At 36.7% G+C, this 288,358-nt stretch overlaps 1 non-coding gene across 1 annotated transcript; it reads right to left on the bottom strand.

Annotated features, from left to right (window-relative positions):
- Positions 1-136,302: 136,302 nt before the first annotated feature.
- On the bottom strand, positions 136,303-136,375 carry TRNAV-CAC (transfer RNA valine (anticodon CAC)). The gene has a single exon. It is a non-coding gene; the product is annotated as a tRNA-Val (tRNA).
- Positions 136,376-288,358: the final 151,983 nt, after the last annotated feature.

The following is a 288,358-nucleotide window of genomic DNA, read 5'->3' as shown; positions in this document are numbered from 1 at the left end:
ACATAAGGAGACTGAATCCCAAAGGTATTAAGCAACATACCCAGGGTTACAAAGCTGGGCATTTGAACTCCAGTCTGGCTCCTAAACTATGCATTAAACTGAGTAAGATTAGTTTAAATGTGAATTGCTTTTGCTCAATTTAGAACTTCTTTCCAATGATTAGCTATTCAGATGACTCTGTTTGCTAAATTGTTATTTGCTATTAGAATGATTGAAATATGAATGTGAAATCTATGTGTAAGGAAGGCATTGCTGTTGCTTTGATATGTCACAAGAGGCAGTTCTTTTACTGCCATGGTACTGATGAGGGATTAATTTTAATATTTGAACAATATGATTAATTACAAGTATTAACTACATGGCTGCTTTGGAAGATCCATGAAGCAACATATGTTAAATGTCTTGACCTCAGAATAAAACTGCTATATAAATTATTTGTATTTCGTTTGATTTTATCATTCTCACTTTGAAAATAAAACATGTATATACCTAAAGAGATAAATCCTTGAATTCATGCAGGAGTCGGAAATTATGATACTTGATCATCCTGTCTACAGACCATATGGGAAGAGACTCAGTACCCAACTACTTCCTCTCCTTCCATCCTATGGCTTTAGTTGTGTCTTTCAGGATCAGAATCATATGTAAAAATCTTGTGGTCTAATTGGATTACTTTCCTACAGGACAGTTGTAGAGCAGAAAATGTGGTTGGGGAATTTAAACAGGGTTGAAAGGGAAGATAATTAAAGAACACAGTCTAATATTTCAATGAAAAAAATGAAGGTACAATTCACAACATGTATTAAACATAAAACACTTCATACAATAGGGCTTTTGAGGGGAGCTTAATGAGACCCTGATATCTGATAATAAATGATGCTATGTAATTAAGCCTTGGATTGAGAGTTTGGAGACTGTGCAGCTACATTTGCATTTAATATAGCAAGTTGCTTTGTGATACTTGTTAAGATATGTAAAATGTTGGGCTTTAGACTCCTTCTTTGTAACAGTGGTGTGGACTCCACCATCTCTCCATTTTTTTGTTTTGTTATGTTTCATTTTTAATGCTCTAAAATACTGCGACTCAGAGACAGTTGGAACTTCAAATATTTAGCTAATAACTCTTTTTAAGTAAATAGTGTATTCATAAATTATACATAAAAGAAAGTAGAAAATAATTGTGAAAAATTAAACAATTGAAAATATTTCAAATGTTTATCCCAAAGGTAATTTTCAAGAATATCATGGCACAGTTGCACAGACTGGAAGAACTGTAATTGGTACTTTAAACTTCAGGAAAACTTTCAATACAACTGACAGGTTTTCAAAAGGAAGAAAGTCTAACATATCAAGAAACCACTGGCCTTTTCAAGTAATCATTTCCATGGTAGCATTAACAAAAGAAACTTATTTCAAATGAGGTTATCTCATCCTGTAGTTTTTAGAGCAGTGTTGCCTTACTAAGTAACTGATAATGAAAAGTAAAAAGTCAAAATGCTTTTAACTTGATGTTGAAAATGTATTTGTTGTTCATTCACTAAGTCTTATCCAACTCTTTGCAACCCCATGGACTACAGCATGCCAGGCTTCCCTGTCTCCCAGAGTTTGCTCAAATTCAAGTCCGTTGAGTTGGTGATGCCAGCCAACAACCTCATCCTCTGCCACCCCTTTCTCCTTTTGCCTTCAGTCTTTCCCAAGATCAAGGTCTTTTCCAATGAGTCAACTCTTCACATCAGGTGGCCAAAGTATTGGACCTTCAGCGTCAGCATCAATCCTTCCAATTAATATTCAGAGTTGATTTCCTTTAGGATTGACTGGTTTGATCTCCTTGCAGTCCAAAGGATTCTCCAAAATCTTCTTCAGCATCACAGTTTGAAAGCATCCATTCTTTAGTGCTCAGCTTTCTTTATGGTCCAGTTTTCACATCTGTACATGAGTACTGGAACCATAGCTTTGAATATACAGACCTTTGCTGGCAAAGTTATGTCTCTGTTTCTGAACACGCTATCTAGGTTTGCCATAGCTTTCCTTCCAGGGAGCAAGTGTCTTTTAATTTCATGGCTGCAATCACCATCTGCAATCACCAAAATCACCGTAATTTTGGAGCCCAAGAAAATAAAATTGGTCACTGCTTCCACTTTTTGTCCCTTCTGTTTACCATGAAGTGATGGGATTGGATGCCATGATCTTAATATTTAATGTCGAGTTTTGAGCCAGCTTTTTCACTCGGCTTCTTCACCCTCATTAAGAGGTGCTTTAGTTCCTCTTCACTTTCTGCCATTAGAGGGGTATCATCTGCATTTGTGAGATTACTGATATTTCTCCCAGCAATCTTGATCCCAGTTTGTGATTCATTTAGCCTGGCTTTTCACATGATGTACTCTGCATATAAGTTAAATAAGCAGGGTGACAATATACAACCTCGTCTACTCCTTTCCCAATTTTGAAACAGTCCATTGTCCCATATCCGGTTCTGACTGTTGCCTCTTGACCCACATACAGGTTTCTGAGGTAAGGTGGAGACAGGTAAGGTGGTCTGGTAAACCCATTTCTTTAAGAATTTTCCAGTTTGTTGTGATCCACACAGTCAAAGGCTTTCGTGAAAGTCAATGAAGCAAAGTAGATGGTTTTCTGAATTGCCTTGCTTTCTGTATGATCCAACAAATTCTGGCAATTTGATCTCTGGTTCCTCTGCCTTTTCTAAACCCATCTTGTATGTCTGGAAGTTCTTGGTTCATGTATTGCTCAAGCCTAGCTTGGAGAATTTTGAGCATAACCTTTGTAGCATGTAAAATGAGTTTAGTTGTAAAGTAGTTGAAACATTCTTTGGCACTGGGCTTCTTTGCAATTGAAATAGAAACTGACCTTTCCCAGATCTGTGCCCCCTGCTGAGTTCTTCAAATTTGCTGACATACTGAGTGCAGCACTTTAACAGCATCATGTTTTAAGATTTGAAATAGCTCAGCTGGAATTCCATCACCTCCACTACCTTTGTTCATAATAGTGCTTCCTAAGGTTTACTTTGCCAACAAAGTTCCGTCTAGTCAAGGCTATGGTTTTTCCAGTGGTCATGTATGGATGTGAGAGTCGGACCGTGAAGAAAGCTGAGCACCAAAGAATTGATGCTTTTGAACTGTGGTGTTGGAGAAGACTCTTGAGAGTCCCTTGGACTGCAAGGAGATCCAACCAGTCCATTCTAAAGGAGATTAGCCCTGGGTGTTCTTTGCAAGGAATGATGCTAAAGCTGAAACTCCAGTAATTTGGCCACCTCATGCGAAGAGTGGACTCATTGGAAAAGACTCTGATGCTGGGAGGGATTGGGGGCAGGAGGAAAAGGGGACGACAGAGGCTGAGATGGCTGGATGGCATCACCGACTCGATGGACGTGAGTTTGAGTGAACTCCGAGAGTTGGTGATGGGCAGGGAGGCCTGGCATGCTGCGATTCATGAGGTCGCAAAGAGTTGGACACGACTGAGCGACTGAACTGAACTGAACTGAACTGAAGGTTTACTTGACTTCACACTCTAGGATGTCTGGCTCTTAGGTGAGTGACCATACCATTGTGGTTATCTTGAGTCATTAAGAACTTTTTTATATAGTTCTTCTGTATATTCTTGCCACTGCTTCTTAATCTCATCTGCTTCTGTTAGGTCCGTTACCTTTTCTGTCCTTTATCATGCTCATCCTTATGTGAAGTGTTCCCTTGACATCTCAAAATTTTTGAAGCGATCTCTAGTCTTTCCCATTCTATTGTTTTCCTGTTTTTTTTTTTTTTTGCAGTGTTCATTTAAGAAGGCCTTCTCATCTCTCCTTGCTATTCTCTGGACCTCTATATCTTTCCCTTTCTTCCTTGTCTTTTTTTTTTTTTTTCTGAATGTTGAGTTTGTTTGTTTTTTTTTTAAATTTTATTTTATTTTAAACTTTACATAATTGTATTAGTTTTGCCAAATATCAAAATGAATCCACCACAGGTATACATGTGTTCCCCATCCTGAACCCTCCTCCCTCCTCCCTCCCCATACCATCCCTCTGGGTCATCCCAGTGCACTAGCCCCAAGCATCCAGTATTGTGCATTGAACCTGGACTGGCAACTCGTTTCTTACATGATATTTTACATGTTTCAATGTCATTCTCCCAGATCTTCCCACCCTCTCCCTCTCCCACAGAGTCCATAAGACTGTTCTATACATCAGTGTCTCTTTTGCTGTCTCGTACACCGGGTTATTGTTACCATCTTTCTAAATTCCATATATATGCGTTAGTATATTATATTTATGTTTTTCCTTCTGGCTTACTTCACTCTGTATAATAGGCTCCAGTTTCATCCACCTCATTAGAACTGATTCAAATGTATTCTTTTTAATGGCTGAGTAATACTCCATTGTGTATATGTACCACCGCTTTCTTATCCATTCATCTGCTGATGGACATCTATGTTGCTTCCATGTCCTGGCTATTATAAACTGCCTTATGATCCAGCAATCCCACTGCTGGGCATACACACTGAGGAAACCAGAAGGGAAAGAGACACATGTACCCCAATGTTCATCTTCCTTGTCTTTTGCTTCTCTTCTTTCCTCAGCTATTTCTAAGCCTCCTCAGACAATTATTTTGCCTTTTTGCATTTCTTTTTCTTTGGGATGGTTTTGGTCACTGCCTTCTGTACAGTGTTAAAAACCTCCATCTGTAGTTTTTCAGGCACTTTGTCTACCAGATCTAATCCTTTGAGTCTATTTGTCACTTCCACTGTATAATCATAAAGAATTTGATTTAGGTCTTACCTTAATGGCCTGGTGGTTTTCCCTACTTTCTTCAATTTAAGCCTGAATTTTGCTATAATGAGTGATCAGAGCCACAGTCAGCTCCATGTCTTGTTTTTGCTGTCTGTACAGAGCTTTATCTTCAGCTGCAAAGAATATAATCAATCAGATTTCAGTATTGACCATTTGATGATGTCCATGTGTAGAGTTGTCTCTTATGTTGTTGGACAAGGGTGTTTGCTATGACCAGTATATTCTCTTGACGAAATTCTCTTAGATTTTGGCCTGCTTCATTTTGTACTCCAAGGCCAAACTTGCTTGTTATCCTGGTATCGCTTGACTTTCTACTTTTGCTTTCCAGTCCTCTCTGATGAAAAGAACATTTTTTTGTGTGTGTGTGTGTGTTGGTTCTAGAAGTTCTTGTATATCTTCATAGACATTTCGGCTTCAGCTTCTTTGGCATTAGTGGTTTTGACATAGACTTGGATTGCTATGATGTTGAATGGTTTGCTGTGGAAACAACTGAGATCATTCTATCATTTTTGAGATTGCACCCAAGTACTGCATTTTGGACTCCTGTTGACTATGAGAGCTACTCCATTTCCTCTATGGGATTCTTGTCCATAGTAGTAGATACAATGGTCATCTGAATTAAATTCTCCCGTTCACTGATTCCTAAAATGTTGATGTTCATTCTTGCCATCTCCTGCTTGAACATGTCCAATTTACCTTGATTTATGGATATGATATTCTAGGTTCCTATGCAGTATTTTTCTTTGTATATTGGACTTTACTTTCACCACCAGACATATCCACAACTGAGTGTTGTTTCTGTTCTGGCCCATCCTCTTCATTCTTTCTGGAGCTATTAGTAATTGCCCTCTGGTCTTCCCCAGTAGCATATTGGACACCTCCTGACCTGGGAGCTTATCTTCTGGTGTCATATCTTTTTGCCTTTTCATACTGTCCATGGAGTTCTCACAGCAAGAATACTGGAGTGGCTTTCTATTCCCACCTTCAGTGGACCACGTTTTGTCAGAACTCTGAAGTAATGATCTAGCACCTGTAACTAATAGAATTTTGATAGAGAAATGAATGAAATCCTGAAAGAGTTGACGTGTGACTTTTTGTATAGCCAAAAGATGATCATGAAAAGCCCAAATTCCACAGTGAACACTTTCCATGTGTTTGAACCTGTAAAGTACCATACTGTTTTTATAGTGGCCACACAATTTTACGTTATCACCAGCAATGCGCAAGAGTTTCAGTTCTTCTACATCCTTGCCCACATTTGTTGTTTTCTGTCAGTTTGATAATATCAGTAGACATGAATTTGAGCAAACTCCAGGAGACAGTGGGGGACAGAGGAGCCTGGCATGCTATAGTCCATGGGGTCGCAGAGTCAGACACAACTTGGCTACTGATCAACAACAACATCATAGTATATGTGAATTGTCAAGTGTTTTAAATCATGCACCAGGTTTACAAATGTGTCATATGATTTTGGGGATCAAGTACCCAACTCTGAACCAGGACTGATAATACAAGTAGAAGACGCCCTTTCATAAAATAATTTTCTCGTCTCCAGATATTTTTGAAACATTATCTTTAAGGCATTGTGCTAGCTTCTGTGTATACGTCGGTTAGCAAAACAGACATATCTTGTCAAGTCCAATTGGAAAGATGGACATTCATAGATAAGTACATAAATATTTAGTATAGCAGATGCTCTTGGTGCCCATTCACTTACTCTTAGCACTTTGTGAAGGAAATACTTCAGTAAGAATGCCTGTATATCTCTGTCTGAGGATTTTTTTTTTCCTAGAAATGAGCATAGTTGGCCTGTGTACAGTGGAAGCCCTAAGTGCCGAGGCATTCCTACTACTGGGAGCAGCCCTCAGGCAATGGTGGATGGTGATGGTGGATAAATACCCCAGCTATCTTATCCTCATTTGGAATAGTCTTGAGACGTACTCTTTTTCACTCAGACCTTGCCCGAGGGATTTGGCTCTAGCTGCCCATGGTGGTAACTGATTTGATAGGATGGACTTTCCTTCCCTGACTCATTTGCCATCCCGAACAGTGTATCCTGGGACCACATCCCAGATGAACAACTTGCACTCAGATTGTCTCAGTGTGCATCCTAGAGAAACTCAAACTAAGAGACATTTTGATAAATTTTATGGAGGAAAAAGTAAAGATTGCTGTAAAAATTTGTGACAGGATGGCTACTGAGGACGTGTCACTTCAAAGTTTTGTAGGAGTATATTAAGGGAAGGCATATAAGGCTGAAGGAAATAGCAGGGTAAAGACCCTGTGGGTGTGATAGAGCATGGCATTTCTAAAAAAGGAGGTGCCACTAAAGGGAGTAAGAAAAATAATGGTGACAAATGAAGCTATATGTAAAGGCAGGGTCCAGTTCATACACAGACTTTTAGATCATGTCAGAAACTTGAGTCTTTATCCAAAAAGCAATGGCCAACCAAAAAGACTTTTAAGCAAAGGAGGAACATGGTTAGATTTACCTTTTAAAAGATCACTCAGGGCAAGTGAGAGTGGGACAGAACAGATTGGAGTGGGACAAGGAGGGCAACCTGCGAGTCATCAATTGCAGCAGCGTGAGCTAGAGACCATGGTAGTTTGGACTGGTGAAGGATTTCTCAGCCTTGGCACTATTGACGTATTAGGCCAGATCATTCTTTTTGTGTGGGGTTATCCTTTGCATTGTAGTCTCTATACCCTAGATGCTGGTAACATTGCTTCATCCAGTTGTGACCACCTTAAATGTCACCAGGCATTGCTAAATGTCCCTTTGGGATACAAAATTGCCTCAGGACAGGAGGAAAGAAGAAATGGGCATTTATCAGTACAAAATATATCCTTAGTTGCAAATAGATTGAAAAAATGGAGCATCCTCTTACAGTTGGGTATGTTTCACAACAAACCTTTCTGATCCTCCAAAGTACCTCCCAACCCCATTCCTACCTCTTCCTTATCTGGGTCAACTGGGCAATCAATTTTCTATGTAGCCACTTCTGAAATCTTGACCATTTACATATCCCATCAAAAATCAAATGCCACCTACCCTGTCTTTTCTGTAGACCCACTGCTTCTACCTGGTTGTGGCCTTTGTCTTATTAATTCCTCCCCTCTGCCCCACCAATCCTCAAAGTCTAGAAAAATGAACTTTTCCTTCTTTTCTCATGCTTTGTCCAAAGAACTTAGTTCAGTCAGACTCTTCTTCCTCTGGGCTCTCACAGCATGTGTTGCTATTTTGATTTCTTCAGCACTTAATTAATTGAGATGGTTTTCTATAGGATTCTCTTTTCTAACGTGTATCCTTTCTTCCCACTTCAGTTACAAGCAACAGGACTTCAAGGCCTGCATGATGCTTTTGTGTGTCTCAGATAGTACCTTTGCAAATAGAGCATGATATATAGTTTGCTTAATAAGCCTCCATGTCCCCCATGATTGCTAGAGAAGTTAATACTCCAGAAACATCTTTACCGTATTAAAGGGAGCTCTTCACATTTATATAGGGTTGCTCAGAGTGTATAGAAGAGATCATGCCACTGACTAGTCTTTTTTCAACTGTTATAATTTTAGAGGGCAAGCACCTGAAAATCTACTTTGGTGGCAGTGCTGCCAAGGAGAGGTGGTGACATTACTGTGAGTGAGCTCAACCCAAATGATGTTAACTACACTGTATTGCTTCACATTCAGTCCAAAGTCACAGAGAAGGCTTTTTATAAAACTTCTAATCAGAGCTGATGCGTAAAAGAGAAATGTTTAAAGGTCTCTCCCCCTCTCCACTGACTCAGCATAAATTGGAATGACAGGCACATAGTGAGGGGAGAACATGGTACCGTGAATAGAGATTTTTGTAGCACATTTCTCATTGACTTTAATGAGGTGTGTGTGGCTGAATGAGTTAGTGCAGTTGTCAGAATGGCTTTTTTCAAAGCATCAAGATTTAGCCCAAAGTCTCAGTGAATATTTGAAATGGAGCTGGAATTTTAAAAAGTAGTTTTGTTCAGAAAGCCCGTTGACCCAGGAAACACACAGGGTCCCTACCAGTTGCAGTAAGAGTGGGATCATCCTGAACAGTGAGGAACTAGGCAAGGTGCTGTGGAGTGTGGGCATGGACACACAATTGCAAGGCTAATTACGGTGCAAAGAACATGGGACAGGTGTCCCAGCAATGAAGCACTTTTGATTCTGTTGCTTTTCTGCTGTGTAAAAACCTCAGAATCCCCATTTAGGAAAAAGCCTTGCTGATTATTCAGGGATTTGATCATGTAGAAAAAGACATCAGTTTTTCCCACCTAAAAATGTCCATAAGGCAGTTTCCTTAATATGTCCTTATGGCCAGACTCAAAAATGAAGATAGTGTAAATCAGTTGATCAACAGATAGGCATTAATTGCCTCCTCTGTACAATGAACAGTGTTAAGTGTTGTCAGGCATTTAATTATAAGGCATAATCCCTTTCCTTGAGGAATTTACAAATATCTGAGCTCTTTAAAAAAATCTGTGAGTGAAATTGATAATGTGTCAAGTGTGTCGTAATAAAAATGAGGGTGTTTAGGATGCACATACAGAAAATAGACAAACCCAAATGCTTCATGTGTGGTAATTCAGTTAATAATGATTTCAAATTCAGCAGAAAGTACTGTTGATTGCTATTTTTAATGAGGAAAATGGGGCATAGAGGAATTACCAAGTACAAGGTCACTGTGTTTCACCATAGAGTGGGAATTTGAACCCAGGTAATCTGACTCGAGTCTGTGTGCCAAAAATAGTAATGTGTATTGATGAAGAAGAGAATTACTATTTTTCTAGAACAGGAAGGAATTTTCCCAACCTTGAATGAAGGATGTGATATATTAATAGATGAATGAAAAGGGAACAAGGTGGGGTCTTGGGAATGTGTGGATCTGGAGGTGGGTTTGTGGGGAGGTGGTGAAAAGTGATCATGCTTCAAGCAGCAGCTTGAAGGTGGAAATTAAAATGGCATATTAGGTGTCTGTGGGTGGAAGAATGAGTAGCTATTCTAATTTAAGTGATTTTGAGTGGAAGATTAGTCGATGGTATGTAGGAACATGGATTGGTACAGGTTTCTAGGCAAGCAATTTTACAGCACCTTACAATTTAAAATATATGTGGCTTTTGACCCAGCCTTGGGCTTCCCTGGTGGCTCAGATGGTAAAGAATCTGCCTGCAGTGTGCGAGACTTGAGTTCGATCCCTGGGTCGGGAAGATCCCCTGGGAAAGGGAATGGCAATCCACTCCAGTATTCTTGCCTCGAGAAGTCCATAGACAGAGGAGCCTGGTGGGCTACAGTCCATGGGGTCACAAAGAGTGGGACACAACTGAGCAACTAACACTTTCACTTTTCACTTTGTTCATATAGAAGGCAGAATTATTTACACTGTATTGCTTGTAAAAGTGAATAAATGACATTCAAAGAGAATTGTTAAATTGCTACACTGTGGGGTATTGTAAAGGACTAGGGCTCATCTATTTTTATTGACACTGAGAGATGGTTGTGATTTATTGTGCATTGAAAACAGTTATTTGGTGAATTATGTGTGTGTGTTATATATATATATATATATATATATATATATATGATTTTATTTAAAAATTAGGTTTAATCAAGTCCAGAAACACTTATGGAACCATAACTTTAGGCTGGGCACTGATCTAGGTACATGGAATACAGAAGTGAACCAAATAAAGATCCCTGCCCTCCTGAAGCTTATATTTTGGATTGAGACAGACAATACAAAATAAACATCATAAATAAGTAAATACTATGTTAGGTGGTAAGCTCAAGGGAAAAAAAAGGAAAATAAGAACTGATACATGAAATGGGATGTGCAAATTGGGGAGGTAGAGACAGTCTTAAGTGGGATAGTCAGGGTAAGACTCATCCTGAAGGTGAAAAACTGAAAATGACAAAAGGAAAATGGTCTCTGGGTAGACGGTACACAGTCACTGGAACACAGACCTTAAGGCAGGAACATGCTTGGTGTTCAAAAATATATACAGAGCAGGACTTGTCCAAAACAAAGTGCAAATCACATATGTAACTGTAAAATTTCAGTAGCCACTTTGAAAAAAAAATAAACAGAAAAAGAAATGTGAAATTAATATTAATAGTATATTTTATTTAAGGTAATAAATCCAGAATAGTATTGTTTTAACATGTAACTGATATAAAAATATTAGTGGGATATTTTCAAATTCATCTACTAAGACTCTGCAATATGATGCATATTTCACCCCTGCAGCACATCTTAATTTGGACTAGCAACATTTTACATCTTAATTGCCGCAGGTGGATGGTGGCCACCCTGTTGGATAGCAAGCACAGAGATAGGTCCTTGCAAGTCACAATTAGGATTTGGCTTATGCACGGAATGAAATAGTCATTGCAGAAGTTTGAGCAGAAGAGTAACTTCAAGTATCTTATATTTTAAATGGATCAGTCTGATTGGTGTTTTGAGAAACACCCAAGTTGGGGAAGGAGTCGAGAGACCTTTTAAGATGCTGTTGTATCAAACCAGGCAAAAGATGATGGTAATTCAGACTTGTATGTTAGCAGTGGAAATAAGTGGCCAGATTCTAGAAGTGTTTTGGAAGTGGAGCCAGCAGGATTCTCTGACAGATGAATGGTAGTGTGTAAAGGAAAGGGAAGTATCAAGGCATTTTGCCTCAGTAACTGGAAGATGGAATTTTGTGTCAAATGGTCATTCTGTAAGTGGGGAAGGTTTATACCAGTTCAGTTCAGTCTCTTAGTGGTGTCCACCTCTTTGCAACCCAACCCCATGGACCATAGCACACCAAGCCTCCCTGTCCATCACCAACTCCCAGAGCCTACTCAAACTCATGTCCATTGAGTTGGTGATGCCATCCAACCATCTCATCCTCTGTCGTCCCCTTCCCCTCCTGCCTTCAATCTTTCCCAGCATCAGGGTCTTTTCAAATAAATCACTTCTTCGCATTAGGTAGCCAAAGTATTAGAGTTTCAGCTTCAGCATCAGTCCCTCCAACAAATATTCAGGATTGATTTCCTTTAGGATGGACTGGTTGGATCTCCTTGCTGTCCAAGGGACTCTCAAGAGTCTTCTCCAACACCACAGTTCAAAAGCATCAATTCTTCGGCACTCAGCATTCTTTATAGTCCAACTCTCACATCCATGCATCACTGAGTCTGAATTTGGGAGTGAAATCTAGACTGAAGATATAAATTTGAGAGCTGTTAGCATAAATAAAATCCCCTAGATGAGGGCATGACAACCCACTCCAGTATTCTTGCCTGGAGAATCCCCATGGACCAAGGAGCCTGGCAGACTACGGTCCATGGGGTCACAAAGGGTCGTACACCTCTGACTAAGCACAGCACAGCATAAATAAAAATATTTAAAACTGTGGGACTAGGTAAAGGTCATTAGTGAATGAAAGGGTAAATTGAGAAGAGATGAGGTCTGAACACAGCCTGAAATCTCCGATGGTACACAGTCCAAGGCCTGTCTGGATGGAGTTACATTGTATTGATAATCATCTTTATCCATTGGTGAGGAGACTTCAAAGGTCTGGCAGAGAAAGTGGACTTTCAGTATCTAACTATTGTTTTGATAATAGATGTATAATAGTTTTGTGATTTATACATAAACCAGCAGTACAAGAGGACTTCTGGTTTCAGCATGGAAATATTAAGAAGCTGAGGAGCCACCAGTCCTGTCCTTAAAACAAGAGAAAGCTTGACAAACTGACTCCTCAGTGACTTTCTTGAGCCCATCAAAGAACTGAATTCTCAAGGCAACCTTCTATCCCAAAACCTGGAGAGGCAGGTGTCTGCAGGGAAGCACAGACTGAGTCATTTGTTTACCTGGAGCAGATGCCTCCAGAGACCATATGCCTGTAAGGAGCATTAAATGAGAAATTCTGATGAATTGCTGGAGGCTGAGTGTGGGCTAGGATAAGTGAGCACTGCTCTTTGGGGCCTAGGTCATGCTTTGGGGGAGCCTCACATGTTTCCACGGAGAAGGCAATGGCAACCCACTCCAGTACTCTTGCCTGGAAAATCCCATGGGCGGAGGAGCCTTGTAGGCTGCAGTCCATGGGGTCGTGAAGAGTCGGACATGACTGAGCGACTTCCTTTCACTTTTCACTTTCATGCACTGGAGAAGGAAATGGCAACCCACTCCAGTGTTCTTGCCTGGAGAATCCCAGGGATGGGGGAGCCTGGTGGGCTGCCATCTGTGGGGTCGCACAGAGTCAGACACGACTGAAGTGACTTAGCAGCAGCAGCAGCAGCACATGTTTCCAGGCCTTTACTCCAGGAACCTTTACTCCAGGAATCACTGGGCTCTCACTGGGAAGATAGATAATTTGGAGAAAGCTACCCACCCCATTTCTCTCTGCCCTGGTGATTGATTGTAGAAGTCAAGAAAGGATAGTTTCTCTGTATATGGCATTATGGATTGGCTTTTTTTTTCCCTTTCATTTCACTGGAGTCCCTGAGTGATTATGAAGAGCTGAGCACCATGCCAACTAGTGATGGACATGCCGTGTAAGCCAGAAATAAACTTTGTTTTTTATTTGCAAAAACAAATAGAAAGTTAACAGTGCAATCATGGAGATACTTGAAAGTCAGCATAGTAAAATTTGGTATTTTATGTTACATAGAGGTTGGGAATTGTTGGATGTGTTTGAGAAGAGGAGGAGTAATTTGATTTACCCAGTAAAACCATGCTCCTTGTCTGTTACTTGAAGAGCAGTGTGCAGCAAACATTCTCTGCTCCCTGAACTAATTCTCACCCTTGGCTCCAATAAGTGTCTAAAGTTACTTAATAGAAATAATAATAAGAACCCAAACTGAATGATAATTACAAGAATCCTGTTTATAGTATTATAATAAAATTTGCAGTGTGTATTGAGGCTATTTTTTTAAAAAGCATATTTGTAAGTTTTTTGATAGTATTTTAAAGCTTTATATAAATTCTAACAAAAAACATATGAAAACTCATATTGAGTAATTCTATCCATTTTTATAATTGCATGCCTATCATTAAAAAGAATATTTATCTGAGAGTGGAGTTCCTATTATTGGCTTATCCAAGGAGATTAAAAATTGCTGATTCTATAATGCATTTAAAATAGTTTTCTATTGAATATGCATCTAGTTACTTGCCTTTTAATTAAATAAGGATCTAGAGATTTTACCTTATAAAGTAAGGACCTCAGCTTGAGAAATAATTTTGATGCATGCTCCATATGTATTTGAAAAGGCAGTTTAATGTTGTGTCTAATATTTTTTTTCTGTGAGAGAAAAAGAATCTAAAACCCTAAATGTAATATATGTTGGGTTGTAAATCATGGCAACCTAGAGCAAGAAAAGATTGGACCTAGAATTTCCTTATCTTGCCTCAGATTTTTCATTTTTACCAAATGTTCTTTTTCATGAGCTATGACTGAGGATAGTTATGAGTCAAAGGCTTTCTGTTCCCAAATTCATACATAATATTTTGGTTAAGAAACATATCAGAGTCAGAGGACAATCCATACAGAGCAGTAGAAGGAAGGCAACCATTTGCGTCAGATACTAGAGTATAAATTGCCCCCCGCTGCCCCAAAGCAAACCCCATGATGTCTATGAGACTTTCAAGTTCTGACTGATGCCTAGAAATTTCTACTGATTTGAAGATGAACCTTGATTGAGATGTAAAGTTTCAGTTTCCAAGAAGCTGAGTAACATACACAGCAGGAAATGCCAATATCATTTTAATAGACATATCTTGTAAAGGTGAATTTCAATGAGCTTTCACAGCTTTCTGAACAGTGTTATCACACATTTTAAGTAAGTAGGTCAATGTTATCATTTATACATAATTTTATTTCTTTAGTGTTATATTTTTATGATTATCTTACAAATGCTTCACTAAAGATATACTGAATCTCCCAGTGATTTTATATCCTTTCTTATTCTTTTGCTTGAGAAGTCTTAACTTTCTGTCCCTGCTTACTACTTTGAAACCTGTCTCTTTTTTTCCAGCGTACACTCTGACTGAATCATTATGTCCTTTTCTTTAGAGTCCAGGTGCTTCCTGGGCCATTTGATTCTTCCAACATGTTAGTGTTGGTTCCTTTTATCTTTCTTCCATATTTGATTATTTTATTGTGAAACTCACGAACAGAATTACTCTCATCTATCTTTGTTGGACTGCAAGGAGATCCAACCAGTCCATCCTAAAGGAAATCAGTTCTGAATATTCATTGGAAGGACTAATGCTGAAGCTGAAACTCCAATACTTTGACCACCTGATGTGAAGAAACGACTCATTTGAAAAGACCCTGATGCTGGGAAAGTTTGAAGGTGGGGAGAGAAGGGTCGACAGAGGATGAGATGGTTGGATGGCATCACCGACGCAATGGACATGAGTTTGAGTAGGCTCCAGGAGTTGGTGATGGACAGGGAAGCCTGGCGTGCTGCAGTCCATGGGGTCACAAAGAGTCAGACACGACTGAGGAATTGAACTGAATTGAACTGATCTTCATATCCCTAGCTCATGCAGATGCAGAGTATGTTGTTGAGTTGCTAAGTCATGTCTGACTCTCTGACCCCATGCTTCAGAGTATAGATTGCTAAAATTTGTAAGAGAGAAGGAAAGAAAGAAAGAAAATTAGGCCTCTCAATCTGAATGAAACTTCCATGCCTGTTTATAATTATATATAATAATTTCCTTTAAAAAATCGTATTCTCAGACCAGGCACACTCTAAATCGTGCAAACATCTATATAATGACTTTGGGTGGGAGTTTTTGTTCACTCAGAGAAGTAACCTTACAAAAGAAAGACCTCCTCACATCCCACGAGCAGTTTTGCAAGTAGAATAATTAGAATTAATATATTGTCAAACCTACTAGAAATCGGCAGTAGTTTTTGCACAGTGATGCAAAGTTTTGAGAAATGTAAGTTTTGAGAAATGATTAGTGGTATGAATGCCTGAGATTTTTCATATTTTCAGGAAAGAGTGGAATATTTTGCAAATATGCCTTATATTATTCACAGTCCTGCCTGTGAATATTCCCATATACCTGCCAGCTGCAAGCTGCGAAGAAGCATTCCATCTTACTAAAACCATTCATGCATCTTTATAAAGTCTTAGTACCCGAGAGCCTCAGGTTTGAGAATGGAAGGAGGGGTGTGGTGAGTGGAGGGCCTTTTTGCAGAGTTGGCAAAGAAGCAGCTGGAACTGTATGTATTTCCTGCCTCCCCCTCTTTGGAGCTATTTGGGGACTCAGTGATCTTCAAAATACTTTCTCTCAAGAATTTTCAGGTTGTGTTTCATTATGTCTAGAGAAAAAATAATCTAATGCAGCATTTTCCAAAATGAACTCCCTGAAATGCTGGTGTTCACTGACAGTGTTAATTAACTCATAGGATAAATCAAAGTTAAGGACATTATTTCTTTCAAAATATATTAAAAAACTGTAAGAAAATCTCTAAGTAAATTTAAATAGTCCTTACTATTATGCAATACTCTTTGTTTAGAAATAGAATGCCAAATCAAGAGTGCCAGGGAGGAGAAAAAGAAATCATTCATTGCTTTCGTTTGTTCAAGAAATACTTTTTATTTATTATACTGTTGTTGATACTTAAGATATCTCAGTGAAAAGTGTCAAAGCATGCCTTTAAATCTACAGCAATTATAAATGACCTTCTATTTGATGGTTGCTAGTTTCTGTTATATCTTGTAATGTTTTATGTATTCATTTTTCATAAAAAATGATAGATAAAGTAGTTAAGTATGTCTAATTCACTCTAGTATAAATCTAAAAATAAATTAGGTCTCGATCATTTCTTATAGAACTTATTTAATTGCCTTTTAAAAATTATTTTGCTGTGAAATATGAGTGGATTTATGTGAACATTGGAGATTTTTCAGTGCATTTGAGTTAGAAAAGTATCACAAAGAGGAGATGGCTGATCCACACATAAAATTTCTTCGTAGACAAAAGCTTTTTCATATAATTCTTTGGGAAAACCTCTTGCCATGGCAAGTTACAGCAAGTTCTGAAATAAATTCAAGAGACAACATTTTCCTGCAACTTAGGCAAATTGTATGTTAGAAAATCATGGTTTATTGGAATTTTATAAGTATTATGAACGTAATCTCTCCCATTTTATCAGGCTAAACATGAAATAGAATCTCGTCTGGCTGGTTGGTTATCTTGGAGCAGTTTGTGGTTTAAAGGAAAGAAAACGCAGCTCTTTGCAAACAAAGAGAAAAAGTATATACACATATAGATAAAGATACATAAAATTACCTTATCTGAGTCTTACTTGGTCCAGCCAGTTTGGCTTTTAGAGATGTTTTAGGTGCTAAATTTCAGGAATATTCTTGGACCAAGGATAAGAATCCTTTCCCACTATTGTTTGGAAAAAACAAGACGGTCTTCACGTAGCTGTGTGCATTTCATAAAAATCAACCAAAACTTCCTTTGTTTAAAAAAATTATTTTTTCATGTGGAGGGGAGATCAGACACAATTTCACATATTTTTTTTCACCCCAAGGACTTATATGCTCATAGGAATTCAGGAAATGTTGATATGATAGCTTTGAACAGAGACGCTGAATCAGATTTATCAAAGGTACATCCACTTAGCTTGGACCCTCAGTCCTGATTATTCTCTTTGGCTCAGTTTTCTCATCTGTCACATAAAAATACTAATATTTAATATGCAGCATTCTTAGAAATTAATAAGCTAATGAAAATGGAAAGAGCTCAGCACTGGACCTGCCTCAAGGAAAAGCTTCAGTGGAAAATAATCATTTATATGATCATCATTATGATTAGGTATCTACTCTGTAAAACTTGCAAATAAGATGCAGAATATTAGATTGGGTTTGGTTTCAAATAAATTCTCTAGTTGGGGATCTAAGAGCTATACACTTGAAGTTATAGCTGAAAATAAAATTAGTGGTATGGATAAAATAGATTTAAAAAAATAGATTTTTAATTTAATATAAACTTTAGATTTTTCTTTTATATAAATATTATAAATGGTCCCTCAGTTTGAAGTTTCTTCATAAATACTGCCCAGTTATATTGTTCATTAAGTAGAAACAGACTCACTGATCATCTTCAGTAAAGTTTGTATTGATTATTAGCTTCTTGAGGGGACAGAAAAACAAGAGGCAATTCAGTTTTGCCAGCTTATTTCTCTTTGAGCAGTAGAAAGGTGTTACATTTTGTTGCTGCCAAGTGGAGCAGATTAAAGGTCAGGACAGCTTGTGATATCTGCTCCCCTGATAGGAACATTCCAGCAGACATGTGAGAGGGAGGGAGTAATTTTTAGTCTACTTTGTTCATGAAAATCAAGAGAATGTAACATCAGAAGTAATTTTTTTTGTTTCAATTTTGTTATGTGATTTTGATGATGGGATTTTTTTTTCTTGTTGAGGAAACACATACTATTTGAAAATATGGTGAAAAAGAAATTCTGGAAGAAAAATGTAAATAATAACTCCCAAATAATTTCCAAGGAATTTGTGATTTTCTTTGCCCCTAAACTCTTTAAGTATATTCATTTGTAATTACTGATAAGTATGATCCCGTTGCCATTTACTTTATTGTTTTGAGTTCGAATTTATACACCGTTTTTGTGTTTCCTGTCTAGAGAATATCCTTTAGTATTTGTTGGAGAGCTGGTTTGGTGGTGCAGAATTCTCTCAGCTTTTGCTTGTCTGAAAAGCTTTTGATTTCTCCTTCATACTTGAATGAGATCCTTGCTGGGTACAATAATCTGGGCTGTAGGTTATTTTCTTTCATCATTTTAAGTATGTCTTGCCATTCCCTCCTGGCTTGAAGAGTTTCTATTGAAAGATCAGCTGTTATCCTTATGGGAATTCCCTTGTGTGTTATCTGTTGTTTTTCCCTTGCTGCCTTTAATATTTGTTCTTTGTGTTTGATCTTTGTTAATTTGATTAATAGGTGTCTTGGGGTGTTTTGCCTTGGGTTTATCCTGTTTGGGACTCTCTGGGTTTCTTGGACTTGGGTGATTATTTCCTTCCCCATTTTAGGGAAGTTTTCAACTATTATCTCCTCAAGTATTTTCTCATGGTCTTTCTTTTTGTCTTCTTCTTCTGGAACCCCTATGATTCGAATGTTGTAGCATTTAATATTGTCCTGGAGGTGTCTGAGATTGTCCTCATTTCTTTTAATTCATTTTTCTTTTATCCTCTCTGATTCATTTATTTCTACCATTCTATCTTCTAATTCACTAATCCTATCTTCTGCCTCTGTTATTCTACTATTTGTTGCCTCTAGAGTGTTTTTAATTTCATTTATTGCATTATTCATTATATATTGAAATCAGAGAGAATATAAAATAGAATTGATGTACAAAGTCCTGTATAACTTTTGTCCTGGCAATGCCTCTGTTCAGAGGGAGGGAGGAAAGTTTATTCTTTGCAGATACCCATCGTCCACCAACTCACAACTCATCATGTCATCCAGAGATGTAGGCTGTTCATCTAGGGAATTCAGACTGCGTTTACAATGAAGGCATCTCTAAAATAATTTGTTTATTCAGAAGAAAGATCATTCCACACTTCACAAAAGGGAAATAGTATGACTTTGTTTTATTCTAAGAAATTAAGAAGGAGCCTCAAACCTCAAAGCACATGGGATAGCCTTAGCAAGTAGTATTCTATAATATTTGCAGAAATACTTTATTTCCATATAAACATTTTCCAAGAATATTGCTATAGTATATATTTATTGGAACCTTCCTATATTGTGCTTCCTTATTTTAAAACCCTTTTTAATTCATATGATGAATAAACCCATTTTATGGATGAATAAACTAGATACTCAGATATTTGGATATTTGTTGCTCTAAAAATCTTTGAGTAGGCATTGAAGAAGCTTTCATGCTGTCTTCTTTGTAATATTTTGAATTTTTTAAAGCTTAGCACTTTATAGCCCAATCTAGTCACCTTATTAGATATTCTAATTTGCTCATCTCAGATGTTTTGCATGCTACTATAATGACTATAATTATATCATTTCTGAACTTTAATTTGTGCAAATATAAAGTAACTGACTTTCATTTTGTAGTTAGCAAATAATTTCTCAGATTCACCAAAATGCTTTGGGGAGGTGTATTTATTAAATACAAAATATATTATTTTTGTAAATTTAGATTATATATAAATATATATGTGTATAAATTCACACACACACACACACACACACACACACACACATATATATATATGCACATACATATAAAATTCCCAGTGGGAAACGTTTGGTTCCATTATGATTATATAATAGCCAAGGTAATAGCCAAGGGAGTGCCAACTGAGTACAAAGTTAATAACTTTTTAAGGTAGGATTCCAGAATTAGTGCATGAAGGGAACAGAATAGATCTGTTTGAAGAGTTCATTAAATTAGGTTATATATGCTCTTATGAAATATAGAGGAGCATAAAAGCACCCAGAGGAAAACATAGAAACAACACAAATTTTTTAAGAACCAATGGAATTGATTTATGATGAATTATTGAAGATAAAGGGATCTTAATAATAATAAAGACTATATAAGCAAGGAATATGTCTAATGCCAATATGCTGAGGAAATGGCTAAGTTCAAAAAAACTTTACCCAGTGATTAATGAGAGTTGGAAACACTTTCATATTCATGATACAGTTGCCCAATTAAAGATGTTAGAGAAAACTCCCTGAAAATGGGAAGCTAGCTAAGCTCGTCTGATGTTTTGAAAATAACTTATTTTTTAGTTTAAAATGCAGGGATGAAAATAATCCATGCAAAGAGAGAGTAAGTCCTTGAAATATTTACTAACAGTGAAATGCTCATGACATTTGGTCAAACATTCTTAAAATAATAGATACAATGAATATGGTAGGTTTTGTGGTTTATTTTTTTACTTTGCTTAAATATGATATGATGTTTCCACCCTTAGTGGGGGTAACATATCACCAGAGATGAATTATAGACAGAATATCTACCAGGTGGTATGGCTTCAGGTCAAAGTAAGCAACTAGATGGCATACCAAATGACTAGATAGACCAGAGCAATGAGGGACTCGCTTTCTCTCTGCATGTGAAGGTCTTGAATTCTTGACTCAGAGGGGATACTGTTGTTAACACTGATGTCTATTTTAATTAGTTGGTGCTCACTTAATAGCAGTTGGAACAATTTGAAATTTTGCCTCTGAAGAATCATTAACTTGGGTCTTTTTGAAGATAAAAAATGACTTTATGAATAATAGAACCCATACTCTGTGATCAGAAATTTATATGTATTTATTTATATAAAGGATATGTGATGTAGGTTGTATTCCCCAGAGGGCAGACTTTAAAGGAGCAGTTTACTGTGCAGGATATTGATTAAAAAGTATCTTTGGGATCAAAACTGGGTGGGAAGGTGGGGGATGAAGCAACAGTAGTGCAAAGGAGAAAGTGAAGTGAAGTGAAGTGAAGTGAAAGTTGCTCAGTTGTGTCTGACTCTTTGCAACCCCATGGACTATACAGTCCATGGAATTCTCCAGGCCAGAATACTGGAGTGGGTAGCTTTTCCCTTCTCCAGGGGATCTTCCCAACCCAGAGATCGAACCCAGGTCTCCCACATTGGTAAAGAAACCCAGGCAGATTTTTTACCAGCTGAGCCACAAGTCTTTGGGCTAAAAGGCCTGAAGACTCCCTTAGTCAGCCCCACAGGATGCGCTAGAGCTGGGTTGACCCTTCAGGGTTGTCGCGGATAGCGCCAAGATGAATAGACTTTTGTACTGTGGGTTAATCACTTATTGGACATGGACTGCCCTGCAGAGGCGGCTGTCCAGAGCTGAGGTAAACCCTGAAGGGTCTGATGGCTGATGCCAGTGCTGCTACCACTCCAGCTGCTGGGACACCAAGTCGTTCAGAGAAGGGGTATCTGGGCTGCTCACCATTGTGTCTACCAGAGAATATGATAACTTCTTTGTCTAAATCTTCTTCGGTTATGGAAATGTGATAAACCTTAATCAGCCCTCACTTATCTGACACTTTCATATCCACAGCTTTGTTTAGAATCACATATTTTGGTCAATTTATGTCTTACTTGGGTGGTGTATTGGGAGGGGATTGTAGCCTGGACAGAAGAATTAAACGTTCTTTGGTATGTGAATCCTTTAAAAAAATCTCTTGGGAAAGAATTGAGGTTTTTGGAAGATACCTTAACTCCATTTTGTGAATTTTATTTTGCTTGTTTGTCACTTCCCTTTCCAAGAGTTGAATTGTTTTAAACTGTATGTTTACTTGTGCATCCTGCAACTATTTATTGAGAACTGATAATGTGATGCTCAATGTGGCATGCAGATGTGAATCAAGTATACAAATCTTCCTCAACTTATGATGGAGTTATATCCCAATAAACCCATTGTATGTTGAAAGTATCATGTTGAAAATGCCTCTAGTTGGGCAAAATCATCTAACACAGTCTATGTCATAGTAAGGTCTTAAATATCTCATGTAATTTTTTTGAATGCTATACTGGGTAAGTGGGGCTTCTTGCATGAAATGTTCCCTTGGTATCCCTAATTTTCTTGAAGAGATCTCTAGTCTTTCCCATTCTATTGTTTTCCTCTATTTCTTTGCACTGATCACCGAGGAAGGTTTTCTTATCTCTCCTTGCTATTCTTTGGAACTCTGCATTCAAATGGACATATTTCTCTATGGTGGGAGAATTCTGAAAGAGATGGGAATACCAGACCACCTGACCTGCCTCTTGAGAAATCTGTATGCAGGTCAGGAAGCAACAGTTAGAACTGGACATGGAACAACAAACTGGTTCCAAATAGGAAAAGGAGTACATCAAGGCTATATATTTTCACCCTGCTTATTTAACTTATATGCAGAGTACATCATAAGAAACGCTGGACTGGATGAAGCACAAACGGATCAAGATTGCTGGGAGAAATATCAATAACCTCAGATGTGCAGATGACATCACCCTTACAACAGAAAGTGAAGAACTAAAGAGCCTCTTGATGAAAGTGAAAGAGGAGAGTGAAAAAGCTGGCTTAAAGCTCAACATTCAGAAAACTAAGATCATGGCATCCGGTCCCATCACTTCATGGGAAATAGATGGGGAAACAGTGGAAACAATGAGAGACTTTATTTTTGGGGGCTCCAAAATCACTGCAGATGGTGACTGCAATCATGAAATTAAAAGACACTTACTCCTTGGCAGGAAAGTTATGACCAGCCTAGACAGCATATTAAAAAGCAGAGACATTACTTTGCCAACAAAGGCCCATCTAGTCAAGGCTATAGTTTTTCAGTAGTCATGTATGGATGTGAGAGTTGGACTCTAAAGAAAGCTGAGCACTGAAGAATTGATGCTTTTGAACTGTGGTGTTGGAGAAGACTCTTGAGAGTCCCTTGGACAGCAAAGAGATCCAACCAGTCCATCCTAAAGGAAATCAGTAGTCCTGGGTATTCATTGGAAGGACTGATGCTGAAGCTGAAACTCCAATCCTTTGGCCACCTGATGTGAAGAACTGATTCATTTGAAAAGACCCTGATGTTTGGAAAGATTGAAGGTGGGAGGAGAAGGGTAGACAGAGGATGAGATGGCTGGATGGCATCACCAACTCAATGGATATGAGTTTGAGTAAACTCCGGGAGTTGGTGGTGGACAGGGAGGCCTGGCGTGCTGCAGTCCATGAGGTTGCAAAGAGTCGGACATGACTGAGCAACTGTACTGAAGTGGGGCTTGGCTTACAAGCCATGGTTTGAAATATTTATTCTTTAGCTGATGTATGGAGGTCTGAATTTGGCACATGAATGGATATTTTAGGTTGAGAGGATGTGTTAAGATAATGGGTTGCATGAAAGTTGAATGTATGAAAGTCACAAACTGACTGGAGTAGTAGTTCATGTTAGGACTTTATATTTCCAATGATTGGCTTGAGTAAATTTAGTCTAAAAGTTTATGGAATATTATTTTTTAAAGTTAGATTCTGAAAAGAAAGGGAAAAGTTGTATTTAAAATAAGGGCCTGTATCTTTGTGAGACTAAAATCTTAGTAATTTTAAAATAGATTAATTTTAAAAATTCGTGAAATACTGTTCTATTTTAATACAAGTAGAATCCTATGACAAGCTTTTATGCTTATCATTCTATTTTAGTTAATATTTCTCTTAAAAGCTACACTACCATGGCTTGAAATTATTTTATGATAGTTTCCTATACGGGATTTTCCTTATTTGTTTCAATTATGATTTTTTTAAAAATTCATTTTATATTTATTGTGGCATTTGTTAAGGTAGTAAAACACAATTACTTTGGAAAGCTCATTGGTTTGCTGAGATTCCTGTTGCTGTCTCAGCTATTCCTTTGAGAACTCTAAATTGTAGCATAATAATGAAAACTTTTATCATTGGAAATTCCCCTTTTAACTTAATCAGCATATACTGGCCTCAGTAATTTGAATGGCCAGAGGTATCAGTTCTTAAACCTAGGTGTCTCTTACACATACAGCATTGTGAGTAGTGAGAAAGTGCTATGAATCTTTTTTTTTTTTTTTTTTTCATTTTTACATTATGGTTTCTTTCTCTTTTTATTACTGGATATGTAACTGTTATATGTTCAGAGGAGAAGAGTTCAGAGCAATGTCTATTTAAATAGAATGTGGGGCTGTATTTTCTGTGGTATTATCTGACATAGATTAAATATACTTATTCAAAACTGTCTTTTTGACAAAACTACTGAGTAAGAAAATTGTTACCAGATTAAGTCCTATGCACCCTGCTGGGGCTCTAACCCAGCCGAGGCAAGGCTCTCTGCCATGGTAGGGAAGGGTTCCTCTTCTGTTTGGGTTGGAACAGCCAAATAACAGAAGCTGAGATCACAGGCTCACCACTACGTGGGTCTGAGCTTGAGCGTGGTGAGAGGGATTTCATTTTAAAAAATAAAGACAAAGGGAGGAGGAATGAGGCTAATGAAGGGGAGGCATATGCATTAGTCTATGGGAGAAGGGGTAGGACTTTTCAAGGGTGTGGGGTGCCACTCTCTTTTGTGATCCTTAATGTTGGATCTTGGCCACTGGTGGATGTGTGTCATTTGATATGCTAAAGTGGTTTCAGCAAATAAAGAGACTCAGGATCTCTTGGAGGTCAGACTTGTTGCCGTTTTGGTCCCAGCTTGTTCCACCTGTTTTTGTTGTTGTTGTTGTTGATGTTATTTGTCTCTCCTTATAGGTTCCTTTATTAATACTGGACCCTGTAACTTAAAGATCCATGTTAAACTCCTGCTAAAGTTGGGGTTTGGAAGGTCTTGAGCAAGGACCTGGTGCAGCTCTGGCAACAAAATGAACAGAGAAAAAACTAATGACATTTTCCAGTTTCTTGAATAGTGAATTAAATGTGTTGAACTGTGTGGTGTGTTTCTTATGTCAAGCAAATGTTAAGTTATGTCATATCTTTTACACCCATGCAATAACCTGAGTAATATCCTAAGGTTTATTTCTAGGTGTCAGTTAAGAAAGATTTCCTTCTTGTGAAGTCCCAGGGCTGAGGTTTTAATGAATACATAGATTTTCAAACTATATTCGTTTACTTCCTATGACCGATGGCTTTAATGAACGCCCAACAACTTACTTAAACCAAACAAATAATTAGTCTCAATTACAGAAGTGTAAATTTGACTCTAATTAATGAACGTGCCAGGCTTTACACATTGGTTTAAGTGTAATTGATCTTAGGGCCACAGAGATCAATTTAAAGTTTGGCGAAATGACAGCAAGGAGGAAGTGACTCAGTTGTAAGAATGCTCAGCACTAGAAAGATTAATTAGTGTATTAGTGATAAACTAGTAGGTGGCTGATGTAATAATGATATCCCCATATTAAGAGGTCTCAAAATAGGATCACCCACCTCAAAGCTTTTAATTGTATACAATTACTATGTCACACATACTCTTTTAAAAGAATATTTGTCACATTCCTTTGTTCTCCCTTTAATTTTAGGTTTTTTTTTTTCTTTTTCATAATTAAAAGAAACATCCTAGAGGATGCATACAACTATTTTACATTCTGCTTCGAAGTATTCTTCCTTTACTGTGTCAGTAGGTCTGGGTGTGGAAAATCCAGTTGACTGCATTTAAAAGATAATGACTGATGGCCCTGCTAGTGTTCTTCCATGTCCTTTGCTGTTAGGGAAGTCTGCTTTTGTGGTTATGTTAACTTCTTCCCACTTGGATGGGAAAATGTGGAGGGAAAAAAAAGGAGCAAGGCAGTTCTATTATGCCATTACATTTCCTCTCCTTTGAAGAGCTTCTGATCCTCTCGATGATGTGATGAAGCCGAATGGTGAGGAAAGCCACACGGATGGCACCTTCAGTTCATGTCCGTGTGTGAAGGGTCACCGGCTGAGAGAGAGGCAGGCCAAGTCCTAGATCAAGAGAGAGAGGTGGCTGCTAAGTGAGGAGTTGCGGACATGAGACTACTACGGAGTCTTTGTCCTTTGTGCAAATGTTCTGTGCCTGTGTTCTTTTCTTCCTTCCTCCCCCCTGCCTCCTAACCCCAGACAACTCTCCTAATAAAAGGATTTTGCAAGAAAGATGTCAAAGAAAATAGAACTTTTCAATAAGGATGTCAAAAGAAATGGTTGAATGAGGCCGAGGGGCAGCTTGAGAGTAGAGTGGAGGAAGGTGAGAAAGGCGCTATTTAGAAGTTAAACCTGGAAAACTGGGGCAAGAATCAAAGCAACGCTATGGGCACGGTTGAGGTAACCAGGGCCCTGAAGATAATCATAAGGAGCCAGAGTCTGAGGCAGGAAAAACGGCAAGGCCAGTTAAGAGGTTTAAGGCAGAGGATGGCCTACTTAGAAAAAGATCTTTTCAATAGCCAGACTTGGGACAGGAAGGCAAGTAGCTCAGGAGGCTCCAGAGTAGGTTACATTTGAGTGGAAGTAGTTCTGAGTAAACACAAAATTGTGATTATACTGAATTCTGAAGAGAGCATTAAATTACGTAGTCACAGGCAGGAACATTTCCTCTTTAAATTTTTCTTATAAAAGTTTTCAGGATAGTTCTTCATGTATCAAATTTTAATTTGCATTGTGTTGTGAGTACAACCTCATTTAGACTGCCTTATTGGAAGAACATTCTAAATCCACGAACATTCTGAAAGAGGCAGAATTTTGCTTCTTATAAATATATAAAGAGGCTCAGGTTAACCTTTTATACTGTGTGAACTCCTTTGCAGTATTTCTTAGAGGACTTTTTAAATAGATAATGTATCAAAGGAGTTTTATAAACACTTGTTTTATTAAATCAGGCAATTAGAGTAATTTAGTATCCTAAGTCAGAGAAAGCAATGGCACCCCACTCCAGTACTCTTGCCTGGAAAATCCCATGGACAGAGGAGCCTGGTGGGCTGCAGTCCACGGGGTTGCGAAGAGTCGGACACGACTGAGTGACTTCACTTTCACTTTTCACTTTCATGCATTGGAGAAGGAAATGGCAACACACTCCAGTGTTCTTGCCTGGAGAATCCCAGGGATGGGGGAGCCTGGTGGGCTGCCGTCTATGGGGTCGCACAGAGTTGGACACGATTGAAGCGACTTAGCAGCAGTAACAGCAGCAGCAGTATCCTAAGTAGTTTAAGTACCTTTTTTGATACCTCATTTGTATTAATTATTTGGGGGGAGTATATTTTTAAACACACAAATTCTGAAGCCAAATTAGTTGGATTGAATCCTGACTCTACCTGTGTGAGGACACTGGGCCTCTGCATGTCTGTCTCACTTCCCTCACCTGTAAAATGGGCTAATAGTAGTGCTTATCTTAGAGTGGTTGTAACAATTTATTATACACACACATACACACATATATATATACATACACAATATACATATGCATATATATGCTTAGTACAATAACAGAAACTGCTTATTAAATATTTACTATTATTAGCATTCCAACAGTATTTTATATACGAACAATCCCCTTAATAATAGCAATAATAATATTATAACTCAATTCTAATCTTAATAATAATCTCAATTTTTCTGCATGCCATCCCTCAGCTCTTCCTGCTGTTTCTATTCTTTCCTTTCAAGTGAAACAGGAGTTGCCTAATATTTGCTCTCCTCCCAGTTCTGGTAGATCCTACCAATCTGGTTTGTGAAACTACCGCTTCAACTAAACTGGTCTTGCCAAGGATTCCAGTGACCTGCACATGGCTGAATCCAGTCCAGTCCTGAGTCTGTATTTTACTTTGACCTTCCTGCAACAGAGGATCGTCTTCCCTCGTCTGCCAGGAACCACCATCTCCTGGTTTCCTTCCAGATTCATTGGTTGCTCCTTTTCAGTTACCTTTGTTGATTTTGTCTCTTCATGTAGAAGTCTTAATGATGGGGGATGCCAAACTTATTCCTTGGTCATTTCATGCAGTGCTATGATTATAAATATTATATTGACAAGGATCTACTTTACAGCCCAGGGAACTCTGCTCAATGTTATGTGGCAGGCTTAATGGGAGGGGATTTGGGGGAAAATGGATACATGTATATGTATGGCTGAGTCCCTTTGCTGTTTACCTGGAACTATGATGACATTGTTTGTTAACTGGCTATATCTTAATACAAAACACAAAGTTTTAAACAATAAATAAATAAGTTATATATGATGATGGAAGGTACACTAAACTCTAAATCAGAGCAGGGGAAATGAGATACACCAGAAGTGGGAGTGCAGTGTTGGAAGACTGTAATTTAAAACTAGGGGGTAAGACACATGAAGATGATATCTGGGCAGAGACCTGAAGGAGGTAAAGGGATTATAGGATTATACATGGGAAAATTGTTTTTAGCAGAGAGAACAGTAAGTGTGAAGCCTTAAGGTGGGAGTGTGTCTAGCATGTTTTAGGGACAGTGAGGAGGCATTGCGTGTAGAACAGCATGAATGATGGGACAGTGGTAGGAGATGACATCAGAAAAACAATGGGGGCCAGTTCATATTATGCCATGTAAGCCATTATAAAGACCTTGGCTTTTACTCAGTGGTCTGGGGATTCACTGCAGGATTTCAAGGAGAGGACTGATTATTTTATTGACATCTGGGTTCTGTGTTGAGAATAGACCAGAAGAGGGGAAGAAGCAGACAAAGTAGACCAAGTATCACTATAGCAATCCAGCAGGGAAATTATAATGATTTAGACTGGTGTGGTACCAGTGGAGGTAGAAAGAAGTGGTCACCATTTGGATCTGTTGTAAAGGTCAAGCCAACAGAATGTGAGAACCGTTTTATGTGGAGCAATGCAGAATGAGAAATGAAGAAAGACTGAAGTTCTTTTCTGAATAACTGGAAGGGTGTGAGCAGAACCAGCTTTGAGGAGAATATCAGGTGTATAGTTTATGGGTATTTTAAATTTCAAGTGTCTATTAGTCCTCTAAGTGAGAATATTAAGTAAGGAATTAGATAAACAAGTCTGGAATTTGGAGGGGAAATTGGGAAAAGAAATACCGATTAGCCAGTTTCAGCTATACAAAACTTTGTATTTTGTATTAAATACAAAACTTTGTATTTTGTATTAAGATATAGCCAGTTAACAAACAATGTCTTGATAGTTCCAGGCAAAGAGCAAAGGGACTCAGCCATACATATACATGTATCCATTTTCCCCCAAACCCCCTCCCATTCAGGCTGCCACATAACATTGAGCAGAGTTATCTGGGCTGTAAAGTAGATCCTTGTTGGTTATCCATTTCAAAAAGAGCAATTTTATTTATTTATTATGTTTCTTACCTTTTATATCTTCTCCCACTAGAAGGTAAGCTCCAGTAGGGAATGGAACATTTGTCACTTACTGATAGATCAGTATCTGTCATGTAGTAGTTGTTGTTCAGTCGCTCAGTCGCGTCCAGCCCTTTGACCCTACAGACTGCAGCACGCCAGGCTTCCTTGTCCTTCACCACCTCTTGGAGTTTGCTCAAACTTATGTCTATTGAGTCAGTGATGCCATCCAACCATCTTGTCCTCTGTCGTACCCCTCTCCTTTTGCCTTCAAATATTTCCCAGCATCAAGGTCTTTTACAATGAGTTGGCTCTTCGCATCAGGTGGCCAAAGGATTGGGGCTTCAGCTTCAGCATCTGGTCCTTCCAATGAATATTCAGGGTTGATTTTCTTTAGGATTTACTGGTTTGATATTCTTGTAGTCCAAGGGACTCTCAGGAGTCTTGTCCAACACCACAGTTCAAAAGCATCAGTTTTTCAGCGCTCAGCCTTCTCTATGGTCCAACTATGACGTCTGTATATGACTATTGGAAAAACCATAGCTTTGACTAGATGGGCCTTTGTCTGCAAAGTAATGTCTCTGCTTTTGAATATGCTGTCTACATTTGTCATAACTTTTCTTCCAAGGAGCAAATGTTTTTTAATTTCATGGCTGCAGTCACCATCCACAGTGAATTTGGAGCCCAAGAAAATAAAGTCTGTCACTGTTTCCCCATCTATTTGCCATGAAGTGATAGGACCAGATGCCATGATCTTCATTTTTTGAATGTTGACTTTTAAGCCAGCCTTTTCACTCTCCTCTCACACTTTCATCAAGAGGCTCTTTAGTTCTTCTTCACTTTCTACCGTAAGGGTGGTGTCATCTGCATATCTGAGGCTATTGATATTACTCCTGGCAATCTTGATTGCAGCTTGAGCCTCATCCAGCCTGGCATTTCACATGATGTACTCTGTATAAAAGTTAAATAAGCGGGGTGATGATATACAGCCTTGACATACTCCTTTTCCAATTTGGAACCAGTCCCTTGTTCCACGCCTGGTTCTAACTGTTGCTTCTTGACCAGCATACAGGTTTCTCAGGAGGCAGATAAGGTGGTCTGTTATTCCCATCTCTTTAAGAATTCTCCATATTATATTGTGATCCACACAGTCAGAAACTTCAGTGTAGTCAGTGAAGCAGAAGTAGATGTTTTTCTGGAATTCTCTTGCTTTTTTTGATGATCCAACGGATGTTGGCAATTTGGTCCCTGGTTCCTCTGCCTTTTCTAAACCCACATTGTACATCTATTTGGAAGTTCTTAGTTCATGTACTGTTGAAGCGTAGCTTGAAGGATTTTGAGCATTCCCTTACTAGCGTGTGAAATGAGTGCAATTGTATGGTAGTTTGAACATTCTTTGGCATTGCCCTTCTTTGGGACTAAAATGAAAACTACCACTTCCAGTCCTGTGGCTAATGCTGATTTTTCCAAATTTGCTGGCATATGGAGTGCAGCACTTTGACAGCATCATCTTCTAGGATTTGAAATATCTCAGATGTAATTCCATCACCTCCACTAGCTTTGTTCGTAGTGATGTAGTTCATAGTGATGTAGTCATGTAGTTGGCACACAATAAATACACATTGGATGGATGAGTGAATGAAAGAATATTCTGTTGGGTTTTCTTCTCCTATACAGATATTATGTTGAAGAGGGTTTTTGATTAATGTAGATATTATATAAGATACATATGTGCCATAGACAAGGAGCATCATTGTTACTTTTGTTTGATAAATAGGCATAGCCAACATGAACATTACTGCCCATAGCATCTAGTGTTGCTCTCATCTGCCCTGTCTTCTCTTAATCTTGTTAAACATTGCTTCACCATCAAGCTCTGCATTACCTGTGAACTTTTCCTTCTCAAACATTGTTGCTCACAGTGATTTCCAGTTCCTCAGAGTTGATGTAACCCTTGTTTTTTTCTACTATACAATTTAGCCATCACTTTTTATATGTTATGTTGTCTCATTATTTCATATGAATAATTTCCATCTCCTGAACTAGCTTGCTAAGTCTTGAAGGACAGAAGTCATATTTCATGTCTTCTGGCAATGTGATGTGTAAGTGTTCGTGTTCCAATCTATTTGTTAGAGTACTTTTGTTTATACATAATTTTTTCAGGAATATTCCTCAAAACCTTTGGGAGGAAATTGCTTTAAGAGACAAAACAAACTGAGCTAAACTAAACTAAACTAAATAAGAAACTATTTCAAAAAGAAATGAATGAATTAAAGGATCTTCTCTTTCATATATTCTTCCTTATGGGTAAGCTCTTTTATTGAATAAATATTAGTTTTTGGTTATTCATCAAACAATATGCCCTTTTATGCTTTTTAAAAATATTAGTAAAAATTTTATTATATGAGAGAAAACATTCATGTATTTGTTGAATGAAATGATCAAACTAGGAAGACGTGATGGCCAATTAGAATGTGTATGAACCTTGTTCATTAAAATCCTGGGTTATGTACAGTGAAGATTCATGGAAAGGTTTACTTGCCTTCTAATACTCTTCTTCCTGTCTGTTAATTTACACAATCCATTTCCCACAACTGCATAGAACAAATACACAGCAAATATTAAAATGGCTTAGTTTATGCCCCAAACTTAAAAGGTCAAAAAAGTCTTTACTAATGGTGGACCTTTAACTTTCTCCATTGTGCTTAATGACCATTAGTATTAAGCCAGCCTATGTAATTACTGAGTATCCTAGGAGCACAAGTCACCCTCTGGAGAAGAAATAGGCAAAATGAGCTTGACGTATTAGCATTGGCTGAGATCAGGTTATGTTTTGTTACATAAATTACAGAGAAAAATTTAAAAAATTCCAATATTTTATTCTTTGATAGTGAGCTTTATGTGGGTACTACTTTGTGATATATGTTCACCAGGGGTTTTCTTAATTCTTCACTTATGGAATATCATGAGTTCATCCATCTCATTCATTTCTTTGAATAGTGTTAAAAATGAGTTATGAAACACATAACAAAAGAGTTCTCGGTGTTTAGAGAATCTGAGAAGATATGGAAGAGTTGCTTGGGCCCTCAATATTACTGATGACATTTAATTTCTGTAAATATTAAGAGAGGAAAAAAAAGACCAAATAATGCACAAATTCAATTGCTTATATACAGGAGGGGTTATCCCAGTGTTTTTCAAAAATAATTTTATTTATTTATTAAGTGACCTTTGGCCGTACTCAGGCTTTTTCTAGTTTCTGGAAGCAACTAGGTTTACCAGTTTACTCTAGGGTTGCTAGGGTTTACTCTCTAGTACATGGTGTGTGGGCTTTTCATTGTGGTGGTTTCTCTAGTTGTGGCTTGTAGTGGAAAAAACAAGGGCTCTGAGGAACTAGAAATCACGGTGGGCAGGAATGATTGAAGAGGGAAAATTGAATTGCTTATATACAGGAAGAGTTATTCCAGCATTTTTTAACTTCAGCATTCTATTTTAGTATAGAGATTCTCAGATAAAATATGTTATTTCTTTTTTAGTGTTTCTTTTTTCATTCTTAGAAAAACAACATGAATGCACTGTTGAAACTTGGATATACAATTCCTTCGTTATAACACCTGAAACTAACACAGCATTATAAATCAACTATACTTTAGTAAAAGAAAAATCTTCAACCCAGTTCCTTCATTATAAAAAATTAATTAAAAATGTACCAAATGCCTCTTGTGTGTCAGTTATGCTGCTAATCACTGGTATTGCAAACTGAATGATATAGACTGTGTCCCAGTCTTCATATAGTTCACATTCAAGTGGGAATGTAATACAGTGAGGGGAAAAAAAAAAGCCCAAATAGGAAAGAAGGAAGCAGAGAAAGAGAAGGAAAGAAGGGAAAAGAAAAAATAAAGCTATTCAGATAGTTGCGAACAGAAGCAAAGTGCTGTGAACAGCATTTACAGGCAGAAAATTATTTTTTTTACATTATTTGTTTTTAAATATGTTTCAGTATCCAGACTTTTTACAAAATTTTAAAACAACATCAAAAACTAGTTTATTGGATCCAGAATATCCAAAACATTAAAATTTGGCCCAAAAGACTCAGTTTTAGAAATCTAGTTCATGTTAACATTATTTTGTTTATTTGACAAAAATTTTTATTAAATACCTATTATGGTCCAGGCAGTCTTTAGGGGGATATAGCAGAGAACAAAAAATTCCCTGACCTCATGGATCTTACCTGAATAAGCAGTAATGGATTAATTGGTTATAAGTGATTGGCCAGAAAAATAAAATCGACTCATAAGGAATATCTGGGTAAGACTGTTGAAGTTTTCTGGAGTGGCTAAAAAAGATCTCTTGGAAGGAGTCATATTCTGTGGCTTCAAGTAATTATGTAAACACGCTTCACAAACCTTTTATTTTAGATGAGTAAACAGACTCTGGGCTTCCCTGATGGCTCAGTGGGTAAAGAAACAGCCTGCAGTGCAGGAGACACAGGATACGAAGGTTCAGTCTCTTGGTCAGGAAGCTCTCCTGGAGGAGGGTGTGTCAACCCATTCCAGTATTCTTGCATGGAGAATCCCCATGGACAGGGGAGCCTGGTGGACCACAGTCCAAAGGGTTTCAAAGAGTCACACACAACTCTGTAACTAAGCCCTAAATGGGCTCTAGTCAAACCATTTGCCAAGAGATTCCTTATCTCATTTTGTTGAATATCAGAAAGTAAAATGAAGATGTGTAATTTGAGATATAAAACAGAACACAGTCAGATCCAGTCTTTTTTTTTTACATTTTTTAAAAATTTTATTTAATTTTTAAACTTTACATAATTGTATTAGTTTTGCCAAATATCAAAATGAATCTGCCACAGGTATACATGTCTTAATTGATGATCTTTGCCTCAGCTTAGTCAGCAAATGGGTTCTTTCTTTTTTTTGCCTTGTATTATAAGTGTTCTGAATCCTTTAACTTTCTTATCAGCACAAAGAAAGAAATTTTGCAACATGGTTCTAGAATAATCAAAGAATTTTGATGCAGGTGGCTGTTTCATATATATGTATTTTTTAGTTAAAACTGATTCTGTTCTTCATGAGATACTTTTTGAATTTGTAGTTTTTCCTTCTTAAATACGGGGTTTGTATTCTTTGTTTCCAAAATGGAAGTATTCTTGATTCTGATCAGAATACTAAGACTGAAATTATATTGGTATATGTGAACAACTATGCTAGATAGTGGGAATGGAAAATTTCAGCTGTCTACCCAGAGACTTGTGGGACATCTTACTGGGACATGATCTGAAAGTAAGATTTTGTAAAATGGAAAACTATGCTTATGAAAAGAAGATAGCCAACAGCTAGCTGAAGATGGATAAATTAATATTTATTGCAACAAACAAAATACTGATAAAGGGCACTGGGATCCATAATTGAGTTTTCAAAGCTAATCCTGGACAAGATGGCAGCCAAAGACGGGCCCAAGAATAATGATGCTTATTGCAAGCTCTGGGCACATAGGGCTTCTCTTGTGGCTCAGCTGGTAAAGAATCCGCCTGCAATGTGGGAGACCTGGGTTCGATCCCTGGGTTGGGAAATCCCCTGGAGAAGGGAAAGGCTACCCACTCCAGTATTCTGGCCTGGAGAATTCCATGGACTGTATAGTCTATGGGGTCGCAAAGAGTTGGACACGACTGAGCGACTTCACTCACTGGGCACATAAGGTGACAGTATATCCCTAGTTCAGCAAATTCAGTGGATTTTAAGGACTTACGTTGGCACTGCATTTGATACAAGGAATGGAAAAATAAAAATATATTTTCCTAATTTAATTTTCTATAGTCTTCATTGGGAGACATTTGATTTCCATTCTCAAATTTTATTTTGAAGAGGTCCAGTCAGATGGACTCCATTATGTCCTGGAAAACACAATAGATGTTCTAGGTTTAATTGGTAGAGTCAGTCTGAGTCTTCTTTAGACAAGAAGAGTAAGACAAATATTGTAATTCTTTGCCAAGAAATGTAGAGTGCATATTACAAATAACTGTTACCACAAGGAGGAGTAGGTTAATAAGTGTTCAACAGACACTTTAAGGAGATTGGATGTGTCTGGATAAATTCACTTTTCCAGATGTTAAGTCATTGGATTCTATAACACCACAAGGTAAGCAGCAGCACAATTTGTTAAGTAGTAGAGGCAACTTGACCTGAAGCAGGGCATGGCAACCCACTCCAGTATTCCTGCCTGGAGAATCCCTGTGGATGGAGGAGCCTGGTGGGCTACAGTCCACAGGGTCGCAAGGAGTCGGACACGACTGAGATGCTAAGCACACACAGCACAGAGGCAACCTCAAAAGTGGGAAGACCATACTTGTGTCAGGAAACTTGGATTCTGTTATGTCTTCGGTCATTACTTAATCTTTAGAAACCTCTATTTATTTTCCTATAAAATGGATAGAGTAATACCTTTACCTTAGGGTTTTGGTATCAATCAAATGCAATGATATACATTATAAGTAAGTAAGTAAGGTTGCTCAATCGTGCCCAACTCGTTGCGACCCCATGGACTGTAGCCCACCAGGCTCCTCTGTCCATGGGATTCTCTAGGCAAGAATACTGGAGTGGGTTGCCATTTCTTTCTCCAGGGGAACTTCTCGACCCAGGGATTGAACCCAGGTCTCCCGCATTGCAGGCAGACGCTTTAACCTCTGAGCCACCAGGGAAGACCCAATATACATTATAGAACATTATAGAACATGGTAATATACCTTATAGAACATGGTAATCTGTGAAGTACTCTTCCTGAGAAGAAATTTATTAATGGAGAATTGTAACTGTTTATGTGTGGTTTCTTCCCTATCAGTGATGGACTTTTGAAAATATTGCTGAATATGTTCTTCCCTTTTCAGCCTAAAAAAATCAAACCATTATTTGCAAATAAACCCTAAAGGCCATCTAGTCTCACAACTAGCATTTATGATTCTGTACGTCCCATTTAGTTCTCTTCCCACTATATACTGTGGTACCCATCAATATTACTCTAGTTTAGGCACTTACCACTTCATACTTTAAAATCTTAAAATGTTATCTTCATCCCCTCCATTTCTGTTGGTTCTCCCTTTTCAAATTACTCAGCTCATAGTCTTTAAAATAATTTTTAAAAGTACTATTTTGCAATATTGTAGAAAACATTTGTGTGTGATGTGCAGACAGACACCCGCATAAAGCTAAACCTTATTTCTTAAGACCTAGAACAAATGGTTTAGTTATTTGAGCTTTTTTTTATTTATCTGTGCATAATGGAATCTGTCTCATAGGATTGAGGTGAGAACAACAAGACTATAATTTGCTCAGTGCCTAGATTAAAGAAATGTTCCAGTTGTACATCTACCACCTACTCCTGCCTTATTTTACAATTTTCAATGACACATCGTTAATGGGATAATATACAAACTCCTTTGTGATTCCACTGCCACCAAAATTTTTAAAGTCTTTTCTATCACCAATTTTTTTCATGCTAAGATATTTTATTTCATCTTATTTACTTCTCTGAAATTTCTATACCTGTTGACTCACTCTTATGGTCTCCCAGAATATTTTGCTCTATAATGATTTAGTTTAGTTAATTGTGTCCGTCTCTTGTGACCCCATTGACTGTAGCCTGCCAGGCTCCTCTGTCCATGGAATTTCCCAGGCAAGAATACTGGAGTGGGTTGCCATTTTCTTCTCTAGGGGATCTTTCTGGCCCAGAGATTGAGCCTGTGTTTCCTGTGTCTCCTACATTGCAAGGGGATTCTTTACCCTTGAGCTACCAGGGAGGCCCCTATAATGATATGAATCCTATAAATTCTTCCAGTCCTTACATTTCCTGATACTTTTAATAAAATTTACTACTTTCAACGAAACTACTTTTAAGTATCAACCATTTATTATATCCTTATCATTTTCCTTCCTTCTCTCTTTTTTCAACCTTTCTTCTCTTCCAAATTGCAAATCTTACCTCTATATCTTTACTGTAAATTTCTGAAGGATGTAATGCATTTATATCTTCCCATACAACTATGACAAACAGAAGTAAATCAATAGTAGTTAATTTTCTCTGTGCTGTTGGTTTTTTTTTTTTTTAAGATAACATATGTTCAACATTTCAGACCCCAATTAAGAATTTTATTTATATGAACTCTTTTAATCTGCATGATAATACTGTAAGATGTATACCCAGGCTCAGAGACATTGGGTAACTTACCCAAAGTCACACAGGTAATAAATTGTGTAAGTTGGATATGAACCCAAGGACGTTCAGATCATATTACATGCTTTTAACCTCTAAGCTACCCTGATTCCCATGCAGCTTGGGAAAAGAATCCTTATGATACTTGGTACTGTTTTTAAAAGATGATTCCATATGTTTCTGTGCTCTAAGTGGTGATAATTATTAGTATAAATTCACTTAACAAGGATTCATAGGCACTGTTCTAGACACTGGGGAAGAAATGATGAACACAACAGAAAAGAGTATTAATTTTGTGGAACTAGTTGGGGAGAGACAGACAATGAACAAATAAATGAGTAAATAGGAGGCATTGTTAAATTCTACAAATAAAAAAAATCATGGTACTGAATTGGATTGACTTGAGTTTATACTTTGTTTTGAGTGGTCAGGAAAGGCCTCTTTGGGTAAGTGACTGCTCAGCTGAGCTGAGGCCATTGATTAGTTGATTTAAGCAAAAAGAGATTAAGTCAGTTAGTTGGCTTACAACTTTGCAAGGAGTGCCAGAAAATTAAGCCTGGGGGCTTCATGGTAAGGATCAGAGCTCCATGAACCACATTCCCAGGAAAAAACACCAACCACATCAAGAAATCACTGAGTGCTGATGCTTGAGGTTCCTAGTTAGCCTCAGCTTTCTGAGATACTCAAACTGCAGGCATTAATACAATGGTTACAATGAAGAGTGGGGGAAAGGGATTAAGTTCAGGTTGTGTTTTGTATGTCAGGTCTAAAACAGAGTTTCTCAGCTGATGGCAGCAAACAGGTTAATGGAGCACCATGATACTGATCATCTCAGTCTTAAGGGTGGCTGGGGATCGTGGGGCAGCCCGAACTCCCAGGCTGGTTACCTCCAGCCTTGAGCAGCCTCCTCAGTTTCCTTCAGTGTGTCATGGCATGATAAAGGTTGGGAACCACTGATCTATAGCATTGCCTGAAATATATAGGGTACAGAAGAACTGAGGAGTCCTAGGTTTTTAGCTTGAGTTAATTGTTGGCTCATGGTGCTACTTACTAATGTGAAAAGAGGAAGGCGGAGAGCAAATTGCAGAGGAGGAAAATACAAGATTTTTTTAAGACATGAAATTAAAAAATTTGCTAGTCTCTCTCTCTCTCTTTTTTTTTTTTAATAAAATAATGCTTCTTTTCTTGAATGTTTTCTCTCAAATTGAAGTTTAGTCTCTCTCTCTCTCCTTCTTGTTTGGCCATGCTGCATAGCTTGTGGGATCTCAGTTCTCTGACCAAGAATTGAACCAAGGCCATGGCTTTGAAAGCTCAAAATCCTAACCATTAGGCCACCAGGGGACTCTCTGTAGTTTCTTACATACTAATGTGGATACTAATAATGTTGTTGGCTATATGAGATTGGCATTCAGGAGGGCTGTTTATTTTGGAATGTAAATTTGGTAGTCATCAGCATAAAGATGCTGTTTAGAGCCTTGGGACTAATTAAATTATTCTGGGAGAAAAAGCAGCCAACAAAGATTTTAAGCATGAGCCTCTAGACACTCAAACATTTTGAAATAGAGCAAACTAATAATGTGACTATCTGAGCAATAAACCAGAAAACATACTGCTTCCACAAAACCAGCATATCTCTGCAGTTCAGTTCAGTCGCTCAGTTGTGTCCGACTCTTTGTCACCCTATGAATTGCAGCACGCCAGGCCTCCCTGTCCACCACCAACTCCCGCAGTCCACCCAAACCCACGTCCATCGAGTTGGTGATGCCATCCAACCATTTCATCCTCTGTCGTCCCCTTCTCCTCCTGCCCTCAGTCTTTCCCAGCATCAGGGTCTTTTCAAATGAGTCAGCTCTTCGCATCAGGTGGCCAAACTATTGGAGTTTCAGCTTCAACATCAGTCCCTCCAATGAATACCCAGGACTGATCTCCTTTAGGATGGACTGGTTGGATCTCCTTGTGGTCCAAGGGACTCTCAAGAGTCTTCTCCAACACCACAGTTCAAAAGCATCAGTTCTTCTGTGCTCAGCTTTCTTTATAGTCCAACTCTCACATCCATACATGACCACTGGAAAAACCATAGCCTTGACTAGACAGACCTTTGTTTGCAAAATAATGTCTCTGCCCTTTAATATACTGTCTAGGTTGGTCATAACTTTCCTTCCAAGGAGTAAGCGTCTTTTAATTTCATGGCTGCAATCACCATCTGCAGTGATTTTGGAGCTCAGAAAAATAAAGTCAGTCCCTATTTCCACTGTTTCCCCATCTATTTGCCATGAAGTGATGGGACCATATGCCATGATCTTAGTTTTCTGAATATTGAGCTTTAAGCCAACCTTTTCACTGTCCTCTTTCACTTTCATCAAGAGGCCAGAGTTATTATATTTGAAATTTGTTTGGTTCACATGTCTGTCTAATTTTGTTATTCTAATTTCCCCTAATTACTGATGATTTTTTTTCACGTGGCTGTTTATTTTATTTATAATGCCATTCTTTCCCCCTAATGCCTTCTTCTGCATTTAGAGTTGTGTTTTCTTTATTCTGTTTCTTATGTCTTTCCTTGCTGGATAGTTATATGTTCATTTTATAAATGAAGTCTTTTCCTTACATTTTTATCTTCATAATTAATGAATTCATTATTATCTTCTAAACAGTACAAGAACACTAGATTGTTTAAATTATGGTTTCCCTTCTCCTGGATTCCATATTATTGTTGCCTGATGTTTTGATCCTACACACTGTTACTACTCCCATTAGTCATCATTACTTTTTTATAGTAATAAAATATTTATTTTGCCATTTTCTTCTTACTGTTTCTAATCCTTCCTTTTGGATCAAATTTCCTTCTTTTTGAAGCACATGTTAAAAATTACCTTTGTAATTTGTCTATTTCATTCTTATTCTTGAATAACAGTTTAGTTGGGCATTATATTCTGTGTATAGTGTTCTTTATACAATTGTCTTTTGCAGATAATCCATCTTTTCTTATTCCTCCTCTTAAAATTTTTTGCTTTATTTTCTGTATTTCCCTAAGTATGTGGTCTGAGTATTTAAATACTAGAGTTTGGTGTGAAACTGCAACTCAGTGGTCCTGTCTTTCTACAACTCTGAAACATTGTCTACCATTATTATTTAAATATGCTTCTCTCTAGTCTCTCCTTCTATAACTCCATTGTATGTATGTTGGATATCCTCTTTTTACATCATGTCTTTTAACTTGTGTTTATATCTTGCTGCTGCTGCTGCTGCTGCTGCTAAGTCGCTTCAGTCGTGTCCGACTCTGTGCGACCCCATAGATGGCAGCCCACCAGGCTCCGCCGCCCCTGGGATTCCAGGCAAGAACACTGGAGTGGGTTGCCATTTCCTCCTCCAATGCATGAAAGTGAAAAGTGAAAGTGAAGTCGCTCAGTCGTGTCCGACTCTTAGTGACCCCATGGACTGCAGCCTACCAGGCTCTTCCATCCATGGGATTTTCCAGGCAAGAGTACTGGAGTGGGGTGCCATTGCCTTCTCCGGTTTATATCTTACTTCTTGTTAATTTTCTTTGCAAATTTCTGAATAATTTCCTTATTAATATCTTATAATTAATTCTTTTCAGATTTATGTAGTCTATGATTTATCACATTTTTGAAGACTTTAAAGTTATTTTTAATTATTTATAGAATTTTTCTTTGGTTCTTTTCAAACCTGTGTGATTTTATATTTTCCAATTTCTGTTTTTTGTTTACTTCATTGGACATCTTAATCATATACATATTATTAGTAATGTAAAAAACATATTGTGTTATTAGTTCTCCTTCTATTTACGTATCCATAAAGTTAACGTATGATTAAAAGACATATGATATTCATTAAGACGGAAGGAAGCATAAGAAAGAATAAAACAAAAAAAAATAGAATAAGTGTACGAGACAGCAAAAGAGACACTGATGTATAGAACAGTCTTATGGACTCTATGGAAGAGGGAGAGGGTGGGAAGATTTGGGAGAATGGCATTGAAACATATAAAATATCATGTAAGAAATGAGTTGCCAGTCCAGGTTCGATGCACCATACTGGATGCTTGGGGCTAGTGCACTGGGACGACCCAGAGGGAGGGTATGGGGAGGGAGGAGGGAGGAGGGTTCAGGATGGGGAACACATGTATACCTGTGGCGGATTCATTTTGATATTTGGCAAAACTAATACAATTATGTAAAGTTTAAAAATAAAATAAAATTAAAAAAAAATAGAATAAGTGAATGGATTTGAAATAATACCTTGGTATTTTCCTTTCTTGCTTTTGAGTTTGCTCATTTAAAATGCAATCCCAACACATCATTGTAAAGTAACTATATTTCAGTTAAAAATATATATAATCCCCACCTGTGTTTCCAAATTTATTGAGAAATGATTGACAATTAAAATGTATATATTCAAGTTGTTTAAGAAGATTTTTATTTTTTAAAGGTGTACGGTTTGATGATTTAATATATGTATGTATTTTGCAGTGATTACCATAATCAAGTTAACACACCTATCACGTCACATAGTTACTTATTTTGGGGATGAGAAAGCTTAAGGCCTACTCCCTTAACAGATTTTGAGTATATAATGCATTGTTACAAGTGTAGTCACAGTGCTCTGCAGCAGTACCTGAGACGTTATTCGTCTTACAAGTGAAAGTTTGTGTCCTTTGACTGACATCTCCCATCTCCCCCATGCCTCTCTTGTTGGCAACCACCATTTTACTCTCTGATTTTATGAGTTCAACATTGTGTTTGGAAATTGTGTGGATATGGCAGAGAAGTCCTTCTGAGATTGTTCAGGACTCTATATTTAGCAAAATATGTTTATAAATTAGATGGAACAGACGTTTCCACAGAAGATAATTATATAAATATAAAATGACTAACCTATGAATTGCCAAGAAAAATATTTACTTATGAAGTAAACCTTCAAATGTGATTTTAAAAGTGATTTAATTCTCAGTATAGTTCTAATTCAAAAAGAAAAATACACTTTACCATTTTAAAGGATTTTTTTTTAATTGCTTCTATTGAGATACAGTTGACATAGAATGTTGTGTAAGCTTAAGATGTACAGTATGCTGTTGAAGGGTTTCTTTGAATGCAGTCTATTCTATTGATATGTTTTCAGCTAAAGTAATGATGGGTAGATTTTTATCAAAAGTGCTAAGATTATTACCTAATTTGATATCTAGTCAGTTGAACAAACAGCTGAAACTGTTTAAATATATTCAGAAAGGTTTTTTTTTTTTTTTTCAGAATAAAGCAAACATTTAGTTATTTTGGAATGGAAATTGTTTTTTAGTTTATTTTTAAATTTAGCTGTATTAATAGGTTATTGCTCTAAAGTTTTAAAGTGAAATTATTTATGTCACATTTAAACCATATATAACCACACATTTTTAAAAATAAACTTATTTATTTTAATTGGAGGCTAATTACTTTACGATATTGTAGTGGTTTTGCATTTTATCTTACAGTTCAGTTCAGTCGCTCAGTCATGTCCGACTCATTGTGACCCCATGGCCTGCAGGACATTAGGCCTTTATCTTACAGATACATATATATATATATATATATATATATACACCTATACATATATATAGATATAGATATATTCTTTCTAAAATCTGGATTTTGCCTCAGCATAGCTGGAGAAAGATGAAATCATCTCATTAACTTGAAGTTAAAGACTTTGTTGATGAATAGATTATATTGTCTTATATGGGAAAAGCCTATGTAGTTTGATCCTGCATGTATGATTCTTGCCTGGAGAATACCATGGACAAAGGAGCCTGATGGGCTACACTCCCTGGGATTGCAAAGAGTCAGACATGACTGAAGTGATTTAGCATGCATGTATGATAAATAAGAGTTCATTTCACTATGATTTGTACATAGTAATTGCTTAATACAAGTTCGAGTAAATGAATGTCTAACCTCTGGAAACTAATCACTTTCTAAATTGTATCTTAATGATGCTAGTATAATTATTTTTTTAAATTTAGAATTTTTAGAGATTTCAGGTATCATACAGTGACCTCACTTATGGAAAAATCAAGATACAAAGATTTCGTGCCTTGCCAAGGGCCCACAATTTATACATTGCAGAGCTAGTACTAAAACAAAAATTGCTTAGTTCAGCAACAAAAAATTAGATGCGTAGAACTATTTCTAAAAAGCTTCTGCTATCAGAAGTGACAATTAGCAAGATTGAAAAGTCAATCTGTGAAATGGGAGAAAATATTTGTAAACCATGTACTTAATAAGGAATTAAAATTCATACAAGGAACTCTTCTCACTCATTATCAAAAAAAGCACATAGTCCAATTAATAAATGAACAGAGGACTTGAATAAATGTTTTTCTAAAGAAGACATGGAAATGGCCAACATGTATTTGAAAAAATACTCAACATCACTAATCCTCAAGGTCATATAAATCAAAGTCACAGTGAGGAGTTACCTCACACCTGTGAGGTGGTTGTGTGTGTGTATGCTAAGTCTCTGCAGTTGTGTCCGACCCTTTGAGACCCTGTGGACTGTAGCCCGCCAGACTCCTCTGTCCATGGGATTTTCCAGGCAAGAATACTGGAGTGGGTAGTAATGCTCTCCTCCAGGGAATAGTCCCAACCCAGGAATCGAATCCATGGTTTTCATGTCTCCCGCATTGGCAGATGGGTTCTTTACCACAAGTGCCACCTGGGAAGCCCATGAGGTAGCTGTTATTACAAAAAAAAAAAAAAAAAAAGAGAGAGATATTAAGCTTTGGTGAGGATATGGAGAAATTGAAACCCTGTACTCTGTTGGTTGGAATGTAAAGTGGTGTAGCTGCTAGGGAAAACAGTATAAGGGTTCTTCAAAAAATTAAAAGTAGTGCTACAATATGATCCAGCAATCTCCCTTCTGGATATTTATCTAAAAGTATTGAAATCAAGATATTGGAATGAGAAGTGCACCCCCATATTCACTGAAGCATTATTCATAATAGTTGAGCTATGAAGACAACCTGAATGTCTGTTGACACAGAAATGGATAAGAAAAATGTCATACACACACACACACACACACAGACACACACACACAATGGAATATTATTCAGCCATAGAAAAGAAGGCAATTCTTCTTTATGTGACAACATCAGTGAATCTGGATGATGTTAGACTAAGTGGAATAAGCCTGTCACAGGACAAATGCTGCATGATTCCACTTAAATGAGGTGTTTAGAATAGTCAGATTTGTAGCAAGAGCAAGTAAAGTAGTGGTTGCCAGGGGCTGTTGGGAAGGGTAAGTGGGGAGTTGCTCTTTAAGAGGTGTAGAGTTTCACTTATGCAGGATGAAGAAGTTGTGTAGATCTGCTGTGTGCACCATTGTAGTTAACAGTATTGCACACTGAAAACATTTTTTTAGAGGGTAGATCTCATGTCAAGTGTTCTTACCATAATAATAGTTTTTTAAAAAAGCACACACAGACACGCAGGCCTAGGTAACTCTCCAGACCTCTTTCCCCAAGACTTTTCTAGGCACAAAGTAGTAGAACAAGAAATGCAATAGAAACACAAATACACCTTGAGATATAGCAGCTTGTGAAAACTTCAAGATTAACCATGAAGGAAAGTATCATCTACCAGTTGATTTTTCTTCCTAACATTCAAATTCTTAAAGCACAGAAATAATAATAAACACATTCTTGAAGTTAAAACAAATAAAAAAGCTTTATTTAAAATTAGAAATAATGCCTTAAATCTTCACTCCCTGTCTTTTTTCCGTTTATCTTTCAAAGTATGTATTGCTTTTCCATTTACAGTACATAATAGCTCAGCTGTATTATTAAATATGAGAAGACTTTTATACAACTCTTTATACAGAATATTAATTTTAATAGATATCCTATATTAATTCAAATTTATATCACATCTGGAGTGTTAACTTTCATCATGGTCCTTGATGGTACTCAAACGTTTTCCTCTGGATGAGGGAATGAATCATTTCTACACACTAACTGTTATCCTTTTAGTAGATAAAAACAGACTTTTTTTTTTAAAGAACTGAATTGTGTCTTATAAAGATAAAACCAAGTATATTCTCTTTAGTTCAAATAGCTAAATGGCAAATAACTAAATGTAAACTAAACTTTGCATCATGATATGTATATTTATATATTTAAGTATATTGACTTAGTACAACTAAGTTTAGAAGTACCTATGATATACGAAGGAGAATACTTACCTGAAAATCAGTCAAAAAAAGTTTAGCGACAGTACTTTTAAAATATTGAGATGATATTTTTTGCTTTGCCAGTCTGCAAGTCAGAGGATGGCTTCTTAAACACTGGGGATGATTTAGAGATGAGATAACTCTGCCTCTAGATATACTAGGGGATTTCTCAACTCTGGCTGTAGACTTCAATTCAATTGTGATTCTGTGTTACATTATATAGTAAGACACTATTTCCACAGGCCTATCAATTTCTTATAAATTTGACATCTTCAATATTTCATTGTTTTCCTTTTACCTGCTTCACTTAATCTTTTCTGTAGTGTGCTTTATTTTCCCAGAGGTCCTTTTGATCCTTAAATATTTATAGACTTTCTCTACTACCTTGGAATGTCATTACCAATCAGATACCTGTTACTTCCTCCTATTTTTCTTTGTACCTTCTTTTTAATAAGCCTCTGTAAATGTTTTCTTTCCAAGTATGTTAGTCTGTTAATTAGTTTGTAGAATCTCCTATTTAAATTTCTGCTCATTTCCTGCCCCAAATCATATGGTAATTATAACCAGCAGCTCGTTAGTAGAAGGACTTTTGCCTACCATCAGTTTCCTGAGTTTTCAAATATTATGGGTTTGGTTCATATGTTTATAAGTTTATGCCTTATGATTCAGTGTTTTCTTTAAAGTTTCTATGTAAAAGAGTTTTTTATCTTTCCTTCTTTGGCTCCTGATATTCAGTTTCCACTCTCCTATAAATTATGCATGTATTTATTTCTTTGTGCATTTATTTTCACATCAAGAGATACTCCATTATCATCAGTGTTGCTGCAGCCATAGATAGAAAGAATATAAGTTCCATAAGGGAAAGCATTTGGTCAGCCTTATTTACCTGGTACAAAATCAGTTTTAATAACTATATTTTATAAATAAATGAATGAAAGAATAAGTTTAATTCCAAAATACATATCTTCAAAATAATATTTAACTAATTTCTTATGTGGTCTTTAGGCCTAACTCTGTTTGAGTCCAGCTTCAAAAGTACAAGTGGATTTTTGGGCATGAGCAGAAAGGATTCTAGCTGTGGGCCAGTGAGTTCTTACTTCAAATCTTGACCTTGCATTGAATAGCTGTGAAGCTCTAATACTTTGGCCACCTGATGTGAATAGCCAATTCACTGGAAAAGACCCTGATGCTGGCAAGGATTGAGGGCAGGAGGAAAAGGGGGCAATGGAGGATAGGATGGTTGAATTAGCATCACCGACTCAATGGACGTGAGTTTGAGCAAACTCTGGGAGATAGTGAAGGACAGGGAAGCCTGGCGTGCTGCAGTTCATGGGCTTGCAGACAGTTGGACATGACTTGGCAACTGAACAACAACTGCCTTAGGCAAATCTTTTAACTTCCCTGAGCCAAAGTTTAATAGGGAAGAAGAGGATAACTATAACTTCCCTTCAGGATGGTTTTAACAGATGTGAAAAAAGTTGTAGTGCCCAGAAAAGATGCAAAATGTGTAATATTAGCTTTTATGTTTTACACTGTGAAATAATGTGATCCATGTAAATCAGCACACAGATTTGAAGAATAACTAATTGTGAAAATATTGGCTTCAGAAATTGTTCACTATTGCTTAATATTCTAATGATGTATTTTCTATGTTTTGTCTACATTTTCTTTCCTTTCTTCCCTTTTTATTTCTGTATCTCACTTCATTTGCACAAATTTCATCACCTCTGAAACTTAAGAAAATGTTCTTCCTTAGCTCATCCTCTTATTTCTTCAGTTCTGTAATAATACTGGTATTAGTCAGGCATTGGTTGCAAAATGATGTGTTGCTCTAAAGTATTCAGTGAAGGGATTTGATACAAAGATTAAGTGCTTTACTGAACCACTCTGTGAGGCTGAGGTAGTGAAATTCAGGGGAAGAGGCCACTAGCGCTTTGATTAACTACAATCTTTTAGAGAGTCATAAAATTGCATAGGCCATAGGAAACCACCAATAATTTTCAGTACTGTTTGTATCCTCAAAGGTGATGATTTGTAGGGAAATGCCCAGTAGCTGCTGTAAAAAACCCATGTCTGCAGAAGCCCACTCCTCTGTCCAGCACCACTAGGGAAGCCATAATAAATTTTCAGCCTTTCCTTGGCTCACTCATCTGATATAAGACTCTGAAAAATGTGATCGATACCCAGTCTTTTGGCCCCTGTGATACAGTGAGGGAGCATGGCAGGAGGAATGGAATTGAGTTGCTAACAGACAAACCAGCACAATTTCCCTGTATATGATTGTTCATTCTTATTCTGATTTCTCAGGCATGCTCTTTCTAGTTTGAATTCTGATCTCCAGTTCTTCCCGTTATTGCAGTAATGATGTCTGATGTTTCGATAAAGAGGTTTATTCATGTTTAGCATGCATGCTGCTATCTCTGTGAATCTTTCTATCTCATTCCTCTCAAAAACTTACCCTTTTGAAAAATGTCTGTTGACCAGAGGTAGGCAAACTAGGGCACACAGACCAAGCCTGCTGGTTGTTTTGAAAAAAAAAAAAATATATTGCCAGTCACACCCATTAGTTTCCCTGTTGTCAGTGGGTGCTCTCACACCCCAGTGTTAAATATTTGCAACAGAGGCTAGGAAGCCAAAACTATCTAGCCCTTTATTGAAAAAAAGATATGAGAAGAAAGGGACCACCCTGTGTGGCTTTTCTCCTTTATTTGCCGATTGAATTTCTTTCATAATCAGTTCAGTGAGTAAAGACTTTCTGACCTCATGGTTATACAATGTCATCAAACTGCAGGTACTGGTGTGGAACTCTGTCCACATTCTTAAAAATAAAAATGTCATGTATCCAACACAAAAGAGTTCATTGAATCAAAACTGATGCATTAGTTCCAAATCTTCCTCTTATGCCAGGGATTGTTACTTTAGTTACATTCTCCAAGTATCTGTTTTCTAATAGTGCATGATGCCAACTTGAGTCTCTTTTTCATATTCTTACAGGTTATTGCAAGATATTGAATATAGTCCCCTGTGCTATACAATAGGTCCTTGTAATCTGTTTTATATATAGTGGTGTGTATATGTTAATCACAGTCTCCTAATGTATTCCCCTTCCCCTTTCCCCTTTAGTAACCATCGTGGTACATTTTTAAATCTATAATATGTTTGTAAGTCTATTTTTCTGCGAGCAGTTAGGCCTCAAATCTTACTAGCAACTTGATCACGCTGGTGACTTTTGGGCCATGAAGACGTGTAATAGCAAAGCCTTTTCATTCTTTGCTGCCTGAGGATTCACCCACATCTTTCCTCCTGTGTCTTCTGTATCTTTTTCTGCCTTTGAAGTCATTGTTTAAATAAAAGAGAATTGAGGAGAAGAGAGGGAGAGAGCAAGCCCTAAAGACTTTTTTTTATCAGCTATTATCAATTGCTGTTTCTTATCAGCTATTATCAGCTATTTCTCATTCATCATCTTCAGTTGTCTTTTTAATCTTATAAAACAGAATGCTTTCTTCTGGAGCATTGTAAGTTGTCTCTGGGTAGTGCTTTATTCTTGTATGACCTCTTCCTTTGCTCATCACCTTCGCTCTTATTCTACATACTTTGCTCACTTGATCTTTGATTTCTACTATTTTTGCTCCAATTCTTATAATTTCTTAACCTCTATTTTTAAAACTCTTCTCTCCTCATCATTAAATGATTCTGTGGATAGAAGTATTCATTTTGTTATGGTGTTTCAATATTCTTCATCCCTGGAGTATATTTCTTAGACCATTTTAACTTGCTTCTTCACAATCTGGAATCTTTAAAGGGATATAATAGTTCATTCTACCTCTTGAATATGCATGTATATATATTAAATTATCTCCTTGCCCAATAGTAATTTATTCCCCATCCACAGTTTTGACAAATGTATGAATTTTTGAGAAATTAATTTAACCATTACTAAGACATAGACTTATACTTTGCATTCTAGTATGTCTACTTTTACCTACACATTTCTGCAAGTATCCTGAAGACATCCCCATCTATATCTGTTTTGTCATAAATCTGATAGCAAATATCTCCATATAACATTTCAAATCCTATATTCTTATGAAGTGATTCTAAGTATATTTTGTTGGATAACTTCCCATTATTTCCAGCCTTATCTTTTTGTGGGACAACATTGGAAGCCCTTTTGAAGACATAGTCTCAGTGAATCACAGATATTAAATGCTTCCTTCTTTTATATTTCTTTAGATGTAGGACAGCTGCATGTATAAATGTGACATTCCCTAATCCCTAATTCATTTTCATGATTATATATCTTTCATTGAAGATCTTGAATTATTAACTATCTTCACCGATGAAAGTCCATGGTAGCATTGTTCATGTCTCTTTAACCCCTATGAAATTAGCTTTTATTTACATTCTCAAATGTGGTAGCTACTAGCCGCCTGTGACCATTTAAGTTTAATGAAAATTCAGTAAAATTAAAAATTTGGTTTTTTAGTTGAACCAATCACATTTAAAGTGCTCAATATCTACTTGTGGTTAGCAGCTACCACATTGGACAGTGTAGATACAGAATATTTCCAGTATCATGGAAAGTTCTATTGGATACTTTAAATAGTTGAGAATTTAATTGCTTCATTTGCTGTATGTTGTTCCCAATTATGTTAAGCCCTTCCTTTTTGTACTAAGATTGTATAAATTTGGCTCCTCTTTTTATCAGTATCCATGGACTGTAACTTTAGTGGTCATTTGCTCTTTGTATTACGTACTCTTATTTCTGCCCCTCTCCACCCAGTGTTTGTCATTTAATTCAGTAAAATTCCCTTTTCTTGCTTTCACCTTTCTGTCTGTTCCTTTGACCAGTAATGTGCATCAAAATCACTTGGAGGGTTTGTTAGAACACAGATTGAAATCTCCCACCCTGCCTCCAAATTTCTGATTCAGTAAATCTGGGATGGGGCCCGAGAACTCGGATTTCTGTGAAGTTTCCAGGTGCTGTTAATGCTACTAGGCTGGAGGCCATCTCCTTGACAACTCCTGCCTAAGGAAGGCTTCTCCTTCCCTCCGCCTGCTTTCTTGTGCACAGAGCCGTTCTTCATACACTCCTGACACTTCGGTATTTTTTCTATGTTGTTTATTCATAACTTCTTCTGTGTTTTTTTTTAAATCACCCTGTATTTACCCCATAACTTGAAATCTGTCTTCCTTAACTTACCTAAGTCTCCCGGCCTTGTCCCCTGCCCCCGTGTTCTTGCTTTTCTCTTCTCCAGGAGACTTTCAACATTGTATGTGTACAAATGTTTCCAACTTTTACTAAATGAACTCATACTTAGTCACCTTTTAAAAACAATGTCACTGTATCTAAATTTTGTTCCTGTGTTTGACCCTTTTCCACACTAGTTTCTAGAAGAGTTTTTGTTTTCATGCTGTATTGGAACTGACATCAAGCTTTTTATTTTCTAGCATTTGAATGATTACATATGTGTACCCTGGATTCATTCCAGTTGAATTAATAAGCAGATCTCAGTTTTATTTCTTGCCAGACTGTAATGCTCATTCCCTGTGAAGCAACTCTTTAGGATTCAGCCTAGTATTATTAAAGAGGAACCTCTAGAGTTAGAAAATCTCTTTCATATTCTGCCTTTGCTTCTCATTTTTTTCATCTGCATAATAGGCTGATATTAGCATCTGTCTTATAATATCATTGAGAACAGCAAATGAAGGAAGGTACTTACCATGATGCCTGGTTCATGGTAAATATTAAATCTTGGTTATTACTAATGTTGTTAGACAATCATACCTTCCTGTGAGAAAAATTATTTCTTTCCCTTTCCTTTCTTTATCTTACAGAAGATGCAACAGACGTATTAGCAGATAAACTTGCAAGAAAGATTTTCCTAATCTTTATTTGACTTTTCCGTTATTTTTTTTTATCTTTTCTTTATTTGTCTCAGTTTTTCTAGCCTTTACCTTTTTTTTTAAACTCACAATCAGTTTACCACTGACACAAAACAACAATAAAATAAAAATACAAACATACAATGGAATTCCTAATTCCCATAGTTCCAAATGATCTTAAAGCTTTACTTTCTATCACAGCTTGCTTGCTTTCAAGTCTGCACTCCACAGTGGTACAGATCATTGACTACCGTTATATTTGTAATTAACCAAGTGAAGCAGATAGAGCCAGAATTAGTATGCTTTTTTTTTTTCCGATCAGGAAATTGAGGCCCAAATGACAGACATGACTTCTCAGTGATAGCATAGTTTTGGAATGTAAAAAAGGCTAATATTCATGGCTATGCAGGTGGTGCACTTCAACTTGAAGTAGCGCCTCAACGTTGGAGGCACCACTGATTTTTGATATATTAAGATGGTTTCTGGTAGTGTCTAGAGGAAAGTCTATTTGCAGTTTGTCCAAAGGTGCCATAGAGACTCTCACTGGTCCTGAAAACTCAACACACACAGGCAGCTTGCAGTTTAGTCTTTAATCACTGTTTCACACAATGTAGATTCATATTTTCCCTTTTCTAATTTATTGTATCTTCTTATCTTTTATCAATCTCTTTCTCATTCAGCAATGCATTTTTTGGTCATATAGAAAAATCTTCACTTTACAGTTCAGTTAGGAAGGCAAAATGAAAACATATAAAGCTTTGAAAAGCCAGGCAACTATTATTGCACGTGATACATTCTAGACTAAGTGGGATAACTGATATAAATGTGGGGTATGATTAGGGAGCTCATTTGTTCACGTGAGATAGCTAGAGCAAAGATGAAAGTGACTCGGTATATTGCAGATGTCACTGCAGGAGACCATGAGAACCTGGATTGGTGTTCCACAAGTTAATAACGTGGATGAATGGGTTTGTATAAGGGGTTCATGGCAAGAGTTAATTGTAAAAGTTTGTATCTGGTTAACTAAGAGAACAAGAGGAGAAAAAGATGACACTGTTTTTGCATCTACATAACTGGTATGGTGATGGTACCATCAGGAGAAATAGAAAGATAATAGAATAGATTTCAGAAGAAAATATTTGAGTGAGTTGGGCATTTAGTAGAAATTTCATCTAGGTGATAGAAAGATGTGACAGGAAATTGGAAGTCAAGTTAGAGATGGAACAAAATAATACAGGTAATTCAATAGAAATGTGCTTTTGAAAAATATCAGAGGGGTACAGTTGTTAAAGAACAAAAGAGAAAGGCTAGTACTGTGAAAGTACCACAGATAGGGGAACTCCTGCAGGTAAGTAGGAACTTGATTATGATCAAGCAAATGATTTGAGACTGGGATTTTCAAGTAAAAAAGAATGCTCAGGATTGCTGACTATTCCTCATAAATTAAAATAAGGACTGTTGCAGTATTTCCTGATATTCCCCCTGGTGATTGTCATAACTTATTTTTTATTATAGCTTGCTATTTACTGTCAATTAAAACCCTCACGAGAGCTTGTCATTTTAAGAGATTTCACCAAAACTTTCTTTTTTATATCTCTCCTTCAGTCTTAGATTCTTAAATGCTCTCCTTTTCTAACCCAAATTTCTTTCTATGAAATAAAGGTTTAATTTAAAAGTAATGCCTTTCACTCTACATAAAAATATACTTTCTCCTTATCCAGGAAGGCAGATATTTTTGTTTGTTTTTTTTAAGAATCACGAGGTTTCATCAGCCCCTCATTATCTCATGCAGGAAGGAGCTCTGAATGCAGTGCTCTGTGTCTTCAGTTAAAAATGAAGGCAGAGCATAAATTGAGACAATTTGATCACCAGTAAGAGTAACAACTACAGTGAACTGGGACACATCAAGTGTTTTAAAACTCATGAGTTCATAAACGTACTTAAAAAAAAGATACCTCATTAGTCATCATTAGAGGTTTCTAGGACCTCAACTCATTTGAAAAGAGAATAAGAGAAAGAAACACACATTTGACCTGCCTTTTCTGTACCAACTGTATTTCAGATGACCAGTTGGAAATAACAAAAATATTTTTTAAGAATAGTTTCAGCCAGTAAATGCAGAGAATATCATCATTTTTCCGCCCATAATGAAATGATCAACTTGCCGCTAGGAAGTATTTTTACCTACTTTTTGAAGTATTGCTGTCCTCTAGATCTTTTATGCCTAGCTTCATTAGCTACCTTACCCTAATTTTTCATGAGGTATTAAAAATCATTTTTTATGATTTTAGGACTCTAACTGATTAAAAATTTAATAATTTTTGAAGATAAAATTTAAATATTTTAATCTTCACTCCCTTTATGGGCTTGCAGAATGGGAAATATGAAGTCATAATGAAGAAAAGAAAAGTCAGTATCACATGACTTTATGATAGTATGATCTTCATTATTATTTAGTGAAAAACTACAAATGCTGTGTTCATATATTACATATTACTATAACCAAATACAAATCAGAAATGTTAATAATTGGAAACTAAGAGAATAACTAGTGTGTAAAGTCCTAGATCTAGTATCTAACTCCACTGACCTTGGTTTTTACTGTATCATACAACAAACCTTAAATAACCACAGAAAAATGAATAAGAAAGGATTGTTGAAAGTAGGCAGATCATACAACAAAAAGAGTCAGCTATAGAACATTATATGATCCAATAAAGAACAAACTTCATATTAGGTTGGTGACTGTCAAAGTGCCTGCACTTTCTTCAGACCTAGGTGAACCATCTCTTTTTCCAGGTCAGATGGTTGGGTCTTAAAAGCAATAATAAAAAGTTTAAGTTTTAGCTCTGTAAGACTAATTCTCATAAATAAAATACTATAAAATGTATGAAAGTAAAAATTCTCTCTTTTGTTCACATATACTTTAATATATTAAGAAAACTATAGATCCAAATTCTTAATTTAAAATAGTATTTTTGTGAAATGAAAAAGGACATACTCAGGTTATAGCCTCGATAGTGTAGTTGTAGGAATCAGTAATACCTGAGTTTGAATCATGGCTCTGCCATGTAGTAACAAGTTCCCTTACATTTCTAAACCTGTTTCCTCATCCTTAAAATGAGTCTAAAGATGGTAGCAACTCTTAAGTAAATGTCAAAATAAATAAAAAATATACATAAGTTTCGTAGCATAGTGCCTAAATTTGTAACACTTAAAACATGAATATTATGTTTAACATCTATGATCATGATTAATTAAAATTTTTAATGTGAAGAAGTATAACAAAATTCAGTAGAAAATAACATGGTTATCAGTTGCTGATCTATGAATGGAAGAGTATAATTAAAAGATATAAAAGAGAAAAAGATATAAAATATGAAATTATAAAATCTGGGAAGAAGGAAGAAAAGCATAGTTTTTAGAATGTGTTCAAACTTGTTCAAATGTTAAGTTGATACCAACTTAAAGTAGACTGATACAGGCCATTGTATGTGAACCTAATGGAAAGCACAAAGCAGAAACCTAGACGAGAGAATACAAAAAATAATAAGGAATCTAAATATAATACTAAAGAAAATCATTAAATCACAGGGGAAGAGAGCAAGAGATGAAGGAGGAAAAAGAGAGGAACAACAAAAACAACCAGAAAATACTTAGCAAATGGCAATAAGTATTGACACACGCCTGCTAAGTTGCTTCAGTCGAGTCTTTTTGCGACCCTGTGGACTGTAACCCGCCAGGCTCCTCTGTCCATGGGATTCTCCAGGCAAGAATACTGGAGTAGGTTACCATGCCCTTCTCCAGAGAATCTTTCCGACCCAGGGATTGAACCTGCGTCTCTTTTGTCTCCTGCATTGGCAGGCAGGTTCTTAACCACTATCACCACCTAGGAAGTATTGATATATTTGTTGTTCAGTCGCTGAGTCATGTCCAGCTCTTTGCAACCCCATGGACTGTAACACACCAGGCTGCCTGTCCTTCACCATCTCCCGGAGCTTGCTGAAACTCATGTCCATGGAGTCGGTGATGCCATCCAACCATCTTGTCCTCTGTTGTCCCCTTCTCCTCCTACCATCAATCTTTCCCAGAATCAGGGTCTTTTCCAGTGAGTTGGCTCTTCACATCAGGTGGCCAAAGTACTGGAGCTTCAGCTTTAACATCAGTCCTTCCAATGAATGTGCAGGGTTGATTTCCTGTAAGACTGACTAATTTGATCTTGCAGTCCAAGGGACTCTCAAGAGTCTTCTCCAACACCAGAGTTTGAAAGCATCACTTCTTCCGTGCTCAACCTTCTTTATGGTCCAACTTTCACATCCGTACATGATTACTGGAAAAACCATAGCTTTGAGTATATGGACCTTTGTTGGGCATAGTAATCTCTCTGCTTTTTTTTTTTTAATTTTATTTTATTTTTAAACTTTACATAATTGTATTAGTTTTGCCAAATATCAAAATGAATCCGCCACAGGTATATATGTGTTCCCCATCCTGAACCCTCCTCCCTCCTCCCTCCCCATACCATCCCTCTGGGTCGTCCCAGTACACTAGCCCCAAGCATCCAGTATTGTGCATCGAACCTGGACTGGCAACTCGTTTCTTACATGATATTTTACATGTTTCAATGTCATTCTCCCAAATCTTCCCATCCTCTCCCTCTCTGCTTTTTAATATGCTATCTACATTTGTCATAGCCTTTCCTCCAAGGAGTAAGTATCTTTTAATTTCATGGCTGCAGTCACACCTGCAGTGATTTTGGAGCCCAAGAAAATGAAGTCTGTCACTGTTTCCATTGTTTCCCCATCTATTTGTCATGAAGTGATGGGATCAGTAATTACTTTAAAGATAAATATGTTAAATTCTCCAATCATTGGTGATTGGATTAAAAAACAAGTCTCATGTTACCAGCAAGAGACCCACTTCAGATATAAGGACACAAAAGAACTGAAAGTGAAATGATGGAAAAAATATAGTATGCAAAGGAAAACTAAAAGAAATCTGGTAGACCAGAAAAAAATAGACTTTAAAGCAAAGATGGTAGTAAAAGACAAAGAAGGTCTTTATATAATGATAAAGGTATAACTCCAATTAGATAATATTTATAAATATTTATGCACCCAACATAGGAACATCAAAGTATATAAAGCAATTATTAAAAGACCTAAACACCAATACAGTAGTACTGCTGCTGCTGCTGCTAAGTTGCTTCAGTCGTGTCCGACTCTGTGCGACCCCGTAGACGGCAGCCCACCAGGCTCCCCCGTCCCTGGGATTCTCCAGGCAAGAACACTGGAGTGGGTTGCCATTTCCTTCTAGGGAACTTTAATATCCCACTTAGATCATCCACACAGAAAATCAGTAAAGAAGCATGGGCCTTAAATGACATATTGGATTAGACGGATTTTATAATACAACACACACATATATATATAACATTCCATCCAAGAGCAGCAGAATACACTTTGGTCTCAATGTGGAGATTAAACAACATGCTACTGAACAACCAATGGGTCAATGAAGACAGGGTAAATTTAAAAATACCTTGAGACAAACGAAAATGAAAATGCAACATTACAAAACCTGTGAGATGCAGTGAAAGCAGTTTTGAGATATTCAGAATGATACATGCTTACTTCAAGTAAGAGGAAAAATCTCATATAAATCATCTAACTTTAAACCTAAAAGAACTAGAAAAAGAAAATGAAGCCCAGAGCTAGTAGAAGGAAGGAAATAAAGATCAGAGGGGAAATAAATGAAACAGAAAAAGAAAAGTGAAAGGAAGAGCTAGTTCTTTGAAATGATACAAAATTGTCAAGCCTTTAACTAGACTCAACAGCAACAACAAAAGAGGGCTCAACATAAAAGGAAGAAAATATAATGCAGCAGGGATTTCCCTAGCAGCCCAGTGGTTAAAACTCTGCACTTCCTGTGCAGGGGACTCAAGTTTGATACCTGGTTGGGGAACTAAGATCCCACATGCCACACTGTGCAGTACAGACAAAAAAAAAAAAAAAGACAGCATACTTCTTGGCAGAAATAATGTAAATCAGAAAATTATAGACCAGCATCTTTAAAGTGCAAGGGAGAATGACTATTTTGAATTTTGTAACCAAGAAAAATATTTTTCTCAGTTGAAGGTGAAATATAGTCTTTGCAGAAACAGAAAACCTAAAAGAATTTATTACTGGTAGACCTGTCCTACAAGAAATGTTAAAGGAAATCCCTCAGATAGGAATTGCTACCAGATGAAATCTTGCAACTACTAGGAATAAAGAACATCAGGAAAGGTGGTTACATAGATAAATGTATGAGTATTTTTCTTATTATTTAGATAATCTAAAATTATAATTGGGAGTTTAAAGTCAAGATATATAAAAAAAAATATTTGTGGCTTTTTATCCTAAACAAGGAGTGTGCTTAGTCACTCTGTTGTGTTTGACTCTTTGCGACCCCATGGACTATAGCCTGCCAGGCTCCTCTGTCCATGGGGATTCTCCAGGCAAGAATACTGGAGTGGGTTGCCATACCCTCCTCCAGGGGATCTTCCCAACCCAGGGATCGAACTCAGGTCTCCTGCATTGCAGGCAGTTTTTTTACAATCTGAACCACAAGGGAATCCCCAATAAAATGAGAGGTATTGAATAAAATCAGAATTGAAAGATACAACTAATACCACAGAAATACAGATTATAAGAGACTGCTATGAACCATTATATGCCAATAAGTTGGACAATCTGGAAAAAAAGTGTAAATTCCTAGAAACATACACTCTCCCAAGATTGAATCATTAAGAAATAAATCTGAATAGACTAATTACTAGTAAGGAGATTGAGTCAGTACAGGCATCTCTCTCTTTTTTTGTTTGTGCGTTTGCTTCACTTTAATGTGCTTCACAGATGCAGCATTATTTTACAGATTTAAGGTTTGTAGCAGTCCTGCATTGAGCAAGTATATTAGATCCATTTTTCAAACACTGTTTACTCATATATCTTTGTCATGTTTTGGTGGCTTCCCCAGTGGCCCAGGCCCAGTTGTAAAGAACCTACCTGCAATGCAGGAGACACAGGAGATTCTTGAGTCGCTCCCTGGGTTGGGAAGATGCCCTAGAGGTGGGCATGGCAACCCACTCCAGTATTCTTGCCTGCAGAATCCCATGGACTGAAGAGCCTGGTGGGCTACAGTCCATAGAGTCTCAAAGAGTCAGATATGACTAAAGGAACTGAACACAAATGTATGCACACATTTCACATTTTGGTAGTTCTTGAAAACTTTTTCATTTCATACTCTTTCATTTTATATTCATTATGATGATCTTTGATGTTACTATTGCAGAAAGATTTTGACTTGATGAAGGCTCAGATGATAGCTAGCATTTCTTGGCAATAATGTATTTTTACTTAGGTATGAATATTATTTTTCAGACATCATGCTTTTGCATCCTTAATAGACTACAGTATGGTGTAAACATTACTTTTATATGCACTGGGAAACTTAAACATTGGTGTCTCTTTGTTTCAATGTTTGCTTTATTGTGGTGGTCTGGAACTGGACCTGTAGATATGCTTATAATTAAAAATACCTCCCATCAAACAAAAGCCCAGTCTTCACTGGTGAATCGTACAGAATATTCAAAGAAGATTTTATACTTATTCTCATACTTTTCCAAAATATCAAAGAGGAAGGAATGCTTGTAAACTTATTCTGCGAAGCCAGTATTACCTTGAAACCAAAACCAGACAGTGATACTACCAAAAAAGAGAAAATTACAGGCCATTATCCCTGATGAGCATAGACACCAAAATCGTCAAGAAAATAATAACAAACTAAATTCAGCATTACTTTAAAAGAATCACATATCATGATCAAATAGGCTCTGTTTCAGGGGTGTAACAATGGTTCAACATCCACAAATCAATCAATGTGGTATACCACATTAATAAAATGAAGGATAAAAATCATAAAGTCATCTCAATAGATGCAGAAAAAGCATTTGACAAAAATCAATATCCATCTGTGATTGAAAAAAAAACCTCTCAACAGCTTGATTCATGTAACCAAACAGAAGAAAGACACTATGAAAGAGGCCTTATGTATTACAAAAATGAGGGACTTCAACAAAATCAATAGTCACTCTTCATGTCACTTTTGAATTCTTAGTCAAGTTTTCCCTGTTTTATCAGGGAACATGAACATGAGTAACTCCATTCTAGAATCCTCATGTCTTCCTCTTCAGAGAAGAAAAGACTTTCCCTTCTAAATCTAATTAGCAGAATTCCAGAGAAGAGCTCTGTTGGACATTTGAGTCATTTGCTTATTCCTGGACCAGAATGTAGTCAGGGCTATAAGTAGCCCAGATTGCATCAGTCCAGGGATGAACCATGAGAGTCTGTTATAAGAAGAAGTGAGTGAAAAAGTATTGGCCAGAGAAAAGCAATGATTGTCATGCTACAAATAATCCCACAAGGCATTTAGCCTTTTCTACATTGATGAATATTTAAAGATTTTCTAATATTTGATCTTACACTTAGTACTCTGAAGATGGTCCTTGTGCATGAAGCTTTGTTGAAATTTTTATTGGTTTAATGTTTCAGGACATTTTAGAATTGAAGTTATTTTGTGCGATCATATGTCCATCTTTAAGGCTTTTAATACATAGATTGGAACCATAGCTTTCATGCCCTCAACATATACTGATTCAGCTATGTCTCATCAGAAATCATCAGAGACAAGAGAGATCAAGAAAGCAATAGTGGAGAAAGAGTTAGCAAGAGATAAAAAGAGTGAGAAAAGTAAAGTCTAGTTCAGTAGGTGGACTGCACTTCCCTCTAAGTCAGTGACCTTAGTCTTGGCAGGGAACAGCATGAGTGAGGATTTTCTAATCCTGTGTCATCTCAGTTCTCCTTGTTGGCATGCCCCCTCTTAGTGCAAGATTATGCTTAGCTGAGTTTCATTCTACTGATTAAAGTTAGATTTTCTTTTTCTGTGCAACATGGATCCTAAACACATGCCAACCACTTTATCTAGTACTCCACCAAAAGAAACAGCAATCTGTTCAACACTAGAGGAAAACCTGGCTGATTTCTACTTATCAAGTCTGCATACTCTATTTTTAAAACTAATTGAAATGGTTTCTCAAGGATAGTTTTGAGCAGTTCTGATTTTCACCATCCACACCAACTTTGAAGCCTAACCCCCAAGTAAGATGCAGCTCTGCTATATTGCTAAATTATTGTTATCAGATAATTTATACCAATTTGTATTCTCACTAGAGGGTATGCAAAAGCACATTCCACCCCCTTCTTTCCTATTCTTGGTAAGAGTGCCCTACAGTTAGTTTGAAAAAGGTCTAATTAATAGAAAAAGTACAAGTTAATATAATTAAAATAAAGAGTTGCCCATCCCGTTTTGTTTTTATGAAACACTGCAGTGAGACTGCCGCTAAATCACAACTTCTCTAAATCGATGTAAAATAAAATTGTTGATCTCTTTTCACCTGGTATAGGCTAGAACCAAGATGCCAGTAAGACTGATTTATTTTTTATTGGGGTCAGATCATCAGACATACTCAAGCATCTTATTGTATTATGCTAAAATTATTTTAGAAAGTCTGGGAAAGATGTATTCTTTAATATGTTGCATTAATGTACCTAAAGTTACCTCATGTCCATCAGGCTACTTTTAATGTGCTGAAAATGTCAGCATAATATAATCTCCAAAGTCAAATTTAATTCTAGTTTTTTCCCTAAAAATTTAATAGACTTCAGAAAGAAACTTGACAGTGCAAACCACTGATGCTTCAGTCATATATTAATTATATTATGAAAATCCTTGTATAAATTGGTCCACTCTAAGGTAGCATTTGATAGCTTCTCTCTCTAGTTGGTAAGGTTAGTTTGCCCTTCTGTAAAATTCTCTGCTCTTACGAGGATCTTACCATTTAGAGCAGAATACTGGGGTATCCTTTTCATTTGTGAAAGTGAAAGTGAAGCCGCTCAGTCGTGTCCGACTCTTTGCGACCCCATGGACTGCAGCGTACCAGGCTCCTCCCTCCATGGGATTCTCCAGGCAAGAGTACTAGAGTGGGTTGCCATTTCCTTCTCCAGGGGATCTTCCTGACCCAGGGATCGAACCCGTGTCTCCCGCATTCCCGGCAGATGCTTTAACCTCTGAGCCACCAGGGGTTTCATTTGTAGGTGACTCTAAAAGGGTAATTATTTTTGAAGATAAGGTGGGTTTGCTTCAGTAGAATATTTATTGAACTAAATAAACTAAAGTAACATAATGAATAATTCATTTTATGATACTTTAAATACTAAAGTGGTAAAGGCAAGGAATGGTTTACTTTTAAAGTAAGGCATACTAATTTTCAGTTATTCTTTACCTATCAGAAGTTTTAACATAGCACATACTGTCATACCTCAGAGATGCTGTGCATTCGGTTGCAGACCACTGCAGTGAAGCAAGTAGTGCAGTAGAGAGAGTCACTCAAGTTTCTCATTGCATGCAACAGTTATGTTTATAGGCTTCCCAGGTGGTGCTAGTGGTAAAGAACCCGCCTGCCAATGAAGGAGATGTAAGAGACACAGGTTCGATCCCTTGGTCGGGAAGATCGCCTGGAGTAGGAAATGGCATCCCATTCCAGTACTCTTGCCTGCAGAATCCCATGGACAGAGGAGCCAGACGGGCTATGGTCCATAGGGTTGCAAAGCGTCGGACATGACAGAAGAGACTTAGCACACACATAATGTATTAGGTGTTCAACTTGGGCAGCGAGGAGATCAAACCAGTCAATCCTAAAGGAAATCAACCCTAAATATTCATTGGAAGGACTGATACTGAAGCTGAAGTTCCAATACTTTGGCTACCTGATGCGAAGAGCTGAGTTATTGGAAAAGACCCTGATGCTGGGAAGGATTGAAGGCAAGAGGAGAACTGGGCAACAGAGGATGAGATGGTTAGATAGCATCCCCAACTCAATGGACATGAGTTTGAGCAGACTCTGGGAGATGGTGAAGGACAGGGAAGCCTGGCATGCTTCAGTCCATGGGATCTCAGTGTTGGACTTGACTTAGTGACTGAACAACAACAGCAAACATTATATCTAAGTAATGGATGTACCTTAATTTAAAAATACTTCATTGTTATAAATGCTGTTATCTGAACCTTCAGCAAGTTATATTTTTTTAGTGGAGAGCTTTAAAAACCACGAGAGTTACCAGAATGTGACACACAGTTATGAAGCAAGCAGATGCTTCTGGAAAATGGGATGGGTGGTAGACTTGTTCCACACAAGGTTGCCACGAAGCTTCAATTTGTAAGAAACACAATATTTGTGAAGCACATTAGAATGATGTATGCCTGTAGTTCAATAAAGCTGAAATAAATAAAAGGACATAGATGACAAAGTTTTCTTTTAGAAGAGACAAAGAAAACATTTCCTCCTTACCCTAGTCCACCTCATCTCCCATCTTGAGCTCCAAATATACCTACTGTCTCTACCGTCATCTGAAGTATGTTTTCTCTTTGTGGTAAGGAAAGTATCATATTGGGTTCAGTTCCATTCAGTCACTCAGTCGTGTCCGACTCTTTGTGACCCCATGAATCGCAGCACGCCAGGCCTCCCTGTCCATCACCAACTCCCGGAGTTTACTCAAACTCATGTCAATAGAGTCGGTGATGCCATCCAACCATCTCATCCTCTGTCATCCCCATCTCCTCCTACCTTCAATCTTTGCCAGCATCAGAGTCTTTTCAAATGAATCAGCTCTTCACATCAGGTGGCCAAAGTATTGGAGTTTCAGCTTCACCGTCAGTCCTTCCAATGAATACTCAGGACTGGTTTCCTTTAGGAAGGACTGGTTGGATCTCTTTGCAGTCCAGGGGACTCTCAAGAGTCTTCTCCAACACCACAGTTCAAAAGCATCACTTCTTTGGTGCTCAGCTTTCTTTATAGTCCAACTCTCACATCCATACATGACTAAGATGGTATGGGGAGGGGAGAGGGAGGAGGGTTCAGAAATTAATAATTTAAAAAAAATAAATTAAAAAAAAAAAAAAAACCATAGCTTGGACTAGACAGAATTATGTTGGCAAAGTAATGTCTCTGCTTTTTAATATGCTGTCTAGGCTGGTCATAGCTTTCCTTCCAAGGAACAAGCGTTTTTTAATTTCATGGCTACAGTCACCATCTGCAGTGATTTTGTAGATCCCCAAAATAAAGTCTGCCACTGTTTCCCCATCTATTTGCCATGAAGAGATGGAATTGGATGCATGATCTTCGTTTTCTGAATGTTGAGTTTTAAGCCAGCTTTTTCACTCTCCTATTTCACTTTCATCAAGAGGCTTTTTAGTTCTTCACTTTCTGCCATAAGGGTGGTGTCATCTGCATATCTGAGCTTATTGATATTTCTCCCAGCTCTCTTGATTCCAGCTTGTGCTTCTTCCAGCCCAGCGTTTCTCAGGATGTAGTCTGCATGTAAGTTAAATAAGCAGGGTGACAGTATACAGCCTTGACATACTCCTTTTCCTGTTTGGAACCAGTCTGTTGTTCCATGTCTTGTTCTAACTGTTGCTTCCTGACCTGCATACAGATTTCTCAAGAGGCTTCATCGACTGAAGCAGATTATACCAATTGCTGGTGGATTCAAATCCAGATAGGCTTAACCCATAGTTCAGTAACCATTGGTCACTATATTACCTCAAGAATGAAAAAGCCAACTACTGTGTTAGAATTTGAACTTTTGCTTTGATGATTAAGAAAGGGGCAAGTTTCTATGACAAAGCTATATGTTTTTTCAGAGCTGGAGAGACTGTTGTTGAAATCTGAGGGAAATAAAATATCTCACTGTGGGGGAAAGGGGAGTACAGGGTAAGGGCCAAGAAAGTGGTTTTGTGTTGTTTTGATCTGCTACTATGTCCTCTGAGCTCTTCTATAGATTGAAGATTGTGTTGTAATCGATAACAATTTTGTTTTCTGAGTTGCAGCTTGACATTCATAAAGAAATGTATTTTGTGAAGATCTAACCTCTTGAGGCACAAAACTGTGCACTTCTCAATTATATTAATAGTATCTATTCAAAAATGAGTTTTCAGTACTCACAAGTAATTTTATGAGAAGTCAAACTGAAAAATCAGACATTTTACCTTCTTACTCCTTAAATTACTATCATAGAGGCAGGTGAGTTAAAAAAGAATTCATGTGTTAGCTCTTAAGATGGCCACATGCTTTTCAGTTGTCAAATACAGCCACTTCAGGAGCACCTAAATATGATCGGTAATTTACTTACTTAATACTGTATAAATAAAGATTTTTCCTTAAATATTTGCCATTTCTAAAAGTCACTTATACATTCAGATATCTGAACATGTGGGGAAAATCCCCCTCACTGTTCGTCTTGGTCATGTAGCTGCTGAACATGCTATTTTCATGATTTGCATTTTCTCTGAAAATTGTTCATCTAAAATAGAAATACAGTGTCAAAGGACTAAACTTGTTTTAATTCATAAATAGTGATCCTTAGCATGGCTGTGTTGCAGTACAACTTTATTTATGGACACTGAAATTTGAATTTCATACAATTTCCACTTGTCACAAAATATTCTTCCTTTTCCCCCAAATATTTAAAAAAGTGAAATCCATTTTTAGCTTGTGGGCCTTACAAAAAAGGCAGTGGGCCAGATTTGGCATGTGGGCTGTCATAGCTTTCCAATGTTTTTTTTTTTTTTTTTTAACAGTTGTAAATATATAGATTATGTAAGATTGATCAAATAGGATTTTGTGATCTTAATGAAGACAATTTAACTTGTTCCAATAATTCAAGTTATATAAGTGAAAAAAGAAAATGGAAAAAACAGCTAATGGTTATAGTACTTAATTCATACCACTTTCTGGTATTTTTCTTTGTTCTTTGGAGAATACGTATATTCAAAAAATTAAGATGAGAATGGAATTTGAATGTTTGAAAATTAACATTCTTTGACTTAAAATGGTAAAGTATTGGTAACATCACATAAGCCCTGTCTTCATATTGAAAAATACTATGGAAGAATAGCTAAGAGTATTTTTGAGATTCAGGATTCCATACAATATAATTGAAAAACATAAGGGTAAGTTCATTAATTTCTCTTTTTTCCAATCTTCCTCCTTGGCCTGCTTGAGGAAAATTGAAATGTGTTTAAAACAGTTAAGAAAAATCACAAGTTGGTATGTAGGTAAAACTCCCACTTGAGAAGGTTTCTGTGGAAGGAAAGCTATCACCATCAAAAGGTACTGTGTTTGTAGCCAGTAGAAAAATACGTGTCTGGAGATCCATCTTCTTAATGAGAAATCTTAATGATCTATTACTCTTTGTGATTCTTTCCCAAACTCATCCTATGATGGGGCAGGGGAAAAATGCATTCTAGTTTTTCACAAATAGAAGCTCCAGAAAGCTACAGTTTCTAAAGAAACTCAATCCTTCGAACAAAAACTTAGAAAAGCTGTTTGGAGAGAGACCAAGTCTAAGAATCTGGACCTGCATGGCTATGCAACCCAAATACTGGTGATTTCTAGAAAACTAAAAGTTGAATCAATTAAAAATTAATTTTACAATCACTGAAACTTCCTTTCTAATCAGTTTATCGCAGGGTAAATAGGTTAAATGGTTCATTCTTGACTTAAGTATGGAATGTCATTGACATTGGCTGTCTGATCAGTGGCAGGGCCTTTTTCTACCATTATAATCTGCCATCATCCATGGTCTAACTTGACACTGTTTTGAAGTGACATCTGAGTTGGCTGATAGGAAATATTACATGAATAATTGAATAATTGTGTGAACTTTTCAGTGTCTTCTCAATTAAATTACCTGAGGAGAAGGTATAATGAAAGCACTCAGAGCCTTGATGTGTGTGTGTGTGTGTGTGTATGTATATATATGTTTATATGTATTTATATATATATATATAAATAAATTTATGTTTATTTGGATTTTGCCCAAGTATGTGGTCTGTGTATGAGTGCATACACATATTCAGGAGCTAAACATGGATTTTATGCAGTGACCTATGAAATTCTTTTCAACTCAGAAGTTATCTAAAATAGAATGCCAAAATATTAAAAAAAATCATGAATAATAGGCAGACTCTTGCTCTTCTGGAAGTCTGAAGATTTAGATTCCATATAACTAACCTTGAGTTAACTGAAGATAATTGCTCAGTTGTTATTATTATGCAAATATACTTACCTTGGATATACATACCTTGGATATATCTATTACATAGAGGATCAAATGTTATTGAATAAATCTCTTGCTGCACTTTTATTTTTTGTATTTTAAAAGATGTAGCAGGCTCTAATTTCTCAATGTCCTAAGTAGTTTATGAATATTAAAGATGTGGTTTTTGATTATCATCTCTGATTTTATGTTCATGAAAATATGACTCAGTTTAGTTGGAGTTCTAACTATAGGTCTAGTTCTATAAAATTCTAATTTCCATCATCTTGACTACATTGATTTTGTGCACTTTGATCTTTATTTTGTGTTACACAAAAGTCAATATGTTGATCTACAAACACATCTGCTACTTGGATAGTAGCTATTGTAGAACTGGCTCTCTTTTCAAGCACAGTTATGACACTAAGAATTGGTACTATGTGCTGCTGTTGGCACTTACCAGTCGTAAAACCTGTGAAAAATTCCAAGAGCTATGTGAAGGAAGCTTTCTTTGTTCTAATTTAACATTAGTGCATAGAGTAAAATTGTGTTTGTTAGAAATTGTATGAAAAACCTGTGGTCTTTGGTTTGTTTATTTCCTTGACTCTGGAGTTTTAATATCATTGTTTTTTAGTCATGATTAGGGGCTTCCCAGGTGGTAGTAATGGTAAAGAGCCCACCTGCCAGTGAAGGAGACCTAAGAGATGTGGGTTTGATCCCTGAGTTGGGAAGATCCTCTGGAGGAAGGCATGGAAACCCACCAGTTTTCTTTCCTGGGATATCCCACGGACAGAGGAGCCTGGTGGGCTACAGTCCATAGGGTCGCAAAGAGTCAGACACGACTGAAGCGACTTAGTACTCATGCATGCAGGCATAGCATGACTATAGCTATATGTCAAATTATTAGTTCATTGAAATTCCCAATCAGTATAACACTGCTTGTAAGATAAAATTTTTTGTAACCTATTGAATTAGTTCTCTGTTTTATACGGCAATCTAACTATAATAGCTATTTCTTTGAGCACAGAGGTTACTTATTCATTTGTTGATTGCATACCTGAAACTGAGAGGCTAGCCCTAAGAAATATTAAAAAACTAAGAAATTAAGAATCAAAAAAGTGCCATGCTGCTGCTGCTAAGTCGTTTCAGTTGTGTCCAACTCTGTGCGACCCCATAGACGGCAGCCCACTAGGCTCCCCGTCCCTGGGATTCTTCAGGCAAGAACCCTGGAGTGGGTTGCCATTTCCTTCTCCAATGCATGAAAGTGAAAAGTGAAAGTGAAGTCGCTCAGTCAAGTCCGACTCTTAGCGACCCCATGGGCTGCAGCCTACCAGGCTCTTCCGTCCATGGGATTTTCCAGGCAAGAGTACTGGAGTGGGGAAAGAGTGCCATAGCCAGTACAAAAAAAAAAAAAAAAAAAAAAAGCTGCAATGTTAAATGAGATCACTGAGTGTGAAGTGAAATACCACAGAGACCCATTCCTTTATACCTGATTTGAAAACACATGATGGTTTAAGCATCTAAGTTGATTACTACCTGTGTTTATATTATATAGGTAGCTTTAGAAAAAAGAGGTTTAGTTTAGTATAAAAAATATTCTAGTTATTTAATGCTGCATTAAATGGAACATAGAATGTCATTTCTGATATATTCTGCTTATTGTTTGAGCCCAAAAGGCAGCCCAGATTTGAGAGGAGTGGACATATAGACTCCAACTCTCAGTGGAGGAAATGACATGTACATGTAGAAGGGTTGAAATGGATGAGCCATATTAGAAATAGCTATGCAAGAAGTAAGTATTATTTAATGATACTTGGATATATTGAATATCACTATAATGTGAACAAATAAGGAAACATTGACAGTGATTTTCAAGTGAAATTTTCTTCTCTAGCCCCATACTTAAAATAGTACATCTAGATTGTGTTTGACCATTTGATGAAGCATAGTCTTCTTGTGTTTTAAGTTGATGAAGCAAGCTGACCAAAGTTGTCACTCTAGGGGACACTTCTCAGTGTCCTGAGTACGGGTAAACCTTTGGAAAAGCGAGTGTGCTATTGCTATTGCATCTGTTTGTGGCAATGTGAGATGGAGTCTAAAATGATATGACTTTGAAGAATATTGCTAGAATGTATAATTTTAAATTTTCCAAGAAAAAATTGTAGTGTTGATCTCATCTAAATCTTTTTATCACAAAGGTAAGAATACTAAAGCCTAGAGGGGTTGAGTGACTTTGCAAAGCTCTTAATGTTAGCAGGTGGAATGGCGCACTGTGGACTTGAATCTAGGTCTCCTAACTGCCACGTTACTGCTCTTCCTATTATTCCATACGTCATTACTTTCTAAAAGTTGGTGCTGTAAATTTCCATCTGGTAATCCATGTAGAAGTACTGTCTTCACCAAATGGTGAATAAGAGCTTGTCATTTCATTTTTATTTTCAATGTCTTGGGGTCTTTAGAGAAGTGAAATGTTTAGTCAACTTGACAAGAAACATAATAGTGAGTAGTTTAAGTATGTATGGTGAATCGGGGAGAGTCTAGTTTTGATGGGCTCTGAAATTTATACAAATTTGGCCCCAGTCTATAAGAAGAAATGATGCAAAATTACAACTGCAGAATTAAGTACAGGGTTTGAAAAGAGGCCTGTGTAATTTAAAGGATCCTGAAGCTCAACCTTCATCAACCTCTGGTGGTGAATCAATTAGTTTAATTGAAATAATAGAGTTTTGATTAGACTTTTGGAAGAACATGTTGTTTCTTCAGACAAAGCATTGTTACTGAGCACAAATGAAGGTTGATCTTTTCCTTTCAGCATTTACAGTGGGTTTTAAATGCACTCTTGCTTATACGTATGAATATACACAAGGAAATTCAGGCAGTGCTTTCTAGCTCTAAGAAATATGATGCTTCCTTGAATAGTGATGTAGACATGCAGCCTTACTTTTTAAAAATCTCCAACTGCCAATGTTTATGTAGGAAGCAGTGCTATTGATCTTTGAAGGCTAAAGACTTCTGAATGATGCATTAAATTGGTCTGTTAAAGCAGTCCTATGTATCTGCTTGTTTTTGGAAATCATCTATTTATAAATTATTTGACCTCATCAAGGAGGAGGATAAATGGAGATACCAACTCATGTCTGAGTTGATTTAAGTGAAACCAATTGCAGTATTCAGATAAATGCTGCTTATACAAAGTATTTTTAGTCCATTTCCAGTGTTAGTATGCTACGCATGGAATGCATGACAGAGACAGAAGAAGTAAGGGTAATATTTTACCTTACTGAGTGTTTTGAGACACGCAAGGTTGTTATTATGTTTCCTATTCTTATAAAAAAAAATCAGCTGTAGGATATGAACTAATTTTCCCTGAAGTAACATAGCTGGGATTCAAGCCCAGGATTAGGACACAAAGGGCAACAGGCTTTTCATTATGTCACTCTGTCTCTTCTTAGAGTCCGGTGGAAGTTTATACCATCCCCACTGTCCTTCCCCACCAGGAAACAATTCCATTCCCAAGGCCTTGTAATTTAGCTTTTTGTTATGACTGCTTTTCTCTGAGTTATTTAATTAGAATCTGCAGTTTTTGGCAGGAAAATAGTCAACCCAGCATATTTCTAACAAGCAATGTCTTTAGGGGAGAAAGTCGAAGTGAGCAAATAGAAGAGAAGGAATACATGATAGTAGCTGCTAGAATATATTAGTTGCAGACAAATTTCAGTGGGAGTGTCAGTCACCATGCATTAAATTTTAGTGAAGTGGCCTGAAAAACAAGAATGGAATGTAACAAAGCATGTATATCATAGTACAGAAGGTTTGGAATTCTCCCAAACCTGTCATCTTTTAATGGAGAAACTTTTAGGAGCAGAGGCAGGGCCTATGTTGATAGAATGATCTTGGGAAATGCCTTCCAAAGGCACCTTCAAACATTCCTTTTCAGACTTGATGTTTTTAAAGGCTTTTCTATTAGATAAATAAAATTTAAAAAGCAATAGCTATGTATATATATAGTTCAAAATAATCAAATTAATGTAGCTCAATAGATAATATCATTAAGCATCCTAAAGGTTGAATATTGCTAATGAAACATACTTGAGCTTTTAAGTAGAACTGTTAGACAAGATAAATGATGAATACTAGGTGAAAAAACAGTGGTTTTAGTGGCACTGACAAATATGGATTAAGAGGGCTTTCTACCCCTCTGGCTCAAAGCATTTCATTACTGGTAGATGGAAAATGGATGGTGTAGTCTATTGAGAAATTCCCTCAATAGGGAAGGTGTGATCTTGCTATTTGGGATGATAATGTCACTGTGGTTTTTCATCATGTTGCCCCATACAACATTTTATGTACTTTTTTTGATCTAGTAAATAATTGATGACATGAGTCTCTGCATGCTGTTGAGGAGAAACTATTTTTTTCATCTATTTTCCTTGAAGCCCATAGGTTTCTCAAAATTAGGTTTTCTGGTGGCATGATTGTAATAATATCTACTGGAGTTGAAAATTGTGTCTGTTTTTTCCAAGAACAAGTTGTAAATCCTGTTAAATTGCAAAGTCAAGTCCATAGTTTGCATCAAAGGTAACAGTGAGAGAAGAGTGGACTAGCTTCCAGGCAGGCAGTGTGAGAGTATTTAGACTCCATCATGCCTGAAAGCATTTTTCTTAAGTGCAAACATTGGATATATTACCCAGGGACTTAAAACAGAGTCAGCTAAAGGGAACTGGATCTTTTCAGTCTGTCAAATTATGTGTGTCTGCTTCTTAATCATTATCATGAAACAGTTCTATGGGACTACTTGAACCAAGTTAGCTTTCAATTAGCATGACATTATGTTGGCAAGTCAAAAGTATTAGAAAAAATATGGTCCTGGCATGGACATCTTATATATGAACAAGTTATTGGTGCATTTGCATGCTCCAACAGTATTACACTCTGTTAAGCTCTTAAAACTCTTGCCTCTGAATTTTTTCTATTAAACTTACTTGAAAACATTTCCAAACCCAGTGAAATCCAACTATCGACCTGCTTCCATTAAGATCATGGCACCCGGTCCCATCACTTCATGGCAAATAGATGGGGAAACAGTGGAAACAGTGGCTGACTCTATTTTTGGGGGGCTCCAAAATCACTGTAGATGGTGATTGCAGCCATGAAATTAAAAGACACTTACTCCTTGGAAGGAAAGTTATGACCAACCTAGACATCATATTAAAAAGCAGAGACATTACTTTGTCAACAAAGGTCCATCTAGTCAAGGCTATGGTTTTTACAGTGGTCATGTATGGATGTGAGAGTTGTACTACAAAGAAAGCTGAGCACTGAAGAATTGATGCTTTCGAACTGTGGTGTTGAGAAGACTCTTGAGAGGCCTTGGACTGCAAGGAGATCCAACCAGTCCATCCTAAGGGAAATCGAAGGACTGATGTTAAAGCTGAAACTCCAGGATTTTGGCCACCTGATGCAAAGAGCTGACTCATTTGAAAAGACCCTGATGTTGGGAAAGATTGAAGGCAGGAGAAGGGGACAACAGAGGATGAGATGGTTGGACGGCATTACCGACTCAATGGACATGAGTATGGGTAAACCCCGGGAGTTGGTGATGGACAGGGAGGCCTGGTGTGCTGCGGTTCATGGGGTCGCAAAGAATTGGACATGACTGAGTGACTGAACTGAACTGAACCTGCTTCCTGACTTTACCCACATTGTTGAGCATTCTCGAAGTAAGCATACTGCTTTACTAACTGGCTTTTCCCAATTTTCCTCCTACCTCATTAATTCCTGTTTTGCTTTGCTGATTCCTGTTTTTGTGTTTGGCCTCACTAAGTTGTAGTTCACGGCCTCAATCATGAGTCTTCTTCCCTATCTTTCTTGCGCAACTGACCATAAAAGTGACAAGTGTTAGACACTCAGTCGTGTCCGACTCTTTGCCACCCTATGGACTGTAGCCCACCAGGCTCCTCCGCCCATGGGATTCTCCAGCCAAGAATACTAGAGTGGGTTGCCATTTCCTCCTCCAGGGTATCTTCCCGATCCAAGGACTGAACCCAGGTCTCCCACATTGCAGGCCGATTCTATACCGTCTGAGCAACCAGGGAAGCCCATAACTGACCATATCTAGTTTTTTAAAATAAAATCCATATATTGATGAGTCCTGAATCTATGTCTGCAGGTCAGATTTCTTCCATGTTCTTCCCATCTGCATTATTATCTATTACTACATATAAATTTACCAGAAACTTAGTGTCTTAAAACAAAACACAGTCTCATGGATTCTGTGGGTTAGGAATCTGGGTGTGGCTTAGCTGGGTCTTAAGGCTCAGGGTCTCTCACTAGGCTGCAGTCAAGATGTTGGCGAGGTTTGATTGGTGCATGATTTTTTTTTCCAAGTTCACTCCGTGGTTTTTGGCAGGATTCAGTTCCTTAAAAGTTGTTGGACCCAGCTTTTCTCTGGTTGTTGGGCAGAGGCCACACTCACTTTCTTGCCACATGGGCTTGTCTATGGGGCAGCTCATAGTATGGCAGTTGGCTTTATATAACTGAGTAGTAAGAGAGTGCCAGCAAGATGGAAGTCAGGCTTTTATCCCCTGATCTCAGAAGTGACATCCTATCATGTTGGCCTTATTAGCAGGTCACTAGGTTCATCCCATAGTCAAAGGGACATGATTATACAAAGTCATGAATAATAAAAGTCAGGGATTGTTATAGGCCTACCATGCTAATATATCAAATTAAGTTGGATGTTTTATAAGCATCTCAAACTTAAAGTATCCAAAAAGGATCACATCTTCCTAACCACTTCCCAAAGTTTCTATTCCCCTAGCCTTCCTCATCTCAATGGTAGCACAGTACACCTCTGACTAAACCTGGGAGTGATCTTTGATTCCATTTTCAGTCACTGACCACACCTAATACTTTTGTAACTCCAGTTCTATTATCTTCAAATTTTACCCTGTCTGAAGATTTTCTCTCTTTTTAAAATTAAAGAATAGTTGATGTATAGTGTTGTGTTAGTTTCATGTGTATAACGTCACAATTTACCTTTCTCTCTCTCTATATATTTTTTTTTCAAATTCTGTCCCGTTATAGTTTATCATAAGATATCAAGTGTAGTTCTCCATGATATATGTTAGGTCCTTGCTATTTATCTGTTTTATATATAGTTGTATGTATCTGTTAATTCCAAATTCCTAGTTTGTCCTTTTTTTCTTTGGTAGCCATCGGTTTGTCTGTGGGTCTGTTTCTGTTTTGTGTATGTATGTGTGTGTATATATATAGTTCATTTGTATCGTTTTAAAATACTCCATGTATAAGTGATATCACATGATATTTGTCTTTCTCTGGCATACTTCACTTAGTATGATAATGTCTAGGTCCATCCATGTTGCTGCAAACGTTATTGTTTCATTCTTTTTTATGGCTCAGTAATATTCCACTGTATATGTTATGTGTGTGTGTGTGTGTATAAAACATCTTCTTTATCCATTCAACTGTTGAGGGACACTTGGGTTGTTTCTACGTCTTGGCTGTTGTAAATAATGGTGCTATAAACACTGGGGTGCATGTATCTTTTCAAATTACAGTTTTTGTCTTTTTTTAAAAAATATAAATTTATTTATTTTAATTGGAGGCTAATTACTTTACAATATTGTATTGGTTTTGCCATACATCAACATGAATCCACCACGGGTGTACATGTGCTCCCCATCCTGAACCCCCCTCCCACCTCCCTCCCTGTACCATCCCTCTGGGTCATCCCAGTGCACCAGCCCCAAGCATCCTGTATCATGCATCAAACCTGGACTGGCAATTCATTTCTTATATGATATTATACATGTTTCAATGCCATTCTCCCAAATCGTCCCACCCTTCCCCTCTCCCACAGAGTCCAAAAGACTGTTCTATCATCAGTGTCTCTTTTGCTGTCTTGTATACAGGGTTATTGTTACCATCTTTCTCAATTCTATATATATGCATTAGTATACTGTATTGGTGTTTTTCTTTCTGGCTTACTTCACTCTGTATAATAGGCTCCAGTTTCATCCACCTCATTAGAACTGATTCAAATGTATTCTTTTTAATGGCTGAGTAATACTCCATTGTGTATATGTACCACAACTTTCTTACGCATTCGTCTGCTGATGGACATCTAGGTTGCTTCCATGTCCTGGCTATTATAAACAGTGCTGCCATGAACATTGGGGTACGTGTGTCTCTTTCAATTCTGGTTTCCTCCATGTGTATGCCCAGCAGTGGGATTGCTGGATCATATGGTAGTTCTGTTTTTCATCTTTTAAGGAATCTCCATACTGTTTTCATAGTGACTGTACCAATTTACATTCCCACAATAATGTAGGGAGGTTCCCTTTTCTCCACACCCTCTCCAGCAGTTATTATTTGTTGTCTGATTATTTCTATCATTACCTTTGTTAAAACTATAATCCAGTATCATTTCTTGTATGAACCATTTCATTAGCCTCCAGCCTAATTATTATCTTTTGCCCCTATTCTTGGTCCACTATAGTCCTTTCCTTACATGATCTCAAGGCAAGCTTTTAAGTAATTCATATTCTCTTACTAGTACCTGTATTAGTTCCCTAGTGCTGCAGCAACAACTTTCCACAGACCAGGTGGCTTAAAACAATAAAAATTTGTTTTCTCACAGTTCTGGAGGCTAGAGGTTCAAAACCAAGGTGTTGGCAGGGCTATGCTCTCTCTGAAGTCTCTAACAGATGATCCTTCCTTGCCTCTTCTTTGCTTCTTGGCCGTTTTGGCGAGTCCCTGGCTTTTCTTGGCCTAGAGATACATCACTCCAATCTCTGCCTCTATTGTCACATGGTTTCCTTCCTGTGAGTGTGTGTCCATCCTTTAAGGGTTTAGGGTCTACCATAATCCAGTATGGCCTCATCTTCACTTGGTTACATCTGCAAAGAACCAATTCCCAAATAAGGTCTCATATGCAGGTATCTAGGTTTAGTACTTCGGAGAAGGCAATGGCACCCCACTCCTGTACTCTTGCCTGGAAAATCCCGTGGATGGAGGAGCCTGGTGGGCTACATCCATGGGGTCACGAAGAGTCGGACACAACTGAGTGACTTCACTTTCACTTTTCACTTTCATGCACTGGAGAAGGAAATGGCAACCCACTCCCGTGTTCTTGCCTGGAGAATCCCAGGGATGGGGGAGCCTGGTGGGCTGCCATCTATGGGGTCGCACAGAGTCGGACACGACTGAAGCAACTTAGCAGCAGCAGCAGCAGGTTTAGTACTTAATCATCTTTTGGGATGACCCACAACAGTCCCCTCATTTAAACTCCGAATTATTGTTTTTTACTACAAATAAAATACAAGTCCTGACATGAACTGGTCCCAGCCTATTCTTCATGATCTACCTAGTCCCATTCTCCCCTTTGTCCAGTCTCTTCTAGCCATATTGACCTTCTTTCTTTTGTAAAGTTATGCTGAGCTTGTTCCCGTCTCATGTCCGTGCATATGCTCTTCCTCTTCCTGTGATGTTTTCCCTGCATATTCTGCCTCCTTCTCACAATTTAAGTTCCAAATTATAGGCAAGACCTTGGAGAAATTAAAAAGGAAATGTCTATACCACATCACTCTTTTTCCTGTACTACTATTTTATTTTCCTCACAAAATTTATCATTAAAGAAAGTGTGCTACTTACTTGTCTGCTTGTGTTTTGCCTGATGAGAATGAAGGGTCTTGAACTATCTTGTTTCCTGTTATGTCTCCAATACGCCTACATGTAGGATAGTGCATGGCATATGTGGGTCAAGGAGTTGATAGACCCATTACAATACTGGAGAGCAAGATGTCATGTGAAACTGCTAAGCAGGTTCTGGAAAGTAGTAGATACCAAATGCTGGTTTATCTCTGATCCTCCAAACTTGTGGAGGTGATAAGAATTTGTGTGTTAAGTTTCTATATGTGGTTGGAAGGAGAGCAGTCAGTCTTAGAATTCAGTTATTAGGAGAACCCTAAACAAGGAAACGGAGAAGGCACTGGTGACCCACTCCAGTACTCTTGCCTGGAAACTCCCATGGATGGAGGAGCCTGGTGGGCTGCAGTCCATGGGGTTGTGAAGAGTTGGACGCGACTGAGCGACTTCACTTTCACTTTTCACTTTCATGCATTGGAGAAGGAAATGGCAACCCACTCCAGTGTTCTTGCCTGGAGAATCCCAGGGACGGGGGAGCCTGGTGGGTTGCTGTCTATGGCATCGCACAGAGTCGGACACGACTGACGTGACTTAGCAGCAGCAAGCAAGGAAACTCCCGGAGTTGGTGATGGACAGGGAGGCCTGGCGTGCTGCAATTCATGGGGTCACAAAGAGTCAGACACAACTGAGCAAATGAACTGAACTGAACTGAACTGAAGCAAGGAAAACTATATGCTAAGTTCAGGGACATTAAGAAGCCACCATATTAGATGGGCATAACACAATTTTTATTCTCTTTGAGGAGACAGTGCATCTTCTGCTGTAAAGGAACAGAACTCTCAGATAGTGAAAACTTTTGAGTTAAGCGACTGTAGCAAATACCTCATGGAAAACCACAGAAAAAGCACATGGAAAATATCTCAGTCTATGCATGGCCTCTGTGAACACTGGCCACAAAAATGGTAGCACTGCCTGCAGGTACATTATTGGATATGGATCGAATGTGTTTTTGTTTGTGGATATATTTGTATCAGAGGTCTCAGAACTTTGTTGACTATTTAAAGTATCGTCAGTGGAAGACTTGTAAACATTGTGTAGCTGTCTGACCTTGTGAAAGGTAACCTATAGACCACAGTAGCATCTACCTAAGTGAAAATTTGTAAGGATTAACAAAATGATTTATGTGAAATACCTAGATACGTGCCTGGCATTAAGTGTTTAAAAAAAGGAAGTTGCTACTAATAAATACTAAAAACAGAATATGAAAGATCAGATATAATATATAAATAATTATCACAAATATCTGCCAAGTACTGGTGATAAACTAGAATATTTCTTTTAAGTTTCTGGCTTTTTTAAAAAAAGTTTCTGGCTTTTTCATTGTACTTGCTTCCTGTTGCTGCTATAGCAATGTCTCGTAAACTTTGTTGCTCAAAACATCACAAATTTGTTCTCTTTCAGTTCTGAAGGTTAGGAGCTTGAAATGAGTTTTATGGGGCTGCAATCAGAGTGTAAGCAGGGCTGGTTTTTGGGGATTCTGGGGTAGAATCCGTTCCCTTCATCTTCCAGCTCCTGGTTCTTGCTGATATAACTTGGCTCATGGTCTCATCACTCCAGTGTCTGCTTCCATTATCATGTGACCTTCTCCCTACCTTTAATTCTCCTGTCACTCTCTTACAAGAGCATTTGTGGTGACAAAGGGCCAACCTTGGAATCCAGGATAATCTCCCCGTGACCTTAGATCTGTAGGTGAATCACATCTGTAAAGTCCCTTTTCCCATGAAAGGTGATACATTCAACCATTGCAGGAATCAATCCGTGGACATCTTTCAGGGCCGTCAATTATTTGGTCTTACACAAATGAATTCATTGTCTTTTAATTTTAACAGTTACTTGAAAATAAGTATAGAGCTTTATCATTGTGTTGTGTTTCCTTTATAAAAAGATTATATTGACCTACTGATATATAGGACAAATTTCTTTTCCTGGCAGATTTGGTGGTCAAGTTCTTACTGAGTCCCCAGGGATGACTACTAACTACCTTTGTAAAAGATAACCAGTTTTACTGTGTTCTGTGGTCTCAGGACTGATTTTTTTTTTTCTGCCTGATAGATCTTATTATTCTGACTAGTGAGTAAACTTATGATATGACGAGCCATACCACAGATCATTTGGCAATGTCTAGAGACATTTTTTCTTCCAACAACTTGGGGAAGGTATCCTGGCATCTAGTGAATAGAAGCCATGGATGTCACAAAACATCTTATAGTGAACAGGACAGCCTCCCCCTGACACAAAGAAGAACTATCTGGCCCAAGATATTAATAGCAGTGGGGTTGAGAAAGCCTGCATAGGGAACTCTAAAAAATACTATTGCTTAGACCTTTGCTTTTCAGAGTGCGGATCATGGGCCAGTGGTTTTGACAATACTCTTCTGGTCATTTGTCTCTTTGAAAGTTCCCGAAGTCTTGTCTCTTTGAAAGATCACAAAATATAGCTAAGGTTGAGAAGCGCTGCCTTCCTTAGCATTTTCCCCACTATCCTACTCTCTTCACAAGTAATGGCTGTGGCTATATTGAGTTTCACTGGAAAAAGAAAGCTTTAATTTTTTTTTTTTTTTTGCCACATATAACAAACATCAAATACTGCAGTTCTAATGAACATACAGCTACTTTTTCTTGAGAGTTACAGTAAGTTTCTTCAACATGTTGAATTTTAAACATAGATAAATGTGATAAGTGTCAAGTTTACCCAAGTATCCATTTACTGTATTGGCAGGAGGAGCTCACAGAGGAGAACAAATCCACTCACCTGGGATCATATTTGCAGCCCAGAAGAGTGATGATGGAATTTATTTGCTTTTTCTCTCTGGCTTTGTCACTTGCCTCATCCAATCTGCTAACTTTGGAACCCCTCAAATTTCTTCAGTATGAGCTTTTGCAGCTGAATTACAGTGGAGGGCATGGTGAATAGGAAAGGTGGAAGAAAGGTGAATTAGAAAAGTGGCAGATGGAAACTGTGTAGTGTTTTTATTGATGCTCTCTATTCCTGTGCACAATGCACTTTCCATTTTAGCTAGTCAGGTTCATCCATTTACTGGATTTTCTCCTGTCACCGAGTAAATATGAATTGTATTGGATTTTACAGAATTTTCTGGCAGTGTATGGAATATTTCCATTTCTTCAATAGTTCCCAAAATAGTTCAGTTTGGACTTATTACTTATAGGTAATTCAGTTAAGATTGTAGTCATCAGCACAGCCCTGTAAATGTTCAGTGGCTCATAACAATAAAGGGTAATATACACCTAATGAAGCACTAGTGTTTACTGTTAATCATATATTAGCATTATTGATTTTCCTCTGATGTGGAGACTATTCCCTTGCCCACTTGACAAATGAGAGGATAGAGGCATAGAGATATTAGATATTATTAATTCATCCAACTCCACCCAGCTGGTAAGAAATTGGGTTGAGCTTGAAACACAGGCAGCTTTACTCCTGAGTGTATGCACTTGGCCTTCTTCATTGTATATTTCTTTGGGTTTCTCTTTACAGACAAGCATCATGAGTGCCAGGGATTTTCTAAGCTATAGCTGGTTATACTAAGAAACTCTAGACTTTCCAAGGGTTGATTGCATAAATTTTCCAGTGACCTTGATATTGAGGCCTTTTTCTAGGAAGCTTGCATCCTCGCCACGTTTGCTTTAACATGGGCAGTTCCCCTGCCTGTCCAAAGCTGAGAGAAAGGCCTGATATCTCAAAGTACATTTATTTCTTGTTGATGGTAATGTTATTGAAGTAGACTTTTTCCATGCATTTTTATAATTCTACTGATCTCTTATTTAACTATCTTGAAGGTGTCTTTATATTGTTGTTCATGTGGTTTCTGATTAAAACACCATGATATTAAGCACTGACTGGAATACAAAATCTTAACTGACAGTAGCTTATTGTAATTTTTTCTTGAAACTTGAAAAATTAATTTTCTTATCTCAAAGCATTCATTTATTATAGTAAATGAATGTAGTTATAGAGCATACTTTTCAGAAATCATGACTCATAAAACTATAAAATGAATACATGTCAAAGATTTATTTTACTAATTAATGAAAGAAGTGGAAGAGATGTTATAAATGATTCAGAGGTGGTGTCAAAGAACCATACATTTATATGCAATAAAGGAATTTTGGAGTGGGTTTACCACAACTGGTCTATACATAGGACAGTAATCAGCTGCATCCCACTAGACATAGTTCAATTCAGTTCAGTTTAGTCACTCAGTTGTGTCCGAGTCTTTGCAACCCCATGGACTGCAGCATGCCAGGCTTCCCTATTCATCACCAACTCCTGGAGCTTGCTCAAACTCATGTCCATCGAGTCGGTGATGCCATCCAACCATCTCCTCCTCTGTCGTCACCTTCTCCTCCTGCCTTCAGTCTTTCCCAGCATCAAAGTAAGTAAGCCAGAAAGAAAAACACCAATACAGTATACTAACGCATATATATGGAATTTAGAAAGATGGTAACAATAACCCTGTGTACGAGACAGCAAAAGAGACACTGATGTATAGAACAGTCTTATGGACTCTGTGGGAGAGGGAGAGGGTGGGAAGATTTGGGAGAATGGCATTGAAACATGTATAATATCATGTGTGAAACGAGTCACCAGTCCAGGTTCGATGCAGGATACTGGATGCTTGGGGCTGGTGCACTGGGACGACCCAGAGGGATGGTATGGGGAGGGAGGAGGGAGGAGGGAGGAGGGTTCAGGATGGGGAACACATGTATACTTGTGGCGGATTCATTTTGATATTTGGCAAAACTAATACAATATTTTAAAGTTTTAAAAAAAAAAAGTTTTTTCCAGTGAGTCAGTTCTGTGCATCAGTGGCCAAAGATATGATGCTAGACACAAATGAGTTCTATTTCTAGGGACAAGAATGACTTGCATTGCTGTTAGCTTTCTAGAAGTTTACTTTATCTTTATAGAGTTAGTTATAAAATAGCATATTCAAACACAAAGGTGCACATATAGGATCAGATAATCCCCAGAGGCTCAACTTCCTATTAGAAGGATATCCAATTATCTCTGCTGCTCATTCCGGAGTTTAAAATCTTTCCTTAAAGTACTACCTTGTGGATGCTTCTATGGGAATCACTTGTCTCTAGTATACATTTCATTCTTTGAGTTATCCAGTCAACACTTAGTACCTGTCATCTGCCCTGAGAAATTTAATGGGTGTTAGAAACAGACCAGGAAATCTGTGTGTATTGGGGGGGGGTGTGTGTGTCCAGAATCTGTTTTAATTAGACTGTGATTGCTACCCTACTGTTTTTATTAGTAACTCATTCAAGTTGACCTTATGACTGATAATACTGGAAATTGTTGTAGTGGCACAATATTTAGCACAATGGGATTTATCTCAATGGCTCTTGGATTGAGAAATGTTATGTTTCTGATTTGTAGAATTATCATGGTAGTAAATCATCCAGATTTTTGTAAAATGAGCTAATTTGATTCTGTGTAAACTTTTCTTCTTTAAAATTATTTTTCCTGCTTAATTGAGGTATAATTGACAAGCAAAACTTGTATATATTTAAGGTGTACAACTTGAGGTTTTGATAGATGTATATATTGTGAAGTGATTACCACATTTTAGCTAATTAACATATGTATCACTTCATATAGCTATCCTTATTTTTTGTGTGGTCAGAATATTAAGGATTTACTCTCAGAGACTTTGAAGTATACAATACAATATTGTTAACTGTAGTCACCAGATTGTACATTAAATCTCCAGAACTTATTCATACTATGTAAGTGAAACTTTATACCCATGTGACTTTATCTACCCATCCCTGCTCCCAGCCTCTAGAAACTACAATTCTCCTCTCTGCTTCTGTGACTGTGACCTTTTCAGATTCCAAATATACATGAGATCAGATCATATTTGTCTTTCTGTGCCTGGCCTCTCTCCCTTAGCATAATGCCCTCAAAAGTTCATTCATGTTGTAAAAAACTAAAAGATTTCCTTCTTTTTAAAGGCTGAATAATATTCTCTCTATATGAATGTGTGTATCTCACATTTTCTTTATCCATTTATTGATGTACACTTAAAACCTTAATGCTTTTTCTAAGAAAGTTTTAAAATGATACAAGCATGTATTTTTATGAAAAGCAGTACATGTTTATATATTTAAAAAAAAACTGGGCAAACATTTAGCAATATGGAGGAAAGCCAAAAGTAGTATAACTACTTATGTAGTTAAGTACTGATACAATCAGTACTGTATGCTGTTATGTAGTTTTTTCCAGTCATCTTTCTTTTATCCATATTCATATTACTCATAAGAATCATGCTATCTATGCAACATTGTGTTCTTTTTCCTCTCAACATTTTATTGTGACTGTTTTTCCAAGTGATTCACTTCAAGAATTATTTGTGAAAGCTGCATATTTCATCTTATAGGTACTCCCTACAATTTATTTTACTAGTTCTTATTAGTAATCAGAAACATAATACTTTATTAAGTTTTTCTTTATATAAATCTCTATCTGGATTTATGACTAAGTTGATGTGTTAGTTACCTGTTATACCATAACAGATTACCACAAATATAGCAGTTTAAAACAACACAAGTGTATTATCACATAACTTCTGTGTGTCAAAAGTCTAGGCACAGAATAGCTGGGTTCTCTGCTGAGGGTCTCATATGACTGAAATCAAGGTATCAGCTGGGTTGAATGCATCTGAAATTTGAAGTCCTCTTCCAAGTTCATGTGGCTGTTGGTGGAGTTCAGCTCTTTGTGGTTGTAGGACTGAGGGTCTCAGCTCCTAGAGGCTGTAGCCTCTATATACATATGGTTCTCTCGACTGCATGGCAGTTTCTTCTTCACGACCAGTAAGAAAACATCTCTGGTGCTTCATATTTCTAACATATTTCATCTGTGACCTCTAGACTCTTTTTAAAAGAGTCAGCTGATTGGGGCAGGCCCAGCAAAGGCAATCTCCCTTTGATTAACTTAAAATTGATTATTTTTTTACAATTGCAAAATATTTTCACTTTTGCTGTATAACATAGCCTAATTATGAGTGTTATTCCATCACTTTTATAGGCCTTTCCTCAAAGCGGGGGGTTTCTACAGGGTATGAACAACAGGAGGTAGGAATCTTGGAGGGCCCTCACAGAATTTTTACTACTGCAGACAGATTTCATTTCTCTATTCAATGATATATGCTTTCTTTATCATGATTTGTTCCTATGTATTCTGATATCTGGTGTAGTGTTGTACATATTTTTCATTGGTAAGTTTTATCAATCTTTGTGGCTATACTGTCTGATTCAACTAGTCTAGAATTAAAATGCCTTTTGGTATCTTGCAAGGCAAGGTCTACTTAATTCATCTTATTTTTTCTAAATTTCTCTCTTGTTTACTCTTCCATTCAAATTGTAGACTTAATTTTTGAAAAAGCAAAATAAAAACTCCATGTGGAAAACTTTGACTTTTTTGGTCAATATTGATAAACTGGTCAATATTTTCATCTTGCAGGACATTAGTTTTCTCCATTTATAGTGGAAGCCTTTTTAAAATGTTTTTATAATCATAAGCTATAAATATGAAAATTCTGCATTTCTCTTTTTCTAACATTTATAGCTATTGTTCTTACTTTCTGCTTCATTTCACTACCTCAGACTTGGAGAGAAAAGCTAAGTGGTAACATTGACTACCCTTGCCAGTGCTATTCTAGTCGTATAAAGTTGGTTAAATTTCTTATATTCTAGTATTTTATTTTGTCAAATATGTAAGCTTTTCTATATTTTTACAACCATAATCATGATCTTTTGTTACTTGTAATACTGTGTTCCTTGAAAGTTTAAAAATACTCATCTGTGTTATTTTCTGTAGACAGAAAGTTTGGGAGTTTATACTTTAATGGTATCTAGAATTTTAAATGATTTTTGTTTGATTCATATTTTTCTTTTGTTTAGTAAATTATGGAAATTTACATTCCCAGAAAGCCACCTGATCTGTAATATTTTCAAATTTACTAAAATTCAAGGTTTTCTAAATGTCAGTGTATATTTTATACTCTCTTTTTCACTATTATTGAACCTATTTTCTTAGTAGATTATGTAGTTTACTCAACTCTTTATAATGCAAATCTGCTAATGACCCTTAGTTCCCTAAGCACCATTGGCTTCCCACCCTTTGGAGGAGATGGTCTAGACGTTGTGAGAATTGAAAAAGCCCTTTCCTTACAAGATTCTTCTATTAAGTTTTCAGCCAAGTGGAGCCACCCAGTTGGTGTGCCAGTTAGTTCACAGTAACTGCAGCCACTACTCCAGGCTGTTAGTTTGCAGGATGTTCCATAGTGTTTAAGCTGAGTTACTTTATGGCAACATACGCTGGTGTGGAATTCTCAGGATAATTTTTAAATAAGGAACACATGCGTTTTGGACAGTTATTTGACAACTGACCATTCTTTATGATTTGCAGGAGAATCTGTCAAGTATTATATGACTGAAGACCTTATTCTCACCTTGGCCTCTTAGATTATGAGTTAATTTTTGATGATCAGTATTGAAGAATGGTTGGAGAAGGAAATGGCAACCCACACCAGTACTCTTGTCTGGAGAATTCCAAGGACAGAGGAACCTGGTGGGCTACAGTCCGTGGGATCACAAAGAGTTGGACACGACTGTGTGACAAAGTTACACTTTCACTTTCATTCTGTTTAAGAGACCCGGGTTAGCTTTCTGGGTTGGGAAGATCCCCTGGAGAAGAAAATGACAACCCACTCCGGTATTCTGGCCTGGAGAATCCCATGGACAGAGCAGCCTGGTGGGCTACAGTCCATGGGGTCGCAAGAGTTGGACATGACTTAGCAATTAAACCACCACCACCACCACCACCACGATTGAAGAATGGTTATAAGATCTGGAACCTTAATATTCCCTTGTTAGCCAGACTCTATAGGAATGAATGATCTTCTGCTTAGGATTGTTTTAAACAGACAACAGCAGCAACAACAACAGCAAAACCCCAGAAATGTATCTGGGCCAATTTGTAAAAAAATTCGAGTTACTTAAAACATATTTTTGATTATCTGAACATGTACCCCTCTCCACTCCCCAACCTGTATTGAGTAGATTGTCAAATATATAGTTTAGTTTTTGCCAGTGGAAATTTGAAAAATGCATCATGTATTCTTTTGTTCTCCTGTCCCTGTAATCTACTGCCCATTACTTTTAAAGCCTTTCCACCCTGGCCCCAAGTCAGCCCAAATGTGAACATCATCTGAGAATATTTTCATTGACTTCTTCAGGCAACTCTGAGCACTTTCCATAGACTTGAGAATTCTTCTCTTAAAATGCTTATTCCTTTGCTATAATTGTTGATTTTCATATTTTTCTTATATGCGATCCTTGGCCACAGTGACCATTTCCTAATGATTTTTTATCCCTACTACTTAAAACAGCATTTGAAACACAGTTTAGTTTAGTCGCTCAGTCATTGCAACTCTTTGTGACCCCATGAACTGCAGCACGCCAAGCTTCCCTGTCCATCACCAACTCTTAGAGCTTGCTCAAACTCATGTCCATTGAGTCGATGATGCCATCCAACCGTCTCATCCTCTGTTGTTGCCTTCTCCTCCTGCCTTCAATCTTTCCCAGAATCAGAGTCTTTTCCAGTGAGTCAGTGCTTCGCATCAGGTGGCTGAAGTATTGGAGTTTCAGCTTCAGCATCAGTCTTTCCAATGAATATTCAAGACTGATTTCCTTTAGGATTGACTGGTTTGATCTTCTTGCAGTCCAAGGGACTCTGAAGAGTCTTATCCAACACCACAATTCAAAAGCATCAATTCTTTGGCGCTCAGCTTTTTTTATAGTCCAACTCTACATCCATACATGACCACTGGAAAAACCATAGTTTTGACTAGACAGACCTTTGTCAGCAAAGTAATGTCTCTGCTGTTTAGAATGCTGTCTAGGTTGGTCTTAACTTTTCTTCCAGGGAGCAAGCTTCTTTTAATTTCATGGCTGCAGTCACCATCTGCAGTGATTTTGGAGCACAAGAAAATAAAGTCTCTCATTGTTTCCATTATTTCCCCATCTATTTGCCACGTAGCGATTGGAACAGATGCCATGATCTTCATTTTTTGGATGTTGAGTTTTAAGACAGATTTTTCAGTCTCCTCTTTCACTTTCATCAGGAGGCTCTTTAGTTCTTCTTCACTTTCTGCCATAAGGGTGGTGTCATCTGCATATCTGAGGTTATTGATATATCTCCTGGCAGTCTTGATTCTAGCTTGTGCTTCATCCAACCCAACATTTCGCATCATGTACACTGCATGTAAGTTAAATAAGCAGGGTGACAATATACAGCCTTGATGTACTCCTTTCCCAGTTTGGAACCTGTCTGTTGTTCCATGTCTAGTTCGAATTGTTGCTTCTTGACCTAAATACAGATTTCTCAGGAGGCAGGTCAGGTGGTCTGGTATTTCCATCTCTTTAAGTATTTTCCACAGTTTGTTGTGATCTACACAGTCAAAAGGATTGGTGTAATTAGTAAAGCAGAAGTAGATGTTTTTATCAAATTTTCTTGCCATTTCTATGATCCAACAGATGTTGGGAATTTGATCTCTGGTTCATCTGCATTTTCTAAATCCAGCTTGAACATCTGGAAGTTCATGGTTCACATATTGTTGAAGCCTGGCTTGGAGGATTTTGAGCATTATTTTGCGAGTGTGTGAGATGAGTGAAATTGTGCAGTAGTTTGAACATTTTTTGGCATTGCCTTTCTTTGGGATTGGAATGAAAACTGACCTTTTCCAGTCCTGTGGCCACTGCTGAGTTTTCCAAATTTGCTGGCATATTGAGTGCAGCACTTTCACAGCATCATGTTTTAGGATTTGAAATAACTCAACTGGAATTCTATCACCTCCACTAGCTTTGTTCATAGTGATGCTTCCTAAGGCCCACTTGACTTCACATTGCAGGATGTCTTGCTCTAGGTGAGTAATCATACCATTGTGGTTATCTGCGTCATGAAGATCTTTTCTGTACAGTTCTTTTGTGTATTCTTGCCACCTCTTCTTAATATCGTCTGCTTCTGTTAGGTCCATACCATTTCTGTCCTTTATTGTGCCCATCTTTGCATGAAATGTTCCCTTGGTATCTCTAATTTTCTTAAAGATCTCTAGTCTTTCCCATTCTCTTGTTTTCCTCTATTTCTTTGCATTGATCACTGAGGAAGGCTTTCTTATCTCTCCTTGCTATTCTTTGGAACTCTGCATTCAGATGGGTATATCTTTCCTTTTCTCCTTTGCCTTTCACTTCTCTTCTTTTCTCAGCTATTATTAAGGCCTCCTCAGACAACTATTTTGCCTTTTTGCGTTTCATTTTCTTGAGGATGGTTTTGATCACTGCCTCCTGTACAGTGTCCTGAACCTCTGTCCATAGTTCTTCAGGCACTCTATCAGATCTAATTCTTGGAATCTATTTGTCACTTTCACTGTATAATCATTAGGGATTTGATTTAGGTCATACCTGAATGTTCTAGTGGTTTTCCGTACTTTCTTCAATTTAAGCCTGAATTTGGCAATAAGGAGTTCATGATCTGAGCCACAGTCAGCTCCTGGTCTCATTTTTGCTGACTATATAGAGCTTCTAACTTTTATAACTAGAACTAACTTTTAGTTAGACTATAAGAGTGTCTGTTGATCCTCTCCACAGGGACTCTTTCCAGAATTTTAAAATCTATTCCTTTATTTAAATAGTACATTTGGTAGAATACTTTATCTGTGCCATGCAGATATAGATACTTAAATTTTGACTTGAGTGGGGAAAAAAGGTATAATCTTGAGTTTACTAAGACAAGACCTTCACAAACTAAGTAAAATATAATGGATCATCTTTGGAATGTAAATAATTATTATATAGCAGCCAGTAATGGAGAGAAAAGAGAGAAAAAGTGCTAGTTTTTAAAATTTTCTACAATTAAATGTCAATGTTAAATACCATAAAAACAATTGTTTTATTTACAGGTTGTGAAACTTTGAAGAAAGGTATACTACCTCAGTATGTTGGGGGAGAAATAGGTCTAACATGAAATAAAATGAAAGGAAATAGATATGACCCATATTTATGTGTATGCTTTTGAGATGAGAAAAAGGACACTTGTAGAGTACAAGTAACTTGCCTAACCCAACACAGTAAAACTCTTAATCCAGTTCATCCCCATACCAACTCATTTGCTTTATAATGTCTTGAGTAAGACAAGTGAGTACAACTTCCCTCTCTTGCTCTTCTAAACTTACTTTTGTATTCCAATGTATTTTATTTCTCTTCTGCCTATAAGAGTTGTCCCAGCTTCTCCAGACTAACGTATCCTCCCTTCTAGATTTACTTCTTCCTCTGGCTCTGCTTCTCTTTGCTTTGGTTTACATATAGGTCCTAGTCTTCCCTATTCTCAACTATAGTTATTCTTCAATGTATTTACTCTCAAGTAGGGATGAATTCCACATCCTACCATTAAGAAACAAGCAAATGAAGCTGATTTTGCTCCTTAAATTTTTGTTTTTTTCTCCTTTAATTTTCTGATTATACCCCTATTTGTCTAATTACGAGACTGGCTAATATCACCAGCAGTATCTTAATTTTCAAACACTTGCCTGTTTTTGATCCTTACAATACATAAGCTCTGCTGATTGTGTCCTTAAATGCTCTTCTTTGCTTCATTGACCTGTAGACTTCTGATTCACATCCCTTTTCTCACTTCTTTTTGCTTTTGATTTCCTATGCCTGTATCATCAATATTTGTAGTTTCACTGTTGAAAGTAGAAGCTTTCTTTGTCATCTGTATTTGGTCGATATTTTCTTCCTATTTATCCTAATCCTTGTCTTTAACATCAGCTATAGTTGCAACATTGTTACCTTTCATCACTCTACTGGGCTTCTGGCTAATATATTTAATTGAATACAAGACATTTCTAATAGGAGATTCCACAGGGAATTTGAAATCTACATGCCCCAAATATAATTTCGTGTATTTCTTCAGCCTGATTGCCCAAAATATCTTCACTGTTTCTTTATATTGGTAAATCGTATCATAATAGACCTTGTTCCTCAAACTGTACTGCCTCAGGTCCACTTTTGAAGCTTCTTTTTTAACATCACTTCCTTTAATAATCACTAAGCCATGAAATTAAAAGACACTTACTTCTTGGAGGGAAAGTTATGACCAACCTAGATAGCATATTGAAAAGCAGAGACATCACTTTGCCAACAAAGGTCCGTCTAGTCAAGGCTATGGTTTTTCCAGTGGTCATGTATGGATGTGAGAGTTGGACTCTGAAGAAAGCTGAGTGCCGAAGAATTGATGCTTTTGAACTGTGGTGTTGGAGAAGACTCGTGAGAGTCCCTTGACTGCAAGGAGATCCAACCAGTCCATTCTAAAGGAGATAAGTCCTGGGTGTTCATTGGAAGGACTGATGCTAAAGCTGAAACTCCAATACTTTGGCCACCTGATGCGAAGAGTTGACTCATTGGAAAAGACTCTGATGCTGGGAGGGATTGGGGGCAGGAGAAGAAGGGGACGACGGAGGATGAGATGGCCGGATGGCATGACTGACTCGATGGACATGAGTTTGAATAAGCTCCAGGAGTTGGTGATGGACAGGGAGGCCTGGCGTGCTGTGATTCATGGGGTCGCAAAGAGTCGGACACAACTGAGTGACTGAACTGAACTGAATTGAAGCTCTATTTATTCTCAAATCTATTCTTTTCTCCCACTATTCACCCCTACTGCATTAATATTAACCTTATTTATCTTTCTGAAACACTGCCTGTTTAACAGTTTCCTCTGCCTTCACTTTATGGTTTCTAAAACCGTTCAGATTATTTACCTATAAGCGTCCAATGACTCTTCATTGTATATACTGCAAAGAATGTTTTTTTGTTTAGTTGCTAAGTCATATCCTACTCTTTTGCAACCCATGAACTATAGCCTACCAGGCTCCTCTGTTCATGAGATTCTCCAGCCAAGAATACTGGAAAATTCCATTTCTCCAGTATTGGTTGCCATTTCCTTCTCCAGGGGATCTTCCTGAGCCAGAGATCAAACCTGCAACTCTTGGTCTTTGACATTGGCATGCGGGTTCTTTACCACTGAGCCACTGGGGAAGCCCCGCAAAGAATCTTAGGACTGTGTGAAAGGAGGCAGGTCAGAATATTGGGTGCATCATCTTGTATATTCTGAGGTATGTGTGTATATATGACCCATATTTATGAGTATGATTTTGAGATGAGAAAAAGATTTGTTTTCATGATTTGTTATATATTGTTTTCATGATTTAAAAAAAGATAAAGTAAAGCTGCATGAAATGTTACTGGATGATGAGGTTAGAATATGAGTGGAAAACACTGTAGGGGACGTGGTGGAAAAGTCCCAAGTTTTTATCTAGCATAGTTTGCTATTAAGAACCCTACATTAACATTTTTAACCTCTCCCTTATAGCCCTCAGCTTGTAGTCTGTTTACACTTTATTCCTAAAACTTGCCATCTCACATCCTCACTTGTAATAGTTTCCTACTTGCTGGTGTAACCAGTTACTACATAATTAGCAACTTTAAACAACCCCAGATTTTAATGTTGCAGTTCTGGTGGTCAGAGTCCAAAATGCATTGGACCCACTTGACTAAAATCAAGGTGATGGCATGCCTGAATATCTCTTGGAGGATCCAGGAGAGAATCTGTTTCCTGACCTTTTCTACCTTCTAGAGGCCACAAAAATTCCTGGGTACATGTGCTGTTCCTCCATCTTCAAAGTGCATCACTCCAGTCTCTGACCTTTGCTTTCATCCTCATGTTTCCTCTCTCTGAATCTAATTCTTCTACTGCCCTTTTATAAAGATGCTGTGATTACATTGGGCTTACCCAGATGATAGTCTTCCATCTCAAAATCTTTCAGTTAATCATAGCTGCAGTGTCTGTGCACTGTGCCAAGTAACATGTTGACAGTATCCAGGAATTCAGATGTGAGCATATTTGTGTGTGTGCATGCTTAGTCGCTCAGTTGTGTCCTGCTCTTTGCAACCCTGTGGACTGTAGCCCTCCAGGCTCCTCTGTCCATGGAATTCTCCAGGCAAGAATACTGGAAGAGGTTGCCATTTCTTTCTCCAGGGGATCTTTCCTACCCAGCGATTGAACCCCGGTCTCCTGCATTGCAGGCCGATTCTTTACTGTCTGAGCCATCAGGGAAGCCTGTGAGCATGTTTACGGATAGGCTCTTCTGCCTGCCAGACTGACAATTGCACTCATCCTTTGTCCTAGACCCAGAATTCCCTTTCCCTTAGAAAATCTCTCCTTTATGACCTAGCTTGGCTTTTCCCTATGACTTCACCACGTCCAACCTGGAGCAGAATTAATAGATTTCCTCCCTCTACTCCCTTAGCACATTATATTCAACATATGGCGGTAGGGCCAGTCTAATTAAGTAGGTAAGTATTTGTCTCCTTTATTGGCCTGTGAGCTTTCACTAGAGTGCGTTGCATTGTCTTTGTGTTCCCACTGCACCATTGCATAGAATCTTGGAACTAGTATATGTTTAATAAGTGTTTATGAAGTGATGAGTTTGAATGCTGAAATTCAATTGCATATAATAGCAACCACATTCAGTCTTTCTGATTTATTCATTTTATTTTAGTTAACATTTATTTATCATTGGATTAAAAAGATGAATAAAACATAGTCTCACCCTGGAGGCACTTTGGTAGAATAAAAGACATATAGTTAAAGATATAAGCTAATAGTGTGGGGTAGCATGTAAAGAAAGCTGATAAATGTAGATAGTTTCACAGGTGAGAAGGATGTGAGTTAAGTCTGCAATAGTGGTAATAATATAATAGTAATGATAATAATCGTGACAACAGTTAGCTGCAATAAAAACAGTAACAAGAATAGCTTTCATTTATTCAGATTATTCTATATGCCAGTGCTGTTCCAGGTACTATGTTATCTGTACTATAATAATCCTGTTTTGTAAATGAAAAAACTATTTGAAGAAGTTCAGTTCAGTTCAGTTGCTCAGTCATGTCCAACTCTTTGTGACCCCGTGGACCGCAGCACGCCAGGCCTCCCTGTCTATTACCAACTCCCGGAGTTTACTCAAACTCATGTCCATTGAGTCAGTGCTACCATCCAATCATCTTATCCTCTGTCGTCCCCTTCTCCTCCCACCTTCAATCTTTCCCATTATCAGGGTCTTTTCAAATGAGTCAGTTCTTTGCATCAGGTGGCCAAAGTATTGGAGCTTCAGCTTCAGCATCCGTCCTTCCAATGAATATTCAGGACTTATTTCCTTTAGGATGGACTGGTTGGATCTCCTCGCTGTCCAAGGGACACTTAAGAGTCTTCTCCAACACCACAGTTGAAAATCATCAATTCTTCAGTGCTCAGCTTTCTTTATAGTCCAACTCTCACATTCATACATGACTACTGGAACAACCATAGCTTTAGCTAGATGGACCTTTCTTGAAGAAGTTATTTGCCCCAAATTACAAAACTGATAGGTAGCAAAACTGGGTTAAGAACCCAGACAGACTGATGGATTATAATCACTGTGATATGCTCATTTTGCATAAGATTTAGTAGTGATTTATGAGTAGCCCAGTAGTGAACGGTATTCTTTTTGTTTTGTTTTCAGAATAAGTTTTATTATGATAAAATTCACATAGCATAAGCTTCAGCATTTTAAAGTGTATAATCAGTAGTTTTTAGAAAATATTCATCCCAGTGTATAACCATCACCAGTGTCTATTTCAGAACATTTTCATCATCTCTCCTAAAGAACCCCCATACCCATTAGCAGACCTTTCCAAAATTTCCCCTTTTAAACCCAGCCTCTAGCAACCACTGTCCTGCCTTCTGTGTCTACAGTTTTGCCTAGTTGAATGGTAGTCTTAACAGGAAAACAGGCAAACAATCTCAGGTCTGTTCATCTAGAAACTGAAGCTTCTTGAAATTAGGTCACTGATAGTATGAGCTACTATGTGACAATAAGAAAATACATGAGAACCTCAGTGAATGTTTATATATAATTTACATTGGGATTTCTGGGTTGAAATTTTAATTCTGCAATGAGTACAGCAAAGCTTTAATGTCTATGACTAGACACATTTAATCTGTCTTTCAATAGAAATACAAGAAATTGCCTTAAAGAAGTTTGTAATGATGATTGTAGATTGACCAAGATGTTGAATGTGTGAAATGCTCCATAATTCTTTTTTGTTTTCCCTAATTCACAACTGTTTTGAAAGATTCAATTAAGGATCTTGATGTTACCAAATTGACGCTTTCCAAACCAATTTAAGAAATAGAATCATAAACTAGCCAGTTTGCCTTTTAGAAATGAAATGAGTGAAGAAATAGTATTTTGAACAAGAGTGAAGGAATAATGTAGTTAAGGTAGAAGGTCTTATGGTGTCTATTTGGCTCCTGGAGTTTCTTGGGCAGTGCTGATTAAACTCACACTGAGAGAGGAACTGATTCTCACTGCTAACCTGAAGGCTGAAGATATCAACTTGAAGATTTCCTGCTGCTCCTGTTAGTGCAGTGGCTAGGAAATGGGATTCTGATTTTAGGAATGCATGCCTGAGTCAGGTTTGGACTTTAATGTGGCAGTTCCTCAGATGTGTCTTATGATTTGGCTTTTTGGACTACGTTTCATTTATGTCTTTATATGAATTCCAGGTCCTTGGTTAGAAAACTGAAATGGGCTATCATCATTTATAGGAGCTGGAGTTAAAACAGCTTATTCTCAGTGCTTATTTGAAAAATTCCCTGACTTTCTGCCTAAAATGATAATGGTGACATTTTATGGCAAGTGAATGGGTTTTGATTTTGTTTTGTGAATTAAAGTGTATCTTAACAGAATTTTATTAATGTGAATGAATTAATCATTTAAAAATGCTCAGAGGTTTCTGAGGTTTTAGGAGAGCAAAAAAAAAAAAAAAAAAGAAAAGTGACTGTCAAATCACCATTTCAGCTTTCTCAACTTAATAAAGTCACAGTGATTGAAAGCTGATGATCAGTTCGCAACTGTCTTGCAAAGAAACTTAGGCTGTCATGGATTGACAATGTATTTGAACTGTGTTCTAACTTGCTCCTTTTTGAAATTCAGTCTTGCAGCTCTACTATCTCAGTCTCATACAAAAATAAAAGGGAGATGATTTTCTGAAGAAGACAATGTTCATTTCAGTTAATTTCACATGAAGTATTCCCCCCTCTTGAAATTCCCCAACACTAAGCTAGTGTTCCTTCTGGTATCCCTCTGAGAGCCTTGTGATAGGAAGAAATGATGTATTTTCTGGTAGTTTTCATATACAGTATACTTTTTTTGAATAGAGATGAAGTCTTAGAGTTCTCTTGAAGTATCTTATGAAGTTTTTTTTTAAGAGAATTGTAAAATTATAATGAAATCTTTAGAGGCATAGAATTTTTGATTTCTTCTCAAATGGAAAGAATGATACTGAATAAAACCATGTTCTATTGCAGCATGAAACATTTAAAATGTCAATGTTTGGTAATTTATTTGAAAATAAATTGTTAATGAAATAGTATTTTCGAAGGGATTGTTTCCACTTATTTAAATACAATTGAATTCTCTAAATATAGAGAAATTCTAAACCTTAGTTGAGTTTAAGATTTTAAAATATTGTAATGGGCCTATGGAAACATAATTTTGGTATTACTGGTTTTGATTTAACTTAGGAACCCCACAACATACAGGAAAATAGAATACATATCCTGCTCACATTCTTTCCATTTGTGAAATTCGTTACTCTGATTGTGCATGATTAAAGCCTAACACAAATCATATAATATTGCTATATATTTTTAAAATGTGTGTTTTTCTTCTTTATCTTTGCTTTAGAGAACAGCCTTTAAGAGCTGGAAGATGAAAGCTCCGATTCCTCACTTGATTCTCTTATATGCTACTTTTACTCAGAGTTTGAAGGTAGTGACCAAAAGAGGTTCTGGTATGTAGTGTTCCTTCCTTTTCTTTCATTATGGCTTAAAGTGATGGTGCTACATTTATACATGTACCATTTGTGAAGAGGTTGAAAATTATCCAGGATCCATATTGTGGAAACACTGTAGATTTATCTTTAAATGAGTAGAGCATAACTTACAGGGAATTAGAAAAGTGGGAGTAGGTTGAAAAAGACATGGTTTATTTTGGTAACTACTATGAATTGAAATGAATTGAGTTTGTGGTTGATTTCATTTTATAGTATGGTTTTCAATTTTCTTTGTAAAGAGTGTCATTTAGATTTTTGCATGGAATCATTGTGAATTTTTTTCATGTTAACTTTTGCTGTCACCATTTCGATGTCAGCTATGGTTAGGGCAGATTCTTTGATTTATTTTGCAGTTTTTCTTTTTTTAAAAAACCCAAAGTTATTAAAGAAAATGTCATGGGGAAGCATCCTAACATGTAAGTAGGAAATAAAGAGATAAAGTAGAATGGTAATATGAAAGCTGCTGCTAAATAGAAAAATCTTGAGACTTAAGGAAAACTTTGATGTTAACATACATCTTGGTTTTCAGTTGACTGTAATTCTTGGAGTTAGAAAAATGTATGAGACAATTGAATAATAGCTATTACCTGTGTGAAGTTATATTACATCACTGATGATAATCTTGCCACACTCACGTTTTACATGGGGCAACAGAATTTTTGAAGCTCTAACTTTTCGGTACAATGAAGGATGGAATGTATTGTATTTAGTTGCTAGCACTAGAATGTGTTATCTGTTAGTTCTAGAGAGACAGTGGGAAAAAGAAGAGAGAGTGTGTAAGAGGCTACAGTGTTGTGATATCAAGGACTGTACAAACAAGCGTATCTTTGGAATTCAGAAAGGAGAAGGAATGAAAGGAATGAGATGGCAACCATTCTCGGTACCTTAGGTTAAGAGGCTTCAAACTCACATTTGATTCGACAGTGAAAAGGGCCACATCCCAGGGAAGTAGGAAGCAGTCTGCTATTATGAGCCCTACCTTGGGAGGAAGTCTGGGGAGTACCTCCTGCATGTGCAGGCAGATGACACCACAGGCTTGAGAGTTAAAGGAATTTGGCTGAGCCCATTAGCTCTAGAAATTTTGCTTGTTGTATAGCTGTTGTGCTGATGCTGCTGCTAAGTCGCTTCAGTCATGTCCGACTCTGTGCGACCCGTAGACGACAGCCCACCAGGCTTCCCGTCCCTAGCTGTTGTAGGCCATATAAAAAAAATAGTGTTTCTTTGTTTACACATTATTTTGTCTGTTCCTCTTGGTGGATATTTTTGAATGAGAGAAAGCCCTAGGGCAGGATTATGATACAGTAGCTTTTGAAATTTGAATGGATTACTGGCAAATAGCAGATATGTTGATTTCTTTGTCTGCCAAGTGCAAGGAAGGTTGAGCGTACCCGTGGAAGTTAGAGTTGGTAGAAGGGGGTAGTAAACTGTGATGAAAGCTGAAAATTTCTATAACAGTGGTATTTTGTAGAATAGCAATTTATATTAAAAACACTTAACACGGATCTTTGAGGTATTGGCCACTAGAAAAACACTCATCTGTGTAAGTACTGTAACAAAACAAAACTCTCTAAAATGGAAATAGTGTTTGAGTCTTAAAAACTTCATTTTTCTGGTTATCATATTTTATTATATAAAATGTTTTGTGTATGTCATATCTCTGTTTTCTTTGTCAAAATGCAAGTGTGGCTTTTTTTTCCCCATCATCAAATAGTGGTGACAGGTCCATTCTATATTCTAATTTTGGGAAAAGTTTTATTAAATTGGAGCTTAACTGTGTATGTTTGAGAAACAAGGGAGCAGAGCTAGAAATGTGGGGCAGTTGGAAAATTCATATCTCTTGCTGCTCCAGAGACCTGAGAAAATTCAGTGACCTGTCTTAAGTTCAATTTTTATGTTAATGATCTAATTACTTTAAGAGGGTGATAATAAAATGCTGTCCTAAGTCTGGCAAACGTTCTCAGACTTTGTTCTCTTCTGTTTACAAATATCATTATCACATAGCCTTTTAATACCTCTGAAACTGCATGTGTTTTCTGTATAATAATGTGAAAATGACAGGACAGGTACTGAGATTTAGTGGCATGTTTGATTTCTTTACTTTTCTGTATAATATGAATGAAGATGGCTCCCCCAGTATCTGTGTTAAGAGCTCACTGTTTGGAAGTTTGTTTGATTTTTGTATATTAAGTATAATTTAGATAATATTGCTTTACCCATAGACTTTCATAGCTTGCACACATTTCAACTGATGCCTGTTTCCATGGCACCTTTATTGAAGGAAGCAGATATGTAGCTTACTGATCTCCATAGATCAAGTAGAAGAGGAGTGCACTTGGCATCTTCTCCTTCAAAGATGAATGGCTCTATCTTTATACCCAGCCCAACCTGTAAAGCCAGAAGTACCAAGGCCAGGAAATAAAAATCAGTTTTTGATGTTTGATCTCACATATTAGCCAACCAAGAAAGGCTCCTTATCCTTGTTCTTTTTTCTTATCATTTAATTCTCTTTTCTATTTTCAGTTTTGTAAACCTTTGAAAGTTCCATAATCATGACTCCAAAGCCAGTGCTTTTCATGTGTCTTTTGCTAGAATATTATTTTTAGTTCATTGTGACCATTAGAAAAGCAAAACTAGATATTTTAATAACCAAGAATATATTAAGTATGATTATGATACCCACAATGATGTTGAGTTTTTATGGGATGTTAATTGTGTATGGTGTTTACTTTAGGTAAACACATATAGTCATTCCATAAAAATTTAGAAGTATGTATTTGCTTCTCATTAACAGAACTAATTTGAAAGCAATAGGAGCTCTTCATACCCAAGCTGGAAATGTATTATTTTTATCACATTTGCTTACACCCCCATTGCTAATAATTTAAGGAACAAATTAAATATAAAAAGGCAGTTATATTATCCTAACATTCTTGATTGAAACACTAAAATTTTTACTTTGTAATGTTTTGTTTTGTTTTAAATATCGCTTCATGTACATGTATGATACAGTCAAGGTTTGGGTCTGGTCACTCAGATAATGTTCTAAAGTTTTGCATATATTTAGAATCAAGGCCTTTGACATCTATGAAAGCAAATAGCCTTTTTTACACATTAGATTTTTCTCTTGGAACACTTTTTTGCCTTGTGTTTAGTTTTTATAAGCAGCACTTGAAGAAAGAGGCAAAAACTATCAGTATTACCCAATCTTTTCAAGTGTGTGAAGCGTTGTTAGCAATTCAGTAAGTAAACATTTGAGTAGCTGTCATTTGTGGAATTGTGTACAGAAACCACATGGGAATCAGATGCTTGCTTGGAGGGTCTTTGTATTTGAACCAGTTTAGAAAGGTTAACTTAATATTCTCATTGGTTTATTTGTTTCTCTCTCTCCTCTCTCCTTCCTCCCTCCATTTTCTTTATTAGTGTATTTGCAAATCTATTTTGAATGTTTCATTGTGTCTTGGTAGAACTTCTTTTTAACTATAAAAATATTACTATTTTGCTTGAGAGGTCGATGTCTGTGAAATTCTTTGTCTTTATAAGGTCATTCCAAGAAGATAGTATGGCCTCTGTTAATAATGGCTGTTCTTAAATATTTATTTTTATTTTGTGTAACTAAGAGTTTGGAATACAATTAAGGGGCAGAGAAATAATGTATGCATACAAAGTATTAGTATATCAAGTTTGGGGAACTAAAGTGTGAATTGTGATTTGGCCTGAGTTGGGACACTGGAGAGAAATGAAGCTAGAGGAACCTTGATGTAGAGCTTAGAAAAGAGAAAGAGGTCTAGACTTTTTGTCTGTTTCTCCCTGCTCTCGTATCTATCCCTAGATTATAAGCTGACAAGTTGCAAGAACCATGATTTACATATGCTTATAACTTCTACAGTGCCAAATATGATGAATGTTTCAGAGTCAAGGTTCTAGGAAATGTCTTAATGAAGTAATGATTATATGAATGAATGAATGAGTGGCTTTAATTTTGAGGCTAGGTTATATCAGTATTAGACAAATAAAGGTAAAATAAAGACATTTAATTAAAAAAATGTTCCTTTTTAAATAGAAAGTAGTACAATGTATAACATGAGACCACCGAAGCAAAAAGATAAAACTCAGAATAAGCAATATCTAAGATAGAGGGTTTATATGAAACAATAAACCTTTGCAAATCATGAGTCTTTTCATGATTGATATGTAGTTCAAAATCTGTTAGAAGGACAGGAAACTGATTCTTTAAATATTATCATACTGAAATTTTACTATACTTACTGCTGCTTTAAAAAATATTGCCATCATGCAGATGTTTTGATTTTAATAGTATTTTTCAATATAGACCACCATGAAAAAGGATGTAGTTCATGATTACTGATTAATAAAATATAAGCCAGTGACTTTAGTACACAAAAAAAAGGTATTCACAATTATTAGAGCAGATGGAGAAATGGAAGTGACTATAATATATAAACCAATGATTACATCTTATTCTAGAATATATTTAAGATACGTTAAAGCTACCTAAAGCTGCCAGCTATTATCACAGGGGGTTGATCTCTTCATTCTAGAAATTGACAGTGGACACTTGTTTATGTAAAATGATTTAGATTCAGTTCTTTCTGGCAGCAAGAGGAAAACAAATCTCTTGAGCATTTCTGAGACTCGTAACTCAAATCCCAAATAGTTTATAAAAGATAAGGGTAGTTAAATAACCAGTGACACAGTTTAGGTTCTAACCTTTGTGTTTGTTATTTTTGGATCATCATTTCTTCAGGTTAAAGAAATTATGCTACTGTGTAAAGAAAGTGAGATTTAACTGAGGAAGAGTGAGAAAGTCTAGTGGGGTGTTTCCATCTCATACCAATGTGATTTATGTGCATCAGCTCTCTTGGGCATTCCTGGATGTCAGTGAGCTTAATTTCACATGATTAAGAGACAACCTAGCCCCCCAGCATCTGCCTTTTATTATGTTACCAAGTGTTTATTCCCAGTTTGCCAAACATGTCAAAAAGGATGAAATATTTCTCATTTTTCCTTTGGTATACTTTGTAAAACCAAACTTCTGAGGCTTTGTTTCTTGCCTTTTTGAGTGGAAAAAAAGTGCACTTTACTTTTTAATGGGAAAAAATCCTGCTCTTCTATTTATCTTGTTTTTAAAAATAAAATTTGAAGTTAGATCTAGAATAATTTTGATATGCATTTGAAATGTCTTTAATTGGAATAAATCTAACAGACAAATGGACCCTACACATGCCACATAAATAAAATGTATCCAGTGTCTGTATTTAATAATCATGTGATATACCTAAGAATTTCACCATAAACTTATTTGTTCAGTTTTAATTATCAATACAGTTTCACATAGTGTTGGGGTAGATTAATGTTAATTGTGGAGACTTATGCCTGGTTTGTGGTGAATTTACATGGGGAAGAAACAAGTCATTCATCCCTATTCATTCATAGGGATGAATCTTGCAAGTTGAGTAGGATTTCAGTTGGGAGGGGAACATTGCAAGTTAATAAATATAGCAGTAATGACAGTGTATCATGGGGATAATAAAAGGTATATTCTTCTATTTAGGGAGCAACAGTAAGGAGTCTGTCAATGCTAGGCATTTTAAATTATGTTATGAAACTGATTTTAATTCTAGAGACAGCACAGGGGTAACTACTGCTGGACCAGAGGATCAACCCCTGATCAAGTCTACTGTAGGCTTGAGGGTGATCCCAAGAGGTGACCTGGAAATTAGGGACACTGTTGTGTTAGTATCCAGTTGCTGCTTTAACAAAATACTAAAAATTTAGTGGCTTATGGCCACACAAGTCTATCATCTTACAGTTCTGGAGATCAGATGTCTGAAATAGATTGGTAAGGCTGAGTTCTTTGTGCAGATTCTAGGGGAAAATCTGTTTCAGTGTTGTTTCCAGCTTCTAATGACTTCTTGCATTTCTTGGCTTGTGGTCCCCTATCACTACAACCTCTACTTCAGTCATGACATCTCCTTCTCTGACTCTGACTCTCTTGCCTCCTTCTTTCCCTTAGAAGGGCCCTTGTGATTACATTGGACTGGCCTAGATAAACTCTTCATCTCAAGATGCTTAGTTTAATCAAATCTGCAAAGCCCCATTTACCATATGATATAACATAGTTACATGTTCCAGGGATTAGGATATGGACATCTTTGGGAAGGTGAGTGCATTATTCTCTCTACCACAATTGATAATTCTCTGAGTCAATCAAACACATTTATTGGACTTGGACTGGAGATTAGAGAGAGAATCGTCTTTTAGGATTTAGATGGGATTAGGGGAGATAAAAAAAAAAGAAGTTGAAACTTTTTGCTGAAGGGACAATGTGATCTGTGGTCTGTGATTAAGAGGAGTTGGGGAAAAAGGGAGGAAAAGGAAAAAGAAAACAGGAGAAAGAAAGAGAAAGGAAGGCTGGGAAGGAGAAAGAAGAAACAGACTCTAGTGAAGCTTTGGATCTTGATAACTTAAGATTCACATGCATCCCACAAATACACTTTCAGAAATAACCCCTTTTCCTTGAGGAATCCTAAAAGTCTGCTTTCTTTTTGACCAAAAATGTTTGGCACAAAAATGCTTTTCTGAGTCAACATAACTGCAGGGAGAACAGGGAAGACAGAAGAGAAAGTAACATTAAAGTTAGAACCCATTGAGCTTGATGACTAGATGTGGAACATTTGAAAAAAGAGGTGGAGAAAATAATTCTACAATAGGAGGATTTCAGGGCCATCAATCATATTAAAGGTTTCTAAAGAACAGAAACTTGAAAGGACCACTTAAGTAAAGGGAACTCTTGATAGGTCCTTGTGACAAAGATGAAGCCCAGAAAGTAGATGGGGCATAGCGTGTGAAGTGTTTCATGTGTTCTGTAAGGGATTTTGGATTTATTGTCTAGAAAGAAAAAGTTTTGGCTGAGCTATTTAATTACTTTGCAGATCCCTTTAGTAGAAAATCTGATATTTGAGGTTGGGTCTCTGATTTGCTGATCCTACTTATTGTGGTGTCTTCTATACATCACAAAGATGAAACTCCTTGATGTACATGTAATAGTGCTATACAGTCCATCAGTAAAGCTGCTGTTAGAGTGGAGGAAACACAGAGAATCAAGCTATAAAGAGCCACACATGAGAGTGACATGGTCAGATCTGTTTGGGGACAGACAATAGTCCCTGTAGGAAAGGCTGTAGTGGGACTCCAGAGTGAACAGTTAGGGCCTTAATAAAAACGATATTCCACTATACTGAGGGCCTGCGAAACAGTCATAGGAACTGAAAACATGTTTCTGAAGAAGAATAAATAGGATCAAGTTAGTGTTTGAGTTGAATTGTGAAATCACTTGAGGAGAGGTTATGTTGACGGTGTCATTAATTACAGAGCGAGGGGCAAGGACTGTTTTTTCAGGGATAGGAGATGAAGTGAGTTCACTCTGGAGCATATGAGCTGTGACAGTCACTGGAACCAATAAGCTGATGGGTTGATTGATCTGGAGTTGTGTTAGTTTCCCATAGCAGCTGTAACAAATTACCATAAACTGGGGGACTTAAAACAACAGAAATCTATTTTCCCAGCTCTGGAAGCCAGAAGTCCAAAATCAAGGTCTTAACAAATCCTTCCATGCCTCTTCCACCTTCTGGTGGCTCCTCCTTTTTAATCTGCTTCATTCCAGTCTCTGCCTCCATTTTACATGGCTGCCTCTCCTATGTCTCTAGTCTCCTTCTGTCTTTCTTTTGTAAGGAAACTTGTTATTAGATTTAAGTTCTTTTTTGGATAATGCAGGATGATCTTGTGATCTGAAAGGTGTCAGATTAAAAAAATATGTGAATATTATACAAAATAGTATAAGGGCTGTTTATTTTTAAGTTTGTTTAACCCTTAGAAATCATTACTCTTATTATTTTTTTTATTTAGGTATAACAAGTATAAAGCTCTTGGTCATGATAATAAGACCAAGATCTTTATGATAATAAGAATTATTGTACTATAGGAAGGATCAAATTTTCTCCAATCAAAAAGATTTTGACCTAGATATCAAATATGTTTGCATAGACTAATTTCCTGAATGCAGGGTAATACTGCTTCAATTTTCTTTCCCTTATTTCATACAGACAGGTGGGAAAATAGCTTACAAGTGTATTAAAATTTTCCATGGTTAATCCTCATGTTGACTATTATAGAACATTTCTACAGACAACTAATCTTGACATTCCAGCTTTGTCTACAGCAGTGATCACTAAGAAAACACATACTTTGAGTTATTTCTATAGAAGTGGTTTAGGTTGGTCTGGTAAATATTATGAAGCCTATAGAGCTGCAACTTAAACTTGGATTTCAATCCAATTGCTAGTTAGCCTTGATTGACGGAGGACAAGTCCTTGAACCTTTCAGGACCTCAGTTTCCTTTTTCATGAAGTAAAAGTTCTGAACTGCAACATCATCAGTGGAAATAGAAGTTTGTTTTTTTTTGTTCCTTTCACAAGCACTTATTGAACAGCTTGAAGGAATACTCAGTACATAAAATGGTACCTTTTTTTCTGTAACATATTTTACATTTTTGCACATTGATCAGACAAATGTAGATGGGCAGAGTTTGTAATCAGTGTTTGAGGCCCATGGGAGGAGGCTACAATTTAACTTGATCCTACACAGTTTCCCTAAGGCCGCAGAGCAGAGGGTATTATCAGTTTAAAACAGACATTCAGTTAGGGAAAAATTATGATTTTTGTTTATCTTATTAAAAAGCACATTCTGTATAGTTAGAAAGCTCAAGTAAAAAATAAGGTACTTTTCCTTGCAGGTGGTGATGTGTCTAAGTGAAATTAGGTTTGGCAGTTCAAAATACTAAGCTATGTTTTAGCTTATTTTTGCTTATTTACAGCAAATTTCCTTTTGTAGAGTTGTAGTCTCTTAAGACATCTAGAGTGCTGCCTTGCATGGAAAATGTTGCCTTAGGCAATGATAGTGAATAACTTTGGTAAGACTTAAAATCTCTGAGGGTTGTGTGTAAAGATTTCTTTAAAAAGTATGTGTAGGCTCTTGCAGGTATCCTAAACACTATTCAGTAATCAGTTATATTTTACTAACTGTCCTTAAAACATTTTCCAATTTGTGTTGCTACCTTGATTTCAGTTAAGTTCTATCATTGGCATTTTACTTTTATTTCTAAAAGCATGTTCCAGTTACTTTGTATACCGGATATGAGAAAAATATGTTGTAAACGTTAAAACTTTATCAGTGATAAGAAAAGGTTTAATATTCTAATAAATTAATATGTTTTTCCTCAATATATTTTTATATTAGGAAAAAAAAGGACAACTTCAGCTTGAAGATTCTTCCCAGTTTTTCCTATAAAGGTGTCCTATAAAGTAATTGGACTCTCCAATGCCATCTGGTGGCTTTTCAGAGTTGGTGAAAATTCAGTAATAAATCACAGGAAAAAAAAAGAAAATAAACATGGGAAGAAAACTTCTAATGAATTATTGTTCAGAAATTATTTTACTTGACCATAATATTTTCCAAACATTTATTGTCTCCAATTTATTGCCTTACATTCTAAAATATGTATAGATTTCTTTTCTTTTGGGGAGATTTTTTACATAGAAATTTTCACTGAGATTTTTTAAGGAGACCAAAAATTTTATCTTTAATGATGCAATCATCATGTCAGTTTGTAGCTGTGCATTAGCACTGTTCAAATTATGTAGACAAATACATTCATATTATAAAGTATTTTTTAAATTATTAAGAAAATATGTTGCTGTCTTAAAGTTTTGTTGTTATAATGATTCAAGTATCAAAAAGAAGAAAAGTCAGTAAAGATTTTTTTCATGTATTCCCTAAATAATAGCTGCTGGTAGAAGTATGAAAGTGAAGAAGATGGAAGGATGAATGTACAATAAGCCACTTAGATTTTCCTGCTGGTCTAGGGGACTGGACCTGGAATAGGAGGTAGAGGGTCCAAGAATGATCAAGCTAAACTAAAGCACTAGTCATGGGGCAAAGTTAACGTGAAAAAGCAATGGCTCTTACATGCATATCCCAGAAGAATGGGGTTCATTTTGCAAGGACTTTCTTGGTTGGCAATGTTTTGTATTTTTAAAAATTTCCAAAGAACTTTGGCTTTTATAAATCTATTTCCAAACACATACACAAGTACTAACATACTAAAACTTTGAAGAGAATCTGTTTTCAGTTAAGAGTATTTATATATAATGTGCACAGCTATGTTTGCTTATTAGTTTCTTTTGGGGTTTTATGCATTTCTGACTTAATGCTGAAGCGCCTTCATCTTCCCAAAGGACAGAGAAATAGGTTCTTCATACAGTTGTTAACAAACGTTTATTGAGTTCCTACTGTGTGCTAAATAACATGGAGTAACATCAGGTGTGCCTGGCTATGAAAGAGGTTAAAAATTTTAGATAACTGTAGAATTTGATTTTTGGATTCCTTATTTAAAAAACAAAATTATAGGAAGTTATAGTAAAAGAATGTGAAATGTTTTGTTTTTGCTAGGCTTGGTCACTTTGTTTTCCACATTCATGAATTGTATTCTGAAAATTGTTGATACAGTTTCCCCATAACTTTGATGATTATGGTTTTGGAAGTATATGGAGTGCTTATTTTCGTAGCTGCGTGCTTTTTCACATTATAAAATCCATGTATCATAACTTTGGTAGTGCTATAGGCATTGTCCTTCCATATTCACTATTCAGTTATAGTTACTCTTTTATACTTAGCAAAAAGCTTTCAAACAAAACATACTATAAACAAGCAATTTGAATTCTTCAGGGGATTAAAAAACATGAACAGTTTACCATCTCTGTTGTTACAGATCTTGTAAAAAATAAGTGATATGAGACATATAAGTATAGTGTATTAGTTCCTTTTGTTGTAAAAATTACCATAAACTTAGTGGCTTGAAACAAAACAAATCTATTATCTTACAGTCCTGGAGGGCAGAAATCCTAAAATCAATCAGGGTGATCAGCAAGTCTGCATTCCTGCTGGAAGCTCCAGGGTACATGCTCTTTCCTTGCCTTCACAAGCTTCTGGGTGCTATCAGCATTCCCTGACTTGTGGGTCCTTCTGGATCTCAAGTCCCATGACATAGTATCTTCCAAGCTCTCTCTCTGACCTCTACTTCTGTTGTCACATCTCCTCTGGCTCTGACTCTCTGCTTTGTCTCTTATAAGTATTTTTGTGATTACATTTAGGGTCTGTATGGTTAGTAAAAAAAAAAATTATTCATATCAAGTTCCTTAATCACATCTGCAAAGTCCCTTTTGCCATATAAGCTAACACATTCACAGGTTCCAAGAATTAGGACGCGGCAACCTTTGGGGACCATTGTTTTGTCTGTCACAGAAGTACGCTAGAGTAGTTTTTACATGAAAGAGTTTAATATGGTTGGAATACATGTACATTTGAGCACAGTATGGGTGAAGGAAGGAGGGAGTATGTCAGGAGAGGTGGAGAAAGAGAAAGCCATATCAGAAAGGACTTGGAATGACATGACAAGAAATGTGAATATTATCTTATAGGAAATTGGGAACTACCGAAGAAATTTAAGTAGGTGTGTAACAGGATTAGCCTGACCAGAAAGAGCTCTGAGACCAGAAAGTGGGAAAATGGGGCCAATAATTCAGGTGAGAAAGTCCTGAATTGAGATGATAACAGTAGGAATAGGAAGGGAAAGATGGATTTGATTGCTGATACAGAATTAATAAAAACCAGTGGCTGATTATACAGTGGAGAGAAGGAGAGGTGGAAGGTGATTCCAGTTGTTTTTAAGTTTAAAATTCTGTTGAGAATGAATAGCTTATTTTGTATTTCTAATCTGTATTCTTACTGGGCAAATACACAAGTTTTCAATAAGGATGTACCTTTTGTGTTTGGGGTTCAGACTGGCTCACTCCACATTTGACACAAAAACCCCATTTTGGAGCTAAACCCCTCTCTTGTAGTAGATCTCTATTCCCTCTATAGTTCTTTCAACTTTATTCTATCATGTGTGTTTCAAGAGGAGAATTGTATCAGTGAGTCTTCTTTTGCCCATTTCATTGAAATACCTCAAATGAACACAAAGGATGGGCATTTTTAAAGGTGTCAGGCTTCTTTTAAAATACAGTATAACATATGACATAGGCATACTTACATGCATATACACATACACTGACATACACACATGTATATGTGCAGATATACACACAGTTAGCTATTCATTCACAAAACACATAATTTATCAAAGAACCGCTATGTGCCAGGTGCTAAGGATTCAAAAATGATTAGGATATGTGATTGCCATGCTTTTTAACATCTGTGTTTTATTTACCCAACTAAATAGTATAAGCTCATTGAGTGCAAAAATATCTTATACATGTTTATGTATATGTCTTTTAGAATCACTGTGCTTAAAGAGTCATTGCATAATTAGTGCTCAATACATATTTGTATCTGATTGCTGGATTTAAGCACATAGATGGAATCTCATCACAGCAGTCTATTTTCCCATGCCAGTGTATGTGTATGCTGTAACTTTTCTCCAATATGGGAAGTTCCTTGAAGAATGATATCGGTATCATTCAACTTCATAACCTTTACAAGCACTTACCCAGGGCCTTGCTCATAGCATTCTGTGACCAGTTGTTACATGAGCATATGAATGAATTTAACTGACATGAAATCAATAGTTTTATCAGAGTTCACACTTCTCCAGAAAGGAAGAATTATATTTTTTTCTTTCGCTGTTAGGATGACCTGGCTATTCATGGTTATCGCATATGCTTCCCTCCTGGAATTGTAATAGCTGAAGCCAGAAGCACTGAGGCTACCTGGGGAAGTAGATCTCGAGGTGGTATTTCTTTTGCTTGAAAGAGCAGCTTTTCAGTTACTTCCTTGTAATGAAAAGCGTGCAGCTTTTTCCTCCTCCTTATCCTCAGAGTTTTGGCCACATGTGTGGATATGTAGGTCATTCCGTCAAGTAGGACTAGATGCAAGAAAGGAATCCTGTGTGGAAAGGTGCCTGCCAGGAGCAGAGCGTGGGCCAAAGCAGCTGTTCGATGCCTTCCTGTGTCCCACGACAGATCAAAGCGAACCCTAGAACTGCTGGGCCACAGAAGTGGCCTACGACATTGAGGGTGTTTCATTTTAATTCAAAACATGAATTAGTTCAATTTGGCAACTTGCACATTCATTCTGCGACTCTGTAACTGACATGCTGCTCTGCAATGAACAGTGGTGACTTACTGTTTGTTTCAAAGGCATGTTTTTGCTTCTTTGGGAGACGTGCTTGGTTTGTTTTGTTCAATTTTTAATGATACATGATTTTATTTTAAATTTCTTTGCAAAGTGCTTTGTATCCTAGGGTTTCCAGCTTTCTCTGAATTGAGAGGAGGTTATTACCTTCTAAGTTTTCAATTAGGAAAACAAAACAAGTTTGGAAGCTCCATTGGGATCTTGTAAACCCTCTCAAAGCATGTTCTGAATGAGACAATTTTTGTGCAACTAGCTCTAATTGTCTGAGATGAGACAGTCTCCAGAAGCTAACTGAAGAGGGTCTCATTCTATAGCATGCATGGGGTAGATACAACAATCATTTTGCTTCTTTGGCTTTTTTGTTTGCTTGTTTTTTTAATTTTTTGAGAGTTGGTTGTTTGTGTAGTCCATCGTTTCTTTCAGTATTTAGTATTTGTAAGGGGAACTTTTTCAAGTTTAACTTACCTATTCTTTAGTGGTAAGGTTCAGGCTTTGGGTTCATATATAAACTCTTCTCAAATTCTGCAGATTGTTCCTAAATCTACATCCATTCTGTTGATTTAATATGGGATTAGTAAACTATTAATGACCTTGTAGCTCCTTGTGCTTTACCTGAGTGTGATACTGCATTCTGTTTCAGTTTAATGTTTGTGTTCTAAATTAGAGCTGGCAGGTACAGAATAGTACTTATCACATTTTCTTTCCTATGATCACCACCTGAGTGATTACCTTGTTGACATATTCTGAATTAGACAAGAACATATGTTTGGCTGAATTGATGCCTCACGTAGAAACTTGCATATAATGAATTTTATCTGTGTAGTTATTTTAATTTTTGATTACATTATTGGTTTTAGTTTTATGTTGTTTCAGTTCAGTTCAGTCGCTCAGTCGTGTCCGACTCTTTGCGACCCCATGAATCGCAGCACGCCAGGCTTCCCTGTCCATCACCAACTCCCGGAGTTCACCCAGACTCACGTCCATCGAGTCAGTGATGCCATCCAGCCATCTCATCCTCCATCATCCCCTTCTCCTGCTGCCCCCAATCCCTCCCAGCATCAGAGTCTTTTCCATTTATGTTGTTTATGCATCTCCAAATCTGTTCCTTCATGATTTAAAAATAGTGTTCTCTGAAACTGGGAAAATTATGCAGACGTCATAACATCCTAACTGGAAGAAGTCAGGCTTTGTATAATTGAGGAAGAATACTTAAACTTTATAGATGCATGCCATTCATTCTCTTATCATTGTGAATTTGATTTATGGTTTATAATACTGAGTTTAATAAATGATAAAAAATAGAATCATATCGATACTTCCTTAGGCGTAATTGAAAGGTTTTCCAGAAAGTACCCTCAGATTGTCTCTTCTACAAATCTAGTGATGCTTGCCAATTCCAGAGGAAAACTCACCATTAGCTGAAGGGGAGGAGAGCAGTCCCAAGAAAGAGGCAGCTCAGAGAACAGGGTAGAGAAAGTTTCTGGGGCAGAGTATAGAGTAACTGATGGTGATAGAGTAGACTCATGTCTTCCAACCACTCCTTTTTCTTGTGCCTAGTACTAGACTTTCCATTATACAATTTGATCATAAAATCAAATCATTTTTTCTCACAGTAGAATGAGGTAGGGATCATGAATAAGAGGATGGAAAATGTTAGTGGATAACATGGCTTAAACATGTTTCTGTTGTGAAGAAATCTTGAGACAAAGTTCAAGTCTAGGAAGAATGGTGTTACAACCAGTTGTTCTGATTTAAGGAAAATATCTACATGCTATTTGAGATTATTTAAAAAAGAGAATGTTTAGTTCATGTTGCCACATGATGATGCCATACCATCTCTAAATTACTGTTCAATGACAAATTATTAAAACATATTCAAATTCATGATTGTATTTAATTTAGATGCCTGTATCTCTGGGAATTGCAAACATAAAAAACAAAAGTGAGCTTGCATTAATATATATAGTGTTAACAAGAATCTGTTTTCCTCTGTATATGAATATAAATGCATGTTCTATTATTTCATAAAGAGAATTTAAATATTATTTATGTGATTATATAGTTACACATTTATATAATATACTGAAATTGGAATGGATATTAAGTAAGCTATGCACTTTTATTAAGAAAAAGTAAAACAGTTTCTCAAAAAGTTTGATATTCATTGGAAGCATATAAATATGAAGTGTTTTAAATGTCTGTCCCACTTTGTAACCAAAAGAGGTTTATTAATAGTGAAAGTGAAGTGAAAGTGTTAGTTGTTCAATCATGTCCAACTCTTTGCAGCCCCATGGACTATAGCCCTCCAGGCTCTTCTGTCCATGGGGTTCTCCAGGCAAGAATACTGGAGTGGGTAGCTATTCCGTTTGCCGTGAGATTTTCCCGACCCAGGGACTGAACCCAGATCTCTTGCATTGGAGGCAGATTGTTTAACCATCTGAGCCACCAAGGAAGCCCTCTTATGCAATGACTGTTTGTGGATGGAGAAGGATGTTTATTTCTTCATTATTGTTGCTTTTTCTCAGCATTAAGGAATCAATGGGTAGAATGATTTTACTTGGTAGTGTTTTGCTCTTGAAAAGCCTGCCATGTCATCATAGAGGTAACAATTCTAAAGAAGTATTTTTTTTGAGGAAAATATTTTGAGGCATGCAAATGAAAAGAGTCAATATATTTTCTATCAGGTTGTACAAACTTTTCTTAAGAAAAGTCCTCTAGTTATTTGCTTTTATAGTGATTGTTTGGGTTGTGTGTCTTACAGAACATGCCAGAGGTTATTGAAATATATGACAAAGTTGTTTTTCTTTAAAAAGTAGAATATCTGGTAATTTTTTTCATCTCATACCAAATTAACATATAATGTTTGAGTTGTCTGGTATGTGTTGGCTACTGTACTGTTGTAGGCACTGGGGGTAAAATGTTAGTTGCTTTTCTTATGGAGAGTCCAATTTAGTGGGCTTAAATAAATAAGGTTTTTATAATACTTCATGCTGTGAATAAAATAAAGGTGGTAGTGTAATAGTGGTTGACAAAACTAGCTACTTCAGATAGAGTAGTCAGAAGAGGTCTCTTTGAGGAGATATCATTTGAGTTGAGACTTAATAACAAATAAAGAGCCTGTTACATAAGAATCTTGGACAAGCTTATTCCAGGCAGAAGGAACAGTGAATACCAGAGACATGCAGCAGGAGTGAACAGGACATGTATATAAGAAATAGACAAAGGTCATTGTGGCTGACAGGTGATAACCAAGGTTCATACAATGAGTCAAACAGTTTTCAAAGGCTACAGAGCAAAAATTAGGGGGTGAAGTGAAAGGAAATGTTGGAGAATTAGCATAGGTCATGATTTGGAATTTGCATTTTATTTTCAGTGTGATGTGAAGCCACTGAAGTCTAGTAAATGGGAGAATGATAAGATCTGATTCATATTTTTTAAAGAATACTTTGGCCATGGCATAAGAGGTTATTGAAGTCTTTCTAGCAAGAGAGGACAGTTGCTAGGTCTAGATTGGTAAATGGAAGAGAGTTAAATTGGTTTGGGTGATAGTTTGGAAATTAAATCAAACAGGACTTGATGATGGACTGGATGTGGGACATGAGGAATGTATAAGGTGTGTATATATAAATACACACACACACACACACACACAATTTCATCCTCTGCTGCCAAAGGAGGAGATGGTTAGATAGCCATCACCAACTTGATAGACATGAATTTGAGCAAACTTTGGGAGATAGTAAAGGACAGGGGAACTCGGCATACTACAGTCCATGGGGTTGCAAAGAGTCAGACACGACTTAGTGATTAAACAACAGCATACCTTGGATACCTTCTAAATTTGGGGGACAACTGGGTTCATTGTGAGGCTTTACAGAAATGGGGCCAATTAGGGGATAGAGAGATTACAGTTTTAGACATGGTAAATTTAAGATGCTCATTTAAAATTCAGATGGATTTTTTCAAGGAGTCTTCTGGCTGATCAGTGGATAGGTCAAGTGGAAGGAGTCACTGGCATGTGAATGGTATTTAAAATCGTTTGCCTAGATGAGATCACTCAAGCTGAGTATAAGTAGATACAAAAAATAGAGGTCATAAAAATAGAGGTCTTGGGATGGGGACCTGGGGTGTTTCAACATTTTAGGAGCTGGCAAAGGGACTGAGATGCAAAAAAGTTAGGGGACAAGTTGAGCGATTGCATGGAAGCCTAGAGTGGTTAACGAAGAAGAAGTCAAATGTATTTAGTAGAGCTGAGATGTGAAGTAGGTTGACGGTAGAGATGAATTGATGACCATTTGATTGGGACATATTTACAACTGTTATCAATAGTAATGAAAGCAATGAATGAACGTGAGAGAAAAGTAGAGAATGGTGACAAGGCAGAGGCTGGGGGAACCAGCCTCGAGGTCTTATTTGCAGTATTGATGCTACATTGCAACAAACTTCAAGTCCTCTACTCTATGTAACACGCCTGTGGAGGCCAATATGCACTATTAGATATCTCAAGGTGAGTATGTAGGCCAAAAGGAAAAACAGAAGCATAGAGCTCAAACTATTTTAGGAAAAAGAAACTAGTTAACATCAGGCTGATTGAAATTTATTTCACAAACCCATATTCCTCATGCCCACTGTCCTGTTAGATCTATTATGTAATGAAGAGCTGTGTTAATTATTTCTGCCACCTGCATCTAATGAAATTAGATATGAAATTTCTGATAGGTACAGATGGCCATTTGGAAAAAAAAAAAGACTACCCTTTTTTCTATCAGTTGGTTAAATCTCATAAGTTGGAAATGTTCAGACTATGAAATTAATCACCAGCCTTCTTCATAAGTATAGATAATAAAGCACAAATGACAATTTCCTCAAGCCCAGATAAACTTATTTTATTTGGATTTGGAGTTTAAATAATAGCCAACCATGTGTTCCACACTGACACATTGTAATTTTAAACTATAGTAGAGGTTTAACCTGGTTGAATTATTTCAACTTAAAAGGCTGATAACCCTCTCTAAATTTAATTCAATAAGTCTTATGCAAATACATTTTAATCTCAAGGTGCATATAAAATAAGACCAGAATATGGAATGTACTGATGAATAATAAAGCTGGCAATATTATAATGGAACTCATAGAAAAGTTGTGGCCTATTATAATTAATAATATGCACCTTTGACAAGTTGTAAAGCATTAATTACCCTGGGAAGGAAATACAAAGTATGTGATAATGATGGTCAAAATCCTGTTCATTTTGTGCAGATTGCTGCCAATCTTCTCAATCTAATGATTGTTAAAATCGGGAGGTAAGGGGCTTTGGGAAGATGCAGGCTAGAAATTAGGAGTCCAGATAGACCTATGTGGTCATATAAAGGGTGCATGGCGGACTAGAGAAGCAAATACAAGGCGTGGTTCCTTGAGGAGGTGAATGAAAAAATAAGTTGAGCTGGATTCAATAATTAGAAACAAGTAGATTAAGCTTGAGATGAATACACTGATTAAGAATATATTCAGACCCAGCTGCGAATCAAATGCAGTGGATATCAGACATCTCACTGTGAAAGCAGGGTGGGAGATACCCAAGGTTTAAGATGACCACAGCTGAAAGAGGATCAGAAACATACTAAGTATTCTCTAAATAACAGTGTTGAACTAAATAACTTTGAATCCCAGAATGTCAGAGGTCATCTGCTATAACTCCCTCATGTGAGGCGAAATAATTTACTTAAAGTTGTTCAGCTGATTGTGTGACCTGCTAGGTTTGGCCATCAGAGAGAGTGTGGTTCTCTGTACAGGAACCATTTAGGAGAATTCTGTGTGGTATAAAGAGAAGTGACAACCCTGGGTTACAGAACAGTCTTTGTGCATTATTCCTTCTATAGGATGCCTGGGAAAACAGTAATTGTTGTCTAAGTGGCATATTTGAATTACAGAGTTCAGCAATGACATAGCTTTTGTAGAAAAATTCATAAATAAAATCCTTGTATGCCCAGCTATTTAGTTTTTACTAGTTTTGTCCACATGAAATGAAACATCCTGTGATGTGCAGATTGTTTAAACAAGCACCCAATTGAATTTCAGAAACCATAAAACACCCAGATTAACCTTGCTTTTTAATTGTTATGTTTATTTGCCATGGCATCATTCTCTGATAAATAATTTTGATGTGTCAAACCTCTGGGTTTTGCAAAAGATGTAGTTTGGGGAAAACTTAACCACATATTTTTGGATCCTTACCATTTCGTTCTCTTGAATAGAAAAGATCTGCAATATGTCTTGACTGTTTAATGTTCATTGTAATAAAAATGTCAATTTTCAAATTGTTAAAATATAACTCTCTGATACTAATATTTTCTCTTTTTTGTAGAGCTCTTATCCACTCTTTAATTGCATACATATCTTGATTTGCTTAGACAATTACAGAACTGCTTGCTTTTAGAATTTGCCTATAATCAAATATAGTTAAATATATATAAACCTCAATGAGTATAATATATATATATATATATATATATATATATATATATATATATATATTCATAACATGGAATGTGAAAAAAGTGAAAGACAACATATTCCCAAAGGTTGAAAAACAACTCGGCATTTTAAAAGAAAAGCTTAAGGCTAATACTATATATATATAGAGAGAGAGTGTTATAACACTGTCATGGAAGTCTCTGTTGAATGTCATATCCTCAGATACAGTTATCGCAGTCACACAGCGAAGTGTTTGCTTTCCCCCCATCATTTGTCACATAACCCCCTGTTAGGTTTTCTTCACATTACTCTGAATGTGTTTTCTTTACTTATGTACTTGTTTAGCTTTCCACTGTCCCCATTAGAATGTCAGCTAGATTATAGTAGGGGTTTTCCATTCTTGTTCATTCCTTATATCCACAGCACCTGGCATATGAAAGATGTTGGATAAATATCAATGAACTTAACAATGACATTTTTCTTCATTGTAAATTTCATTTAAAAAGCACATGTATACCTGTGGTGGATTCATTTTGATATTTGGCAAAACTAATACAATTATGTAAAGTTTAAAAATAAAATAAAATTAGAAAAAAAAATAAATAAAAAGCCATGTCCATTTTAACTGATTTTAGATCTTGATTTTCATGCATCTCAATGATCTTAATTGCTTTCTAAGCACTGCTTTCATTGCATCATCCCACAAATTTTGAAGTTTTAATTTCATTTTCATTTAGTTCAAAATATCGAAGAATTTTTCTTTAAACTTTTTCTTTGATCATGGGTTATTTATAAGTGTGGTATCTAATTTCAAACTATTTGGAGGTGTTTTCCAGCTTCTTTCTGTTGTTGAATTCTAGTTTGATTCCATTATGGCCTGAGATAATACATTGCATGTTTCTATTTTAAAATTGTTAGGGTGTGTTTTGTTACTCAGAATGTGGTCTACCTTGGTAATATCCCATGTGAGCTTGAGACAAATGTGTATTCTGCTGTTTGTGGATAGAGCATTCTGTAATGTTAGTGAGACCAAATGATTGTGTGATTCAAGTCATATATATATATCTTTATTGGTTTTTTGCTTCCTTGGTCTAGTAATTACTGACATAAGAGGCATGCTGCTGCTGCTAAGTCGCTTTAGTCGTGTCCAACTCTGTGCGACCCCATAGAAGGCAGACCACCAGGCTCCACTGTCCCTGGGATTCTCCAGGCAAGAACACTGGAGTGGGTTGCCATTTCCTTCTCCAGTGCATGAAAGTGAAAAGTGAAAGTGAAGTCGCTTAGTCGTTTCCGACTCCCAGTGACCCCATGGACTGCAGCCTACCAGGCTCCTCCGTCCATGGGATTCTCCAGGCAAGAGTACTGGAGTGGGTTGCCATTGCCCTCTCCGTTATTTATTTTAATTGGAGGCTAATTACTTTACAATATTGTGGCAGTTTTTGCCATATATTGACATGAATCAGCCACAGGTGTACATGTGTCCCTCCATCCTAAACACCCCTCCTTGTCAGTTTTTCACTTATGTATTTTGATGCTTCGTTATTAAGGTGCAGATGTGTTTGGGATTGTAATGACCCCTTTATCATTAAACAGTGTAACTGTATACTACTCATATTTTTCTACATTTCGAAGTCTGTATTACCTGAAATTAATACAATAAAATTTTACAAAATAAAGTAAATCCAACTTTCTTTCCAAGTGCAGGGCAAAGAAGTAATTTCTGATCCTCTTGTTTTGTCTCTCCCAGTGTGGGGAATGAGCTGGGGCAAGTCTGATCAGGACAGCAGTATTCTTTATGTCTTGCACTTGGCATAGAACTTTTGTCCAGCAAGGGGAGGCAGATGAGTGAAGGAAGGTTTCCCGTAACTTCTCAGTTGCACTAACAAGCAGTTTGAACTCTTCATCTTGGAAGGAATGAGAAATGGTGTCAGCTAACAAAGGTGACTTGTGGGAAGGAAGGAGTAGGTCATGGTTCAAATGCCATTTACTCTGGTTGTTTTTACTGAGTCATAGTGTATTTTTGTGAATAATGTTTTTTTGTTTTCTGTATATAAATATGTATATTTACATATATGTATATAAAAATGTATATATGTATATAAGTATACATACATGTATCGGAGAAGGCGATGGCTCCCCAGTCCAGTACTCTTGTCTGGAAAATCCCACGGATGCAAGAGCTTGGTAGGCTGCAGTTCATGGGGTCGCTAAGAGTCGGACACAACTGAGCGACTTCACTTTCACTTTTCACTTTCGTGCATTGGAGAAGGAAATGGCAACCCACTCCAGTGGTCTTGCCTGGAGAATCCCAGGGATGGGGGAGCCTGGTGGGCTGCTGTCTATGGGGTCGCAGAGTCAGACACGACTGAAGCGACTTAGCAGCAGCAGCAGCATACATATATGTATATAAATATGTATATATGTGCATAAATATGTATATATGTATAAAATACATATATGTACATATATAATATATGCATATATATACATTAAATAAAATACCTAAATAATAAAATAAATAAAATAATAAAATACATATAAAATACATATAAAATACATATATATTTATATGCATATATGTATATATACATATTTGTATACATATATGTTCCTTATATATATATATATTCCTTAGGACTGTTTCCAGATACTTTAAATACTTTTTTAAAAACATTTTTTTTTAACAAATTTTGCTTCTATCACTAGAGAATATTCTACAGAGCTTCTCACACTGTCATCACAAAAGTGGAACTTTCTTTCTTTTGATTAGTGTCAGTATGGTATAGAGCTTCCCAGGTGGCATAGTGATAAAGAATCTACCTGCCAATGCAGGAGACACAGGATCAAACCCAGGGTTTGATTCCTGGGTCGGGAAGATCCCCTGGAGAAGGAGATGACAACCCACTCCAGTATTCTTGCCTGTGAAATTCCATGGTCAGAGAAGCTTGTCAGGCTACACAGCTTATGGGGTCATTAGAGTTGGATACGCCTGAGTGACTGAGCATGCATGATGCAGCATGGTATATCTTTCTTTATACCTGTCCTTGTAACCTATATAAGTCCTTATGTTTAAGTTGGGTTGTTTGTAGACAACATATATAAAATTTGTCTTTTTTTAAAAAATCCACTTTAACAATTTCTACTTTTAATTGTTATATCTGGGCTATTCACATTTAATGTGATTATTGAAATAATTTGGATTAATATCCACATCTTTGCAACTGGTTTCTATTTGTTACATTTGTTCTTTTCTTTTCTCATCTTTTTCTGCTTTTTTGGTTTTAATTGAACATTTATATAGTGATTTTATTTCCTCAGCATATCAATTCATACTTCTTTTAAAAAGATTGTTGCCCTAGATTTTGAAATATGTATTTTTATCTAACTTAAGTCTGCCATCAAATAACACTAATACTACTTTGCATATAATAGTATTGGTGCTTTACAACTTTCATTTCTCCCCTTCTATCCCTCTTAACACTGATGTCATTCATTTCACTTATCTTCATGTTACAAACACTCTGTACATTGTTACCATTATTAATTTAAACAACTGACAGTTTAGATCAAATTGTAATAAAAAATGCAACATTTTACCTTCATATAGTCCTCTTCCTCTTCCTTTCTTCATGTAGAACCAAGTTTCTGACCTTCATGACTTATTTCTGCTTGAAATACTGCTTTTATTATTTCTTACAAGGAACTTCTGTTGCAGGTTTTTTTTTTTTGTCAGAGAAATACTTTATTTCTCATTCCATTTTGAATTATAATTTCTCCAGATATGAATTCTAGAATGCTGTTTTTTTTTCCCCTTTCATCCCCTTGAATATTTTACTACACTCTGTTGTCTGTGTGGCTTTAGATGAGAAGTCTCCTGTAATTCTTATCCTTTTTCTTATAAGGAATCCCCCACCTCTCCCCACTGTGACTTCTTTTGAGCTTTCTCTTCGGTTTTCTGCAGTTTGAATGTGATATACCTAGTTGTAGCTTTATATATATATATATATATATATATATATATATATATATATATATGTATATGTATATGTATATATATATATTGGTGTTTACTGACCTTCCTGGACCTATGTTTTGGTGTTTTTCATTAAGTTAGGAGAATTCTTGGCCATTACTACCTCAGATATTTATTTTGCTTCATCTTCTCTTTTCCTTCAGTTAATTTGGTTATATGTTACCCATGTTGAAATTGTCCTGTGTTTCTTGAATGTTAAGTTTGTTTCATATTTTTTCTCTTTGCATTTTAGGTTTGGAAGTTTCAACGGGCCTATCTTCAAGTTTAATGATTCTTTTTGACTATGTCAAGACTACTGTTGAGCTTGTTAAAGACACTTTTCATTTCTGTTACAGACTTTTTCATTTCTATATAGTACTTCCATTTGATTATCTCCATCTCAACACTTATTTACAGTATTCATTACTCCTATGTTTGCCTTTGTCTACTCTTTTATTTAGAGACCATAATGTATTAGTCATAGTTATTTTAATTTTCCCTCTGATAATTCCAACCTATGTGTCATATCTGAATCCCATACTGATCTTTGCTTTGTGTCTTCAATCTGTGTTTCTTTCTTGCCTCTTGGACGCCTTGTAAATTTTTGATGAAAGCTAGAGTCGGACTTAGCAGCAGCAGCAGACATGCTGTATCAGGTACTAGGAACTAAGATAAATGGGTCTTTTAGTATGACGATTGCTGCAGTCCATGGGATCACTAAGAGTCGGACATGACTGAGCAACTTCACTTTCACTTTTCACTTTCATGCATTGGAGAAGGAAATGGCAACCCACTCCAGTGTTCTTGCCTGGAGAATCCCAGGGACGGGGGAGCCTGGTGGTCTGCCGTCTATGGGGTCGCACAGAGTCAGACATGACTGAAGTGACTTAGCAGCAGCAGTATGATGATTTATATTAATCTGGGTAGTAGCTGCTGATATTAGCTGTAGCTATAGATGCCAATGGCTCCAAATTCATCTAGTGTCTTTCCCCCCCCCCCCCCCGTCTCTTGCTGTTAGTTTGCCCTAAGTATTACTCCTCAGAAAGAGTCTATGTCTTGAAACTCTTTCATTTGTTATCTATTGTTAGAGTCAACTCTGATGACTTGCTGGAGTGGAATGAGAGGGAGAACATTGTATAAACTCATCCTGTCTGACTCTCTGTATAATCTTATCATGTCTGACTCAGTTGTGTCCAACTCTTTGCCACCCCATGGACTGTAGCAAGCCAGGCTGTTCTTTCCATGGAATTCTCCAGGCAAGAATACTGGAGTGGTAGCCATTCCCTTCTCCAGGGGATATTCTTGACCCAGGGATTGAACCTGGGTCTCCTTGCATTGCAGGCAGATTCTTTACCATCTGAGCCACCAGGGAAGCTCTGTATAATATTATCATTAAATCTTATTCTTTAAGTAGGCCTGTTCAGGACATGATTTTTACAATTGTTTCTCTAGTGTCCTAACTTCCCACCACAGCCCCAACTCCCACCCTTGACTGTGGTGTTTCCAATCTATTTGAAACCTTGTCTCCTGTTTACTGTGTTTTATTTTTCCCCTTAGTTGAGATATTTCATTGCACAGCTTAGGTACTGGTTGTCAGCTGAAATAGCTAGTTACTACAGATGCCTATATCTTTTGTGGGGATGGGTAAGTGAAAGTGAAAGTCGCTCAGTCATGTCCAACACTTTGTGACCCCATAGACTATACAGTCCATGGAATTCTCCAGGCCAGAATACTGGAGTGGGTAGCTTTTCCCTTCTCCAGGGGATCTTCCCAACCCAGGGATGGAACTCAGGTCTCCCACATTGCAGGCAGGTTCTTTACCAGCTGAGCCACAGGGGAAGTGGGGATGGGTAAAACTGTCAACAAATGCTGTTTCACTCAGATCACAAAAGTGACCCAAAGCCAATAAAAGAAGTTATACAATCCCATCCTTGAAATGATAGATATCCGGCACCAGGCAATGGTTATTGAAACCAGCTACTTCTCAGATTTGTGGGCTCCGTTGCCAGACCCTAGTCTAGAACTGCTTCATTTCTATTGTCTTATTTGTGTGCTGTATCATTTATCTCCGCAGCAGACTTTTGCATATGTCCTGCTGTCTACCCTTCAGTCCTCTGAAAGTTGATTCATGCACCATTATCTTTATCCATGATTCTGTGTCCTCTTGGACAACATCAGTGACTGAATGCATCTCTCAGCCCGTGCAGTAGTCTGCATCTCAGCAAATAGCCCATATCTGAAAGTTTGGTCTAACCTCCAGCATCCTTTGGCAGGATTTTCTCTTAGGACTTCACTTCCATTCTTTTATCTATAAACCATAGATGTGCTTGCCAGCCACCACCCTCCCCTGCCCAATCTCATGTCTTTTAAGGTCAAGCTTTAACTAAGTGCCTGAAATTAGCAGAATAATATTTTTCCAACTAACATCCAAAGGTATCATCTCGGTGAGTTCAAGTTTCATTCTGTGGAGTTAATTTCCAATGAAGTAGATGGAAATCCAAGGTCAGACAGCTATAGTTTCCTCTCCTTGGATGCCCATCTTTTGCTATCTCCTCTATTGTTTTCCTGATACTGGAAATGACTTTCTCAAGAACTTTGTCAAATAATTAGTATTGTGGTACATGACATTAGGTTTGGCTTCTGTTCAAGTCACGAGATACTTGATATTATCTGATGAACTCCAGGAAAGTCTTTCTCACCTTTAAGCATTAACAATGACTGGAGTTCTAATATTACATCTTTACTCTTCAGGCCAAACAGTTACCCACACCTCCACCTCTAACATGCAGATACTTGTTGGAAGAGTGATGTTTTCTGTTTGAAGAACTTTTGATAGGAAGGAAAGGAGAGAATGTGAGTGCTGAATGGAGAAAAATTATTATGCAAGTAGAGAGATTGAGAGTTGGGCTGGAGGATGATGAAAAACAAGAAAAAACTAGTGAGTTAAGGACAAATGTCATCTTTTCTAAAATTAGCCTAGCATAAATTCAAAAGGAAACCTAAATTTGAAGCTCTACTCCTCTAGTAGTTGTGAGGCTTTGGAAAAATTATTTAGAGACTCTAGAGTTCATAGTTCTGTTATATGTCAAGTAGTTCAGTTCAGTCACTCAGTCATGTCTGACTCTTTGCGACCCCATGGACTGCAGCACACCAGGCCTCCCTGTCTATCACCAACTCCCGGAGTTTACTCAAACTCATGTCAATTGAGTTGGTGATGCCATCCAACCATCTCATCCTCTGTCATCCCCCTCTCCTCCCGCCTTTAATCTTTCCCAGTATCAGGGCCTTTTCCAAGGATTCAGTTCTTCACATCAGGTGGCCAAAGTATTGGAGTTTCAGCTTCAGCATCAGTCCTTCCAGTCAAGTAAGAACAATAATAAATACATCTCTCATAGTTTTGCTGATAATACTAGTAAAGTGTTTAGCACAGTGTCTGATGCATACCCAGTGCTCAGTAAATCTCAGTCATTGTATTATTAACAATAACACTAATTATAAAGCCAAATGTAAAGTATTAATTATCTAAACCTAAGATAATGCATATAATAAATTGTAATTTATTCAATTACACATATATGGAATTTGATCAGATAGCTCATGAAGCTTAAAAACTCTTATCATTTAAAATGGATAACCAGCAAGGACATACTGTATAGCACAGGGAATTCTGCTCAGTGTTAGATAGCAGCCTGGAGGGGAGGGGAGTTTGGGGAAGAATATACACATGTATATGTATGTCTGAGTCCCTTCGCTGTTCACCTGAAAACCACAACATTGTTCATCAGCTATATCTCAGTAGAAAGTAAAATGTTAAGAAAAACTCTTAGCTGGAATTATGATGATAAAGAAATCACCATTCTTTTTATATACTCAGTGATATTTCTATAACTGTATTATAAATAACAATTATGTAAGAAAGAAAAAAATTGAGTTTTTCTTATGACCTTATATTCTCCCAGTCTGTCACTTCCAAGACCTTAGATACTGGATTTCATACACTGTAACCTATGAGTCAGTAGCCATGAACTCCCAATATCAGTTTATTTGCTGTGGGTTACCCATATATCAGGCAGACCTTTCAAAATGATGGATAGGAGGAGAGTGTTTAGAAGTCACCAAGCTAGGAGAACAACTTGTTGTCATAATCTCCTAGAACAACACAAATAGGAGACTATTAGCGGAATCCACAGATGTAATGTGCTTAGAGACCTCTCTAAACCAATTGTACCAGTCACACCAAGCACAGGATAAAGATATGTAAACATTTAGTTTACTGTGAAACAGGAGATACATGGTATTAAACCAGAACACACAAAATGGAAACAGTTTGGGGTCCATTTTTGGTGCTGTTTTAAGTATCCTTGTCACTGTTGTGACTTTTTTCCCAAGTGCACATTACTAGTCACTTTATCTTAGGATTTAGGCAGGTAGCTAAATAATTAATCTTCACCAGAGAGGTTTCTGCTAAGCCTCCTCTAGAAGATGACCTTTTTGTAATGTTGAACTGACATATAAGTGAATGATGGACATGTCATTTACTGGCAAGCAATTTTCTCTTTCAGTGGGGAGAGTTTTAAAATCATTGGACTTGTAAATGGTGACAGGATTGTTGGTCTAGATATGATTGAGCAGTTTAGTAATGTACATAATTATCATGACTGCCTGAAAGCTCTAGGCACCTTTTCACTTTTGATCATGATTTCAACTGCTGACGCCTAAATTACAAATCAAATGGTAGGAAGATAAATCATGATGCCAGAGGCATAGCTTAGTCATGCCAGCAAGCTTAAAATCAGGTTTTGTGAGGGGAGGTTGACTTATCAAAAATGGGAAAGGTTTGTGAATGAAAAGTTTCTACCTATTTTGAAGGCATGCTGCTGAGTCACTTCAGTCGTGTCCAACTCTGCGACCCTGTAGACAGCAGCCCACCAGGCTCCCCCGTCCCTGGGATTCTCCAGGCAAGAACACTGGAGTGGGTTGCCATTTCCTTCTCCAATGCATGAAAGTGAAAAGTGAAAGTGAAGTTGCTCAGTCGTGTCCGACCCTCAGCGACTCCATGGACTGCAGCCCACCAGGCTCCTCCGTCCATGGGATTTTCCAGGCAAGAGTACTGGAGTGGGGTGCCATTGCCTTCTCCGTTTGAAGGCATAATTTAGGGTTTATACAACTTTCAGGACAAGGGGGATTGCTATTTTCAGAAGACTTGTTTTTGGACAGGAACCTTAAAAATCTCCATTTTAAAGAAGTTTGATTAATATTATTTGGGCAAATATAGGTTACAAAGTTGAAGGGGTGTTAAGTTTGTAATTTGTAGCATAACCAACTTATAGGCATAAAAAGACATTGGCTAATGATAAATAAGTTTTCCATGTCATAAAACTAGCATTAAGATTTGGCGTATTTCTCTAAATTAATTTAACCAAATTAGTAGTCAAGAACATCATCATTTCACCAATGAGTAGTTAAGAACAAGAATTTTATTACGGCAGTTGTATTTTCTATGAGAATGTATGGTCACAGATACATCAAATGCACTTTCATCTTGGACTCTGAAATGTGGTTAAGGCCTGAGACTTTTTGAGCCCGAGTTGAGGTTCACTGTCATATGATGTAGGGGTAATAATTTATAACTTGATTCTTACAAATTTTGCATGTCAAATAAGTTAACTTTCAAAAGTCTCATGGAATTTTTAAGTAATTACAAGATTTACATTTAAGTTCCTGAGCAAAATAAGATGAAATTTCTTCTGACTTACCGTTTGACTGATGCCGTGAGCATAACCTCTAGCTTCTAAGCACTTGTGGTTGTATTCACCTGGCTCCAAGATATTTACCCCAAAGCTCCAGGAGCTCTGCAAAAGCCATGAAATCAAGCTGCACACCGTTCCTGTGCCTGTCTGTGAGCTGTATGTCAGTGCTCCAAAGGAAATAGATTTGGATGTATTCATCTTAAAACTGCTCTGATATACTATAAAAATAATAAATTATTCCTTTAAAGAAATACAGATCTGGCTGAGAAAGCAAACATGTGCATCTTAGGATACTTTAATCCAAAAATCTTTGGGAGAAGAGAATCTTGATATATCAAGTAATTAAAAATGTTTCCTGTGTGTGTTTGTGTGTTACACATAACATATGATTTTGAGAAAATGAATTTATTTCTTCTTGCTGATTAATATTTTCTTCCTTTACTGAAAAAAATTTTCATAAGTATTTATGACAACTAAAAATATCCTATAGAATATGCTGTACACTTATCAAAATTTTCCTAAGACTGTGTAAGCAAACTGGTTAAAACAAATACAACAATTTTAGGATAATACGTATGTACGTGCATGCTCAGCCATGTCTGACTCTGCAACCCCATGGAATTCTCCAGGCAAGAATACTGGAGTGGGTGGCCACTTCCTTCTCCAGGGGACCTTCCCAACCCAGGGACTGAACCCGTATCTCCTGTGTCTCCTGCATTGCAGGTAGATTCTTTATACCACTTGAGCCATCGGGGAAGCCCCAATCTGAGGATAAACTGAAGTAAAATTCAAGCCAGGTACATATTGTTATGAAGTCCAGATACAGTCAGCCCTCTGAATCCTCGGGTTTGGCATCCGTGGTTTCAGCCGGCTGTTTGTGGATTGTCATCCATGGGATACCAAACCAATGAATACAGGGGGCCTGCTGTATTTGAACTTCAGATCCTCCTTAAAATAATCCATGCCCGCCCCTTCTCTACAATTGAGGAAACTAGTACCTGTGGTCCTGAAGTGATGTCCCTAATGGTATGTCGCTAATTGGTTGCAGAGCCCAGATTAAAATTGACTGCTGCTTTCTCTGATTTCCCCTTACCTAAGTATTAATGCAGTGCTGGGTTACACCACTCACTGCTTGATCCAGCTACTTTGTTATTCAAATAGCAATGAAACATGATCTCACAGGGTTAACAGAAGCAGTAAATGTGTGTATTAGTCAGGGTTTCATCAGGAAAGCAGGAACCACTCCAGGTTTTGCAGGTTGGAAGAGATTCAAGTCAGGGAATTAGAGGATTGTACAACCATAGGAAGGATTGAAGACAGAGAGGTCAGGAAAACTACTATTGAAGTTCATGAAATCAGAACGTTGGATGGGAGGGAAGTCATCGCTGATTATCTGTGAACCTAAGCAGGTGATTCACAGGGTGAATTCACTCAGGACCACTGCAGCTGCATACCTGCCATGTGATTTTGCGGCAACTGCTGTGGAGACTAATGGTCTGTCGCTCTCTTCAGCCCCCAAATCAAGTGGAAGTGCCTCTAATTGGCTGAAACAACTCTGAGGCATAGAGGGAAACGGGTTCTAGAAAATTTGCCTATAGGTTTCCCCTTATCAAACAGTGGAGACTACAAAGGCGCCATGATGATGCCGAGCTGAGGATAGGCAACATATAATCCAGCACAAACGATGACACTTAAAGCTGTCAAGCACAGAAAATTGTTTAGTGAAGGATTAAAAAAGAAATATGGCTAAGGCTCCTGTCTACTTTTAATTGTAAAAACCAACTTGGGACTAACCAGAGATATTTTAACCCAATTAAAAGCTATCTACGTTACAAAGGTTAGCTATACTGTAACTTAGATGATGCATATGTATGTATACTTATGAGTGGTAGAGAAATTCTATTGTATTTCATGTTGTTTGTGGATTTTTTTCCCCTAACATTTTGGATTTTTTAAAAACAGAATAGCAATTCATTGTAACATTCATAGGTTCTGGGAATTAGGATGTGGACACGTTTGAAGGGCCATTATTCAGCTACTGCTTAACTTGTATCCAATACCATTCTCTAAAATTGCAAAGATTTTTAGGTTTCTCAAAGACAGAAATTTCTCAGAGGACTAATATCTTCTAAACAGAATTATCAATGTACACAGAAATCCAGACATGTGTGATAAAGCAGTATATTGTAATACGGATCTTTTTAGACTGCAGACATTTTGCCTAGGCAAAAAGAAACTTTTTTCCCCTTTGCAAGCAGTATTGCCAAGATATTCCCCAGCCCTGCTTTATCTCTAAGCCTCACCATACCCCTGGCTTTCTGGGGCCTCAGGATAAGGTAACTGATGGGTTATACATCTGAAGATGACATGTGCCCCGGGGTAGGGGGCAGAAATTGGGTGAGGTTTAGTGATGCAAGGAGGCATCTCTTTCAGATTGTATCACTTAACATGCTTTTGATCAAAAGAAACAGAAAATCCAAATCAAACTGGCTTAAATTATGACAGAAACGAATAGGCTTATTATTTAACCAATAGGCACAGGGTAAGCTTGAAGCACGGTTCATATTTTGAGCCAGAGGTTTTGATAGCATTAGGTCTCCAGCTTTATTCTTCTGTGATTGCATTGGCCCTTTCCCCTGTTTTCCCCTTCTTTCCTTGCATGTGATTCACTTTGGGATCATACTGGATTCACTTGGAAGATACCAAAATGTGCACCAGAAGAATTCCTTTCAACAGCTCCCCATCATTCCCACCAAAGCACTCCCCAAGAAAGATTCATCTGCAGTGTCACAGGATCACGTCTATATTTTCCTTAACTGCCTTTATTTTGTGTTCATTCTCTGTGTACACATTGATAATGACCTCTTAGACCAGGGGCTAGCAAACTGTAGCCTGTGGGCCACATAGCCTGTTTTTGTGAAGCCCATGGACTGAGAATGCTTTTTACATTTTCTAAAGGGTTGTAGAAAAAAAGAAAAGAATATGCGACCCAGACTTTATGTAGCCCACAAATCTTAAAATATTTGCTGTCAGGCACTTCATAGCAAAAAGTTGCCAACCACTATCTTATACCATTATGTGATGCTAAAAAAAAAAAAAAACCCAAAAAACCGACCCAACCCTCTTTGTTCCTAACACATTCCTGTTGTAGCTAATGCAATTCCTTTCATATAGCATTCTCATCTCTAAATATTTCTTCCCACCTCCCCTCTTACGTCAAGTTTTCCTCTTTTATTAGAAGAGAAGGCATTGCCAGGGAAATTTTTATTAACTTAGGAAGGGGAAGGCCTGCAGGGGATGGTCAGGGGGAAGAGACAGGATGAAACTTCTCACTAATGTTAAAGGAAGTGAGCACTGAAAGGACTTTTGAGAATGTCTTGTTCAGTTACATCTTGTTATAGGAGGGGAAATACCGCCAGGGGATGGAAGGGTTTTGACCAAAGTCATAGTCAGCTGGTAAGAAAAATAATCAGGGCCCAGCATTGTGATCTAGTATCACTTCCACCAACTCCCGCTACTTTTTTTTGACTCTGCATCTTTGACTTACAGCCAATTTAGGCATACACTCAGCTGTCCCAAACTGCCCCTTTAACTTGGGAGTTTCCGAGCAGTTCATAGCTCGTGCAGGAAAGAGTGATCCAGAACTTGCTTAAAGAGATTCTCTCTTTTACTGTGCTTTATTTTCTTCAGTTCACCTCATAAAACCTCTTGAAATTTGCCCTATCTTCCAATACTGTGTCCCTGTTCTTCCCCAGTAGTTATATTTCAGGAGCCCTAGATTCATTTGGACATCAGTGGCTGCTTTCTAGGATGACTCCATGATATTCTCTCATTTATTTAATTTATTAAGAAGTAGTGACAAAAATTTACCAGATGATGAATGTACCTTCTTTAATTGTTTGCTCAAAGATTACCAGTGACCTGTTAAAGTCCTTGGATTTATCAGTTTCCTCAGATTTCATTCTCCTTGATCCCGCTCTCATTCCAACTTAACCAGCTTCCCAGTTGTGATACCTACTATGATACCTTCACCTCTACTTTGCCTTCTGATTTTTTAGATAGATTCTTTTTTTCTAGCTACAGCTCTAATTCCTCCTTCCACCCTCTAAGTATGGGTCTTAATATAGTATTTCCCCATTGGTGATGTAACAAATTATCACGAACTTTGTGGCTTCAAAAACCACAAATCTAGTATCTTTTTTCTTTGGAGGTTAGAAGTCTAACTTAGATCTTATAGGAAATCAAGGTGTAAATAGAGCTGTGTCCATTCTGGAAGCTTTAAATGAAGAATCTATTTCCTTGCATTCTCCAGCATGTAAGACTTCCTGTGTACCTTCCCTTGTGGAGCCTTCCTCCATCTTCAAACTGCATCATTCCAACCTTTGCTCCTGTCATCACATCTCCTTTTTCTGATTTTGACCCTCATGGTTCCTTCTTATAAAGGCCCTTATGACCACACGGAACCCACCAGAATAATTGAAACTAACCTTGCTATTTCAAGATCCTTAACCACACATGCAAAGCCCTTTTTGCCATAGAAGGTAAATTTTCACAGATTCCTAGAATTAGGATATAGGCAACTCTAGGAGCCATCATTCTGACTCTACCATTGAGGTTTCTACAGTGGGTTCTCAGCTGTATTTGATTTTTCAATGTTAGGGGCACCCTTTGCCTCTTTTTTTTTTTCTTTAATGTACATTGTCCTCCAGAAGCATGCCTGAATTCATAAAGGTTATTCTCTTGCATTTCAAACTCATTATCTGCAAAACTATTCAAATCTATGCTTCATTTCACTTGCACCTCAATTTAAGTTCATATTGCTTCTTAAATAAATTCCATTAAAAATATCCTGTGACCCTCGGTTTCATCATCTGGACTATCAGCATGCTGTGAAAGTAGTCTAAATTACCTTCCGCCGCTTCATGTTTTATACTTGTGTAAGACTCTTGAGAGTCCCTTGGACTGCGAGGAGATCCAACCAGTCCATTCTGAAGGAGATCAGCCCTGGGATTTCTTTGGAAGGAATGATGCTAAAGCTCAAACTCCAGTACTTTGGCCACCTCATGCGAAGAGTTGACTCATTGGAAGAGACTCTGATGCTGGGAGGGACTGGGGGCAGGAGGAGAAGGGGACGACAGAGGATGAGATGGCTGGATGGCATCACTGACTCGATGGACGTGAGTCTGAGTGAACTCCGGTAGTTGGTGATGGACAGGGAGGCTTGGCGTGCTGCGATTCATGGGGTCGCAAAGAGTCGGACACGACTGAGCGACTGAACTGAACTGAGTATCCTATCCTCTCTAGGGGACAGAAAACACATCATGCCCAAATTTATATCTAAGTCCCACCTCTTTGTTTTATGCAAAGAAAATACTCAGTAATAGCATTACCATGATCTTTTTTAAAAGTTACAGAGTCCAGGGCTGCACTGATTTAGAACATGTGGTGAAGGATTTAGTTGCCAGAAAATTGTGCCTAAATGAATGACTCCTGAATTTTTTACTGGAAGACTTTTTTTCTGGTCTTAGCAAACATCTTCTGACACAGACTCTGAATTATTTTTGAAATACTAAGCAATACTTCTTTGTGTATTCATTAATCACACTCAAATTGACTAAGAAGCACTCTGCCAAATATTAGGAAGGGTATGAAGATGTCTATGCTTCTCTAAGAAGTGAGTAGCTTCTATAAACTTCTTCTGAAAGTAACATTAGAATGTGACTTTTCCAACTACCCAACTGTGGAACTCTAGTCTTTAACAGGCTTGTGAAACTCTTTTTTAAATTTTTATTTTATTTATTTTTTAAAATATAAATTTATTTATTTTAATTGGAGGCTAATTACTTTACAATATTGTATTGGTTTTGCCATACATCAACATAAATCCACCACGGGTGTACATGTGCTCCCCATCCTGCACCCCACTTCCACCTCCCTCGCCATCCCATCCCTCTGGGTCATCCCAGTGCACCAGCCCTGAGTATCCTGTCTCATGCATCAAACCTGGACTGGTGACTCGTTTCATATATGATATTATACATGTTTCAATGCCATTCTCCCAAATCATCCCACCCTCTCTCTGTCCCACAGAGTCCAAAAGACTGTTCTATACATCTGTGTCTCTTTTGCTGTCTCGCATACAGGGTTATCGTTACCATCTTTCTAAATTCCATATATATGCATTAGTATACTGTATTGGTGTTTTTCTTTCTGGCTTACTTCACTGTATAATAGGCTCCAGTTTCATCCACCTCATTAGAACTGATTCAAATGTATTCTTTTTAACGGCTGAGTAATACTCCATTGTGTATATGTACCACAGCTTTCTTATCCATTCATCTGCTGATAGACATCTAGGTTGCTTCCATGTCCTGGCTATTATAAACAGTGCTGCGATGAACATTGGGGTACACGTGTCTCTTTCAATTCTGGTTTCCTCGGTGTGTATGCCTCTTGAAAGCAAATAACATAGTATCTGCCTGAACCCAGCTCCTTAATAGTTCTAAAAATGCTTTTGTGGGGCCAATGGGAATTTGACATTTGTCAGGATAGTTCTTTTAAAATGCTTTTTGTATTTGCTTATTAGAAATGAAGTTGCCGTCAGGCAGTATGAGTGTTTCTATGCTGCTGGAGAAGGAGTAGGCTACCCATATTCTTGGGCTTCCCTTGTGGCTCAGCTGGTAAAGAATCCACTTGAAGTGCAGAAGACCTGGGTTTGATCCCTGGGTTGGGAAGATCCCCTGGAGAAGGGAAAGACTAACCACTCCAGTATTCTGGCCTGGAGAATTCCATGGACTGTATAGTCCATGGGGTTGCAAAGAGTCAGACATGACTGAGCAACTTTCACTTTCAGTTTCATGCTGCTGGAAGCTGGGCATGATCATTAGGCGTTGCCTTTTATGAAGAATGGCACAAGAGCGTGGGAGCTGGCAGAGTTCTCTCTGAAGATCTTTGACACAGTGTTATCATCATGATGCTTGCAGTATTAATAGAAAGTTGAGAAAATTAACTGCCCCTTACACTTGAATATCTCTTTAAATTTCCGAATATGCTATATTTCTTGGTGATGATGACAGGTATGTTTCCCCAAAGTTCAAAATTACCTATGTCAGTTGCTTTTCCTTTACTGTTGAAGAGCAACATTTTATTTGTTACATTCAAGAGGCTAGGTTGTTATTGTGGTGCCATTTCATTTGAAAGCATATACCAGCATATTCTTGCTTGGAGAATCCCATGGACAGAGGGGCCTGGGTTGCAAAGAGTCAGACACCAGCATAGGTAAGAATTTTTAATATTTGAATATATGATGTGTATTGAAATAAATAAGACCTCAGATATTGAAATTGTACTTTTGAATAGCTATATTGGCTTTCTGATATAAGCAGTGAATAATAACTGATTGTATTAGTATCTTGAATACACTAGCAAACTATGGGATGTTAAAGAATTTCTTATTTTCAAATAATTTGAATTTGTAAGACTCTGAATTGAGTGGCATATATTAATATCGAATGACATTTGAATTTCAACTTCCCTGAGTAGTGATACTATGTTTCATCATGGAAATATAAAAGTAGAGAAGTGCTGAGGGAGAAAGAATTTGCTTATTTATAGGCACAAATCACCAATATTAAGCTATCATGAAAATCACCACTTAAATTTATTGGTTTAAAAGTTCTCCATATGCTTAAGAATTTACAGTGTTCATAAAGCAGAATCTTATTTGATTTGCCAGATGCAAGAAAATACATTAGTTGTGTCCATTCCATTATTAAAGAAAATTAATATCGTTTTGTCTGTCTCGGTAGGGTGGATATATTTCACTTGAAAATTTCAGGCTAGTGAACTTAGAGGAAACTCTAAGACTAGTCATTGGTAGACTACGATGTGAACTTTTATCTCTATTTTCTCATGTAGTTTAAAGGAATTTAATTTGTGAAAGATTTATTTATTGAACTGGTGTTACAGACCAATGTCTCCAGTATTAATGGGGCAGAAATATCCATGTGTATAATAGCAACCCATTTTCTTAAATTCCTAAACATGTTATCTAGAACCTGAAAGCATCACAGTTGTACGTATTAATATATGGGAAAATGTGTTGGCTTGTTATCCAGAAGTAGTCTAATCAAGACTAGATTAGACTAAGTTGAGTGTTCACTCATTATGAAATATCACAGATGGGATCAAAAATAGAATGTTTCCAAATAGCACATTTAATATGAAGTTAGGAAGAGATTTTGATATAGGCTCCAGAATAGGTTTTCTTCTGACTTGATTAGCTTATTTTCTCATGCATACAAAAACCCCCAAGTGTCTTGATCTTTTTTCCTGAAATTTGAACAATTAAATTTTACCTTCACCTACAATAGCTTTGAAGAAGATTTTTATTATGTGGTAGCTATTTGTACATTTAATTAATTTTTCCTGTCATCAGTATTGAAAGTGTTTATTCATTTATTAGCACTTGCAGCAAAGATGAAGTTAAAGAAGTAATTAAGATGTGGGTTGTTTTGCTCTCCTACAAATATTGAATGTCATTAACATTTTAGTATCTTTTCTGTTAGCTTAATTAAGAGTTGAATTATATTAAGCAACACTTGTATATTTTTCAAATTCTAAAAGTTTAATCTACCTGTAAAATACATTTTTATTTTCCTGCACTGTCTCACATTGTTTTCTGCAATAACACCTTTGTTTGTAGCTTCTATTTGACACTAAAATTGGCAAAGGGCTCAAACGTTTCCAATGTTTATATATCTCATCAGTTCACTCTTCTGTTTTGGCTTGTGACAGGATCTTAAGATTGGCCTGTACATTTACTGATACTAATCATTTTGCCACTTTTAATTGCATCCTGGGCTTCCCTGGTGACTCAGCAGTAAAGAATCCATCTGCCAAGCAGGAGACACAGGTTTGATCCCTGGGTCGGGAGGATCCCCTGGAGGAGGAAATGGCAACCCACTCCAGTATTCCTGCCTGGGAAATTCCATGGACAGAAGAGCTTGAGGGGCTATAGTCCATGGGGTTGCAAAAGAGTTGCACACGGCTTAGTGACTCAAAAACAACAACAAATTGCATCCTGGTTTCACTTTTCTAAATTGAGAGGTAGACTGAATTAGTCCCTGCAGACCACCAGCCAAAGAGTTTACACAAAAAGGAGACCAAAGTTAGTGTTTAATGTAAGGAAATTAAAATGTGAGCTAAAACCTTTAAATAAGATACTAGTAAATGAACATCTGTCCTTATAAACATGAATTCCCATCACAGTGAAATATCTATCAAAATATTGCTGTTAATGGGTGTTCTTTTAGCTTTTTAATATAACCCTTTTTCAGCATAATAAAATGATTTAGCATATGAAAAGCCTATTTCCATGTGCTTATTTATCATTTGTGTATCTTCTTTCTGAAAAAAATGTCTTTTAGAATTCTTTGCCCATTTTTTATTTGGGTTGGCTGGAAAGAATTGTTACAATACATTCTGATTAGAAGTCCCTTACTAGAAATCTGTTTTGCAAATATTTTCTCTCAATCTTTGTGAGAATTTTGCTTTGTAATGGTGTTCATTGAAAAATACAAGGTTTTATTTTTGATGATACCCAGTTTATTTTTTTCTTTTGTTGTTCATGCTTTTTGTGTCATATGTAAGAAACCACTTTCTTGTCAAATATATTGATGATTTGCATCTGTACTTTCTAATTTTCTATAAATTTTGTAGTTTCAGCTTTTACATTTACATTTGTTTCTGGGTATCCATGGGAAATCAGTCATAGGGGATCCACCCCCCTGTGGCAGATATCAAAATCCTCTGATACTATAGTCCCTTATATAAAATGGCATGGTGTTTGCATATAACTGGCATACCTCCCTTATACTTTGTCATTTCTAGATTAGTCAAAATACCTAATACAATGTTAAGTGCTATGTGAATAGCTGTAAATACAAGGTAAACACTATGTGAATAGTTGCCAGTGTGTGGCAATTTTAAGCCTTGCCTTTTTTAACTTTTTGTAATTTTTTTGGAAATATTTTTGATCTTCAGTTGGTTTAATCCATGGATGCAGAAACTGCAGATACAGACAGTATGTCTCTGATACATTTACAGTTAACTTTGGTATGTGATATGAAGTAGGGATGCAGCTTCATTCTTTTGGTATAAATATTTAGTTGTCCTTGTGTCATTTGTTGAAAAGACTATTTTTTCCCCTCAATAAATTGTCTCTGTACCCTTGTAAAAAATTGTACATCTGGGGATCTGTGTTAGGACTCTCCGTTTCATCCCATTTACCTAAATGTTCTTATGCTAGCACCACACTCTCTTTCATTTTGTAGCTTTTCAGTAAGTTTTGAAATTGCAAAATATGAGTGCTCCAACTTTGTTCTTCCCAGGATTATTTTCACTGTTTTTGCCTTGCATTTTCACATCAGTTTTAGGCACAACTTGTTAATTTCTGTCAAGTGGAAACCTAAGATTTTAATAGGGATGACTTTGAATCTGTAGAATAAATCACAAAGCATTGTCATCTTGACAGTGTTAAGTCTTTTGATCCATTAACATGGGATATTTTTGCATTTATTTAGGTCTTTTAAAATTTTTTTCAACAAATATTTTGTAGTTTTCATTATGCAAGTCTTATACTTTCTTTGTGAAGTTTATTCCTAAGTATTCTACTGTTATGATGCTAATGTAAATGGGATTGCTTTTTAAAATTTCATTTTCAGATTGCTCATTGCAAGTATATAGAATCAAATTGGTTGTTGTATATTGATCTTGAATCCTGTACCCTTGCTGAACTTGTTTAATATTTCCAAATAGTTTTTTTTTTTTCTGTGTGTGAGGATATCTTAGGATTTTCTTTATATAGAAATCATGTCATCTACAAATGGTAGTACTTTAAAAAAAAATTAATTAATTTTTTGACCATGCAGCTTGTGGGATCTTAGTTCCCCAACCAGGAATTGAACCCAGGCCCTCAACACTGTGAGTGTGGAGTCCTAACCACTGGACCACCAGAGAATTTCCAAATAGTGATAATTTTACTTACTCCTTTCAATTTTGGATGCTTTTATTTCATTATCTTGCCTAATTTTATTGACTAGAATCATTATTACAGTGTTGAGTAGAAACAGCGAGAGTGGAAATTCTTGTCCTATTTCTGATGAAAGGGCAAGTTTCTATTTCTAGTTTTACTGTTTGCTGTGTTAACTCTGGGTTTCTTATAGATGTCCTTTATTCGGTTGAACTGGGTCCTTCTATTCCTTAATTGTCGAATGTTTTTTTATCATGAAGAGTATTGGAGTTTTTTGAAAATGTTTTTTCTTTATCAATTAAGATGGTCATGTGATTTTGGTCCTTAATGTATTAACATGTCTTATTACAGTGATTAATTTTTGGATGTGAAGCTAGTCTTAATTTCCAGGGAAATATCCCACTTGGTAGTAGTGTATAATTTTTTATATGCTGCTGGATTTTATTTCCTGTTATTTTCTTGAGGGTGTTTACATCTATATTTGTAAAGCGAGACTAACCAGTAAGGCCTTCCCTGGTAGCTCAGTGGTAAAGAATCTGCCTGCAATGCAGGAGACCCAAGTTCAATCCCTAGGTTGGGAAGATCCCCTGGAGAAGGGCATGGCAACCCACTCACATATTCTTGCCTGGAGAATCCCATGGATAGAGGATCCTTGAGGACTGTAGTCCACAGGGTTACACAGAGTTGTACATGACTGAAGTGACTAAGCAGCAGCAGCAGCAGCAGCATTAAACATTAAATTATGTTTACTGGGATTTCTTTGCCTGGTTTTGGTATTAGGGTAATCAAGTATCATAATGAGATGGGAATTATCATACTCTTTTTTGGACTATTCCATTTTTTGGAATAGTCTTTGAAGTATTAGTGTTAGTTGTTCATTAAATATATGGTAGAACTTACTGTAAAAGCAGGTGAGCCTGAGATTTTCTTTACCGAAAGCTTTTAATTACTAATGTAATGTTTTTTAATAGGTCATTAAGATATTCAATTTCTTCTTGAGTCTGTTGCAATAAATTTTGTCATACTGGAAATTTGAGCATTTCAGTTATTTTCCATTATTTTGATGTATCTTTTGTTGTTGTTTTTCAGTCACTGAGTCATGTCTGACTCTTTGCGACTCCATCGACTATAGCACGCCACGCTCCTCTGTCTTCCAGTATCTCCAGGAGTTTGCTCAAACTCATGTCCTTTGAGTCAGTGATTCTAACCATCTCATCTGCTACCCCCTTCTTTTGCCTTCAATCTTTCCCAGCATCAGGGTCTTTTCCAATTAGTCAGTTCTTCCCATTAGGTGGCCAAAGTACTGGAGTTTCAGCTTCAGCAGTAGGCCTTCCAATGATTATTCAGGATTGATTTCCTTTAAGATTGACTGGGTTCGATCTCCTTGCTGTCCAAGGGACTCTCAAGAGTCTTCTCCAATACAACAATTCAAAAGCATCAATTCTCAGCACTCAGCCTTCTTTATAGTCGAACTCTCACATCTGAGACTACTGCAAAAACCATAGCTTTGACTATTCTGACCTTTGTCAGTAGTGTGATGTATTTGCTTTTTAATACACTGTCTAGGTTTGTCATAGCTTTTCTTCCCAGGAGCAAGCATCTTTTTTAATTTCATGGCTGCAGCCCTCATCCGTCTGCAGTGATTTTGGAGCCTAAGAAAATAGTCTGTCACTGCTTCCACTTTTTCCCCTTCTATTTGCCATGAGGTGATGGGACAGGATGCCATGAACTTAGTTTTTTAATGTTGGGTGTTAAGCTAGCTTTTTCACTCTCCTCTTTCACCCTCATCAAGAGGCTCTTTAATTGTTCTTCACATTCTGCCATTAGATTGATATCATTTGCATATCTGAGGTTGTTTATATTTCTCCCAGCAATCTTGATTCCAGCTTGTGATTCTTCCACTCTCTCATGATGTACCCTGCATAGAACTTAAATAAGCAAGGTGACAGTATATAGCCTTGATGTACTCCTTTCCCAATTTTGAACCAATCCATTGTTTCATGTAAGGTTCTAACTATTATTTCTTGACTTTCATACAGGTTTCTCAAGAGGCAGGTTAGGTGGCCTTGTTTTCCCATCTCTTTAAGAATTTTCCACAGTTTGTTGTGATCCACACAGTCAAAAGTTTTTGTGTAGTCAATGAAGCAGAAGTAGATATTTTTCTGAAATTCCCTTGGTTTCTCTATGATCCAACAGATGTTGGCAATCTGTCTCTGATTCCTCTGCCTTTTCTAAACAACTTGTACATCTGGTAGTTCTCAGTTCACATACTACAGAAGCCTAGCTTGGAGGATTTTGAGGAGTATCTTCATCATAGTTGCTATTAGCATTGAAATTAGTATATTAAAACAATCTATCTTGGATTAATCTTAATTTTACTGTATATAGAACTGCTTTGATACAGCTGCTTTCTTCGCCACTCTTTGTGCTATATATATATATATATATATATATATATATATATATATATATAAATTAGTTGCTCAGTTGTGTCCAACTCTTTGCAACCCCATGGACTGTAGCCTGCCAGCCTACTCAGTCCATGGGATTCTCCAGATAAGAATGCTGGAGTGGGTTGCCATTCCCTTTTACAAGGATCTTCCCAACCCAGGGATTGAACCCAGGTCTCCTGCACTATAGGCAGACTCTTTACCATCTGAGCCATCAGATATTTACCTCTTTTATACCATATGAGCCCATCAAGTAGGTTTTATAATTACTACTTTATGTAGTTTTCTTTTAAATGAGATGGGAGAAGAAAGTATTCCAAGCAAAACAGATTTAAACTATTCATTATATTTTCTTGTGTAGTTAATTGTAACGGGACTCTAATTCTTCCTGTTCATTTGAGTGATTGTATGGTCCTTTTATTTTAGCTGAAAAGATTTATTTTAGTATTTCTTCTTGGGCAGGCCTGCTCTTTACAATTTCTTTCAGTTTTTGTTCATCTGTGACTATCTTAATATTTCTTTTATTTTTGAAGCAGTGTTTTGCTGGATATAGAAATCTTGATTGGTCTCTCTTTACTTTTAGTACCTTAATATTTTATCTTACCACCTTCTGGCCTCTGATTTCTAATGAATAGTCAGCTGTTAATCTTGTTGAAACTCCTTTGTGTTTTTCACTTGCTGTTTTCAAAATCCTCTCATTGTCCTTGAATTTTGGCAGTTTTACTGATGTGTCTAGGCATGATTATCTTTGACCTTATTATCCTTGGAATTTGTTGAAAATAATGGATATATAGATTAATGGTTTTCATCTACTTTGGAAGTTTTCAGCCATTATTTCTTCAAATATTCTACTGAGGTCTGTGCTTGGTCAGCTTATTTGCTATCTAGTGATCAGAAAGACTAAAATAATTGCCTTGAACCAGTAAGCTTCCCAACGTTTTCCTAGAAGTTCTGTGTGTATATTGAAGTATACCTTAACACTTTGGCATTTGACATCTTTGCATGGGCCTTTACTCCTGGCTTGTGCAGAAACTTAAGGTCAGTCAGAGATGAGAGGTTTTGGTTCTTCTGAGTCTCTTCTGGATGTGCACATAGTCCTGTACATACCTATGGCTCCAGAAATAGCTTTTCAAAGCTGCTGATGGTCATCTTATTCACTCCATTTTCCTTTTTGATGTTTTGGCTATATTCCTGTTTGTCCCATCTGGTTTTACCACCTCAGGAAGATGAAATATGAAACACTTGCTGGTGATTAATTTTGCAAAAAGGTAAAACATTGTGAAGATAACACTTTCCTCACTGAGCAAGTTCTAAGTCAGGTCAAATAAAGAGAAGTCCTTGAATGGGGCTTTTTATTTATTTATTTTTTTTAAATTTTATTTTATTTTTAAACTTTACATAATTGTATTAGTTTTGCCAAATATCAAAATGAATCCATCACAGGTATACATGTGCTCCCCATCCTGAACCCTCCTCCCTCCTCCCTCCCCATAGGGGCAGCAAGACAGATCAAAAGTAATTGTCCTCTTGAGATGGAGTTTTGTGAAGTGTTCGCAATCCAGCCTTCCGCCTTCATAGGCTGTGAGGCTATTGGCTTGTTTCTTCAGGGTAACACAGAACTGTGAAGAGGGGGTAGTAGTAGAGAGTTAAAATGCTACAACGCCCACTGTTCTTACTAAGACTCAGTCTTCAGATTGTTGCCGGGTTTTGGTTAATTTCCAGAGGTCTGAAAAACTTGATTTTGACAATTTTCTCCAGTTTTTGTGACAGTTTAGCTGTCACAAAGAAGTAGATTTTCAGTGGTCAGTATTGCACCATTCTGCAGATGCTTCTCGTTTGAGCATCTCTATTTTATGATTCAGTGTTTTGAAAATTTTTTCATCACTTTAGACTTAATTTAAAAAAATATCAAATTAATTAGTGCTTTCAGTTAAAAATAAAATTAGTACATTAGGATGTATTTGACATACTGTTAAAAGTCTAGGATTTAATTATTTGAAGTATTATACTTCCTGATTATTTCCTTTACTTAGTACATTTTAACATAAAGATTTAACAATTTGTCTAAATGTTCTTTTCAAAATCCTGTTCAGATAGTTGGCCATGAAAACTATTTCTAAAATTAAACATCTGTTGTCATTCAGTAAGAATGAACTAGAAATAGGAGTTCTGAAAAAAATTATTTAGTTTCTTCTGAACTTCAGAAGGGCCTAGTATAGGTCAGAAATATTTTGAAAAACAGTTTTATGACAATAAACTGTAGTGAGTTACATTTACTTAGAAGTGAAATAACCTAATTTATTTTTCTTATACTCTATTTTAGGGAACTAAAATCATTTTAAAGCCTTATAATTTTATTTTTAAATTCACAATAGCTTGCAGAATATGCCTTTAGGTCAATACTAATTCAGTGTAATTTCAAACACTTATATTCACTGTATATAAAGATGTATTTAAGTTCCTCACAATATTCATAATAGTTTCAAAATTTTAAAGATTTACCTGCATTCTGTAGAGTTCATCTAATACATTTAACTTAATAAGTGATAACAGATTGACATAAAAAGTCATTGGTATTGTCCCCTGATTCTTCTAGTACACAATCAATGAAGGAAGCACGCCCTGTTAAAAATCTCTTCATGTTGATATATGGCAAAACCAATACAATATTGTAAATTTAAAAAAGAAAAGAAAAAAAATCTCTTGATGACATTTATATAATAAAAATGGGATTAAGAAAATTTTTGTATTTGTGGGTTCAAATATTATTTTATAACTTAAAAATACATTTCTGTTACTATTAAGTTGATGTCTTCAGGAAAGTGCTGCAACTGTTTAATGTATCACTTTTTAAATTCTTGTATTGAGATGAAATTTTCTTCTTATGAATTGTGTGTCTTTAAGTATCAGTAAGTGATTTTTTTTAGTTTTACTGTGTAACTCATACCTTAATCAATAATTACATTTCTATCAGTCCATATCTTTCCCTCATGCCCCTTACAGCCAATTCCTACATATCAAATGTAACCTGTTTCTGATTTCTGTTACTATCAATTAATTTTGACTGTTATTGAGCTTCATATACGTACAGTCATTCAGTAGATAATCTCTTGTGTCTGGCTCCTTTTGGTCAATATAATGTTTTTGAAATTGATCCTTGCTGTTGTGTATGTCAGTATGCATGTATATGTATGTATGTATGTATTTATGTATGACATTTTCCTACATAAATACATAGCTATTTTGTATTCATTCTCTTGGAAGGGAAGATTTGGATTTGTTTCATGTTTCAGAGTATTATAAAGAAAGTCCTGGCTATGATTTCTCAAAAAGGTCATGAAATAGCAATAGAAAGCATACTTATAATTATGTAAAAATTTGTTAAATCTGTGTTTATATAATAAAACATACATATTTGCTATACTTCTAAAAGAATAACACTAATAATGGCAGTTAACACTTGAGTGTTAACTTGTGCTAGGTCCTTTCCTAATTATTGCACACATTGTATGTCATTTACTTCAGTGCTACAAAGTAGACAGATTATGATTATTTTCACTGCAGATTTTATAGTATAAGTAAAATACTAAGATCACACACTTTGTGAGTGGCCAAGTAGGGATTTTATTTCTACTTCTTGCATTGTCAAGCATTACCTATGCCTGCTGCTTCCTTGTAGCTAATATTTTTGAATTCTGTTATGTACAAAACACCAGTGGGATGTATTCACACACACCCCCGAACCACAGTGTGGACAGAGTCTATATACGATTAGCTGAATACACTGTGTAGAGGTCACTTCCTCCTCAGGATTATTTGAGGCAGAAGCCACAATCTGTTGAGAGGCACAAGCTAGTCAACAGATGTGAACAGTTTGACTTCAAAAGTGTTTAAAATTTATATTTGTTGCCAACATTTAAAAATCAGAATATCACTCATTAAATTCTTGATTTCTGAAATATTTCAGGATATTACGATATCTGAAAACTTTGCCCACTACCGAGGTCTGGCGCTGACCCTCAGCTACCTCTCATAGGCCAAATAGCAGGCCCAATAGCTTATTGATGGTTCCTGTAGAGAGTCATGTGAGTTTTTGAATCTTGACATAGCTTTTTGAGGAAATGGCTTTAAACTTTCCTTTGAAGGATTCCACCAACAGGCCATACCAGGCTGAGTGAAGAAATAGCACAACTCAAGGGGAAAAAAAAAGAAAAACACTTGCTAGGTGAGCTAATGGAATGGGAATGAGGTAAGAATAATATGGATTGGGCAAAGACCAAGATGGAGAGAAGGACTATGCTAGACTATGAGGTCTGGCCTCAGTATCTTGGGAAATAGAATGTTTTGATTGTTTTTTGGAAGAATGACAGCATCAGAACTTTAATTTTCTAACAGGCAGAATATAGCCTAAATTGCTACTTACAGAGAATGCCATTTAATGATGACTATTTAAGCTGAACGTATGTCTAAAATGCATCAAATTGCTATTTGTTGGTCAAAAGGAACAAAACATCAACAAGCATATGTAGTTTGACCTTAAAAGTAATCCTCATAGCACTTTACTTTAGATGAATCACTTATTTAATATATCATTTATTTCTTAAAGTTCATTTATATTTTCCGAACCAGGACAAGGAGACCAGCACAAATACATACTATAATAATTCCTCAGTGGTTTTCTTTAAGATTTATTTAAACCTTTAAAACATGTTATTTTTTGAAATGCAGATTCCCATAATACCTATTAGGATATTCATTAAATATATTGAGATGATATTTTAGTATATTAGGGTGAAACCATTTGAGTTATATAAACAAATAATATAGTTAAGTAAAAATAGCACATCTTCTTTGAATTGTTGATGCTTAAAAGACAAAATTATGTGGATGAACATACGTAAGCTTCACAGAGCTTTTCTTGTACTAGGCATTTAGCTGTCTTGCAACTGTTAATCAGCACAGGCTTTAAAACAGCTGCTATCAGATTAATTAGAGGGAATCCAGGAAATAATTCAACTGAATGTAGCATTCATGTAAGTGTGTTGAAGGCAATTAAGAGTAACTATAGTCATTACTGAGACTTCCAGGAAGTATGCCAAAGGGCTCAAAAGTCATAAAATGCCTTCCCAGTTTATATATATATATGTGTGTGTGTGTGTGTGTGTGTGTGTGTGTGTATTTGTGTGTGAGTGTATCTCACATATATTAAAAACACACTAACACACTAATACAAATTAAAAATAAATAAAATTGAAAGGATTTGCTTGAATTGTGAGATACTAACTTATATCTTTCTGTGAAGTAGCTAAGAGGAAAATAGGCCATTGGAACTGGTTTAGGAAGAAGAGGCTTTGATGATGCTGTACAGAATATTAGGATATGGTAAATTAACTATGTTTCATTTTTATATTTCTAATTTTCATAGTTGATGCAAGTCTTCAAATAAAGGAAGTTTATGTTTCCTCAATGGCACATATCTCTGACAAGGAAACTCAAGATTTTCTAATGAGAGATGTTAATACTTAAGAAATTTTACCCTTACCTTACAGCATGCCTTCAATACTTGGTTGTTATCATCACCACCACCACCATCATATTTAGCTGTTATTGTTATCATGACCCAAAGGCTGCTTGTCTGACGTCCTATCTGTTTTCACTTTGCTTATGTCTGTTGACTGATTTTCTCGTTGACAGTAGTTAACCCATGTATTAGCAATGGAAAGATAAAATAGTTTTGCCTGTGGTTTTCCTTGGAAAAAAAAAAAAAAAAGGAGACCAAGGTATAAGGAAATAGAGATGAGGGTGGGAAATGTTTTAAAGAATAGTTAATGATTCCTTCTTATTTAATAAGATGGAAGGTGAACTCAGAGAGGTTAATTTATTATGAGAATAGAAATTTGGTGTGCAATTTCATCTTACTGTGTAATCCAGTGTTTTAGGCCTGCCTTCATGTCCTCTTAAGCATAAGCTGGAAGGAGAGGATAGGTGACACTCTCCATTTTCAAAGTCCCAGCCATGTTTTCTTTAAAAGTGTCATGAAGTGGAAACAAAGGCCTACTTATAATTCTGTAAATAATTTTTTAATGTTTTTCTGAAACACTTGTCTCTGTGTTTTAAAGAAAGGAAATTTTCGTTTGAGGACAGCTGAAATGATTGACTAGAGTTCTGGGTGGCGCACAGACAGATGAGAAATATTCTTATGTCTTTATGCCCTCCCACTCATAGGTAACAAGGTTGTATGCTAAGTCACTCCAGTTGTGTCTAACTCTTTGCCACCCCTTGGGCTGTAGCCCGCCAGGCTCCCCTGTCCATGGGATTCTCCAGGCACAGATATTGGAGTTGGTTGCCATGCCCTCTTCCAGGGGATCTTTCTGACCCAGGGTTCGAACTCTTGTCTCTTGCATCTCCTGCGTTGGCAGGTGGATTCTTTTCCACTAGTTCCCTGGGGAGTCAGGGTATGCCTATTGCATCATGAGGCAGTGTTCTCTCACAGAGTGCTACTGTAGCAAAGGTAATACTCATCCCACTTTTTGAGACTCATTTTGATTACTAGTCCTTTGGTTTACCAAGCATCAGTTTCACCACAGTTTGATTCTTTTTTCCTACATCTCCAACATCCCTGCCTGCCACCCCTCTCTGCCCTCTGACATGCTGATAGCACACTCCATCTCCTTTTCTGAGGTCCCATCTCTTGCTGCTTGCAAACTCCGCTGTGCTTTTTCATTCATTTTGAATCTCCTCTTGTAAGTGAAGCATCTTAGGTGTTATTGTCTCTGTCAGAGAACCAACTGCAGATTATGTATCCTCAATATTCACGGATTCCTAGTGTTAATTCTACTTATCACCAGAAACCCAAATTCCATGAAATTATTTAGGAAGAATTAGATTTTCATTTCTACACAATGAGTTGCTGTGTGGACCTAGAGGAAAAAATATCTTAAGGATAGATACCGTATCATAGAACTGTAGTTTTCAAAACACTGGAAGAGGTCTTAGGATCCATCTAGTGTAAACCCTCAGTTCTAGACATTGAGGCCCAGAGAGCTGGCACATCTGGTAAACAATGGAGTGTATTTTTTGACCATAGGTACCAGAAATGAGGCCTTATCATTCACTATTCAGTGTATTCTCCACAGCATTACGCAGAATCTAATTCTTGGGTTATATAGTATTCGAACAACTTGAACAAGGATGAGAGATCAGATTTTGACAGCTGGAAATAATGAGAGGTGAAAAGGATGAGTATTCCCCAAAGAAGAAACAGAAAAAGCAAAGGTGCAGAGAAGAAATATGAGTGTGATCCTTTTAGGAAAGAGTATACTGTTCAGTATACAGTAGAGTTCCAATCTGGGTGAAGGACCTCAGTAAAGGAAATGAAAGGGGCCACTTTTCTGGAAAAGAATAGAAAACAATAATACCACGACCTGACAGTTCCAAACAATGCTAGTGATAAACTACTCCATGAAAAATATTTTTGTTTTGAACTCTAAATAATTGCTGTATTTGTGATCGATGTTCAATAATATACGTAAGCTTCGAATGAACACATATGTATTATTTATATGCTCAAATAAACATTGAATTCTACTCAGAGGTTTATTAGGAGAACTCCCAGTTAGACAGGTAGCACACTCAGCTATACCTGTTCATTTTGACAGTCAATTTATAGAGGTTTCGAATCATTAGCACTTGTTTCAGATGGAATGCATACTTCCAATTCCTGCATCTAAATAGTAGATTTGAAATAAACAAAATTAGCCCATTGGTTACAAATGTTAAGAAAAATGGGGGGAAGGCGCCAAGATGGCGGAGGAGTAGGATGGGGAAAACACTTTCTCCCCCACAAATTAATCAAAAGAGCATTTAAACGTCGAGTAAATTCCACAAAACAACTTCCGAATGCCGGCAGAGGACATCAGGCACCCAGAAAAGCAACCCAACTCCTCGAAAGGAGGTAGGAAAAAATATTAAAGACAATAAAAGAGACAAAAGAGGGAGGGACGGAGTTCCGTCCCGCGAAGGGAGTCTTAAAAAGAGAGAAGTTTCCAAACACCAGGAAACCTTCTCACTGCCGAATCCGTGCCGAGCTTTGGAAGCACAGAGGACAACATAACAGGGAGAAAAAAATAAACAAACCATTAAAACTCGCAGATTGCGAGCCCTACGGTAACTCCTCCAGCGGAGAAGCAGCGCAGACGCCTGCATCCGCCATTAGCAAGCGGGGGCTGGGCAGGGAGGCGCGGCGCGGGCTGCATCGCTGAGAGTAAGAATCTGGCCTGAATACCCTGAGCACTATCTGAGCGAAATAATTTGGGCTAGCAAACCAGACTGTGGGATATCTACCATGCGAAAAGCCAGCCCTAACCTAAGACACCGCCAGCCCGCGCATGGAACAAAGGACTAAACAGAGGTAGCCGGCTGCAAACCTTCCCCCTCCGGTGACAGGCAGCCAGAGCCGGAAGGGGGCAATCGCAGCCCCAGAGAGACATTATCTATAAAACTGGCTTCTTTGCTAACTAAAACTTATTGGGGGTCTGGACGGTCAACATCTGCCTGAGAAGGTGCGCCGGTTTTACACCCAGATAACCAAGTGGCGGGGAGACGATAAGTCGCAGCATTGGCGCTCGCCAAACACCTCATCACCTGAGCTGCTCGGACCTGGGAAGAGCACAAAATGCAGCCCCAACTGAGTCTGCGCCTCTGAGGACTACCTGAGTGCCTGAACCTGAGCGGCTTGGACCTGGGAGGTGCATGCAACCCAGGGCCAGCCTCGGATTGTTCCCAGCGGAACAACCTAGAGCCTGAGCAGTGTGGGCAGGGAGGCTACACGCGCCGTGAGCGGGGGCAGACCCAGTATGGCTGAGGCATTGCGAGCGCACGCCAGTGTCATTTGTTTGCAGCATCCCTCCCTCCCTCCCCACAGCGCGACTGAACAAAGAGAAGAAATACAGCTCCACCCACCAGAACACCGACACAAGCTTCCCTAACCAGGAAACCTTGACAAGCCACCTCTACATACCCACACACAGCGAGGAAACGCCACAATAAAGAGAACTCCACAAACTGCCAGAATACAGAAAGGACTCCCAAACTCAGCAATTTAAGCAAGATGAAGAGACAGAGGAATAGCCAGCAGATAAAGGAACAGGATAAATGCCCACCAAACCAAACAAAAGAGGAAGAGATAGGGAATCTACCTGATAAAGAATTCCAAATAATGATAGTGAAATTGATCCAAAATCTTGAAATTAAAATGGAATCACAGATAAATAGCCTGGAGACAAGGATTGAAAAGATGCAAGAAAGGTTTAACAAGGACCTAGAAGAAATAAAAAAGAGTCAATATATAATGAATAATGCAATAAATGAAATTAAAAACACTCTGGAGCCAACAAATAGTAGAATAACAGAGGCAGAAGATAGGATTAGTGAATTAGAAGATAGAATGGTAGAAATAAATGAATCAGAGAGGATAAAAGAAAAACGAATTAAAAGAAATGAGGACAATCTCAGAGACCTCCAGGACAATATTAAACGCTACAACATTCGAGTCATAGGGGTTCCAGAAGAAGAAGACAAAAAGAAAGACCATGAGAAAATACTTGAGGAGATAATAGTTGAAAACTTCCCTAAAATGGGGAAGGAAATAATCACCCAAGTCCAAGAAACCCAGAGAGTCCCAAACAGGATAAACCCAAGGAGAAACACCCCAAGACACATATTAATCAAATTAACAAAGATCAAACACAAAGAACAAATATTAAAAGCAGCAAGGGAAAAACAACAAATAACACACAAGGGAATTCCCATAAGGATAACAGCTGATCTTTCAATAGAAACTCTTCAAGCCAGGAGGGAATGGCAAGACATACTTAAAATGATGAAAGAAAATAACCTACAGCCCAGATTATTGTACCCAGCAAGGATCTCATTCAAGTATGAAGGAGAAATCAAAAGCTTTTCAGACAAGCAAAAGCTGAGAGAATTCTGCACCACCAAACCAGCTCTCCAACAAATACTAAAGGATATTCTCTAGACAGGAAACACAAAAATGGTGTATATACTCGAACCCAAAACAATAAAGTAAATGGCAACGGGATCATACTTATTAGTAATTACCTTAAACGTAAATGGGTTGAATGCCCCAACCAAAAGACAAAGACTGGCTGAATGGATACAAAAACAAGACCCCTACATATGTTGTCTACAAGAGACCCACCTCAAAACAGGGGACACATACAGACTGAAAGTGAAGGGCTGGAAAAAGATTTTCCATGCAAATAGGGACCAAAAGAAAGCAGGAGTCACAATACTCGTATCAGATAAATTAGACTTTAAAACAAAGGCTGTGAAAAGAGACAAAGAAGGTCACTACATAATGATCAAAGGATCAATCCAAGAAGAAGATATAACAATTATAAATATATATCCACCCAACATGGGAGCACCGCAGTATGTAAGACAAATCCTAACAAGTATGAAAGGAGAAATTAACAATAACACAATAATAGTGGGAGACTTTAATACCCCACTCACACTTATGGATAGATCAACTAAACAGAAAATTAACAAGGAAAAAAAAAAAAAACATGTATCTATAAAGCTCACTAAAGCAAAGCACAGTAAAATGAGGTATGGCAATAAAAGGCGTTAAATTTATCAAATTAAAAAAAAAAATAAAGTGCTGAAAAATTAAAAAAAAGAAAAATGAATGAGGGTTACTTCTTTCTTACTGTATTTTATGTGACTACTTGTAGTTTTTATATTTACTTAAAGTTTAAAAGGTCTTCCCTGTATCTCAAATGGTAAAGAATCTGCCTGCAAAGCAGGAGACCCAGGTTCGATCCCTGGGTCTGGAAGGTACTCTGGAGAAAGGAATGGCAATCCACTCCAGTATTCTTGCCTGGAGAATCCCATGGACACAGGAGCCTGGGGGGCTACAGTCTGTGGGATCGCAAAGAGTCGGACACGACTGAGTGACTAACACTACTACTAAAGTTTTAAACAGCAAAAGAGATTACAAACTAAGTATCAGTTCAGTTCAGTTCAGTTGCTCAGTCGTGTCCGACTCTTTGTGACCCCATGAATTGCAGCACACTAGGCCTCCCTGTCCATCACCAACTCCCGGAGTTCACTCAAACGCACGTCCATCGAGTCGGTGATGCCATCCAGCCATCTCATCCTCTGTCGTCCCCTTCTCCTCCTGCCCCCAGTCCCTCCCAGCATCAGAGTCTTTTCCAGTGAGTCAACTCTTCACGTGAGGTGGCCAAAGTACTGGGGTTTCAGCTTTAGCATCACTCCTTCCAAAGAACACTCAGGACTGATCTCCTTTAGAATGGACTGGTTGGATACAAACTAAGTATACATTTTGGTAAATGCACATTTTAGGTCATGAATGAAATATTTTATTGACTTTCAATAGTATTTCTAAAATTTAATCTTCTTATATGTTAACACAAATGCTAGACAGCACTAGGCAGAATCTAAGTGAAAAATGCTAAGTAAAATAAATATACCCATATATTTTATCTTTAGAGTATTATATACTATCTTAATTTAAAAATTAATGACATGCATTTTATTTGTATTAAGATGGACTTAAAATATTACTATGAAGTGTTATCCAAGATAGTGAAGCAAATTGTAAATTATCAGGCACAATAATGAAATAATATTCTAGGACAATAGCTGTTTTTAATTATAGATAATTCCAAATTCTGTATAAACTTTTTTAATGAACAGCTAGTGTTTAAGATACTGAGCAAGTCCATGTTGACAGTGAGAGCTCAAGCCACATTTAAATGTCAAGTTGAGACGGGACTGCTATGTAATGATGATGACAAATAGCTGGCAAATATTGTGTTAGTATATATTTATTTATAATTACTCTATGGGAAATATTTTATTTTTATGTTGCATACTTCAGTGACTTGTCTACAGAAGGAAATTCATGTTGAAGATGTTTCCCTTGGAGACAGCTTGAGGAAATTAACTTTTTGGGAAAATATGAAGAAGAAATTATGACATCGTTTACACTTTCATTGAGTAAATATGTGAAAAGACCCACCAAGTAAAAGGGCATTTTAGAAAATATAGTAGAGTTTAAAATTGAAATATGTGCTCAATGAAGTTGCTTTGAGAGAAGAGAAAAAAATAGCACAAATTAAAAAGTGTTACATCCTTTATACCAAAATGGTATTGGGTATTGAAGCTCTGATTATGTATTACCTGAAAATGACTTATGGTTATAGAATTCTAAACTAATAGAAAATCTGAAAGTAACCTTATAGAGTAGTAAATTTCACAAAGCAAATTTTTAAACTTATTATATTGAAATAATGCTGTAACTACACAAGTTGCCAAAAATACTGTGATTTCCCCCATGTACTTTACTTACTTACCTCTGATGATAACGTTTTACATAATTGTCATATGTTGTCAAGCCCAGGAAATTGACATTGAAACAATACATTAATTTGATATAGGCCATATTCATATTTTACCAGTAAATACGTTTTTTTTCAACACTAAAACTTTTAAAGGATTAAAAAATATATCCCGTTTAGAGATTTTATTTTTATGTGTGGGGAAACACACTTACAATGAATTTAATCTGCTTTATTATAAAGAAATGCTTGTTTATTAATTCTCTAAATATTAGATGCTATATTATTGGACTTTATCTCTTTTTTCCATTTTGTAGCATACAGTTGTTTTAGTCCCAGTGGTGACTCCATTGGGAAGCTAGAATGAGACAGATACAGTAGTAACAGGAGCTGTTGAGAAACCTTAGGTTATGTGACCCAAATCAGCTTCTTAATGGCAACAGGCAGAGAATCAAATTTGCAGTGGAGGTGTGTTTTATATGTATTCTTGTGCAGTAGTTCTGTTTATGAACAAATTTCCTCCAGTATATAGTATTACATATATTGACTATTAAATCTTGAATGTGAGAAGATGATTTCAGAGGAAAATAATTTTCAATATAATATGAAAAAAATATTGTAAATGTTTGTCAAAATGTGATGTTTGCATATTCTAATACCTAAGCTTGAAGAGAAGCTATAAATCTTTTGAAAATGTCTTTTCCAATTTTTATTGTAGCAAAGTATGCAATACTTAATATTCCAATAGTCTACCGGTAGATACATTTATACTTATTATGTTCACTACAAACTCTTTTATGAGTGGGAGATTGAGGACTTCTTGCAAGTACTATACCAAAATGCATAACTTAATAGGACAGTTGACAGAAGAAAAAAATCCAACTCATAGACTAAACTGATCACCAAGAATTATGTATTACAGATTTAAAGTTAGGAAGTACACAGAAACATTTTAGAGATGATAGCAAAAGCTTTTTAGTGTAAAAATAAAGTTAGTAGAAGAAAAACAAGGCAAAACAATAGATATTGTTATCTTTATAGAGTATTACTAAGAATATTCTGCCTAAAATAAACAGACAGAAGCCTTATGCTCACAATCTTCTCTATTTATAGTGTAAATTAAAAAGGAAAAAATGACAATTAAATTGACGGTCATCATCTAAACCATGTTTATCCACTTTTTGGTATACATCATATTTGCTTGGGGAGTGTTTTTTGGAAAATATCTAATAAAATCTGGCAAGTTTTAGTCTGAAACATATCAGATAAAGAACATTTTTTTCTAGGACAGGGAAAAGGCCAAGTGTGGTATTGGTTTCTGTGTAGTTTGCTTATAGATTACCTATGAATTAAAAGCATTGCTAAATATTTGTATTTATTTGACTTTAGCCACTTTGAATTTTGACTACATATTTTAGTAGAGATGATTATAAATATGGAAATAAAATACATAGTAAGGTCAATTTTCATTCCAATCCCAAAGAAGGAAAATACCAAAGAATGTTCAAACTACCATACAGTTGCACTCATTTCACATGCTAGCAAGGTTATACTCAAAATCCTTCAAGCTAGGTTTCAACAGTATGTGAATTGAGAACCTAACAGATGTACAGGCTGGATTTAGGAAAGGCAAAGTAAACAGAGGTCAAATTGCTAACATCCATTGGTTCATAGAGAAAGCAAGAGAATTCCAGAAAAACATATACTTCTGCTTCATTGACTGTGCTAAAGCCTTTGACTGTGTGGATCACAACAAATTGGAAAATTCTTAAGGAGACAGGAATACCAGTCCATCTTACCTGCCTACTGAGAAACCTGTATGCAGGTGAAGAAGCAACAGTTAAAACCAGACATGGAACAACAGAATGGTTCAAAATTGGGAAAGGAGTACATCAAGGCTGTATATTGTCACTCGGCTTATTTAACTTCTGTGCAGAGTACATCATGCAAAATGCCACACTGGATGAATCACAAGTTGGAATCAAGATTGCCTGGAGAAATATCAGCAGTGTCAGATATGCAGATGATACCACTCTAGTGGCAAAAAGCAAAAAGGAACTAAAGAGCCTCTTGAGGAACATGAAAGAGGAGAGTGAAAAAGCTGGCTTAAAACTCAACATTCCTAAAAATGAAGATCATGCAATCTGGTCCCATCACTTCATGCAAATAGATGGGGTAACAGTGGAAACAGTGACAGACTTTATTTTCTTGGACTCCAAAATCATTGCAGATGGTAACTGCAGCCATGAAATTAAGACACTTGTTCTTTGGAAGAAAAACTATGACAAACCTAGATAGCACATTAAAAAGCAGAGATGTCATTTTGCTGACAAACGTCTATTTAGTCAAAGGTACAGTTTTCCAGTAGTTGTGTATAGATGTGAGAGTTGGATGATAATGAAGGCTGAGTACTTTTGAACTGTAGGGCTGGAGAAGACTCTTGGAAGTCCCTTGGACAGCAAGATCAAATCAGTCCTTCCTAAAGGAAATCAACCCTGAATATTCATTGGAAGGATTAATGATGAAGTTGAAGCTCCAATACTTTGGCCACCTGATGTGAAGAGCTGACTCATTGGAAAATACCCTGATGCTGGGAAAGATTGAGGGCAGGAGGAGAAGGGGGTGAGAGAGGTTGAGATGGTTGGATGGCATCACTGACTTGATGGACATGAGTTTGATAATACTTTGGGAGATGGTGAAGGACAGGGAAGCCTAGTGTGCTGCAGTCCAGGGAGTTGCAAAGAGTCGAACACGACTTAGTGAATGAACAACAACAACAACAACGATGGTATAGTAATCTGATAACTAAATTTTAAGTTCTAAACGTATCAATGAGCTGCAGTGGCTGTAGGAGACAAAAGTGGACAATCTGGGAAGAAATATAATGATCCCATTTCTCAAACACTTCTCAGCTGATGGTAGTCCCTTAATGGCTTACTTCATCTTGCCACTGCTCCCATGATACTTATCAATAATTAGAAATATTTTAAAGCTTTTTAAGCCATAATTTGGAATAATTTGAAATTTTGTATACTTTACTATTTTTGCACTTCAAGGATAAATATGTTACATTTTTGAGGGGCCTGGCAAATGTGGAGCATAGAACTGAAGTCATCAGAGCTGTTGGATATGTTATGGTGTGAATGTGAAAAATAGTTTTAAGAGTTCTGTAAAAATTCTTTTTATTACCTTTTATAATGAGCTGTCTGACATGCTTTAAAAATGTGGTACAGGGGAAAAAGTATAGTCATTACAGTGGGTAGTTGTGTGCTGTAGTTAGTCTCTGCTACGTATTAACTATGACCTTGGGCAAATTACTGAACTGTTGAACTTCTGTGGTTTCTATGAGAAAAGAAAATGCACCCCCCAAACAGTCTAATGCATGGCAGATAATCAGGTAATATTCCATTCTCTTGTCTCATAATTATCATGTTTCTTTTAATCCATACAATTGAACTTTTCTTGTGAACACATGCAATATTTTTTGAGAGAATGAAATCGTGAATTAAATTTAATGCATTATAAAGTTTATGTCTTTCACTCATGTAGTAAAACCTTAGAAGTATGAAATGACAGAAAATGTGTTAAGTCCAACCATTTGGTGATAATGAGAATTAATGGGCTAAAGTTCAAGGCAAATTAGATAATTTTGTTCTACTGAACTTTTAAAATAGGGCTCTTTTTCTTTTTGCTTCATATAGTATAAGTGTGATTCTGTAAAGATTCTGTTGTGATCTTAATGACCTCTCAAGGCTGGTTCTGAATCACAGTCAGGAAAGGTTGAAATGATAAAGATGTGGGTTACAAAAAAGGCAAATGGTAATCCAGTCCACTATTCCTGCCTGGGAAATCCCATGGCAGAAAAGCATGGCGGGTATACTTCATGGAGTCACAAAGATTCAGACCCAACTTAGTGCCTAAACAATTAGAAGAAGAAAGATAAGCAAGTTATAGTGCTTTTCATTTACCTTTTTTTTTTTTTTTCAGTTTGAATAATTCTAAGGCGTATGTTTATGGATAAAATTAAAATTTCCACGTTTCCCTGTCAAACTTCAAGGGTCTGGGTCTGGAGATCATGTTCTTATGTAATTAGTGAACTGAAAGTAAAAGATAGGTGAATCTATAAAAAAGTGCTGTAAATGGTTCAAGTACCATCCATTAAAGCATGCGGCTGCTCTGTGTGTTAGCTGTCAAGTTTATAGCTTGCATAAGTATGAACAGTTTGTTATGTTTCTATTGTTATTTCTACTGGGAAATTGTTATTTCCCGATTTCCTTGTCACTAGTTTTGTTGTTTAGTGAATCATTTATTGTGGATATTTTTATAACTTGAACCTTTGGATTTTCTAAAAAACAATGACATTACTTCAAATCCGTATGTATCTTTGGAATTTAAAAAGCATGTTACATAAATTGAGTATTAATTGTGGGAATTGCTACAGATTCAAATTTTACTTAGTTAATTTTTTTTGTTCCATACCTTTACCTTATGAAAAAAACTAAACTTTGATTGTTGGAAAGAATAAAGGGATTAGAACATGAAAATAAAGGGTGTTCAGAGAATGAGTTGGTAAGGCATACCTTATTTGAGTTTCAGATGCTTGCTCAGGAGGATGAAATTTTCATAAGGCAGTATGTACTGGGAGTTTGCCACTTGAAAATCAGCGGTTTGATTTCTCCACTGGATTGTTGCAGTAGCCTCTTAGCTGGTCTCCAGGCTCCACTGTTAATCTCCTGCCTACCCCTGTGACCCTGTCTCTTAACAGGTTCCTTCTTAGTCCAGCCTTAGTAAAACCCCATCATCTGCACCCATTTGTGATGTCTTTGTGTTTTCTCGCTTCAAGAGGTAAATTTTACTTCCTACCTTTTAAGTTGAAGCCTGGTTTGTCATTTGCTTGGAGCAGCAGGCTATGGTAAATTTGACAGTGCCTTTTCTAAATGGCAACCCACTCCAGTACTCTTGCCTAGAAAATCCCATGGACGGAGGAGCCTGGTGTCCATGGGGTCACAAAGAGTTGGACACAACTGAGCGACTTCACTTTCACTTTCTAAACTTAGGCCTCAAGAGACTTGGTTGTTTCCAGTTGTTCTCTTAGAAGCCTGCCATTACCAGAAGAAGAGAGGCCCAACTCAGCCAATAGCTCACCAGCTGACAGGCTTTCTAGACCAATAAACCAACCAGGCTTTGCTAGGCTCACTTGGGGTCTGGGTTAGCTATTGTGGGTATTCACATCTCAGTTTAAGATGTGGTCACTTACTTACCTTTGTTTTGTTCAAATTCCTCCAAGAAGATGGGGGATTAATGGGCTTTGATAAACTTGAGTCTTTAATTCTCATGAGTAAGAATCTTTAATTAAAAAAGTATTTTCTCTGTAAGTAATTTACTTCTCATAGACTACTTAAACTTTTAGGATTAAATGTTTTTACGTTTGAAATTGTGGCTTAAATGGGCTACAGTGAGGAAAGAACATGTTGCTTGACTGAGAAACAGCATTTCCTTGAGAAAAGAGAGGTGTAGTTCTTAATGAAATTGTCTTATAGCATCATGTACAGTTTAGTAGCATTCGAGTATTAACTCTTACACAGTTTTTGAAGCTTTGATTCTCTTTTTAAGTTACATAAATTGAGTAATTTTGAAAGTGAGTGTTAAGAAAGGATAGAAAAGATGTTCTGTTGATTTGTACATGACAGTGGAAATATTTCAGCCTTACAGAAGTCATGCTTGGTGAATTTAATTCTAAAGATGTACAAGGTGAAAATAGCGGTAAAAAGTATTGTATTTAATGTTACAAGCACATTCTAAAAGTAAAGAACCAGAGTCCATGCAGGAGGAATAATATGAGATCTTGCGTATTAAACATTTTCCTCCAGGGTTTATAGAGGTTAGGGGCTGTTCACACAGAAGATATGTGTAGTCTAAACTAAAAGTATCATATTGAAATTGATATGTGTAGCATGAAATACTGTTAGGTTTACTGATAGTCCCGATTTTTAAATATTTTCCACACAAGTGACTTTAATTTTAATTTTACTAAACAAGTAAACATTTATCAAAATTGTCAGTCTTATAAAAGCTCTTCTCACATTACTTAATCTAGCTGTATCAGATTAAAGAAAGACTATTCAGTATATCTCTATGTCTCTTGGTAAAATCAACTCAGGACTTTAACAAGAAAACATGGGGTAATCTTGGTCTAATTAATATTTTATTTCTTAAAACATTATTAAAACATCTTAAAATATTTTATTTCTTAAAACATTTTTTTTGAAGACCAATTTAGGTTTACAGCAAAATTAAGAGGATGGTACATAGAGTTCCCATATATTTTCTGCCCTCTCCCCCAGGCATTGCCACCTCCATTATCAACATCATTCACCAGAATGGTTAATTTTTTTTTTTTTTTTTTGCAATTGATGAACCTACATTGACACAGCATAATCACCCATTACTATTTATATTATGATTCACTTTTGGTGTACATTGTTTGGGTGTGGACAAATGTATAATGTCATATGTAGATTTGTTCCTTTCACTTGGTAAAACGTATTTAAATTTTCTCCTTGTCCCTTTTCATGACTTGATAACTCATTTCTTTTAGGTGATTAATAATATTCCATTGTTTACATATACCAGTTTATTGATGCATTAACTTACTGAAGAATATCTTTGTTGCTTCCACATTTTGGCAATTATGAATAAAGCTGCTGTAAACATCTGTGTGTAAGGTTTTGTGTGATCATAAGTTTACAGTTCCTTTGGGTAAGTGCCAAGAAGTGTAATTGCTGGATTGATCGGTGAGAATATAGTTCTGTAAGAAGCTACCAAAATGTCTTCCAAATTAGTTATACCATTTTGCATTCCTACCAGCAGTGAATGAGAGTTCTCATTGCTCCACATTCTCTCCAGACTTTGATGTCAGTGTTCCTGATTTAGGCCATTCTAACAGGTGTATACTTGTGTCTCTTTGTTTTAATTTGCATTACCACATAACATACAATGTGAAGCAACCTTTCATGTGCTTATTTGCCTTCTGTATATCTTCTTTAGTGTGGTGTTTATATATTCTGTTTATATTGAAATCACTGATCCTCATGAATCTAATGGCAACTCTTTGAAACATCCACCAGATGCTTAAATTTCAAATCCAAGCAGTATTTTTTTTAACTGTAGTATATTATCTGCATCATAAAAGACTGATCCTCATATATAAGGTATAAATAAATCATACTTACACATACTGATATAAAATATTTATATATTAGAATGTTATTAGGATAAAGGAAGATTTCATTTCTACTCACAAAAATCAAACAGTGTTTGGAAGGAATTTTTGAAAGCATCTAGTTAAAATCACCACTCATTTTATGGTCTTACCTTGCAATATTTTACGGGATCATTTCATCCAGAATCACTTTGTGACTATCTGGAATGCTTCTTGTTATGAGTTCCAGATAAAGTCCATGCTCTTAATCCCCTGAGAACCCCAGAACTGAGGCCTTAGACGTCTTGTCTGCGTATACTCAGTCGTGGAGATCTCTTCTAATATCATAGCTTTAAATACCATCTTCATGCTGATAATTCGTAACTTCTCATCACGACCCTGGAACTCTCCCCCTAAACTCCAGACTCGCATACCCATGTTTATAGTCCACAATTTTACCTTTGTTCTATAAGCATATCACACTTGGCCAACCCCATACAAATTTCTTTCCTTCCCTCCCGTATTCCACCCTCCCCAAACTTCCTTCCTGGTACCTTAATCCTTCTAGGTGCTCAAGCCAAAATTTTGAATTCCTTTGGACTCCTGTGTCTTGTATGCTCCAACCCGTCAACAAATTGTATCACTTCTGCCTTGAAAATACGTCCAGAATTTGACTTCTTCTCAGCACATTTACATTTTGATCCAAGCCCCTCCTTTCTCACCTGTTTTATCTTATTTTAACAGTCTGCTATTCTCTCTCTTTTCACTGTTGTTCCCTTTCAGTTTTTTCTCAACAGAGCAACCAGTGTGATATCTTGAGACACAAATTGTGCTGTATCTTCTGCAGCACAATTCAGCATATGTTCAGCATCTATTTATAATGGCCTCTCATCTCTCTAAGAACAAAATCCTAAGTTCCTACAGTTGCTCACAAGGTTCTTTGTAGTCATCTGACTCTTCATTGTTGCTGTTTGTCTCTTAGTCTTCCCTCTCTCTTGCTCCACACTAGGTACAATGTGCCTCTGTTGTAGCAGTAACAGGAGATACTGTTCCTCTCCCAAAGTGCTAGACTGGTTTTTCTCTTTGCCTCGGATGCTTTTCCCCCAGCTAGCCTCCTGGCTCACCCTCTTCCTCCAACTGCCCTGACTCTGTCACCTCCTTCAGATCTTTGTTCATATATCATGGTGTAGTGAGGTCTTCTCATGCAACCTGTTTAAGATTTCAGATTACGTCCCCACACTGGTTATACAACACCAATTTATTTTCTTTTTCCCTTCACTTAAAATATCAGCTTCATGGGGGAGGTTGTTGTCTGTTCTATTCACTATCCCTAGTGCCCCAAAGAGTGCCATCCTTACTAAATGTTAGTTGATTGAGTGAATTGTTTCTCATACACTTTAAATACTAGGGAAGTAGTTATAATCTTTTCTCAACTGTGTACTTTTATAGTGGAGAAAGCAATCAATAGGTTCTCTTTTTACTTGGATTTTCTTACTGAATAGATGCATCTATTTTATTTTTTCTCACTGAATCTGTTATTAAAAGGAATCCAGTGTGCCTAACCAGAAGCTGTGTAGCCTTTTAACTATTCATGGGTTCTTAGGGTGCTTCCAGATTTTAGTTTGACCTTTACAAATTAGTTTTGAGTTAGGGATTACTGCTGGATGAGAAGTAAGGTGTAGGATGAAGACCAAAATTCCAACTCAATCTAAACTATTTACAAGGACAAAGACAGCAAGGAAAGGAGACTATTTTCAGGGCATCAGGCCTTGTTTCTGTAATTGCTGACACAGTCTGTCATTAAAATAGTCGTATTTCCTCAAGTATTGCACTTTCAGATGCAAAGTGAGCAGTCAAATGGTTCTGTGAATGTGACCTAATTTTCACAACTAGGTGTTATATCTGTGCTTTCATTTTGAGTCTGTAAACCTTAAGACCTCAGATTCTTTCAGTCCCAAGCTGATAGTATTCTCCTCTAACAGCTAGCTGTTTTAACCATAATTTTAACATTTTGTGTTTTGTAAAATCTTTTATGCACACCTATATAGAGCTCAGAGCATTACTATCCTAGGGAGGAGGAGAAAAAGGCAATTCAAAAAAAAACCCCAAAATATATTCAAAGTAGAATGGTTGAAAAGAATCTATTTCTGCTGAAAAAGGAAAAAAAAAATTTCACCATTGTTCTGCTGGCTGGAAATGTTGGAAATGTCTCAAAGAAACACAATTGGCTTAATTATATTTTCATCTTTTTGCCTCCATTCAAGTCTGAGAACATGCACTTCATTGTAGTTTTGTATCCTTCTGGATTATATGAGAAGTTGCAAGGTTATCAAGATGTGTTCCATGCTCCTTTAGGGTAACATATCAACTTTACTAAGGATTCTGTAGGTCTAATGTTCTTCCTCCTACCAAATTATATGAAAGAAAATTTCTAAAGTGCCAGGTACTAAATTTGGGCTTTTAAAATTAATTCTAATTTTTAAAGATGTTTTACTACATTAAGGTGACCTTGAAAAATACCAATTAAACGTAAAACTCTTAACTTCAGAGTTTATCCAGTTTTTCTAAGTGCATCTAATCAGAAGACTTAGGTGGTTCACAATTCATCTACTATTTTAAGGTCAAAAAATAGAAATGTAGTTGAGTAATATCTGCATAATGAAATGAGAGTGACTTTGAAATTGTACTTTTATTCTTATAAAATCCTTTGTTCTAAATATACATACCCCATGGTCCAGCAGTTTCAACCCAGGCACTCACTGCCCCCAAATATTCATAGCTATGCTCTTTATAATAGATTAAAACTAGAAATAATGCAAATGTCCAAAAGTGGATAAATACTCTGTGAAATACTTTTGTGGAGCACAAATTTAAAACAGCAAACAGCACTGCCCCACAGTCTCAGTTTTTCCTTCTTTCCAGAGTGGTCTCATGATGAAATAGTCTCCTACTGTGTGCAGCAATATAGGAGAATGCCAGGAATAAAATGTTAAGCAAACATAGACAGATCTAAAAGAGTATATGTTATATGATTCTGTTTAGGTAAAGTACAAAAAAAGGGAATATGAATCTCTTCGGTGTTAGAAGTCAAGTGATTACTGTTGGGCGAGTTAGTGACTAGAACAGGGGTGATTGGTGCTGCTTATTTAATTTACTATGAAAATTCACTGAGTGCTCAACTCATGATTTCTTTGTCAGTATATTTGATTTACTTCAATAAAAAGTTTATTTTAAAAAAGTCCTTTCTTTTATGTTACTAGAGATTACAGCAAATGAGCAGTCAGAAGTCTTTCCATAACTCTGCCATCTTTATTTGTGGCCAGCCTGTGCTGTTTTCAAAAGATGAAAAGTAGGACATCAGAAAGAAAAAAAAAAAGTCTTCTTCCTGTATATGAGGTTCCTTTGGCTGCTGTAACAAATTACCACAAACTTGGTGGCTTAAAATGACAGAAATACATTGTCTCATAGTTTTTGAGGCCAGAAGATTGAAATCAGTATCACTCGGATGAAATCAAGATGTCAGCAGGGTCATGCTCTCTCCAGAGGCTCCAGGGGGTTATCCCTTACCTCCTCCAGCTTCTGGTGACTGTTGGCATTCCTTGACTGGTGGCCATATCACTTTAATTTCAACGCCAGCATCTTCAAATCTCTTCCTGTTCCACCTTCTCCTCCCTGCATCAGATCTCCCAGTGCCTCCTTCTTACATGTACACATGTCATTGCCTTTTGGGCCTACCTGGATAATCTAGGTTCATCTCCCCATCTCAAGTTCTTTAACTTTATCACATATGCAAAGCTTCTTTTATTCCACATAAGATAAAATTGACTGGTTTCAAGGATTAGAGTGGAGATGTCTTTTGTGGGGCCATTTTTTTTTTGGCTTTCATATTATGTAATGATAGACAGGATGTAAATTAGATAATATTGTTAAACAACAGCTGCTTTTTGAGCACACTTAACAACTTACAGGTGCATAAAAATTATTTTTTAGGGTAACTTTACCCCACTCTGTCAAATATCCCACTAAAATTTTTAATCAAAAGATTGCAGTTGTATTGTTGCAAAGACTTTAGAAATAGCATAATGTGCATATTTTCAGTCTTCAAAAATTTTCTTTAGATGAGATCTTTTATGAAACACAAATATAAGACAGCAAACGGCACTGTCCCACAATCTCAATTTTTATTTCTTTCCAGAATGGTCCCATGAGATATACTGGGAAATTTCTAGGGCTCTGTGGAGCTGTTTGAAAATGTATGTAATGTAATCTCTTCCTTTTATTTGGGACAGGCATCTTTTCCAAAGATGATTCAGAAAGATTGGGACTAAGTCTTCTATTTCACTATTTTTTGTACTGAATCACCTTCACATGGTCGTTCATGGAAGACAGTGCTTCCACACAGCACATGTTTGCCACTATGACATCAGAGAGGCCCCTCAAAAATTAATTGGCCCGCTGGATTTGGGTTCCCTGTTTCATACGTTAAACTTCCGCAGGCTCTCTGCTTTACACATGGTGATGTATATGTTTCAGTGCTATTCACTCATATTGATGTATGGCAAAAACCATCACAATATATTGTAAGATAATTATCCTCTAATTAAAAAACATAAAATATTTTTTAAAAAGTCATTGGCCTAGATTTCTGGATTTCATAGAAAACATACAGAATTTCAGAAGGAATAAAAACATGTGAGCAAGTTTATTTGAAAGCCCTAAACTCTCACTATCAACAGTAGAGCCTGTCACTCAACTCCCCTTAGGATTGTGGAAGCTACTTTCTATGCACTCAGGAAAAAGAATGTCCCAGATAAGCAGTTTTTCACGCAAGCAACCCATCTATTCAGGTTTCTACTAGAATCCACTGATGCCATCAATTCTAGCCAGCCCCGTGACAGCTTGTAATATCACAGCAAAATGGGCAGCTCCCCTGATACACTTAGGTTAGTGTGAAGGTGTCTTTCTTGCTTACCTTTGTCCCTTGTTGTAAAACTCAGAGCATACTAGCATGCATATTTTAAATCCCACAGGTTAATTCTATACATTTCTGTTAACCTTTGTCCCCTGTCCTTTGAAACTTTGATTATCTGAGCAGTGTTACTGATGTGCTCTACTGGCTTTATTCAATTGATGCCATTGCTTTTTTGTCAGACAAAGATCTCAAAGGTATTGTGTGCATACATGTTAATGTAAGCAAACAAGGAATACATTTGAAAGGACTGATTAATGATAATGATTTTCTCTTTTTATGGTCATTTGAAATCTTTTGTTTATCCTAGTTGAGCTTTCTACAGTAATTTTAATTTATCAGTAAAAGTAATTGATTTTTGTAAGTGTGAAATAAAATCACTCATGTTGGTTTACTACGGCCGAAGCTCAAATTTTTATTAAAATGGTTAGCCTCATGAAGGCATAGTAATTGAAGGTGATGGTCACGAAAATGCTCTCTTACGTTTTCTGCTTTGGAGGGTGCAATTAAATGCTGGCTCCAGACACTGCACTCTGTCCATCATGGCTTTGGTCCTGAGGCCACCATTCCCAGGAGCGCATCCCACCCAGTGACTGAATGCAGCCTGGATACTAAGGCAGGTCCGTTCCTGCAAGATGTGCATTTCCTCTGATGGTGACTTTGGCTCAAAGACTCCCCAGTCAGCTTGGCCAAAACTTTCTTAGATTGCGTGGCAGTACAAATTCGGCTTCCTTTCTGCCCACCTTGTCCTGTCTCCTTCTAAGAGGTCAGTTCAGTTCAGTTCAGTTGCTCAGTCATGTCTGACAACCCCATGGACTGCAGCACGCTAGGCCTCCCTGTCCGTCACCAACTCCTGGAGTTTACTCAAACTCATGTCCATTGAGTCACTGATGCCATCCAACCATCTCATCCCCTTCTTCTCCCACCTTCAATCTTTCCCAGCCTCAGGGTCTTTTCAAATGAGTTAGTTCTTCACATCAGGTGGCCAAAGAGTTGGAGTTTCAACTTCAGCATCAGTTCTTCCAATGAATATTCAGGACTAATTTCCTTTAGGATGGACTGGATGGATCTCCTTGTAGTCCAAGGGACTCTCAAGAGTCTTCTCCAACACCACAGTTCAAAAGCATCAATTCTTTGTCACTCAACTTTCTTTGTAGTCCAATTCTCACATCCATACGTGACACTGGAAAAACCATAGCCTTAACTAGATGGACCTTTGTTGGCAAAGTAATATCTCTGCTTTTTAATATGCTGTCTAGGTTGGTCATAACTTTTCTTCCAAAGAGTAAGCATCTTTTAATTTCATGGCTGCAGTCACCATCTGCAGTGATTTTGGAGCCCAGAAAAATAAAGTCTGACACTGTTTCCACTGTTTCCCCATCTATTTGCCGTGAAGTGATGGGACCAGATGCCATGATCTTAGTTTTCTGAATGTTGAGCTTTAAGCCAACTTTTTCACTGTCCTCTTTCACTTTCATCAAGAGGCTCTTCAGTTCTTCTTCACTTTCTGCCATAAGGGTGGTGTCATCTGCATATCTGAGGTTATTTATATTTCTCCTGGCAATCTTGATTCCAGCTTGTGCTTCCTCCAGCCAAGCATTTCTCATGATGTACTCTGCATATAAGTTAAATAAGCAGGGTGACAATGTACAGCCTTGACGTACTCCTTTTCCTATTTGGAACCAGTCTGTTGTTTCATGTCCAGTTCTAACTGTTGCTTCCTGACCTGCATACAAATTTCTCAAGAGGCAGGTCAGGTGGTCTGGTATCCCATCACCTTCAGAATTTTCCACAGTTTATTGTGATCCACAGAGTCAAAGGCTTTGGCATAGTCAATAAAGCAGAAATAGATGTTTTTCTAGAACTCTCTTGCTTTTTTGATGATCCAGTGTATGTTGGCAATTTGATTTCTGGTTCCTCTGCCTTTTCTAAAACCAGCTTGAACATCTGGAAGTTCACGGTTCACATATTGCTGAAGCCTGGCTTGGAGAATTTTGAGCATTACTTTACTAGCATGTGAGATGAGTGCAATTGTGCGATAGTTTGAGCATTCTTTGGCATTGGCTTTCTTTGGGATTGGAATGAAAACTGACCTTTTCCAGTCCTGTGGCCACTGCTGAGTTTTCCAAATTTGCTGGCATATTGAGTGCAGCACTTTAACAGCATCATCTTTTAGGATGTGAAATAGCTCAACTGGAATTCCATCACCTAAGAAGTCATACAGGTGTAATCGTGGGATAGCTCTTGCAACCTCCCCGCAGCCTCATTCTGTTTTCTTTCACAGGCAGTTGACCATCCACTACACCCCAATAATTCTTGTGCTTGTTAAACCTCATTTTTGTGTCTGCTTCTCCAGAAGGATGATGTGCTGGAGAAGGAAATGGCAACCCACTCCAGTATTCTTGCCTGGAAAATCCCATGGACAGAGGAGCCTGGTAGGCTACAGTCCTTGGGGTTGCAAAGAGTTGGACACGACTGAGAGACTTTATTCACTCTCCAGAAGGATAACGTCCATTATTATCACATTAAAAAAAAAGAAAAAGCTTCTTTCAAATAATGACATACTTTGGGCCTTTTATACATATTTGGTCTCAAGTTTTAAAGTTTGATATTTCATCATAGAATTATTTACCTTTATAGTTTTTCAGGAAGCTCCTAGCTAAATTTGAATATTCTTTTAATTTATTTTCTTGAACCTAGTATTTAAACCATTTAAACTCAGCCAGCTCATATAGGAAAGTATAGTTTCTCCTGCATCTGCCAGTCAAAGGAGGTTTGTTTACCCTACTGGCAAATCAAGACGACAGAGTGACTCTTTGCCAGGTCTCCTGTGATGCTGAGATGTCAGAAAACACTTTCACAGGCTACTAGACCCTATTATGTAATTGTGTAACACAGGCTTGAGTTAACAACTCACACTTGCCTAGGAAGAGTCTTGACACCCTGCTATTTAGGACGAACATGTCGATGCTTTGTTTTATTGTGTCTGTACCACTGAATCTCATTTTGTCATGTGTCTTCGTGAGGGGGCTGAGGGAAATGGTACTTATTAACTCCTCAACTGCATATACTTCGCAAAAAAAGAAGGTTACAAGTGTATAGCCTCCCTATATCCATTATGGTCATGTCTTAACAATAATTTCTTGTCAACACAAATTATTGAAGTGCTTCAGAAGTTGACCATTATCTAAATCTTGATACAGATTCCTCCCTTATTAAAGTGTTATATGCATACTAAACAGTCTGTTCCATTCATTTACAATTAATACTCCAATTTTATTGATAAGTCCTGAGAATGCTGAGTTTATAATGTCAGTTTCAAATCTGGAGAATCCCTGAGAATAATCCAGTACAGTTGTTGCCATCAAAGGAGCAGTTGAAGCTCAGACTATGAGGTGCATTAATTCTTCCAACATTAAATCTTGTAAAAATGGTACTTCATTGTTATTAAATAGATGTTCTTAAAAAGCCCATTAACTCTGGTGACCACATCAATTATAAATTTGTGTTAGGTAAATGGGACCCCCGAATGACACTGTTATCGTATTGCTTTGTACCTAGGATTACAGTAGTCAAAGCCACTGTTTGACAGTATTTTTGTTTGATTTTCAGACAAAATCTGGAGATAGCTGAGTTGTTCACGTATCATATCCTGAAGACAAATTGCCTCAGTGCAAATTCTATTACCAGTTAAGAAAACTATCTCCCTGAATCTGACACACTGAGGTGGCTTGGAATATGGTGAGCTAGGAATGCCTGCTTAAAATGGCATTGGGAGGTATTTGGGAACTTTTCTTCCCTTCAGTTACTACATTTGACCTTTGCAATGGAATTCCAGCTGAGCTATTTCAAATCCTAAATATGATGCTATAAAAGTGCTGCACTCAATATGCCAGCAAATTTGGAAAACTCAGCAGTGACCACAGGACTGGAAAAGGTCAGTTTTAATTCCAATCCCAAAGAAAGGCAATGCCAAAGAATGTTCAGACTACTACACAGTAGCACTCATTTCACATGCTAGTAATCAGTTCTAATGAGGTGGATGAAACTGGAACCTATTATACAGAGTGAAGTAAGCCAGAAAGAAAAACACCAATACAGTATACTAACACATATATATGGAATTTAGAAAGATGGTAACAATAACCCTGTGTACGGGACAGCAAAAGAGACACTGATGTATAGATCAGTCTTATGGACTCTGTGGGAGAGGGAGAGGGTGGGGAGATTTGGGAGAATGGCATTGAAACATGTATAATATCATGTATGAAACGAGTTGCCAGTCCAGGTTCGATGCACGATACTGGATGCTTGGGGCTGATGCACTGGGACGACCCAGAGGGAGGGTATGGGGGGGGAGGAGGGAGGAGGGTTCAGGATGAGGAGCACGGGTATACCTGTGGCGGATTCATTTCGATGTTTGGCAAAACTAATACAATATTGTAAAGTTTAAAAATAAAATTAAATTAAAAAAAAATCCTTCAAGCTAGGCTTCAACAGTATGTGAACCGAGAACTTCCATATGTTCAAGCTTGATTTAGAAAAGGCAGAGGAACCAGAGATCAAATTGCCAACATCCGTTGGATCATAGAAAAAGCAAGAGAATTCCAGAAAAACATCTACTTCTGTTTCATTGACTATGCTAAAGCCTTGAACTATGAGGATCACAACAAACTGTGGAAAATTCTTAAAGAGTTGGGAATAACAGACCACCTTACCTGCTTCCTGGGGAACCTGTATGCAGGTCAAGAAGCAACAGTTAGAATCGGACATGGAACAAGGGACTGGTTCCAAATTGGAAAAGGAGTATGTAAAGGCTGCATATTGTCATCCTGCTTATTTAACTTATATTCAGAGTTGTTGTGGTTGTTCAGTCAGTCGTGTCCGACTTTTTGTGACCCCATGGACTGCAGCACGCTGGCTTCCCTGTCCTTCACCATTTCCCAGACTGTGATCAAGCCCATGTCCATTGAGTCAGTGATGCCATCCAACCATTTCGTCCTGTGTAGACCCCTTGTCCTCCTGCCTTTAGTCTTTCCCAGGATCAGGCTCTTCACATCAGGTGGCCAGAGTGTTGGAGCTGAAGCCTCAGCATCAGTCCTTTCAATGAATATTTAGGATTGATTTCCTTTAGGATTGACTGTTTTTATCTCCTTGGAGTCCAAGGGACTCTTGAGAGTCTTTTCCAGTACCACAGTTTGAAAGCATCAATTCTTCAGCACTCAGCCTTCTTTATGATCCAACTCTCACATCCATACATGACTACTGGAAAAATCATAGCTTTGACTAGATGGACCTTTGTTGGCAAAGTGATGTTTCTGCTTTTTAATGTGCTATGTAGGTTTGTCATATCTTTTCTTCCAAGGAGGAAGCCTCTTTTAATTTCGTGGCTTCGTTTACCTCACATACTGATTTTAGAGCCCAAGAAAATAAAATCTGTCACTGTTTCTACTTTTCCCCCATTTATTTGCCATGAAGTGATGGGACCATATGCCATAATCTTCATTTTTTGGAATGCTGAGTTTAAAGCCAGATTTTTCTATCTCCTCTTTCACCTTTATCAAGAGGCTCTTTAGTTCCTCTTCGTTATCTGCCATTAGTGTGGTATCATTTGCATATCTGAAATTGTTGATATTTCTCCCAGCGATCTTGATTCCAGCTTGTGAGTCATCCAGCCAGGCATTCCTTTGATGTACTCTTCATATGTTAAATAAGCAAGGTGCCAATGTATAGCTTTGATGTACTCCTTTCCCAATTTTGAACCAATCTGTTGTTCTGTGTCAGTAAGTTATAGCTGCTGCTAAAAATAGAGGCAAGGGATGGATCTAGGTTTTCTACGTCTTCGAAGATTTTACATTCGGCAGGGGAGATTCTTTATAAAAAAGAAAATGAAATCATGATGCCAAGTGCCTGCAGCAGCTTCAGTGCTATTGCATGAAATAAATTATGAATATAAATGCCTGTAGTTTCCATGGGAAGGGCCCATGCTCATGAAAGGGTCCTTAAAGGTGTCATTGGCATCTTAAAATTTTATCTTTGAAAAGGGACTTTGTTAACTCCATTGAAATATTCACCTTGCCTGTGAAATAAGTATATAGAGACCACAAGGAGCAGGGCCAAGATTAATAAAGAAATGGGACCACATTTTTTATACTGTAGTGTCCAGCTGCCCCCAACACACACCCACATGTGCCCCTAACAAAAATATGTTGTTATAATACAGATTCTCAGTCAATGCTTGTTAAGTAAAGCCAGCTATAATGTGTGTTTGTTAGTCTATAATTAGGGTGAGAAAGTGAAGGTAGGACTATAGAGATAACCAAGATGAGGAAAATAATATAATTAGAAAATTTTATTAAATAATTTTTTAATCCAGGAATTATTTATGAACAATCTACTTAATAGTATGCTATTAAGGAGCTAGAAGCATAGATATAATTAAGATAGGGTAGCTGCCCTTTGGGAGTTTACAGTTTAGGAACAGGAGATACATAAATATGTTTCAAAGTCATAGAAACTGTAAGGTAGGAGTGTTTAATTTTACTGATTGTGGTAATGAGCAAAGTTTTAAAGAAAAGGTAGTGTTTCATCTGTTGATCAGAATAGTGAGGCTTTCGTTGACTAGATAATGGAATGGATTAGACAGAAATACGGATAAAGATATACGAAAGATAGAGGATCACTCAGAAAATAATTTGACACAGTAAAGTTTTGGGATTTTCCAGAGGTATGACGAGAGTGTGAGATCAGGATCTGATTATGTACCTTACTAAGGAGTGCTCATTTTCTTCAGTTAATGGTGGGCAGCCAAAACCATAAAGCTAATTTAATCGAATGTGCACTTTGGTAGCATTAACCTAGGACTATAGTGGGCTGGAGGAAGCACAAGAGGGAAATAAAGATTGCCAGGAGAAACATCAGTAACCTCAGATATGCAGCTGATACCACCCTTATGGCAGAAAGTGAAGAACTAAAGAGCCTCTTGATAAACGTGAAAGAGGAGAGTGAAAAAGTTGGCTTAAAGCTCAGCATTCAGAAAACTAAGATCATGGCATCTGGTCCCATCAATTTATGGCAAATAGATGTGGAAACAGTGGAAACAGTGGCTGACTTTATTTTTCTGGTCTCCAAAATCACTGCAGATGGTAATTGCAGCCATGAAATTAAAAGACGCTTACTCCTTGGAAGGAAAGTTATGACCAACCTAGACAGGATATTCAAAAGCAGAGATATTACTTTGCCAACAAAGGTCCGTCTAGTCAAAGCTATGGTTTTTCCAGTGGTCATGTATGGATGTGAGAGTTGGTCTGTGAAGAAAGCTGAGCACCAAAGAATTGATGCTTTTGAACTGTGGTGTTGGAGAAGACTCTTGAGAGTCCCTTGGATTGCAAGGAGGTCCAACCAGTCCATCCTAAAGGAGATCAGTCCTGGGTGTTCATTGGAAGGACTGATGTTGAAGCTGAAACTCCAGTAATTTGGCCAACTGATGCAAAGAGCTGACTAATTGGAAAAGACCCTGATGCTGGGAAAGATTGAGGGCAGGAGGAGAGGGGGACGACAGAGGATGAGATGGTTGGATGGCATCACCAACTCAATGGACATGGGTTTGGATGGACTCTGGGAGTTGGTAACAGACAGGGAGGCCTGGCATGCTGTGGTTCATGGGGTCACAAAGAGTCGGCGTGACTGAGTGACTGAACTGAACTGATAGTGAAAAATCCCTTTAAAGGGATTTTAGACTAGAGGTGGAAATATCAATTAATTCGGGTGAGAGAAGATGAGGTCAAGGGAGTTGCAGTGGGATGGAGGTGGTGGTGTGGGGAATACATAAAGAAGAAAAAGAATGAACAGTATTTGATCAGCAATTACACATTGAGACAAAGGAGAGACAGGAATCTGTGGTCCCTTTAGGTTGTCTGGTTTAGGGAATATACAATTAATTTGGGGAACAAGATATGAATTAGCTTTGGTTATAATTAAAAGACGCTTACTCCTTGGGAGGAGTGTTATGACCAACCTAGATAGAATATTGAAAAGCAGAGACATTACTTTGCCAACAAAGGTCCGTCTAGTCAAGGCTATGGTTTTTCCAGTGGTCATGTATGGATGTGAGAGTTGGACTGTGAAGAAAGCTGAGCACCGAAGAATTTATGCTTTTGAACTGTGGTGTTGGAGAAGACTCTTGAAAGTCCCTTGAACTGCAAGGAGATCCAACCAGTCCATTCTAAAGAAGATCAGTCCTGGGTGTTTATTGGAAGGACTGATGCTAAAGCTGAAACTCCAGTACTTTGGCCACCTCATGTGAAGAGTTGACTCATTGGAAACGATTCTGATGCTGGAAGGGATTAGGGGCAGGAGGAGAAGGGGACGACAGAGGATGAGATGGCTGGATGGCATCACTGCCTCGATGGACATGAGTCTGAGTGAACTCTGGGAGTTGGTGATGGACAGGGAGGCCTGGCGTGCTGCAATTCATGGGTTTGCAAACAGTCAGACACAACTGAGTAACTGAACTGAACTGAACGGATACTATAAGAACTTATGTGATTCCTAGGTATAGTTATTAGGGGTGGATGGAAGGGTGAGTTCAAGGGATCTGGATGAATGTATAAATTTCAGCAAATGATTAGTAGCTAAAACCATCAAAAATGCATTGACTCATGAGTAACATGAGGAGAGAGAGGAGACCAAGCAGAGAATCCAAGAAGCCCAGTATTTAAAGGGCAAAACTCATTGGGTTGGAGGGTGAATTGTGAATTGTCAAGAGAAAACTCAGAGTAAGAGTAGTGTTATGGAAATCAAAAGTGGAGAGCATTGTGCTACAGAGAGATTAAATAAAATGAGGTCATTAGTGACCTTGGCAAGACCAGTTCTTGGGAGTGAAAGGCACATAAATCTGGTGATGCTTGAAAAGGGAGAAATAAGAAGTGGAGTCAATGCATGTAGAAGGTGGTATCAAGGAAATGAATTGTTCATTACACACAAATCAACAGTTATTTTGATGTCCTCACATCTGAAGTTGTCTCGGATTCTTTTATCTTGCATTAGCATGTATAGAGTATTTGACAAACACAGTGTATCATTTTTTATTAGTCTCTTCTCTACAACATTAATTTTAGTAGTAATCATGAAAAGAATAAATAATAGCTAGAAAAGAAAACAATGATTATATATAATTATTCAAAGACAACAAAGGAATAAATACATTAAATATTACCGTACAAGGAAAAGTAATGGAATAATGATTTTTAATTGCATTAATATGTTTCCTGTATTTATATACAGAAAATACATACATACTTTTCAAACATTATGGTGTATAGTTTCCAGCCTTAACTGTAAAGTTGACAATGACTTTGTTGGAAGAGCCTTTTTAAGTAATTTTAGTTTTGAAAATCTTCCACATGAACAAACAGATATACAAATAGAAAAGGTTTTAACTGTAAAGGCTTAAAGTGAAGTGAAGTCGCTCAGTCATGTCCGACTCTTAGCAAACCCACGGACTACAGCCTACCAGGCTCCTCCATCCATGGGATTTTCCAGGCAAGAGTACTGGAGTGGGGTGCCATTGCCTTCTGCAAAATAAGCTTAGCAGACAGTTTTAGAAATCCCACTTCACATCCAGTTCTAGAAAATGCAATACAGTTTAGAATTGCAATTCTTTGTATCCTTGGGATAAATTCTAGGGGCTTTCAAATGTCTCTATCAAAGAATTTTAAAAACACATAAAATCTTCAAGGGTTCACATACAGTGTCAGCATTAAAGTCACTTGTATTTTGTTGATAGGTCTTCAAAATTACAATGAGATCAGTGCTTTATTTTAAATCTACTTTTAAAAGCTAAATTACGTGATAATCAGAGTTTGGAGACAACAAGAGCACTCAGAGAGAGCTTCAATAACTTTGTCTCTGAGCCATTTGGAATTGACTCTTACACTGAACCTGTGTAGCTGAATCTATATGTGTTGGGAGTTGAATATTTAAGTGGAGTTCTCTAGGTTCTCTCTAGGTTAGTCTTCCCTGGTGGATCAGATGGTAAAGCATCTGCCTACAATGCGGGAGACCTCGGTTCAATCCCTGGGTCGGGAAGATCCCCTGGAGGAGGAAATGGCAACCCACTCCAGTACTCTTGCCTGGAAAATCCCATGGACAGAGGAGCCTGGTAGGCTACAGTCCATGGGGTCGCAAAGAGTCGGACATGACTGAGCGACTTCACTTTCACTTTCTCTAGGTTAACTTGCGTGTAGAATTCAGTGTTTTTTCAAGAATAAGTAATAAAAATGTGCTATTCTGAAGCTTATACATACATTATTAAAACTCAGAACATCAACAATTGTTTAGAACAACAAATGATTTTCTTTTTTGAGGAATACTTTAACATGAATATTATTTAGAATTGCAGAATGACTTGAAGTTAATTTTATTATTGTTTTAATTTATCTACAACAAATAGCTCTTCATTTTTCTGCTCCCTCTGCCTTTGGAAGTTACCTTATTATTGAGTAAAAAGTGCCTCTGTTTAAGTGATTATTATCCTTTTGCAAAATTAAACTTTTTCCCTGATTTAATTAAGAAAATAAAGACATTAAAGATCACCAAGTAGTTAAAAATGAAGGATCTCAGACCTTCGTGTCATCTTTACTAATAATATTTGCCAATTTTTTTCCAAATTCTGTTCAAAGAGGAGTGAATTATTCTGTGAAGGGTAGTCAGTGAACCTTATTATTGGTAGATTTGATTCCTTATGCATTTTATAGTATGCAGAAGTGCATTTTTAAAAACTGAAGTAGAATTGACTTACAATATTAAATTAGCTTCAAGTGTACAACATAGTGGTTTGATATTTGAATGGATTATACTATAATTATGATATAGTTATTAAATTGTTATTGACTATGCTCTCTGTTTTGTACTTTATATTCTTGTGACCTAATTTATAAGAGATAGTTTGTACCTCTTAATCCCCTTCACCTATTTTGCTCATTTATCTGTCCTTTCTCATAGGACACCACTAGTTTGTTCTCTGTATCTGTGAGTCTGTTTCTGTTTTCATTTTTGTTGTTGTTGTTTGTTTATTTGCTTTGTTAGAGTCTACATATAAGGGAAAGCATAAAGTATTTGACTTATTTCACTAAGTGTAATAGTTTCCAGGTCCAACCATGTTATCACAAATGGCAAGATATCATTGTTTTTAATGGCTGAGTAATATTCCATCACACACACACACACACACTCACCCACCCACATCTTCTTTATCCATTCATCTGTTTATGGACATGTAGGTTGTTTCCATATCTTGGCTATTGTAAATAACGTTCTGTTGAACTTGCATCTTTTCAAATTAGTGTTTTTGTTTTGGAGGGGCTAAACAGCCAGAAGTGGAATTGTTGGATCATATGGTCGCTCAATGTTTAGTTTTTTAAAGGCAACTCCATATTCTTTGCCATAGTGACTGTACCAATTCATATTTCTACCAACAGTAGAGTCTCTTTTCTTCACATCCTCACCAACACTTGTTATTTCTTGGTTTTTTTTTTGATGATAGCCCTTCTGAAAGGTGTGTGGTGATATCTCCTTATGATTTTGATTTGCATGTCCTTGATGGTGAGTGGTGTTGAACAGTTTTTCATGTGTCTCTTGGCTATATGTATATCTTCTTTGGAAGAGTGCCTGTTCAGGGCTTCTGTTCATTTTAAAATCATTTTTTTTTATATTGAGGTTTATGAGTTGTTTATATGTTTTGGACATCAACCCCTATTTGGATGTATTTGCAGTGTATTTCTCTTATTGAATAGGTTGTCTTTTAGTTTTGTTGATGGTTTCCTTTACTGTGTAGAAGGTTTTTAGCTTGATGTGGTGCCATTCGTTATTTTTGCTCTTCTTGCCCTTGCTAGAGGAGACAGATCTGAAAAAAATACTGCTAAGATCAATTTCAAATGTGCACTGCCATGTTTTCCTTTAGGAATTTTATGGTTTCAAGTATTACATATTAGTCTTTAATCAATTAGTATATGATGTGACAAGATGGTCTAGTTTCATTGATTGTAGCTGTCTATTTTTCTTAATACTATTTATTGAAGATACTGTCTTTTCCCTATTGTATATTTTTGCCTCTTTTGTCATAGATTATTTGACCATTTGTTTGTGGGTTTATTCTTGGGCTACCTGTTCTGTTTCATTGATCTATGTGTCTGTTTTTATGCTGGCAACATGCCATTTGTTTGTTTGTTATTAGCTTGCAAGTGGAACTTTTTATTACTGTGCTTAAAACTTTTCCATTGCACTGAAGAAATACAGAGTGAGTGACTGAATGAACTTTGGCCTTAATGAATTCACATTTTACTTTCTGATTCATTACATTAAAGCACCATGCTGTTTTGATTACTATAGTTTTTTAATATAGTTTGAAGTTAGGGAGAGTGAAAGCTCCAGCTTTGTTCTTATTTCTCAAGATTGCTTTGACAGAAATGCATTTTTAAATATATAGTAAAACTTTATCATACAGGCAGCTATAATATACAATAATTATTTCCTGCAAAAAAGATTTCAACTGTTTAAATAGTAATAATATATTTAAAAATCTCTGAATACGTGCTGTCCATCTTAGTTTGAGACCATTGTTATAAATTTGAAACATTATTAGTAATTTATGATATTTGTATTTAAAAAATCCTATATTTCATTGTAAATGCCATTTCCTCCATCTTATATGTGTTTCTTTTAAAGAATTATCTTCTAGGAAAACTGTTGTTAGCTATCTATTAACCCAAATTGCATTATCTAAACTATGATTATCTTGTCATTGTTTTTTGGTTTATTATAGTGCAGAAACAGAGAAGGCAATGGCACCTCACTCCAGTACTTTTGCCTAGAAAATCCCATGGATGGAGGAGCCTGGTAGGCTGCAGTCCATGGAGTTGCTAAGAGTCGGACACGACTGAGCGACTTCACTTTCACTTTTCACTTTCATGCATTGGAGAAGGAAATGGCAACCCACTCCAGTGTTCTGGCCTGGAGAATCCCAGGGACGGGATGCCGGGTTGGCTGCTGTCTACGGGGTTGCACAGAGTCGGACATGACTGAAGCGATGCAGCAGCAGCATAGTGCAGAAAACATAATTCAAGTTATCAATGTAATGTTGAAAAACACTCTGGTGGAAGATGACCAAGATAAAATTCCTTCTGTGTTACTAAGCAAATTATTTAACTTTTCTGCTTCTGTCTCTTCATCTGTCAAATGGGGCTAATAATATTTCATATTTTATTGGGTTGTTTTGAGGGTTAAATAGACAATATGAGGAAAGTTCTTATAATAGTTTTTGGCATATTCTAAACATTCAGTATGTATAAATTATATTAGGATAGAATATATAATCATAATTATTGCTTCTTTCTCTTTGCTTATGTTTCAAAATGAGCAACATCCCTTATTTAGCTTAGTAGTCCCTTAAACATTACTAATGTGGTTCTTTTTGACTGAGAAAGTCATAGTGACAGTCAGATCTAGGTATACTTAAAGGAACAATATTTTCAACATATACATTATCCATATTTTCTAAGATGTTACAGCATAATATATAAAGTATGCAAGGTATAGTTCATTGTTCCTTATTGTAATTTTTAATTTATTTAGTAAATCTATTTGTAGGATATCCTCTCAATTACACTGCTGAAAAATAGCATTTCTTCAAAGCATAGCATTAACTAGACTAGGAATTAACCCACTTCATTTTAAAAGAAAACATTAATATTTTCCTTATGAAAACAAGAGAGTCACTTATGATATTAATATAACTGAATAAGCTAAGAATGTCAAAAGAGCTCTCAATATGTTTCATCCCAGTGAAAAAAAACTGAAGGAGATCAGTCTGACTTTCACAAGAGGTTCTCTGGAAGAGAACAGTATACTAATAATAGCAAGGTCAGGTAGCCTGTTTCATTGTTCTACACTTCTTATTTCTCTCTTTCCCAGTGGTTACAAGCTGGCATGTTTGACCCATGGTTCAGTTTCAACATGACTAAAGCACACAAGAAAAGGGTAAAAATACAGACGGGCCAGAAACACAAGCCATTTCTTGTTACAAAGGCATTAACTTTTTCCAAGACACGTGACTGGGATTTTTGAGGTGAAAATGCAAGCATTTAAAAACAGAAAACTCACACTATAAGGAGTGACTGGAAGAACACTTCTGTCTACAAGGAGAAATGTGCCTTGTAATGAACTACAGTGGGCTCTAAAATGCAATCGCTGGGAGCTACACAAGGAAGAGAAAAGAATAGAAACAGAATGGAGAACATCCAGATTTACAGCATCCCTGAAGGCAGCTGAGGGGATGACCCCATTACTTTCATTGAGCAATTTGTTCCATCTCTCCTCACACATCCCCTTGCTAGGACTTCTAAAATAGAAAGTTGCACAACATCCTTCAGCCTTTTCCACTGTCTCAAAAAGACTCTCAACTTTGATTATTAAGGTTTTAGAACTTCTTCATGTTTTACTATTTTTAGTGTTTGATTAACCTTCTATTTTTTTTCCCCTGGGTTTATTTTTCTCCTTGACCTAGATCATACAATCATATACTGAGGGAATTTTTCTAAATGAAATTTGTTAGAAATGACTTGGCAAAGACTGGCAAAGCTCACAGTATCCTGCAGCAATAGAATTAATGAAGAGTTTTTTTTTTTTAAAATAGACAAAACTAAGACTGATTAATTTTTTGATGATTTTAAACCTAAAGGCCAAGAAGAAAATTTGAAGAAATAATTTTAGAAATATAATTTATAGCTAAATGTTACAAGCATTAGAAAACACTCTCAGATTAATAAGCAGCTTTTATTTTTATTAATTCAAGGGATATCATTTTATAAGATTCACATGATTGATTTTATGCTGAATAATGTCTTTATGCAAACTATATGTGAAGATGTACTGGAGAGTAATTGTATAATGCTGCTTCTAGCAGCATTTGGTCTTTGTTTCTCAAGTCTTGTGCCATATCAATATTTTTCCCTTGTGAAAACTGAAGTCCTCTCTCAAAATCCAAATTTATAAGCAGACACATAAGGTCATGAGAGACCTAGAACATATCATGACATGATCAGTTATTCAATCTGATTCAGTTGGACAGAGAAAAGATTTCCAGTTGTATGAAAGTATCTGTTTTGTTGGTAGATCTGTGCCACACATTCATAGAAGTCTGACTTCATGCCATGAGCTGTGTTAAGTGCTGGGGATACAAAGATATAAAAGACAAACACTAGCTACTGGACAAGTCAGACTCCAGTGACACTAGTTGCTTTGCAGGAAGAATGTATTATTTACTTTAGAGATTATATATCACTGGGAAAAAAATGTTTTCTTTATAGCATGTGACTTTTTTAATATGTTTAAGTGGCTTGGCTAGCTTTGAAACTATCAGTGTAAAAGGACCAAAAGTTAGTGATTGATAGCAAATTTTAGAATCCTCACTGCAACTCTGTTTCGGGTGAGAGTGAAGTTGTGTCGGACTCTTTGCGACCCTGTGGACTTTAGCCTGCCAGGCTCCTCCATCCATGGGGTTTTCTAGGCAAGAATAATGGAGTTGGTTGCCATTTTCTTTTCCAGGGGATCTTCCCGATCCAGGGGTCGAACCCGGGTCTCCCACATTGCAGGCAGACTCTTTACCATCAGAACCACCAGGGAATTCCACACTATTAAAACCAATCAACCAGATATTTATGAAAGTAGCACATTGGAAAGTTAAACCAAGCCTTGACTTATCAGATTAAACCAGGATATGGGAAACTTTTTTAGTCAAGGGCCAGATAATAAATAATTTTGGCATTGACTCTACAGGGTACATGATTTCTGTTGCAACTACTCAGCTCTGCCATTGTAGCATGAAAGCAGCCATAGATGATATGTAAGTGAATGAGTGTGTCTGTGTTCCAGTAAAACTTTATTTAAAGAAAAATATAACTGGCCTGATATGGCCTACAGGTCTTTATTTGATGACTCCTGGATTAAGTGATGAAAGTAATTTATTTCCTGCTAACAAAGTTATGTGGATTATGTGATTTGGAATATGTAGAATCCTTCGAACCATGTCTGGCATATAGTAAATGCTATAAATGTCTTTCTGATGATGATGATGAAGAAATAGAAATATACAGAAAGACACATTTAAATCATTTCTAGGAGTTGCACCACATATTACTTTAAAACTTGGATTATTGACCAGTACTGTACCTGGATTTCAACATATCAACCATTAAGATATATGGTAAGGTGTTTTGTGAATGAAAACCTTCAGATGATTCAGTGTTTTAGTTACGTATTGCATATATTAGGGCTGTCTGTAGTGATAGGTATCAATAGATTCAATAATAGTTTATACTCTTCAATTTATTTTTCATTTACCATACATGTATTTTTTTAAATTTCTAATCATTTCCCTAAACTTGGTTCATTCAACTGACATACTTTGGTTTTCTATTTATACATCTGCTTGAATTTTTTTTTTCTTGCAGGGGTATTATATTGATAAAATAGAGATACATCTGAGCAAGAAAGAGAAAGGAATTCTAGTATTCTCGACTATTCTTATCTCCCACGTTGATACACCTAATAACAACTCTACATCATATACACTGTTCTTGATTTTACCAGATTGTTGAAATCTCTGAAATATAAAATGTCCCATTTTGGGATGCCACTGTATTCTACTGGAAGAAGAAAAAAAGAAATTTGGCTTCAGTAGCCTGAAACCACAGTGATTTAGTTAAGCATAGCCAAATTTCAGGTCTCGATGACATTTAGGATTCTTTAATCCATCTTTTTTACTTGTAGGTAAGATTAAATAGAAAATGTGATACTTGGCATTGTGAATTTGAAAAGGTAGTTTTGAGTGCCTGTGCCATAGCCAGACTAAATGCTGGCCCTGTAGCTCCTGCCCTCACGAAGCCCACATCTTTATAAAGTAAGCCAGGTAAGTTTTAAAAATTTGCTCTGATTTTCACTACAGCAGTGCTATCACAAAAACTAGAGAGAGGAATGGAAATAGTTGTGGAACTTGGAGGGAAGAACTATTGTAGATACATACAATGATCTTGAAAAGCTGTTTAGAAAGAGTTCTAAACGAAGTCAGAGGACACATAGTGTGAAGATTTGGTGGTAGAGTGTTTGAAAACAGTGTAAAAGGCTCTGAGGTGGGAATGGAGCTGATGCATGTGAAGAACAGAAGGAAGCCAGTGGTGAGCATGGGGGAGAGTGAGATAAGGTCAGTGATCATGTAAGAACTTGTAGGCTATGTTTAGATCTGCATGGAACTCTGAGGCAGACATGAGATGGTTGTGGGTGGAGCAGTGCTGTGAATTATGTTAGTTGTTTTTCAAGATTATTCTTGTAGCTCAGTAGTACTGGGTATGCCAGTAAGAAATGTATGATTGTCTCATTAGGAAATGATGGTCGATAGACTAGAGTGGCATTAGTGACACTGGAGAGAAAAGGCGATTCAACATCCATGTAGAGGTTGAGGGAGAGCTAATAGGAGCTGCTGTTCAATTGAATGTAGGGAGCCGAAAAAAGTGCTGATTGAAAGTTGTTTCCTAGAATTTGGTCTCCGAATCTGATAAATTGTGACACCATTTACTAAAATGAGGAAGTTTATAGGGGAGGGAGCTTTCAAGAATCAAGAGTTCAGTTTTAGTTTTATTAGCTTTGTGAAGCCTTCTGTATACCAAATGGAGCTGTTGAGTAGGCAGTTAAACATGGAACCCAGAACTTATGGGAGAGGTCTGATTTCTAAATGTAAATTTGAGAGTACTCAGAGTATAAATGTTACTGAAAATCATGGGTCTGTGTGATATCATCAAGATAGTGTAGACAAAGAAGTCTGAATACTGAGTCCTGAGGTATTTTAATTTTAGATATTGAGCAGAAGAGATGAACTTGCACAGAGGAGCAGGAAGTTAACAGGGAATTAGAGAAAAACTAAGAGTGTGTCTTGGTCCCCAAGGTAAATAGAATGTGCTTCAATATGGAAGGAATGACCCATTGATAAATACTAAGAAGGGCTTGAGTAAGATGAGAACTGACAAAACTGATCATTAGCTTTGGCAAGCTGCGGGAGATTGTTGGCCTTGAGAAGAAGTTTCAGTAGAGAAACTGCAAATTACATTTAAAGAAAAAGATCAGAGATGAGGAAGTAGTAGGCAGTACTGCTGATTCTTGAACAATGCACAGGTTAATCTGCCTATAACTGAAGAATCCATCTGCTGTATCATGTTCCTCGGCATCCATGCACTCAACCATCTGCAGGCCATGTAGTACTGTAGTCTTTACTTTTGAAAGATATCTATGTATAAATGGGCCCACATAGTTCAGACTCATGTTGTTCAAGGGTCAAGTGTATAAACAAATCTTTCAAGGCGTTTCCTATAAAATGAAGCATGTAAAAAGGACTAGTAGCATAGTAAAGAAATTGAACCTACAAAGTTTGTTTTTAAAGTGGTTAGTATTATAACATATGTATATACTAACAAAAATGTTCCAGTAAAGAGGGAGATATCGTGATACAGGAGAGAAAGGGGGATTTTGAAATAGGAGATTCTTTGAGTAGATGAGGAGGAATGTAATCTGTGGAGCCATTGAGTGGTTTAGCCTCATATAGTGATAATAATAGCCATCATTTAATATGTACTAGAAGCTCTTCTGGGGCTTCCCAGGTGGCGCTAGTAGTGTAGTAAAGAACCTGCCTGCAAATGCAGGAGGCATAAGAGCCGTGGGTTCCATCCCTGGGCCAGGAAGATCCTCTAGAGGAGGGCATGGCAACCCATTCCAGTATTCTTGCTTGGAGAATCCCATGGACAGAGAAATGTGGTGGGCTACAGTCCATAGCATCACAGAGCTGACATGACTGAAGCGACTTAGCACGCACGTGCACAGAAGCTCTTCTAAGTTATTTTCATATGAACTTATTTAATCCTCAAAAATCACCCTATAAGCTAGGTTCTTTTATGATCTCTGTTTTACATGGACAGGATCCAAAACACAGAGGGTTAAGCGCATAAGTAGTGTAACTGTTTTCCAAACCTGCTGTATCTGACTCCAGAATCTATACTGTTAACCGCTCTAGAAAGTACTTACATTAGAGCTAGGAAAAAGGCAGGGTATACAGGTAAAGTTAAGGACATTTTTTACATTGTATCATAACAACAGAGTACGGTTTCTGTTGATTCTGTTTTTCACTGAACTTGAAAACAAGATTTTCATCTGAGAATGAACAGGAGGCAGAATTTATTAATTTTTACATGCTGAATTTAATATTTAAAACCTTTAATTAAATGCAGATTAGTACTAAAATGTCCCATACCTTTTCTTCTTTAAACTCTAACAGTCTTAATTACTTTAAACCTTTTAACTTAGCTTTCTTTTTCTTGTGTGTTTTCTCTAAATTCAAAATTTTATATTCCTCTTTAGTTGAGGTTCATAGTTATCAGCACTGCCATCATGTGATCAAATTTATGCAGAGTTGATTGGACAGTTTAGTTCCCCATATCTCTTCCTCAGCTTTGCTTCTAATTTTTAATTGTAATTTAATTTTAATTCTAAATGTCAACTTAAGGTTAATCATTTATAATATTGCATAAAGTCGATGCATTATTAATTAGTTGTTAAGTCTTTACCATATATTCTGGTCAAGCCTGTAGATAAACATTGCATATATTGATATATTTGAATAATTATATGAAATGCATATGCAATAGGGGACTAAAATAAAGGAGTAATTAAAGTGGGATGCATTAATCAATGAAAATTTCTTGGACATGTACAAAATGAAAATAAATTGTAGGTTGTATCTATTTTATATTTTGATTGAAGTGAAATTCATGTAACATTAAATTAGCCATGGTAAAGTGAACAATTCAGCATATCTAATGCAGCTTTACCTTTAAACAGGTTTATTGAGGTTTAATTTACATGCCATACAATTCAAACCTTATGTAGTAGTTGTTAGTATATTGACAAATTTGTACAGCCATCACCACAACTACTTTTAGAACATTTTCATTAACCCAGAAAGAAACTTCATACCCCATTAACAATCATTGCTTATTTCTCCATCCACACCAGCCCTGGGCAAACACTAATCTACTTTTTGTCTTTATAGACATTTCATATAAATGAAATCGAACAGTGTTTGGCCTTTTATATATCTTCTTCCACTTAGCATAATGTGTTCGAGGCTTACCCATGTTGTAGTATGTATCACTACTGCATTCATTTTTATTGCTGAATAATCTTCATGTTATGTATGTACCACATTTCGTTTATCTGTTCACTGTTTGGTGTTTATTTGGGTTATTGCTACCTTTTGATCATTGTGAATAGTAGTGCTGTGAAGATTTGTGTACAAGTTTTTGTTTGAATACCTGTTCTGAGTTCTCTTGGAATATAACTAGATGTGGAATTGGTGGGTCCTATGGTAATTCTCTAACATTTTTGAGGTTCTGCCAAACAAATCCATTACTGTTTTTCTTTTTATAATTAAGGTATTTGTCTTTTCATTACAGTTTTAATTTTACTTATATATTTGACTACTAAGTTATTATATGATATTGTGAATCTCCTGATTTATATTTTGGTTTCATCACTAAGTACCAACTTTCTTGAACTTTTGAGGGAAATGATACCACTGATGGAGAAATATGAAGAGACTTTGTGATTCTTAGAGATGGACACTTTCCAGATTAGAGGTACTGTTATCCCACATTGAGAGAAAAGGAAAACCAGATATCTAACATTCTGTTGCCTTCGTTTGCTCACTGTATCTTTTCTGTGATGCTGTCCCTGAATACTTTGGCTGAACGCAAATGCTTGCCAATGGGAGACAGCTGAGAATTCAACTGTGGTAGGTTTTTCCTGAACACATATGTTAATGTTAACCCTTCTGCTAATTAACTGGATTTGTGATACAGTTTGTGTTATTTGATTCCATGGGGAGTCTGGGGAATACATTATAATTTGCTAAGTACAGTTGAAATAAAGTGGGTACTGTTCAGATTTTATGGGAATTATTCTCAACTTTGTCCACTGTGGAATGATGGTTTTTAAACATTTTTTGTCATAAATAAATAGTTGAACACGACCTATTCACGTCATACAAGTTACTAAACTAAGGACAGAAAGTGAAAATTTTAATTTATGGCTTAGTTTGTATCTTTTAGATATGTAAATGTTATTCTTTGGCATTAGCTGGAGTTTATAATTTACAACACAGTTTGTAATCTTTACAAGTCAGACAGGAAAGAATTCCAGAACTAAGCTGGCAGGAGAAAACCAGCTTGATTCTGCTTGGGATGAATGGAAGGAACATAATAGTATAAAGAAAGTAAATAAGTTTCTGAGTGGGAGAGAAATAAATTATTTTAAAAATCTTTTAGGGTATGCTCTAATTAGATAACAGACTAGCTAATCTAACCGCAGTTGACAAAGTACTTTTGCTTATTGTATTTCTCTTAGCCTTTTAAAGGGTTTTATGTTACAGTAGGAGCAGGTTAAGTCTTTTCTGCCTTGTCTTCTTTTGTTTTCCTTTGTTCATTTTTTGACCATGATAAGTCTAGTAAACTACCCTTTTGGCTCATAAGTGCTTGTTAAAGTGGCAAGAATGATGTTCTTGCAAAGAAGTATACTTCCCAACCCCTAGGCCATAACTGTTGGGTCACAACTTCTTGTGCTGGGCCCAGGAGTGTAAATTTTAACAGGTCACCCCACGTGAGTCTCACATGTCCTCAAGCTTGAGAACCACTACACCACATTGTACTTTCTCCTTATAGTGACTACAGTTTAGGAAAATGGACTTTGGTGTCAGCCACGTCAGAAGCCAGATCTTGAAACTGTTACTTCATTGTGGTATAACTATGGGCAAGCCACTTAAATTCTTTCAGCCTTCAACTTATTCAGTTATAAAGTTTGAGAAAAAAGGTGACCATATCCATATTTGCTGTAGAGAGAGTCCAGGTGTAAGACTCTAGTCTGTCCGGTTATCAACAGCATCTTCCTTCATTCTCAGAATGATCTTAGTTTGGATTATAAATGATCATTCTGGCTTGTCTGTTTATTAGTTTGCAATGATGATTATATAACTTATGTAATCAATTTAACACCATTGGCAAATGGCACATATTTAATAAATATTCTAATAAATAATGCTATTTTAAGGAAGTAAATAAAATATGTTGTTTTTTAGGTATTTTACTAACATAATCCAGATTGTCTATTTCTTTAATTACTTTATTTTTTTTTTAATTTTATTTTATTTTTAAACTTTACATAATTGTATTAGTTTTGCCAAATATCAAAATGAATCCGCCACAGGCATTCATGTGTTCCCCATCCTGAACCCTCCTCCCTCCTCCCTCCCCACACCATCCCTCTGGGTTGTCCCAGTGCTCCAGCCCCAAGCATCCAGTATCGCGCATCGAACCTGGACTGGTGACTCGTTTCTTGCATGATATTCTACATGTTTCAATGTCACTCTCCCAAATCTTCCCACCCTCTCCCTCTCCCACAGAGTCCATAAGACTGTTCTATACATCAGTGTCTCTTTTGCTGTCTCGTACACCAGGTTATTGTTACCATCTTTCTAAATTCCATATATATGCGTTAGTATACTGTATTTATGTTTTTCCTTCTGGCTTACTTCACTCTGTATAATAGGCTCCAGTTTCATCCACCTCATTAGAACTGATTCAAATGTATTCTTTTTAATGGCTGAGTAATACTCCATTGTGTATATGTACCACCGCTTTCTTATCCATTCATCTGCTGATGGACATCTAGGTTGCTTCCATGTCCTGGCTATTATAAACAGTGCTGCGATGAACATTGGGGTACACGTGTCTCTTTCCCTTCTGGTTTCCTCAGTGTGTATGCCCAGCAGTAGGATTGCTGGATCATAAGGCAGTTCTATTTCCAGTTTTTTAAGGAATCTCCACACTGTTCTCCATAGTGGCTGTACTAGTTTGCATTCCCACCAACAGTGTAAGAGGGTTCCCTTTTCTCCACACCCTCTCCAGCACTTATTATTTGTAGACTTTTGGATCGCAGCCATTCTGACTGGTGTGAAATGGTACCTCATAGTGGTTTTGATTTGCATTTCTCTGATAATGAGTGATGTTGAGCATCTTTTCATGTGTTTGTTAGCCATCTGTATGTCTTCTTTGGAGAAATGTCTATTTAGTTCTTTGGCCCATTACTCATATCAGATAAAATAGACTTTAAAACAAAGGCTGTGAAAAGAGACAAAGAAGGTCACTACATAATGATCAAAGGATCAATCCAAGAAGAAGATATAACAATTATAAATATATATGCACCCAACACGGGAGCACCACAGTACGTAAGACAAATGCTAACAAGTATGAAAGGAGAAATTAACAATAACACAATAATAGTGGGAGACTTTAATACCCCACTCACACCTATGGATAGATCAACTAAACAGCAAATTAACAGGGAAACACAAACTTTAAACGATACAATAGACCAGTTAGACCTAATTGATATATATAGGACATTTCATCCCAAAACAATGAATTTCACCTTTTTCTCAAGCGCACATGGAACCTTCTCCAGGATAGATCACATCCTGGGCCATAAAGCTAGCCTTGGTAAATTCAAAAAAATAGAAATCATCCCAAGCATTTTTTCTGACCACAATGCAGTAAGATTAGATCTCAATTACAGGAGAAAAACTATTAAAAATTCCAACATATGGAGGCTGAACAACACGCTGCTGAATAACCAACAAATCACAGAAGAAATCAAAAAAGAAATCAAAATTTGCGTAGAAACGAATGAAAATGAAAACACAACAACCCAAAACCTGTGGGACACGGTAAAAGCAGTCCTAAGGGGAAAGTTCATAGCAATACAGGCACACCTCAAGAAACAAGAAAAAAGTCAAATAAATAACCTAACTCTACACCTAAAGCAACTAGAAAAGGAAGAAATGAAGAACCCCAGGGTTAGTAGAAGGAAAGAAATCTTTAATTACTTTAAAAAATAGATTTTCATGGAAAAGGAGTCACTGATTATTGATTGTTTGCAAATTTTTTCCTCTGTGGTAACAGATTCTTAAGTCATTTTGTCTTTGTTGTTTTCACTAGCTTGGCCATGCCATTTGGCATTGTCTTGTGCTAAAAGGCATTTTGGAATAGACATTTTGTGGGAATAAAAAACATTCAAGAGGAGGATAATAAAAGTCTGTAAAGTGGAACTCTAGCATGACACAAAATATTATTATCTGTAAGCCCCATTATCTACAAAAGAGAAATAGGACATTTTTCTTCTCTTATTAGCTTCTTGATGGAAAACCTCATTATGCTGCCTTCTTTTTGCTTTTTGTTTTTGAGGAAATGTGTTCCAGCAAGAAGAAAGAAGTATTCAGGGGTTGTTCTTATAGATAGATGAAAATCCTAGACTCTCAACTCACACAAAACTGTGTTTGAATCCATGTGCAAAAGCTGAATCTAGATACAAACATTACAGCATTCGCAAAGATCAATTCAAAATAGGTCATGGACTTAAATATTAAGCTTAAAACTCTAAAACACCTGAATGAAATAATAATCTCATAGAAATACCTGTATTCTCATGTTCTTTGCAGCATTATTCACAGTAGCCAAGATAAGGAAACAACCTAAACGGCCCAAAACAGATGAATGGATGAAGAAAATGTGGTGCTTGTATGTATACATATATATCTGTATACACACACACACACACACACACACACACACACACACTGAAATATTACTAAGCCTTAACAAAGAAGGCAATTCTGCCATTTGCAACAACATGGATGAACCTGGAGGACATTAGGCTAAGTAAAATAAGATGGATACAGAGGGGGAAAAGCATGATCTCACTTACATTTGGAATCTAAAGGAAAAGGCAAACTCTTAAACATGATGAGTTGATGGTGGTTTCCATAGGCTGAGGGATAGAGGAGAAGAGAAAATACATTAAGGATACAAACTTTCAGTTATAACTTGAATAAGTTCAGAAGATCTAATATACAACATGATGACTATAATTAATAATAATGTATTTCACACTTGAAATTTGCTGAGAGAATAGATCTTAAGTGTTTTACCATACACACAAAAACGTTAACTATATAAGATGCTGGATACATTAGGTTGATTGTGGTAGTTCACAATGTGTGTGTGTGTGTGTGTGTGTGTGTGTGTGTGTGCATGTGTGTATCATGTTGTATGTGTTAATATATATAAATTTTATTTCTCAATTAAAAATTAAAAATTTAAGAAACTAAAACAAAGAAGCTCCATAAATGTCCTAGAAGATAACACAGGAGAAAACCTAGGTGACCTTGGTTATGTTGATGAGTTTTTAGATACAACTCCAAAGACATGATCCATGAAAGAAAGAATTGGTGAACTGGATTTTATTAAAATTTTAATAAATGCTCTGTGAAAGGAAGAAAATGTCATGAAAATAAAAAGACTAGCCACAGACTGCAAGAAAATACTTGAAAAAACACATCTGATAAAGGACCATTATCCAAAATACATAAAAAAACACTTGAAACTCAACAGTAAGAAAACGACTCAGTTAAAAAACAAGACAAAACAACCACCTCTTCAGTGGCAAATGAGCATATGAAAAGTTTCTCCATGTCATATGTCATGGTTTAATGCAAATTAAATCAATGATGAAATACCACTTTACCCCTAGTAGAGTAGCCAAAATCAGGAATGCTGACAACACAAAATGTTGAGCAATGGGAACTCTTAATCATTCCTGGTGGGAATGCAAAATGGTACAGCTACTTTGGAAGGCAGCTTGGTGGTTTCATATAGAATTAAATATACTCTTACCCTACAATCCAGCAGTCACACTCCCTGGTATTATTTACCCAAAGGAATTGAAAACTTAGATCCACACAGAATTCTGCACTTGGATGTTTATAGCAACTGTATTTATAATTGCCAAATGCTGGAAGTGACCAAAATGTCCTTTAGTAGGTGAATGGGTTAATAAATTGATACATCCAAAAAATGGAATATTATTCAATACCAAAATAAAATGACTTATCAAGTCATGAAAAGACATGGAGGAATCTTGAATGCTTATTACTCTGTGAATGAAGCCAATCTGAAAAGGATATATACTATATGTATCCAACAATATGACATTCTGCCAAAGGCAAATTAATGTAGATGAAAAAAAGATCAGTTGTTACCAGGGTTGGAATGGAGGGAAGGGGTGATGAGGCAGAAAACAGAGTATTTTTAGAGAAGTCAAATTATGTCTACTATTATTTTACTATCATGATGAATGTATGTCATTAAACATTTGTCCAAACTCATAGAATGTACAACACCAAGAGTGAACTCTAATGTAAAATCTGAATTTTTGGGTGATTATATGGTAGTAATGTATGTTCATCAGTGGTAAAAATTTACTTCTCTGGTGGGGGATATTGATATTGGGGGAAGCTATGCATGTGTGTGAGCGGAGGTTATATAGGAAATGTGTATGTACTACCTTCTTAATTTTGCTGTGAACCTAAAACTGCTCTAAAATATATTTTAGTATGGCATTAAGTCTGAAGTATCCTCCATAATATTTATTCACATACTCCTGCTATTTAAAATATAAAAGGAAATTCGAAGCATAGGTTTCTATAGATACTACTTTTGTAAATTATAACCTTCAAGACTGTTATAATGTTTCAAATATATATATTTCAGATATGTGCAAATGATGATAAGTTAGAGAAACTTTCAAGCATGGATTGCCTGTTAAACAATCATACACATACAGATTATCTTCAGATATTTTGTACCAAAATTGAGTATGTACAAACCACATGTTTACTGTGTAAGCCACACTTTCAATACTGTTTGCATCCACTGCAATGTTTTGCAATGAACCAGCATCCCTATAATGAACATGGTATTGTTGTAAAGAAGCTGGCAGTACAAGTGGTACTTTGTTTTCTCATTTCATACTTTCATTTAGATTTAAGATGTTCTTGGTTTCGTTTCCAAGTTGGCATGAATTAGCAATAAATAGGAATCTGCTGGCTTGTGTTAAATTTGCTTTTCACGTACCTCTAGGGGAAAGAATAGGGAGAACTTAGAACAGTAATCAGTTTTGATTGAGGTTACCTAGGTATAGGTCTTTCCTATATCAAACATCAAGCCAAATTTCTTAGCATATAATCAAAAGGAAGCATGTTGATTTCATAACTTATTGATGGGTGTATTCTTTGATTAAGAAGTTACAGGGAAAAGAGATGGTGATAGTTCCATAGATTAATGATTGTGGGTTTTCAGCAGTTAAGAATTTCATTCAACCTAGAAAACGATTTTTAAGAAGCACTAATCATGCAGTTCTTAGGAATAGGGTTGATTAAAAATATGAATAACGTATAAAAGGTAATATCTGGCTGGAAAAAAAAAACACACTGGCTTTAACTCATGATTAAGCATACATGTTTAATTTTAGATCCTTCCTTTAGCATTAACTTTTATTTTTTGGGGAGAGAATGCCTCTAGAGAGTTAAAGAATAGCTTTTCTGGCCCTCCAAGAAGAGTAAGGCAAATGCTTAATAGGAGATACATGGGCTGCTGATAACTTGGCACCATGTAATGGGTTTTCATCAACCTGACTTGCTGTATCAGTCAGCATAGTCTAGGTTACACTGCAGTAACAAACAGTACCCAAATAGCTAAACAATCAAAGAAGTGTTTGTTGGTGGCTCTGGCCACATGTCCATTCTAGGATGGTGATAGGGTGTGGGGCTGTACTGTATGTTTTCCTCTCTCACACTCAGGCCTGACAAAGACACTGACACTAGGAATACAGTTGGTCACTGTGACAGGAGTAAGGGAAATGTTGGAAAAATCTTTCAATTAAACACTGTCCAGAAGTGACTTGTAACTGTCTGTCCACAGTTCTTTGGCCAGAATTCTTCTCATAATTCTGCCATCGATGAGGTGGCAAAGAAGTATAATTCTCTCTTAAGGCCAGAAGGGGAAAAGAACCAGCCATAGAAGAGTTTTAGACATCTTTACCACATCAGAGGAAAAAATGAATTGCCAAAGCAAAGGTCCAGGCATCACAGCTTGGCAAACATAACATGATTAGCCCTAGAGCCACCCATTCTGAGCTCACATTGACCTGATTCCCTCCACTTACCCCAAGCTGGCAGCTGTGGCTTTGCAAACATGGATAATGCTTCTCTGGTCAGAACTGAATTGAGTATTGGCAGCCACAGAACCTGCAAGCTCCAGTCCTTTTGTGTATCCATGACTAATTTAATTCTTATTGAGTGAAATGTGCACTCATTTTATTCTTGTTAGGAAAAATGACAACAAAAAATCTAGTCCAACTATTAAATCAAGATTTTCTACAAGATTTTTTTTTATCATTTATTTTACCTGTCCTTCCACAAGCCTGAAACCGATTTTATTTTTCATTTGAGATTCATTTTTGATACTTTTGAGTGTAAAAGAAGCAGACCAACTATGCACCTTATTCATGTTCCTGAGAGCTTCGTGTTTAAGGCAAGAGACATGTAAGTGTCTGTAAAGAATATAGTAACCTAGTTCTATTGATTGCCAGAGGCAAAGAATGCTCTGTGGTTTTATGTGTTGCTTCATCTTAACTGTGCAACAAAATTCCCAAGCAAGATCTGAAAATATATAAATTCTTGCCCCCCCCATTTTCAGAATTTCCAATTAAAGAGGTTTAGAGTAAGGCCCAAGCAATCATATTTTTAATATCACCAAGCGATTCTGATGGGCAACTGGAATGAGAGCTGTTGTCTTGGGTTGTTACATAAGAAAACCTTACTTATTTTGAACATTTTTTCTAAAATAATCATCCAAATATAATGTTTAAGTATCTTCCAGCCTTAACAATAAGGTCATTCATTTAGTAAAACAGAATCTATGTTTGCATTGTTTCTGGTTTACTTATGTGAGTAACGATGAAATTATTACATAATTCATAGAGCGTTTTGGAATCCCGACAATGTCTATGTGTTTTATATTCTGGTCTATAAACCAGTTGCATAGGGGTTATGTTCTTCTTCAGTGTGTTCCACAGTGTCATATTTAGTTCACGTAGATACCGTTATCATAGTTATTCAAATATGTGATTTACCAAAGTAGTCAAAAATGTAACTAGCACTTGATCTGCCTGTTCTAAGCTCTTTCTTTAAAACACTGCAATAAAACTTGAAATGTGGTTTTTAAATTAATCTTGAGTTTGGAAACTAGGGTTAAAATGATTCCTAGAAAGAGAATAATGGAAACTCCAATTATGAGGTCATTAATTATAGGAATCCAGGTAGCAGTGGAATTTTTTTCTTCAAGGCCATTTGCCTCATCCTCTTTAAGACTACCAGTTGCAGGTATGATATTTTGGAAGTGAGTGAGACAGCACCATGTTGATGTCCATAGTTCAATGTAATAGGTAAAATATACATGCTATGAATAAATCTTAAACTTACCCATCTCTTTTTTGCTTTAACATAGCCTTCATTTTATGTAGAGGAGTATTTAATACAAGTAAAGAGTAAGCCACATAATGCTGATATTGTCAAGTACAAATGTTTCTGGATGTAGGTAAAGAGAGACTTTATTAAAAAAAAAATACTGCAAGAGAGACTACTGTAGGAGGGAGAACAATCCAATCAGGATGTCTCTAAGCATTTCTTTAGTCAGGCAGAAAGGGACTTTTATTTTATATGAGGAGCAAACAAGTCTAGGAAGAAAATGGGACTGGGAAGCAGGAATGAAAGGGTGGCATCATGATGTGATCATACAGTTGATTAGGGAATGTTTTTCCCCAAGGTTGGTAAGTGCTCTGGAGGGGCCCTTAAAGAGAGTTTGTATGCTGGCTCAGGCTGAGGGTGTGTCAAAGTTCAGAGGCCTGGGAGAAGGAGACAAGTTTTAGTTAAGCTGGTTAAGTCAAGGTATTTTATCCAGATGGGCACAACAGTTCAAGCAATCATTTATGAGACAAAGAATGGGAACTCAGAGGGTCTGTTTCTGGCTTTGTCTTAGGTAAGCAAGGTGGGACACCTCTGAGTCTTGTCTAAATCATATAGGGAAGGCAGTAAACTTCCACAACAAAAAGAAGGGGGATTTTTAAAACTATTACTGTTTTCTGAGATTGAAGGGCTCATAAAAGTTCAACATTATCAACATAAAGCAGTAGAATCTAGCTGATTCTCATACAATAATAAGTATCATTTAATGATGGCCTTGTCCTTACCTGAGTGTTTCACATCTGTTCAAGCCTTTGTGATATGAATTCTTATCCTTTTTTTCAAGTGTGAAAATGGAGGCTTAGAGAGGCCCCATATGTCCTAGAGATTTAGTGTTTTATCTGGAATTCAAACTTGCATGTCCTTATATACAAGTCAATCTAGTAGGCTGTGAAGTACCTATTCAAGAAGAAAAGTACTCAGTCTTTAATAATACTGTTGGTTTTATCATTGAGACAAAGGAAAATGCTCTATACAGTCTCAAACATATGTATTTTGTGTTCTGAAATACAGAGATGGAGGGAGAGGGACACATAAATGAACAGGACCCTAAGGCTGAAATCTTTACCAAAGCATGACCGTGGAGGAATTCACTTCCCAAGTAAACTTCTCTGATTCTCTTGATTTTAAACATTATGGCAAGCTCTGTTCTTCTCCTTTGGACCATGCTGTGAAATCATGCTGAGCAAGTTCTCTCTGCAGTCTGCTAACAGACATTTATAGTGGGATTTAAAATTATCCAATTCATATATGAATGAGCATATTGTATCTGGAACCTACAGATTTTTTTGTCATTGTGTGTCTTTGAGCTGTTTGCATTAGAAATGAAGTGAAAATTAAAATTTGACTAGGACTTTAAACTCGACTGTTTTTAAGGAGGGTGATATGTGATATCCAGTTAGCATCTAACCACAGAGTGCAGAATTGTTAGAGAGCTTTAAGGTCATGGAATCTAACCTCCTACACAGTGCAGAAATTCCTTTTGAAGAGATTCTTAGTAACCAGTCATCCAAGCATTGTTTGAATATCTTTAGTGTTAGGAATCTCACTCTCAGGGCAGACATGCCATTTTTGATTAGCCTTAATTGTTGAAAACTGTCTCATACTGAGTGGAAAAATGGCTACCTAGCAAAGAAGGCTACTTTTTTGCACCAGTGCTTTGAAAGTCTGAAAGTAAGTAAATGCAAAATACCAAATAATTGTTAAATTGAATACTAGCTCCATGATCCAGAATCAATCTTAGTTTCACTCACCATTCAGTGACTCTTAAATACTACTTCCTACATAAACCATAATTTATGTGTCATAGGGATTTCCTACTTTATTTTGTTTACAGATACATTTTACATTAGGAAATGCATATTTCAGTCAAAGAGTATGCATTGTCACAAATAGTGCATGCTTCAGAACTTTCATTGCCTTTGAGCTATTAGTCTGAGTAAATTCTGTCTTGTTCTAGGGAATTTCCCTTGACTTTCCTCCCAGTTGGAATTAAACCAGTTTTACCTCCATTTGCAATTCAATTCATTTATACCATAGAAATTTCTATTTTTTTAGTTTTCTTTGAACCTGTTATAACATCTGTCTGGTTTCCTCATTTAATGAGTACAAATAAAAGTTTTTAATATTTCTTCATTTTCATTTTTATATTTATTATCTTTTAGAAATTTTGGAGGTCTTCCAGCAAGATGCTCCATGGTTTCCCTTACCAGAGCCAGGTAAACTTCTTAACCAGAGAAGGGCACCTTGTGGGCAATTTATATCCAGGCTGTTCATTTTCTTGCCTCTTTAAAGTGAATCCTTAGTGGCAATAGAAATTTGTTGACTCTTGTTTTTCTCATCTTTATTTTCTGCTCTACCAACTTTGTATTTTGGTTTGTTTTGGCCCAATAAAATTTTTTCCTATTGCTGGCAGGAGAGGTTGAGAATTTTGTTTTATGATCTGATCATTTATTGAAGTTGTTCTCCATCACTGGTCAACACTGGTTGGTTATTTGAGTTCAGTCTTAGCATTTGATGAGCTCTGGAAATGCATTAATGGCTTGTAGAGATCTTACCTCTCTTGAGTGCAAATGACAGAGAATCTGATCTATTAGGATTTTCTCTTTGTTGTATTTGTCTAGTTTGAGCTCACATAAGTTATGTATTTCATGTCAGCCAGAAAGTGTATTTCTAGACTGATAAGTTTTATATATCTATTTATGCTTGACCCATGGCTGAAATGTTAGAGTTGAAATTGCAGGATTTTCTGTATATCTGTATGTTTATATGTCTGTAATTCTATACTAAAAAACTGTTACAAATAATAAAAATGAATGCAGTAGGGTTGAAGGGAATAAATTAAATATACAAAAATCAGTTCCAATTCTATACACTGTCAATGAACTAACAGAAGGAGAATTAAGTAAACAATCCATTCATAATTGCAATGAAAATAATAAAATATCCAGGAATAAAGTTAACTGACTAGTTAAGAGTACTCTGAAAACTCTAAGATATTGTTGAAAGAAATTAAGAAGACACAAAGAGAAAAAATATTCCATGCTCATGGGCTTGAAGGATTCATATTGTTAAAAATTTCCATATTCCTTAATGAAATCTAGAGATTCAATGCAATCCCTATCAAAATCCCAATAACCTTTTTCACAGAAATAGGAAAAAAATTCTAAAATTTGTATAGAAGCATGAAAGACCGAGAATTGCCAAAGCAATTCTGAGAAATAAAGAACAAATTTGGAAGAATCACAGTCCTTGATTTCAAATTATACCACACAGCTGTAGTAATCAAAAGAGCATGGTATAGGCAAAAAAAAAAAAAAAAACAGTTACATAAATCAGTGCAAAAGAAATGAGAGTCTAGAAAACACATAAATACGGATAATTAATTTATGACAAAGGAACACAGAATATACAATGGAAAAATAATAGTTGCTTCAATAAATGATTTTGGAAAGACTGTACAACCACATGCAAAAAAATGACACTAGACCATTATCTTATACCATACACATGAATCAGCTCAAAATGGATTAAAGACTTGAGGACTTGAAACCATAAATTTCTTAGAATACAACATAGGCAGTACACTTGTTAACACTGGTTTCAGCATGTATGTGATGGAATACTACTCAGCCATAAAAAGATGAAATTTTGCTATTTGTGACAATGTGAATGGACTGTGAAGGCATTATTTTAAGTGAAATAAGTGAAATAGAGAAAGACAAATAATGTGTGATTTCATTCATATATGGAATAAAAAAAAAATAAATGGACAAACTAAACCAAATAAAATTAAACACATAGATACAGAAAACAGAGTAGCAGTTACCAGAGGTAAAGAAGGCTGGGGGTAGGGTGGAATTGATAAAGATTGTTAAGTAACAGTATGTTGATTGATGGAGACTAAGCTTTTGATCGGAGAAGGCAATGGCAACCCACTCCAGTACTCTTGCCTGGAAAGTCCCATGGACGGAGGAGCCTGGTAGGCTACTTCATGGGGTCGTGAAGAGTCGGACACGACTGAGCGATTTCCCTTTCACTTTTCACTTTCCTGCATTGGAGAAGGAAATGGCAACCCACTCCAGTGTTCTTGCCTGGAGAATCCCAGGGACGGTGGAGCCTGGTGGGCTGCCATCTATGGGGTCGCACAGAGTTGGACACGACTGAAGCGACTTAGCAGCAGCAAGCTTTTGGTGATGAAGATACTATAGTGTATACAGAAGCCAAAATATGTTGTACACATGAAATTTAATGTTATAGACCAATATTGCCTCAATAAAAAGTATATGATTAAAAATAAAATCACGTAAGTTAAAAAAATAAGTGAGCACTGAGGCTTGTTAAAGCACTAGAGGGACTGTAGCACTGCAAAAAGACACCAGAATGAGGAAGAGGTTACAGACTCTCAAGTAAAAATAGGAAAAGCTCTTTAACTGGGGCATTATACACACTATCTAGAGAAATTAGATTCTCAGGAAAGGTTTGAGAGGTCCTCAGGATCTCTATTAGCCTAATTGGTAGAGGTCTTCAACTGTGTGAAGCTAGTTCATAAAGACTTGGAGAGTTGGCTAGTTTTTTTCAAATGTGGAAATATCAACAAATCATCACAAGGCATTCAAAGAAAAATGGAATCATAACCCAATCAAAGGAACAAATTTAATCTCCAGGAATGAACTGTAAAGAAACAGAGATCAATGAATTACCTGAGAAAGTCTTCAAAATGACCATCTTAAATTGCCTGATGTGCTGAGCAAAAAAAGCAGGCAACACTAAATGAAATCAAGAAAATGATGCAGAAAGCAGATGAGAATATCAAGAGATAGAAAGTATTAAGAAACAAACAAAATAGAAATTCTGTAGTTTAAGTATACAGTAATTAAATTGAAAGATTCACTAGAAACATTCAACAACAATTTGACAAAGCAGAAGAAAAAAAGAAAACAGTGAACTAAAATACAGGTCATTTAAAAGCTATCAAGTCAGAGGAGAAAAAAGAATGAAGAAAAGTGAAGAGAATCTAATACAGTTATAATACCATCAAGAGGGAAAAAGGAAAGTGTTAGTTGCTTAGTTGTGTCCCACGTTTTGCTACCCCATGGACTGTAGCCTGCCAGGCTTCTCTGTCCATGGAATTGTCCAGGCAAGAATACTGCAGTGGGTTGCCATTCCCTTCTCCAGGGCATCTTCCCAACTCGGGGGTTGAACCTGTCTCCTGCATTGCAGGCTGATTCTTTACCGTCTGAGCTATGAGTCAAGAGGACCAGTCCATAAATTATGGCAGAAGGAGAAGAAAGAGACAAAATAGCAGAGGGCTGATATGAAGAAATAATGGATAAAACCTTCCCAAATTTGAGGAAAGAAATGGACATATTCAGGAAGCTCAACAAACTCCAACTGTGATAAATTCAAAGAGATCTACAGTAAGACATAGTATAATTGTGCAAAATCGTGGACAGAGTCTTGAAAGCAGCCAATGAAAAGTGACTCACTACATGCAAGGGAACTCTTAGAATTATCAGAAGATTTCTCAGCTGAAACCTTGGAAGCGAGAAAGGAATGAGGTGATATATTCATAGTGCTAAAAGGAAAAAACCTGAAAAACAAGGACACTATATTTGGCAAAATTGTGGTTCAGAAATGAAGGCAAAATTAAGACATTATCAGATAAATAAAAGCTTGAGAGAGTTGAGTTCCTTACCACTAGACATGCCCTATAAGAAATGCTATTGGATATTCTTTTAGTTGTTTAAAAAAAAAAAAAGATGCTAGATGGCAACACCAAACTGTATGAAAATGTAAAACTATCTAGTAAAGGTAAACACTGATATATAGACAAAGATAGAATACTGTAGTATTGTAATACTGGTGCATAAATTAATTTTAATTCTGATATAGAATCAAAAATAGACATTAAGATAACTAAATCTGTGTTAATGGATACACACAATGAAGAAATGTATTTTGTGACATCATAACATAAAGTAACATAAAGTAGGGGGCAGAAATGTAAGAAGGTATAGAATTTTTTCCTGCTTTGTTGAGATATAATTGATATATAACATTACGTAAACTTAAGTGTATTTTGTTAATTTGATACATGTATATATTGCAAAATCATTACCACTGTTAAGTATTAGCTAACACCTCCATCTCTTCACTTAATTAACATGTCTTTTTTTTGTGGTGAGAATGCTTAATATCTGGAAGTAGATGTGATTGAAGTTATCAAATCAACATAGTTTCAAACAGCGTGTTACAACTTTACTATGTTTTATGTAATGTAGTCCCCATGGTAACCACAAGGCAAATATCTATAGAAAATAGTAATGTAAACTGGTTATTACATGTGCCAGGTCTCTTCATTGAATGAGTAGGAGTAAAATCTTGAACACACACTCATTTTTGAATGTATCTGGATGAGTCATGGTTATGTTTTACTGAAAATTATCTCTTTACACAACCCTATAATAAGGCTCTCTTTCTCTTTGAATAAATGAAATAGTACTGCATAAACACGTATTTATGATGAAAATATTGACTTTTGTTTGTTTGTTGCCAAAATTGAATGTTGATAATTGCCAGGGTCCAGCCCCAGCTGATCCAGGGTATTCAAAGCGGGGACGGCATCGGCGAGGATCAGGATACAATAGCTTCAATTAGATATTAATTAGAGATGTAAAGAGTAATAGAATGAGGATAGCTCAGTAGGAAAATTCAGTGGAGAAAAGAGGCTGAGTAGCTTGGTTTACGCAGGAGACCAATAAAACTTCAAGACAAGAAGTTTGCACCACTTACATAGGCCGCAGGCCTCCTTCCATTCTCCCGAAGGAGAGGAGACACTGAGGCCTCCCCGGTCGGATCTTAGAAGCCCAGGCATAATTAGTAAGCATGGCGGGTTCCGCGCTCCAGGTGGAGACTCAGCCAGAGTTTGAGAGAGAGAGCGACATGGGGAGACCAGTCTTTCGAGGAACTGATCCCAATTCTTTATTTTCCATGGTCTACTTTTATACACTGAGATGTTATGCAAAAATCACGTGGGGTCAGCAGTCCTGACTTTTATCAAAGTCAGGTACTTCATACAAATGTATACAGAGGTCTTAGGGGTGTTACATCATCTTCTGGCCAGGGGGCCTGCTGACAATTTATGACCCTCTCCTCGTAACAGTGGTCAGTCAACCAGGACACTTATTTCTCCAGGGGTGATTATTCTTAAAACAGACACCACCCAAATAAAGTTATATTCCTAAAGGGTGAGGGTGTAGTGGGTTTTAGTTAAGGAAAGAATTTACTTAGCCTAATGTCTAACGTGATTTATATCAAAGGTTAATACTTATTTCTTCTATATATTTATTAATGTGTGAAAGGGCAGGGGATATGGAGACTTAGCAACAAACATTGGCTCAGCAAATGAAAAACCCTTCACCAATACAATTTCTAATCAGCCCATTATACTTATACTAATGGTTTTCTAACTTTTCTAAGGAACCTGTTTTTAGAAGGTTTAAAGCATCTCGTGCCTCTCACAGTTGGGAGGCTGTGAGCAATCACATGTGGCCGGACAAGCCTGTCAGGCAGGCTAGAGAACCTTCAGAGGAGTTTGTAGGTTAAAACACTCTTGTCACGCCCAGGAGTTTTTATTAACTGGAGCTCTAGGTTAACTCCTTCTCCGAAAGAGGTGATGGGGGACAGCCCCCCGTAAACTCAGAGGTATATGTGGGAGCACAAAGTAGTAAAGCAGGCAGGCTCTTGTTATGGGGGTAGATGCTCGAGGATTTCCAGGGGGACTCCTGAGGCTCGATCCCGCCTTTGCATATGTCGAGCCTCCCTCCTCATGACCTTTGCCACGGGTGGAGTGCCTCACTCTGGCCCCCAACAGATAATATAGGGTGATATAACACTGTTCAGTAGAAGTTTTTGCAGTGATGGAACTATTTTCTGTCTCTGCTGACCAGTAGGGTAATCACTAACTAGGTTTAGCTGTTAAGCACTTAACTTGTGGGTTTTGCCATTGAGAAACTAGAGTGATTTAAATTTATTTATTTGTTGGTTGCATTGAACAGCATATGGGATCTTAGTTTCCTGCTGCTGCTGCTCCTAAGTCACTTCAGTCGTGTCCGACTCTGCGACCCCATAGACGGCAGCCCACCAGGCTCCCCTGTCCCTGGGATTCTCCAGGCAAGAACACTGGAGTGGGTTGCCATTGCCTTCTCCAATGCGTGAAAGTGAAAAGTGAAAGTGAAGTTGCTGAGTCGTGTCCGACTCTTTGTGACCCCATGGACTGCGGCCTACCAGGCTCCTCCATCCATGGGATTTTCCTGACCAAGGATTAAACCTGTGACCCCTACACGGAAGCACAGAACCTTAACCACTGGGCAACTAGAGAAATCCCTAAATCTATATGTCGGCACAAATTGGAAGTGCTGATCTAAGGAATAAGGCTTGCAGATATTGCTCATGTCAGAAGAAACAAAACTGACTTCAAAGAGTTTTTACTATGTTTCTCTAGTAGAAACTTTCTATCTTACATTCTTTTCACTATAAACACTTGAGTTTAATAAACCAAAAAGGAATTTTTGAAGCCATCCTTTAAAAAAGACTTTTACATATATTTTAGTACATAAAATTTATTGTAAAATTGTAATCTAAAACTTTTGATCATTTAAAGTATATGCTATAATCATATTTCATTATTTATACTTTGTATGTAAGATTAAATTTGGTAGCATTCCTTGGAAACCAAATGGATATCAAATGATAATTCTTAAAACTCTTATGTATCACAGAGCTTTCTAATATGTAAAATAAAGATATGTTGTACTTCTTTGCTAGTAATCTGAATGACTTAGGAAATGCAGTACTAGGGAAGTTAGATTTTCAGTTTGAGAGGTAAGCTGAAAATGTGAACAAATAGGTAATCTGAAAACATAAATTATACTTCAGTAGTAGGAGTATGGATCATCTCAGAAATTAATCACAGAGAAGAATATATAAGATCAACCACAAAGTTTTATTAAATTATTTTCAATTATTTAAATCATTCTGCAGCTAGATATATAGTTAATAAGTTAATGAACTGCAGATCCTTTACAATTGAATAGTGTTGAATTACAGCTTCTGGATAAGTGAAAGCATTAGTCGCTTAGTTGTGTCAGACTCTTTGCGACCCCATGGACTGTAGCCTGCCAGGTTCCTCTATTCATTGGATTCTCCAGGCAAGAATACTGGAGTGGGTTGGCATTCCCTACTCCAGGATCTTCCCAACCCAGGGATCAAACCTAGGTCTCCCACATGGCAGGCAGATTCTTTACCATCTGAGCCATCAGGGAAGCCACAGCTTCTGGAAAATAGTACCTACATAACCTTCTCTTGAAGCAAAGCTAAGTTTATTACTTATTGAGGTAATGGAGGGCGTTAACCTTGATAGTCTTATTCTCAAGGGAGAAGGGCACAAACTATTTATCTTCTGTTGTTGTTTCATAAACTGTGCAAGGGACAGCAGTAAAGAATCTCAGAATATCTGTATTAAAACGTATTTTTGAGATTATTGTGACCGATCTTGTCCTCTTATGAACATGTTTTTAAATTCTGGTACTGCTTGCTAAACAGACATGCATTTTTGATCTAGCTTTTTATGATTGATTATAAAGCATACATTATTTTATCATTCAAACTTCAGGTAAATGGTAGATAAATGATACAAAATACCATTTTTGGTCAATTGGGTAAGTATAGGTATTTTATATTTGTTGCATGTTAATAAACCTTTTCAGAATTCTTAGGTGGAGTTTTCCTGATATGATTTATTTGTCCACTGGTATATAGATTCAATTAAAATTAATTTCAAAAGAGATAATATCATGACTCATGAATGTAAGAAGATCATGAGTCAAAGATTTTTATTTAGCTCATTAATTACTGAGGAAACTAGTAAGATGTTAAAACTAGTTTAAAAAGAGAATCAATGAAACAAAGTAAAACCCATATAAAGTCTTTAGGAATTCTGAAATGAAGTTATAAATAGATGCAGAATTGCTCATTATCCACTGGGCAGTTATCAATCATATTTCTAAGAAGCACTCTTTATTTACATTTCTAAGGACAGGAATCGTATTTACCTTTTAATCATTTTTCTACAATTGAGTTGTTAGGTAACTCAAAGATAATGAAAGCCAGATATAACTCAGAAGAGTGAGCTCGACAGCATACCCGGTACAACTTTTGCCCATTTCATGGACTTTCACAATGTTTCTTATTATCCTAATGTAGATTTAAAAAGGGGTTCCACCTTGCCCTTGTCCCTGTCACTCCATAGTAAATGTCTCCTGCTTAACTCAGTTGTATTACTTGTTTGACCCTTATAGCCATTTTAACATAGAAGTATGGTATTCCTAGTTGAGTTGAGGATACAAGAAAATCAATTTCCTAATTATATAGGGTTAACAATTTACATGTGTCTTTTAATTTTAACATTATATGTGTAATAAAATAAGAAACATGAACAACTTGTTCATTATGATCTGCTAATTTGTTAAAATTACTTAATTTGTAACTTTCAGTACACATGTTATCTTTACATCACCCCTGAGGACAGATGGTTCCTGGCATAATGTTCCATGTAACATTTTTTTCCCATTTCATGTAAGAAGGATAAATAATGGTCTAGTGGATTCTGCTTCAACAGTGTGAAATTAACATACGAACCATGTGTCTTTCAGGGAGTTATATGTGGATATAGCTATAGATACAGATGTAATAGGTAAAAATCACTTCAGAAAAGTTGACTTTTCTATAGAATCATATTTTCAAAGAATTGATATTCAACATTTTTAATTAAATAGGAACAAAAATAAGTGACAAATAGGCTCCATAGAAGATTGAATTTGCCGTATTTTAACTTCTTCATTTCTTGCTTTGTTGTTGGTGCCGTTGTTTCTAACCTGTAGTTTCTGGCTGAAGCATGTGGAGTGATACTCAGTACTAAGTTACAATGTAAAAGGAAAGGAAAATATGGAAAGTTATAGAGGGTGAATTAAGTGATACACCAGTTGGATAATGATCCAACCTTTCTAAAATAGTTTATACACTAGAGTGTTTTCTGAATTTTACTGTATTCGTTTTTCATGTTGCTTGTTTTCCTTTATTTCTGATTTTTCAAACCTTTAGTGTTGTATAATGTAAAGCACTGCTTGAGATTTTTAAATTTAGAAAGCCTTTTTAATGGAAGGTATATGCATTTTAAAAAATCTTATTTACTTTGTGTAATTAATAGAGGATTGGCTTGCATAGCATCACCAAAGTTGCAAATCATGTAGAAAATCTCTGAAGTATGAATGGGATACAGTAAAGGATCATTGGAGCAATGTTTTGGTAAGAACATCTTTTGGAAAATGTAAAATATATGGGGTTAGAACAGATTCTAGTGATCTTTCATAGTTCTGTCAAGTTTTAGAAACGGTTTTAAATTTGTGATTTTACTTAGTTATAAGTGTTTATATAGCTCGTTAATGAAAGAGTTCTATCCAGGAAGCATCACATAGTTTGACTTATAATGATTAATGTGTTTAATTTGAAGGATACTACTTCAAAACACTTATTAGATTTTAAGTAATATATTGTGCAATATTTAGAGCATACTCAAGCACACATGTAGTTATCTCACTGCATAGGTAATAAAGTACAGGTTTCCCCACTGTCCAAAGTATAGGTTTCTATGACAACTTTCATAAGCCAAAAAGTCATAAAGCTACGAAGCAATTACTGTGGGACACATCCTGCTAACAGATACACAAGATAAATCAAGGTAAAGCATAGATGCTCACAGCTATGGAGGTTTGACGGTGAAATATTCGGTGTAATTCCTGGAGGAGGACCTTGACGGTGCCGCGATTGCTTGTTAGGTGCATGCGCTCCCTCTATAAGAGTTTGCCACAAAACAGGTGCTCAGTGCTGTTTTTGGTTGTTGCCTTTTTGCATAAAAGTGAAAATCCTCTTCAGTTTTCTTTTGTTTAGTGAGAACAGATGCTAATGCAGGACAAAGTGACAGAAAGTGAAGTTTTGAAAAGAGGGGATACCTGTACTGTCAAAGCAGGTAAATTCCCTCCTCTCTGTCCCTTCCCTGATCCTCTTTCCTTTCCTCTAGAGGTAGCTACGTTGGTGTTCATCATGCCATGCATTTTAAATTGTTTTTTAAAAACATAAATATGAACCCCTAAACCCTGTGTAGTATTGTTTTGGACTTTGTGTAAATGAGATGATAAAGTACATATTCTACAACATAATTTTGTTTGACCCTTTGTACTTCTGAAATTTGTTCACGTTGGTATGTGTAGCTCTAGTTTATTCGTTATCAGTGATATGTGACATTCCATTGTTTAGTCTATATTTATTATCAAGTGATCGCCTACCCAGAAAACTGAAAGAATGTGGTGAGAAACACGTTTGGACAGTATTCTGATTAACGTGATTGCTTTTGGGACTGTTAAAATAAGTTTATTGTCAAGTTAAGATTCTAATTCTGCTAATAAGTTAATAAGTTTTACTAGCAGTTATAAAGATAAAATGAAATATTCATATTTAGTAAGAGCATAAATCAACTTTCCTATTGCCTTTACATCAGTAATTTAGAAATAAGTAAATAATTTGCTGATTCAATAGTAAAATGTTGTTCCTCTCAGTTCTACTTAATTTGGAGGTATTATATTAAGTGGGAAAACTAAGAGTATCAGTATTGATGAGTAATTTGATGCAGAGAGTGTTCAAAATAGGTTGGGGATTGCCAGTGAGATTCTGGTCTCAGTTGTGACAAAGTGATTTGGTTGGATGTGCCTAAGGACTCTAGTGAGTTGTGTTATTTTAATGGGCCACAAACTGGCAAAAAACCTAACAATAAGTTAATCATAATGATATCTCACAAAAGCCAATTAGGACCATAGCCCAGAAAAAGTTTCTGGCATTTGGCCCTTACTCTACCTTATCCTTAACAGATAGAGAGATGGAATGTGTGGGAAGAGTACATGTTCCTCAGCCCTGCTGATTGGTATGCCATGTATGGTCTTATTAGAATACATCAGCCAATAAGCATGTAAAACAAATGTTAAACATTAAATTGCCAATGTAAATGTAACACAGTGAGAACCATTCTGTGAGCCATATTTCCATCATGATGGGGAGAAACAGTGTGGGGATTGTGAAGACAGGAGCTTTCAGTTCAGTTCAGTTCAGGCGCTCAGTAATGTCCGACTCTTTGCGACCCCATGAATCGCAGCATGCCAGGCCTCCCTGTCCATCACCAACTCCCGGAGTTCACTCAGACTCACGTCCATCGAGTCAGTGATGCCATCCAGCCATCTCATCCTCTGTCGTCCCCTTCTCCTCCTGCCCCCAATCCCTCCCAGCATCAGAGTCTTTTCCAATGAGTCAACTCTTCGCATGAGGTGGCCAAAGTACTGGAGTTTCAGCTTTAGCATCATTCCTTCCAAAGAAATCCCAGGGCTGATCTCCTTCAGAATGGACTGGTTGGATCTCCTCGCAGTCCAAGAGACTCTCAAGAGTCTTCTCCAACACCACAGTTCAAAAGCATCAATTCTTCGGCACTCAGCCTTCTTCACAGTCCTACTCTCACATCCATACCTGACCACAGGAAAACCATAGCCTTGACTAGACGGACCTTTGTTGGCAAAGTAATGTATCTGCTTTTGAATATGCTGTCTAGGTTGGTCATCACTTTCCTTCCAAGGAGTAAGCGTCTTTTAATTTCATGGCTGCAGTCACCATAGTTCCAAGATTAATGTATGTTATCCGTTATGCAAAAATTCTTTTTAAGCAGTGTAGGTCATTTCTTATTAGGACATTTTCTCAGTTTTGTTTGAAACACTTACTGATGTTTCTTTGTTCATATAACATTAGATACTTTTTGTCCTATTGCAGTCTAACTAGAACTTTAGTTTCTATATTTTTCAGTCATGGGTTTTATGTCGTAGTGATTATGTTGTCATAGAAAGGAAACCAGAACTGACAACAGTTAACAAATGCAGCTCTTTTATTACTTATTTCCCAAACAGTCTTCTTTTTATTTACTATTTGACAAATGCAATCATATTTTATATGCAGCAAACACTTGGCCTGAAGAGTGCCTTTTTTGTACTGTATTTATATTAAGATACTTGGTTAAGAAAATGTAAATTATTTCTGTCAACTTCAGTGCTTTTGATTATATAGAAAAAGGTACTGTCTAAATTTTCCTATTTTGATGTTTTCTGGATTAAATAATACAATATAAAATACTGTATTATTTTGCTATACTATTGCTATTATACTAATAATATTACAATTTATTTTTTGTCTTTAGATATTAGAACATATATTTGACTTTGCATAAAATGTGTATTATTGCAGTTCCTTATGTTTCTCAGCTGGTAAGAGAATATATGTTGAAGAGTCCATCTCTACAAGCTTGAGGTGAATAAATTATTTGATGAATGGGACAACAGAATTTTTTTTAATAATGTTATGTTATTAATGCAAAAATATTAAGAGATTTTTTATACAATATTACTAGCCACATGAAGAAACAGTTAATTTGCAGTAAAATATTTCCATCTGAATGGCTAGGCCCTGATAGCTCAGTTGGTAAAGAATCTGCCTGCAATGCAGGAGACCCTGGGTTTGATTCCTGGGTTGGGAAGATCTGCTGGAGAAGGGATAGGTTACACACTCCAGTACTCCTGGACTTCCCTTGGGTAAGGAATCTGCCTGCAATGTGGGAGAAATGGGTTTAATCCCTGGGTTTGGAGGATCCCTTGGAGAAGAAATTATTAACTTGGTACTATTTGGGATGAAGCACTTATCCTTTCTTTCTTTCTTTTCTTTTCCTGAAGAATTTTTTCACTCTTTTTTTCTCACCTACATATTTCAAGGCTTAACCAGATTGCCTAAGGGAGAGACCCCCTCAAAATAAATTGTAGTAGATTCTTAAAGGGCTTTTCATACTTAGCTTCGGTTTCTCCTACCTTTTCTGGTAGATTCATCCTCTTTGTTCACCTTTCTAGATGTGCCATTGTAAGGAAGCTTTCCTACCGGGAATTTACAATATCCAGTGACGTCTGACTTATTTTTTTCTTAGGCTAGACACTTCCTCACTTAAAGAAGCCTTTTATCAGCATCTATTATGCTCCTTTCACACTGTTATGAATCTTCTCTATTTTCTTAAATAAGAGATTATATTAGGAATCCAGTTCCAAATGCCATAGTACTTGAATGTAGTTGTGGGTGGATTTTTTCCTCCTAAGCTCTATAAACTCTTTTAGTTGCTTGATGAGAACTTGCTTTTTTTGTTTGCTTTTGTTCAGTTGTTAAGCTTTAATGGTAAGTGATAAGGGAAAATAAATAAAAGAAAATCTTAAAAAGCTATGAAATCCTCATTAGGTTTGAAACAAACACCTTAGCTTAAATGTCTGTGCCATATAACATATTTAAGTTCTTTGATGTGTGAACACTTGTTCACAGTGTTGAATTATGACTTCAAACTCTCAGGCAATTTTAGGATACATTTTGTTTCTGATCATACATCGTTAAATGGTATGTTTGATTTCAAAGCTTTTTATTACCATTTTTCCTTAATAAAATATCTTTAATTATATTTTTCAGTCAATATTATGTGCAAATGAGTTTCAGAAGAGAAATAGGTAGTTTTCTATGTGAAAATAAAAGTGAAAGTGTTAATAGCTCAGTAGTGTCTGACTCTTTTGAGACTCCATGGACTATACACGCTAGGCTCCTCTGTCCATGGGATTCTTCAGGCAAGAATACCAGAAGTGGGTTGCCATTCCCTTCTCCAGGGGATCTTCCTGACCCAGTGTTCGAACCTGGGTCTCTTGCATTGCAGGCAGATTCTTTACCATCTGAGCCACTCGGGAAGCCAGGGAAGTTTTCTGTATAGAACCATCTATTTTTGACTTAATATTTTGAATAATAGTTCATTATATTTAAATTTCTAAAGTACTCAGAGCACCAAGGGAAACTCTAGAGAATAACTTTATTTTGTTGATTTGAGATCCTGTAATATAGGATGGACTTATTTTTCCTTCTGGGAAATTTTTCTTTTTTTTACCTGGCCTTGCTCAATCAGATGTTTCCCCATGAACATAACAGTTCTGAACAACACCTTTGTTTAACATTGTATTTGGTATCAAAATGTATTAGTGGATCAGGACTGAATAATTATTAAACCATTGGCTACTTTATACATTTCCATTGTAGTCATTTTATAATGAAGTTCCTGATAGTATATACAAGTTGAGGTGAAATTTTTTCCTAAAAAAAAAAAAAGAAAGAAATTTTTTTCTAGTATAGGTCCAAGAATTCTAGTTCATCAGTCAAACAACAAATGCTCATTGTAACCTCATGGAAAGCAGGATGGTGGCTCTTTGATGAATGTATGACAATCTTTCATTTTGTAACTAATAGTATCTGAAAACAAGTGAAGGCATTTGTACACCTGGTTGATAGATAGCACTCGTGCACTAAGTGCACAATCACATCTCTGCAGGTACACTTGGCAGAGGTCGTCCTCTTAGGGTCCTCCACCCTCTGCACAATCAGAAAGTTCACGTGGTGAAAAATCTGTGTACTGGAAAGCTTGCGTGTAGCTTTCCAGTTGCTGTGGTGTATCTACCATTCCACATCTGCGGATGCCAGATTCAATCGACTTCAGGACTGTGTAGTACTATTTGTTGTTGTTTAGTCACCTAGTCATGTCAGACTCTTTTGAGATCCCATGGACTGTAGCCCACCGTGCACCTCTGTCCATGGGATTTCCCAGGCAAGAATATTGAAGTGAGTTGCTATTTCCTTCTCCAGGAAATCTTCCCGATCCAGGGATTGAACATGAATCTCCTGTATTGGCAGGCAGATTCTTTCCACTGAGCCACCTGGGAAGCTTGTGTAGTACTATAGTAGATATTTAGAGAAAGAAATCTGCATATACGTGGACCCATACAGTTCAAGCCCATGTTGTTCGAGGATCAACTGTAGGTTTTCATTTTAAGGGTGTCATCTAGATTAAGTAGTTAAGTAGCTTTAGATGGTATGTATGAGTAACCAATTCAGAAATGCTTAATGAAAGCTCATAATCATGATATGTTATTGGATTATACTATTAAATCTAAAGTTAGCAAACATAGGCAGGGATTTAAAGGAGAGAAAGTGAAAAAAAATAAAGGAGACAAAGTGGAATAGGAATGATGTCAGTAACTAAGGCAGAGCTCTCAATGTAGTCTCAGAGGCTACTTGGTCTCTTTCATTTAATCATTCATGTGTTTATGTATTCAACACATTTTTATTGAGAACCATGTTTCTGAGCCAGGCACAGAAATTACAGCATAGAGCAAGAAAGATTTGATTTTTCAAAGGAAAAAAAATAACGTGTAGTTCACATGCTGTACAATGCACCCATTTTAAGTATACAATTCAGTGATTGTTTTTGTTAAGTATATTCACAGAGTTGTGCAGCCATCACCATGAACAATTTTAGAACATTTTCTTTACCCAGAAAAGAAACCCTGAACCAATTAGCAGCCATTATCTCCCCTCCCCTCAACACCTGGCAACCATTAATCTGCTTTCTGTCACTATGAATTTGCCTATAAAGGATATTTCGTACAAATGGAACCAATGTTTTGTTTGTGACTGGCTTTCATTTAGGATAATATATCCAAGGTACTTCATTCCTTTATATTGTGAAATATTTCATTGTATGGATACAGCACATTTTATTTATCTTGTCATCTGTTAATGGACATTTGGGCTGACTCCAATTTTTGGTTTTGGCTGTTGTGAATAACACTGCCATGAACATTTTGTGCAAGTTTTTATGTGTGGGTATGTTTTCATTTCTCTTGTTATGTACCTAGGAAGAGAATTCTGATTCATAGAATAACTTTATGTTTAACCATTTGTGGAACTGCTAGAATTTTCCAAAGAAGTTGCTCTGTTTTTCATTCCCACTGGCATTATATGAATGTACCATTTTCTCCAGATCCTTGCCAGCATGTGTTGTTAGTTTTTTTGATTATGGTCATCTTGGTGGTTATGACATCATATGCCATTATGGTTATAATTTACATTTATCCAATGACAAATAATGCTGAACAACTTTTCATGTGTTTATTTGCTAAGTGCTTATTCATAAGCTTTGGCTATCTTTAAATTGGGTTATTTATGTTCTTGCTGAATTTTAAGAGTTCCTTATATATTTTAAATACAAGTCTCTTAAATAAATGTTTTGAACATTTTAAATGTTCAAATTTAAATGTCCAAATAAAATAACATTTTAAATGTTTTGAAAGTGTCTTCTCATCCTGTGGGCTCTCTTTTCACTATCTGGGTGGCGGTCTTTGTGGCATAAGAATTTTAATTTTTGATGAAGTTGATTGTATGTATTTCATTTTCTCTTGTACTTTTAATTCATATCTAGGAAGACTGCCTAACCTAAGGTCCCAATGCCTTTCTCCTATATTTTCTTCCTGAGTTTCATTGTTTTAGTACTTACATTTAGGTCTATGATTCATTTTATGATAATCTTTGTGTGTGGTGTGAGGAAGGGGTCCTATTTCACCCTTTTACATGTGGATATTCAGTTTTCCCAGCTTGATACCTATCTTTTAATTGTATAAAAAATCACCTGAAGTTCATATTAAAAATACAGATTCTGGTTCAGTCATGGGGCTTGAGAGTGTTTTATTAAAAATTTCCTGGTGATACTAATGATAGTGGTTCTCCAACTATATTTTGAATAGCAGCAGAGAGACGACTACTGAACAAAGAAATGCATTCTAATTGTGCATCTGTTTTGATCTCATCTGAGGACTGGCTCTCTGCTGCTCCCAGTAGGTGGGAGACTGACTTCTCTACTGCTGTCAAGATCACATTCCATGAGGTCAAACCATAATTTGAGAATTGCTAAGTGGTGTCACTAAGTCTGAGTTTTTAATTCCTAGCAGAAATCATCTGGTCAGCTGCACTAGAGCCAGGTGTTCATCTCTTGTACCCATCAGCTGGCTTATAGGGCATTCATTGTGTGGGTGGCAGTTCTCAGAGAAGAGGGCTGTAGGCTCACCAGAGACTGAATACAGTTCTAATTTCAGAGCTATTTGGGAATCTTTTACCTTTAAATTTGAGAATTTCTAAATGGTAATTGGAGTGAGAAAATCTTCAGATGACTGCTCATGAGCAATCCTTGACTGAGGAAAGGAAGACTTTTCCTTGATTACCAGCTAACCTCTGCATTTCATCATTAGCAAGGCTGGATGGTTTAGGTAACTTGAGTAAGGCTCTTATTGGAGTGCAGGCAGTCCTGGTGCAAAGCCCTGAGCCTTTGGAGGTTTTCTCTTTCATAGACTGAAAATAAAAGCTGTTCTGTAGACACATTTTAATGACTTTGTTTCTGGAACAGAGTGTAGGTGCTGAACTATGTTAGTTTTCCTGCTTTCCCACTTCTGGAAAAGATTTTCTGTAATTTACATATAAATGACCAAGTATAATAGCCCAATTAAATTAAGGATAAAACAAGAGCCATCTAATGGAAAGAGAACATAGTTTTCCTGCAAAACCAAGGCTAAAGATGGTTACTCTAGCTGAATAAAAATTTAACCATGAGCTTTTTGGCAAACAGGGTAAAGAAGAAAATGTAATTAAACAGCTCATGATATATATAAAGATAAAAAAGCATACTAGTCAGTTACAGAATATTTTTCTTAGCATTAAAGTTCAAAGTTTATTTACAGTTACTTATAAGAAAAAGAGAATGACAGTATTTAAAAAGCATCAGATGGCAGACACTTTTGCTATCATGGTCCGTAAAATTATTCTAGACTTTGTCCACTGCCCAATTCCAAAGCTTCAGATTGTTTGTTAAATCAGCATTCCACTCCCAGTTACCAAAACTAATAAACCTTGTATTTGTTTCCTGTTGCTGCTATAACTGAATGCCACAAACTTTGTGGCCCCAAACAGCACGTGTTTATCATCTTACAGGTCTTGAAATCCTAAATCCAAAAATAGGTCTCACTGGGATACAATCAAGTTATCAGAAGGCTGAGTTATTTGTGCAGGCTGTGAGGTGGGGGAAAATCTGTTTCCTTTTCTTTTATGGTTTTGAGAGTCTGCCTGGCTGAAAAATCAGCCTTGAGCTCCATATTCTGCTATCTTTAGTGGATCTTTACTGCTCCCTTTTCCCTTTTTTTTTTTGGACCCTTGCTATTACATTGGGGTGTCCTGGTGGTGCTAGTGGTTAAAAAACAAACAAACAAACACCCTCCTGCAGTGCAGGAGATGGGGAGATATGGGTTCAATTCCTGGGTTGGGCAGATTCGCTGGAGAAGACAATGGCTGCCCACTCCAGTATTCTTGCCTGGAGAATCCCATGGACAGAGGAGCCTGGTGGGCTATACAGTCCATGGTGTCACAAAAGATTTGGACATGACAGAAGCAACTCAGCATGTTTGCACTGCTATTAAACTGGACCCTCCTTCATAATCCAAGATAATATCCCTACATTAAGTTCAACTGTTTGGTAGTCTTAATTCCATCCGCAAACAATTCCCATTTGTCATGTTCAGCTCAGGTGAGTTCAGTTGATCAGTCATGTCCACTTCTTTGTTGACCCCATGGACTGCAGCATGCCAGGCTTCCCTGTCCTTCACCATCTCCCAGAGCTTCCTCAAACTCATGTACATTGAGTTGATGATGCCACCCAACCATCTCATCCTCTGTCATCCCCTCTCCTCCTGCCTTCAATCTTTCCCAGCATCAGGGTCTTTTCCAGTGAGTCAGTTATTTGCATCAGGTGGCTAAAGTATTGGACCTTCAGCATCAGTCCTTCCAATGAATATGCAGGATTGATCTCCTTTAGAATTGACTGGTTTGATTTCCTTGCAGTCCATGGGACTCACAAGAGTCTTCTCCCACACCACAGTTCAAAAGAATCAATTCTTCAGTGCTCAGCTTTCTTTATAATCCAACTCTCACATCCATACATGACTACTGTAAAAACCATAGCCTAAACTAGACAGACCTTTGTTGGCAAAGTAATGTCTCTGCTTTTTAATATGCTGTCTATGTTTGTCATAACTTTTCTTCCAAGGAGTAAGCATCTTTTAATTTCATGGGTGCAGTCATGATCTGCAGTGATTATGAAGCCCAAGAAAATAAAGTCTGTCATTGTTTGCATTTTTTCCCCATCTATTTGCCATGAAGTGATGGGACTGGATGCCATGCTCTTCTTTTCTTGAATGTTGAGTTTTAAGCTAACTTTTTTACTCTCCTCTTTCACTTTCATCAAGAGGCTCTTTAGTTCCTCTTCATTTCTGCCATTACCGTGGTATCATCTGCATATCAGAGGTTGTTGATATTTCTCCTGGCAATCTTGATTCCAGCCTGTGCTTCATCCAGCCTGGCATTTCACAAGATGTACTCTGCATTTAAGTTAAATAAGTATAGTGACAATACACAGCCTTGATGTACTCCTTTCCCAATTTTTAACCAGTCCGTTATTCCATGTCCATTTCTAACTGTTGCTTCTTCACCTGCATACATATTTCTCAGGAGGCAGGTCAGGTGGTCTGGTATTCCCATCTTTCGAAGAATTTTCCACAGTTTGTTGTGATCCACACAGTCAAAGGCTTTAGCATAGTCAGTAAAACAGAAGTAGATATTTTTCTGGAATTCTCTTGCTTTTTTGTGATCCAACAAATGTTGGCAATTTGATCTCTGGTTCCTCTGCCTTTTTTAAATCAAGCTGGAACATCTGGAAATTCACAGTTCACGTACTATTGAAGCCTGGGTTGGAGAATTTGGGACATTACTGTGCTGGCTTGTGAGATGAGTGCAACTGTGAGGTAGTTTGAACGTTCTTTGGCATTCCTCTTCTTTGGGATTGGAATGAAAACTGACCTTTTCCAGTCCCGTGGCCACTACTGAGTTCCAAATTTGCCGGCAAATTGAGCGCAGCACTTTCACAGCATCATCTTTTAGGATTTGAAACAACTCAGCTGGAATTCCATCACCTCCTTTAGCTTTGTTCGTAGTGATGCTAAGGCTAACTAGACTTTGCACTCCAGGATGTCTGGCTCTAGGTGACTGATCACACCATTGTGGTTATCTGGGTCATGAAGATCTTTTTTGTACAGTTCTTCTGTGTATTCTTGCCACCTCTTCTTAATATCTTCTGCTTCTGCTAGCTCCATACTGTTTCTGTCCTTTACATTTTTTATGTAAACTAAGATATTCACAGGTTTCAGGGATTAGACCTGGGCTCATCTCTTTTATTGAGGGATTCACTGTTCTGCATATAATAAAGACCACTTATGATACTAAGCCTGATAAAATCTGTGAGCTTCCTACTCATTTCTGGTTGTGTAAGGTATTCTTGTTAGTATTAGTTAATAGAATCTAAGTATACAGCTTGTTTATAGTTTTACATAATATAAGAATTAACAGATTTTAGAGAAATGGATATTTACTTCTGGCCACTGTTTTGACTTGTAAATTTGTTATCTGTATTTGCCTTCTCTTCAGAGTATATATCTGATCACTTAAGACAAGATGGGAAATTTTAATTTAGAACCACTTAATCTATTTTAGAGGCTTCTAAGGTGGCGGAAGTGATTAAGATTCCGCCTGCCAATGCAGGAGACACAGGAGACTTGTGTTGTTGAGAAGATCCCCTGGAGGAGGGCATGGCAAATCACTTAGTTTACCTCATCTATCTAGTCTCTGTCTGTTCTTCTGCTCTTTCTTTCTTATGAATGGAAACCAGTGTGTATGTATGTTTGTGCATGTGTGCTCAGTCGTGTCTGACTCTTTGTAACCCCATGGACTGCAGCCCGCCAGCCTCCTTTGTCCATGTGATTCTCCAGGCAAGAATACAGGAGTGGGTTACCATTTCCTTCTCCAAGGAGATCAGTAGTCTTTTAGTGAAAAGAATGAACAGCTACAAACTTATTGCAAGAATATTGACTTTTATACTACATAGTAAATGTTTCAGGTACCCTTCACAGTACAAGGAATAAGTTGTAGAGTGCCAATAAGCTTGCAAATAAATTTGCTAATCAATAGCTGCTAGGATTTATTCACTTTCACTCAGCAGCTATTGAGTATTTAATGATGGAGATGCAGTAGTGAGGCTTGGCTCATATGGTATCATGTGAAAATCAGCTTTTTGGGAGGAAACTAATATGAACCTTATTACCAAATAGGCTCCTGAAATGATACAAGTTCATAATAATGGGTATTTTGCTTGAATCTTTTATCGACACAAAAATGTATTGTAAACTTGAAATGATAAAAATTTCATTTCTTCTTCTTTAAAAAATTTTTCTCCCCATTTCAGCAACTTTATTATAAAATGCCTCACACCCATAAGAGGCAAAAAAAAAAAAAAATAGTGCTAATCATGCTGGCAACAAATCCTGATATACCATGTAGTACATGTGAGGCCTACTTTATAGCTATAAAACTGAGACAATGAGAAACTTATCTAAACTCACACAGCTCAATAGTCTGGCAGTATGGCTTTGGATATTGTACTGGTAAACTCTGACTAAACTAGCTTTTTTACTTGATCAATAGTCAGTCAACTTATAACTGTGCTTTAGCAAAATTATAGTCTATTGGTATAAGAATGTACATACTGACATTTTGGGTGTATTCTAAATGCTAGATAAAATATTTTATGTTAATGCATTTAATATATATTTAATACTCTAGTTATTATTTTCTGATAAAAATTGATGTCAGGAGTCTGGGTATTAAGCTTTGTAAGTACTTTCATGTTCAGATATTATTTTGGTTTCATTAATGATTGATACTTTGGGTAGATCTTGAACTATGGGTACAAAGTCACTGATATTGCAATGTTCTGTAGTCCTTCCCCAGTCTTCTGAGAACCAATACTAATGATAAGATATCTGACTCTTGTTCCATCACAGACTTTATTTTCCTCACTTGGCTCTTTTGAAAAGTTGCTCAGTATTCTTGATATTTTTTAGATATAAAAAACTTGTCTTGCAATTTTGAATTCCTCCTTAGTGTTTTCTTTTATTCTCCATCAAGCCAATCATTTGTTTGCAAGTTGTTGCTTTTCTTTATTGGGGAGTTTTAATGTTATTTTTCAAATGATTTTCTCTCCTGTGTTGCCTCTATTGTTTGTTTCCCACAAAGTAACTATAGGATAAGGGATAGACCTCCTTTATTTATTTCCCGTGTCTCTTTACTTGCCTTTTACTTTTCATATCTGTTGTCTTTTTTGCTTAAAGTTATATAAACTTCTCAAAATTGTCAATCACATCACCCACTTGTCTTAGTCCACTCTATTATCCAATCTTCTTATTAAATTTTTTATTTTGTCAGTTTTACTCAAGGAAATGAATGTTGAAGGTGAGCTGAGATTCCAATAAATAATTTCAGTTGTTCAGAAACTAGAGGTAAAGGTATGTGAGAAAGTTGCAAGTTCTATTCGTCCCTGATTTTGAGAACATGTCTCTTCCATTTCTGGCTTTATGGGTTTACTTATACAACTTGCTGCTATATAAAAATCATTGGAACATAGTAATAAGACTGTAAATGCCCTTATTATAGGGTTTAAAAACTTAAAACTGATCCACCTGCAATATATGGAAGACCCTAAGTTACAAAGTATAATGAAAATGTCAGATATATTGGTAAAATTAAAACAAAATATGAGTAAAATAATTGATTAGGGAATTTCCTGACGATCCAGAGGATGAGACTCTGGGCTTCTGTTGCAGGGGGATCCACGTTCAGGGAACAAAGATCCCAGTGATGCCTGGTGAACCGCCCCCCAACCCCCCAAAAATAATTGATTGGAAAGAAAAAAGAAGTTGTAGGTTCTGGGAGTACAATAAATTTTCACTGTTTATACAGTTAAAAGATACAAGGTGGGAGAAGTGGATGACAGAGGATGCAATGGTTGGATGGCATCACCCACTCAATGGATATGAGTCTGAGTAAACTCTGGGAGTTGATGATGGACAGGAAGGCCTGGGGTGCTGCAGTTCATGGGGTCGCGAAGAGCCGGACACGACTGAGTGACTGAACTGAACTGAAAGATACTGTTTATATTTTCAAACCAAGAAAAAAACCTCAACCATTGAGATAATAATTGATTTTTAAAAGAAGTGCTTATTTCTGAAGTGTGGGCAAAAGAGAGTGGGGGGAGAAACCTTTTCCCCTTTTATTTTAAATGTTTTTTTTTTAATAGGATATTTCTCTGATTTGCAGGTGAAAGCATCAGAACTATTAACTTTGTAAAAAAAAAATCAGAAAAAATAGATCTCAAAGTTAATATATTTTGGTTTCACCTAACATCAATAGAAAAATTTCAGTTATTTGGCATAATTTCCTTAATTGATATTTTTCCTAGAAATTAAATTGGAAAGTAAATATTTTATTTAGTTTACTATGATTAATTAATTAAAAAATACTTGCAATTTTCCTTTCTGTTAAGGCCAAGTTGGGGTTTAAGCCTGGAGTTTGGCACATGATTTATTCAGAAACCATTTGAGTTGATCTCTCTATTTGGCAACGCCTTTAAATCTGAACAATCTTTCCAGAAAGGAATTTGCCCATTCCCTATAGAAACTTAAAGGGAAAAGAGAAAGGATCCCTGTATCACATCATTGCCGGTTAAGTCTTCTATGAGAATCTGTTGCCTTGGAATTTGTGGGGAAAAAAAGAGAAAAATAAACAGTCTTCTAAGATACTAACATTAGATGGCATATGAGATTGGAATTGGTTTCTAAGTGCATGAAAAGAGACTTAAATGAGAAAACTTAAATTGCATTGTTATTTCCCTTAATTTTTCTTCTGTCTACACAGCAGAAAAATTTGGTGTCTGTGTCCTTAAGTCTCCTGAACTTAGCACCAACCCAAACCTGTGTGAGTGTGTTCAACCTTGGATATCCTGTTAACATGACTTGACTTCTGAACTGGAGTTTAATTTATTTAACTGTTGCTAATTTTGAGTGATGCCATTGAAAATTGTCACAGTTTCAGTAGAAATTAATTACTTATAGTGAGTAACAACAGTGGAATCACGGTTTCTTGCAAACAAAGTTAAAAAAAAAACAAACGTGGGTTTATATGCCATTCAGGACATAGAGCCCTCTTTTAGGCACTATTTAACAAGTATCAACTAGTTTTATACCACAAAAGCAAAATTTTTAGGTGAAAATAAACAATACATTAATAACTAATAAAATTAAATTTAACTTTGCCATGTTTTACTGTTAGTATCTTTATGAGTTATCATGCAAAGTCCTGATGCAAATAGGATTAGTATAAAATAATTTAAATATTTAGTAGTTATTTTTGAGGAAATGTGTATTAAAGGGAAAAGCTTTTTTGCTTTTCAGTGTATTTTATCACCCTATTTAGACAGTTAATTCTTTTTGCTTTGTTGCCTGTGTTACAAACTTTTTTTTGGTCTTAATTTCTGCTTTTCTTCAAGCCTTCCTAAATATTACCATTATCAAAGTCAAAGTCACTCAGTCATGTCCTGACTCTTTGCAACCCCATGGACTGTAGCCCAGAGGGCTCCTTTGTCCATGGGGATTCTCCAGTCAAGGATACTGGAGTAGGTAGCCTTTCCCTTCTCCAGGGGATCATCCCAACCCAGGGATCGAACCCAGGTCTCCCACATTGCAGGTGGATTCTTTACCAAATGAGCCACCATCTTTTTTAAAAAATAGCCTTTTTGTGAGTCTCCCTTGTCCAGCATCTGAAACTCTGATGATTGCAGTTTAGGGCTCTCTACGAAATGGCAACAGATAACTTTTCATTTCCACATCTTATATTACTAAATTCATGAATGTTTGAAGTATAATCCACTTACACAAATTCACCCTGTAAAATTTCACTTGGTTTTTATTGACAGAATTCCCCATAAATAGCATGACGATTTCCATCTCCACCTACTGAAATAAATACTGCTCAGCCTTTCATGCTTTTTTGTGAGACTTTCCAAGATGATTTCAGGTTTAAAGAATTTCCTTCATCTAATTCCTAAAGTACTTTGGGTTGCTAGTGCTGCTGCTAAGTCGCTTCAGTCGTGTCCGACTCTGTGTGACCCCATAGACGGCAGCCCACCAGGCTCCTCTGTCCCTGGGATTCTCCAGGCAAGAACACTGGAGTGGGTTGCCATTTCCTTCTCCAATGCATGAAGTGAAGAGTGAAAGGGAAGTTGCTCAGTCGTGTCCGACTCTTAGCAACCCCATGGACTGCAGCCTACCAGGCTCCTCCGTCCATGGGGTTTTCCAGGCAAGAGTACTGGGGTGGGGTGCCATTGCCTTCTCCGTACTTTGGGTTAGCTTATATATAAAACCCAGTTATAAACTATGACTCTACATAACCCCAACCGTGTACAGAATAACATTATAAAAAAAAAAAAAAACTGCATCCACTGAGTTTAAAGTATGTGTATATATAGATAGATAGATATGCTAGATTTCATAATGACATCTAGAAACCTCTGCAGAAATCCCAAGATCTACCCAAAGTTCGACATTCATGTCAGCCATAAAAATTCTCTCTCTGGCTTCCCCTCATCCGCATCTTTTTCTCCTTGACTAGATGGTAACAGCTAACCTTTATCCTTCATTTTATCACATCATGACGTTCTTTATTCTTGCTAGACCTGGTCATTGGGATTTCTGCTGCTTCCCACTTCCTAGAGAACTCAAATTCCATGCCTTGTCCTCAACCCAGGGGTTCCCCACAGAGAGAAATTCAAGAAACCTCCAGGTAATAGTAGTTCTTCCCTCATTCTGACTGATTTTTGTTGTGAGATATCCATGTGGAGACTTTCTAGTAAATAACAATTTCTACCACTGTCTTCTCTATATCATTTTCAATAAGTATTTTATAAATTGGTAATAGTTCACATTTCATCTACCTTTCAAGACTGAAAAAATTGAGGACAGGGAGAACTTTTATTACTCTTATCTAAACCTCTAGCAATTCCCCACTATATTTATTTCATGAATGAAAAAAATATTTCAGTTATACATCATTTAGGAGAAATAACCACATAATGAGGTCAGCTTCAGTCACAAACTTACAATACAGATTGTCATTGACTCTTACCACCCGTCCTCAAAACTTTTATTCCTTTTGCATGAGCTGGTTAAGAAGGTCTAGAGAAAATTCCTTTCCTAAGTGTGCATATTTTTCCTGCTCCTAAATATACATAGAAGTGGCTTAATCAAATAAAATAATTTATTTGCATGTTGTATAATAGATTATGGTATTGAAAGTGGATAATCAAATCTCTTAATACTGCTATTTGTTATAAGCTACTTAAATGCATATATTATATGAGTAACATGTTCCTATAACACAGAGTCAGACATGACTGAGCGACTGATCTGATTTGATAAGGCATCAGTTCAGTTCAGTTCAGTCGCTCAGTCGTATCCGACACTTTGTGACCCCATGGACTGTAGCCCGCCGGGCTCCTCTGTCCATGGGATTCTCCAGGCAAGAATACTGGAGTGGGTTGCCATTTCCTTCTCCAGGGGATCTTCCCGACCCAGGGATTGAACCCAGGTCTCCCGCATTGCAGGCAGACGCTTTAACCTTTGAGCCACCAGGGAAGTCCCCTATAAGACATAAATATACGTATTTTAGAAATTACATTGATGTTTTAACATTATGTAAGTTTTATGCATATATTATATTTTTACTTCTGTATATACTTGGGCATTCTTATCAAAAATAATTAGTTACTATCTTTCACTATACAGTTGATCCCATTGGCAACTTATTAAATGATAATTGTAATGTTGAATCTAAAATTATATCAATGATCTTTTCATACTCTGCTACAACAAAACCCATCAGTCTAAAAAAGTTACATCTCTGTGTTTCTTTGTTTATATTTAAATCATTATGAAGAAAGTTAAAATACAAATTAATGAATAAAAAATCTTAAATGTATGCGTATATGTATATATTGTATGTGTATATGTATATATTTATATGTGTACATATATACACAGGTTTCCTTTCTCTTTGTAATAAAACAAACCTATAGTTATGTTTTTTTCTATACAAAGTCCCATTGAAGATGTGCAGTATCATGCTTTACTAGCTTGCTATCATGACAAGCGTCATCATAATCATAACATTGATAATAATAACTAGTGTTTACTATGGTATTATTTTATACCAAACACTAAGTGATTTATAAAAATTAACTCATTTAATAATCATAAAAAATATGAAGTGAATTGAACACAGGTAAGCTCAAAGTCGAGTTCCCATGTGGCTCAGTGGGTAAAGAATCGCCTGCAGTGCAGGAGATGCAGGAGACACAGATTCGATCCCTGGGTCGGGGAGAACCCCTGGAGGATGGCATGGCAACTCACTCCAGTATTCTTGCTTGGAGAATCCCATGGACAGAGGAACCTGGCGGGCTATAGTCCATGGGGTCGCAAAGAGTCGGACACAACTGAAGCTACTGATCACACACACACAATCTGAAAGACACACTGTTTTTTCAGTGGGTGAGGCAGTGAAAATAGCTTGAAAATTGGTCTGAATTTCCAGATAAAAGCTTCCAGAATTCTTACTTGGAGCAGTGTATGTATTAATAACATTTTGTGTGGCGCTTGGAACTACTGTTATTCGGCATAGACGAAGTTCTCACAGTGGGTGCTTATTTGAGTTTCAAGCATCAGAGTCTGTCCATGTCACTCAATGGGGAGTTGTGAATCTGACAGAGCATAGCTTTATAACTGGCACAATACAATCATCATTACCATAATCTTGATGTTACAAATGAAATTTAAATATCTATATAAATAGGTTACTTTTTGGATTTCTATATTCTTTGGTAAGTTACACCCCTTTGCTGTAGTTTCCTTGTTTATGAAATGAGAATATTTGTTATTAATAAATACATAAGAATATGTGTAGCTCTACAATTCTACAAATGGGTGATTGCTCTTAATTAACATTTAATCATCAAGCTCAGTGTGTTATTCTTTTGCATTAAATCCAGAAGATCTATACAAAAGTTACTCACTAAGTCGTGACTCTTAGTGATCCATGTACTGTAGCCTGCCAGGCTCCTCTGTCCATGAAATTCTCCAGGCAAGAGTACTGGAGTCGGTTGCCAATTCCTTCTGCAGGGGATCTTCCTGACCCAGGGCTCAAACCCGGGTCTCCTGCATCACAGGCAGATTCTTTACCATCTGACCATACAGGGAAGAGCATATAGAAAGAGGAAAATAAATATTAATATATAATAGTATATATTATATAAATATCAATATATCATATGTTTACATGAGTATATGTACATTATATATGATAGAGAGATAACTAATATTTTCCATAATATTTCAACATATATGTATACTTTCCAATCATACTTAATATTAGGCTGTTAATTAAAATCATGTATTGTAGGGTATTAAAGTTATTTCTAAGAAATGCAATAATTAAACAAATAGGGACTTTTATAGTATGTTTTCTTATGATTCTGTTTTGATTTGCTTTGAAGTATCCGTTCCTTCTTTGAAGTTTTTTTTCTTATATTGAGTTTTAGAGCGTGTCTCTCCCATTACAGTTTTCTTCCATAGTCTGAGACAATCACATTTGATTTTTACTGAAGTGTAATGTTTCAGTAGATCTTTAAAAATTCATTACAAAATACTGTTTTCTGTATATTATAATTATCCTCATTAATCTGTGATTTGAAAGTACTGTATATACTTGTATTTCTGCAAGTTTGTGGATCATATTATCTAGACAAGGATGAGGAAAAAAGGCTTCTAGTTAAATGAATATTTAGAAAGTCTCATAGAATCATTAATGTTTGCTGGGGATCTTCATCTCAGTGAGCTTCCAAATATATTACTTATGAAAAACATAAAGTATGTAAAATTTAAACAATTTTTTATGCCAGAAGATTTACCAGAGAACAGAACAAAATAAATTGCTGTATGATTCAGAAAAAAAATTTTTAATTACTATAATTTGTACCTTTTTGAGATGATGGATGTTTACTAAACTTTATGTTGTATATAAATCAAATTATTGTGCTGTATACCTTAAACTTTTACAGTGCTCTGTATAAATATCTCAATAAAATTGTAATAAAAATAAAATGTAAAGTATCACAGTTTTTTTCTCTATATATAAATCATATGGAAGAAAAACTACCAAATGTTTAAAAATGATTTTCCTACAGTTGAGATGGGAGTGGAATGATAGATTCAGAATGGATTATTTTTGTATCTTATATACTTCTAATATAGAATATTTTGAATAAATTTGCACTTCTGTAATAACTACCAAAATGTATAATTATATTAAGAATATCTACAATTCATATACTAATATAGCACACATTGCATGCTATAGGTAAAAACAGTTGGAAATAGATAAAATGCTAGTAATTTCCCCAGCTAGCAGAATACTTTTAGGAAAATTAATATATTATGTTTAAAATATTTATATAGCCAATCTATTTAGATGAAGAATTTGATTTAAACCGATTAATAAAAAATGATGGCTTAGAATCTTTTGCTCTACATTTTTTATTCATTTCATGAATATCTGCCTGCTATAAAGCAAAAGACAAAGACAAAAAAGTCACACTATACTTTCAAGCTTACAGTCTAATCAGTATACAGTGCACATCTAATAGATCCACTGCAAAATTACATTAATTTTTATTTTGTTTGATAATCAGTGTTAGAGTTGTTGAAAGTAAAATTTGGAAAGAACCTAAAATGGAAAAGTTCACAGAGTGAGATGAATGTTATTTTTCCCTTGTTACAAATGTCATCCTTCATTCTAAAAATAGACTTGATACTTTGAGGAAAGTGTCATCCTGTTTCTCCCCATTAAGTATAATATTAGCTGCAGATTTTTTGTAGATATTCTTTATCATGTTGAGGAAGTGCCTGTCTATTCCAAATTTGCTCAGAGTTTTTAAACATGAAAGATAGTTGAATTTTGTCAAATGCTCTCTTTGTATCAACTCATTATGATCATGTGGTATTTAGCCTTTTTATGTGGTGGACTACATTGGTTTTCAAATATTGAATCAGTATTGCATACCTGGAATAAATCCCACTTCTTCATGGTATACTATTCTCTTTATTCTTTGTTGGGTTTGATTTTTAGTATTTCACTGAAGCTTTGGACATATATATTATGAGAGATATTGATGTATAATTTTTATTTATTTTAATGTCTATCTGGTTTGATGGAGGACAGAGGAGTTGAACACCAGTTAGCAAATGAACAACTGTCTGGTTTTGATATTAAGTTACCATTGGCCTCACAGAATGAGTTAGGAAGTGCTCCCTTTGTTTATGATACAGATTGGAGAATTGATACCATTTTTTTTTCCTTAAATGTTTGCTTTAGAATTCACTGGTGAAACATCAGAACCTTGTGCTTTTGTATAGAAAAGTCATTAATACTTATTCAGTTTTTAATAGGTATAGACTAGTTCAGATTATCTATCTATCCTTGTGTGAGCTTTGATGGTATATGTCTTTCAAGGAATTGATCCATTTCATAAAATTTATCAGATCTCAGGGCATCTAGTTGTTTATCATATTCCTTTATTACTATTTCATATCTGTGGGATTAGTAATTATGAACCCTGTTCCATTTTTGACACTGGTAATTTGTCTTCTCTTGATTTTTCTTGATTAACTTGGTGAGTAGTTTATCAATTTCATTGATGTTTTCAAAGAAGTATCTTCTGGTATTGATTTTTTTTCCTTCTTCCAGTTTCATTGATTTCTGCTCTAAATTTTACTATTTCCTTTGTTCTACTTTCAGTTTCAATTACTGAAACCACTCCAGTATTCTTGCTTGGAGAATCCCCATGGATAGAGGAATCTGGCGGGCTACAGTCCACGGGGTCACAAAGAGTTGGACACAACTGAATGACTAAGCCCATATCTTACTAATTTTCTGCCTGCTTGATCTATTAATTATTGAAATGCAACCTTCAACTTTAATAGTGGGTTTATCTATTTCTCCTCCCAGCTCTGTTAGTTTTATGTTCTATATTAATTTTGACACTCTTGTTTGGTGTATACACATTTAGGATTGCTATGACTTCTTGGGGAGAAGGCAATGGCACCCCACTCCAGTACTCTTGCCTGGAAAATCCTATGGATGGAGGAGCCTGGTGGGCTGCAGTCCATGGGGTCGCTAAGAGTCGGATATGACTGAGCGACTTCACTTTCACTTTTCACTTTCATGCATTGGAGAAGGAAATGGCAACCCACTCCAGTATTCTTGCCTGGAGAATCCCAGGGACAGAGGAGCCTAGTGGGCTGCTGTCTATGGGGTTGCACAGAGTTGGACATGACTAAAGTGACTTAGCAGCATGACTTCTTGGAGAATTTATTCTTTTATAATTATGTGGTGTCCTTCTTCATACCTGATAATTTTCTGTTCTGAAGTCTATTTTGCCTCAAATTTATTTTTTGTCTTCATATTTATGGTGGGTTTATTGTAGATTACATATTTTTTTTATCTACTTAGATAGTTTCTCTCTTCTAATTGGTACACTTAGATAATTCATATTTAAGTAGTTATGATATAGTTGGATTGATATCTATCATGTTGTAATTATTTTCCATTTATTGCATTTTTGCTTTGGGAAGTAAAGATGAAAGCCCCTAGGTATATTACTCATTGGAATATACATTAATGGCTCCAGGGAAGATGTACACAGTTCTCTCTAGGGGTTTCATTGGGCTTCTAATTTTCTTTTCTCAGAAACCCCCAAACATGCAAAAACATGAAAATACTTCAATGGCATAACTTCCTTATAGTTTTAGCCAGTCTGTATCATTTCTGGAATCTTTAAACTTAAGAGGATTTAATTTAACCTCCCTTTTCCCCCCTATATGGACATTTTTAGTATATTAAACACTGTATTTAACTTCATTCAGAAATTTAACCAAACCTTTCAGGAAAATGGTGAATTTCTCTAAAACATTGTCACCAAACAATATTTATCTGAAATGATTAATGATATTCTTTTTACCTACCACTCACACTTATAATTTGTAAAATACAGTCTTTTATGTTTGGAGTTTAAAGGATTTCCATAAAATGTTTTGATGTATATTAGTAACAGATTTTTGTTTTCATGGAAGTTTTCTCTGGTTATAATAAAAACTGGTTCATTTCCGTTCACAAATTTGCATGCTCAACAACGGCCGTCAATCTCTTTCTCCATAAATATGTGTCCAAACTTTGCTGTTGAATTCTCAAAATAAAAGTATAACTTGTGGAGGGAAACCTGTATCAACTCCATCTAGGTTTATTTTGTATACCTGTGTTTTTAAATTCTTCTCTACTCTCGTGACTACCAGGAAAATTTGGAGTATTGTATTTTAACTAGGCTAATATTATCAGTTTTACCAACTCTGCTGCTGCTGCTGCTGTTGCTAAGTCACTTCAGTAGTGTCTGACTCTGCGACCCCATAGACAGCAACCCACCAGGCTCCCCGATTCCTGGGATTCTCCAGGGGCAAGAACACTGTTTTTGTTCTCCAGGCAAGAATGCTGGAGTGGGTTGCCAATTCCTTCTCCAATGCATAAAAGTGAAAAGTGAAAGTGAAGACACTCAGTTGTGTCCGACTCTTAGTGACCCCGTGGACTGCAGCCTACCAGGCTCCTCTGTCTATGGCATTTTCCAGGCAAGAGTACTGGAGTGGGGTGCCATTGCCTTTTCCGTCTACCAACTCTACATCAACCAAAAAGAAATGTGTTATTTAAAACAAATAAATAAACACCCCTGATCATCTTTTCACTCTGTGAAGTCTGAGGATGTATTCATGAGGAAAGACAATTTGGAATGCTGTTATTTGAGCACAATTCTCTTGGCTCTCTGACCTGAAAAGAAGCTTTGCTCTTCGAAACTCAAGATCACCTCCTTCAAGGGATTTTCTTCTTTTGATGTGAGAATCACTGACACCTTTTGCATTTCCCAACCCAGTCTGAACATATATCCCTTAGTTGTTATGATTTCAAACAAAAAAACCTCATTTGATGTTAGTAATATATGGAATCTTTAGATCTGTTTCACTTCTCTAATTTTATAGGCCAATAAATATTTATTAAATTCTGCCTGCATATACAGAAAATGGAGCAGTGATATATATACACACACACACACACACACACACACACACACACACACACATACATAAATACACTAAGGCTTTAAATACAGCATCACAGTGACAGGAGAGAAAAGGATTTTAAAAAGGCTTTAGAAATTATCATCAGAAGATGGCGGAGGAGTAGGACAGGGAGAACACTTTCTCCCCCACAAATTCATCAAAAGAGCATTTAAACATCGAGTAAATTCCACAAAACAACTTCTGAATGCCGGCAGAGAACATCAGGCACCCAGAAAAGCAATCCAACTCTTCGAAAGGAGGTAGGAAAAAATATAAAAGACAAAAAAAGAGACAAAAGAGGGAGGGACGGAGTCCCGTCCCGGGAAGGGAGTCTTAAAAAGAGAGAAGTTTCCAAACACCAGGAAACCTTCTCACTGCCGAATCTGTGCCGAGCTTTGGAAGCACAGAGGGCAACATAACAGGAAGAAAAAATAAATGAACAATTAAAACTCGAAGATTGCGAGTCCTACGGTAACTCCCCCAGCGGAGAAGCAGCGTAGATGCCTGCACGCGCCATTAGCAAGCGGGGGCTGGGCAGGGAGGCGCAGCGCGGGCTGCATCGCTTAGAGTAAGAATCTGGCCTGAATACCCTGAGCACTATCTGAGCGAAATAATTTGGGCTAGCAAACCAGACTGTGGGATATCTACCACGCGAAAAGCCAGCCCCAACTTAAGACACCGCCAGGCCCGCGCACGGAACAAAGAATTGAACAGAGATAGCCGGCTGCAGACCTTCCCCCTCTGGTGACAGGCAGCTAGAGCCGGAAGGGGGCAATCGCAGCCCCAGAGAGACATTATCTATAAAACTGTAAGCAGGCTTCTTTGCTAACTAAAACTTCTTGGGGGTCTGGACGGTTAACATCTGCCTGAGAAGGTGCGCCGGTTTTACGCCCAGATAACCGAGTGGCGGGGAGGCGATAAGTCGCAGCATTGGCGCTCGCCAAACACCTCATCACTTGAGCTGCTCGGACCTGGGAAGAGCACAAAACTCAGGCCCAACTGAGTCTGCACCTCTGAGGACTCCCGAGTGCCTGAACCTGAGCGGCTTGGACCTGGGAGGTGCATGCAACCCAGGGCCAGCCTCGGATTGTTCCCGGCGGAACAACCTAGAGCCCGAGCAGTGTGGGCAGGGAGGCTACACGCGCCATGAGCGGGGGCAGACCCAGTGTGGCTGAGGCACTGTGAGCGCACGCCAGTGTTATTTGTTTGCAGCATCCCTCCCTCCCTCCCCACAGCGCGACTGAACAAAGAGAAGAAATACAGCTCCACCCATCAGAACACCAACACAAGCTTCCCTAACCAGGAAACCTTGACAAGCCACCTGTACAAACCCACACACAGCGAGGAAAAGCCACAATAAAGAGAACTCCACAAACTGCCAGAATACAGAAAGGACACCCCAAACTCAGCAATTTAAGCAAGATGAAGAGACAGAGGAATAGCCAGCAGATAAAGGAACAGGATAAATGCCCACCAAACCAAACAAAAGAGGAAGAGATAGGGAATCTACCTGATAAAGAATTCCGAATAATGATAGTGAAATTGATCCAAAATCTTGAAATTAAAGTGGAATCACAGATAAATAGCTTGGAGACAAGGATTGAGAAGATGCAAGAAAGGTTTAACAAGGACCTAGAAGAAATAAAAAAGAGTCAATATATAATGAATAATGCAATAAATGAAATTAAAAACACTCTGGAGGCAACAAATAGTAGAATAACAGAGGCAGAAGATAGGATTAGTGAATTAGAAGATAGAATGGTAGAAATAAATGAATCAGAGAGGATAAAAGAAAAACGAATTAAAAGAAATGAGGACAATCTCAGAGACCTCCAGGACAATATTAAACGCTACAACATTCGAATCATAGGGGTTCCAGAAGAAGAAGACAAAAAGAAAGGCCATGAGAAAATACTTGAGGAGATAATAGTTGAAAACTTCCCTAAACTGGGGAAGGAAATAATCACCCAAGTCCAAGAAACCCAGAGAATCCCAAACAGGATAAACCCAAGGCGAAACACCCCAAGACACATATTAATCAAATTAACAAAGATCAAACACAAAGAACAAATATTAAAAGCAGCAAGGGAAAAACAACAAATAACACACAAGGGAATTCCCATAAGGATAACAGCTGATCTTTCAATAGAAACTCTTCAAGCCAGGAGGGAATGGCAAGACATACTTAAAATGATGAAAGAAAATAACCTACAGCCCAGATTATTGTACCCAGCAAGGATTTCATTCAAGTATGAAGGAGAAATCAAAAGCTTCTCAGACAAGCAAAAGCTGAGAGAATTCTGCACCACCAAACCAGCTCTACAACAATTACTAAAGGATATTCTCTAGACAGGAAACACAAAAATGGTGTATAAATTCAAACCCCAAACAATAAAGTAAATGGCAACGGGATCATACTTATCAGTAATTACCTTAAACGTAAATGGCTTGAATGCCCCAACCAAAAGACAAAGACTGGCTGAATGGATACAAAAACAAGACCCCTACATATGTTGTCTACAGGAGACCCACCTCAAAACGGGGGACACATACAGACTGAAAGTGAAGGGCTGGAAAAAGATTTTCCATGCAAATAGGGACCAAAAGAAAGCAGGAGTAGCAATACTCATATCAGATAAAATAGACTTTAAAACAAAGGCTGTGAAAAGAGACAAAGAAGGTCACTACATAATGATCAAAGGATCAATCCAAGAAGAAGATATAACAATTAAAATATATATGCACCCAACACGGGAGCACCGCAGTATGTAAGACAAATGCTAACAAGTATGAAAGGAGAAATTAACAATAACACAATAATAGTGGGAGACTTTAATACCCTACTCACACCTATGGATAGATCAACTAAACAGAAAATTAACAAGGAAACACAAAGTTCAAACGATACAATAGACCAGTTAGACCTAATTGATATCTATAGGATATTTCATCCCAAAACAATGAATTTCACCTTTTTCTCAAGCGCACATGGAACCTTCTCCAGGATAGATCACATCCTGGGCCATAAAGCTAGCCTTGGTAAATTCAGAAAAATAGCATCTTTTCTGACCACAATGCAGTAAGATTAGATCTCAATTACAGGAGAAAAACTATTAAAAATTCCAACATATGGAGGCTGAACAACACGCTGCTGAATAACCAACAAATCACAGAAGAAATAAAAAAAGAAATCAAAATTTGCATAGAAACGAATGAAAATGAAAACACAACAACCCAAAACCTGTGGGACACAGTAAAAGCAGTCCTAAGGGGAAAGTTCATAGCAATACAGGCACACCTCAAGAAACAAGAAAAAAGTCAAATAAATAACCTAACTCTACACCTAAAGCAACTAGAAAAGGAAGAAATGAAGAACCCCAGGGTTAGTAGAAGGAAAGAAATCTTAAAAATTAGAGCAGAAATATATGCAAAAGAAACAAAAGAGACCATGGCAAAAATCAACAAAGCCAAAAGCTGGTTCTTTGAAAGGATAAATAAAATTGACAAACCATTAGCCAGACTCATCAAGAAACAAAGGGAGAAAAATCAAATCAATAAAATTAGAAACGAAAATGGAGAGATCACAACAGACAACACAGAAATACAAAGGATCATAAGAGACTATTATCAACAATTATATGCCAATAAAATGGACAACGAGGAAGAAATGGACAAATTCTTAGAAAAGTACAACTTTCCAAAACTCGACCAGGAAGAAATAGAAAACCTTAACAGACCCATCACAAGCACGGAAATTGAAACTGTAATCAAAAACCTTCCAGCAAACAAAAGCCCAGGTCCAGACGGCTTCACAGCTGAATTCTACCAAAAATTTAGAGAAGAGCTAACACCTATCCTGCTCAAACTCTTCCAGAAAATTGCAGAGGAAGGTAAACTTCCAAACTCATTCTATGAGGCCACCATCACCCTAATACCAAAACCTGACAAAGATGCCACAAAAAAAGAAAACTACAGGCCAATATCACTGATGAACATAGATGCAAAAATCCTAAACAAAATTCTAGCAATCAGAATCCAACAACACATTAAAAAGATCATACACCATGACCAAGTGGGCTTTATCCCAGGGATGCAAGGATTCTTCAATATCCGCAAATCAATCAATGTAATACACCACATTAACAAATTGAAAAACAAAAACCATATGATTATCTCAATAGATGCAGAGAAAGCCTTTGACAAAATTCAACACCCATTTATGATAAAAACTCTCCAGAAAGCAGGAATAGAAGGAACATACCTCAACATAATAAAAGCTATATATGACAAACCCACAGCAAATATTATCCTCAATGGTGAAAAATTGAAAGCATTTCCTCTAAAGTCAGGGACAAGACAAGGGTGCCCACTTTCACCATTACTATTCAACATAGTTTTGGAAGTTTTGGCTACAGCAATCAGAGCAGAAAAAGAAATAAAAGGAATCCAAATTGGAAAAGAAGAAGTAAAACTCTCACTATTTGCAGATGACATGATCCTCTACATAGAAAACCCTAAAGACTCCACCAGAAAATTACTAGAACTAATCAATGATTATAGTAAAGTTGCAGGATATAAAATCAACACACAGAAATCCCTTGCATTCCTATACACTAATAATGAGAAAACAGAAAGAGAAATTAAGGAAACAATTCCATTCACCATTGCAACGAAAAGAATAAAATACTTAGGAATATATCTACCTAAAGAAAGTAAAGACCTATATATAGAAAACTATAAAACACTGGTGAAAGAAATCAAAGAGGACACTAATAGATGGAGAAATATACCATGTTCATGGATTGGAAGAATCAATATAGTGAAAATGAGTATACTACCCAAAGCAATTTATAGATTCAATGCAATCCCTATCAAGCTACCAACAGTATTCTTCACAGAGCTAGAACAAATAATTTCACAATTTGTATGGAAATACAAAAAACCTCGAATAGCCAAAGCGATCTTGAGAAAGAAAAATGGAACTGGAGGAATCAACCTACCTGACTACAGGCTCTACTACAAAGCCACAGTTATCAAGACAGTATGGTACTGGCACAAAGACAGAAATATAGATCAATGGAACAAAATAGAAAGCCCAGAGATAAATCCACGCACATATGGACAGCTTATCTTTGACAAAGGAGGCAAGAATATACAGTGGATTAAAGACAATCTCTTTAACAAGTGGTGCTGGGAAATCTGGTCAACCACTTGTAAAAGAATGAAACTAGAACACTTTCTAACACCATATACAAAAATAAACTCAAAATGGATTAAAGATCTCAACGTAAGACCAGAAACTATAAAACTCCTAGAGGAGAACATAGGCAAAACACTCTCTGACATACATCACAGCAGGATCCTCTATGACCCACCTCCCAGAATATTGGAAATAAAAGCAAAAATAAACAAATGGGACCTAATTAAACTTAAAAGCTTCTGCACATCAAAGGAAACTATTAGCAAGGTGAAAAGACAGCCTTCAGAATGGGAGAAAATAATAGCAAATGAAGCAACCGACAAACAACTAATCTCAAAAATATACAAGCAACTCCTACAGCTCAACTCCAGAAAAATAAATGACCCAATCAAAAAATGGGCCAAAGATCTAAATAGACATTTCTCCAAAGAAGACATACAGATGGCTAACAAACACATGAAAAGATGCTCAACATCACTCCTTATCAGAGAAATGCAAATCAAAACCACTATGAGGTACCATTTCACGCCAGTCAGAATGGCTGTGATCCAAAAGTCTACAAATAATAAGTGCTGGAGAGGGTGTGGAGAAAAGGGAGCCCTCTTACACTGTTGGTGGGAATGCAAACTAGTACAGCCACTATGGAGAACAGTGTGGAGATTCCTTAAAAAACTGGAAATAGAACTGCCTTGTGATCCAGCAATCCCACTGCTTGGCATACACACTGAGGAAACCAGAAGGGAAAGAGACGCGTGTACCCCAATGTTCATCGCAGCACTGTTTATAATAGCCAGGACATGGAAGCAACCTAGATGTCCATCAGCAGATGAATGGATAAGAAAGCAGTGGTACATATACACAATGGAGTATTACTCAGCCATTAAAAAGAATACATTTGAATCAGTTCTAATGAGGTGGATGAAACTGGAGCCTATTATACAGAGTGAAGTAAGCCAGAAGGAAAAACATAAATACAGTATACTAACGCATATATATGGAATTTAGAAAGATGGTAATGATAACCCTGTATACGAGACAGCAAAAGAGACACTGATGTATGGAGCAGTCTTATGGACTCTGTGGGAGAGGGAGAGGGTGGGAAGATTTGGGAGAATGGCATTGAAACACGTGAAATGTCATGTATGAAACGAGATGCCAGTCCAGGTTCAGTGCACGATGCTGGATGCTTGGGGCTGGTGCGCTGGGACGGCCCAGGGGGATGGTATGGGGAGCGGGGAGGGAGGAGGGTTCAGGATGGGGAGCACGTGTATACCTGAAATTTTTTTTAATTTTAAAAATAAAAAAAAAATAAATAAAAAAAAAAAAGAAATTATCATCACTGCTCAGTTCAGTGCTATTTTTTAAAAGCATTTAAAAAAGGAAGAAATGATTTTCATTTTTAAGTGAAAATGATTTAAAAACTGTTTGGAATGAGTATTACTGTCCTACACTTGCCTTTGTAAAACTGCCTGATCCTGGATATTCTTAGATGAGTGAGGTTGCTGCTTAAGTGTGCTTATGTGTAACCCTAATTCATCACCATCCAGTGGTTAATAGATTTAGTGTGGCTACATTAAAAAAACAAACAAACAAACAAAACACTTGCACTCTTTTATTTAAATCAGAATACTGTTTTGTTTTTGTTGTGTTGGCAATGGAAAATATAGTTTAATTTTGATAAATGTTGCAGAATTTATTGAGAAAAGCTATCTGATGGTATTCAAAATGTCTTCCTCAAAGCAATGTCTGATGATATCAAAGTTACTTACTGATGCTCAGTCTCATGACACAGTCATACACCAACAGTTTCCTAAAGGTGATACAGAATGCTAATGGGTGATTATTTTTTTGACAAAGGAAATGCAAATGGATTCTGAATTGAATGAATGTCATCTAGTTATAAACTAGATGATGGATATTTGAAATGAAGTAGAAGTACCTTAGCAGAAGAATTTGATGAATCATTAATATTTCCACTATGCTACAATTTCATATTTTAGTTTAGTTGTTGTTGTTCATTCGCTAAGTGTCTGACATCGCACAGTGGCACATACTACCAAATCATCTTTTGCTTGTGTGGTTAAAAGTCATTTTTCTGGATCCTATTATACAGAGTGTAGTAAGCCAGAAAGAAGAACACCAGTACAGTATAATAACACATATATATGGAATTTAGAAAGATGGTAATGATAACCCTGTATGTGAGACAGCAAAAGACACAGATGTATAGAACAGTCTTTTGGACTCTGTGGGAGAGGGTGAGGGTGGGATGATTTGGGAGAATGGCATTGAAACATGTACAATATCATATGTGAAACGAATTGCCAGTCTAGGTTTGATGCGGGATACAGGGTGCTCGGGGCTGGTGCACTGGGATGACCCTGAAGGATGGGATGGGGAGGGACATGGGAGGAGGGTTCAGGATGGGGAACACATGTACACCCATGTCGGATTCATGTCAATGTATGGCAAAACCAATACAATATTGTAAAGTAGCCTCCATTAAAATAAATAAATTTATATTAAAAAGTCATTTTCAGGAAAATATTTTACTTTATAAATAAGTTACTTTTTCTTGAAAATAATTGAGTCACATAGCAGTATCTTCAGTATGGTTAATAGTCCAGGTGAAAAGAAAATAGGCACAGATTTTGGGAGCAGAAAAACATGAATTTTGCATATATCTATACTTGAGTTGAAGCATAGGGTTTGTAGGTCCCACATGCTGTGCCCTTTTCTGTTAGAATTCTTCTTTCGCCCAAGTCCCCCTCTATTTTACTCATCTTTAAATTTTAGTTCAAATACCACTTCCACAGGGAAGCATTCCCAGACTCTCAGATAAGGTCAGGGCCTAAACTATATTTACTTCTACCTGCTACAGTCCGTGGGGTCGCAGAGTCGGACATGACTGAGCGACTTCACTTTCACTTTCACGTTCAATGACTAATTCCGAGAAGGCAATGACAACCCACTCCAGTGTTCTTGCCTGGAGAATCCCAGGGATGGGGGAGCCTGGTGGGCTGCCGACTATGGGGTCACACAGAGTCGGACACGACTGAGGTGACTTAGCAGCAGCAGCAGCAGCAGCAGCAGTACTTGTCACATATAGAATTAAAGATTAATTATTTAAGACTGTTTATTATCAGTAGAAAGAAAGCTCTCCATAGGTACGGACTTTGAGTGTATTGTTCACAGTTGTATCCCTTTGGTCAAGAGCAGTACTTAGAACACATTTCCCTTTGATTTAATGTGGAAGTGAATTATTCAAGATAATTTTAAGCCCTGGGATAGGGTGAATGGTAATAATATTACTCAAGAAAAGTAAAGTCAAGTCAAGAGGAAGAGCATGTTTGGAGAGGACTAACAATAGCAATAAAGATAGTAAGTTTTCCTATAATGAGATTTTGCTTTCTATATTAGACTGTAATAGACACTGCATATGTTCTTTCTAATCTGTGCAATAATTCAATATTGCTCTCATTTTAACCATTAGGGAAGATAAGGCTCTTAGAGGTTCAGAAACCCGCCCAAAATCTCACAGTGAGAAAGTATATATCGGGATTTGGATTTTGATTCTAGATTTTATGCTGACTCCATTTTGCTATATTAGAATAAGATGCTAAGATAGATACATGATAGATACCATTTATATACAATTAACATAGTAATACACTAATATGTATATGTATAAATTATATGTATGTTCATATGTGTAGGTATATGTTGCATATGAGAAGTTAAATTTATATATGGATATTTAACAGGTAGTTGGAATTTTGAAACAAGGTTGTCAAGTCATTTTGAAGTTTGAAATAGGAAATTGATTCCCATATCACGTTCTTATGTATAAAATAAGCCTGAATGTATATAAAAAACTTATCTTGCTAAAATTTAATTTTATTAGATTTATAATAGCTATAAGAAAATATGTGAAAGAAATTACAACCCTAACCTGAATTTTTATTTGTAAGTAAGTTTGGAAAGAATAAAAATCTTTAGTAAAAGACTATGGTTATATTATTACTCAGAATGTTTCCATTAAAAAGTTCTTATGCTTATTCACTTTATATTAAAAGTAAACTTTTCATATTATTTATGTTTTATGCATCTCATCAGATTCTTTTTGTGTGACAGATAACTTAAAGCCTTTAAAAATAACTGTTTATAAGATGCCAATTCTGATAGTGTGGGTTTCTTTCTCTTTTAATGGGAGGTCCTAATGAGCAATGTAATGATCCAGGAAGATGAGAAAAAAAAAACTTAATAATTGAAAAGTGACTGTATGCATAGTTCTGTAGAAGTATATTAAAATCATAAATCATTGAATATTTTGGAGGTGATTATTTTACATTAGAATGGAGAAAATGAATGTACCAGAAGGGAACTTGGGCAATGATTTTGTCTATCCTTGTAAAATCTTGAACAGCAGCTCTAGAATGTAGGCTTTGACCAGTCTATGCTGAATAGTTCCATTTTTGAATTACATATAATTTTATGTTGTACCTCATTGACTCATGCTATATAGTGTGTTACCTTTGAAAGATATTTCCATTTCGGTGTGAGCACAGCTTATGTCTTCAAATGGACAACAAACGTCTCCTGTAGGACCTGAAAGCATTTTCTACAAATATTTATATCTGTACAGTGCCTAATGATAAGCTGAATACAGAACAAAAAAAATAATTCTTAGGCAGTTTGTTAAGGACAGCTACTCTAGTCACACAGAATGATGGGGATATTTGTTCCTATCAAACAACTCCGGGAAAATCTGATGAAATAGCATAATCTAGGTGACATTCTGGTTAAGCCATATGACTTCAGTTTCTTTACTTATAAAATAGTTATAATTATTTGGCAAAACTAATACAATTATGTAAAGTTTAAAAATAAAATAAAATTAAAAAAATAAAAAAATAAAATAGTTATAATTAAACAATTTACCAGTTGTGTGTTAAGAGAGCATGAGTTTTAGATACTTTTGTGAGCATTGGAAAGTTGTTACTATTATAATTTTTCCTAATACTATAACATGATATATACCAAACAGAATTAGATAATACTACTTTGCATTTCTATATCCAGAAAACTGCAGAGGAGAAAAATAAATAGGAGGGTAATTTGAATGAGATAATTCTCAGTGATCCAGATTCTTCAAAAAAATTGTAGTGTTTTTACATTTTTTGATATGCTGAACAAATATCTTGGAATCCCAGTGAGATGACAGCAAATACCTATGCCCTGTGCTGGGTACACAAAGATGAGTGAGGTAAACATGGTCCCTAGGCTTACAGAACTTAGAGAATGGACATAGGCAAACAGAAAATACAGCACGAATACCAGGAAATATAGAGAGTGATATATATTTTGAAAAAAATCAAATCTTCATTATATAGCCATCTACCATTGAATACTTTTAGCTAATCTCAAGTCTCATTGCGAAGTCCTTTTATTTCCCAAACAACTTTTAATAATTCCACCAACTTTAGATCTTATTACTTGAAATGAATTCCTTCAGAATCTCACTATGTTAATTTCAAACTTTTAACTTCAACATTTGAGACTTCATGTCTTCATCTATTTAATAGGGATAAAAATATCACTATCACCTATACCAGTGTTGTTATTCAAGCAGTTGGAACTATAAAACGCTATGCAAAGACTGGGTGTTATTAACTCTAGCTAACCAAACAAGGTTAATATGATAATGTTTTCGATGTTGCTGCTGCTAGCAAAACATGCTTTAGTTCAGCAAGAGATATTCTCCATATATGTTGTGAAAATATTCAGATCATGTCCTTTTCATTCATTGAAATTAATAACAAAGAGACTGATTTTGTTTTATGGTGAGTTAGGGAAAATGTAGGTAATACAGTGTAACTGTAAGTCCTAATGTTCCACAACCCAAGAGAATTCCCTTTGCAGCCTGGCCCTGGGACTAATGAGGTTACCTAAGATGAGTAAATTAATACTAGTGTTTTTTAAATGTCTATAATATACCAAGAAGTTTTGTAAATACTTTACATATCTAAGTTATCATGTTTTCCTAGCAACACTAGAAGTAAATTGCCACTGTCGTCTTTATTTGATTGATGAGGTAACTCAGCTAATGAAAGGTGGAGACAAATTTTGACCCCAGCAGTGTTACCCAGGGCCTGTGCTCTTTGCCGCTATACCCTGCCACTCAGTTTTTCTTCCTCATCTATAAAAGCTTTTGACTCTAAGTCTGTGGGGATTAAACTAGACAGTGGGTGATGAATAAATAAATAGCAATTCAACAGCACCCTGTAAGCACTCATCAGTATGATTAGAGTGATATATTCCATATATCTTTTGGTCAGGATATTCATTTTTTAACTTAAGTAGTGATATTAAAACTAGCCTAAATTCTGAACAGTGCAAAAGAAAAAGATAATATGGATAGATTTTCATTTCAAGTAGTTAATAAAAAAGCTAAGTGAAATCAGTTATTTATTAGTAGAATTGAAAACAGAGCAATATCAATAACCTCAGATATGCAGATGACACCACCCTTATGGCAGAAAGTGAAGAGGAGCTAAAAAGCCTCTTGATGAACGTGAAAGAGGAGCGTGAAAAAGTTGGCTTAAAGCTCAACATTCAGAAAACTAAGATCATGGCATCTGGTACCATCACTTCATGGGAAATAGATGGGGAAACAGTGGAAACAGTATCAGACTTTATTTTTTTGGGCTCCAAAATCACTGCAGATGGTGATTGCAGCCATGAAATTAAGACGCTTACTCCTTGGAAGGAAAGTTATGACCAACCTAGACAGCATATTCAAAAGCACAGACATTACTTTGCCAACAAAGGTCCGTCTAGTAAAGGCTATGGTTTTTCCAGTGGTCATGTATGGATGTGAGAGTTGGACTGTGAAGAAGACTGAGCACCAAAGAATTGATGCTTTTGAACTGTGGTGTTGGAGAAGACTCTTCAGAGTCCCTTGGACTGCAAGGAGATCCAACCAGTCCATTCTAAAGACGATCACTCCTGGGTGTTCATTGGAAGGACTGATGCTAAATCAGAAACTCCAGTACTTTGGCCACCTCATGCGAAGAGTTGACTCATTGGAAAAGACTCTGATGCTGGGAGGGATTGGGGGCAGGAGGAGAAGGGGATGACGGAGGATGAGATGGCTGCATGGCATCGCTGACTTGATGGACGTGAGTTTGAGTGAACTCCGGGAGTTGGTGATGGACAGGGAGGCCTGGCGTGCTGCGATTCATGGGGTCACAAAGAGTCGGACATGACTGAACGACTGAATTGAATTGAACTGAACTGAAGTACAACTTTATAGGATTTCTGATGGGCTGATCGTCAGTGTGGAGACTACACTTCTTGCCCAGTAACATTCCCTGTTAAATTAGATGATGTTTCCAATTGTCGTCAGACAAGAACATAAAATCTAACCTAACCTAACCCAGAATATAAAATCTTGAATAGCCGCAGAGACCAGCTGCATATGGAGTATACACCTTGACCCTCGAGAGCAAATAGCTCCAAGAAATCCTTTCTCATCTTTCTTGGAGAGCTCACTTTTTGCTGAGCTACTGCCTTTTTATGATCAGGGCTTATGTCACCATTCAAGAAGGTATAAACTAGTGATGTATGAATGTGCATTTAAAGCGAATGGTAACAAGCTCTGTATTAGCCAGGGCCACATACCTGTTTGGGTTTGACATAATCAGGAACCCAATCTGGAGATCGAGACCACCTCCAGCCTAGGACAGCCCTTCCTTCTCAAGTTCTCACAGTCTGTAAATGAATGGAAATGTGTGGAAAGATCTGGAGAGTTCACTATGGTGACTGTTCTTCAGTCGGCTTGTGGTGGAGATTGAGCCATCTGAATTTCAACCAAATTATCAGAGATTTCCCATGTAGCTGAGCAGCAGACGATGTTTGGGATAGCAAGGTTTTGAAGATCAGATCATCTAGCTGAATGTTTTTAGATCTGCAAGGGATTTTAAGGATCGATCTTGTCTGATACTGAGAGCCAAATCATGATATTTTTAATATGTGGTGTTCTGTGTTTTCAGCTGTCATTAATATTTCAGGTATCTTTTATTAATTGTGATCCAGATTTGGAATAATTTTTCTTTACGTGGTTCCTCAGGTCCACCGACCACATTCATTATCATTGTTTGAAGCATAGAGCAGAGTCAGTAGAGTTTAGGATTTGTTTGCTTATTTTTCCTGCTGAAAAACTCCTTTTCTTGAGTCCTTTCTGATAAACACCATTATTATTGAATGATAGTACTTCAGTGTTGAAGTATGAGGCCAAGGTCATAACCCCATCAGAATGTACTTTAACTTGAACAAGACTGTCTTCACTGCCTGAGGAAGGATGCATTATTAGTGACATGTGCTTTGTTTCTTGATACAGAAAAGATGATGTAAAAGGTGTGTTTCTACTGTATCTTTAAAATAAACTCAGCTTCATGTGAACCAGCTTTCTTTAATGACAATGTGCCAAGGAAAATTGTTAACTCATCTACCATCTTTAAAAAAAAAATTTCAATGTAAATCATAATTTTGAAAATTTTCTTTTGGTTTATCTTGAAATCAAGTTAAATTCTTTATCTGTGATATGACATGTGATTTGTAATAATTTGAGGTCCACAATATTTTAGGTTTTGAATTTTTATTTCAGTGCAGACCTGATGCCTACATAAAATTTACTGAGACCGAGTAACTCTTTGATTTCAATAATTGTGGGCTGTAATGATGGTTTAAGTACAGCGATTCTCAGTAGGGGTGAAAAGGAGACATAACCAAAGTTATCTCTGGAGATATTTTCAAAGGTTAAGACAGTACTTGTCATTCAAGCCCTCAGCAGCCTACATTTCTCATACACTGTGTCTGAGTTGGAAATCTCTGCCTATGTGTTTCCAGGTGGTTATGTGATAATAGTTACTTTAGCTAATAGTTTCCTAAACATTGTGATATGATGTACATAACTTAAAATTTACCATTTTTGCTCATTTAAAGTGTACAGTTCTGTGACCTAAAGTGCACTCATAATGTGAAAGCATCACCATACTCCATCTCTGGAACTTAACTATTTTTTAAGATATAGTTTTTCACTTCGGTTTTTCTTTTCTAGAGTTTCTTACTCATGTTTAATTAAATGTATACATATTTTAAATTTATGAGATTGCTTTTTAAATGTAAGAGTTGAATTCCATCTGTCTGAGGGCACTGAAAAAATTTGACTTTCAAAAATATGATTCCTGTTTTTCTGCTGTTGTTCCTTGAGACTTCCTTTTTATAGGAGTATTTTCTTTAAACATATTGACAGTCAACTTGACAAGCTGTCACTTACGGCAAATGGCACTTTTTCCAATGAGTAATTTCCATCTTTCAACAAACAGTATTAGTCACTATATCTTATTATAGTGCATATCTCCTTTTAATACTGATAATGTAAAATACTTTAATAATTCTTAGCAAAAAAAAATCATAGTGAATCAGAAGTTATAAGAATATTTTCTCAGAAAGGAACGCATTCTTTTTTCTTGATAATGGCAGTGACCATGCCATTTAAATAAATTTAAATTTAAACAAAATGAGTAAATTTTCACCTAAAATGGAGGCTACGAGTAAAATTGTGGGAATTTGCAGTAACAGACTCTGTACCCCCCCATGCAAATTAAGCTTTTTAAGATTTTATAGAGTAAAGAGATGAAAGTATTTGTTACTTTGTTGAAACAACTCTTTCAATGAGTTGTAAGCCTGGTCACATCCTCTTCTAACACTGAAGTTGATGTAGGCCCTGGAAAGACAAGGACAGGTTGCTATGAAAGTAAAAACACGGGTATTTAACCTTTTTGCAAGGTTTCCAGGGAATTGGCAACCCACTCCTATACTCTTGCCTGGAAAATCCCATGGACGGAGGAGCATGGTAGACTACAGTCCATGGGGTCGCAAAGGGTCAGACACGACTGAGCGACTTCACTTCACTCAATTCATACTTTATCACTGCAGAAGGAAATAGCAACCCACTCCAGTATTCTTGCCTGGAGAATCACATGGACAGAGGAGCCTGGCAGGCCATAGTCCATGGGGTCGCAGAGAGTCAGACATGACTAAAGTGAATGAGCACCAGGGAATTGATTATCAAGGATCAAGGAACCTTCTCTAAACTTTAGAACAGAGACCTGATGCTGAATGTTGTTCAGTCGCCCAGTCGTGTCCAAGTTTTTGCGACCCCATGGACTGCAGCACACCAGGCCTCTCTATCCCTCACCATCTCCCAAAATTTGCCCAAGTTCATGTCCATTGCATCAGTGATGCCATCCAGGCATCTTATCCTCTGATGCCCTCTTCTCCTTCTGCCTTCAATCTTTCCCAGCATCAGGGACTTTTCCAATGAGTCGGCTGTTTACATCAGATGACCAAAAATACTGGAGCTTCAGCTTCAGCATCAGTGCTTCCAGTGAATAATCAGGGTTGATCTCCCTTAATATTGACTGGTTTGATCTCCTTGCTGTGCAACGGACTGTCAGGAGTCTTCTCCAGCATCACAGTTCAAAGGCATCAATTTTTGGTGCTCTGCCATCATTACGGTCCAACTCTGACAACCATACATGACCATTGGGAAGACCATAGGCTTGACTATACGGACCTTTGTCAGCAGAGTAATGTCTCTGCTATTCAACACACTGTCTAGGTTTGTCATCGCTTTCCTGCCAAGAAGCACATGTCTTCTGATTTCATGGCTGCAGTCACCATCCGCAGTGATTTTAGAGTTCAATAAGAGGAAATCTGTCACTACTTCCATCTTTTCCCACTCTTATTTGCCATCAAGTAATGGGACTGGGTTTTCCCGGTAGCTCAGATGATGCTGAATAGAAATTTGCTAAGGATGACACATTCCTGGTAAAGGGAAAGCCTAATCAAAAGCCCTGAGTCAAGGAAGGCAACAGAAGGGAAGTTACTAGGGCTGAAGTCTAGCTCAGGAAGGAGAAATTGGTCTGTATGTAGATTGTAGATCACACGAAACGTTGTAGAAGGCTTTAAACTTTCTGGTTCTCTAAGTGCCATGGGAAGCCCCTGTAATATTTTAGGCAGAAAATTAACATTTAAAATGTTTGTTTTTAGGAAAATAATTTTGCTACTAAATGGTGACTGTGAGGTGAGAATGTTTACAGGGAAGAAGTGAAGCCATTCTTACTGATGTCCAAGAATACTTATTTTGTCTCTTGGTCTACATGAGATGAAAGTAACTACGGGAGCACCACATGGCACGTGTGCTCGATAACTGAGGGAGTGGTGCGCTTGCCTGTGGGGACATGAACAAGACTTGAACAGCTGTTAATGTCTGTTGCCCTTAGGAAATTTATTTCATCAAGCATACAGTGTTTCAACCCTTATTAACTTATTTCACAAGGCATTATATATCTGACTGTGATCCCTTCCCTCAGTGCTACTTTGCTCTTTGCATGTGTGTGGGACACCCAACTGCTCTCTGTAGTCATTGTTTATAAAAGCACTATTAAAAACATTTCTCATATCTCTGAACTTGTCTCTTCAGTAAAATTATTATATTCTTGTCAAAGTATTGACTTTGGAATCAAACTTATGTGTAAATTCTGAATCTGCCACTTACCAGCATTTGAACTTGAGTAAGTTATTTATTCTTTCTGAATTTCAGTTTCCTCATCTAGAAATAGAGATAATAACATGTGCCTTGTAAAGCTGTTACTTATATAATGCCACCTATACAAAAGATTTAGGCTAGTGACTGACACATGGTAAGCATTAATAAAGGAAAGATACACAAATATTACAAATAAAAATGGATACTGTAGCTGACAAATTTGGTTAAAGTCTGCAATGCAAATTAAAATTTTAAACTATATCTCAATGACCATATGAATATATTAGGGGCAAGGATACCTATTAGATTTTCAGACTCAAGAAAATGTGTTAGGCTTAAATATAGTTCTCTTTGCTTGATTAACTTTATGTATCTGCATGTATAATTATTTAAATTTGCCTTATTATATTACTGACTTGCCAAACAATAAATTGTGTTATCCAGACTTAAAATGTGAAAAGAAAAAATTATTTCATTCTAATGGCTGATCTTTTTGGAAAAGCAGTGCATAATACCAGAAAATTCTCCAGCCTTCTTTTCTTTTGTCCACCCAATAGCTTTGTCATTTCTTTTTGAATCAGTCTTTTCATAGAACTGTTTTTCTGATAAATCTCAACAGCACCATCAGCACCTATTTTTTAAAATGCAAATCACTCTTACATGAGATTAAAGTATAGTACTCTGTTAAGCTCTAAAACCAGCTGGTTTTTCTACACAGTTTTTAAATAACAAAAATTCAGCTAATAAATTTAAAGATCAAAATGGGCTTTATTAAATGAGTCATGAATCAGGCAGCATCTCATCTAGTGGATAGAAATGAGCTTTGTTGAGCTGTAGAAAAGGAAAGATTTTTAAAGATGGAAAGGAGGCAGAAAAAAGAAATTATGAACAAAGAATTCATTGGTTCAAGCAAGGTCACCCTCCTAAATGGAATGGAGGGAGTCTGTAGGGTAGATTATCTCACTAGTGCTGACCAAGTAATTCCAGGTTGAGTGGTTAAAGGTTACATTCCTGGTGGAGGTTGAAGCTGCAGGTTAGTTGGATATTAAGTCTTGCTTTGGTGACGTGGGCTTAGCACAAGTAACTCTATTTTGGGCCTTCTGTCACTCTCTCTCTCTCTTTTGAACACAATTGAGGGTTGCTGCATTGTGTCATTTGACCTATATTGCTCCTTCAAATCTTCTTAGGTTGCCCAGTGGATGACAGTTTAAATAATGTGGGTGTACAGTGGAATTGCTCCTAATATAGAAGTAAAAGTATTGTCTTTCAGACATCATTCAAGCTAAAAAGTACTATAAATGTCTATAAAAGCTGTTTTTTGTTTTTTTTTTTTGCAGTGTAGCATGGGGGAAAAAAAAAACAGTCCTACCAGACTTGCAGCTTTTATATTTTATATTTTTGGATATTGTGGTTTCCAGGCTAAGATTTAGGCATTCTTCCTTCACAGCTTACATACAAAGAGAGATAGCTAAATGGTGACCAGATCACTTGATTTATTAATTTCTGACAGTCATCCAGTACCTACCAGATACAAGACTCTCTGTTTACCATAGCTGGATGGAGTGTCAACTCCTCTGCCTGGGCCTGAAATAAGGCTTTCTGCTGTCTGCCCATTAATTGATGGCAAATGGACTAGCAGTGGCTGATGATAAAGCGCAAACATAGGCAGCTCTTATCCTTAGTAGCTTCATTTTTGGGAAAAAAAAAAAAAAGGCAAAACAAAACACAAAACCAGAGGCACTACCTTGTATGTGTTGGAGGTATAGGGATCCCTTGGCCTAGTTTTTACTTTGAGAGAAACTGACCAATCCAGAACTAAATTCTAGCTCCTCATGTGTCAAATTCTGATCAGTAAGAATAGGGATGCTGCCTTCTTGAGAGAGGGAGCTAAGAAGATGGAAGTGGAGGTGGAGCAACATGCCTTGCTTGAGGGTGGGACTGTGACTAGAATGTCAGGGAAGGAGCAGGAAGTTTCCTTGCTACACAGCTAAGGGTTATCCGAATTCATCTAGGAACAGGCATAAGAACTTGAGCAGCAGAACTCTAGTTTCTGAAGTCCGTGAAATTGAGATGGATGGTAAAGATTAAATGTGAATACCTGCAGTTGTTTAATTTGATTGTACAATCATTTGTCATGGTATTTGAGAGAAATAACCATAATATTAGATGGTAGATATGAATTTCAGGATTTTCTGTTAAAATGAAAAAAAAAAAAGGTGATTCTTACAATAAGGCCTTTCTAAGATAGTTCAAGTTTAAACCGAAATATTTCTAACATAACTGTAAAGTATGTGCCCTGTCTGGTGGGAACCACCTTCCCTCTTTCCTTTTTCTTTCTTCCTGTCCCACCCCAGCCTTTTCCCCTATTTTTTTTTCCCTAAAAACCACCTCCCTGTGGTCAGCTAGTTCAAAGAAACCACCTGCCCTAGGAACAAGCTAATATTAGATTCAAACTGCAGAGAAGCAGGTTGGAGTAAAAAGGAAGTGGGGGCTTTCAAGTTAAGTAAGAGCATTATCCTGCCTACTCTTGGCAGAGTGTTCTGCCAACAGCATATTTGGCTTCACATTGTGGTTTTAATTCTTTTCGTGTAATCCTTTGGTTGATTCTATAAAGTCAAAAATAAAGAAGTGCTGTTGGCACTGTCGAAGAGAGATAACTGATTTGCATGGAACCTGTGGGTATTTCAACCAGTAACTCGTGTATCAAATTGAGCTCAACTAATGTGTTAACAGTTTTCTTAAGGTAAGAAACTTGATTTGGAGTGAACAAGTCCTTATACTTGTGAGATTGTATTTTATAATCCTGTTAATTGATTTTCTGTGAAGAAAACTTGCTTTGGATTGTAATGTAATGGTTAGTGACTATGAAGAAACGAGGATTTGCTTTTTTTCCCGCCATATTCACTTTTCCTCTGTTTCCGTAGTTCATGTGGTCAAGAAGGTACCGTTAAGTGTAACAGCACTTTTGTTAAGAGAGTGGTATAGCCCAGGATATGTACAGTTTCAAAAAAGGAAACCAGTCTTGATCTACTATGTTTAAAGTAGCTTTAAAAAAAATTACTGTAATCATGATTAAAGATTCATTATTTTAAATGTGCCTAGACTTGCAAATATGGTCTATTTCCATCTTAACATTTCACTGGCTATAAATTGTGTTCAAATTTCAGTAGTACTAATACAGTCTGAAATCCCTAAATCATCAGTGAAGGCATTTAACCTTCATTCCTTTATACTTTTCCAATTTTTACATTTATATGTATTTCCTTGCATTCTTATATACGTGCATTTGACCCTACCTAAAATGTGGCCACTAAAATTTTTATATCCTGTTTTCTGCTTCGCACAATACTGTATAAGTGACAAATAGTCTGTACATTTTAAATTTATAGGCAAAACTATAAAACCTTACATATGGTATGGTGTCTGTTTTCAAGATGAGGGGCCCAACCAGCATTCTAGCATTGCAACAGAAGGAAAGCCTTCTCAGAAGTCAGGTGAGATTGGAAATGACTGTGTTGTTACGTGCAGAGGTAATCTGTTGAGTAACTTATATGCCCTTGTAACCTCAGTTTCTTGAACAAGTAGTTTGAAACCAGGTTGTTAAATTTCTTTCTACCTTGGTAGAATGCAGAGGATCAAAGCCAATAATGTAATTACACATTACAAAAAGCTAGTGCCAAATTTCCAGAGCAAATGGGCATAAGCCTCCAATCGTGACATACTGAGTACTTATCCTTTGGACAGTGCAGTCATTCAATAGGAAATGCATGTGTACATCCCTTCTTAAAAAGAAGCAAAATAAGAATCTTCCATCCCCATCATAGCAGATATACTTGGCAATGCAGAAAGTAAAGAACTCACAAAGGAGTTGTTGTTTTTTTTTTTTTGCTGGAATGTAAAATATTTGCCACTATTTCAATTACAAAACACGTCTTCCTTTGCCAGGTATGTCTCACTTGATTCAATTCAGAAATGGCTCATCTTTTTTATATTCCTTGAAGTATTTTAAAAAATAAATAGTTTGGCCAGGAATTGGTCGTTTCAAACCATTGTGGCCCTGCGTTCCCTATCAGTTGGAAACCCAGAGAAGACAGTTATCAAAGAATTAAAGTCCTTTCCTGAATGACTAAATTAGTACTATCTACCACTTATACAAAAAAAATTATATTCTTTATTAACCCTGAAATCTGCACTTAGTTTATTCTACATATTTTTCTAGAATTTAAATTCATGACATTTGAAAAATGCAAATTATAATTAAACATTGAGAGTGCTACTTGTGGTTATTATATATTTCTTAAGTGTTCCATGGTAAATATGACCTATACACCTATTAAATTAAATGGTTGAGAGTAAATTTGCTTTTACTTTCCATAGAAACATTTGGATTACCCCAGGAGTAAAAATAACAGATTGATAACATAATATTTATTTTCAACTTTCACTTTGATTTATATGCCATCCAAATGCCAGTGAATAAAAATCATACTAGATTGTTAGAATTCATGAAATGATGTTTGAGGCAGAGATATTGAACAATATCCTGCAAACTGAGAAGGAACTTTGAGACAGAAGAATGAAGCGGGTACCTCCATGAAATGAATTAGGAAGTTTGTTGTGGGTAAATTATATATAGTTGGGATTGGGCAGATGATCCAGAGGCATTCTAAGCTGCACTTTGCAACTTGGAAAGGGGTACAGGGGGACTTAAAGGGGCCAAAGATGAAAATAGAATAATGCCAAGTGAGAAGCAGGTTAGCCCCATTGGGAACTGGTGTTTTTTCCTCCCCCAAGAGGGCTCATGACCCTTAATCATCTACATCAGCAAAAGGCATTCTTCCTGTTTTCATATCAGATGAAGGCATGGGTAAAAGTTGATAGGGAACTTGCCTGACTTAGACACATTCCTAGTGTATGTGCCAAAGCTCGGTCATACAGAAAGGGAGGCAGGTCAGGACTGTGAGTCCGAGATGGAGCTGACAAAATGGAGTCAGTGCAGTTCAGCCACACAAATGATGCACATAAGATTTGTGCATTTGATTTTATGTGAAGTTGCCATTAAAAAAGCATGAATGTTGAAATAGTTAGTAATATGCATGCTGACGTGTTTAAGGGTGAAGAGTACCAATGTCTGCAACGTCACTGAAAATGAAATGTAGTGATGGGATGGATAAAGAGATGAATAGATGAATATATATGTCCTGTAGTTCACCCCAACACATCTTTATCCACGGTTTCACTCTCCTGGGTTTCAATTATCCAAGGTCAACTTCAGTATAAGAATATTAAATGGAAACTGCCAGAAGGAATTCATAAGTTTTATACTGCATGCCATTCTGAGTAGCCTGATGAAATCTCATGTTAGCCCTCTCTTTTCTACCTGGTATGCAAACCATCCCTTTGTTAAGCATACCCCACTCCTTTGTCAATTAGTAGCTGAATTGGTTACAGAACCAACCGTCTTGGTATCATAGTGCTTGTGTTCAAATCACCATTATTATCCTTAATAGTGGCCCCAGAGCACCAGAGTAGTGATGCTGCAATTTGGATATGCCAAAGGGAAGTTGTGAAGGGCATGCTTTAAGTGAAAAGTTGCAATTCCTCTGCTTATGGAAAGGAAAAAAGTGTACACAGAGGTTACTAAAATCTGTAGGAAGAAGAAATCTTCTATCCATGAAATTGTGAAGAAAGGAAAAGAAATTAATGCTAGTTTTGCTGTTGGTCTTCATCCTGCAAAAGTTATGGCCACAGTGTGTGATAATGACTTAAGAAGAAAAAAGCATTAAATGTATACCATAAGATATTTTGAGAGAGACCACTTCTACATAGTTTTTATTACAGTATATTCTTATAATTGTTTTATTTCATTATTAGTTATTATTGTTAATCTCTTTCTGTGCCTAATTTATAAATTAAACTTTATCATAGGTATGTTGTCATTTAGTTGCTAATTTTGTATATGACTCTTTAGTGATCCATGGACTATAGCCCACCATGCTCCTCTGTCCATGGGATTTCCCAGGCAACAATACTGGAGTGGGTAGCCATTCCTTTCTCCAATCATAGGTATGTGCATATAGTTAAAACCATAGTATATATAGGATTTGGTACTACCTGTGATTTCAGGTATCCACTGGGAGTCTTAGAGCATGTCTCCCTTGAATAAGGGGAACTACTGCATATGTGATAAAACAAGAATAATAAAATGTTGATTGTACAGCATAGATGGTTGTTATATGGGTGTTTGCTGTAAAAATTATTCTGATTTTTCCATATGTTCAAAAATGTCCATAGTATAATTTGAGGAAAAAGCTTATAGCATGCTTCAGTAAAATTCTGTAAAGACTATTAAAATAAGTATGCTTCATCAAAGTTCCTTACATTCACAAAGGATATTGCAGTTTTTTTTTTAAAAATGTTTTCGGTCTGGAAAGCATATAATAATCATGTTTTTAATTGAGTAGGAAAAGTATATCTTTTGTTGTTCAAAATTTAAGATAGTGTTGCTGCTGCTGCTGCTGCTAAGTTGCTTCAGTTGTGTCTGACTCTGTGTGACCCCATAGACGGCAGCCCACCAGGCTCCGCCACCCCTGGGATTCTCCAGGCAAGAACACTGGAGTGGGTTGCCATTTCCTTCTCCAGTGCATGACAGTGAAAAGTGAAAGTGAAGTCGCTCAGTCGTGTCTGACTCTTCAGGACCCCATGGACTGCAGCCTACCAGGCTCCTCCGTCCATGGGATTTTCCAGGCAAGAGTACTGGAGTGGGGTGCCATTGCCTTCTCCGTTAAGATAGTGTGCATTATGTTGCAATTTAAAGATGCTTTGTTCTTTAGTTCTGCTATTAATGGAGCCGTTGCCTTCTGCTTGTTACTAAACTTTACACATCCTGGGTAAATTTGATCATATTTTTTATTAGAATGCTAAAAAGAACCAGTTTTACCTTTAAATTCATAAGGAAATTTCCCTTTGAATTCAGGAGATGATTAATCAGTGGAAAGGTCTTGTTAGTAAAATCTAGATTTACCTTTATCATTTGAACATAGAATCAATAGTTGGCTTAAACTTCTAAGTAGTTCTAGCTAGTAGAACCTTAGGCAGGGTAGTTTAAAGAGCTTTCAAAGTAGTCCAACAAGTGGAATTAACACTTGGCACTATGGTTCTTGTCATTGGTCTTTGGGGGTGGAGTCTCTAGTTGAACATCGTGTCTTCTTCTGACAACTTATATGTGCAAGACTTCAATTCGTAGTTCCATCACTACAAATAACAACAAAAGAACAATAGCAACAACAAAACATAACTGTTTTCTTTAAAATTTTGGTAAATGTAGTTAGACTGCATGTTGTTGTACTTAGTCGCTCAGTCATGTCTGACTCTTTGTGACCCCATGAACTGTAGCCTGCCAGGCTCCTCTCTCCATGGGATTCTCCAGGCAACAATACTGGAGTGGGTTGCCGTATCCTCCTCCAGGGGAGACTGCATGTTGGAATTGATCCTATTTGCTATGCCAACAGTTGAAAAGAAATCTGTTGAACATTGTTTGTTTTAAATGTTAGAACTCCATTTTAATAATAATTTTTTAAAAAGATTACATGTATTAATAGCTGAAATGTTAATAGCCATCAATGTAGAGAATCCATAAAGAAAACAATTCAGTACCTCTTACAACTCATTTGAACATCACTAATTACTCTCCTGATTAACACATATAATATAGAATATATTTGAACACAAGAACATGTAAACCATATTTTTATTCTATCTATGAATACTGAATGATGTATGGAATTGTGGGACTCATGAAGTTTTCCCAGAGGTACCTAGAGGCCCCAGGCTACTAGAGTGACAAAGAAAATTTTGGTGCTTTGCCTATAGAGGGACTTTTTCTAAACAATTACAAAGAATTCATGACCAAATATGCATCCTGGAAAATGAAAGAGATACTCTAAATTTATAAAGGTTCATATGGCTCTCTCATGAAACACCTTCTGGGAGGAGATGCTATAAATGTTGGGAATGCAACAGTTTGAACAAGAAAAACATGAAAATACAAGTGGAAAAGTAAATTTCATTTATACTATTGGAGTATCTAAATGAGAGAAATAGATTACTTTTAATTTCAAAGAAGCAAAGGTTTATGAAGTTTCTTCCAGGTCATTTCATTTTTTTAATTTCCTTTATAATGATATTAGGTAGACTTTTGTTTATCACACCAAATGTTGCTACAGATTACTTTGACTGTTTTGACATTTAGTAGGCAACCTGTTGGCAGATTTGTTTTTTCACTGCGTATAGTATATTATGGAAAAATTAACATGATCAATGTGAACAAGAAAGATAGTTTGCAGGTCTATCAAATACATGAATTTTGGTTGCATCTCTAAGGGTTATTACAAGGTTTTAAAATTTCCATATGACTTAATAGCTGGGAGGACATATTAATATTTAAATATTAATTTTAATACCAAAGATAAAGCAGATTAATATATTTGAATGAATATTTTAAATTCCCTAATGAGAAGATAATTATATAAATTTAGTATATATTTATAATTTGTTAGGCTAAATCATTCATGGTATGTGACAGTACTATCTACCTGATTCATCTCTTTTTGTCAAATGTTTCTATATTAGTTCTTGCAGTCTATTATCAGTATGTATTACTTTATAGAATTGGGATGGTGAGAGAATGGAGAATCATTTTTTAGTGAGAATTTATAATGTGAAAATTTCTGATAGTTAAAATTACCATAGAAAATGTGAATCTCTTGCTTCAGAATTGTTTTTTGGATATGCAACTCCATACAGTAATTATGAAGCCTGTGAAGATTTTAAAACCACCAAGCTAAACTAAAGAACCAAAGAAATGTCTGTATTGCAGATCTTTGGATATTCAAACTCTTTGCTTTTCAAATAACTAGCAAATAGTGGTAGATGACAGATGGACCCATGATTCTGTAGCTTAGCTGTTCAGTAGGTAGCCATTAGCTACCTGGAGCTATTTAAATTTAATTATAAATAAAATAGAAAATGTGTTTCATCTGTCACATATGCCATGTTCAAGTGCTTAGTAACCCCATGTGCTTAGTGGCTAGTATATTGAACAACACAAAAATTTGCTTCTGTAATTACAGAAAGTTCTGTTGAACACCATTGTTCTTAAGTTAAAGAAAATAAAGTTATTCTCCCAGGATTTGCTCCATTTTGTTGAGATAAATTTCTGAAAACAGCACATGCTTTTGAGAGTTTATAGAAGCTTTCTGGGATCTAAGTTATCTGTGGGAATAATCAGTGTTATATTTTAGATATTGTTTTTTTCTAAAAATATTCAGTTAATATGTAAAGACAAGTGCTCATGAATAAGAATTACTGGTGCAGATACTGCACATTCTTTGTCATTAAAATGATTTGGTCAGTGCAAGGAGAAAACCGCTGTTTAGTCTCATGTGAATCACTTGTGGTTTTTTTACCCTTAAATTACTCTGTAAATTTTGGTTTACAGCCTTGGTTATAACAGCTCATCTCAAAGCCTGCAAGCAAATGGCTAAGTAGCATTGATGGATCTCATTTTCAAGTCATAGTTACAGTTCTCAAATGAGTACTCAGTATTCCCAGGCATCCTGTTCTATTTCCCTTTCCTATTCTCCAGAATGATTTTATACCTTCTCCTCTCTCTTCAAACCTTCCTACCACAATAGTTCCTGCTTCCCACATGACTGAATTTATTTCTTACTCTTTGAGAAAATAGTTAACATACTCCAGTTCCTACATTCATCCACCTATAGAATCTTCTAACTCATCTGGTACCAAATGTACATCCTTGACCTGCTATGCTGTGTTACTGTGGTTGACAGTACACCTGTGTGGATGTCATTTATTCTCAACTTATTCATGCATTTTCTCCTGAAATTATACTTCTTTTCCTTCAGTATTAATTTCTGTGTATCTACAAATAGGTTCTGGTGTCCTCTAACTTTAAAAACATCAAAACAAAACTAAACTATTTTATCCTCTTTTTCAGATTTGCCTTATTTTTCTACTGTGCTTAACACACACACACACCCCTACCTTATTAACTGTTTTAAAAGTAACATTTGTGAAATGGAGTACAGGATGCTGGATAATGAGCTATGTTTCAGTAACAGAGCAAAGGAAAATTGAAATAGTACAGTTCATTACACATAGGTCCTGCAGGAAGTACATGGCACCCCCAAGGGGCCACATTGGGAGGACAAAGCAGGGTACAGACAGAGATCAGCAGACAAGACATAGGGCACAATACCTTTATTAGTGTCTATGGGTAGAGTGCTTTGGGGTTCCCAGGCTGGGACCCAGTTGGTCGATGTAAACTAAAAGAGTGGAGTAAGCCCCAGGAGGCCTACCGAAGGGCACATAAGGAATACAGATGCTGGGGGGACAGGGGAGACTGTTGATCACAAGGGCTGTTGGGTACTTAAAATCAGGAACTTAATTTGCTTGTGCATGTGCAGTCTGCTTGCTAGGGTATGCTCTTGCATGAGGGGCTGCTGTCAGTTGAAGGTAGAGCTCACTGCTTGATCAAACAGAATGAATGCTGGGGCAGCAATACCATGAAGTAGCTTAGCTCAACTCTTGACACAGAGATACACTAATTCAAAATCTTAAAGGAGCTATTTATAGTTTATGTTGTAATTATTTAAATAATATTTTCTCTTCAATTCAGTTCATTAGGCCTACCTTCTTCACAAAGGCTGGTTTTCTTCTTTCTTTTATTTTTTCTATGTTAAGGCCACGTGACCATTACATTGCCAAGTCAATGGCCATGTCTCTTTTCTTCCTGTACTTTATCCCTAGGTGGAATTTGTCACAGTTGACCAATTGATCCTTCTGGAAAAAACTCTTTTCTTTTGTCATGAACTACATAAACTTTTCCTAGGTTTCCCCTTCTCAATCTCCTTTTCTCATCATTTCTCCACCTCCAAATTTTGACATGTGGGTCCTGTCTTCCTAATTTTTCTAGGATAACTTATCCAATCTAATGGCTTTAAAAGCCAATTATATGCAAATAGCCCTCAGTATTGTTTATATTTCTAGTGTCTCTCTTGATCATGAAATGTGTTTTTCAAACAGCCTACTTGACCCACCCATTTGGGTGTAGAGCAGAGATGAATCTCAAGTTTAACAGAATCCAAATAGACCTCTTGATTTTCTCAAGCAGACCTCCCCAAATAAATACCAAGCAAATAAACCTGCCCAATCTGTTCCTTTTCCAAATTGCCCTACTCAATGTGGCACCATTATGACCTAATGCCTAATGTCAAATTCTAAGTGTTCTTATCAAGTTCAAATATAATCTGTGACTCTTGTCACCTCTATGCATATCTGCTATAGCTCCACTTCTCTGTTTTCTTCATCATCACTGTTTTATATCTCCCATTGTTTCTTACCTAGATTATCACAGATATTTTTAATCTTTTTGCTTTTGTCACTCTATAAGTAAATCTCCCTTCTACAGATGAAATAGTCATTTAGTAGAACAAGTATTATTACTCTAATGACTTCCCATCGCCCGAAGACAGAGATCTGAATTCTGTAACCCATCTTCCAATTTTCATGGCCCAGCCCTTGCCTGACTCTTTATGTCACACTGTTTGTTTTTCTCCTGCTCTCTAGCCTCAGGTCACGCTGTCTTTTGCCTTAGTCTTTCTGCACTAGATGTCTCCCTGCATGCAATGCCCCTTCTCAGTATGCAGTGTGTGGGCTTTCCTTTGTTTCTCAGGTGTTAGCTGAAATGACACTTTCTCAGACATGACTTTGCTGACTGAAGTAGCTACCAATTACTCTCAATCATTTGAACCTATTATTATTGTTGATGGGAGGATTTACACTCTGTAAAATCGTTCTTATATTACTTATTTACTGATTTTTCTTTGTCTTCATCTGTAAGAATAACTGCCATTATATTTCCAGCATCTAGAGTTTGTCTGTCCTAGAATTAGAACTCTTTTAATGAATGATGTTCGAAGGATGAACTCAGCGGCACTGTTCATTTTCAAATGCCGTGCGGTATCTAACTATTTGAGACTGCTAGGCCATGAAAGATCCTCATTCTGGTTGACATTTCAATGGAACCAACATTGGTGATGAGAAAATTTTATATTAGGACTCAAATGTGGCTATTCCCAGTGTCTCACCTCCCTCTTCTCTTCATCATTTGCTGCAGTCACCATGGCAGTTGTGAATTGGCGGAATCAGACTTAGGACACATCCTGCTTGACTTCCCTGAGAAATATGTGTTGAAAGGCAGCCAGACAACGTGATGATAATTTAGTGGTTGTCTTTCTTCACTGAACATCAGTGAATAATGCCTTTGCACCCTGCCACCAAAAAACACACAGAACCCTTTCAAAATTTCAGCTTCGGGGATGATTTTTGACTTTGCAGATACACAGATGTTTGCTTTTAAAGCTCCTCTGGTTTACGTAGTGATTTTTATCTATTTCCAAATGCATACTAGATCATTTTTGTGGGCAATAGGAAGCATTTGTAAAATGATCCCATTCTTCTAATATTGCTCTATTGTTGGAAGAGGACTTCTCATACCTTAACTTCATAAGTTTTTTTTTTTTTTTTTTTCCTGTGTGTTTCAGTGCAACAAAATGGAAGTAACAAATATTCTGGTTGTGCATTTTCTAGGAGTGTTCATTCATCATGTTGTATCACCGCTTCATCAAAAGCTTAGATAACAAAGATGAGGGTCAGTATTCTGTGAATGCCTTAAGTCCATACCAGGCATTTTGTCCATCTTGCCATTTATTTTCCATATACTTTATAGATTCAGTATCTGGTGGCATTTTACCTTAAGCATTGCATCAGTACTGTAGTCTTTCCCCTTCTCCTGAATTCCATGTATAAGGCATATACTAGCTTTAACTCATGTCTAAGAAATTAATTTCTAAGTTTAAGAAAATATTGAAAAATCTTGAATTTAAGTTAGAGACTTGACAATGAATTTTTTCTGCAAATGGAAATTGAGGAAGGTAGTTGCAACTAACACTAGTTGAGTTTCCAGAGAAATAAGAGCTATAAGCTGTGCTATAGCATGATTGGATATTTTGGTGACATAAGTTTTTTGAAATATATGTGTAAATAAAAGAGAGCTACTGAACATTTATTGTATCTACTTAAATTAATTGTTTAAACTTGGTTGGTATAAAATGAATTAAGCAAATGCCCTGCATCTTTTCATCATTTCTATTTTTTTTTTAATTGGACCATAGTTGCTTTACAATGTTGTATTTGTTCCTGCTATACCCCAAAGTGAATCAGCTATACAAATATACATGTATATATATTATAATATATATATTATATACATATATATATATATATATATATATATATATATCCCCTTATTTTTGGATTTCCTTCCAATATAGGTCCCCACAGAGCACTGAATAGAGTTCCCTGGCTATACAGTGGGTTCTGATTAGTTATCGATTCAATATTTTATGCATAGTATCAATGATACATAGTGTTTCCTTTACAGTTAATTCTAAGCAGATTTCGGAACATTGGGTACTTTCTCTTGTCCTAGAGATTGAACCTTATTTTGTTAGAAAGTTTGAAAATTGAACTCTTTCAACTCTAAAGCAGTGGGAAGTCTTTTTAAGTTAAACTAGGCAGTAAGGCTATGCTTGAAAATATTTAGAATTTAAGTACTTCTATATACAGAGTAAAGCACTTATTTTTGGTTTATTATGAATACAACTCCTAATATGTGTAAATTATTCACTTTTAAATTATTAAAATATTTTCTCTAAATCTCATTATTAATATTAATAAACATAAAACTTTTCAACAATATTTCATTAGCTGTCATTAAAAAGAATTTAACCACACTGTTTCAAATTAGTTATAATTAGCTGATGAAGAATAAGTTATTAAATTGAACTTGGAAATGTTATTGATGCATTATATAATTAATTGAAGATGATTGAAATATAATTGAATTGTTAGTATGTAATATTATATTGCTTATCAATATAAATAATGGCCACACAATTTAAAAATATTTTTATATTTAATATAAAGTTGGATTTCTATATGTGCATATGTACTCATGTTAAATAATCTGAAAATATTTACCACTTTTCCTTTACTCAGTTCAATTCAGTCGCTCAATTGTGTCTGACTCTTTATGACCCCATGGAATGCAACACACCAGGCTTCCCTGTCCATCACCAACTCCCAGAGCTTGCTCAAACTCACGTCCATCTAGTCGGTGATACCATCCAACCATCTCATCCTCTATCCTCCCCTTTTCCTCCTGCCTTCAATCTTTCTCAGCATCAGAGGCTTTTCCAATGAGTCAGTTCTTTGCATCAGGTGGCCAAAATATTGGAGTTTCAGCTTCAGCATGAGTCTTTCCAATGAATACAGATAGATTTCCTTCAGAATTGACTGGTTTGATCTCCTTGCAGTCCAAGGGACTCTCAAGAGTCTTGTCCAACTCCACAGTTCAAAAGCATCAATTCTTCAGTGCACAGCTTTCTTTATAATCCAACACTCACATCCATACATGACTACTGGAAAAACCGTAGCTCTGACTAGGCACTAGTTTGATTCCTGGGTCAGGAAGATCCACTGGAGAAGGGATACACTACCCTCTCCAGTGTTCTTGGGCTTCACTTGAGGCTAAGCTGGTAAAGAATCCTCCTGTAACGCAGGAGACCTGGGTTCGATCCCTGGGTTGGGAAGGTCCCCTGGAGAAGGGAAAGGCTACCCACTCCAGTATTCTGGCCTGGAGAATTACATGGACTGTGTAGTCTGTGGACTCACAAAGACTTGGATGCGACTGAGCAGGTTTCACTTTCCTTAAATAGTAATTTTTACAATGTATTTTTCACATAAGTAGAGGTCAAGTCCCATTTACACGCAGTGGGTATGTAAATTGAGAAAGGTGCTGATGAAATATATGATTTTCATACTTATTTGAAACACTCATTTTAAAAAAAATCTTTTAATTATTTTATTGAAGGATAATTGCTTTACAGAACTTTGTTCTTTTCTGTCAAACCTCAACATGAATCAGCCTTAGGTATACACATATCCCCTCCCTTTTGAATCTCCCTCCCATCTCCCACCCCATCCCACCCCTCTAGATTGATACAGAGCCCCTGTTTGCATTTCCTGAGCCATACAGCAAATTCCCATTGGCTATCTATTTTACATATGGTAATGTAAGTTTCCATGTCACTCTTTCCATACATCTCACCCTCTCCTTTTCTCTCCCCATGTCCATAAAACTATTCTCTATGTCTGTTTCTCCATTTCTGCCCTGTAAATAAATTCAATACTATTTTTCTAGATTCCGTATGTATTTGTTAGAATACAATATTTATCTTTCTCTTTCTGACTCACTTTACTCTGTATAATAGGTTCTAGGTTCATCATCTCCTCGGGTTCTAGGTTCATCCATCTCATCAGAACTGACTCAAATGTGTTCCTTTTTATGGCTGAGTAATATTCCATTGTGTATATGTACCACCCCTTTTTTATCCATTCATCTGTGGATGGACATCTAGGTTGCTTCCATGTTCTAGCTATTGTAAATAGTGCTGCAATGAACAATGGGATACATGTGTCTTTTTCAATTTTGGTTTCCTCAGGGTATATGCCTAGGAGTGGGATTCCTTGGTCATATGGTAGTTTTATTCCTAGTTTTTAAAGGAATCTCCATACTGTCTTCCATAATGGCTGTATCAATTTATATTCCCACCAACAGTGCAAGAGCATTCCCTTTTCTCCACACCCTTTCCAGCATTTATTGTTTGCAGACTCTTTGATGATGGCCATTCTGACCCATGTGCGGTGATGTCTCATTGTAGTTTTGATTTGCATTTCTCTAGTAATGAGTGATGTTGAGCATCTTTTCATGTGTTTGTCTTCTTTGGAGAAATGTCTGTTTAGGTCTTTTTTCCAATTTTTGATTGGGTTGTTTATTTTTCTGGCATTGAGTTGTATGAGCTTCTTGTATATTTTGGAAATTAATCCTTTGTCAGTTGTTTCATTTGCTATTATTGAACACTCATTTTAAAATCATTGTGTTTTGGCTTTATTTGCAAATATCTGCCTTCAAGGCTCTTTTGCATCTCAGTTCTAAAGAATCTCTTATCTCTAAAACAATTTCCTCTAAATTTAATATACAAAATTTTATAATTTAAGATTACTGCTTGCTATTCTACTGAAAGGAAATGTTTGCTTTTGTGTTTTTAATAATATGAATAAATACATCTTCAAATTCAAGTGCTAGTGTTTTGAAGAAGTGACATTTTGCTTTTTCTCTGTTTCCTCTTAAACATAGTAATAAAGAACGATTAACCCAAATATAAGGCAATGCAGTGAAGAGAAAATGTATTCATAGGTCCCTTGAGAAAGAGCTGTTTAGACTTTTTAATGTTTCTAATTTTTACCACTGAGTGTCTAACTTTACAATTTTCTTGAAATTCAGCCTATTTATAATGGTAACAGGTGAAATAGAAAAAAACAATCATTAAGAAAAACAGTGGAAAAAGTAAAAGGGGAAATTCAGCCCCAAATATTAGCATATATATATATGGATTGTTTTCTTATAATGTTTAAAATATTCCATACAAACCTTGTTATTTTCAAAAATGCCAAAGTTACCTCAAATTCTAAAGTGAATACTGCTAATCTCCAAGGACTCATTATATCATGTTCATGGTATGTTTTTCTCAGTAGTTAACAACTTCTAGCATATTATGTAATTTATTTATTGAATCTATCCTCCTTTTTTGGCTTCTCTGGTAGCTCAGCTGGTAAAGAATTCACCTGAAATGCAGGAGACCCTGGTTCGATTACTGGGTCAGGAAGATCCCCTGGAGAAGGGATAGGCTATCCACTCCAGTTTTCGTGGGCTCCCCTGGTGTCTCAGATGGTAAAGAATCCGTCTGAAATACAGGAGACCTGGGTTAGGAAAATCCCCTGGAGAAAGGCATGGCAAGCCACTGCAGTATTCTTGCCTGGAGAATCCTTATGCACAGAGGAGCCTGGCGGGCTATAGTCCATGGAGGTGCAAAGAGTTGGGCATGACTGAGCAACTGAGCACAGCACATCCTCCTCTTTTAGAATATAAGCTCTTTGAAGGCAGAGATATACCTATGTGTTTTGTACTACACCTAGAATATTGCCAGATACATTTTAGTTACTGAGTAATTTTTAATAGAAGATGATCAAATAAGTGATCCAGGATCTTAACCTACAAACATAAGTGCCTTAGAATAATATACAATCTTGACCTTGAAAAAAAAGTCTCAAAACTCTCTTATTTCTTTAATGACCTTGAAGATTCATGGATAAGTTAAAAATAAAATTCCTCTTCTGCATGACAGTTTGACCTGGAAAAATGGATTACTCTGAAACCTGATAAAGATAATATTCTAGTTATACTAGAATGCAAAATTGATTATAATAAAATTAATGAATGATTGATAAATTGTTTTAGGCCTGAGAAAACTTTAAATGACTTAAGGAAAGACAGAAACTTTACAGTTCTCTGAGTGCAGTGAATTTCAAAACTGGAAGCTTTGCCACAGAACTGTTGAGATATTAACTGTTATATTGCATGAGGCTATTGACTAAGAAGACTCCCACACCTGGACAGTATGGACATTGGGTTTCTTCTGAAGAGTCAGAGAGAATACTTCATGAATGGCTATATGGAATGCTGTGAAAGTGAAAGTTGCTCAGTCGTGTCCAGCTCTTTGTGACCCCATGGACTATGCAGTCTCCAGGCCAGAATACTGGAGTGGTTAGCCATTCCCTTCTCCAGGGGATCTTCCCGACCCAGAGTTTGAACCCAGGTCCCCTGCATTGCAGGCAGATTCTTTACCAGCTGAGCCACAAGGGAAGCCCTATATGGAATGCTGTATAGACTCCTTTTCAAAACGAATGGCTAATGCTGCCTTGCTGGCCTGCTTGCTCTTGTCTTAAAATCCTCTGAATGAATCTGATGCCAAGTATGGGCGGTGGTGGTCTTCTGTTACTGAATATTTGGTAGAGCCTAAGAATCAGGCTAAGATCCACTTCAAGGATCACAGCCTTTTTGTGGCAAAGGGGCTTGCTTAACTCAATGAAGCTATGAGCCATGACTTGCAGGGCCACCCATGATGCACAGGTCATGGTGGAGAGCTCTGATAAAACCAGGTCCACTGGAGAAGGGAATGGCAGTATTCTTGGTTTAAGAACCTCATGAACAGTATGAAAATGCAAAAAGATATAACATTGGAAGATGAGCCTCCCAGGTCAGAAGTGTCCAGTATGCTACTGGGAAAGAGCAGAGGACAGCTACTCGCAGCTCCAGAAAGAATGCAGTGGCTGGGCCTAAGCAGAAACAACACACAGTTGTGGCCGTATCTGGTGGTAAAAGTAAATTCTGATGCTGTAAAGAACAATGTTGCATAGGATCCTGGAATGTTAGGACCCTGAGTCAAGGTACATTGGACGTGGTCAAACAGGAGATGACAAGAGTGAACGTGGACATCTTAGGCATCCGTGAACTAAAATGGACGGGAATGGGTGAATTTAATTCAGATGACCATTGTATCTACTACTGTGGGTTAGAATCCGTTAGAAGAAATGGAGTAGTCTTCATAGTCAACAAAAGAGTCTGTAATGCATTTCTTGGGTACAGTCTCAAAAATGACAGAATGATCTTAATTTGTTTCCAAAGCAAACCTTTCAGCATCACAGTAATCCAAGTCTGTGCCCCAAGCACTAATGCTGAAGAAGCTGAAATTGACTTGTTATATGAAGTCCTTGGAGAAGGCAATGGGAACCCACTCCAGTACTCTTGCTTGGAAAATCCCATGGATGAAGGAGCCTGGTAGGCTGCAGTCCATGGGATCGCGAAGAGTTGGACACGACTTCCCTTTCACTTTTCACTTTCATGCATTGGAGAAGGAAATGGCAACCCACTGCAGTGTTCTCACCTGGAGAATCCCAGGGACAGGGGAGCCTGGTGGGCTGCCATCTATGGGGTCGCACAGAGTTGGTCACGACTGAAGCGACTTAGCAGCAGCAGCAGCATGAAGATCTATAAGACATTCTAGAACTAACACCCCCCAAAATGTCCTTTTCACTGGAATGAAATGGAATGCAAAATTCACTGGAATGCAAAAGTAGGCAGTCAAGAGATACCTGGAGTAACAGGCAAGTGCAGCCTTGGAATATAAAATGAAACAGATCAAGGCTAACAGAGTTTTGTCAAAAGAACACACTGATCATAGCAAACACCCCCTTCCCACAACACAAGAGACAATTCTACACATGGACATCACCAGATGGTCAACACCAAAATCAGATTGATTACATTCTTTGCAACTTAAGATGGAGACGCTGTATACAGTCAGCAGAAACAAGACATGGAGTTGACTGTGTCTCAGATCATGAGTTCCTTATTGCAAAATCCAGGCTTAAATTGAAGAAAGTAGAGAAAACCACTAGCCCATTCAGGTATGATCTAAATCAAATCCCTTATGACTATACAGTGGAGGTGTTGACTAGATTCAAGGAATTAGATCTGTAGACAGAGTTCCTGGACAATGACAGATGGAGGTTTGTAACACTGTACAGGAGGCAATGACCAAAATCATCCCCAAGAAAAAGAAATGCAACAAGGCAAATTGGTTGTCTGAAGAGGCTTTACAAATAGCTGAGGAAAGAAGAGAAGCAAAAGGCAGGGGAGAAAGGGAAAGATATAACCAACTGAGTGCAATGTTCCAAAGAACAGCAAGGAGAGGTAAGAAAGCCTTCTTCAGTGAACAGTGCAAAGAAATAGAGGAAAACAATAGAATGGTAAAGACTAGAGATCTCTGAAAGAAAGTTGGAGATACCAAGGGGACATTTCAGGCAAGGATGGGCTCAATAAAGGACAGAAATGGCAAGGGCCTAACAGAAGGAGAAGAGATTAAGAAGAGGTTGCAAGAAAACACAGAAGAACTATACAGAAAAGTCTTAAAGACCCAGATAACTGTAATGATGTGGTCACTCTCCTAGATTCAGACATCCTAGAGTGTGAAGTCAAGTGGTCCTTAGGAAGCATTACTATGAAAAAAGCTAGTTGAGGTGATGGAATTCCACCTGAGACATTTCAAATCCTAAAAAATGATGCTGTTAAAGTGTTGTAGTCAATACATCAGCAAATTTGGAAAACTCAGCAGTAGCCACAGGACCAGAAAAGGTCAGTTTTCTTTCTAATCCAAAATAAGGGGAATGCCAAAAAATGTTCAAACTACTGGACAGTTATACTCATTTCACATGCTAGTAAAGTTATACTCAAAATCTTTCAACCTGGGCTTCAGCAGTACATGAACTGAGGACTTCCCGATGTACAAGCTTGGTTAGATAAGGCAGAGGAACCAGAGATCAAATTGCCAACATCCACTGGATCATAGAGAAAAAAAGGGAATTCCAGAAAAAATGTGTGTGCTTCATTGACTTCACGGAAGCCTTTGTGTAGATCACAACAATCTGTGGAAAATTCTTCAAGAGATGGGAATACCAGACTACCTTACTTGTCTTCTGAGAAAGCTGTGTGCAGGTCAAGAAACAAAAAGAAATAATGGCTTGGTTCAAAATTGGGAAAGGAATACATCAAGGTTGTATATTGTCACCCTGCTTATTTAACTTCTGTGCAGAGTACATCATGTGAGATGCTGAGCTGGATGATTCACAAGGTGGAATCAAGGATGCTGGGAGAAATATCTGCCACCTCAGATATGCAGATGATACCACTCTAATGAAACAAAGTGAAGAGGAACTAAAGAGCCTCTTGAGGAGGGTGAAAGAGGAGAATTAAAAAGCTGGCTTAAAATTCAACATTCAGAAAATTAAGATCATGGCATCCGGTCCCGTCACTTCATGGTAAATAAAAGGGGGAAAAATGGAAGCAGTGACAGATTTTATTTTCTTTGGCTCCAAAATCACTGCAGATGGTGACTGCAGCCATGAAATTAAAAGATACTTGCTCTTTGGAATGAAAGCTATTACAAAACTAGACAGCATATTCAAAAGCAGAGAAATCACTTTGCCAACAAAGTTCCATATAGTCAAAGCTATGGTTTTTCCAGTAGTCATGTTCAGATGTGCGTGAAAGTGTGTGTGAAGTCGCTCAGTCATGTCTGACTCTTTGTGACCCCGTGGACTGTAGCCTACCAGGCTCCTCCATCCATGGGATTCTCCAGGCAAGAATACTGGAGTGGGTTGCCATTTCCTTCTCCAGGGGATCTTCCCAACCCAGGGGTCAAACCCAGGTCTCCCGCATTGCAGGCAGATGCTTTAACCTCTGAGCCAGAGTTGGACCATAAAGAAGACTGAGAGCTGAAGAATTGAAAATTTTGTATTGTGGTGCTGGAGAAGACTCTTGAGAGTCCCTTGGTCTGCAAAGAGATCAAACCAATCAATCCTAAAGAAATTAACCCTGAATATTGATTGGAAGAACTGATGCTGAAGCCAAATCTCCAATATTTTTTTGGCCATGTGATGCAAAGTAATGACTCATTGGAAAAGACTCTGATGCTGGGAAAGATTGAAGGCAAAAGGAAAAGGGGGCAGCAGAGGATGAAATGATTAGATGGCATCACCTACTCAATGGACATAAACAGGAGCAAACTCCAGAAGATAGTGAAAGATAGGCAAGGCTGGAGTGCTGCAATCCATGGGTTTGCAAAGAGTTGGACACAACGTAGCAACTAAACAGCAACAAGATGCAGACTGGGCTTGGTCCTATATGTAGAAACAAGGATGTAGGAGAGGTTGGCATTTGTCTGTAAGTAGGTGCATCTCTCACATATTTGCACAGAATGCTTGTAATTAGTGAAATGTAGGTCACCTGCAATGATTTACTTTGAACTAATTGAGTTGCCTTGAGCAAATCCCTTAACCATTGAGACACAGCCTCTTCAACTGGAAAAAATGAGAAAGTAACAATTGGTATTCTTGATGGTTTGTGCCTTATCAAGCATTCTGTGACTTCCATTAAATTGTTCACACCGTAGTTTGATACTGTCTTACATCCCTGAAAACATTAGGCATTTGAGATTATTTCCTCTATGGAAAATAGTAGTTTAGAGAACTTTCTCAGGTCCACAGACCAAATTATAAGCCACTCTTTGATTGTCATAACGGTCACCATGAATACTGAAAACAACTGTTTTCTGTGTCATTGATTACAGTGTAAGAATATAATAACTATATGTATGTGTGCATATGCACATATGTCATATTAGGGTAATGCTTTTGAAAGATAAGGAAAACTTAACTAAAATTCAGTGGCTTTAATTTTGGCTGTGCGACTTTATATGTGAAAATAGATGATACACATTTTATTCCTTTGAACTTCAGTTTCCTCCTCTTCTTAATAAAGCGTTATAAATTCTATTTCCTTTCAGTTGCTAAAATCATAGCAACTGATGATATAGTCCTCATATCAACACATGCTGCTTTGATTATTTAGGGCAAAAAAGGAAAAAAATGGTGATTTTAATAGGTATTTGCAGTGAATTCACCCTGGAGGAGGGCATGGCGATCCACTCCAGTATTCTTGTTTGGAGAATACCATGGACACAGGAGCCTGGCGGACTACAGTTCATAGGGTTGCAAAGAGTCAGACGTGACTGAAGCAACTTAGCATGCAGACATGCAGTGAATTCACCTAGTTAAAATTTTAAGACATTTCTTTTTAGAAGTTCTGCTTCTGCATAGTGTTCTTTTAGAGTTTTTTCCCACTTTTTTTTTGGATTCTAACACTATTAATCCTAGCCTCATTGTCTCACATTGTCATTTTTGTGGCATCCTTTATAAGTAGAATGAAAAAAAGCAGACAATATGAAATATATTGAGGATTTCTAGTGCTTTTCTATTCATTTATTATCATATTTTTGGAAATATACTTATATATATGCATAAAATTAAATTATCTGGAAAGGATAAAGAACATTTTGTCTTTTGTGTTGCTGCTTATGTTGAGTACTTACTCTGAGTCCCTCTCTCACCCCAGAGAACACAGAAACTTGTGCTGTATGCCAAGTACCTACAGATGTTGTTTGTCATGATGTACAGATATGCCAAATCTAGACATAAGGTAAAATCTAGTATTTCGCTTGGGTTCTTAGGCAGTGAAACTGACTGGATTTTACTTTCACCCCTATATGAATAAAGAAAAACCGGAAAGGTAGAAAATGAACTCATTGAAGAACACGATGAGTGGTGTGTAACTGCCACTTTGAACAGTACTGGTAGTCACTCTCCCAAAGACTTTAAAAATTAGTGACACAGGCAGGAAGTCGACGGAAAGCATCTCTTCATTCCTACAGTCTTTGTAATTGTCTACATGCTGTCCTGCAGTCTGGAATAAAATCATCATTACTACCATCATACAAGTTTCTCAGGCTAAAGAGGGCATGTAACATATTTCATAGATTCAAAGATACACTTTCGCCTTCACATTTTAACATCTTTGAAATTGGGAAATATCTTACAATTTTACAATAAATTAGCAGTGCTTTTCCTGCTTAGTTGAACATGAAAGAACATTGATTCTTAACCATCAGTATGTCTTGAATTCAGATAAATTTGCTGTGTTTAAAGGCAAATTTCTATTGGGAATGACAGAGCTCAAATTCTATACTATGTCACAGGCATACTCCGTATTCAGTACTGAATTCTGTACTATGTCACAGGCATACTCACTACTCAGAATTCTACTGTTTAATTAACCCATCGTAATTGAGGTTTGACTACACATATGTGCATTTTTACTTTGGTCCTTGTCTGTAAAGCAAGTGAAGCTGTTCCACATGTATTCAAGATGCATGGGAAAGTTGCTTTAAAAGAGAAGCTTTTGTATTTAATCTATGGATACAGAAGTAACAAGAAAAGATAAATATGCTCACCAAATGCAAAGAAAATTACATCCATATAAATACCTCTTATTACCTTCTCCAGAGTTCTGCAGAAAATATGAAACTGCTTGGAATGTTCATTTTATGTGGCTCTCAAGGTACTGTTCTCATAAGGATAAAATGAGGAACAGTAAGTTATTGTGAAGTTTAATAATAAAAGCAAAGGAGACATATATTTATGAGAGCAAAAATATTGAGTAACATTTGGCCAAAAGATCTCAAAACTCATTTGAATTGATTTCTTTTAACCAGTGTAAATAAAAGTAATTTATTGATCAAAGCCTATTTCTAAGTATTTTTCCCCCTGTTTTTGCTGTTCTCTTAAGAAGTGTTCCTTTCTTATGAACAGTTTAGAATGCAGTCATCACTTAGATCTGTTGGCACCTTGCAATGTCAGAAATGTTCTGTTGTTTTTTTTTTCCCCCCACAAGTTTTAGAAGATGCCATTATGTATCATTCTCAACAAATAAGATGTGGTTGGCTTACATGTTTTAGGAATGTCCAAGGAAAGAAATAACCCACTGATTATATTACAACCTGGTTGGAGAAATGGAAAATCACAGCCAGGAAGTGAAAGTGAAAGTTGCTCAGTTGTGTCCAACTCTTTGTGACTCCGTGGGTTGTATGTAGCCCACCAGGCCCCTCTGTCCATGGAATTCTCCAGGCCAGAATACTGGGGTGGGTAGCCGTTCCCTTCTCCAGGGGATCTTCCCAATCCAGGGATAGAACCCAGGTATCCTGCATTTCAGACAGATTCTTTACCAGCTGAGCCACCAAGGATGCCTACAAATACTGGGATGGATAGCCTATCCCTTCTCCATTAGATCTTCCCAACCCAGGAATCAAACTGGGGTCTCCTGCATTGCAGGCGGATTCTTTACCAACTGAGCTATCAGGGAAGCCAATCACAGCCAAGATAATGCTATGTCTGCCAGTCCCATTTGATTGTGTGGCGTGCTCTCCTTTGGCCCTTGCTCTGCCATTTGGAGGAGTGGGTCGATATCAGGACTGGGTCAGATCAACCCTACCCTTTGCTTTTTGGATATATATGCTGGTGATGATCTTGGCATGGTCAAATAGTATACCAGAGATTTTTGATAAAGACCTTAATTCATGAATGGATAATTGATTAAAGCATAAGTGAGAACTGATAATCTTATTTGTACAACAAGGCAACTGTTTTTATACAAAGCACTTATACAAGTCAGCAGTTTTGACTTCTTTCTTTTGTTACAAACTCTGTGTAAGATTATTACTTAGATTTGGATTAAGCTGGCTGATTTAAGTAAATTTATGAGCTAGGAGACAATTTGCAATGTTCAGACATCACCTTTAGTAACAGTTTTTTGGGGCATTTCTAGGTAATTTAGTTCTGTCTCACTCAAGTGGGTTCCACTGACCATGGAAGAGTCTCTTGCTCTGTTTTGAGCAAATATACCTGACCTAAATATCAGCACTATTTAAGAAGGGGTAGAAAGGAGTAAAACAGTTATGAACACACATTACAAATTTTAAAGTTTTCCCATTTAAAGATGAAAGCTTATTAAAATTTATTTCTGCAGTTGTAATGACATTTGAGTCCTCTCAACCTTTGAGTTATATATCACATGCTTTCTCCTCATGCTTGAGAGTGTGATTAGATTATTTGCACAGAAGTCCTTTAATCTCTACTAGATTATAAATTCCTTAAGGGAAATATCGTGCTTTATAAACCTTTAATTTGTACAGAGTAACTGCCGTATCAACTTTCATGCAATAGGTCTTTATCAAATCTAATAAAATAAGAATATACTGACTTCTATTCCTGGTTGTTCCAGATACTTGAGACTGAAAAATTTGAAGGAGTATTGCTTACTCCTTGGAAGGAAAGTTATGACCAACCTAGATAGCATATTCAAAAGCAGAAACATTACTTTGCCAACAAAGGTTCAGACGTCTAGTCAAGGCTATGGTTTTTCCTGTGGTCATGTATGGATGTGAGACTTGGACTGTGAAGAAGGCTGAGCGCCCAAGAATTGATGCTTTTGAACTGTGGTGTTGGAGAAGACTCTTGAGAGTCCCTTGGACTGCAAGGAGATCCAACCAGTCCATTCTGAAGGAGATCAGCCCTGGGATTTCTTTGGAAGGAATGATGCTAAAGCTCAAACTCCAGTACTTTGGCCACCTCATGAGAAGAGTTGACTCATTGGAAAAGACTCTGATGCTGGGAGGGATTGGGGGCAAGAGGAGAAGGGGACCACAGAGGATGAGATGGCTGGATGGCATCACTGACTTGATGGATTTGAGTCTGAGTGAACTCCGGGAGTTGGTGATGGACAGGGAGGCCTGGTGTGCTGCGATTCATGGGGTCGCAAAGAGTTGGACACGACTGAGCGACTGATCTGATCTGTTTAAAAAGGAAACACAAATATTTTAAAAACTTAAAAATGTGTTTAAAGAATGAAATAGGAATAGAGCATGAGGAAGGGGATAGGGTGACAGATGAGGATTTCTTACACTGAGATGAAATCTAGCATGCCTAGAGCCATAATGAATTGCCTTGGGAAGTATCATCCTGCTATACACTATCAGTGTTCAATCAGTGTGGAAAAGTATGTCAGCATTATTTCCTACCTCTGTTTTAAGAGAAAACTTAAATCATCTAATTTAAGCCTGGTATACTTGCTCTTTTATTTTCTTTACCCTTGATGCTTAATTATAAAGAAATGAAGTATAATAACATAATTTATATTGTACATTTATAAAGATGTTACACATGCTGCTGCTGCTGCTAAGTCACTTCAGTCGTGTCCGACTCTGTGCGACCCCATAGACGGCAGCCCACCAGGCTTCCCCGCCCCTGGGATTCTCCAGGCAAGAACACTGGAGTGGACTGCCATTTCCTTCTCCAGTGCATGAAAGTGAAAAGTGAAAGTGAAGTCAATCAGTCCTGTCCGACTCTTAGCGACCCCATGAATTGCAGCCTCCCAGGCTCCTCTGTCCATGGGATTTTCCAAGCAAGAGTACTGGAGTGGGGTGCCGTTGCCTTCTCCGGATGTTACACATATGTAAATATATAAAAAGAATAAACACACATATATGAAATATATTTAGCAGTCTATTCCAGGTCATTTTGTTCAAACCATTTTAACAGTTTTGAACCAAGAAGATCTTGACAATACACAAGTGTCACTGCAGTCCATTTTTACTTTCTCAGAAGCAGCCCTTAATTGCTATATGTGAAATAATAAGTCAGTATATAATTCTGTGTGGTTGTCTGTCTGAATAAACTAAAAATGTTAACCATAATAAAAGATATTGGGAACTGGGCCATACAGTCTATGGGACATTTGATAGTAAACACACTGCTAATTTAGAGAATAATTAAAGAGAATCAGGGAATTCCCTTGCAGTCCAGTAGTTAAGACTCCGCACTTTTAAAGTGGGGACATGGGTTTAAGATCCCGCAAACCCAGCAGCCAAAAAAAAAGAAGAAAAAAAGAAAAACAGCATAATAAGATTTTATGACTTGGAAGCATCAGATGAGAGAGAAAAATTGTTTTATGTGGGTTAAGAATTAGGAATAATGGGATCAAAGCTGAAACTTCAGGGCTATGTCGAATATAGGGAAGAATTAACATTTAAATTTCCTGAAAATGGATAATTTTGTCTCCTGTAGTTTCCCCTTACCAGTTTTATCAGTTCAGTTCAATTGCTCATTTGTGTCTGACTCTTTGCAACCCATGGACTGCAGCAGGCCAGGCTTCCCTGTCCATCAGCAACTCCCAGAGCTTACTCAAACTCATGTCCATTGAGTCAGTGATGCCATCCAACCATCTCATCCTCTATTGTCCCCTTCTCTGCCTGCTTTCAATGTATCCCAGTATCAAGGTCTTTTCCAATGGGTAAGTTCTTCACATCAAGTGGCCAAAGTATGGGAGTTTCAGCTTCAGCATCAGTCCTTCCAATGAATATTCTTCCTTAAGGATTGACTGGTTTGATCTCCTTGCAGTCCAAAGGACTCTCAAGAATCTTCTCCAACACAATAGTTCAAAACCGTCACTTCTTCGGCACTCACCTTTCGTTATAGTTCAGGTCTCACATTCTTTGACTAGAAGGTGGCAAAGTAATGTCTCTGCTTTTTAATATGCTGTCTAGATTGGTCATAGCTTTTCTTGCAAGGAGTAAGCGTCTTTTAATTTCATGGCTGCAGTCACCATCTCCAGTTATTTTGGAGCCCCCCAAAATAAAGTCTGTCACTGTTTCCATCGTTCCCAATCTATTTGCCATAACGTGATGGGACTGGATGCCATGATCTTAGATTTCTGAAAGTTGTTTTAAGCCAGGTTTTTCACTCTCTTTTTTCACTTTCATCAAGAGTCTCTTTAGTTCCTATTCGCTTTCTGCCATAAGTGTGGTGTCATCTGCATATCTGAGGTCATTGGTATTTCTCCCAGAAAACTTGATTCCAGCTTGTGCTTCATCCATCCTGGCATTTTGCATGATGTACTCTGCATATGAGTTAAATACGCAGAGTGACAATATACAACCTCAATGTTCTCCTTTCCCAATTTGGAACCAGTCTGTTGTTCCATGTCAGGTTCTAACTGTTGCTTCCTGACCTACATACAGATTTCTCAGGAGAAATCATTCTCTTGAAGAATTTTCCACAGTTTGTTGTAATCCACACAAAGTCTTTGGCATAGTCAATAAAGCAGAAGTAGATGTTTTTCTGGAATTCTCTTGCTTTTTCTATGATCCAGTGGATGTTGGCAATTTGATCTATGGTTCCTCTGCCTTTTCTAAATCCAGCTTGAACATCTGGAACTTCATGGTTCACGTACTGTTGAAGCCTGGCTTGGAGAATTTTAAGTATTACTTTGCTAGTGTGTGAGATGAGTGCAATTGTACAGTAGTTTGAACATTCTTTGTAATTCCTTTTCTTTGGGATTGGAATGAAAACTGAACTTCTCAAGTCCTGTGGCCACTGCTGAGTTATTGAACATTTGCTGGCTTATTGAGTGCAGCACTCACAACATTATCTTTAAGATTGAAATAGCTCAATTGGAATCCCATCACCTCCACTAGCTTTGTTCATAGTGGTGTTTCATAAGGCCTGCTTGACTTCATATTCCAGAATGTCTGGCTCTAGGTGAGTGATCACACCATTGTGGTTGTCTGGGTCATAAAGATATTTTTTGTATGGTTCTTTGTGTATTCTTTCCACCTCTTTTTAATATCTTCTGCTTCTGTTAGGTCCATACCATTTCTGTCCTTTATTGTGCCCATCTTCGCATGAAATATTCCCTTGATGTCTCTAATTTTCTTGAAGAGATCTCTAGTCTTTCCCATTCTATTGTTTTCCTCTATTTCTTTGCATTGATCATTGAGGAAGGCTTTCATATCTCTCAGTGCTGTTCTTTGATACTCTGCATTCAAATAGGTATATCTTTGCTTTTCTCTTTTGCCTTTAGCTTGGAGGCATCAGATCAGAGGGAAAAAAAAATTGTTCTATGTGGGTTAAGAATTAGCAATAATGGGATAAAAGCTTAAAGAAGTACATGTTTATGTCATATATAGGGAAGAATTAACATTTAGGTTTCTTGAAAATGGATAGTTTTGCCTACTGTAGTTTCCCCTTACCAGTTTTTTCAAGCATAGAAGAAAAAAAAAAAAAAAAAAAAAAACAGGTAACGAAGACATTATAGTACATATCCAAGGATCTGATGAGATATTAGCAAAAATGACCTCTAAGTTCCTGTGATGTTCTTGATATATTATATCAATATAATGTTAAATGAGCAGTGTATGCCACTTTAGAGAGCACAGGAGTGAGTTACACACTTAAAGAAGCTAATTTAATCTTTAAATTTTCCACTTTAAATATATAAACTTCTTAAACTTTGCTTCTGCAGAATACTGAAGTTTGTGATAGATCCACATACAGAAGATTTAACTGTGTATTTTATAGCATTGATTTAGGTTTTGATAAAGGAGGAATTGCCTTTTATTCTTAACATTTGAATCTGTATTTCTTTGATATACTACCTGATATATAATTGACAGTGAAAGGATTGATAGACCAGTTTTTTTTTTTTAATTAATTGCATCAAACTGAATCTGTGTTAAAAGTTCAGTTGATTGGAACTGAGGCCTTGGAAGGGGAATAGGGAGACAAAAGTATTAATAGTGTTGGTTAAGCCAGTTAAAAAATAGAATGAATGTCAATTTGAAGAATTTGAATTTGGTAGTGAGCAATATTGTGAGCTATTGATCAGGACCTAAAGTTAAAAAGTAAGATTTAATCTATCAGTAATGTACAGCATCCATTAAGAGGACAGAGATAATCATGGAAGTAATTTTCAGCTCTAAGAAACCAGTGATATTTCCCTAACTAGAGACATCATGGAGGATGAACTGATTTAATGTCATGATTTACTACACTAAAAGGAAGAGAAAGGTTGAGAACCTGGAGGATGAGAGAGAGTTCTGTCTCTTATTGAAACTTGTCCAACCCCTCAGTGTTGTTAGTGTTAGTTGCTCAGTTGTGCCCGACTCTTTGCGACCCCATGGACTGCAGCTCACCAGGCTCATCTGTCCATGAGATTTCCCAGGCAATGATACTGGAGTGGGTTGCCATTTCCTTCTCCAGGGATCTTCCTGACCCAGGAACTGAACCCAAGTCTCCTGCACTGCAGGCAGATTCTTTACTGAGTGAGCTACAAGGAAAGCCCCTCAGTAGGATGTCCTATTAAGTTAAAACTTCTCATTACTACATATACTTGATTCTATAGAATTGTCAAGCATATTAGTAGGCACAGCAATTATTTTTATAAGGTTATAATGGAAAACAAGAATGAATTCACTGGCTATATCGATGTACCAGCCTAGAAAGAATCTATTCCAAGGGACCAGTGAAATGCATCTAGGACCTTATTCTGAATTCCATAGAACTGCTGAAAGATTGATTCCTCTTCCCTGCTCCCTTGGAACTCATTGGCCTTTATGATTATTTCCTTTATGTGTTTCATGAGTTTGATTCCCCATTCACTCAAAATAGACTGTTAATCACAGCACTTGAATGCAAGTTCTACAACTGCTACATTTGGAAAAGTCAGCTTGAATCCTCCTTAGTTTTTGTTAAGATAAAACAAAGCTAACTTATGTGAATGTATTTTGTAAATACAAATCAGTTTAGTTTTTATTTTTAAATACAATGGCTGAAGCTCAGAATTTTATTATTTTTAATTATCATGGATAAATTAATTTAACTTTAGGTATTGTGAGCAGAAGATCATAATATTTAAAAATAATCAAGGATAAAGCAAAAAAAAATCAAAGATTCTTCAGGTAAGTTTTGCTAAGTTCTCTGTAATTTATGATACTTTCTTAAACCTTGTATTTGGTGTAACAAGTAATGGGACATTAATTATTTGAAAATTCTGTTTTAAAACGATTTTTATTGGAGTATAAGTTGATTTACAGTGTTGTGTTAGTTTTGGTGATGGTGGTGGTGGTTTAGTTGCTGAGTCATGTCTGACTCTTGCGACCCCATGGACTGTAGCCAGCCAGGCTCCTCTGTCCATGGGATTCTCCAGGCAAGAATACTGGAGTGGGTTGCCATTTCCTTCTCCAGGGGATCTTCCCAACCCAGGAATCAAACCCGGGTCTCCTGCACTGCAGGCAGATTATTTACCAACCGACCTGTGAGAGAAGCTCAGTGTTAGTTTTAGGTCACAGCGAAGTGGATCAGTTGTACATAATCATAATCATATATCCTCTCTTTTTTTTTTTTTTCCTGAAGATTCTTTTCCCATACAGGTCATTAGAGTTTTGAGGAGTGTTCCCTGCGCCATACATTCTTAGTTGTATATTTTATGTATAGTAGTGTGTATATGTCAGTCCCAATCTCCTGATTTATTCCTCCCCCATTCCAATCCCCTCGTGATAAGTTTTTTTCTACATTTGTGTTTCTACTTAGGTTTTGTAAATAAGTTCATTTGTACCCATTTTTAAGATTCCACATATAAGTGTTATCATATGGTATTTGTCTTTATTTCTCTGGCTGACTTCACATAGTATGATATCCCCTAAGTCCATCCACGTTGCTGCAGATGGCATTGTTTTGTTCTTTTTGGATGGTTGGGTAACATTCCATTGTATATATGTACTGCATCTTTTTTTATCCACTCCTCTGTTCATGAACATTTAGTTTGCTTCCATGTCCTGGCTATTATAAATAGTGGTGCAATGAACATTGGAGTGATTGTGGAAGTTCTCTTTTGATGTTTCATCTTTGGAATCTATTTCAAAGTTTCTAAGAAAATCTCCTTTTGCTTGCCCTCTCCACACCATTTTTATGAATATGCCTCATGGTCACTGATAATGCAGTTGAAGTTTAAAATGACTTAACAATATACTTAGCTTTCTAGCTTTTAGTCAGTACATTATGTGTCCAGATGACAAAAAGAAATCCTTTTGAATGTAATTAAAATGTTTTATGATGTCAGTGATAAAGTTGAAACTTCTGGAATTTCTTGGATTTTTTTTTTGTTTCCAGTTGCGTCAAAAATAATTATTTTAACTAAAAGAGTCGATTTTCCAACATGAAAAATGTCTGTATCGAGCATTTAGCATGTATGGAATTTTACTTGAAGAATATAGATAAAGTAAAAACAAACTACATGGGATTTTTATTTAAAATCTTCAAATGGAAAAAAAAACTTAATGTTGGGATAGAAGGATTTAGGATTTAGTTTTTTAAGATGAGACAAAGCAGATCATTTTTTTATCTGACTACATTTTTTAATCTTGCTTAATCAATAAATGCACAACAGGTCATTTCATTATTATTAATTATCCAATCATATTCAAAGTCTGTGATTGGCATTTTCGGCAGCTCTGTACCTCGCATTGACGTTAACACAAAAAGGTACACATTTGTGTGTATAAGGATCCCTTGATTATCAGTGGCTTTTGACTGAATATAGTTAGCTGTTTATATAAGCTGTATTCCCACCAAAGTTGTAGATAAGTTTCTGGAAATATTGGATAACTAATTATAGCATATTGGAATGTGTGTGTGTATACACATAGATGTACATATATATACTGTTTTTAAGTATTATATAATGGTATATATATACACATTAAAACAGTTTCCAGATATTTTAATGCATATATTTGTCTAGTAAGTATATTGAATTTAGAAAAATTATATTGTCTAAAATACTTCTAAATGTTGAGTGCTTATGAATAACTGATACAATGTGATACAAACAGACAACATACTAATTAAGATTTGATAAAATATGAGATATATGGTTAAGTTAATCTACAAATGGTTTGTATAAGTACAAAATAGTAGATTAAAGATCAAATCATTCATTCATATCTGTTGTAAAAAGATTAGTCAAATTTCTAAAGATTGATTTGACTAATGAAACTGTAACAATCAGTTGAGGCTATCCTTCCCCTATGTGTACACTGTTTCATAGTAGACCTTATTTAAGCATAATTAAATTTGTTTTTGTGAAAACGTTTAGAGTAGGGCAAAACTGTGCAGTGATTTAAAGCATGATTTCTGAAACCATGCCTTATTTGACATCCTGACCCAACCATGTTTATTGAAAGTTATGTATCTTCTCATTTTTTTCATTTTTCTGCATCATTTTTTTCATTTGTTATTGTAAAAATTAAAATATGAGAAAATATTGTCATAATTTATATAAACCACTTTGCAGACTTCCTGGTACCTTGGAAGCATTTGGGTTAGCCATTATTTGGAAAAGAGTACACTTATCTTTCAGAATATGCTAATTTTGGAGCACTAGATATTTGACTTTCCCATTTCAACCCAAGCAATATTTATTGAGTCCCCATTATGTTTAAAGCACTGTGCTAGATTAGGGACATAAAAATGAGTAAAACAGGGTTTCTACTGTCTATTTCTTACAATTTAGTGTACTTTTTGAAGGCAATGCCCATATATTTTGATGAGCTACAGCATTTGATGTTAGAAAAGAGCAGGGCTATGGTTAACACTTAATAAAAAGCACCGTGCTTTCTTGCTTCTATTTATCATAATGTCTTTTTCCTCCCTAAGAGTTCAATGAGTATTTATCAGTGCCAATTCTATTATCCACTTAATAGTTTTGAACACTAAGAAACAAAGAAAAATAATGAATGCTAATTAGCACTCAGAGTTTTTAACAAAGTTATGTCTGAAACTACAGGCCAAGTAAGCATGAATCAGAACTAAGATGATTAACTCATTCTGTGCTTCATTTTACCATGCGATCTTGAATATACTTCTTTATATTGATATAAATGTCTCTTTTGGCCTGTTTGTTATGTCTGCCCCTAGCCTCTGAGAAAAATTCACTGTCCCTGGCCTGAGCTGGACTCAGAGTCCACTAACCCAATCCTCAGGAAACAGAGAGGATTGGATGCCATGCAGATAGACAGCAGCAAATTGTAATCGGGATACAGAATTGAACTCTGGCGCTTACTCGCTGAGTGGCTTTGGTCATGGTACTGAAGTTTAATTTCCTTATTTATAAAAGGATGCAGAAATAATCAATCTACCTGAGCTATTATCAGAACTTAAGGTAGTACATGTAAAGCAGCTATAACATTTAGCACCCTTGACAATAATTTGGTGACACTCAACACACAACTAAAGGGAAGTTGGTATTGTTATCATTACTACTAATACATATTTGAATGAAATAATTAGTGTCTAATAGGCTTTGCTAAATGAACCTTTCTTGAGTACCAGAGTGGTTTGGGTTAGGAATGAACAAAATTAAACAACACTGACAGATAGTCTACAAAATGGCCTTTAAAAAACCATCAGGCCTACTTGGGCCATATTTTGTATACCTATGGAAACAGTGACAGATTTATTTGGGGGGGGCTCCAAAATCACTGCAGATGTTAATTGCAGCCATGAAATTAAAAGACGCTTACTCCTTGGAAGAAAAGTTATGACCAACTTAGACAGTATATTAAAAGGCAGAGACATTACTTTGCCAACAAAGGTGCATCTAGTCAAAGCTATGGTTTTTCCAGTGGTCACATACGGGTGTGAGACTTAAACTATAAAGAATGCTCAGCGCCAAAGAATTGATGCTTTTGAATGTGGTGTTGGAGAAGACTCTTGAGACTCCCTTGGACTGCAAGGAGATCCAACCAGTCCATCCTAAAGGAAATCAGTCCTGAATATTCATTGGAAAGACTGATGCTGAAGCTGAAACTCCAATATTTTGGCCACCTGATGTGAAGAACTGACTCATTGGAAAAGACCCTGATGCTGGGAAAGATTGAAGGCAAGAGGAGAAGGGGCCAACAGAGGATGAGATGGTTGGATGGCATTATCAACTCGATGAACATGAATTTGGGTAAGGTCTGGGGGTTGATGATGGACAGGGAAGCCTGGTATGCTGCAGTCCATGGGGTTGCAAAGAGACATGACTGAGCGACTGAACTGAACTGATCTGATGGATGTGAGAGTTGGACCATAAAGGAGGCTGAGCACAGAAGAATTAATGCTTTTGAATTGTGTTGTTGGAGAAGACTCTTGGAAGTCCCTTGGACTGCAAGGACATCAAAGCAGCCAATCCTAAAGGAAATCAACCCTGAGTATTCATTGGAAGGACTGATGCTGAAGCTGAAACTCCAATTTTTTGGCCACCTGATGTGAAGAACTGACTTATTGTAAAAGACCCTGATGCTGGGAAACATTGAAGACAGTAGGAGAAAGGGACAACAGAGGACAAGATGGCTGCATGGCATCACCAACTCAATGGACATGAATTTGAGCAAGCTTAAGTGGAGGACAGTGAAGCCTGGCGTGCTGCAGTCCATGAGGTCGCAAAGAGTTGGACATGACTTAGCAACTGAACAATAACAATGAAAGATTACATATAACATTCTTGCACATGCAACACAGCCATTTTTATATTGTGGTGTTTAACTCTTTACAAACTTTTCAGAAATAATTCACCATGTACTATTTGAACAATGCTTTTTAGTGTGTTTATATATCTCTCTTGAGACCTTCCCTTACACATAAAATTTCAAAACTATTTCAAATATATTTCTTATATTGTTATCATCAGTTCAGTTCAGTTCAGTCACTCAGTCGTGTCTGACTCTTTGCCACCCCATGAACTGCAGCACGCCAGGGCTTCCTGTCCATCACCAACTCTCGGAGCTCACATAAACCCATGTCCATTGAGTTGGTGATGCCATCCAACCATCTCATCCTCTGTCGTCCCCTTCTCCTCCTGCCCTCAATCTTTCCCAGCATGAGGGTCTTTCCCAATGAGTCAGCTCTTCGCATCAGGTGGCCAAAGTATTGGAGTTTCAGCTTCAGCATCAGTCCTTCCAATGAACATCCAGGACTGATCTCCCTTAGGATGGACTGGTTGGATCTCCTTGCAGTCCAAGGGACTTTCAAGAGTCTTCTCCAACACCACAGTTCAAAAGCATCAATTCTTCGGTGCTCAGCTTTCTTTATAGTCCAAGTCTTACATCCATACATGACCACTGGAAAAACCATAGCCTTGACTAGATGGACCTTTGTTGGCAAAGTAATGTCTCTGCTTTTGAATATGCTGTCTAGGTTGGTCATAACTTTCCTTCCAAGGAATAAGTGTCTCTTAATTCATGGCTGCAATCACCATCTGCAGTGATTTTGGAGCCCCCAAAAATAAAGTCAGCCACTGTTTCCACTGTTTCCCCATCTATCTGCCACAAAGTGATGGGACTGGATGCCATGATCTTAGTTTTCTGAATGTTGAGCTTTAAGCCAACTTTTTCACTCTCCTCTTTCACTTTCATGAAGTGACTCTAGTTCTTCTTCACTTTCTGCCATAAGGTTGGTATTATCTGCATATCTGAGATTACTGATATTTCTCCCGGCAGTCTTGAGTCCAGCTTGTGCTTCCTCCAGCCCAGCGTTTCTCTTGATGTACTCTGCATGTAAGTTAAATAAGCAGGGAGATAATATACAGCCTTAACGTACTCCTTTTCCGATTTGGAACCAGTCTGTTGTTCCATGTCCAGTTCTAACTGGTGCTTCTTGACCTGCATACGGTTTTCTCAGGAGGTGGTCTGGTATTCCCATCTCTTGAAGAATTTTCCACAGTTTTTTTGTGATCCACACAGTCAATGGCTTTGGTGTAGTCAATAAAGCAGAAGTAGATGGTTTTCTGGAAGTCTCTTGCTTTTTCGATGATCCAGTGTATGTTGGCAGTTTGATCTCTGGTTCCTCTGCATTTCTAAATTCAGCTTGAACATCTGGAAATTAAGATAGATAGTTTGAATTGTAGTAGTGCTAATTGCTCAGTCATGTCCAACTCTCTGGGACCCCATGGATTATATCCCTCCTGGCTTCTCTGTCCATGGATTTCTCCAGGCAATAATACTAGAGTGAGTTTTCATTCCCTTCTCCAGGGAATCTTTTCAACCCAGGGATTGAACCTGGGTCTCCTGCACTCCAAGCAGATTCTTTACCATCTGAGCCACCAGGGGTGCAGTTAGGAATAAGAGTTTAACAGGGTAGTGTTTTGACTTCCGCTTTGAGCCCAACCTTAGTTCTAACTTAAATCTTTTGGGGCTATTTAAAATCTACTCAAAGTAATTAAACCTTTTATTCCCTTCATACATTTGAGAATAGCCTAATAGATAATGGTGATAGAGATTAAAAAATATTTTTTATTTTATTTAATAAGTATAATTATTTTACTTTAGTGCTATAAATAAAATAATTAAAAGTGAGTTTTCTCTTCCCAAATTACATTAACCTTGCATTAATTCCTGTGTATGCACAAACACATACATATTTGTAATAGTGATATAGACAATACTGAAATTATATGCATCTGTCTTAGATCCCGGTCATAGAACTTCAGCACTATGTATATTTTGAGCTTGCAGTTGTTTGTTGTGGTGAGCAATCTGTGCATTGTAGAATGATATCAGAGTCCCTGGCATCCACCAACTAGATGCCAGCAACACCTTCCTCCCCATTTGTGACAGCCAAAAATGTCTCCATATATTGCCAAATTTCCCCTGGGAAGTAAAATTACCACCTTCAGAGAACCATTAATCTGGACAGATGTAATTTTAATTTTTCTGAGAAAATATTAGGAACATTTCTATTCTTTTAGGCATTTGTTTCATTCAAAGCATTAACTAGATTTTTTTTTACATTATATTTTTAATATAAGGTGTTACTCTTATTTTAAGACAGCATAAATTGTCTAAACCTACATGCTAACATTTTAGCCCTCAATACAATACTTTTTAGCCCTCAGAAACATAAACTGTCCAAATCTACATGCTAACATTTAGCCCTCTCTTCCTTCAGGGAAAAGGAAGAGAGTTTTGAAATGGCATACTAAAGATATATTGTTTTTCTTTTGTAAAATTTAGGAGCATCAAATATTTTATTGTGATGACTGTGTTCTATAGGAAAAAGTCAGTTTTGGTGTTGATAACCTAGTTCTGTATTGGAAAATGTAAGCATTGAAATAATTTTGCTTCATATTAACTCATCTCGTGATGTTTTGTTGTCTAATACACTTGCACATTACAAATAGAGTTCTTACTGTTGATGAAGGTGTTTTGGCTTTAACACAATATCTCTAGTTTTTCTTATTTTTATCTTGTCTTCCTGGCAGTACCTTTGCATTTTTACATAATTTTCCTGTCTCTTCAATCCCTCATTTCAAAGCTTTAGGTAGCAAAATTTGTCACTCAAGAGCCAGATTCCTGGTATTAATATTTTTTTCTCCCAAAAACTACATTTGATTTTAGTTTTATACATACTGTTTTTTGGCTTCATTAGCTGCCATCAGTTTTTCATAATGTGGCATTTCTTGATCCATAGTTATGATAACTCCCTCAGTTGTTTGGATTACTTTTTCTAGCATTTTGTTCAAGAAAAATACATGGGTAATATATTTTCTAAGATGCTGTGAGTCAGAACATATATTCCTCTTCTGTAATTTCTTGCCTGGAAATACTGTTATTGAATCACAACATTTCTCTCTGAAAAACTCTGCAGGCACTGCTCAACATTATTTGACTTTCAGTGTTGCAGAGGAAAATGAGGACAGTTTGGATTTTTATTCTTTTACATGTAACTTGTTGTTTTCCTTGCCTAGATGTGTTTTTGTTTTTGTTTGTTTTTTAAATATCTGGCAAGAATCTGTCAGTTCATGGTTGCCCCTCAGAAATATTGTCTAAAAAAGATCATCTTCAAATACTTTACATTATATGTCCCGAGTAGAGGTGTATAGATTTATGAATTATTTCCATGTTCTGCTCTTTTCATATATCTATAAATGGTATCAATAATAAATACATATAAATTAATAAATGGATATTCAGGAAGATGAAACTGAAATGAATGAAAATAGAACCTCTAATATATTTTCCTATGCTGCAAGGGATCAATCAGTAACACCTCTAGGAATGTACTTGTCCACCTTGGGAGACCACTGATCTGGGTAATGGGGAAACCTTAAACATGTATCTTTGGATCCGTTTCTTTTCTGGAAATTTTCAGTAGTGTGTTGGTACATCATTCATCAGATTAGATCAGATCATTTGCTCAGTCGTGTCCGACTCTTTGCGACCCCATGAATCGCAGCACGCCAGGCCTCCCTGTCCATCACCAACTCCCGGAGTTCACTCAGACTCACGTCCATCGAGTCAGTAATGCCATCCAGCCATCTCATCCTCTGTCGTCCCCTTCTCCTCCTGCCCCCAATCCCTTCCAGCATCAGAGTCTTTTCCAATGAGTCAACTCTTCGCATGAGGTGGCCAAAGTATTGGAGTTTCAGCCTCAGCATCATTCCTTCCAAAGAAATCCCAGGGCTAATCTCCTTCAGAATGGACTGGTTAGATCTCCTTGCAGTCCAAGGGACTCTCAAGAGTCTTCTCCAACACCACAGTTCAAAAGCATCAATTCTTCGTGCATCATTCATAAACATCTGTAATTCTTAACGTTGGTTGTTTTTCTGTGCACCCCTTCTTTTGCCTTATTTCTCCTTTCTTTCATTTTTAAAATTTTAATCGTGGTAAAATATACTTAATATAATATTTATCCTCTTAACCATTTTTAAGCATACAGTTCAGTAGTGTTAGGTATATTCACATTGTTGAATCTCTTATTTCTTTACATTGTTTGCTCTCTGCTTTAGAAGCTTAAATCATTCCTACATATTACTGCTGTCTTTAACATTATTTTACAAAATTTCACAAATAATGTAGGAATTCATGTCCTGTATAAATAAAATTTTCAAAATGAGGAGATATAGCAAAATAAACACAAGAGTCACACCTTACTTTACCTTGATCCACCCACCCTACACAACCTTATATCACAATCTTACTCCTTTCATAAATTTTGAAATGTAGAGTTCTGGAAAGTTTTCTGTATATATATTTGCATATATTTGTGCACATATGTATTTTATGTAATTCTACTCTACATACAACTTTGTATTTTTTTTTAACTGTGACTTAGAAAGAAATCTGATCTTCCCTGGTGGCTCAGTTGGTTAAGAATCCACCTGCAAAGAGGGAGACTTGGGTTTGATCCCTGGGTTGTGAAGATCCCCTGGAGGAGAGCATGGCAACCCACTCCAGTATTCTTGCCTGGAGAATTCCCATGCACAGAGGACCTTGGTGGGCTACAGTCTATGGGCTCGCAGATTCAGACATCACTAAGTGACTAAGCACAGCACAGGAAAAGGAAATCTAGGAAAAATTTTTATGAGTGTACATTTAGATATAACATCATTTAAAGAAAACTTTGACTATATTTTTCATGTGCTAAGGCACTTCAGTTGTGTCGGACTCTTTGTGACCCTATGGACTGTAGCCCACCAGTCTACGCTGATATTTTTTATACTGTTTTCAGTGTTTAAAATAAATGTTCATTGATTAAAAGATTCATTCATACAGAATGGTGTAAAGTAAGAAAAAGCCATCTGAAGCTTCTGCCACATCTGCTGCCACCATTTTTCTTCCCAGGAATAACAGATCAGACTTGCCTGTCTAGTCTTCCATAAATTATCTAAGCATATGCATATATATGTCCTTATCTATTTATACAACATTCCTTTCAACAACTTACTTCTTTTTCACATAAATATATAGATTCAATCTCTGCACATATAGATTTCCTTATTTTTCTCTATGTGCTGTGTACTGTTCTATACAATGGATGTATTTTCCATTTAATGCCTGTGTTATCCATTCATTTTCTCATGCAGGGTTAGATTGTATATAAATTTTGTTGTTAAAAAGAATGCCATGGTGTACATACATTTGCATACACTTTCTCATATTTATGCAAGTGTAGCTATGGGATAAATTTCTAGTAGCCAACTGCCTTGGGTAAAGGGTATGTACCTATTTTGTTTCTAGATATTACCGAATTACTTTTCTAAAAGATTGTGCTGGTTTATGTGGTACGGATTCACTTGTTTGGTCTTTCTTTTTGATTTTAATTTTTCCATTTTATTTTTCTTTCTGGTTTTCTTTCTCATTTTAGCCTATCAGAAAGTTCCTATTTCATAGGGCCTAGATTTCCCCTCATCTTCTATTAAGGTAGCCAAGCAGTTTTGAATTAAACCCTGGTTTTTTCCTAAGGTTTAGGGTGAGAGTCCCTTTCTACAATTTTGTAGTAGTTTATAGTGTGTGTGTTTTCCTTCTTACTATTCCTGCATTGTACATCTTGGCTTGGTGCTTGTCACATGGCAGCTTGCTTGTCTTATGCTGTGCACCGTTCACGTGTGTAGAATGATAAGAGAATGTTAATAAAAAAGATAAGTCATTAAAACTCAGGCAAGTATTCTCACACACTTTCTCAGAATTCAAAGTCTATTAAGAAATAGAAGAACTTGTCAGGCAATTCAGTGGTTAAGACTTCACTTACAAATGCCGGAGGTTCAACCCCTGGCCGTGGAACTAAGATCCACATGCCTCACAGCCAAAAACCAAAACAGAAAGCAAAAGCAGTATGTAACAAAAAAATAGGCAAAGAAGTTGTAAGCAACACTTCGTTTTCCATTCATACTTAGAAGGCTTTGATTGCTTCATCATAATTCAAGTTGAGAAAGAACTTCAAAGTTATTTTTTTAAAAACTCATTTAATCGAGTTTAAATTGATTTAGTGAGACAACTGTTAGTGTATATATCAGTATATCTTTTTTATGTATTTATTACCCTGACATCAACACCTGTATTTCACTCACCATAGAGAGTTTCAGGCAGGTTCTAGGTGGATGTTCTTGTGGAAGGAGAATGAACCTTTTTCTCTCTCAGAAGCCAGGCAAGAACATGAGGGTCTGAAAAAAAGTTCCTCTGGATAAAGCAATTTAATTAATTGAACAAACTTTTTCTCCCCTCAATTTCAGTTCCTCCTTTTACCTAGCAGGGCAGATAATCCTTAGGAATTAATTTACAGTCTCTAAAGGACAGCTTCAAAACTTCACAAGTCATTGAACTGGCATAACACCAGAGAGGCTTGCACTTGATTTCATTTTAAATGCTCTAGTTCTTTGCCTATAGGATTCACATTGATTTCAGGGTAACTTTCATATGGGCCTCGGTAGCAATATCTGTCTGTCAGGAATATGAGTGCTCACACAATAAAAATAATGAAGCAATCTATGTGCTCTTAGCATTTGTGTCCTTGGGAGATTTCATTTGCCTTTATACCATGAAGTTATTTAGTAAATCCATCTATCATAAAGAGTACTGTTTGAAATACAGTTTCCTCATGATGAATGATGAAAAATAACCTGTTTTCATAATAGTTTGTTCATTTGAAAAACATTTATTTTGTGCTTTTTATTCTTGAGGCACTGCAGTAGGCATGTACTAGAAAGACATTCATAACCATGCAATTCTTTGGAATAGAGTAGGTGTTGGGGCCATATAATGGCACAGATATTAAATATTATTAAAGTAAATATTAAAGTGATTAAGGTGAGTTATCTTTCTTTTACAAACATATATGCACAAAGATCCCAATTTACAGCAAAACCAGCTATTTTATAATTAGAATTCCAAAGAAACTTGTATTATTTGTTATAACAACCAGATCCTTAACATTTCAATTGGCAAGTTGTGTTTCTCCACTTCTCTGGAAAAAGAAATGATTATGCTTTGTTTTTTGAAGTGTAAATGAATGTCTTCTCTTAGTCATTTATAAACGGAAGTTGCTACTCTAGCTCTTATTTCTTCTTCTTCCAGTTAGCTGACAGAACCAGAATTATAAAGAGGGGAGAATACCTCGAGGGGTTCAGATGCCATGTACAGCTGGGCAGAAGAGTGCCTGAGAGAGTGCCAAACTTTGGTGCTGGGA

The sequence above is a fragment of the Bos taurus genome, chromosome X (genome assembly GCF_002263795.3).
Source record: "Bos taurus isolate L1 Dominette 01449 registration number 42190680 breed Hereford chromosome X, ARS-UCD2.0, whole genome shotgun sequence".
NCBI classification, from domain to species: domain Eukaryota; kingdom Metazoa; phylum Chordata; class Mammalia; order Artiodactyla; family Bovidae; genus Bos; species Bos taurus.
This window is presented reverse-complemented; position numbering and strand designations above follow the sequence as displayed.